The sequence below is a fragment of the Ovis aries genome, chromosome X (genome assembly GCF_016772045.2).
Source record: "Ovis aries strain OAR_USU_Benz2616 breed Rambouillet chromosome X, ARS-UI_Ramb_v3.0, whole genome shotgun sequence".
NCBI classification, from domain to species: domain Eukaryota; kingdom Metazoa; phylum Chordata; class Mammalia; order Artiodactyla; family Bovidae; genus Ovis; species Ovis aries.
In genome coordinates, this window is record NC_056080.1 from 127,579,033 (window position 1) to 127,867,390 (window position 288,358).

The 288,358-nt window shown below is 46.2% G+C and overlaps 2 protein-coding genes and 1 non-coding gene across 7 annotated transcripts; all 3 read right to left on the reverse strand.

Annotated features, from left to right (window-relative positions):
* Window positions 1–36,865: 36,865 nt before the first annotated feature.
* Window positions 36,866–36,938, reverse strand: TRNAG-CCC (transfer RNA glycine (anticodon CCC)). Its single transcript has one exon. It is a non-coding gene; the product is annotated as a tRNA-Gly (tRNA).
* Window positions 36,939–44,521: 7,583 nt separating this feature from the next.
* On the reverse strand, window positions 44,522–72,036 carry PRPS1 (phosphoribosyl pyrophosphate synthetase 1). The gene is made up of 7 exons (XM_012107590.5): window positions 71,772–72,036; window positions 58,963–59,146; window positions 53,771–53,869; window positions 52,533–52,657; window positions 49,245–49,418; window positions 46,207–46,366; window positions 44,522–45,623 (listed from the first exon to the last, which is right to left on the reverse strand). Exons 1-7 carry the CDS (start codon window positions 71,891–71,893, stop codon window positions 45,531–45,533), a joined length of 957 nt encoding a protein of 318 aa, XP_011962980.1. The 5' UTR covers window positions 71,894–72,036; the 3' UTR covers window positions 44,522–45,530.
* An 18,130-nt stretch (window positions 72,037–90,166) lies between these two features.
* Window positions 90,167–227,769, reverse strand: FRMPD3 (FERM and PDZ domain containing 3). Of its 5 annotated transcripts, XM_027963490.3 has the most exons (14): window positions 152,149–152,321; window positions 148,092–148,194; window positions 144,665–144,710; window positions 134,604–134,708; window positions 129,800–129,907; window positions 126,805–126,936; window positions 124,726–124,845; window positions 121,169–121,305; window positions 120,743–120,869; window positions 118,565–118,654; window positions 116,346–116,525; window positions 105,062–105,206; window positions 95,562–96,383; window positions 90,167–93,985 (listed from the first exon to the last, which is right to left on the reverse strand). In XM_027963490.3, exons 1-14 carry the CDS (start codon window positions 152,294–152,296, stop codon window positions 91,032–91,034), a joined length of 5,217 nt encoding a protein of 1,738 aa, XP_027819291.3. In that variant the 5' UTR covers window positions 152,297–152,321; the 3' UTR covers window positions 90,167–91,031. The 5 variants fall into 5 exon arrangements, with proteins under 5 accessions (XP_027819291.3, XP_042097711.2, XP_060263986.1 ...); XM_042241777.2 differs by lacking the exon at window positions 95,562–96,383 and having other exon boundaries at window positions 152,149–152,320; XM_060408003.1 differs by lacking the exons at window positions 144,665–144,710; window positions 148,092–148,194; window positions 152,149–152,321 and adding an exon at window positions 227,619–227,769.
* Window positions 227,770–288,358: the final 60,589 nt, after the last annotated feature.

Consider the following 288,358-nt stretch of genomic DNA (forward strand, 5'->3'; position numbering starts at 1 on the left):
TGAAACTATTCTATGATGGCAGATACATTTGTCAAAACCCCATAACATGTGCAACATGAATAAGGACTTTTGAGTGATAATGGCATGTCAATGTAGGTTTATTGATTGTAACAAATGTACCCCTCTGGTGGGGCGTGAGCGTAGTGGGGGAGGCTGTGCATTTGGGGGGACAAAGGGTATTCAGAAACTCTATACTTTGCACTTAGTTGTACTGTGAATCTAAAGCTGCTCTAAAAAATAGTCAATTAAAGAAAAAAAAAAACAGAATGTTGGTGCAGCAGTTCCCTTAGAGATCATCTGTCCACTCTACTGATTTGGCAGATGCAACGGCTGAGGCCCAGAGAGCAGAAGGTACTTGCCTAAAGTCACACAGCAAGCTGGCAGCAGAGCCTGGGCCAAAACCAAATGTTGTGTTTCTCTGTCTGATAAATATCACACCAGGCAGCAAGGGTCAGCACATTAGTGCTTTTGTTTTTGTTTTCTTTTTTAGTTAGAAATGATTTGCATGAACACATCTGAAATAGCTTACCAGCTCCACTGTCTGCAAAAGGACAGAATGTTTTAGCCCGCAGTCCTTCACCCTTGGAGAACAAACTCTCTGCTTCCCAGATCAGTGCCACACCCAGGCCTCACTTCTATCCAAGTTCTACTGAACCGTCAGGGTTAGGGGCAGCCCTTGAGGCCAAAGCCAAAAAAGGAGCCTGGGGCCCAGCTCTCTGTCCCGTTCTCAGCCCTCCAGCTCTTGCCCAAAGTCCAGAACAGGGAAGAACAGTTGGTAAACCCATTCATTAAGTCCCATTTATTCATCGTAAAGTCTCATAATTTGTTTTAGGGGAGAGTTTTTACTTTGATTAACATCCAAAGCTCCCAAGCATGTGTGAAGCTAAGTTTGAGTCTGTACAAACGTACCTGAAGTGTGCGTTGTCTGCAGTTCCCTGCGGGCAACTAGTGCCTCTGTCAACGCTGTCCTTTGTAGATGCTTCTGACCACGGCCCGGGTTCCTATTTGAACTGACACATGACTACACCCTCACTCTCTGACTTTGCACACAGCCCCAATTCACACGTGGATAATTTGATCTTCGCTCTTTCCTTCATGTTGAAATGATTCCACGGGCAGATAGATAGATATATGCTTTTTCCTGCTCAACCCTAGCCCCAGTCTCTGGGCTCTCCATGTCATTAGGCCCCCACCTTCCTCTGCTGGAGAAGGATACTGCAACCCACTCCAGTATTCTTGCCTGGAGAATCCCATGGACCGGGGAGCCTGGTGGGCTCCAGTCCATGGAGTTGCAGAATCGGACATGACTGAGTGACTAACACTTTCACTTTCCTCCACAGGTGAATTCCTTCCTTTTCTGGGTTTTCAGTCTTGTGTGTCTACTGACTCGGGAGTTAAAAATGAGCTTCCTTGTTTCTTCCTTATAATAATGGCTCTCTTCCAATCCTTCACCGTCCCCTCCTCCAGCTGCCATCCCACCTCACTCCTTCCCTTCACAGTCAAAGGTCCTTGGAGAAGAACCCCATCACTGAGCCCTTCTGCTCACTCTGCAGCCCTTGTAGTTTGCCTTTAGCTGCCCCCATCCCCATCTGTGCAGCTCTTGTCTTGGGGCCCCCCCATGCAGCCCTGGGCACTGCTGAGCATGCTCCTCTTGTAACCCCCTCCCCCTGGGCCTCCAGACCCTATTCTCTCCTGGGCCTCATGCTATTTCTACTACAATTTCATTCTAGCCACCTTCATGAGGTCTTCATCTTCTGCCTCTCCTGTTAGTGTTCCCCAGGACTCTGCCCTTGGATCTCTTCTCACAGTGATACCCACGCTCTCCCATTCTGGCCTCATCTTTCCAACCTCCATCTATATGGTTCCACATCTATGGTCCCTGCCCAGACTTCTCCCCTGAGCCCCAGACCCATACATCCAACAGATCCAATCTGCTGACACCTCACACTTGACACATCTGAGGTGACTTGACCTTTCCCCACAAATTCTACTTTCTACTGTCATCCCCATCTTGCTGAATGGCTCCATTAGACACCCAATCACTGAAGCCAGATAGCTGGGAGTTATCCAGACCCCTCTTCCTCTTTCGTCCTTCCCTACACCCAATCCATCAGTTTGTCCCACCAGCTGCACCTTCAAACATATCCAGCACATGACCACTCTTTTCCATTTCTACTATTGGGTTGGCCAAAAAAATTCATTTGTGTTTTTCCACTACATCTTACGGAAAAAATCTGAATGAACCTTTTGGCCAACCCAATACTACCTTCCTGCTCCAAGTCACCATCCTCTGCCGCTTCAAAGTGGCCTCCCTGCTTCTACTCTCTCCCACTTCAGTCCGCAGCCCACATTATAGCCACAGGGATCACTGTAGCATAAACTGACCATATCACTCCTCTGCTCAAAATATTCCCACAGCTTCTCATGTTCTTAAGAATAAAATTCAAACTCACTACCATTGCATAAAAGAAAGTCTACTTTCGGATTCCCGCCTGCCCCATCCAGCCGTTCTCACAATAGTCCCCCGTCCCAGCCCCTTTCCCTGCCACACTCTCTCCCCTTTCTGGACTTTGCTCACAATTCTTCCCTCTGCCTGGTACAATCTCTCAAAATGGCCAGCCGACAATTTGACCACAGACTCATGTTTCAAGACGACAATAGAAACCCTTCCTGTTATTCCCAGCTGAATCTACCATTCCTTCCACAGTGTCCTCTATAGCACCCAACGGTCATTATCAGGAAATGCCTGTAATGCACCTACTATGTGCTGCCCCCACCCTCTCTGTAGGTAACCAATTCTATGAGTTTCCAGCTTCAACTTCTTGTGTTTCTGTACAAATGAGCAGATGCATCTATATTTACTTACTTCCTCTTCTTTTTACACCAAAGGAAGCATACTACAGATACTTTTTTGTTTGCTTTTGGCCTTTTTCATGTACCAACCTATTCTAAAAATCACTCCCTATCAGTTCATAAAGAGCACCCTCCTCCTATTTTATAGCAGCTTGGGACTCCATCCTGTGGTTGTACCAAAGTCTGCACAACCACTCTCCTCTGTAACGATACTTCAGCTCAGTTCAGTTCAGTTCAGTCGCTTAGGTAATAATTTCAAATATTTTGCATATATGTAAACAAAGCTGTAATGAACAACCTTGTGCATATACATTTTCACATTGTTTGAGGTGTATTGTCAGGGTGTCTGTGTGTGTGTGTGTGTGTGCTCAGTCATGTACAACTGTTTGTGACCCCATGGACTGTAGCCTGCCAGGCTCCTCCATCCACGGAATTCTCCAGGCAAGAATACTGGACTGCGTTGCCATTTCCTCCTCCAGGGGATCTTTCTGACCCAGGGATTGAACTGACATCTCCCACATCTCCTGCATTGCAGGCAGTTTCTTTACCACTGAGCCACCTGGGTAGGTTCCTGGAAATGTGATTGGTAAGTTAAAAAGTAAATGCATATATGATTTTGTGAGATATTGTCAAATTCTCCCCTGAAGGGTTGTGTCCATTTTCTTTTCCACCAGTAATATATGAGAGTCACCTCAGGAATTTTTGGAAGAGGGTTTTCTCAGGGCATGAGCTCTGTTTCCTAGCTCACCTGTCTTTGTGACTGATCCACCCCAGCACATACGAAGGCTGCTCAGCCTCTCAGCACACAATCCTGCCCTTTGAGAATTCTCCTTCTGGGTGGAGCAAGGCAGAAACCCACGCCCTGCACTGCTGGCAATGTTCCTGCATCTTCTGCCTTTCACATTATTTGTGAAAGAAAAACAATCAGCAAATTTTACACTGGCACCACGTGCACAAGGCTCCAGACCTATCAGAAGGCTCTTGTCTCAATCAGCTTGAGGAACAAAGGAGGAAGTTCAAGGAAAGTTTGGTACTTTTCTAGGCTCAATGAGTACCAATTTGGTTTGTTCAAAGGTATCTCATGAGGACAGGCATCCATCTTGTAAATAAATAAACCATCCTATTCAGAAAAATAATAAAAGTAATTTACTGTGCTTCAAGGATCACAAAGGGCTTTCATACACAGACACAGACACAGACACAGACACAGACACAGACACAGACACACACACACACACACACACACACATTATCTCATTTGATCCATACAACAGAAGCATCCATGCTGGGACAATTGCTTCCTTGGCCAATCTTTGATGTACATTAAGTGGTTCGTGGACTTTAATTGTAATTTATCTACCCAGACTTCAAAGGGTTAATGAGAGTTGAACTCCCAGCAACCTGAACTTATTAGAGGAACAGGGTTGCAGGGAGCCTGGGAGCCGGAAGTGGTCAGGAAGCCCAGTCAGCCCCAGGCTCGAATTTCCCTGACTGAGAGCCTCCAATGAATTATGATGGAAAACCCCCAACTGCACTGTATCCTCTCCCTTTAATTTAGGCATTTAATAAACAGATTGCATCGTTCTCCAAAAATGAGGAAGGTTAATAATTTCCTTGGACAAATAGTTCCAAGCAGCCCTTGTGGCTTTGTGCAGACCTTCAAAAGAACTTCTGCAGACAGAGTCTGTGAAACTTTTTACACTTGTCAATTAAATTTTCACTAAGCTCCCCTGCCTCATTAATATCATTAGGGTATAGACTTGAGAACTTGTCCAGTATTTGTCAGATATCCCAGAACCCAGGGAAGGGATCTGAAGCTATAAATCGGATGATGCCCTCATGGGGCATTTCTCCTGCCAGTTTTCCCAGCTGGCAGTGCCCTCCTGCTTCTCCCTGGGCCCCCAGGACTCCCCACCATTGCACCCTTGCCAGGAACTAGTTGAAAGAGGCCTTCTCTTGACCCGTCAGCTCATGGCAGAAAAGTGCCCATCTACCAACATAACAGGCTGGCACACAAAATGTAAAATGAGGAGGCAAGGTCATTTGCCTCTTTGGCCTTCCCAGCTTGTCTCTTGGGCTCCAAGGGCAGTTTGGATGGTGTGGAGCCTGTAAAGTCACAGCTTAAGGAAGCAGTTATGAGTATGGGATGTGGGATCAGATAGACCTGAACTCAGATCCTGGCTCTGCCTTTTGCTGGCTGTGTATTCTTGGGTAAGTCACTTAGCCTCTCTGAGTTTCATTTTCTTTATCTGTAAAGTCGGAGGAGGTGAGACATAATAGTACCTATGTCACAGGAGTTGCTGTGGGAATTTAATGAGATGAGGAATGTAAAATGCTTGGCCTGGTATCTGGTGCACTGTAGCTATTAGACTCCTAATAAAAGAACCAGGGTTAAACAGAAGCAGACTCAACAGATAGAAAGAACAAATTAGTGGTTACAGTGGGGAGAGGAAAGGGGGGAAGGGCAAGATAAGGGTAGGGGTTAAGAGGTACAAACTACTATATATATATATATATATATATATATATATATATATATAACAACAGGGACTATAACCAATATTTTATAATAACTATAAACATTGATACTAATATTGAATCAATGGCTTAGTGAGTAAGGAACCTGCATGCAATGCAGGAGATGCAGGTTTGATCCATGGCTCAGGAAGATCCCCTGGAGAAGGGAATGGCAGCCACTCCAGTATTCTTGCCTGGAACATCCCATGGACACGGCTACAGTCCAAAGGGTCGCAAAGAGTCAGACACAACTAAGCGACTAAGCACACACACATGTTGTAAATCTGAAACTTACATATTGTAAATCAACTCCAATAAAAAATAAAGAAAAGGAAAGATTCCCTGGCTCTTTTCAATGCACCTTTTCAATGCCTCTCTTGCCCAAGGAAGGGCACTCGCAAAGCAGAGGTTAGGTAGTGAAGCCAGGCCTGACCTGCTGGGGCCCAGGGAGAGCAGATGGCAAATGCCTCTTTGGCCTGTGCAGTGTATGGAGGCACCAGAGCTGACTAGCAAGCGAGGCTTTGTAAGAATTTTCCCGTCTAGGGTTATTTTCATGATTAGCTACACCTAAAGGCTATAACCCTGGTTGACTATCCATTTGGAGTCATTTCTCCCTACTAGAACTAAAGAGCCTCTTGACGAAAGTGAAAGAGGAGAGTGAAAAAATTGGCTTAAACCTCAACATTCAGAAAACTAAGATCACGCATGTGGTCTTACCACTTCATGGCAAATAGGTGGGGAAACAATGGAAAGAGTGACAGACTTTATTTTGGGGGGCTCCAAAATCACTGCAGAGTATGGCTGCAGCCATGAAATTAAAAGATGCTTACTCTCTGGTGGCTCAGAGGTTAAAGCGTCTGCCTGCAATACAGGAGACCTGGGTTCGATCCCTGGGTTGGGAAGATCCCCTGGAGAAAGAAATGGCAACCCACTCCAGTATTCTTGCCTGGAGAATCCCATGGACGGAGGAGCCTGGTGGGCTACAGTCCACGGGGTCGCAAAGAGTTGGACACGACTGAAGGACTTCACTTCCACTTTACTCCTTGGAAGAAAAGCTATGACCAACCTAGACAGCATATTAAAAAGCAGACATTACTTTGCCAACAAAGGTCCACCTAGTCAAAGCTATGGTTTTTCCAGCAGTCATGTATGGACATGAGAGTTGGACTATAAAGAAAGCTGAACACTGAAGAATTGATGCTTTTGAACTGTGGTGTTGGAGAAGACTCTTGAGAGTCTCTTGGACTGCAAGGAGACACAACCAGTCCATTCTGAAGGAAATCAGGCCTGAATATTCATTGGAAGGACTGATGCTGAAGCTGAAACTCCAATACTTTGGCCACCTGATGCAAAGAACTGACTCAATGGAAAAGACCCTGATGCTGGGAAAGATTGAAGGTGGGAGGGAAAGGAAACGACAGAGGATGAGATGGTTGAATGGCATCACCGACTCGAAGGACATGAGTTTAAGTAAGCTCCAGAAGTTGGTGATGGACAGGAAAGCCTGGCGTCCTGCAGTCCATGGGGTTGCAAGACAGGACTGAGCGACTGAACTGAACTCCCTAATAGGTCTTCAATGGAGTTCTCCCCCCAAAGCAAACATTCCGCTTTGGGAAGCAAAGCACTGATACTCCTTGGACTGTGAGCAGGACGCCTCTTCCCAAGGCCTGGTGTGAGGTAGCAGAGGAAAGAGACTTCTCTCCCCAGCTCACTTTGTGGTGGGAAGTTCTGTGGTTTTCACAAGGACAAGTGAGGGGCGGGGTGGAGAAAGCAAGGATGTTGTGGCTCTTGTGATTGGCCATCCACGGAAGTGGTGTGTCAACAAGCAGCCAATTCCAATCAAGCTTGGGAGTGCAGGCCCCGCCCCCTGACCTCACGTGGCCCTGCATGAGGTTGCTGCTTGCTTGCTCCTGGACCCAGGAGCACTGGGAGTTCTGCCCAGCTCAGCACTTCATTATACTATGGAGGCAGGAAGGAACTGGCCAGTAAGTACTTAGCTCCTGGTTGGGCCACGGCCAGACTAAACAGAGCTGAGATATGTGACTGAAGGTTGGTGCTGGCTTCACTGCACCCCCAGGCAGTGAAACTACAGAGCACCCCCAAATAATGGATACCAGAGTCACTTCATTTCCTTCCCCCTCCAAGCATCTGCTTTGGCTGCCAGAACCCAGATGTGCCACGAGGCATCCATGAATTCATCCTACCAGAATGCACTCAGCTTTCTCTGCTTGGTCCTCTGTTAACCTCTCTCTTGTGGGAGAATAGGACTGGGGGCAGGGTGAGTGTGGGCAAATCATTCCCCTTCTCAGGGCCTCAGTTTCCTCATCTGTAAAACATGTGGGCTGAACGCTTTCACTGAGGTCTCCATAGCCACTATTCTCAGCCAGGTCACCATCATAACCTCCTGATTTGTCTCTCTGCTTCCACTCCAGTCCCCCTTTTCATCCATTACTAACACAGCAGCCAGGGGACCCTCTTTAAAAATGCAAATTAAATCGTAACTCTTCCCAGGTTAAAAGCCTCCCATCCCACTTTAAATAAAATCTGAAGTCTTTACCACGACCCACAAAAAGCCCCATGTGATCTGGTCTAGTCTCTTCACCTGCCCCCCACCCCCTGCCTCCTCACTCCCTCTGTTTCAGTCCCAGCATTCCAGCACGTTCCACAAGCATGTCAAGCTTGTAACTGCCTCAGGTCCTCACATGGCTGTACCCTCTGCCTGAGATGCCCTTCCCCAGCCTTTTGCCTATTTACCTTCTGGCTATGCTTATGGTCTTGATTCAAGGTCAGCTCCCTGGGAAAATCCTCCTTGTACAGACAGCATGCTACTGCTAAGTCGCTTCAGTCATGTCTGACTCTGTGCGACCCCATAGACAGCAGCCCACCAGGCTCCCCCGTCCCTGCTTGCCCCTCCCAAATATACGCTTTTACTGGACACTGTTTTTTGCCTTCATAGCTCTCTCACAACTATTAAGTCTTTCTACAATTATTTGACATCTGTCTTCCCCACAAAACTGTAAGCTCTGTGAGGGCAGGAGTCTTGTCTGTCCTGTTCCTCTTTTTATCTTTAGTACCTTCCCTGACTGGTAGCTCAGACAATAAAGAATCTGCCTACAATGCAGGAGACCCAGGTTCAATCCCTGGTTTGGAAAGAGCCCGTGGAGGAGGGCACGGCAACTGACTCCAGTATTCTTGCCTGGGAAATCCCATGGACAGAGGAGCCTGGTGGGCTACAGTCCATGGCATCACAAAGACTTGGGCATGACTGAGCGAGTAAGAATGCACCTTGTGCAGTGCCTGGCACATTTGCTTCAGTGGACGAATCAGTAAATGAATGAAGCTCCTTGCTGGCCTGGGCAGCCCACAATGTCAGCCCCATAGCTCCTTAATCTGGTCACTGTGTTCCCACCCTCTCTGGGGCTCGAAAACAGCAGTGTTGATCTATTGACCTCCTTGGCAGGCAAACATGGTCTCCGAAAGGCAAATGTGAAGGATTTTGGTTTATGTCATTCAGTCCTCTTGCTCCTTTCTTTAGTGATTCATTCCCCCCTAGTATCCATCCAGCACCTACAGCATGCCTGACCTTTCCTCAAGGCTGCTGGTCTAAATGTATTGGGCTCTGAAAGAGCTCGCGTGTAAACAACCAGCTTTCACACGCTGCAGCCTGTGCTGAGTGCCAGGAGGACAGAGGAAAGAGCAATTGAGAATTGATTGTCCTGTGGAAATTTAGTGGGGGAAGGTGGGGGGGCAGAAGATTGTGCAAGAGGGTGATCAAATTAGTGGTGGGGCAGGAGTGCTTTTCCTGATGGAAAGAAGGATGCCCATGTCAGAGGCAGCATTTTGGGGTGGACTCTGTCCATCGGGTGCCCACCAGGGACTGCCTGCTGGGGTAGCAGGGCCACCAGTGCCCCGAATACAGTCACACATTGCTGGCTCTCACAACCATCCAGGGAATTTCTGAAATATGTGGAACCCACTCCTTCCTCCTACTCAGCCCTGTAGATTCTGATCGAGTGGGGTCAAGTGTGGAGTCTGGCTATCTGCCTGTTTAATAAACACCCTCCCCCATCCCCCGCCACATCATCTTGAGGCAGGGGATCTAAAGAGAGCACTTAGAGGGACACTGGCCCATTGCTCTGGCAGGCGACTCATGCCTGAGTGGGAACTTAAGTGGAAGCTTAGGATGACGGTACTTCCTGAGCACTTGGGATGCATTGCTGATGGATGCGGGAGGGGTTAGGGTTAAGTAACAGAGTCTGGGTGAAGGTGGCGGTTAAGGATGTAAGAGTCCTGAGCCCATGACAAGAGTCCTCAGGGCCTATGGAGCCTTCTGTTCCCACGTGTCCCCCACCCCCAGACCAAGGATCCCTTGTGTGCTCGGGTGGTTGGGGGACCAGAAGGGAAAGAATAAGATGCGGGTTTCTTAGAGGTAAACCGGGAACAGTGGAATCTCCAGGCTGCTCCGTCTCCAAATGGGCAGTGAGTACACCAGGGTCCAAAGGTCTAGCCTATGGGTGAAATAGAGCAACAGAGCAGGAGATGACACGAATGCACTTCATTCATTCATCCAATCATTTCTTCATTCCACAGACCTGTGCTGAGGGCCAAGCACTGTACTAAGTGCTGTGAGGTTTGATGGTGCCACCACCTGGCCACCCATCAAAGTCAGGAACCAGAGTGTTGTCCTAGACCCTTCCATCTCTCTTCCTTATCCCCTCCAGGCAATCTGTTTACCAAGTCTCATTGATTCCACCTCCTAAATGTCTAGTGATTTCAGCCCTCCTCCCCCAACCCCTCCAGCACTGCCTGAGCACTGCAGCTTGCTCTTTCGCAGACCTTTGCAGAAGTTTCTTCACTGCTCTTGCCAAGCCCAGGCTTGCCTCACTCTGATCCATTTCCCACACTGTGACCAGACTGATGGTCTTATTCTGAAACAGCTTTATTGAGATATATGTTATATACCATACAATTCAGGGCTTCCCAGGTGGCACTAGTGGCAAAGGAATCACCTGCCAAAGCAGGAGACATGAGAGATGTGAGTTCGATCCCCGGATCGGGAAGATCCTCTGGAGGAGGACATGTCAACCCACTCCAGTATTCTTGTCTGGAGAATCCCATGGACAGAAGAACCTGGCTAGCTACAGTTCATGGGGTCAAAAAGAGTCAGACATGATTGAAGTGACTTACCACTCAACACACAACACCATACAATTCACCTGTTTTAAACATATAATTCAGTGATCTTTGTATATTCAGAGTTGTGTAATCATCACCACAAGCCAATTTTAGAACATTTCCGTCACCCTGAAAAGGTCCCTCGTGCCCATTAGCAGTCACTTCCTTTTCTCACCCCTAGCCTCAGATAAGCACTCATCTACTTTCTGTCTCCATGGATTTGCCTTTTCTGGGTATTTCAATATAAATGGAATCATGCAATATGTGGTCTTTTGTGTTGGGCTTTTTGATTGCTTCTCTTAATATACACAGGCTCAGTTAAAACTCTTGGATGAAATGATAATTAGCTGGTGGATGGGACGTGTTAACTAACCTTACTGTGATAATCATTTCACAATATAAATGTATATCAAATCATCAGATACACCTTAAGTTTACATAATGTTTTATGTCAATTACGTCTCAATAAAGTTGGGAAAAAAATCTTGAGCAGCTGTTCATCATTCACCCATCAGACACCTCATGTTACTGTTCCAGGTTATTTATACCTTACCCTATGGTTCCCTAACATATAGGAATGCACTTTTTGGCCAATCCAATACACTCTTTCCTGCCTCCACACCTTTGTGCCTGCAATTTCCCTGCCTGGAATGTACTTTGTTGTTCAGTCACTAACTTGTCTCTGACTCTTTGTGACCCTAAGGACTGCAGGATGCCAGGCTTCTCTGTCCTTCACTGTCTTCCAGAATTTGCTCAAATTCATGTCCACTGACTGAGTGCTGGATGAGTCCAACCATCTCATCCTCTGTCATCTTGTGCTCCTCCTGCCTTCAATCTTTCCCAGCATCACAGTCCTTTCTAATGAGTCAGCTCTTGGCATCAAGTGGCCAAAGTATTGAAGCTTCAGTTTCAGCATCAGTCCTTCCAATGAATATTCAGGATTGATTCTGTTAAGGACTGACTGGTTTGATCTCCTTGCTATCCAAGGGACTCTCAAGAGTCTTCAACACCACCATTCAAAAGCATCAACTCTTCTTCACTCAGCCATTTTTACAGTCCAACTCACATCCGTACATGACTCCTGGGAAAACCATAGCTTTGACTATATGGGCTTTTGTCTGCAAAGTGATGTCTCTGCTTTTTAATCCACTGGCTAGGTTTGTCATAGCTTTTCTTTCAAGGAGCAAGCATCTTTTAATTCATGGTGGCAGTCACCATCCACAGTGATTTTGGAGCCCCCCCAAAAAATAAAATCTGCCACCATTTCCACTTTTTCCCTATCTATTTGCCAAGAAGTGTTGGGACCAGATGCCATGATCTTAGTTTTCTGAATGTTGAGTTTTAAGCCAGTGTTTTCACTCTCCTCTTTTGCCCTCATCCAGAGGCCCTTTCCATTCCCCTAAAGAGGCATAATCTCTGGTAACATGTCTCCAACATTCCATATCCCAAATTCTGCTTATCACTTCCTCTGTAAGCACTTTACACTTTGTATATGCTTTATTCATTGCACAACTCATGTTGCTCTGTAAGTAACCATACTGATCATACCTCTCTAGACACACCATGAGTTCCTTGAGCAGTAGCACGATGCTCCCTGTATGCCATCTCTGTATCCTCAGCAATAGAGATGCAGACATAGAGAATGGATTTATGCACATAGCTGGGAAAGGAGATGGTGAAACTAATTGAGAGAGTAGTACTGACATATATACACTGCCATGTGTCAAACAGATAGCTAGTGGGAAGTTGCTCCATAGCACAGGGAGGACGGCCTGGTGCTCTGTGAAGACCTAGAGGGGTGGGATGGGGGGTTGGGGTGGGAAAGAGGCTCAAGAAGGAGGGGAGATAGATTAGATTAGATTAGATAATTATGGATGATTCACATTGTTGCATGGCAGAAACCAATACAACATTTTAAAGCAAGAATCCTCCAATTTAAAAGAAACAGTTGTCAAACCAAAGAGAACTGCATGAGATTGAGTCCACAGACCACCCTTGAGGAGCTCACCGTCTTGTGAGAGAGCAAATAAACCACTGATTCACCAGTGTACATTGATTGAGGCCCCATTCTGTGATGGTGGGGGAAGGAAAGAATAAAAAGCACTAATGGTGAAAAAAAAAAAAACCCACCTGCCAGTGTAGGAGACATAAGACGCTTGGGTTTGATCCCTGGATGGGGAAGATCCCCTGGAGGAGGGCATGGCACCTCACTCCAGTATTCTTGCCTGGAGAATCCCATGAACAGAGGAGACTGGCGGGCTGCAGTCCGTGGGGTTGCAAAGGGTCAGAGAGGACTGAAGCGACTGAGCACCCACACATGATGGCAGCCATGATGAGGATGCGGACAAGATGCACTCTCCACTGATCAGTGCATTGCAATGAAACCACGACATAACCAAGTGTTTAGCTGCAACAGTGCGATGTCCTAAGGGCATTCCAGAAGACAGGGCAGTGACCGATGTTAAGACTCTTGAACAGAGCATAATGGAGGAAGAACTCGAGTGTGGAGAGGGGTCTGGACAGGAGCAGGAAATGTAAAAAGCAGTCTTCCATGGCAGCAAGAGAATGACCCAAGCAACATCTTGGGATGGAGGGTAGGATGGTTTGGAAGAGGGAGAGCCCAGGGGTGAAGCAATCAGTTTGGATGCTGATTCCTTGGCAACTTCATCCAAGAGAGTGTGATGCCAAGGGCCTGAAATAGGGCTCTATCAGTAGGAATGGCAACACAGCTGAAGTAAGGTTTCCAGATTTAGCAAATGAAAATACAGGACACAATACAAGGGACACACTAACTAAAAAATAATATGTTGTATGTATTTGAAACTCACATTTAACTGAGCACCCCTGCATTCCACCTGACATGCCTACACTGGTGGAGAGCAAGATGGGGCCAAACTTGGAGAAAGTTGAATGCCACACCAAAATGTTCACCCTGTGCCCTGGTGGGTAATGAAGAGCCACTGGAGGGTTTTAACCACAGGTGAATAGATACCTTTTACGATGGTTCAGGTAGTGGCAAGGGTAATGGGCTCAGGCATGGTGGTGGTGGCTGGAGGCCTTAACAGTAATTCAGAAGACAGACGCTCAAGGGTCTGAGTCCTGGCAGAAATGGTGGGCACAGGAAGGGGTGGAGAACCCAGCTCAAATCAGATGATGGTCCATTAATGCTAAATTCACACGGCAGGAGTAAGGCATGGGGGCTGTGACTCAACACCTAGGGCCATCGTGGGAGCTGCCTCCAAGTTGGGGCACCCGTGAGTGATTCCACCTGCTACTTCCTGCCACCCAAGGTGGGGAATCCAGCGTCAGTGGTGACACTTAGGAGGAGGAGACTGAGCAGCTGCCAGAGCAGAAGCCCCTCCCAGTCTCCCCACTCTCTTCCATTCTGCACTCTTCCCTTTCCCCTCGGGCTCCAGTGCCAGTCCAGAGCACACAGTGTTCTCCCAAACAGATGCATGAATTCTGGGCTGGGTGATTCACTCTCCCTGGCCAGAAGGCCCTGCCTGCTGGGATAAGGACCAGGCCACCCCAAAGGGCCCCCTGGTGCAAACCCTTACAGAGGAGTACACGCCGAGGAAAACAACAGGTGTCTAAACAGTGCTGGCTTTCTCTGAGGGACAATTTTTAGCACGGCTGATGAAAGAGATGCCCCATCTTAGCCCTGCTGGCCAGGAACATCTAGAACACTCTCCCAGCTCAAACCTAGGGCTCCCTGGGGCTGCAAGAGCCAAGAAGGCCAAGCCTCCTGCATGTTGATTTGTTTCCCACCAGCCAAGACATCTGCACCACCCTCTGGTCCCGCCTGGTCCCATGATCCTTGGGGCTGCACGTGGATCTACACACGGTTGGGGTAGACACCTATTGCTGACAGAAGGAAAGGGCTCATCACAGGCTGCAAAGCTGGGCACAGAGAATGGGATGAGATTTTCTTCCCCACAAGCCCCACTGTCTTTCTTCAGGATCTCTGGGAGGCAGTGGTCCCTCAGGGCCTGGGCTGGAGTTGCCAGCACCTTTCTTGGTAATTCTGAGGCCATTATACCAGCGGTGAGGAGGCTATTGGTCCAAGGGTAATGGCTCTAAACTCAGATGGAGCTGAGGTCTAGGCTTCACTTTCCTTTTACTACCTATGGGCCTTGGACAAGTTATTTAACCTCTCTGAGCCAGAATTGCTACTAGCCATGGGTAAAACGGAGCCAATTAGGGTAGTTGGGGGACTTTCCAAGTGGCACTAGTGGTAAAGAACCCACGTGCCAATGCAAGAGACATAAACGCGAGTTCGATCCCTGGGTTGGGAAGATCCCCTGGAGGAGGGCATGGCAACCCACTCCAGTATTCTTACTTGGAGAATCCCATAGACAGAGGAGCTTGGCAGGCTACAGTCCATAGAGTTGCAAAGAGTTGGACATGACTGAAGTGACTTAGCATGCACATAGTTGGGAGGATTAAATGAGATTATATACGTAAAGCATTTAGCCCTGTACCTGGCACTTAGGAAGCATTCAATAAATGCTAAAGGGTATAATTGCCCACCTTTATGTCCATCTCCCCTTACCAGATTTTTCCCCAGAGTCACAGCTCAGAACCATCCCCTTCAGGCCACCACTGCATGGTCACAGAGCCCTGCTTAAGGACCCTTGTCTCAGGGACTCAGTCCTTGCTCCACAGACAGTGGTCCTTCCAGGGCCTCTCATCCTAATTCACAGCACCCTGCCTCAATGGCTCAGCCTTTTGCCTTTTATCTCGTGTGCCATTGTTGGAGAAGAAGCCAGAGACAGAGGGCAAAGGGCAAGGGCAGAGAGCCAGCAGGCTACGCCAGGTGGGGCCAAGGAGATGCTGACAGTCTGCCCAATCAGCACTTTTTCAGTGTGGGGAGGCAGACCGCCAAGGGAGTAAGTTTTGTAAGAATGTCCAACCTTGCTCTTGCCCTAAGCAGGCATGCTGGGAGGTAGCAGCAGGTGTATGTGGTGGCCCCTTCCCACCCACCCCCCGCAAGCTCTGATCTCTTGGGGGGAAGGAACAAGGAGCTCAAAGAACTCAAAGATCACCTCCTACCTAGCCATCCCTGAGGCCGCTCAACTACCCTCCTCCAGTGCAGGCACCCATGTGCCCAGATTCATACCACACACTGAAAAACGAAGGAGAAAAGCTAGTCTTGAAAACATAGGGAGTCTTGGAGGGCCAGGCAGTGACCCACCACTGGAGGCATCTGTTTGCTCTCCCAACTGTGCACCAGATCTCAAAGGCACCTCCTTGTTCCTGCACCTCCCAGGAGTTATCAAGAGCAAGTGTGAAAATGTCCCCGCTGCTAAATCAATTAGGATCGCCTTGGCAATCTAGCCTTTAACAACAGCTTTCACTGCACCTTCTAGATAGAAGCCAATTAGATCTTCTCCAATCTCTAGGAAAAAGAGACAAGCACTTGAGAAAAAGAAGACACAAATAGCTGCATTTAAGGCAACTACACAGAGAAAATAAGGAGTCAGTGGGGGAGAAAATATAGATGTTATCCTTAAAACATCTGGGAAACGGTGTCAGTCCTATAAAAGCAAGGCTGGTTGGGGGGGTGGGGGGCTTTCCATTGGCCTTGCCCAGATGTCTTCCTCCCACTCAGAAAGAAATGTTCTGTCTTTCTGTGGTTATAACCTCTTTTCACTTGGAATGACTTGCCCGTGTCTGGACCTTGCTCAGGGCTGCCGCTCTAAGACGCTCTCACGCAATCACAATCGTGAGTTACCCAAGTCAACCTCAGCGGACGCTCTCCTCCCCCGCCCTCTCTCCTGCCCCACTGCTGCCCTAGTCCCACAGGAAGAGCCGCTGTGGTTGATTCTTAAGCGGCATCCAAGGCATCCCTTGCCTCCCGCTCACCCTCCCCGGTGGGCACATGGCTTCCCATGGCGGCGGAAGCTAGAGGGCGTGTGCGTGGGCCGGGCGGGCGCCCGACGAGGGCTGGGTGGGGAGGGGAGGCCCGGCGGCCGCGGAGCCCTACCTGGGTTCCTGGCGAGCCCCGGCTTACTTACCAGAGGCACCTGGAAGGATCTGGGGCTCTTTCGATTTCCCAAAAGCCTCTGACAAACGTCCTCACCCAAAGCTGCCTGGGAAAACCAAACGACCTACGCGAACTCCCAGGCACTTGGGAGTTGAGTAGGAGATGTTTGGGTTTAGAATCCTAGAACCAGCGTGGGATGAGGGCGGTGGGTAGGGGCAGGGTGGCCAGTCACGGCCTTCTTTCGGGGGGCTTGGAGCGGAGCAGGGATTCAGATGTCTTGGGGAGCGCCAAGGAAGCAAAGGGGAAAGCAGCCACCGGCCAGGACAAGGGTTCTCAAAGTTGGCTGCCAAGAAGAATCAACTGAGGAGCTTAAAAAAAAATCCCGGTGCCCGGGCTTCACCCCAGACCAAAGTGATCTGAGTCCATGGGGGTGGGACCCGGATGTGAGTAGTTCTTAAAAACTCCCTAAGTGGTTCCAGTGCGCACCCGAGGTTGAGAGCCCGCGGTGTCTAGAGCCTCAGTGAGCTGGTCTCCAGCCTCACAGCCCTGGCCACGCCCGGGAGCTTGTTTGAACTTCGGGCTTCTCCAGCCCCACCTCTGGCCCTACTGAATCAGTTTCTGCATTTTTAAAGTAACTGCTTTATTAAGATATAATTCATGGCTGGTGCACTGAGACTACCCAGAGGGATGGTATGGGGAGGGAGGAGGGAGGGGGGTTCAGGATGGGGAGCACGTGTATACCTGTGGCAGGTACACGTTGATGTATGGCAAAACCAATACAATATTGTAAAGCAATTAACCTCCAATTAAAATAAATATATATATATATACAAAAGATATAATTCACACACCACAAAATTCACACTCTGAAAGGACATTTCAATCATTTTTACTGTAAGTTTCACAAATTTGTGCAACTACCACCTCTTGTCTGATTTACTTTTCATCACCCCCCAAAGTAATCTGGTACCCATTAGTAATCACCCCGCCTCCCCCAATTCCCTCCTCCATGCAGCCATTGGTCGGTCGGTTCAGTCGCTCAGTCCCATCCCACTCTTTGTGACCCCGTGAATTGCAGCCTCCCTGTCCATCACCAACTCCTGGAGTTCACTCAGACTCATGTCCATGGAGTCAGTGATGCCATCCAGCCATCTCATCCTCTGTCGTCCCCTTCTCCTCCTGCCCCCAATCCCACCCAGCATCAGAGTCTTTTCCAATGAGTCAACTCTTCACATGAGGTGGCCAAAGTACTGGAGTTTCAGCTTTAGCATCATTCCTTCCAAAGAAATCCCAGGGCTGATCTCTTTCAGAATGGACTGGTTGGATCTCCTTGCAGTCCAAGGGACTCTCAAGAGTCTTCTCCAACACCACAGTTCAAAAGCATCAATTCTTCAGCGCTCAGCCTTCTTCACAGTCCAACTCTCACATCCATACATGACCACAGGAAAAACCATAGCCTTGACTAGACGGACCTTAGTCGGCAAAGTAATGTGTCTGCTTTTGAATATACTATCTAGGTTGGTTATAAATTTTCTTCCAAGGAGCAAGCATCTTTTAATTTCATGGCTGCAGTCACCATCTGCAGTGATTTTGGAGCCCAAAAAAATAAAGTCTGACACTGTTTCCACTGTTTCCTCATCTATTTCCCATGAAGTGATGGGACCCGATGCCATGATCTTCGTGTTCTGAATGTTGAGCTTTAAGCCAACTTTTTCACTCTCCTCTTTCACTTTCATCAAGAGGCTTTTTAGTTCCTCTTCACTTTCTGCCATAAGGATGGTGTCATCTGCATATCTGAGGTTATTGATATTTCTCCCAGCAATCTTGATTCCAGCTTGTGTTTCTTCCAGTCCAGCGTTTCTCATGATGTACTCTGCATATAAGTTAAATAAGCATGGGCAGCCCCTATTATACTTTCTGTGGATTTGCCTCTTCTGGATATTAGCATGTGCATTTTAACAGAATACTCGTCTGCCAGTGCAGGAGATGTAAGAGACATGGGTTCGATCCCTGGGTGGGGAAGATCCCCTGGACGAGGGCATGACAACCCACCCCAATAATCTTGCCTAGAGAATCCCACGGACAGAGCAGCCTGGCAGGCTACAGTGCACAGGATCGCAGAGTCCGATGTGACTGAAGCAATTTAGCACCTACATCAGGTGATTACTCCGAGAATTACAGTTTGAGAAACACTGGTGTGAGGAGAGACCTTGCAGAAGCAGCGCTTGCTGGCTCCCTTCCCATAATCACTGTCATGCAAACATGTGGGTCCAGGATTGCTAGATTTTCTGCTTTCTCAAGAGAGGCCAGAAATATGTACTTTCATGTGAAATCTTTCACATTTTAAAAGGTTGGCAAGTAATTCAGATTTTTGGAAAACACTGTTTGAGCCAAAGAAAACATGCCTGAGGGCTGGATTCAGCCTGTCAGTTTGCAACTTCTGATGATCACCAGGTTCTGACCCACTCCTACCAAAGTGCTTCCTACTCCGGTTGTCGTCCATTTCTCCTTGTTCTATGGATATGGGAGAACAACTACTTCATAACCTCCTCATAAAATCCTCTGTATCTTATTCTTCCCTCTCCAAACTGACAGCTATGCATTTATTGAGGACCTACTATGTGTTTTGTGATTTATGTCTCTGGAATCACTTAAATCTTCACAAAAATTGTTATGGCAGATATGATGATTCCACTTTTAAAGACAAGGAAACTGGAGCTCAGGAGGTTAAGTACCTTTCCTGATGCTGCAAAGTAGCTCAGTGTCCAGCTCCTGAATGTTGGTGCCTGGGTTCTTTCCACCTTCTCGTGCTACCTTTCCTTTGCCAATTTTTGCTCAGAGGTCCCATTTCTCATCTTTTTTCTTCTTTTGAACCTTCTCCATTTCCCCCAGATTCTGGACATAGCTCTCATACAGAGCATGGTCACAGTGAGCCTAGGACTTAGGTTTGCTGGGGAGAGAGTCTCAATTCCAACCACTGAAACTTGTTTCCCCTAAGTATACTCATCCTTGCTTAATAGGCATTCTGATCCTTGGTTTGGAAAATGCAGCCGATGTAAGTGAGCCATGCTCTCTTCTGAGGCTGATTCACATCCAACTTGTGGTCAACTCCCTCCTTCACTTGGTGTTTTTGTGTTTATTTGTGTTGAGCCAAATTATGTTGTCAGGTTTTGTCACTAATGAGCCCCTTGCACTTGTCCCCACTGAATTTCATCTGGTTTCAAAGGACCTTCTTTCTCCAACTCATCTGACCAGAAGTCCTTCCGTCATTTTCTGTGGGTTTGGCCTCTTCCCAACCTGCTTTCATTTTCAAATTGCTTCAAGAAACTGTCTCCACCCTCCCCAAAGGTCTCATCTGGCTCTGTGCTTTCACTGCTCTGGGAACCCTGGTGAGGCCTCCTGGGCTTGGAGCAGACAGGTGGAGGGGAGGGCAGAATCTGTTCCCCGAAATGGGTTGGGGTGGAGGAGGGTCTGGTTGGGACTGGGAATGTTCCCTCTTGGTGGTCTTAGGCTGGAAGCTCTCCTAGGTCAGCTCTAGACCTAATTTGGCCCAGGAGGGTGCCAGGGGTCCACAGACCTCTCTCGGATGAGAGGGACCCAAGGTCCTGGGAGATCCTTTGGCAGGAGGTCCCTTAACTCAGTCCTGGCCCTCTTGGGACATCCCATTGTCCAAATGCTGTGGCATCCCAAGCTAGTTGCTAGGCACAGGGCTCTCAAACAATGTCGTGTGACAGTTTCCCAGCCCGCCCCAGGGGCCTCCCCAAGCCACAGGGTGTGGTTTGCAGTCTGGGTACATTCTGTACCCTCAACTCAGGGGACGGGTTTGTGGTTCTTGGTGCTGTGCAGCAGAGCCCCGCCCATGCCTTTCCTCTACAGCCACAAAAACAAGCTTAGACATCAGGAGGGGGGAATCGAAACAGTGGCTGTTACTGTACAGCTGGCCCTAGGAGACATGAGAAGGACACATCCCCTTCCCGTTCTCCTTCTCTGAAGGTGTCTGGGGCTTGGAAGATCAGTATTACCACCAGCTCTCTGCTGCTGACTCTTCGCTTCCCTCCTGAGACCCATCCAATAACAACCTAGGGGGATGCAAGGCAGGGCTCTCTGGGGACTAGCTCTCACTGTCTTCCCCAGAGACCATGAACCATAGCTTTCCTCTCTGTGCAGGCACTGTTGTGAGCACTTGACAGATCTCCTTTAATCTTTACAACACCTGAAGAGCAGTCCCTGTACTAGTATCAGTCACATCTTACAGACAAGGAAAGTGAGGCACACAGGAGTTAAACAGTGTGCCCAAGGTCATACACTACCAAGTGGCATAATCAGGATTTGAACCCTAGTCTGAATCCCTGATCTTGCCACTTGGATTAGACTGCCTCCTTTCCCCCCAGCATTCCTGAGGACTGGACACGTAGCATATGTGTATGCTAAGTTGCTTCAGCTGTGTCCAACTCTGTGGGATCTTATGGACTGTAGCCCACCAGGCTCCTCTGTCCATGGGATTCTCCAGGCAAGAATATTGGAGTGAGTTGCCATGCCCTCCTCTAGGGAACCTTCCCGACCAAGGGATCGAACCTGTGTCTCTTGTCTCCAGTATTGACAGGCAGGTTCTTTACCACTAGCACCACCTGGGAAGCCTGGACATGTAGCACCTCCCAGCAATCTTTTCACTGGAGAATAAACCGACTCAGGCCTTGGAGGGGAGGACTTACTCCCTGGAGAAGCTGGGAGAAACAGGCATGACCTCTGCCCAGTTATAGGGATTCCCCAGGACTCCCGGAGAGTCAGGCCACACCCAACACTGCTGGCTTGGCCCGCAGTGTCTTCTCTGCAGAGGGGTGTGTGTGTGTGTGTGTGTGTGTGTGTGTGTGTGTGTGTGTGTGTGTGTGTGTGTGTGTGTGTGTGTGTAGAGGGTGTATGTATCTGGGTGTGTGTGTCTGGGTGTGTATGTCTGTGTACAGGCACAGACTGTGCATGGGGTGGGGTGGAGTAAGGCGCTCCCAGAGCTCTCTGGCACCCTCTTGAGGCAATGCCACTCACTGCCGCTCTTCTCTGTGTGTGACCTGCTTCTGACGTCTCAGGCTCTGTCCTGGGACCTCAAAACCCATTTCTTGTGGGCTGCAAGCTCAGCGTACCAGGCCGCTGCTGGGTCTGTTTTGTTTTTATTTTATTTATTTTTTAACCATTTTAAGTGTACAATTCAGTGGCGTTAAGTATATTCACATATTGTACAACCATCACCTCTATTCATCTCTAGATTTTTTTCATCATCCCTAACTGAAACTCTGTACCCATTAAACAATAAATAACTCCTGAGTCCTCCCTCTCCACAGCCCCTAGCAACCACTATGCTACTTTCTATCTCTATGAATTTGACTATTCTAGGTACCTCATGTAAGTGGAATCATATAGTATTTGTCCTTTTGTGACTGGCTTAGCATAATGTCTCCTGTTTGACCACTTCCAATTTACCTTGATTAGTGGACCCAACATTCCAGGTTCCTATGCAATATTGTTCTTTACAGCACCTGACTTTACTTCCATCAGCATCTACAACTGGGCATTGTTTTCCCTTTGGCTCTGTCTCTTCATTCATTCTGGAGTTATTTCTCCACTCTTCTCCAGTAGCATATTGGGCACCTACCTACCTGGGGAGTTCCTCTTTCAGTGTCATATCATTTCCCTTTCCATACTGTTCATGGGGTTCTCAAGGCAAGAATGCTAAAGTGGTTTCCCATTCCCTTCAATGGCGAATTTAATTCAGATGATCTTTGTATCTACTACTTTGGGCAAGAATCCCTTAGAAGAAATGGAGTAGCCCTCATAGTCAACAAAAGAGTCCAACATGCAGTACTTGGATGTAATCTTAAAAACAATAGAATGATCTATGTTCTTTCCCAAGGCAAACCATTCAATATCACAGTAGTCCAAGTCTATGCCCAAACCAGTAATGCTGAAGAAGCTGAATGGTTCCATGAAGACCTACAAGACCTGCTAGAACTAACAACCCAAAGAGATGTTCATCATAGGGGACTGGAATGCAAAAGTAGGAAGTCAAGAGATACCTGGAGTAACAGGCAAAGTTGGCCTTAGAGTACAAAATGAAGTAGGGTAAAGGTTAACAGAGTTTTGCCAAGAGAACGCACTGGTCATAGCAAACACCCTCTTCCAACAACTCAAGAGAAGACTCTACGCATGGACATCACCAGATGGTCAATACTGAAATCAGATTTATTATATTCTTTGAAGTCAAAGATGGAGAAGCTCTATACAGTCAGCAAATACAAGACCGGGAGGCTGACTGTGGTTCAGATCATGAATTCCTTATTGCCATATTCAGACTTAAATTGAAGAAAGTAGGGAAAACCGCTAGACCATTCAGGTACAACATAAATCAAATCCCTTATGATTATACAATGGAAGTAACAAATAGATTCAAGGGATTAGATCTGATAGGCAAAGTGCCTGAAGAACTATGGACACAGGTTCATGATATTGTACAAGGGGCAGTGATCAAGACGATCCCCAAGAAAAAGAAATGAAAAAATGCAAAATGATTGTCTAAGGAGGCCTTACAAATAGCTGAGAAAAGAAGAGAAGCTAAAGGCAAAGGAGAAAAGGAAAGATACACTCATTTGAATGCAACGTATAACTGAATCACCTTGCTGTGTACATGAAACATTGTAAGTTAAAATATATATATTAAGAAAAGAAAAAGAATAGCAAGGAGAGATAAGAAAGCCTTCCTCAGTAATCAGTGCAAAGAAACAGAGGAAAACAACAGAATGGGAAAGATTTGAGGTCTCTTCAAGAAAATTAGAGATACCAAGGGAACATTTCACGCAAACATGGGCTCAATAAAGGACAGAAACGGTATGGTCCTAACAGAAGCAGAAGATATTAAGAGGTGGCAAGAATCACGGAAGAGCTATACAAAAAATTTCTTCATGACCCAGATAACCACAATGGTGTGATCACTCACCTAGAGCCAGACATCCTGGAATGTGAACTCAAGTGGGCCTTAGAAAGCCCAATACGAACAAAGCTAGTGAAGGTGATGGAATTCCAGTTGAGCTGTTTCAAATCCTAAAAGATGATGTTGTGAAAGTGCTGCACTCAATATGCCATCAAATTTGGAAAACAGCAGTGGCCACAGGACTAAAAAAGATCAGTTTCCAATCCCACAGAAAGGCAATGCCAAAAATATTCAAAGTACTGCACAATTGCACTCATCTCACATGCTAGCAAAGGAATGCTCAAAATTCTCCAAGCCAGACTTCAACAGTTCATGAATCATGAACTTCCAGGTGTTCAAACTGGATTTAGAAAAGGCAGAGGCACCAGAGATCAAATTTCAAACATCCGTCGGATCATCAAAAAAGCAAGAGAGCTCCAGAAAAACATCTACTTCTGCTTTATTGACAATGCCAAAGCCTTTGACTGTGTGGATCACCACAAACTGTGGAAAATTCTGAAAGAGATGAGAATACCAGACCACCTAACCTGCCTCTTGAAAAACCTACATGCAGGTCAGGAAGCAACAGTTAGAACTGGACATGGAACAACAAACTGGTTCCAAATAGGAAAAATGCTGTGAACATGGGTATTCAAAGATCTGTTGGAGTCTCTGCTTTCATTTTGGCAAATATGCCTAGAATGGATGCTGTGGTATTAGCCCCTTCCCCACAATAGGCTAGTGGCTTGGCCCTCCTCAGAGGAAACTTGACTCCGCTTTGTCTCAGCGCACCTATCAGCATCTCTAGGAAAAGCTCCTCACTTCACCCCGTTCTGCCGCAACATGCGCGCTTTGACCCCCTGGACCATAGACTGCTGTGCTTCTCTGTCCATGGGATTCTCCAGGCAAGAATACTGGAGTGGGTTTTCATGCCCTTCTTCAGTGGAACTTCCTGACTCAGGGATCGAACCTGGGTCTCCTGTGTCTCCTACATTGGCAGGTGGATTCTTTACTACCAAGCCACCTGGGAAGCCCCATCCTGCCTTTAGGCTATTGCCAAAGTTTCTCAGCACCAACTCTGACTGGTGAGCCTCTCTGGGCTTCAGTTCCTATTTCTGCCTTGTGCACTTATGGTCATATCCTCTCCACTTGAAGACCACGTTGGTTTTGATTGCCTTCTTTGTCAAATCCACGAGGACCACGGCCGCAACTGCCATGGCCTTTGTACAAGTGGGAGAGTGTGGTGCCATGGTAAACGGTGTGGGCTCTGTGGCCAGACTGCGGAGGAGTTTGAATCCTGGCTCAGTCCTAGTGTAAACTGGGGCAACCTACTTGGCCTTGTCACACCTCAGTGTCTCTATCTGTAAAACGGGGACAATAAGGATAGTAATCATCTCAAGAGCTTAAAAAGGGAAGTGTTAGTTGCTCAGTCATGTCTGACTCTTTGTGACCCCATGGACTGTAGCCCGCAGGCTCCTCTGTCCATGGGATTCTCCAGGCAAGAATACTGGAGTAGGTTGCCATTTCCTTCTCCTGGGGATCTTCCCGACCCAGGAATCAAACCCAGGTCGCCTGCATTGCAGACAGATTGAGCCACCAGGAAACCCATCTGGTACATGAAAGTGAAAGTTGCTCAGTTGTGTGACTCTTTATGACCCCAGGGACTATACACTCCATGGAATCCTCCAGGCCAGAATACTGGAGTGGGTAGCTGCTCCCTTCTCCAGGGGATCTTCCCAACCCAGGGATCGAACCCAGGTCTCCCACATCGCAGGCAGGCAGATTCTTTACCAGCTGAGCCACGAGGGAAGTCCAAGAATATGGGAGTGGTTGCCTATCTTCCCAACCCAGGGATCAAACCAGCGTTTCCTATATTGCAAGAGGTTTCTTTATCAACTGAGCTATCAGAGAAGCATATCTGGTGCATAGTGAACTCTTAATAATTGGTACCTGTTAAGCCACTTTTTTCCTCTTCAGTGCCTCCTTGGCTACCAAAACAAAACAACCACCACCCCATCAGGAGATAGCAGGTGCCACCTCAGTCTGATTTCCAGGGAGGGTTGTTGTTGCATTTTTAGACTCCCTCCTCCATCATCCTCCACACCTTCCCTGTGATGATCTGTCTTAGGCTGCCACCCCTCCACTTGTGTGCAGTGTTTTTGTTAAGTTGTTGTGAACAATAAAGACTAGAGAGATTGTTCTCTTCACCCAGAGCCCAGCACATTGTAGCCATTGTGTGCTCGTTAACCTGGAGGTGACTCCTTGGGCTCCCACACGGGTTAGATATGGTTGAGGAAAGCTGCCAAGAGCAGCTGGCTTGAGGAAATTTTTCTTCCCCTCTCAGGAACCTGAAACAGAGGGGAAACATTGTTTATGGCTTCCAGGATAGGAGAGAAGAAACTGGGCTCTGGGGAGTTCCTTCTTATCAGTAAAGATAGCTCTATCTACTTAGTCCTGTTGGTTAAAGCAATATATTAATAGGGTCTATTCATGGGGTCAAGACCATCACTTCTGTCTCCCCAGCCATTGATTGGGTACCTGTTACAAGCCAGGTGCCATGGTTCACACAGAGAAGTAGAGGAAGTTGCCTGCTCTCCAGGGCACCCAGGCCAAGAAAATGGGAACACAGAGATTAAAGAACCTCAGACCTCACCTATACAAGTCCTCCTAAGAGGAATAAGGCAAGGCTTCAAAAAGGCAGTGTGGACTTTTGTGAGTGGATGCTTGTGACTGGTGCACTCGGACGACCCAGAGGTGCCGGGGGCCAGCGTGAGGAATCCCGCCCGTGACAAGGTCATGCGGAAGGAAGCCTGACAAAACGCAAGGATGTGATCAGGCTTCAGGGGTTCCCCCTGGAATTTCTTGAGCATCCACCCCCCAAGACCAGAGTCTGCCTGCTTTTCCACTCTTCTAATATTCTCTGGAAAAAGTCAAATCAGGTCTTTAGTCTTCTGCATTTGAAAGGGATGTTTCAGTTAAACCCCTCTGATAGCTCTCTAGCTTGCCTAAAAGTTTCCCCCGGCACAGAGGGATGGTACGGAGAGGGAGGAGGGAGGGGGTTCAGGATGGAGAACACGTGTATGCCTGTGGCGGATTCATGTTGATGTGTGGCAAAACCAATACAATATTGTAAAGTAATTAACCTCCAATTAAAATAAATAAATTTATATTTAAAATTTTTTCATTTTTATTTTAGATCATTATTTTAACTCTTTCTTTCTACTAGTAAATGCATTTTATTTCTTTTTTATTTTTTAACCATGGGACTGCCAAGGAAATCCCTGCACTGACTCTTGAAAGAGAAGTTTGTTGCAGTGAGACAAGGCACGGGGCATGGGGCACTCCCCCTGGGGACATTACATGACACTTATGCACCAGGGGACTGAAGCTGCTGGGGTGCTGAGGGCCGTGCTGCGGCCTTGGCCAGTGCATAAGGAATGCGGTAGGGTGGCAAGATGGGCAGGGGAGCAGAACCCAGAGCATGGGTTGTTGCTGTTTGTTTTGTTAATTTAGACTTTATTCTGCACATTTCCCCATGGCCTCCATGGAGCTGCCCTGCTTTCCTCGGGACCTGAGAGGGGAGGAAGGGACATGGAGGGACACTGAGCAGATGGGGCTTTAGGATACTTGCCCCTCTCCAACTAGAACAGCTCCATTCTGACCTTTGTTTAAAAGTTTCATTTGTTTCCATAAAAACTTTTTAGAAAGTTCCTCTGTTAAAACCACCAACCACACAGAAGTTTCAAACCTGTTGCTGTGGACAGTGGGCAAATGTCAAGTGATTTGGAATAGGGGACTTGATTTATATGCTTCCATATACGTATACATATATATATGATAAATCAAAGATTGTGATAAATCAAATACATATATAAGTCAAATATATCAGCTTGCTTACTCTCCAATCCGTTAGTATCTGCCCATTGTCCATAGCACTGGAGGAGGGCCTGGCAACCCACTCCAGTATTCTTGCCTGGAGAATCCCCATGGACAGAGAAGCTTGGTGGGCTATAGTCCATAGGGTCACAAAGAATCAGACATGACTGAGCGCATAGCACAGCATTGTCCACAGCAGCAGTTTTTAAATATCAAAATTTATATATATAGATAAAGATATATCTGCTATATGTATAGAGAATGGATTCTAGGACAAGAATGTGTGTTCAGTTGCTCAGTCATGTCTGACTCTTTGCAGCCCCATGGGCTGTAGCCCACCAGGTTCCTCTGCCCATAGAATTTTCCAGGCAAGAATACTGGAGTGGGGTGCCATTTCCTGGTACCAAAGAGGTTAGGGACCACTGTACTAGAGCAAGATACAAATTAAGCACTCATTTCCAAAAGAAATGTACATAATGACACCAGTAGTGGAAAATAAGAAAAACAGAAATCGGGGCTTTTCTGGTGGCTCAGTGGTAAAGAATCCGCCTGCCAAAGACGGGACATGGGTTTGGTCCCTCGTCTGGGGAAGATCCCATGTGCCCTAGAGCAACTAAGCTCATGTGGCACAACTACTGAGCCTGTGCTCTAGATCCTGCAAACCACAACTACTGAGCCCACCTGCCCCAGAGGCCTTACTCTGCAACAAGAGAAGCCATGGCAATGAGAAGCCCACACACCGCACCCATTGAACTGCTGCTAGAGCCTGGGAACTACAGCTGCTGAGCCCACTTGCTCAACTATGTCCTAGAGCCTATGTCCTAAGCCCATCTCCTCTATGTTCCACAACAGAAGCCACCGCAATGAGAAGCCCTCACACTGCAACCAGAGAGTAGCCCCTGCCACACAATTAGAGAGAAGCCCACGCAGCAGTGAACACCCAGCACCACCAAAAAACAAAAATAGGAAAGTATTTTAAAAATTAAAAATTATATACATCAATACTACAGAATGTTTATGGATATGCAGCATGTAGTAAACCTATCAAAGCATAACTAGATGGGACTTCTCTGGTGGTCCAGCGGTTAAGATTCTGTGCCACCAATGCAGGGGGCATGGATTCAATCCCTGGTCAAAGAACTAAGATCCTGAATGGCACATGGCACAGTCAGAATACATAAAGTCTCCAACCACCGACATTAAGAAAAAAACCAACATAACTAGGAAAGATCCTTTCCCACCGACCAGCAACTCCACAATAATAGTTGACAGTGGGGACGGCAGAAGAGGAACAGGCTAGGGAGAATGTTAACTGTTTCTGCAGTGTCACATTTCTTTCTTGTTTGCTGTTGAAAGGATCCTAGGTAAATATGGGAAAAAGGGAACATTTGTTAAATCTGGCAGGTGGCTCTGCAAGTGTTTATTATAACAGCACTGCTTTCACTGGGTTGTTGTGAAGCATGGTTAATCCACCAAAAGTACTTTGAATAGAACTGGTACATTACTGCACTCAAGTATGAACGTTTCAAAGCAGCTATTATTGTTTCTTTATTTTTCTGTGTGTTTGAAGGATTTCAAATTTTATTAAATATGTTTTTCCACTCTGTGGAAAAAGTAACAATTAACTTCTGAGCACTTTGAGCTCCTAGGGGAATGATCACTGTGCTAATACCATTCATTATAATCCAGACCATTTACCTACTGTAGCACTGCAGTGTGAAATGGGCAATACTGCAGAGGCATCGAAAGAAAAACGCAACTAGCTAAGCGGTGGGCCCATCAGATCTTCCAGCTGCATTTCCCTTGAACTTACACTGTTCAATTTGAATTCAGACTATTATTGTCAAAAGGAGCTTCTCTGCCAGTTTGGAAGATTGGCAATTGCTGAAACTGCTCTTCTGTGGCCAAGGGGTAGAAGTGTCTCAGTAGAGAGGCCAGGATAGGCAGACCTGCAACAGATGAGAGGGGTGAGCACACTGTTCAGCGGGAATAGACCCAGTCGACCTGCTTAGATCTGTGGACTGGCTAACAGAGGCTGGGAAACACCTCAGGGCAGGAGGAGTACAGAGGCCCTAAAAAGAGTGATCCCAAGTATGAGACTATGAACTATGAAAGCTGGAAGGCCCCTTGCATGCATGCTAAGTTGCTTAAGTCTGGTTCTTTGTGACCCCATGGACTGTAGCCCACCAGGCTCCTCTGTCCATGGAATTCTCCAGGCAAGAATACTAGAGTGGGTTGCCATGCCCTCTGCCAGGGGATCTTCCTGACCCAGGGATCAAACCCACATCTCTTATATCTCCTGCATTGGCAAGTGGGATCCTTAACACTAGCACCTCCTGGGAAGCCCAGAAGGCCCATTAGAGATCATCTATGATCTAATTTTCTATCTATTTTTTCTATCATTATGAATTCAGGAAAGCAGGGTCCAGGAGGATACAAGACATGTCCAGTATTGCCCAGCCACTCAGTGGCAAGTCTGGGAACAGAACTCCAGACTCCAAATTTTTCTGGTGGGTCTGCAGGATCTCTTCCAGAGGCCACCCTGCCTTCCTGGCCCTGCAAATCCTTTACCTGGAAAACAAGGTTAAGCCTGAGAAAGCAGCTCCCTTCAAAATGAATTCATCTCTTCTTGGAATCCTCCCTTGAAGCTTTGACCATGTTGGTCCAAAGATGCAAACTGAGTCTGTGAAGGCTCTGTTCTTTTATCATGCACCAATGACAATATGAAATGCAGGCCAGGCTGTCAGGGGTGCAAGGTGGTACCTGGGGTAGATGGAGAAAGCCTCTGATGTGTGGCCAGGCACCAGAGTCTTCAGTCCTAGAATGATCAAACGAAGCATGGAAAAGCTGCCCACAAAGTATATTGAGGTTGGGATGATGGTGAGGGGTTGAGGGGACAATGACAAGCAAGAGAAGTCCCTCAAGGCCAAGACCAATGAAAACAAGTTGAGATAAAAGGTTGGAGGGGAGAGTAATTACCAAGCAGGCCAGAGGGGAGTGCCGGAAGCAGCTGAAAGGATATGATGGGGGTTGGGGGGTTAGTGGGGACTGGAGGGAGGGAGTAAATAAAGCCAGGAGGTTATTTAATTATTCCAACTTCGCCCTTTCTCAGAAGAGATTTGCAGTAGCTTACCAGGGCTCACAAGATAAGACAGCATAGATCAAAGATAGAAAAACAAGAGTGGGCAGTACGTAGAGCCAAGAATAAGGGTAGGAATGCATACCATCAAAACCTCTGCTCCCACCAAGGGTGGGCCTGAAAGTCGCCTCTAAGCTTTCTAGCAGCAAACAGGAAAGGGGAAAGAAATCTTGGATACAATTCACAATGTCCAGGAGATAAAAACAAACTAATTGCTCAGAATGGCAACTGTTTCCAGTACTCAGATCAGACAGGAATTCCTCCCGGGGGTCCTCAGAGAGGATGCTGTGGGATACAATGAACAACATCCTTGACGACATACTTACAACAGCGGTAGCAACAAGTTTCAAAGGACTGTTTTTCATAAGGACCCTCAGGATCGGTAGCCTGTATCCCACTGCAGTCGGGCAATTAAATGCTAAAAATAGCGTGTGAAGGTGCAGAACTGTGTGGCTAGTATGTTCACACTGGTGGGAAAAAAAGAAGGTTATATATAGGCATACATATGCATAGGGCTACTCTGGAAGAATAAATTGGTAACAGAGATTGCCTCAAGGGAGAGGAAGTGGAGGACTGTGGCTGGGATAGGAGAGACTTCCTTTTCATAGTATACCATTTTGTACTGCTTGGATTTTTGTTAACCATGTCTTATCTTTTCAATAAAAGCATTCGTTACTAAAATTATAATGACATGCACAGTTCCGAGGGTCAGCTGGGTTTTTATCTCTGAGGCACAGACAGGCCGAGGATATTGGGAAGTTCTCCTTGATGTTTATGGAAAGTTTATATTTATGGAGCAACTCCTGGGTGCTAAGCGCTTTCATTTCCATTTGCTTGTCTAATCCACATGATAATCCAGAGAGAGAAATCTACTTCATAGACAATCAACTCAGTTTCCTTGGAGAAGAGACCTGAGTTAAACTGCTTATTTTTCTTCAAACTATTGCTTTTTCTACGAGAGGTTTGAAAATTGGGAAGAAAAGAACCAGCTATGGGGAACGTAAAAAAGCAGTTGCACAGGACTTACTTATATCACAGAAATCAGTCATTTTTTCAAAAATTATTCATTTTAATCTGAAATGCAAACTTAGCTGGGCATCCAGTATTTTCTTTAGCTTTTTACAAATGCAGATCTAATTAAGAGAAGACATTATATTAGTTTCAGATGTGCAATATGATTCGCTATACATATATATTTTGAAATGATTACCACAATAAATCTACTTAACATCCATCCAGTATTTTTTTTCATGTTTTTTAATCGATTATGTAACTTGAACACTTTTTAGGTATATTTAAACCATATATAGTACATCAGATAGAATTATTTGCTATATATTCTGGAGATTGAGACCACTATTTTACTGTGGTGTTTTTTTTTTTTCTTTCTTATTCTGGTTTTTTTGTTGTTGTTGTTTGTTTTCCTTTTTCTAACTTCCTGTTGGTTGCTGCTAAGTCACTTCAGTCGTGTCCGACTCTGTGCAACCCCATAGACGGTAGCCCACCAGGCTCCCCTGTCCCTGGGATCCTCCAGGCAAGAACACTGAAGTGGGTTGCCATTTCCTTCTCCAATGCATGAAAGTGAAAAGTGAAAGTGAAGTCGCTCAGTCCTGTCCGACTCTTCGAGATCCCATGGACTGCAGCCTACCAGGCTCCTCCGCCCATGGGATTTCCCAGGCAGGAGTACTGGAGTGGGGTGCCATCGCCTTCTCCGTCCTATTGGTTACTTGCATCATTTTTAGATTTTTATTTTAATTATCTATAGTGCTTTTGGGGTTTAGCTGTTTGTATAATTTTTCTAGTGGCTTCTTGAGGTATTATATAATATATGTTATATATAATAATATAATAAACTTATGACAGCCTAATGGTGTCAATTCTTTTCCAGTCTGAGTGAAGTATAAAACTCTTATCTCTCTTTACATGCCATTATTTGTAATATAGTGGTCTTTTTTCTTATTTTCTTACATTTTTTCTAGCTTTAATAAAGTATAATTTATAAATATATAATTATCTTAAATATTACTTCTATATATGTTGAGAACCACATCAGACATAGCTATGTTTTGTTTCAACCATCAAACATAATTTAGAAAGCTCAAGAAGAGAAAGCAAGCCCATTGCATTTACCCATGTTTTTGCTTAACCATGTTCTTTCATTTTTCCTCATGTTCTAAGACTTGATTCCTTCTTTTATTGATTCCTTTCTGCTTGCATGCGCACTTGCTTCAATTGTTTCAGGCTCTGTGCAACCCTATGGACTGTAGCCCACCAGGCTACACCATGGGATTCCCCAGGCAAGAGTACCGTAGTGGATTGCCATGCCTTCTCCAGGGGTTCTTCCCAACCCAGGGATCGAATCCGCGTCTCTTATATCTCCTGCATCGGCAGGCAGGTTCTTTACCACTAGCACCACCTGGGAAGCCCTTCTTTCTGTTTAACCCCTATTAACTCAGAAAATCTTTTTCTTTTTTTAGGGAATTAACTTAAACAGCCAATTTTGTTGCACATTTCTGTTAATCAAAGTTTTACAGTGCTTCTAGAACCTTGGCATTGAAAAAGGAAGAGAGTTCCAGAAAAACATCTCTTTCTGCTTTATTGACTATGCCAAAGCCTTTAACTGTGTGGATCACCTCAAACTGTGGAAAATTCTGAAAGAGATGGGAATACCAGACCACCTGACCTGCCTCCTGAGAAATCTGTATGCAGGTCAAGAAGCAACAGTTAGAACTGGACATGGAACAACAGACTGGTTCCAAATAGGAAAAGGAGTTTGTCAAGGCTGTCCATTGTCACCCTGCTTATTTAACTTATATGAAAAGTACATCATGAGAAACGCTGGACTAGAAGAAACACAAGCTGGAATCAAGATTGCCGGGAGAAATATCAATAACCTCAGACATGCAGATGACACCACCCTTATGGCAGAAAGTGAAGAGGAACTAAAGAGCCTCTTGATGAAAGTGAAAGAGGAGAGTGGAAAAGTTGGCTTAAAGCTCAGCATTCAGAAAACTAAGATCATGGCATCTGATCCCATCACTTCATGGAAAATAGAAGGGGGAAGAGTGGAAACAGTGGCAGACTTTATTTTTTGGGGCTCCAAAATCACTGCAGATAGTGACTGCAGCCATGAAATTAAAAGACACTTACTCCTTGGAAGAAAAGTTATGACTAACCTAGACAGCATATTAAAAAGTGGAGACATTACTTTGCCAACAAACGTCTGTCTAGTCAAGGCTATGGTTTTTTCCAGTAGTCCTGTATGGATGTGAGTGTTGGACTATAAAGAAAGATGAGCACTGAAGAATTGATGCTTTTGAACTGTGGTGTTGGAGAAGACTCTTGAGTGTCTTGGACTGCAAGGAGATCCAACCAGTCCATCCTAAAGGAAATCAGTCCTAAATATTCATTGGAAAGACTGATGCTGAAGCTGAAACTCCAATACTTTGGCCACCTGATGTGAAGAGCTGACTCATTGGAAAAGACTCTGATGCTGGGAAAGATTGAAGGCAGGAGGAGAAGGGGATGACAGAGGATAAGATGCTTGGATGGCATCACTGACTCAATGGACATGAGTTTGAGTAAGCTCCAGGAGTTGGTGATGGACAGGGATGCCTGGCGTGCTGCGGTTCATGGGGTCGCAAAGAGTCAGGCAGAACTGAGCGACTGAACTGAACTGAACTGAGAGCCTTACAAACATCCCTTCCCATGTATGTCAGTGACATTGAGTTTGTGCTAATGAGGCCCTCTGCTGTCTGCAGAGAGAAGGGCAACACCATAAATCTAGAGGGTGTGGCAAATTTTTCTACACTGAAACAAGGCAGAGCAGTTTATAAATTACATTCAATTAGCACAGTAGCTGACCCCCAAACTTGGGGACTTGTAATGCCCTAGCTTTTTTCAACTTCAAGATACTCTTTCCTTCTCTTCTCACAGAAATGTGTAGTGAGATAGTTTGAAAATGAAACTTATGTCAAACTACATTTTGGATATTTAGTGACAAACTCTCTCCTTAACCCCCAAACTGGGAGACAACTTGTAGCTTCATGGAAGTAGGTCTGGGCATGGCAGTCAGTACCATTTGCCAGAGAAAGGAAAAGACTCACAGGGGCCATCCTGGAATATGGAGTGGTACTAGCCTGGAACCCTCCAGGGCCTTTATTCTGCCATATGAAGGAGGAAATACAATAGCGTCAGAGCTGAGGGGCCAGGTCCACCTTAACCTGTGGAGAGGAGGCTGGCTTTCCCATGAGCATTGCCTTCTGCTCCATCTAGACCTTTCCCCAGAAGAGTCTAGAGTCAGGGCATGAAGGGAGGCAGCGGGAGCTGAGTTTGCTTCCAAGAAGGAGAAGGAAATCTGTCAAAAGGGAACCTAATGCATACTCCCAGGAAGCATGGGAAGGACACCACAGCACAGCTACTATTCCCACTGAAACTTTTCCTTCTCTTCGCCCGACCCATGACAATAAAATTATCAGTACCAACTCCTTAGTGTTCCCCTGCAAGGCTTCCCTGGTGGCTCAGACAGTAAAGAATCAGCCTGCAACGCAGGAGACCCGGGTTCCATCCCTGGGTCGGAAAGATCCGCTGGAGAAGGGAATGGCAACCCACTCCAGTATTCTTGCCTGGAGAATTCCATGGACAGAGGGGCCTGGTGGCTACAGTCCATGGGGTCGCAAGGAGTTGGACATGACTGAGTGACTAGGCAGGCAGGCGAGAAGGAGGAGAGCTCACACTTACTGTTAGGAACTGTATCAGGCACTTGACATAACTGATATCCTTTAAGAGTCACAACAGCCCTCACACTAACCATGCTAATACCTAAGCTGATTGAGGGTCGGTTGGCCTCTGTGTCAAGCATTGTTCTAAGCACTTCGCATGAATTGTTTCATGTAATCCTCACAGCGCCTAGACATAAGGCCCTACTGTTATTACCCTTTTCTAGACCACACAGTCAACAGGTAGGAGAACTTGGATTTTAAGTCATGTTTGGGGGCTTCCCAGGTGGCACTAGTAGTAAAGAACCTGCCTGCCAACACAAGAGACATAAAAGATGCAGGTTCAATTCCTGGGTAGGGAATATTCCCTGGAGGAGAGCATGGAAACCCACTCTAATATTCTTGCCTAGGAAATCCCATGGACAGAGGAGTCTGGTGGGCTACAGTCTATAGTGTCACACAGAGTCAGACATGACTGAAGTGACTTAGCACAGCTTGACCCCAAAGCCCACGTTCTTAGTTACTACACTAAACTTTAGGTAAATAATGGAACTCAAATTTCAACCCAGGTCTGTGAAGAACTTGCAAACCTAAGGTGCCTAGGTGAGAAGGTCAGATGAATAGAAGTTGTGTGAAAAACTCTACCAGCCTGTGCATGAGGGGACAGGTGTGAGCACGCACATACACATGCACTCACGCTCACACGCTGAAGAGAGCTACAAACCAGTCAAGGTGGATCACCAGCTGTTGCTGCCCTTCTGCTGGGCCACCATGTAAGAGCCACAGAGGCAGTAGCTACTCCAGTGTGGAGAATGTGGTTGAAAAGGGCTGTGAGGAGACTTGTGGGGGTACTGGTAATGTTCTTCACCTTTTTTTTTAATCTGGATGCTAGGTGGGTTCAGTGTGTGAAAATTCATTAAGCTGTAAACTTGTGAATCGCACACTTTCCAATATGTTACTCATCAATACAAAGTTGTGGTTTTTTCCAAAGGCAAAAGGAGGTTTAGGAAGATGAAAATTAAAGTGTTAGTCACTCAGTTGTATCTGACTCTTTGCGACCCTATGGACTGTAACCCGCCATGGTCCTCTGTACATGGAATTCTCCAGGCAAGAATACTGGAATGGCCATTCCCTTCTCCAGGGGATTTTCCTGACCCAGGGATCAAACCTGTATGTCCTGCATTGCAGGCATATTCTTTACCATCTGAGCCACCAGGGAAGCCAGGGTAGACTTAATTTTGCTGATTCCTTCAGCCAAGTAAAACTGACAACTCTGGACAGTTTGTATGAAAAAACCACAAGAGACTTTGAAAGATGGAGAAGGCAGACAGGCTAGGGGTTTTTGGACTCAAGCAATGACACATGGTGGTGAGTCTCCTGAGTTTTCTTCTTGCCTCATTTTTTCACCCTTGGAGCTCAAGAAACTGACAACCTGGAAAGGCTAATGGTTGCAGATTAAAAAGCCCCAGGAAAGGTTGTCTCTCTCTAGGAGAGGGACAGCTTAGCAAGACAGAACACTTTATTTTTATCTTTTTACTTTCATTTATTTATTTATTTGGTTGCACCAGGTCTTAGTTGCAGCATGCAGGCATGTGGGATCTTTAGTTGGGGCATGTGAACCCTTAGTTGCAACATGCAGGATCTAGTTCCCTGACCAGGGATGGAACCTGGGCCCCCTGCATTGGGAGCACAGAGTCTTAGCCACTGGACCACCAGGGAAGGCCCAAGACAGACCATTTTAGATAAGAAGCTCTCTAGTGTCGCTGAACACATCCACCAGCAAAGGCTGAGTAGGGAGCAGAGATTTTAACGTCAGGCTCCCAAGCTCCCACCTGAGTCCCTTGCCAGACAGGATGCCAGAGAAGGCAGAGGAGGGAGCTAGGTGGTAATTTGCTCCCTGCTTGGGCATCAGTGGAGACCACGTGGGGAGCCAGGACTTCCACACCCACAAGGTGGTAATTCGACTACTACACTTCCCTTCCTGGCTAGGTGCTGTCAGACGCTCTAGTAGAGAGTTAAGACTTTCTCTGTCACCCAGCAGTAATAGAGCCATACCCTTTCCACCTGTGATGTCTATTGAGGAGCGGTAATGAGGAATTCCTATGCCTCCCAGCCAGGAGGTATCAGTGGAGACTGGAACACCCAAACCTGCCCACCAGTAACAGGGAGGTTCCCTACACAGTTGTCTGTGGAGGCTGAGTGGGGACCTGTGTTTTGACCCCCAGCTGGCAGTCCTGTGGTGGTGCCCCAATCCCCTCCCCTTTTTGCGCTAGAGCCCTGTCAGAGGGAGCTAGGCTGAAACAGAAAGCTTAGAAAAGATCCCCCTAAATTTGATCAGACACTATAGCAAAGAGGATCTAAGGATGGCAAGTAAGCACACAAAAAGATGCTCAACATCATTAGCCTAGAGAGCACAAATGACAACCAGGAGACATTACTACACACCACTCAGACTGGCTAAACACAAGCCGAAAATCCAAATGGCGACACAACCAAAGGCTGCGGAAAAATTGGGAATGGTAAAGTGGTGCAGCCGCTGTGAAAACCAGTTTGGCAATTTCTGAAAAAAAAAAAAAAATGAAACATGCAACCACTATAAGACTCAGCAACTGTGTTTCTGGGCATTTATCCCAGTGAAATAAAAAACTTCTGTTCACACAAAAACCTGTACATAAATGTTCACAGCAGTTTTATTCTTAATAGCACCAAACTGGAAACCAGATGTCCTGAGATGGATGAAAGGTTTGTATACCACGGAACAAACTATTGATAACATGCATTTTGTATTAACAGCCAGAGAATTAGGCTCCGTTTAAAAAGAAAAAAAGTCAGTCCCAAAAGGTTACATGCTGTGTGATTCTATTTACATGACACTCTTGAAATGACAAAATTATGGAAATGAAGAACAAATTAGTAGTTGCCAGGGACGAGGGAGGGTGCAGGGGTGGCAGGGAAGCGGCTGTGAGAGCTCCTGGTGGTGATGGCACTGTCTGTATCTTGCTTGTGTCAATATATTGATTCTGGTTGTATATTACACTCTAGCTCTGCAAGCTGTGACAAGCAGGAGAAAGTGGGTAAAGGGGGTATGGGATCTCTGAATTATTTTTCACAGCTGCATGTGAATCTGTAACTATCTAAAAATGAACATTTTAATTAAGAAGAAAACAAGGATCCCGTTCAGCATGGACACAAGGCTCTGAAGCCTTTGCCCTCCTTTGCAATGAGTCTCCGATTGCCATTCCTTAGCTGGGTTGCTGATGTAGCCTTCTAAATCTGGCCTTGGACCCTGTTAAACTGTTACCATAGATTTTCTCTAGTTCACCTGCTGTTTCCGCTCTTGCTTCATGCCTACCTGCCAAATACACCAAAATCATCATCCCTGTCATGGAGCAGCAGATTATGGGTGAAGGCTTTTTACACTCATCTCCCTTAATGGACACATGCTGTTGTAAACTGTAATTTTTAAAATATCCACCTTTCTTTCTTATAGAGCCTTCTATGTTGGCTTCCATTTATTGTTCTCTTTTACATAACCTATAATCCAGGTTTCTACCTTGTGCATTTAAATCTCTTTTTACCTTTCCTCACTGTTCCCTAGCTTTCCTCCTGTTCCATATCCTCCCCCCACTTTTCCTTATCCTTTGGATTCAAAGATCCAAGATACTTAAGGCTGGCCTGGTTTGCAGCCCCACTGCCTCATGACTATCGGGAAAAGACATTTGGGCAAAAATATATTGATGACCACAACCTCTCCACAGGCAGCCCCACCCTCCACAGTACCAGCAGCCACCAGCTTCTGTTGCGTTTTGCTGCCCAAGAGTGCAAATTGGTTTTCTCCCTACCAACACTTCTCTCGCCCCGGCCACCTTCATCTCTCCCTTGGACAACTGCATGGCTCCATAACTGACCTCTCTCCACACTTAGCTCCACCCAATCCATTCTTCACCTACTGCCAGTCTATTTCATCTGTCTGGATCTGATCCTGTCAGGTCCCTCTTCAAACTTTCGTGTGGTTCTTCTCTGCTCCTAGGATGAAGCTCATACTCCTTAGTATGTCTTACAAGTAGGAAAGCATGTGATAGCTTCCTCAGTTATCCAAACCAGGACAGCATGTAAGGGGGTGCTGTTACTATGTACCCTGGGAAGGCAGGCATCCACTCATTCTTATACCATCCTTTATGATCTGGCCTTACCACCCCCGTTACTCATCACAGCTCCCCATCTTACCTGTAAACACACACACACACACCCCAGCCCCATTCTTTTTTTGGCTACCCTGGGTCTTCATTGCCATGCAAAGAATTAGTTGCCCCAGGGCATGGGGGGATCTTAGTTCCCCAACCAGGGATCAAACCCACATCCCCTGCATTGGAAGACAGATTCTTAACCACTGGACCACCAAGGAAGTCCTCCTCAGCTACATTCTTTTTTGCTTTTTTTTTTTTTTTTTTGCCTGAAACTCTTCTCCCCAAACCCCTTTGGCCAACTTGTAAGCAACTGCTTTAAGTCAAAATGTTTTCCTTGAGGAACCTTTCCCTGACTTCCACCACTGGCTCAGGTGACCCTCTTGTGCTCCCATCGCACTTGGCTCTTCCCTCATCATAATCTCTATCACACCAAGTTGTGATGCCTTATTTCACCCTCTAGACAGGCGCTTTGGGTAAAGAACACTTTCCTTTCTGAGTTCTTAGCATCTAGCATGGCACTTGGAATGCGCTTACACTGTGTGCACTTTCCTCTGCTGAATGAGTGAGAATTAAGCACTGTGTTGTCACCCTGACTGCTGGCAACATAAAAGGGAAGAGGGGACCTGGAGAACGCTAAGCTCTTAGCAGGTGCTTAGAGCCCTGAGCAGGTTTGGCTCCCCCTGGTGGCAGCTGAATAGTAGTAACAGGCCCAGTTGGAAACGGCTGCAGGACAAGGATGGGAGGGGGAATCCTCCTCAAGCCAGGCTTCAGCAGCTCTCCCCATTGCTGCAGCCCCTCCTGCATAGTAAGTTCCCAACCCCAAGAACTTTGAGGATGAGAACTACAGTTCAGTGGAGTGGCTCCAGGCTGACTTACTGCTCTGGTATTGCCCGGGTGAAACGGACAAGGCTGACTGTTCTGTTTTTATATCCAAACCATGAATCAAAACCCCAATATGTGTGTGTGCTCATGGCAACTGTATGGGTGAAGTGACAAGACCTGGCTGCAACAGCAGGTGTGGAGGTAAACTTGGAGAATAGATACAGAATTGAGCCAGTTAAAAAACCAAAGGATAGGGAGGAATGGGACAAAGGCTTCTTGTCACTCCGCAGGGCTTCAGAGATTTTTGTCTCAAAAGGAGCCTTCCTCTCTATTGTTTTTTTTTTTTTTTCCAACGTATCACTCTACCTTTTAAAATTTTTACTTTTTGGCCATGCTGTGAGAAATGTGGGAATCAGTTCCCTGACCAGAGATCAAACACGTGCCCCCTGCATTGGCTGTGTGGTCTTAACACTGGATTGGAAGTTCCCCTTCCCATCCCTTCTGTTTTTCACAGGTGGCTGCCTGGCTACTGGAGAAATGTGCTGGGGAAAAGACTGGGAAAAGATGAACAGTCAGACTCTGATGGCTGGCTTTGGTCTCCCTCCAGGCATGGGGTGGGGACAGTGAGCTGTCACTGGGGGGCATACAATAGATCAGCAGCAAAGTGGAGCTAGCCACAGGGACTCAGCTGGAAGAGGAGCCAGCTTTCTGAAGCTCTGGGGCAGGTAAGGTTACCCAGGGTTGGGATGGAAAGTTTCCCTGCCCCTCTGGGTTTCCTTTCCTTTCATTCTGCAAGCTAAAAACCAAGGGAACATGCTCAAAACACAGGGCCTAAAGACCTTCATGGCATAATCAATGTCCTTAGGAACATCAGAGGCTAAGGGCATCCAGGCAGGAAAATGGGGGAGGGGGGAATGAAAGGTGGTGGACAGGGCCTCGGTGCTGAGACAGGAAAGCAGCCTCGGGAAGGGAGAAGCAGTAGGGCCTGTTCAGCTCCTGCAAGGCCTTTGCAATCTTAGAGGCCAATTCAACTTCCCGAAAGCTTTAAGGAAAGAACCCTTGCTTCTTTCACCCTCTGTAGGTTGATATCACCCTCTGTATCTCCCGCCCTTCATTTCAATCCTTCTCATTAACATACATTCAAGGGAGGGAGGGGAAGTATTTATACCCGTGCCTGATTCATGTTGATGTATGGCAGATACCAACACAACATAGTAGAGCAATTATCTTCCAATAAAAAGGAAAAAACATACACTCAAGGGGATTCCTGGTGGTCCTGTGGTTAGAACTCAGCTCTTTCACTGCCAGGCCTGGGTTCAATCCTTGTTTGGGGAGCTAAGATCTTGCAAGCCACAAATTGCAGCCAAAAGAAAAAAAGAATACAGTGGGCCCAACACCATCCAAATGAACCAAAAGAGTGAAAGTGAAGTTGCTCAGTGGTGTCCGACTCTTTGCGACCCCATGGACTGTAGCCTACCAGGCTTCTCCATCCATGGGATTCTCCAGGCAAGAATACTGGAGTGGGTTACCATTTCCTTCTCCAGGGGATCTTCCCGACCCAGGGATCGAACCTGGGTCTCCTGTATCGGAGGCAGACGCTTTAACCTCTGAGCCACCAGGAGAGCCTCAATGTGACCTCAAATCAGTCTCTTGGTTATCAGATTTATGGGAAACTGACTTTACACTGCTATTTCCTTGAGATTTGACAACTAACATCTGGCCTTACATTCAATTTTATCCCTGAAACAAGTTTTCCTAACACAGGTTTTTCTTAACAGCATAAAAGTCTGAGGCAGCTAACATCACTTGCCCCAGCAGAAATCAACCCAGAAGGGCAACCCAAGAACCAATGGCAAGGCCCGATGGATCTTAACTCTCATGTGTGCATAGTACAAGGGATCTGAACATACTTGTTAGCATCTTAACTCCCCTGTAGTTGTCCTACCAAGACCTAGACTTTGGAAAAGGTGATTTTTTAGAAGAAATATTTGAACCAAGCAAGATTTTACAGAACATCAAGTCATCAAAAATCTGTCATAATTTGGAGAATTTGCTTTTTTTTTTAAACAAGGCGTGTAAGACTTGCAAGAAAAGCCCAAGAGAAAACAAGCCTCAAGAATAAAACTGTAGCTCCACTTCAATCATGACTGTCAGAAGAACCTGTTTCAGGCTTCCCTTGTGGTCCAGTGGTGAGGACTCCACGCTCCCAATGCAGGGGGCCTAGGTTTGATCCCTGGTCATGGAACTAGATCCCACATACTGCAACTAAGAGTTCACATGCTACAACTAAAGATCCTGCACACTGCAACAAAGATGGAAGATTCTGCAAGCCACAACTAAAACCCAGCATGGCCAAATCAATGAATTTAAAAACCCTAGTTTCCTACAATGGCAGGTGGATTCTTTACCATGGAGCCACCAGGGGAAGCCCCTTTGGGATCTTTAGAAGACCCCAGACACAGGGCCCTCCTATAAGGACCTCTTTTGGTCCTTGATGCACAGGTTGCAAAAGGTCTGTGCCTTTTTTCACGGTAATGAAAATGAATCCCTGGCAAAGGCAGGGCAAGGGAAAACCAGACACAGAGGAGACTGGGGCTCAGGGCTGCAAGAGCCAATCATCAGGGCTGAAGAAGCATCCATCTCGAGACCGGAGGTAGAGACTCAAGCCAGGGTAGGGGGCTGGCTCCAATTCCTGACTGCGGACATAAGGGCTATTCTTGCAAATAGGGTACTTACACTTTTAGTGGTCTCCAGTCCAAGTGGTAGGCCCTCGGGGTGGCAATACAGAGCTTTCTATCCTGCCCCCACACCTCACAACGTGACTTCTTTCTGGAGGTCTCCTCCCCTTCCCCCACAACCAAGAGGGAGATGGTAGGAGGGCAAGTTAATAGGAGAGCTTTTTCTTTAATTTCAACTTTTACATGATTCTAATAACCCTCAGGTTAAGGGCTACATACTATTGATGGGCAAGTTAATAAAACTCTTGAGCAGAAAATGCTTTTATTCCAAATCTGGAAAAGCCCCAACTTGAGATGAAATAAACCTCTGATAAAGACATTAGGTTTGAGAGTTGCCTAGTTCAGCCTTGGTCCAAGTAATCTCCTTTTCTCCGGTTCTAAGGGTAAGGGGAGGTGAGGGCATGTGAAATCAAACCTGGTGATGTCTTTTGCTCAGAAGTAATTACACGGCTATTAAGGCTAGTCTCTTCTCAACTGTGCTTTCCTTGCAACTCCATTCAGCTTTTATGCCTCCTCCCTGGCCCCTACAGGCCTGTTCCTGCTACTGTTCCCCAGTTAAGAATTGCCATCCAGGACACTTGGGACTCTCACTGGAGGAAAAAAGAACAGTTCTGGCAGTACTTCAGGCACTATGCTGGGTGTCGCAGGGAATTGAATCCTGACCTGCCCTCAGGCACAGGAATCAAAGATGGGGGCTAAGGGCCTTTCCTGAGGGCCTCAAAAGCTCATCCTAGGAACTGGATTGCCCAAGAGGGCCCAGAGTAGGGGGTCCTGATGTCAAAAAAAATTCTGACATAGCAAACCCTGATTCAGTGACCCAATACTTCAGGAAATAGCAGAATAAGCAATTTATGGCATCAGTGTTCCACGTCAGCTGGCCCCAGATCAAAGACCTGAAATCAAAGAGGCCTAGAGGGTCAGAGGAACACATTTCACAGCTCAATTCGGTTCCCTTTTGAATCACTTTTTCCAAAAGATCATTGTAAATACCCTGATATTCAAGATACAACAAAAACAAAAGCCGAACCAGGCTTCAAAGACAAGGCAGCACCCTTCGCAAAGCTCTAGAAGCATTTAGTTTCTCAAAAAGTCAGTGTGCTTATTTGATAATGCACACACTCACACAAAAAACCCTCATGTAACATTTTGGAATGCATTATAATTAGAAGAGCTGAAATTAAATGCTAAATGTGTGTCAACTACAGATGGAGGGAAGTTTTAACCACATTTGGCAAAACTGGCTCAAAAAATGAATAAATTATAAAAACTACTCCCTTCCTCTAAGAAAAGACCTAATTCCTATCATCAGGATTAAGAACCAGAGATCCAACAGGCATATACAGCCTATAACTTAGGTATAATGCAAAGAATTACACTATACCTAGTTCTCAATTAACCCCAGGCATCTTCAATTCTTATAACTGAAGAAAAGTGCAGCTGTGTCTATTATTGGCTTAACAATACAGTTAACAGCTTGGAAACAAAGAAGTAAGAACCATGATTGGGCGGCCAAGACACCTAAACCAAAGCTTCAGCAGGGAAACCAGTACAGATATAGACCCACAATCAAAGAGATAACTTTATTAGTTTCTTCTACAAGAGACAGTAATATCAACTTTTTTAAAACAGAAATCTCAGGTCATTTGAGAGGCCAAATAGATCCAAAGAAAGATGATAAACAGTTAAATTAATCAAAAGGCACTACACCACCACCTAAAACCTACTACCGCAGTGGTAGTGGCCTATGGAAGATTAAGCTACAGCAGAATCATCTCATGTTAATGTTACAGATCATAGAGCAGGAATTGAGTTTGCTTTCCAGAAAACTATGGCACAACAATCACTTGGGACCAAGTGGATATTTGGCCAGGAAAAGAAGATCAGGCCAAATGGAAAGGAATAGGGACAAAAAAGAATCCAAGTGACAGAATCCAAGCAAAGGGTGATGGATCAGGCTTTTTCCTCCCAAGAATCATTTGCTCTATGGTGGGTTGCTTCCCCTCAGGCTCCTGCCCTAGGGCTTCTCTAGCCTTACAGGGGCTCAGCCACCAGATCTGGGTTCGGGTTTCCCTAGGCTCTTGCATAATTTAGTACAGACTTTAGAGAACTTATCACACATTGCGGGGTGGGGGCGGTTGCTGAAGCATTCACATGCAAAGTAGTCTGAGCTTCCCCAAACATATTTGGGACACTCTACACAAAGCTTTCCAAAGTCCGACATCTTGTAGAAGCTGAACAGTTAAAGCTGCAAGGCTCACAAGATCAAAGAAGCCAGGATGAGACAATACAGGTAGAAAATCCCAGCAGCTACTGTCACTCTACATTTCTCTAACGTATTGGGTTGACCGATAAGTTCATTCAGGTTTTCCCATAAGCTGTTAAGGAACAACCCAAATGAACTTTTTGGCCAACACAATAGTAGTATCGCTGATATAACTGATGTGGGATGTAGAGAACTACACTGCAACAAGCTGGGTCTTCTGCTGGATTTTTCATCAAACACCAAAGAAAAAAACAAGGGGTGGGGCTCACTTTATTTTTGAAAAGCCTCAGGAGTTATTCTATTATAAAGGGACATGGCTGAACAGATAGGAGACGGACTCTCCATTGTGAGTTCTCCTGATGGCTTCCGCGAGGATCATGGAGATGTCAATCACCTAGGAAGGCAAGGGGAGCATCAGGTTAGTACACAGACAGAGATGATTGACTGGCCATTGCAGACACTGATGAGCAGCCCAATGAGGGGCCTTCCTCTTAAGACTGTGCACTGTGCTGTTTCCCCAAGTGAGCCCACAACCAGCTGCTCTTCATACTCACATTTTAAACGTAACCAACCACTTAAGAAAGAGTCAAAATGACAGTGGAGGAAACACTCTTGACTCACCAAGATGGTGGTGGGCTGGCATTTAAAAACCAGTTTGAAGGTTTCACATTATGTTTGCAGGGGCTGACAGACAAGAGTGACACACACAAACGGTAAAGCATGGACCTGATGTGCATCACAAACACTGGGAGAGTCTGTTAAAACAAAATCCTGGGTTCCACCTTCCAGAGAGTCTGAGGTCAAGCTGTTTGAATTCTTAGACACACGATCCTTCCTTTTGGGTCACAGATCCTGATGGCTAACCCTTGAGAGCAATGGAGGAAATCTTCAGAATCCACCCAGAGACCTAATTCAACACATGTAATCACCTCCTAAATACTCAGAGGAGTCTTGTTTTGCAAGAATCTCAGTCTCACCTGTATTTTGGAGCAATGCTTCATCTTATCCTCCTGAGGTATGGTATTGGTGACTACTACTGCTTCAAAGCATGCATTATTAATACGAGAAATGGCTGGGCCAGAAAAGATTCCATGAGTCAGGATAGCATAAACCCTGGTGGCTCCAGCTGAGAGAAGTCTAGAGGAAAAAGGAGAGTTGATTAGGAGTAATCTAACTTGTTACTATAAAATCCAAGTTAGTGAAGAGGAATGTTTTAGTCAGCTTGCACTGCCATAACAGAATACCACCGACTGGATGACTTAAACTAAATTTTATTTCTCGCTTGTTTCTGGAAGTTGGGAAGTCTAAGATCAAGGGGCCAGCAAGGTAGGTTTTGTTCTGAGACCTCTTCTCTTGGTTTGTTGGTGGCCATCTCGCTATGTGCTTATGTGATCTCTTTGTGTGCACAGATCGAGAGGAGGAATGGGGTTGGGAAGAGCTCTCTGGTGTCTCTGCTTATAAGGACACCAATATCATCACGAGGGCCCCACCCTCATGCCCTCACCTAAACCTAATTACCTCCCAAAGGTCCCATCTCCAAATACCATCACACTGGGGGTTAGGGTTGAATTTTCAGGTGATACAGTTCAGTGACTTATCTGAATAGGTTTGGATTAGTGTAAAAGGACTGTGGCACAAACAGCTATGCTCAACAAAATCTGTCTCTTCTTCTTTCTAGTACACAGCTGGACACTTCCCAGCCTCCCTTGCATAGTTAGGTATGGCCAAGTGCCTTAATTCTGGCTATCTAAATGTGGACAGATTCTTATAAAAAACTTCCCATGGATGATCCTCCATGCTCTTTTCCCTTTCTGTCTGGCCACAATGGAAATGTTAAAGACGCAGTGCCATAAGACTGAAAGGGGCATACTTGCACTGGAGAATACCATGAACAAGTAACTTTACTGTGTTAAGGGAGTTGATCTGTTATGAGTAATTAGCATTATCTTACTAATATGACAGATAAAAGGAGTTTTATAAATTCACACTCCAGGATCCAAGCCAGGAAATCACTCTGCATACAAGTTTTTTTTTTTTTTTTTTTTAACACACACACACACACACACACACACACACACACACACGAGAAGAAAATTGCAGCCACTTCAGTATTCTTGCCTGGAAAATCCCATGGATAGAAGAGCCTGGCAGGCTACAGCCCATGGGTTGCAAAAGAGTCAGACACGGCTTAGCAACTAAACAACAACATATATATATATATATATATATATATATATATATATAATATATATATATATATGAGATTTTTAAAAATTATGAGAAACAATGCTGTCCATAGTGACTTGGATTATAAGCAATGGGGAGCCATTTACAGTTTTAAAGAAGGCATGAGGGGAATCTAGTTTTAGGAAGATAAGCCAGTGGGGCAGCAATGTGAAAGATGGACTGGGAGGTTAGAGACTGGTAAATGGCAGCAGAGAAGAGAGGCAAGGTTAATTCAGAACAGTGCAGGCAAATGATGAGAAAGAGTAAGAATGAAGGAAGTAGCAGCAAAAATGGACGATCTAGAGGTAAGGCCAGGGTTTCCAGCTTAGGTAAAATATAGTCTACAAGCAATAAATGCTGGAGAGGGTGTGGAGAAAAGGGAACCCTCTTACACTGTTGGTGGGAATGCAAACTAGTACAGCCACTATGGAGAACAGTGTGGAGAGTCCTTAAAAAACTGGAAATAGAACTGCCTTATGACCCAGCAATCCCACTGCTGGGCATACATACTGAGGAAACCAGAATTGAAAGAGACACATGTACCCTAATATTCATCGCAGCACTGTTTATACTAGCCAGGACATGGAAGCAACCTAGATGTCCATCAGCAGACGAATGGATAAGAAAGCTGTGGTACATATACACAATGGAGTATTACTCAGCCATTAAAAAGAATACATTTGAATCAGTTCTAATGAGGTGGATGAAACTGCAGCCGATTATACAGAGTGAGGTAAGCCAGAAAGAAAAACACCAATACAGTATACTAACACATATATATGGAAGTTAGAAAGATGGTAATGATAACTCTGTATGCCAGACAGCAAAAGAGACACAGATGTATAGAACAGTCTTTTGGACTCTGTGGGAGAGGGCGTGGGTGGGATGATTTGGGAGAATGGCATTGAAACATGTCTACTATCATGTAAGAAATGAATTGCTAGTCCAGGTTCGATGCATGAGACAGGGTGCTCAGGGCTGGTGCACTGGGATGACCCAAAGAGATGATATGGGGAGGGTGGTGGGAGGGGGGTTCAGGATTGGGAACTCATGTACACCTGTGGTGGATTCATGTCATTGTATGGCAAAACCAATGCAGTAAAGTAAAAAAATAAAATTAAAAAAAAATAAATATGGGAATATACTTCTGTCTTCTCAGGGCTATGGATTTCTTACCTTAACCTATTTTAAAGAACTATCAAAAGTAGATTACTCAGGGAATTCCATGGCAGTTTGGTGGTTAGGACCCTATAAGATTTCACTGCCAAGGGCACAGGCTCGATCCCTAGTCAGGAAACTGAGATCCCACAAGCCGCAAAGTATGGTCACTCAGAGAGATGAGATAATTTTTTGGAAATACAGTGGTGATAGTTGCACAACACTGTGACTATAACTAATGTCACTGAGCTGCACACTTAAAAATGATAAAAATGGGGAATTTCCTGGTGATCCAGTGATTAGGACTCTGTTTTCACTGCTGTGGGCATGGGTTCAATCCCTGGTCAGACAACTAAAATCCCAAAAGCTGCACGACCCCCTCAAAAACAGTTAAAATGGCAAATTTCATGTTGTATACAGTCTAGCACAATAGCAAGGAAAAATAAAACTAAGAAACTCTAGAGGAAAAAAAGAATACCCGTCAATCTACATGCATTGCAATTCAAGCCTAGGGTGACAAAACAGTCAGTTAGAATTCCCTAAACTGAGCTGCAAAGAGAATCAGCAGGCTTAGGGCAGTCAGACAGTAGTTTTTCACGTCCAGCGCCCAGCCCCACCAGCAGGCACTCACTTGTCAGCTGCATGGCAGATTGTGCCGCAAGTGTCAGCCATGTCATCCACGAGGATGGCCACACGGTCCTTCACGTCCCCTACGAGCACCATGCGGTCCACTTCATTGGCCTTCTTCCGTTCTTTGTGAATCAAGGCAAAGTCCACATTCAACCGGTCTGCGATGGAAGTCACTCTGCAACACAGGGTATTCACAGTTAAAACCTCACTTAAAACCAGTGTGTGTGTGTATCTTAAGACAAAGAAAGGAACTAAAGGATGGGCTTATTTTCTAGGTGAGAATACTCCATGAAACTCAACGGGTCCCAGGGTTGGAAGAAAGTAACTGCAATTAATTGGCATCACAAATTGGGTTTCATAGACGAATGCCTTCATACTCCAAGATGCCTCCCACATCTTAAGAGTAGTTTAGATTAAAATTCACTCTGGGTTACAGTAGGAGATAGACAACTAATTCTCAGCAATCCCAGGAAGCAGTATAATGAATGCTAGGGCATGTTCGTTTACTGGACTGGCAACAGAAGGGGAGAAATACACAACTTGGTTAACCGATGCCGGGAGTGTCGACGGTCCCATTATGACATGTGAATGTGGTGAGAAGTGAACCTGAATTTGGTGGGAGAGAAGCAGTGCCCAGCCTGTTCTGTTGTGCCCTCATCACACTCTGCTCAGTGATCTACCAACTGTTGATGTCAACCGTACCTGGACACCAAGCTTGGGAGTTCCTTTAATGACTGCTAGAAAGAAAGTTATACCAATTAAGCAGGCAAACTGGGCATCTTGCTGTACAGACCAAAGGATTTCCAAATCAAAACAATTCCTTTTGTTTAAATTACAAGGTAATACAAACCAGACTAGAAGGTGGGATAGAAGACAAATCTGTCTGGTGACAAAGTACCATGTAATCTCTCAAGCAGCAATCCATTCAGCGCATGGTTGTGCTGCCTGTGACATCTGCGGCCACATTCCACCCTGCCATCTTGTTATGTGTGAAGAGGCCTGTGCTTTGGGCTTTGTTTCTTAATGGAGTGCTGATCCAACCAAGTATCATGTCCTATTTCCCTTGTGACTATGCTCACATATTTTGAGTCTGTGCAGAATACGGGAGAAGCTGTGACCATATAATAGAGAACAGACAAGACTTGGACCACAACCTAGGCAGCATCTGCACCTGATCTAAACGCCCCATATCCTGTGTGCTCTCCATCCCTACTGTGTGGGCGCATAACATCAAGAGTCACCCATCTGCTTGGAATGATTACTTAGATGAGGCAAATGCATGATCACTTCGTTCAAGCATCCTAAGCCATCCATACTCAGTGGCCAACAAACTCAGTGCCTGACAAAGTATGAACGGCTCCAAAAAGTCACTCCCTGTGTCCTTGAGAGGAGAACTGCATGCAGGTCACAACTGCACAGGCATTTCTACCTAGCCCCCAAACCCTGCCAAGACAGATGTGATAGCCACTCACTTTGAAAAGATTCCATCACTAGAAGAAAATTACAGGACTTCCCTGGTTAAGAATCTGTCTGCCAATGCAGGGGACACGGATTGGATCCCTGGTCCAGGAAGATTCCACATGCCTCAGGGCAACTGAGCCCATGCACCACCACGACTGAACCTGCGCTCCACGAGAGAAGCCACCACAATGAGAAGTCCACACTGCACAACTAGCCCCCACTTGCCACAGCTAGAGAAAGTCCAAGAGCAGCAATGAAGACCCAGGACAGTAATAAACAAATAAATGATTTAAAAAAGAAAACAGCAAACACAATTATGGAGCAATAAACCATCTACTTGGAGAAGGAAATGGCACCCCAATCTAGTATTCTTGCCTGGAGAATCCCATGGACAGAGAAGCCTGGAGGGCTACAGTCCACGGGATCACAAAGAGCCAGAAACGACTGAGCAACTTCACTTTCACTTTAAACCATCTACTGAAGGCAGTTTTTCTGTATCCAACTTTGGAAAGAAAATTGTGCTTGATTACTTATTTCAAATGAGACTGTTTTCTCAGTCTCTGTGGAAGATGATCTTCACAAGTATGACAACCACTGTGAGGGGGATGTGTTTTAGGCTCTATCTCTAGTATTATAGATGGTAACTAGCAACAACAAGGGACTCGCAAAACCATGCATCTGGCTGGAGAACAGAACTCAAGCTCTCAGCTTATCAGTTCTGTTGAAGTTCCTGAAATGAAGAGGTCGTTGAGAAATAGTCATTGAAAATTTGAATGGCTTTTGCAAAGATGTGAATTGGCATTTCCTAATCATCTGTGTTTTGTAGCTCTTCATTCTATTTCCACAACAAGAAGAACATGCGTCACACTTCTGAATGCATTACTAACGAGTGAGCCACTAAGAAAATGAAAAGCTCTTAGTCTGTACCATGTGAGCTGAAGCACTGCAACTGGCAATCCCTGGCAATCAGTTTGTTTCGAATGTTCAGCGCTTGGCTTAAAGAAAATCACCACACTTTCTTTTCCGTCCTATTTAGTATTCTAATTCAAAAGGTCAAAATGGTTTAACCAACAACGTTAAGAGGTATGCACAAAAGGTTGTGCATGAGTACTAGGCGGCTTCAGTCTGTCCGACTGTTTGCGACCCTCTGGACTGTAGCCCGCCAGGCTCCTCTGTCCATGGGATTCTCCAGGCAAGAATACTAGAGTAGGTGGCCATGCCCTCCTCTGGGGGATCTTCCTGACCCAGGGATTGAACCCGTGTCTCCTGTATTGAAGGCGGATCCTTTACTGCTAAGCCACAGGGGAAGTCCATGTAAAAGCTTACTTGTTCACTATCATCATGGGTTTTGATAGCAAGTGGCATTCATTAGAAAATCAAACTGCCTCCTCCTCCTAATGGGTCATAGTGCTGTCACTGACCCTGCAGTGCTGAGTCACTGATGGGTTTTGGTCAAGCCCACGATGCCAGACTATTTTGTGCCCCTCTGCTGCTATCTTATCTTTCAGGCAGTGACTCATGCCAGTAAAACCATATCCAGCCCATGTCCTAAGCTATCAGAATATCCAAATACTTAAAAACTGTTGCTTCTCAGTATCTTGTAATTGCCTATACTGAAAAAGAATTGGAAAAAAACTTTATATATATATATATGTAGTCTTTATAGTCTTTTTCAGACCACTTTGCTGTATACGTGAAACTTAACATTGTAAATCAACTATACTTCAAGAAAAGAAAAACTCAGTTCAACAACAAAAGATCACTTCCTGACACAACTGTCTGAAAACTTTCCCTACTACATTGGGAATAATATGAATTTCAACCATACCTCTTTGCTCCTCCAGCATCAGGTGAGACAATTGTGCAGTTCCTCCATTCAGAGATGTTCTCCCTTATCCACTTGAGGACCGCTGGCTCTGCATACAAATTGTCGACTGGGATATCAAAAAAGCCCTGCAGAAAGAAAGAACCTGGGTCAGTTTGGCTTGTTTTCCCTCTCTTCCATTTACAAATAATGAACACAAAGAGAATAGTAACTTGCCCAAAGAACACTTTACTGGAACATTCAAACTGATCCAAAAACATGCCCAGTATGGCAGACTATAAAAGCAGACTCCTAGAGTGTGGGTTGTGCAAGAAAGCCCAGCCACAAAGTGAACCCCCAGATGACCCACAACTGACCACAGCCATATGAACAAGCTCCTGAGGAAAACAGCCAAGTCCAGCCAAGATCAGAACTACCCAGCCAGTGTGCAGACCCAAGGGGTAATATATACTTACTACCTTCTGCCACTCAATGTTGGGCTGGCTTGTTAAGAGAGCCAAAGCTAACGGTACACCAGTTAGAGATGCTATGGTATATAAACCTAGTGGAAGGCATTTATAATAAATGGTCACAGTAACTAGTAGTCAGGAGATTTGTGTTCTAATACTAGTTGCTACAGATTTGTTGTACTTCACAACTAATCTGTCCCTCTTCTATAAAATGGGTATATAATCATCTGGCCTGTATCTCACTGAATTCTCAGAAGCCTCCAAAGATAATGATTTCAAAGTCTCTTTAAAAAGTATCAACTATAAGGTAGTATTCTGCTCCCCAACTCTTTTAATGCTAGAAAGTAGGCTCCAATATCTATGGTTCTAAATTTAATGATAACAATAACAACTCCCATTTATTTCATATCTTTCATGAGCCAGGTGTTTCACTAGGAATTTTATATCTTGTTTGATACTCACGATAACAAAGCAGTGTGTATTCAGAGAAGTTAAATAACCTGCCCAAGGTTACAAAGTTTGTAAGTGTCAGAGCCAGTCTTCAAACTCAGACTGATGCCAAAGCCTACTACGTTCTTCCCAGAATCCCAAACTGCCTCCCTGTACAACCAGCCCACATGACTAAGACCATGAACTATGCTTCAGGTGAGGATGCTGAAAATGTCATCAATGTCTAGTTTGAGTTGTACTTGGGCAGTTTTTGCTACCCTGTGGTTTTCAGCATTCAGTCCTCTCTTATCCCATGTCTAATCCCTAATAATCCCTAAGCTAATATTTAGCTCCCAATGATACCTGAATTTGAGAAGCATGAAGGTCCATGGTGATGATATGATCCGCGCCAGCTACAGAGAGCATATTTGCAACCAGCTTGGCTGAGATTGGAGCCCGGCTCTAAAAGGAGGGAAGGAAAGAGGAAAAAAAGCCAATCTGAAAAAAAATTCATTTGCTCAAGAAGCATTTATTTATTGTATACCTATTGTGTTTAAGGCACTGTGCTACCAGAAAATTCATACAAAGTGACACAGCCACTGATTTTCAGTTCATCACAATCTGGCACAAATAGGAAGTGGAATATCATTTTTCCAAATCAGGATACATAACTCAGAAAAAACCTTCCCAACCTTTCACTTTCTTCACGTACATATTTTCAGCCTATTAAAGTCTTTCCAATGCTCAATTATTTAAATTAGGCATACTGTATACAAATCTTTTTTTTTTTTTTTAAATTTTAAAATCTTTAATTCTTACATGCATTCCCAAACATGAACCCCCCTCCCACCTCCCTCCCCATAACATCTTTCTGGGTCATCCCCATGCACCAGCCCCAAGCATGCTGCATCCTGCATCAGACATAGACTGGCGATTCAATTCACATGATAGTATACATGTTAGAATGTCATTCTCCCAAATCATCCCACCCTCTCCCTCTCCCTCTCCCTCTGAGTCCAAAAGTCCGTTATACACATCTGTGTCTCTTTCCCTGTCTTGCATACAGGGTCGTCATTGCCATCTTCCTAAATTCTGAAAGAATTGTATTAAAATCTCTTTTAAGACATACATACTCAAACCTGTGCAACATCTAACATGTCAACATTTAAAGGCACATCAAAGGATGAAAAGCATCAGTTCAGTTCAGTTCAGTCAGTCAGTCATGTCCGACTCTTTGCGACCCCATGAATCGCAGCACGCCAGGCCTCCCTGGCCATCACCACCTCCTGGAGTTCACTCAGACTCATGTCCATTGAGTCAGTGATGCCATCCAGCCATCTCATCCTCTGTCGTCCCCTTCTCCTCCTGCCCCCAATCCCACCCAGCATCAGAGTCTTTTCCAATGAATCAACTCTTCGCATGAGGTGGCCAAAGTACTGGAGTTTCAGCTTTAGCATCATTCCTTCCAAAGAAATCCCAGGGTTGATCTCCTTCAGAATCGACTGGTTGGATCTCCTTGCAGTCCAAGGGACTCTCAAGAGTCTTCTCCAACACCACAGTTCAAAAGCATCAATTCTTCAGCACTCAGCCTTCTTCACAGTCCAACTCTCACATCCATACATGACCACTGGAAAAACCATAGCCTTGACTAGACGGACCTTAGTCGGCAAAGTAATGTCTCTGCTTTTGAATATGCTATCTAGGTTGGTCATAACTTTTCTTCCAAAGAGTCTTTTAATTTCACGGCTGCAATCACCATCTGCAGTGATTTTGGAGCCCCAAAAAAAATAAAGTCTGACACTGTTTCCACTGCTTCCCAGTCTATTTCCCATGAAGTGATGGGACCGGATGCCATGATCTTTGTTTTCTGAATGTTGAGCTTTAAGCCAATTTTCACTCTCCTCTTTCACTTTCATCAAGAGGCTTTTTAGTTCCTCTTCATTTTCTGCCATAAGGGTGGTGTCATCTGCATATCTGAGGTTGTTGATATTTCTCCCGGCAATCTTGATTCCAGCTTGTGTTTCTTCCAGTCCAGCGTTTCTCATGATGTACTCTGCATAGAAGTTAAATAAGCAGGGTGACAATATACAGCCTTGAAGTACTCCTTTTCCTATTTGGAACCAGTCTGTTGTTCCATGTACAGTTCTAACTGCTGCTTCCTGACCTGCATACAGATTTCTCAAGAGGCAGGTTAGGTGATCTGGTATTCCCATCTCTTTCAGAATTTTCCACAGTTTATTGTGATCCACACAGTCAAAGGCTTTGGCATAGTCAATAAAGTAGATGTTTTTCTGAAACTCTTTTGCTTTTTCCATGATCCAGCAGATGTTGGCAATTTGATCTCTGGTTCGTCTGCCTTTTCTAAAACCAGCTTGAACATCAGGGAGTTTGCGGTTCACGTATTGCTGAAGCCTGGCCTGAAGAATTTTGAGCCTTACTTTACTAGCATGTGAGATGAGTGCAATTGTGTGGTAGTTTGAGCATTCTTTGGCATTGCCTTTCTTTGGAATTGGAATGAAAACTGACCTTTTCCAGTCTTGTGGCCACTGCTGAGTTTTCCAAATTTGCTGGCATATTGAGTGCAGCACTTTCACAGCATCATCTTTCAGGATTTGAAATAGCTCAGCTGGAATTCCATCACCTCCACTAGCTTTGTTTGCAGCGATGTTTTCCAAGGCCCACTTGACTTCACATTCCAGGATGTCTGGCTCTAGATTAGTGCTAACACCATCATGGTTATCTGGGTCGTGAAGATCTTTTTTGTACAGTTCTTCTGTGTATTCTTGCCACCTCTTCTTAATGTCTTCTGCTTCTGTTAGGTCCATACCATTTCTGTCCTTTATTGAGCCCAACTTTGCATGAAATGTTCCCTTGGTATCTCTAATTTTCTTGAAGAGATCTCTAGTCTTTCCCATTCTGATCTTTTCCTCTATTTCTTTGCATTGATCACTGAAGAAGGCTTTCTTATCTCTTCTTGCTATTCTCTGGAACTCTGCATTCAGATGCTTATATCTTTCCTTTTCTCCTTTGCTTTTCACTTCTCTTCTTTTCACAGCTATTTGTAAGGCCTCCCCAGACAGCCATTGTGCTTTTTTGCATTTCTTTTCCATGGTGATGGTCTTGATCCCTGTCTCCTATACAATGTCACGAACCTCATTCCATAGTTCATCAGGCACTCTATCTATCAGATCTAGGCCCTTAAATCTATTTCTCACTTCCACTGTATAATCATAAGGGATTTGATTTAGGTCATACCTGAATGGTCTAGTGGTTTTCCCTACTTTCTTCAATTTAAGTCTGAATTTGGTAATATGGAGTTCATGATCTGAGCTACAGTCAGCTCCTGGTCTTGTTTTTGTTGACTGTATAGAGCTTCTCCATCTTTGGCTGCAAAGAATATAATCAATCTGATTTCAGTGTTGACCATCTGGTGATGTCCATGTGTAGAGTCTTCTCTTGTGTTGTTGGAAGAGGGTGTTTGCTATGATCAGTGCATTTTCTTGGAAAAACTAATAGTCTTTGCCCTGCTTCATTCCACATTCCAAGGCCAAATTTGCCTGTTACTCCAGGTGTTTCTTGACTTCCTACTTTTGCATTCCAGTCCCCTAGAATGAAAAGGACATCTTTTTGGGGTGTTAGTTCTAAAAGGTCTCGTAGATCTTCATAAAAGTGTTCAACTTCAGCTTCTTCAGTGTTACTGGTTGGGGCATAGACTTGGATAACTGTGATCCTGAATGGTTTGCCTTGGAGACGAACAGAGATCACTCTGTCATTTTTGAGATTGCATCCAAGTACTGCATTTCAGACCCTTTTGTTGACCATGATGGCTACTCCATTTCTTCTGAGGGATTCCTGCCCGCAGTAGTAGATATAATGGTCATCTGAGTTAAGTTCACCCATTCCAGTCCATTTTAGTTCGCTGATTCCTAGAATGTTGACGTTCACCCTTCCCATCTCTTGTTTGACCACTTCCAATTTGCCTTGATTCATGGACCTGACATTCCAGGTTCCTATGCAATATTGCTCTTTACAGCATCAGACCTTGCTTCTATCACCAGTCACATCCACAACTGGGTATTGTTTTTGCTTTGGCTTCATCCCTTCATTCTTTCTGGAGTTATTTCTCCACTGATCTCCAGTATCATATTGGGCACCTACCGACCTGGGGTGGGGGGGGGGGTTCCTCTTTCAGTATCCTATCATTTTGCCTTTTCCTACTCTTCATGGGGTTCTCAAGGCAAGAATACTGAAGTGGTTTGCCATTCCCTTCTCCAGTGGACCACATTCTGTCAGACCTCTCCACCATGACCTGCCCGTCTTGGGTGGCCCCGCAGGCATGGCATGGTTTCATTGAGTTAGACAAAGCTGTGGTCCTTGTATGATTAGATTGACTAGTCTTCTGTGATTATGGTTTCAGTGTGTCTGCCCTCTGATGCCCTCTTGCAACACCTACCATCTTACGTGGGTTTCTCTTACTTTGGGCGTGGAGTATCTCTTCACGGCTGCTCCAACAAAGCACAGCCGCTGCTCCTCACCTTGGATGAAGGGTATCTCCTTACCGCCGCCCTTCCTGACCTTCAACATTGGATGGCTTTTATTTTATTAATTACACGACTCCCCTTACTCATCCGGAGGCTAAACTTCCAGTAACCTCAACCCCCTTAAATAACAGGTAAACACACCTGACTGCACTATAAAATAACAAGGCCCATGTCCTACACTCTACTCCTTAGCAGCACTGTATTCTATTGAAATAAAAGTATCTGGCCTTCTCCCAGGTATCGTACATATTAATAAAATTTGGGCATCAATTACCATGGACCGGCAAAGCTTCACCTATACGCTTTATCTTCTAATACTCCAAAGAAGGTGAGGTGTGCATGTGTGTATTCATGTAACAGACTTCAAGTTCTATGAAGAGGTCACAACTATAACCAAGAGGGTCCCAGAGGATCTACCAGTTTAAAAAAATTCTCTACTCCATGGGAGCTGGTGCTTAGTCTTACTGCTGCTGCTGCTAAGTCACGTCAGACGTGTCCGACTCTGTGTGACCCCATAGACGGCACCCAACAGGCTCCTCTGTCCCTAGGATTTTCCAGGCAAGAACACTAGAGTGGGTTGCCATTTCCTTCTCCAATGCATGAAAATGAAAAGTGAAAGTGAAGTCGCTCAGTCATATCTGACTCTTAGCGACCCCATGAACTGCAGCCTACCAGGCTCCTCCATCCATGGGATTCTCCAGGCAAGAGTATTGGAGTGGATTGCCATTGCCTTCTCCTAGTCTTACTGATACAATGAAAATAATAGCACCAAGTTAGCCAAAAGTCACATATGTATGACTGGGATAAAACAGACAGACTGCAAATGTGTTGCTTTATACAAACCAATCACATCAATTGTTTTGAAAATCAGATAATGCCTAAGATAAAAAATAATATCCTCTAAATATACATTTGATAATTAAGGAAGTTTTTTTGACTTTGGGCAAGTGCTCCTGCTTCTCCTGATTTGAGAAAATAAGAATTTAAAAAAAGAGAGAGAGATTCCACTCCTACCTTATCCTTCTTATCCTGCCGGGCATAAGGGAAGCACGGGATGACTGCAGTAACCCGGCTGGCTGAAGCAATCTTGCAGGCATTAATCATAATCAAAAGTTCCATGAGATTGTCATTGATTTCACCGCAGCCACTCTGAACAATGTAGACATCCTCTCCACGAACACTTTCTCCGATTTCCACACTATAGGAAAAAGAAGGAAAGACAACAAAAACAGATTTTAAAGCACTCTACTGTACATCTACAGTAAAGTCTAAAAAACACAGCTTCCCCACTAGTATGCTATGAATGGATTATAGGAGATTCCCCTGAAGGAGCCGCTGTACCAGAAACTGTGTACCGCCTATTTACCCCAGTGTACTATACCTATTTTTATAGGTGACATGACATGAAAAAAATTGGCTAAGGTACTTAGTAATTGGACCATAATTTCAGTAAGCAGGCTGTATCTCATTTTATATGTGTGAATGATAATTTGATACAGCATCTATGACTGTCATCAGTATATAATAAAGGAACCAGAAAGCTCATACAAGGAATGAATCACTACTGTTTTAGGATGATGCCTTCTACAGAAGACTGTACCATGTCTACCACACTGGCAGTTCACTGAACAAATGCTCATATCCCAGTCAATGTGCTAGGTGCCAGCAACACGATGGAGAACAGATGTGGTCCTTGCCTTCATTCTATGCTTACTGTGCTCTGGTCCAATTAGTAAATCTTATTTTAAAGAATTCCATAGGAAATCACTCTAATTATGGAATAAGGCTATATTTTACTATAAAATGCAAGTTTTAATATTTGTACTTGGATCCTTACCAAGAATAACTTATTAAAAATAATAACCTCAATGATACCTCAAAGCAAAACCATTTCCCCAATTAATATTGTAGGTGACGTGGGGGAGAGGGGAGTGTGTGGGTATATGTGCATGCATGCTTGTGTAGGCAAGCAGATCAGAACAGTTAATAACCTGTACTGATGAAGAGGAAAACTTCAACAGGACATAATTCCATTGTCAGAAGCTGATATCAGACATAATTATTATTTAAAAATCATTTGTTCCCAATCCAAGTAACAGTTGTAAGGATCCTACTTTTTAAAAGAATGGGGTTACTTTATATTGTAAAGCAAGAAAAATAAAAGCAAATGGTAAAACTCAAACCAAAAACCAGTTAGAACAGGGATGTTGAAATTCACAGCAGTCCAAACAAAGACAAAAACATATTAGTTTGGAATATCTGGAGAAAAACCTTCAGGCACTGAAAAATGGGCAAAATGAACCCAAAATAAGCAGAAGGAAGAAATCAGACATGAAGAGCAGGAACCAATAAAACAATAAAGAAAAACCACTGAAACAAAAAGCTCTTGGTGGGGGGGAAATCAATAAAATTGATAAACCTCTAGAAAGGCTGACCTAAAACAACTTTACCAGAGAAGCTTACCAAACATTTAAAGAATTAACACGAATTTTGGGGACTTCCCTGGTGGTCCAGTGGCTAAGACTCCAAGCTGCCAATGCAGGGGGCCCAAGTCAGATCCCTGGTCAGGGAACTAGAACCCATGTGCCCCAACTAAGGCCAGACACAGCCAAATAAATAAAAACAGATTTTTGCATAATCTTTTCAAGAAAATAGATGAGAATACTTTTCAACTCACTTTATGAGGCCAGTACTGCCCAGATACCAAAGCCAGACAAAGGCAATATAAAAAAAGAAAACTACAGAGGAAGGGAAAGATAAAAATGGGTGTGGTTGCAGCAGGGCAATAGGAAGGATCCTTGCGATGACAGAATGTTTTTTTTTTTTTCCTTGACTCTATCAATGTCAGTATCTTGGTGGCTGCATTATATAACAGCAACAGCCAAGAAAACTACACTTTGGAAAACTAGAGTTGGGAACCTTGGGAAAACTGCATAATGGGTACACAGGATCTCTCTGTTATTTCTTATGATTCCATGCTAACCTACGATGACTTCAAAATTCTATTTTAACAAAATATGTATTATTATACCTTGTGCATACTTGAGTAAATTACTGCAGCCCTCAGTGAAAGCTGAGGTCATAAAAGTACTGGGTTGGCCAAAAAGTTCGTTCTGGTTTTTGGTAACATTCTATGGAAAGAACTTTTTGGCCAATCCAATATATCTAAAAACAGGCACTTCTGTAATAAGTCAAAAGAAACTAGTCTGATTGTATTAATATTTTCTGAGAAATGAGTTCTAGTTTGAGGTTAACTTGAGAAGTAGCTCATCTGGAAAAATATTTTCTCCCTAGTTTACTAGGTGACTTCCCTGGTGGCTCAGAGGTTAAAGTGTCTGCCTGGAATGCAGGAGACCAGGGTTCGATCCCTGGGTCGGGAAGATCCCCTGGAGAAGGCAATGGCACCCCACTCCAGTACTCTTGCCTGGAGAATCCCATGGAGGGAGGAGCCTGGTAGGCTACAGTCCATGGGGTTGCAAAGAGTCAGACAGGACTGAGCGACTTCCCTTTCACTTTACTAGGCATCAGTCAAACCATCTTCCTTTACATTCCTTGATTCACCCTTTCCCGCCTTCGCACACATATTCCCACTATCTGGAATGCTCTTCCTACTACTAACTCATTAATTTCTTAGGTCTCCAATCAAAATATCATTTCTGACCATCTTAATACAAGTGACTTTCCTAAGAACCTATAAGATTAAAAATGACTTTAAAAATATCAACCAATTTTACTGTGTGAACCTTATTTGCATACTAATTCAAGCAACTGTTAAAAAAACACATTACTGTTAATTTGCTTTAGGTGAGAAAATGGTATTGCGGTCAATGAAATGTATGCGGGTGATATGACAGAATATCAAGGTTTGCTTCAAAATAATCCAATTATGGGAAGTGTGGGGAGGGGGAATATTAGATGAAACAAGATTGGCCATGAAGTGATAACTGCTGAACCAGGTGATCAATTCTTCTGTGCTCAGCTTTCTTTATAGTCCAACTCTCACAACCATACATGACTCCTGGAAAAGCCATAGCTTTGACTAGATGGACTTTTCTTGGCAAAGCAATGTCTCCACTTTTTAAGATGCTGTCTAGGTTGGTCATAGCTTTTCTTCCAAGGAGCAAGTGTCTTTTAATTTCATGGCTGCAGTCACTATTTGCAGTGATTTTTGAGTCCAAGAAAGTAAAGTCTCTCACTGTTTCCATTGTTTCCCCATCTATTTTCCATGAAGTGATGGGACCAGATGCCATGATCTTAGTTTTCTGAATGTTGAGTTTTAAGCCAGCTTTTTCATTCTCCTCTTTCACTTTCATCAAGAGGCTCTTTAGTTCTTCACTTTCTGCCATAAGGGTGGTGTCATCTGCATATCTGAGGTTATTGATTTTTCTCCCAGCAATCTTGATTCCAGCTTGTGCTTCTTCCAGGCCAGCGTTTCTCATGATGTACTCTGCATAGAAGTTAAATAAGCAGGGTGACAATATACAGCCTTGACATACTCCTTTTCCTATTTGGAACCAGTCTGTTGTTCCACGTCCAGTTCTACCTGTTGCTTCTTGACCTGCATATAGGTTTCTCAGGAGGCAGGTCAGGTGGTCTGGTATTCTCATCTCTTTAAGAATCTTCCCAGTTTGTTGTGGTGTTGGAGAAGACTCTTAAGAGTCCCTTGGACTGCAAGGAGATCCAACCAGTCCATCCTAAAGGAAATCAGTCCTGAATATTCATTGGAAGGACTGATGCTGAAGCTGAAACTCCAATACTTTGGCCACCTGATGCGAAGAACTGACTCACTGGAAAAGACTCTGATGCTGGGAAAGATTGAGGGCAGGAGGAGAAAGGGACGACAAGATGAGATGGTTTGATGGCATCACTGACTTGATGGACATGAGTTTGAGTAAGCTCTGGGAGTTGGTGATGGACAGGGAAGCCTGGCGTGCTGCAGTCCATGGGGTCACAGAGTCGGACATGACTGAGCAAATGAATTGAACTGGGTGATGGGTGGAAGGCAGGAAGATCATTTACTCTCTCTACTTCTGCATGTATGTTTGAAATGTTCTATAACTGAGTTAAATAAATAAAGTGACTCTCCCCAGGTATTCTCTCATTATCCCGGTCATTCTTTTCAGAACACATCACAATTTCTCATCACCTTATATTTTATGCACTTGTTTATCTGTTACCCTCTCTAGAATGTAAGCCAGCTCCATGAAGGCAGGAACCGGATCTGTCATGCCCAACCAGCCAGTGCCAATAACACAAAGAATGAATGAATGAGTGAATGAATGAATACCACTCAGGATTAGGATGCCCCTTGAATCTGCTCACTTTAAGGCAGAATATGAACCTTCTGCAGGCCTGCTGTTGTGAATTCAGAAGACTGTTGATTGTCCCTCACAAACTAACTCACCTCACACTAGAGGTAAGTGGGTCCAACATGTTTCTTCCAAAGGTTTTGACAGATCTGCTCATCCCATTAACAGGCACTCAGCTGACAGATATTTAATGGGGGTGGAACTACAACCTGATGAGTTCACCAGGATTTGATGGCTACAAAGAATTTTATGGTGGGATCCTGAAATAGTGATGCCAAGCAACATAATGAGCCAAACATCAATTTTGTAGACCCTAAGACATACTTGAACAGACATCTATTAACTACCAAGATCAGCCTTAAGAAACAACTAAAGTGGGCTTCCCTGGTGGTTCAGTGGTAAAGAATCTGCCTGCCAATGCAAGAGACTTGAGTTCGATCTGGGAAGACCCCACATGGGGTGGGTAAACTAAGCCCATGCACCACAACTATTGAGCCTGTGCTCTAGAGCCCGCAAGCCGCAACTACTGCGCCCACATGCTGAAACTACCGGAGCTGCAAACCCTAGAGCCCATGCTCCACCACCGCAATGGGAAGCCTGTGCACCACAACTCGAGCAAAGCCCACGCAGCAACGAAGAGCCAGCACAGCCAAAAAGAAGACATTTCTTAAAAGATTAAAAAAAAAAAAAAGAAAAGCAACTAAAGGGACTTCCCTAGTGGTCCACACTCCCAATGCAGGGAGCCCATGTTCGATCCCTGGTCAGAGAACTAGATCCTCCACAGCACAACTAAAGATCCCACCTGCCACAAGAAAATTGAGCATCCTGCGTGCCACAACTAAGACCTGGAGCAATCAAATAAATATTTTTAAAAAAGAAACGACTAAATCTGTCGGCAATGTCAACTACGCTAATGCCAAAATTGCTTTCGGGAGACGTTGTTCTAAATTCAAATAAGCAGGCAGGAGGGGACCAGGGAAAGCTTCCTGGAAGAACAACTTGCATGTTGTCCAAAAGTAGGCCCAAGAGCACTACTGTCCAATGTGGGAGTCACTGGCCTCGTGTGGTTATTGAGCACTTGGATGTGGCTACTGCAACTGAGGAAGGGAACTGAGATGCGAAGTAATATTAATACCATACCTTTCTGTGAAGACAGTAAAAATTTTTTAAATGAATTGATTTTTATTTTTTTTTTATTTTTGACATTCCAATCACTTTATTAAATCAAAATATAAAGATTTTAGAAACACATCATTACTGGAACTCATTGCATTATACATTGTAATGATGGCATCCTTTGAGGTCTAAACTTCAAATAATTGCATGTACATTGTAAAATACCCACATGTATCATTGTTTTAAGATTTAAAGCAGGCTATCTTAAAAAAAGGCTATCTGAAATATGCTGGCTTAAGACTCGATAATTCTTTTTTTTTTTTTTTTTTTAGTTTTTTATTTTTTAAATTTTAAAATCTTTAATTCTTACATGATTTTTATATTGACTACATGTTAACTTAAAATGGGGGGGAGGTGGGAGGGGAGTTCAGGATTGGGAACATGTGTACGCCCGTGGCGGATTCATGTTTATGTGTGGCAAAATCAATACAATATTGTAAAGTATAGAACGGACTTTTGGACTCTGAGGGAGAGGGTGGGATGATTTGGGAGAATGGCATTGAAACATGTATACTATCATGTAAGAAATGAAGTGCCAGTCTAGGTTCAATACAGGATACAGGATGCTTGGGGCTGGTGCATGGGGATGATCCAGAGAGATGATATGGGGTGGGAGGGGGGAGGGGGATTCAGGATTGGGAGCTTGTATACACCCGTGGTGGATTCATGTCAATGTATGGCAAAACCAATACAGTATTGTAAAGTAAAATAAAGTAAAAATTAAAAAATAAATAAATAAATAAGTAAATAAAAATTCCAAACAAAAAAATTAAATAAAATAATAATAATAAATAAATAAACAAAAATTAAAAAAAAATACCACTCAAATGGATAGAATTCAGTAACACCTGTGGAGCTAAGCCGGCTCTGCCAGTTCCTCACTGAGGTGGGCCCAAACAAGAGACTGAGGGAGTTTTAAGGTGCTTCCAAATCTCCTTTACTAACACTGCCTGCCCTTTGAGAGGTTCCAGGCTAAGAGTCCCTTCTATGTTTTATGGTGCACAACTCTATGGTCCTGACAAAGTAGTATTTCAAATATCTGAGCAACTTCAAAACTCAAGAAAATTTTAGTCCTGCCCACTGGCATCCCTACTACATCATCTCCTTGTCCAAGACCAAGCTCTGCACTTCTCTCAGGGAGAATGAAAGTCAGGCACATCGATTGCCCATAAAAGCCAATTGGATCTTCCATACTTGGTATAGGAAGCCTATGGCCCTTGTTTGAGTCAAGAACACTATGAGAATCATCTGTGCTCCATTCACTCACCAGTCAGACTGCAGGATTAGGAGCCAGGAAAGAGCAGTTTGACAATTGATCTAAGATAGTATAAGGGACAGGCTAATTATCCACTACTCTAAAGCTGTCTTCTTATCAAATAAGGCCAGAAAGCAACATACCTAACACCATGGTGGCTTATCTCTTTTTACAAATGCCTCTACTATCAAAGTCAATATAAAAAATTGCTTACATTGTTCATTATATTACTGGGTATCATTATTTAAGGATCTCACCCCCAAAATTTGCAGAATTGTGTGTCTGGAAGTAGTATCTAAAGATTTTTATGAAAATAAAAATTACATAATTTATTGCACAAGTCTTTATCCCTTTGGCTGCCAGGAAGCCAAGGGATACAGTTAAAGTAACACTAAATAAACTTCAGTAATCACTTTATGCCACATTCTTCACATAGTTACTATAGTCCTTTGTTCTAATAGGCTTCTGCTGTACCTATCTAACTTTTTGTATGTGTGACTATCATGAAACACTAAACCTTTCTTGAAAGCAGGCAAGGTATTAATTACAAAATTAAATTTTCACTGCCAACTTGTACCACTTTTGTATTATATCACCTAAGGATAATCAACGAATAGTGCGGCCATTTCCCAAAGCCAAACTTAGGACTAGCACTTACGTTTCAAGCATAGAAGGACGTTATGACCAGACATGCATTTAATAACTAGAAAAAGTTATTTAACTATATGAAAAATAAAAGTAGCACATGTAAATTAGGACACCGTCCTTGTTTTACTGTATGCAATTCCAATCTCACTAATCAAGACCAATCTTTTCCTCCAGTTAGTACTATGATGTATTTTCATAAAGTCTTTTTCAAAAGCCCAGGAACTACACTTAGATTATACAGTTTGGTCAATAAACAGTTCAATGAATCCTCAAAAAACCTTAATATTATTCTTATGGTTTCCTCTAAGTCTCAGAGATAATAAGTTAGGCAGTGATATATGGCAGAAGAATTGATGGTGTGCCTGAAACCTGTTTGCTTTTAAACCAGGCAGGAAGACCTGGTTTAGCTACTGAAAGGTAACACTTCTTGTTCTTTCCCTCTAGCTAATGGCTGCTGCTGCTGCTAAGTCACTTTAGTCATGTCCGACTCCATGCAACCCCACAGACCTAACCCTAACCCAACAGGCTCCTCCATCCCCGGGATTCTCCAGGCAAGAATACTGTAGTGGGTTGCCATTTCCTTCTCCTAGCTAATGGCATGTCCTCCAAACTGGCTTTGGGCAAGTGATTCTCTCAGCTGTTCTGGGGAGGCCAGGTGACTAGCTCCATCCACTTCGTTTAAACACAAAACAGAAAATAAAGTGAATTTTAAAATGCCTTTTAATTGGTGGTATTTTTAAGAAAATCTCAAGAATTTAGATGGGTGCTGGCACATGCAAAACACAGGGGATTAACTATAGGAAAATCCTAGGGAACCAAGGTTAGTCACCCTCCTTTCAGCCTATCTAGAGTAACCAAAGAAAACAAAGTTATTTAACAATATTGAAGAGAGTTGAGTCCAAACATTCAGTACATATCTTTTTGCCTTTTCATACTGTTCATGGGGTTCTCAAGGCAAGAATACTGAAGTGGTTTGCCATTCCCTTCTCCAGTGGACCATATTTTGTCATTGGAAAAGCCCCTGATACTGGGAAAGATTGAAGGCAGGTGGAGAAGGGGACGACAGAGGATGAGATGGTTGGATGGCATCACCGACTCAATGGACATGAGTCTCTGAGCAAGCTCTGGGAGTTGGTGATGGACAGGGAAGCCTGGCGTGCAGCAGTCCATGGGGTCGCAAAGAGCTGGACATGACTGAGTGACTGAACTGATTTAGTACATATAATAAAAAAAGAAAAAGACCCAGGGGACTTCCCTGGTGGTTCAATGGTTAAGAATCTGCCTTCCAATGCAGGGAGTGCGGGTTAGATCCCTGACTGGGGAACTAAGATCACATGTGCAACAAGGCAACTAAGCCCACGCACCACAACAAAGAGCCTGCATGCTGCAACCAAGACCCAACACAGCCGAAATATTTCTGAAAAAGAAAGAATCACACACAACCAACCAGTGGTTACCAATGAAGAAGGGAAAGGGGGGAAGATAAAGGTAGGAGATTAAGAGTACAAACTACTGTATATAAAATATAGCTAAAAGGATATATAGTACCACACAGGGAATATAGCCAACATTTTATAATAACTATAAATGGACTATAACATTAAAAATTATTTATCATTTTGTTGTACACCTGAAACCTTATATAAATACTGCATGTCAACTACACCTCAGGTAAAAAACTTAATACATTCAGAAGTTCCAAAAGCCAGATAAATATTGTATCAGCAAAAAAATTAAAGGACTTGCCCCAGAGGTGGGGAAGTTACCCTCTGAATCGTAGTTCCTTCATCCATAAAATGGGGATTGTAAGAGTAATCTCTTACAGCAGTGTTGAGGGGATTAAATGTGAAATGTGTATAAAGTATTCAGCATAGGAACTAGCACATTTTAAGCACTCACTATTTATTATTATTAATATCACCATTACTAATAGCAGAGACTTGTTCAACTTTTTTGGAGATCAATTTGGCAATAAGTATTAAAAGGCCTGAAAAGTAGTGTATACCCTTTAACCTAGTAATTCTTCTAGAGATCCAGGAGTTTTCATATAAAAGCATTAGATCAAAAATGATAAATATTGAATAGGGACTTGGTGATCTAAAATTATAGTAAAATCATGACAAGACTGTACAGCTATTTAAAACAGTGGAGACTAAATATTAAGAGGAGAAGTATTCAAAATATAGTGCTGAGTGAAGAAAGCTATAAACAATATGCCATACTTTTTTGAAAAAGTATATAAACACACAAACACCTGGAAGGTCATAAACTGAAATGTGAACAGTTTATCTTGGGTGGTAGAATTATTTGGGACATCTTTTATCCTATATTCCCCACATTTTTTGCAATACCATCACCATCCCTTACCAACACTGAGAATCTGTTAAGACAATGTTCTAAGAATTTTACTCCCATCTCATTTAATTGTCACAAAAGACTCCAAAAAACATGTATGCTCAATCATGTCCGACTCTTTGAGACCCCCATGGACTGCAGCCTACCAGGCTTCTTTGTCCATGGGATTTTCCACGCAAGAATACTGGAGTGGGTTGCTATCTCCCCCTCCAAGGGTTCTTCCCGACCCAGGGATGGAATCCGAGTCTCCTGCATTGGCAGCTGGATTCTTTACCACTGAGCCACTTGGGAAGCCCAAATTTATTATTTTATAGTTTTATAGAGCCATTCCCTTCTCCAGGGATCTTCCTGACCCTGGTCAAACCTAGGTCTTCCCCATGGCAGGCATGTTCTTTACTGTCTGAGCCACCACAATACTCTGGGTAGATAATATTTTACAGGTGAGATTACTGAGACAAAGAAAGGCTTAGGATTCAAATCCAGCTTCTCTGATTCCAGAGCCTGAACCCTCAACCTCTCTCATAACTATCCGTGTGCCATACACCCACATATATGTATGTATGTTTCTCCTTAAAAACTGGACAGCAGGAACCCCCTGGTGGCACAGTGGTTAAGAATCTGCCTGCCAATGCAGGAGACATGGGTTTGATCCCTCCTGGGAAGATTCCACACACCACGAGGCAACTAAGGCCATGTGCCACAACTACTGAGCCCATGTTCTAGAGCCCGGGAGCTGCAACTACTGAGCCCACGTGTCCCAACTACTGAAGCCCTTCTCTGACAACAAGACAAGCCACCGTAATGAGAAGTCTGTTCACAGCAATGAAGAGCAGTGCGCCCCGCCCCCCACTCCCCTGCCAACTACTACTCGCTGCAAATAGAAAAAGCCCACTCACAGCAAGGAAGACCCAGTGCAACCAAAAATTAACGAATTTTAAAAAACTGGACAGCAAAGGATGATCCTGACTTCAGGAGAAAACTACTCCAGAGAGCATCAACCCCTGAGATTGTGCCAAATTGCAGCAAAACAGTCTCATCTGAGGATGGGCTCTGCAGTTCCCCATCTAATGACCCCCAGCACCCACTGTGGGTAGGTGCTATCCTGTCCATGACCTTTAGATCCCAGAGTCAGGGCAGCAATGACCACTTCTGCAGTGCAGAAAAGCCAAAGGTTGGGGGAGGGAGATGAAGGGGAAGCTCCATAGGCAACATATTCGATTATGTTCAATGAAGATTTCAGAACATCTAAGGAGCCAAAAAGCTAATTAAGCCAGAAACAAAGCAACCGAACCAGTCAGCAATTTTCCATTGGGCTTAATCTTATTCAGTGCTTCCAAGCATGTTACTGTCTGGTTATTTAAAAATGAAATCAGCCTTTTAGCTCAGCGAAGTAGATTGGGGCTCCAGATAATTTTAGAGAAATCAATCAGTAGACCACTAAAATGTTCTCCTCTCCTCTCCCAATTTAGCCTCAGGTTCTGATGTGGTGCACTAGGCAGAGGGTGCACAGGGAAAATAAAGTCTTTGTATTTTTCCTGGAAGCATACAAAAAAGATTTAATAGTCACAGTTCTCTAGGGAACAACAACAACAACAAAAAAAAACCACCTCCAAATGAAAATCATTCTGGTCCCCTAGCTATACTGCCACTTGCAAAGTCTGGTCCTATTTTATTACAGCCCGTGAGTCATAATGGTGTGGTTAAGCTAAAGACAGCAGCTTGGCTAGCCTTCTGACTAAGGTTTTGTCTGGTTACAGACCGCATCAGGGCTTGCACCATCATCTGCATCACAACCAATGACACAATGATCAAGCATCCAGAAGGAAGCTGTCCACTACAGATGAATGCTTTTACCAGCAGGGTCTACAAAGGACAGGGGAAGTTACACTTTGGGAAGAGAAAAGGAAAACAAAAGCACTTAGGAAAAAATGTTCAAGGCAATCTTCACTAATTTAACTGACTCATTAGGTTTGGTGTAAATTTTCCCTTTAATAGAGGACTGACTGTGGGTACTGCTCTGATTTGATCAACAGGATAACAACAAAATACAGAAAAACACTTAGCAGAACCAGAAGATTCTAGATTTAGATGGAAGTGGTACTGAAAGGATTTGGTGACCAAGTTATCTCTAAGATGGCCCCAAGGTTCAGGAGCATGGAAGTGGGGGGGAGGGAGCAAATTTAATCAGCAAAGCAATGACAAAAAATTCACTGCAATGAACTATGCATTTCCAGCCTTCCACTCCATTATCTTTCTTCTATTATCTTAACATTCAGGGATTAAAATGTTTCTTAAATCCCCCACACAACATTAGAAATGCAAGTTCAGGACAGACTTTGGTTCTGAAAAATATGCTTTTGCACTGTTTTACAAACAGCTACGCTTGGGAAGATCAAGGATTCCAGAATTAAGGTTCCCTATTATTTTTTAGATGGCTCAAACCAAGATGCTGGCAATCGGGATGCAGTTAACGCATCATTTTATTCAAGCGACTAGATTTAACTTCGAGTTTAAAGATGTGAAAATTCAACACTCGCCAATCTAAGAAGTCCTCGGTATTAATTTTGGCGCCCTCTGCACATAATGTCAAGTTCCCTCAACAGGAAATCGGACCAACACGGTTTCAAATTGAAAAGCTGCTTCTCAGACACTAGGAGGAACACCACGAGGGCTCAGTACGCAGTAGGATCTCCCAGGCGAGCCGGTCTAACAGCGGAAGAGAACCCAGTCTGGATGGCTCAACAGCTAAGCGGCAAAGCCACGTGTCCCCACCGCGAAGCCCAGGCGTTCTTCCCCTCTAGCCACTCTAGGAAGCCACCATCCCCGCCCTTGGCTTCAAACCCAGTAGCTTCCCCTCCTGCTCCATCTTGACTCCACCCACCACACAGTGAGAATGAACGTGACCCTCCCGCGAGAGGTAAAATAACGGAAACAGCCCGTGAGGCACGCTCGTCACAGAGCTGCCCCTTCCCCCCAAACCCGGCCCTTTGGAACTCACGCTGTGACCTCATCCCCCTACCCTCGGCTGCCCTGGCCTCTCCGGCAGGTGAGGCCGGTCGGCGTCCCAACTTCATCCTCACCAGGTCTCCTGGTTGCTGAATTTCTTAGTCACCACCTTGCCCAGTTCCAGGCCCAGGCGGTCGGCAATCTTCTGGGATAGATCCTGGTGGGAGCTGCCGCTGAAGATTTTGATGTTCGGCATCTTGGCCAACTACCCTAGGCTCTCTTTGCTTAACGATCACTGCTGCCGCCGCCGAGACCCGAACCGAGTGGGCCCAGAGACTCAGTACTAAGCACTCGCGTTTCTACTCCGCCATCTTACATTCCCGCCCGGTGCGCGGCTCTAAATCGCCGGCGCAGGGTAGGTGTAGTCAGCCGGGAAGCCCTCTCTCCGATTGGCTGAGCGCTAGTGGGTCCTCGCCGTAGTTCCGCCTATCCCCGACTGTCTCGAGGATTGACTGGAGGCCCTGAAAGGGGCGAGGCTAACGAATCGCCCCGCCCACTGTAGCGAGGCAGTTGGGGAGGGCAGAACGCCTAGAAGCCCGGGTTCCAATGGGGGTGGAGGGATGCTGGTGACGCGTAGGGCCAGATCTTTCCCGCAAGCGGGAAATCAGCCACCTTTTTTTTTTTTTTTCCTTCAGCACCTGAAAGTAAGCCTGGCTCTGGTTTACAGTTCCTTTCTCTTTTCTTTTTTACAGTTTCTTTTAAAAATATCTATTTCTCAGGATGGCAGCCACAGTTCATACAAACATGAGTTTGCATGTTTCTGAACATGATTTTTATCTTTTTGTAAGGATGGGGCTGAACTTAAAGCATGATTGCATCACAGACAGACGCCATAGCACAGGCTCATACAAAGGGCAAACCGGTAATTTCACTATCCCCTTTGCCTGACAGACAAGTCCCAAGGGGAAAGTGACTGAGGGCAAGCTACCTGAGTCATCCAGAGACACTGCAAGAGAAGTCACATTTTGTTTTTAACACTAGGACCAAGTACGTTCAAACAGGTGCTGGAGTATGGATTTTCCACAATATCTGGGTGATAAAGGGTCTGATTTATCTGACCCTTGGAAAGGAAAGAAAGTACAGTATACTTATAGGACTTCAGATAAATAGCCCCAAAGGAGTCAGAAAACCTAGTCTTTGGTCCTATCTGCCTGATGTTATCCTCAGCATCATATTCTATCTGTTGCTAATGTGTTCTTTTACACCACTATTTTATTACTTTTATGATGATACCAGCTAATTAGACCAAAAAGAGCCTTTATTCTCACACCACATTTTCATTAAGCATATCCCAACCATGAGTTAGAACACAAAAATCATGTAATTTTAGAATCATACAATTTTAGTTAGAAGTGCCATAATGCTCATAACTACAAGCTGTAAAAATAGAAGGGACTTCAGAAATCATCTAGTCTACTAGCTTCATTTTACATATGGTTGAAACGGAGACCAGAGATGGAAAGAAATTTGTCCAAGTGGCAAAGGCAAAAAATATTTCAAGCAGCACCCTAGCTTTCTCTTCCTGCCATTTTCAGCAGTGCCCACAGAGACCGCTCCTTCTGACCTTTTGTTATGATTTTATGAGTTCAGAAATTCAGTATAAGCCCAGGTGTCTAGGAATACTTGAAGGAAGTAGACTACAGGCAGAATATTAGTAGTGTTCCATCGCAATTCATTCATCAAATATTTACTGAGTGCTTCATTGCATACAAGGCAGTATACTAGGCATTCAGGGGACTGTAAAATATTTGCCTCCCAGGAATTTGTTCATTCAGTATTTATTGAAATTTTTATTGAATTCTTCTAATGTACCAGGCCCTGTTCTGAGCACCAAGAATGCAGTAGTAAACAATCAGAAACCCCTGCTCTCATAGAGTTTACATTCTCAAACAATAAACATGTAAGTGAAGAAATTGTGTAATATATCAAGTGGTGATAAACCATATGGAGAAAAATCAGGGGAAATGTGCCATGGTGGTTGTGGAGGGAAGGGAGAGTCTAATTTTAAGTAGGGGAGTCAGAGAAGGCCTATCTGGGAAGGTGACATTGGAGCAAAGACCTCACGGAGATAAAGGAATGAGCCCTGTTGATATCTGGGACAAGCAGAGGGCACAGCAAAAACTCTAGGAAAGGAGTGCACCTAACTTGTTCACAGACTAGTAAGGTGATTGTTGTGTCTGGTACAGAGTGAATATTGGGACCACGGGGGTGGAGCACAGTTGTAAGAGAAAATAAGATCAGTGAGATAAGAGTGATTGGTGGGAAGATGTCAACCATGTAGGACCGTGAAGATCATTTAAAGGATGTTTGCTATTACTGAGTAAGGGTTTTTACCAAAAAATGACATGAGCTGACTTATCTGTTAAAAGGAATAGAGTGTAAGCAACAAGCCTTTGACTGTGTGGATCACAATCAACTGTGGAAAATTCTGAAAGAGATGGGAATACCAGACCACCTGACCTGCCTCTTGAGAAACCTGTATGCAGGTCAGGAAGCAACAGTTAGAACTGGACATGGAACAACAGACTGGTTCCAAATAGGAAAAGGAGTACGTCAAGGCTGTATATTGTCACCCTGCTTATTTAACTTATATGCAGAGTACATCATGAGAAACGCTGGACTGGAAGAAACACAAGCTGGAATCAAGATTGCTGGGAGAAATATCAATAACCTCAGATATGCAGATGACACCACCCTTATGGCAGAAAGTGAAGAGGAACTAAAAAGCCTCTTGATGAAAGTGCAAGAGGAGAGCGAAAAAGTTGGCTTAAAGCTCAACATTCAGAAAATGAAGATCATGGCATCTGGTCCCATCACTTCATGGGAAATAGATGGGGAAACAGTAGAAACAGTGTCAGACTTTATTTTTGGGGGGCTCCAAAATCACTGCAGATGGTGACTGCAGCCATGAAATTAAAAAACACTTACTCCTTGGAAGAAAAGTTATGACCAACCTAGATAGTATATTCAAAAGCAGAGACATTACTTTGTCAACAAGAGTCCATCTAGTCAAGGTGAAGTCGCTCAGTTGTGTCCGACTCTTTGCAACCCTGTGGACTGTAGCCTACCAGGCTCCTCTGTCCATGGGATTCTCCAGGCAAGAATACTGGAGTGAGTTGCCATGCCCTCCTCCACGGGATCTTCCCAACCCAGGGATCAAACTTGTGTCTCTTACGTCTACTGCTTTGGCACTCGAGTTCTCGAGTTCTCGAGTTGCTCATTTCATTTTCCATCACATCCCTTTGGAATGAGCTTAGTCACATGGCAAGAGCTTAGTTGCAAGTCACATCTACCTGCAAGAAAGACTAGGAAATGTCTTGTACTCAGGATGCAGAGAAAAAAGGGATTTTGGAGGTACAACTAGACATCCAACCCAAACAAAGTGATAATGCAGACTCAGTGGTAAAAAATGTCTCCTCTACCTGGGATATCCTGAGTTTTTCTGGCAGTGAAAGCACACGAGCTAGGCCTCCAAGGATGGGCAGGGTTTTGGCAGTGATGAAATAAAATTCATATTTTGTGTCAAGACAAAATTCTTCTCTGCCTATCTGGGCCTCCTCCTTCTCTTTTAGTGTGTATTATTATTATTAACCAGACCTCTCTAGAAGATAAACTTCCTTCTCATTCTTGTGATGGGTCATGATGACCCACCACTCACTTTGTATACACAGATCAGGATTATGTAAGCTGTCAATCAAACTGTGATTGGATGTATAACTCTATGTCTCAGGTCAGGGAGGCCTGGTGTGCTGCAGTCCATGGGATCACAAAAAGTCAGCTATGACTGGGCGACCAAAGTGAAGTTGCTCAGTGGTGTCCAACTCTTTGTGACCCCATAAACTGTAGCCTGTCAGCCTCCTCCATCCATGGGATTTTCCAGGCAAGAATACTGGAGTGGGTTGCCATTTCTTTCTCCAGGGGATCTTCCTGACCCAGGGATTAAACCTGGGTCTTCCACATTGCAGGCAGACTCTTTACCATCTGAGCCACCAGGGAATCCCTGACTAGACAACTGAACAACAACAAATGTCTCAAAAACTTATGTAACAGTGCTTTGACCTCTGATGGGCAGAACAGTCCTTAGTGCTGTCTGAAAGACTGTCTCGCAGATTACAATCCTCAGGTTGGCTTGAATACAATTTTTCATTCTTTCTTAGGTAGACTGTTGATTATTTTTTTTTGCTGACAGCAGACAATGATTGGAAGGAGGTGGTTCTCCCCTGACAGGAAGAAAAGGTGAGGAAGTAGAGGTGTTGAGGTAAGGTAAGTAGCCTGCCTTGACTGGCATATCACGTACCATATTGATTTTATTCTGCAGGTGATGGGAAGCCATTTACTATTCTGGAATAAGGGAATGACATGATCATAATTGTGCTTTTAGCAAATTTAACTGTGTGGGTTAATAATAGGGAAGAGAAGATTGGAGGCAGGCAAACCAGCTTGGGAGGGTAAGTTAGTAATGTCCTTAATTGGGCCAGTAGCTTTAAGGTTTAAGAAGAGGGATGAGAGATGTAAATCTCAACCTTTTCGATGTCATGGACCCCTTGGAGAACTTTATGAACACAAGGGATCTTCTCTCCATATAAATGATCAAAGAACCCTGGGCTCATTGGATTAAAACTAATAATGATCCCATTAGGGCAAAAACTAAGTCACCTAATCAGAGAATTCCAGAATATAAATGTGTGTGGGGAAAATGCTGTTATCTTTATTCAATTTTTCTCTCTCTAAGAAGGTAAACAACCTTAGGGCATGGGGGATGGAGTCTTAGTCCTTATCTTAGGTAAGGTGATCCTGAGGAGAAAGTTTAAAGGAGACTTGAATTAAAGTCATCTAGGAAAAAATGTCCACAGACCTTTAGGGATGGATGAACATGGCCAAATTTGTTGTTCAGTTGCTCAGTCATGTCTGCCTCTTTGTGACCCCATGGACACAGCATACCAGGCTTCCCTGTCCTTCACCCTCTCCCTGAATTTTCTCAGACTCATGTCCATTGAGTTGGTGATGCCATCCAACCATCTCATCCTCTGCCACCCTCTTCTCCTCCTGCTTTCAATCTTTCCCAGCATGAGTCTTCTCCAATGAGTTGACTCTTCACATCAGGTGGCCAAAGTATTGGAGCTTCAGCATTAGTCCTTCCAATGAATATTCAGAGTTGATTTCCTTTAGGATTGACTGGTTTGATCTCCTTGCTGTCCAAGGGACTCTCAAGAGTCTTCTCCAGCACCTAGTTCTAAAGCATCAATCAAAGGTGCTCAGCCTTCTTTATGGTCTAGCTCTCATATCCGGGCATGACTACTGGAAATTAGGTCATCAGAATAGGAACAATGTATGTGAGGCTGGCATAAGGATCCTAAAATATGAAATTTAGAAAAGAGTGTGCTGAGTTATATGTAAATGGTGATGAGTTCTGTAAGTTTGATATTATTCCAAAGAAATATGCTGAGTTCCTTCTATATGTCAGGGCTTCTATATGGAGGGCGGAAATGCAAACAGTACACAATCTTTTCTTCTTAGCATGCAAGACAGATACAGAAATAAGGTTAAATATGGGGGGCAGGGGTGTGAAAAATGCAGTCAAGTTGAGAAGATGTAGGAAGAGTCTTGAAGGAAATGGGTCTCTTAAGATTAGAGAGGTTTGTTGCATGGGAAAAAAGGATGGTCATGTCCCAGGTCTGAGGTGAGTCCCTGGGATGGGCCATGAACTGTGGGTTCTTGGCTTCATGCAGGAAAGAATTCAAGAGCAAGGCATAGTAAAATGAAAGCTGTTTTACTTAACAATATACATGCCACAGACAGAATGCAGTCTGTCTCAGAAAGTGAGAGAGGCCTTGGGAGAAACACATTCCACAGAGGGCCATCTCAGAAAGTGAGAGACCCTGAAATATGGGATGGTTAGTTTTTTTTAATATTTTATTTTATATTGGAATACAGCCGATTAACAGTGCTGTGATAATTTCAAGTGGATAGCAAAGGGACTCAGCCATACATATACATGTATCCTGCTGCTGCTGCTGCTGCTGCTGCTAAGTCGCTTCAGTCGTGTCCGACTCTGTGCGACCCCAGAGATGGCAGCCCACCAGGTTCTCCCGTCCCTGGGATTCTCCAGGCAAGAACACTGGAATGGGTTGCCATTTCCTTTTCCAATGCAGGAAAGTGAAAAGTGAAAGTGAAATCGCTCAGTTGTGTCCGAGTCTTAGCAACTCCATGGACTGCAGCCTACCAGGCTCCTCCATCCATGGGATTTTCCAGGCAAGAGTACTGGAGTGGGGTGCCATTGCCTTCTCTGATACATGTATCCATTCTCCCCAAACACCCCTCCCATCCAGGCTGCCACACAACATTGAAGAGAGTTCCCTGTGCTATACAGTAGGACCTTGTTGGTTATCCATTTTAAATATAGCAATGTGTACATGTCAATCCCAAACCCCCTAACTAACCCTTTCCCTCATCCTTGGGGTGGTTAGTTTTTATGGGCTGGGTAATTTCATAGCTAATGAGTGGGAGGATTAGGATTAGTCCAACTATTTGGGGAAAGGGGCAGAGATTTCCAGGGAACTGGGTCACCATCCACTTTTTAGTCTTTAATGGCTAGCCTCAGAACTGTCATGGCGCTGGTGGGTGTGTCTTTTTTTTTTTTTTTTTTGGCACACCACATGGTATGCGGGATTTTACTCCCCTGTCTAGGGATCTAACCCATGCCCCCTGCAGTGGAATTGTGTGTGTGTGCTAAGTCGCTTCAGTTGTGTTCGACTCTTTGCAATCCTATGGACTGTAGCCCTCTAGGCTCCTCTATCCACGGGATTCTCCAGGCAAGAATACTGGAGTGGATTGCCATGCCCTCCTCCAGGGGATCTTCCTGGAGGATCTCTCCTCCATGCAGAGTCCTAAACACTGAACTGCCAGAGAATTCCCAGGTGTGTCATTTAGGAAAGTTGATGTATACAATGAGCATTTAATGAGGTTCAAGCTCTTCTAGTGGAAGTTGACTCTTCTACCATCTTGGGCCTACTTACTTCTAACCAGTTTATATTGTGTTCTCAACATCTAAGTCATTCTTTTAAAGGTTGTGCCCTTCCCCTTTCCTGTCTCAGGTTTATCAAGGGCCTTGGGGCAGGTAAATGCACAGATGGGGAGGTGAAGTAAGGGAAGGTATGTTGGGAGCTCAGGCAAGAAACCAACTCAGAAGCTTATGATGGTCAGTTTTATGTATCAACTTTTCTAGGCAGTGGTCTTAGTTATTGTATCAAACACTAATCTGGGTTGCTGTGACAGTGTTTGGTAGATGTGATTTATATTTCTAATGACTGTCTTTAAGTAAAGGAGATTTTCCTAGACAATTTGGGTGGGTCTGATTCAATCAGTTGAAATATCTCAAGAGGACAATTTCAGTTTCCCTGAGGAAAATGGTATTCCCCTAGTAGAATTCTAATCTCCGCCTCCTGATGACCCGCCCACAAACTTCAGACTTGTCCAGCCAGCCCCTGAAATGGTATAAACCAATTCCTTATAAGAAATCCCTTAATATATACCTCCTACTGGGTCTGTTTCTCTGGTTGACACTGAGTTATACACAACCAGGTTGTGGAGGGCTTTGAATGCCAGTTTCAGGGTGCTAAGGATAAAGGCTTCCCTGGTGGCTCAGAGGTTAAAGTGTCTGCCCACAATGCGGGAGACCCAGGATCAATCCCTGGGTAGGGAAGATCCCCTGGAGAAGGAAATGGCAACCCACTCCAGTACTCTTGCCTGGAGAATCCCATGGACGGAGAAGCCCAGTAGGCTACAGTCCACGGGGTCGCAAAGAGTTGGACACCACTGAGCAACTTCACAAGGGTAAAGGACTGGAGTCCTGGTCCCCAAATAGGAGAGAAGGGGAGGGGAGAACTTAAACTATTTTGTTCTAGAAAGGGCTGAGAAATGTCCTCTTGCCTGTTTCATACTTCCAACTAACTCCAAAGCTCAGGGCTAGTGGGAGAATTTTGTAAGCACCTTCCTTGTTGAGAGTCCCCTCCCTCCTCTATAGGGCAGGTCTGGTTTTGCTTCCTTCTGAGATTCCAGGCTTTATGTTGTTGTTGCCAGGCTTCTCTGTCCTCCACTATCTCCCAGAGTTTACTCAGATTCATGTCCTTTCAGTCAGTGATGCTATCTAACAATCTCATCCTCTGCCACCCCTTTCTCCAGACCTTATAAAAGTGAAAGTGTTAGTGGCTCAGTTGTGTCCAATGCTTTGTGACCCTAAGGACTATAGCCTGCCAGGCCCCTCTGTCCATGGAGTTTTCCAGGCAAGAATACTGGAGTGGGTAGCCATGCCCTTCTCCAGGGGATCTTCCAGACCCAGGGATCAAACCCCTGTCTCACTGCCTTGGAGGCAGATTCTTTACTGTCCGAGCCACCAGGGAAGCAGGCATTATCCATCCTAAGTCACTTCAGTTGTGTCTGACTCTTGCAATACCATAGACTGTAACCCATCAGGCTCCTCTGTCCATGGGATCCTCCAGGCAAGAATACTGGAGTGAGTTGCCATTTCCTTCTTCAGGGGATCTTCGCGACCCCAGGGATCAAACCCTTGTTTCTTATGTCTCCTGCACTGGCAGGCATGTTCTTTACCACTAGCGCCACCTGGGAAGACTGTAGCATTATAGGAGGGTCTAAATTTATCCATTTATTCAGTCATTTCTTCTGCAGCAATTTCTTGGGCAGCAACTATGGGCAAGATAACAGTGCTCAGCCTGTGGATTACAGAAATGAATAAAACATGACCTTTTCTTTGAGAAGCTTTACAGATTCGTAAATGACTCCTTTAACAGCAGGCAGAGAGAGAGAGTTCTGGTTCTCTCCTCCCATCCCCTGCAGGAATATAAGGAAGGAGTTTCAGTAGAGGCCTTTCTGGTCCTGCCACTTCAAGCAGTGACTTTGACCAGCTGGACTTCCTTGTCATCTTCAAGCAAACTTTCCTGCTCCTTCTGGGTATTAGCATTTCTTTCAAGCTATTTTCTCTTTTCTGCCTATGTTCTGATTCTTCCCTCTCGAGGTCAGTGTGGCCTCTCATTGTTCATATCCTCACCTTCACGTTTTCAGCCAACTCCTAACTCAGTGCCAGGGTGATGGCAGGTGGCTATCTCTCTTTTGTCAGAACACCAGAGGGCTTTCAAAGGCCACCACAAAGCACATTACATCTATAGAGACAGCCTGATGTGCTGAGCCCATGCTGAGCACACCAGCTCTCAAGAGTTAGCCCTTCTGTGGGCCCTGAACTCCCAACTTATGTTCTCTGTGTCTTCAGTGAGCACACAAGCTCTTTGAGGCCAGAGACCATGCATCTCTCATAGCCCTTGGCACAGACCCTTAGAGTGGATGCATTTTAAAGATTTAAGAATTTGAACTGAAAATCTGAACTGATGCCGAAGATATATTAGGAGGTGAGTAGTAACAGCTTTTCAAAAGGATTCACTTTAGGAGTCCTTTGAAAGAGCAAAGGGCATAAATGTAAGTCATGGTTTTATTAACAGAAGTCTATCTTCTTTTTTTTTTTTTTTCCCCAGGTGCCTTATGGGATTTTTAGTTCCCTGTCCAGGGATTGAACTGGGGTTCTCAGCATTGAGAGTTCAGAGGGCTAACCACTAGACTGCCAAGGAATTCTCAACAGTTTATCTTTAGGTTTACTTTTTCTTTTCCTCTAGTGTTTGGCTGCACCCTGTAGCATGTGGGATCTTAGTTCCCTGACCAGGGATCAAACCTGTATCCCCTGCATTGTTGTTCAGTCGCTAAGTCATGTCTGACTCTTTGCAACCCCATGGACGGCAGCATGCCAGGTTTCCCTGTCCTTCACCATCTCCCAAAGTTTGCTCAAACTCATCCATTGAGTCAGTGATGCCATCCAACCATCTCATCCTCTGTCATCCCCTTCTCTTTTTGCATTCAATCTTTCCCAGCATCAGGATCTTTTCTAATGAGTGGGCACTTCACATCAGGTGGCCAAAGTATTGGAGCTTCAGCATCAGTCCTTCCAATGAATATTCAGGGTTGATTTCCTTTAGGATGAACTGGTTTGATCTCCTTGCAGTCCAAGGGACCCTCAAGAATCTTCGCCAGCACCACAGTTCAAAAGCATCAGTTTTTTTGGCTCTCAGCCTCCTTCATCATCCAAATCACATCCATACATGACTACTGGAAAAAGGTGGAATCTTACCCACTGGATCACTGGGAAAGTCCAACAGAAGTCTATCTTAAATCCAGTTCTGGGACTTCCCTGGCACTTCAATGGTTAGGACTTTGTGCTTTCATTGCTAAGTTTATTCCAGTTTATTCCTGCTCGGGGAAGTAAGACCCCACAAGTCATACAGCAAGGCCAAACCAACAAAAACAAACAGACAAACAAAACGCAGTCCTGTTCCAGAAGATTTATCTCATAAAGCCAAGTTTGCTGCTTTACCTTAGGGTTTGCCTCAACCCTTTAGATGGATTTCACTCTCTAGGGTTCTTGTGAGTTGGTTTCATGTGAATGTAGGCTTTACTGTACAAGGTCAGTATTCCAGGAGTGAGAATCATCTGGGGATTTAAGAAACGGGAGATTTTATCCCCCTTGACAGAAGGGGATTAAATGAAAGCAGCAGGGCCAAGCTGGCTCTGTGGTCTGTTCTGGTGCTTAAATTTTATGAGTTGGGGAGTTCTCCCAGTTTAATTATTGACCTGGGGAATGTTTGGGTGATGCTAGAAGAACTTGTCTTTGTCTAAAAAAATGCTTATATGAAAGAATGTAGGGAAAATGTGCTCTTTTAAAGCTAATAGACCCTCTAGTTCAACCCATTCCTTTTATTAATGTATAGCAAGACACTGATACTCAGAGGAAGGAAGTGAATGCCCAAGGTCACACAGCTAGTTCTTGAAAGAGCTGCAAGTAGAACCCAAATCTCCTGGCTCCTAGTGCCGCTCTGTTACAGAGCCAAGCTAGCATGGGCTCAGGGCTGCAGAAACGCAAGTCAGATCAAAGCCTCTTCCATTGTTCAGCAGGGGGAACATCTGCCTGTTTTCGACTCAGTTCTTTGAATTTTTCCAGGTCCCTGGAGGCATTGTACATTCCTGCTGTGCCAGGCTAGGAAAGGGGCAGGAATGCTTGTCCTTGTCTCGGTTTCCTACCAATTCTCCTGTCCTTGGGGGCCAAGAATCATGCCATTGCCATATGGCATTCTCCCCCTTTTTCCTCTAAATTGTACTAGGAAGCAGGAATTTATAGGAAATGTACCATTTCCTATTGTACTAGGAAACAAGAATCTGCAAACAGCTTGCCCATACTGCAGATTTACCTTCAAATTTATATGAGGGAAATTCCCTGGTTGTCCAGTGGTTAGAACTCTGATTTCCACTGATGGGGGCATGAGTTCAGTCCCTGGATGGGGAACTCAGATCTCACAAGCTGTGTGGCTTTCCCCCTCACCCCAATATTTTTTATATGAGGTAGGGAGAGATGGGTGGGTGTCTGAGTTTACAAGTAGACAGGCTGAGGGACTGAATGATTAGGATTCTAGAGAAGGCAAAGAGAACTCTGTTTACCTCAGTGCTTAGACCATCCCCACTGGCGTAATGCCATAACTGAGAGAAGGGATTTCCAATGGCCATGTTACCTAGGTCACAGGCATGCATACAAATTCAAATATCACATTCATTGCATCCTGCACTGGATATGACTAAAGCTAGCTTTGTAGGAAGCCGTGAGGCATGGTATAAATTGATTTGAGTGTTAATCAGATGGCTCCGAAACCAAACATAGGCCTGTAATACTAGTTTTTATGTGGGGAGAGGAAAAGGAGGAAGAGGTCATTTTGTAGGGGGGGGGGGGGAAGGCCTAGAGGGTTATTACCATGTCGGGCATTGACCGGAGAAGGCGATGGCACCCCACTCCAGGACTCTTGCCTGGAAAATCCCATGGATGGAGGAGCCTGGTGGGCTGCAGTCCATGGGGTCGCTAAGAGTCAGACACGACTGAGTGACTTCACTTTCACTTTTCGCTTTCATGCATTGGAGAAGGAAATGGCAACCCACTCCAGTGTTCTTGCCTAGAGAATCCCAGGGACAGGGGAGGCTGGTGGGCTGCCGTCTATGGGGTCACACAGAGTCGGACACAACTGAAGCGACTTAGCAGCAGCAGGGCATTGACAAGCCAGAGGAATGCTTGAGGGCCCAGAGTGTCCTGGCAAGGGAGAACCAGGGGTAGGGAAAGAACCAGGGGGTGGGAACCAAAGCCAGCTTTGCCTTCTAAGCCGTCTTGCTGTGATCTGGGAGCTGAACTGCCTCCCCACCCCCTGCCCCCATGGGTCTTCAAAAATCATTTCCCCTGCTCCCTTGGCCCACTGCCATAGGTTGGCAAACTTCAAAGGTGGGAGTGGGATGCACAGGAGCTAAACACAGGCGCTGCAGCAAGAACTGAAGCTGTCCCTGAGAAGCTGGCTAAGAAGTTGAAATGGAAAGTTGTTTCCTGTGAACTAAGCCTGAATGTTGAAAAACATAAAAAATGAGAAGCTCAAGTTTCCTTGAATTATAGCTGCTTTCAACAAAGAGGATAAGAATGGAGAGGAGAGGAAGGTGTCAGAGAAACCAGCTGGGGTACTGGCCAATGGCTGAAAAGAGCTTTGGGTCTGTCTGACAGGGAGCCTTGGGTCCCAGGATGGGGTTGTCTACTGAGGGAGCAGGTGGGCTTTCCAATTTCAAAAGAAAGGCCTGAGAGGGCAGGGACCTCACGCATGCCTTTTTGAGGGGAAGGTGATTTTTGTCGGAAAATAATGGATATTTGAAGGAAACAGACACCCAATTTCCTAGTGCCAGGCTCTTGGTACAAGCTTAATTAGTTTCTGTGGACTGGCTGCAAACGGAGCAGTTCGATTTGCACTTGTTAAGCTCTATAGCTAGGACTTTTTACAGCTGTTTTTTCAGCACCACCTCATTAATCCTCCCAGCTGCCGAGGGAGGCTGAAGACTCAGTCATCTTCATTTTAGAGAAGAGATCCAAAGAGAAGAAATGATTTGTACCCCATCAGATGACAAGTCAGCAGCCGCGCTGAAAATAGAACCGAGCCCTGATTCCAGGGGGAACTGCTCACCTTACGCACATGGCCACCCTGCTTTGCCTGCTCATTGCAGAGGAAGAAATTTTGGTTGGCACAGAATCTGACTTCCCTCAGTCTGTGCCCAGGGCTGTGGTTGGTGGTTTATTTGCAAAGTCGTGTCTGGCTCTTAGCGATCCCATGAACTGTAGCTTGCCAGGCTCCTGTGTCCATGGGATTTCCCCAGGCAAGAATACTGGAGTGGGTTGCCATTTCCTCCCCCAGGGATCTTCCCGACCCAGGGATCGAACCCATGTCTCCTGTATATTGCAGGCAGATTCTTTACCACTGAATCATGGGACTGACCCTGTGCTAAAGTGTGTCAGAGGCAACACTGGGGCTGAGAAGGAGACTTTGATAATGTGTTCCATCTCCTCCTGGCGCCCCTTCCTGGGACTCTGTCATGCCAGGTCTCTCATACCCAAAGAGGTGCCTGACCCCCAGGGCCCAGATACACAGAAATAGGTGAGCCTTAGCTGTCCTCCCCTTGGGGCTTGCACCACTATATAGTTCAGCTGATGGACTCAGAGCATGTCCAGCATTTCCACCAACGCACATCTAGGCGTAAAGAAGGGTGAACCTGGACGCTGGTGCAGTAGACATGGAAATGAAGCCACAAGTATCAACCATGCATCTTGAGTGTCTTTTGAAATGATATGATATGTTTTCTTTACAGGAAGTTCAACTTCTTCATTCCTCTCCAAATTTTTACATAAAAACATTGAAGATAGGGACTTCCCTTGTGGCCCAGTTGCTGAGACTCTGCACTCCCAATGCAGGGAGTGGTTCAATCCCTGGTCAGGGAACTAGATCCTGCATGCTGTGACTACGACCCTCTCCAGCCAAATAAATAAATAATAAGTAAAATAAATAGTTTGGAAAATTTGAATATATCATTCATGTGGTACTTGCCTACAAAATCTTTGAGAAAAATGCCAGTGCATAAGGAGTATGGGTCAGAGCCATAGGAAACTCAGATTTCCATTTGAGGAACATGCGGGAGGGGTGTTCCCCTCATTTTGATGATGGTGACTTTTTGGACACAGCTGCTTTACATGACTCCACTGGTTCTGAGAGTCACATGGCACTGGGGGCGCCGGGTGAAGAGTCAGCTGGGCTTGCAGTATCCTGCACCTTCCACCCCAACCTTACCAATGACCCACATGCTGCCTGTACCTTGAGCAACAGTTATAGGCCATCCTCTGATGAATGTGGCTGCGCCTGTGCCTCTGTTTTCAGGGGGAGGGGCTTTAAAGTTGGTGCTAGGCTGAGTACTGCAGGGTAGCAGGTGAAAGCTTGGTCTGAGTTTGGAAACCAGCTAGCTTACTGCTTACCAGCTGTATGACCAAGGTAGTGACTTAACCTCTCTAGGCTTCAGTTTCCTCCAAGAAAAGTGGATATGCTTGTGGTATCTCTAAGGATCTTAGAAAGTTTAAATAAGAACATGCACGTGTGCACGTGTGCTAAGTCACTCAGTTGTGTCCGACTCTTTGTGACTCCGTGGCTGTAACCCATGACCAAGCTCCTCTGTCCATGGGATTCTCCAGGCAAGAATACTGGAGTGGGTTGCCATGCCCTCCTCCAGGGGATTTTCCTGACCCAGGGATTGAACCCTTGTCTCTTGTGTCTGCTGCATTGGCAGGTGAGTTCTTTACCACTAGTGCCACCTGGGAAACCCAATAAGATCATGCATGTAAAGTACTTAACATAGCACCCAGCATATGGTAGATGCTCATACACGTGTGTGTGTATGTGTGTGTGTTCACGCACATACATTTAAAGGTAGGGATCAAATTTTTCTGTGTTGTGGAAGGCTCCCAACTTATTCATAGTCCTTTCAGCCAAAGCAGTGAATATTAGAATGAGGCATCAATATGCAGAGGGGACAGTCATTGCAGATGGGAGGGCAAGAAGCTCACAGTGAGCACACTGCTAAGTGGTAGGTCCAGAACCTGCAGCTGGAAAGGTCAGTGAGGGCACCAGGCAGTGTCCCTGAGATACTGGGAGCATGGGCAGCACCTGCAGACTTGGTGGTGTGTGGGCCTTGATCATGAGTGGGAAGCAGAAACCCAAAGTGAAACAAGAAGTTCTGTACCTGTGAGAAGTCAGGCCTCCATGGTTTCCATGTAATGGTTGCTCCCAGCAAGTCAAGGCGTTGAAACCAAGAAACCCACCTGGAATCCAGGACATTTTGCCCAGACCCGAGACTGAACCCTCAGGGGTCATTTCCTCTGAAGACACACACCCAGAGTCTGGCTCCCAGCGTGACAGGATGGAGCATGGGATGGAGTTAGTGCTCCCATCCTAGTGGCTCTTTGGAGAAATTTGATCCTAAGACAGAAAACCATACCCCTTCCTAGTGCTGGTAGCTGATCCTCCCCTGCCCCTTTGGCAGTAGAAGTTCTGGCTCAGGCGGGCCCTTTCAATTCATTGTTGATGAAATTGCCTATGATCCACAGTGTCTTGATAGCAGTTTGGAAAAAGAAAATGTGACTGTGCCAACACCACAGGCATCCTGGGCCCACGCCAGTAGCGTGAACTTATTTTCCTCGAATGGCCTGAAGTTGGAAAGGCAGGCACCAGGCTCTGGGGACTTGTGTCAGGTACAGGATGGCTGGAGAGGATCAGCTTCTGGCTCCAGCTCAGGCCAAAGATGGTGAGGAAGGTGCTGGTGGGGAGAAGCCTGTGGCACCCCCCACCCAGGTCTCCCAGCTACTGCAGAGAACCACCCCAGGTCAGGAGAAAAGGAGTCCATTGAGCGCCTCAGGGGAGTTTGTGAAGCTTTTGGAAAATAACTGGTGAAACTCAGCTCTGAGTCTGTGGTACACTTTGTCTAGTTGGCACAAAGGTATCATAGACTTGTGGGGACCTGTGATTACCACAAGGACCCAGAACAGGAGAAATAGAATCAGCACCCACCATTAGATATATCTGAAAACCCAGAGAAGTCAGCTCTGTGTAGGGTCCTGCTGCTTCTATTGTACGGAAATACCCCTCTCCCTAGAAATCACCAGAGGCCATTGCAAAGTCTGTAATGGACGTGACTCCTCATCTTTGATAGGAGGATGCCAGGCTGCTGGGCCTCATCCAACTGCACTGACTAGGGTTAGCCATTCCCAGAGAGAGGGCCTTTTTCACGAGGGACAGAGGTCTGGCAGGACTCTCTCACGGCAGTCATGTCATTCAACACATTCATTCAACAAATATTTATTGAACACCTACTATGTGCCAGGCAGGTACTGTGTGGGTGTGCGCCCAGACTATAGAACTGAATGAGATATGCTTTCTGACGATAAGGAGCTACCGGTGTGGTACAGGACTGCAAGTTTCTGGACTGTCCAATCAGGTCATTGTGAGTGGTGGCAGGCCTCCGTTCACACTGGGACTGACTTCAAGAGTCCCAACCTTGATGTCATGGGATGTATCCCTGGCGGCTATTTCCCCAAAGAGTTCTGCCACCAGGTTACCCTGTGTGGCTTCCCAAATGCAGAGCCACCCAGCCTGACTATGCTGTCTCTGGTTCCTCCTCCATGCTTGGCTTCCAAACCACCTTAGCCGTGACCTTTGCAAACATGAGAAAAAGCATCTGTGCCCAAGCTTTGGGAGGAAGTGACTCTTTAGGGCTACTGTACACAGTTGTATAGGATGTACACTCGGCCAGCGAAGCAAGTGGGGCTGAAATTACCAAGCTATGTGTCCAAAGGCCTAGCATCACCCAGAGGACTAGGTCTGCCCCCACTAATTCATCATGGCAGGTGGGTGCAGCAGGGAGAAACTTTTCCTGGTTGGCACAAAGGTATCTCATAGACTTGTGGAACCTGTGATTACCACAAGGACCCAGAATAGGAGAAATAGAATCACTACCCCGGTTAGGTAACTCTCTGAAAAACCATCTCTGCTTAGGGTCCTGCTGCTTCTATTGTATGGAAATACCCCTGTCCCTAGAAGTTGCCAGAGGCCATTGCAAAGGATTGGCTAGTTTTAACTACAGGCTAGTTCTGAGGTAACTGGGAGCAGTTTCAGAGGGAGAGGCCCCATTTCCCAAAGCAACTTGAAAGCTGACCTGAACCTCTGTCTCTCAACTCCCGGGCTGCCCAGGGCTCCCGGCACGGAGCACATGGTGTTTCTGTGCTGCCCTTGCTGGCAGCCACAGTGGCCAGTGGAGCCAAAGGCCGCAGGGCCAAGTGAAAGGAGCACCGTATCCAACTCCTGTGACCAACAGGAGACTTCTAAGAGGGGCAAAGGGGAGGCTGGAAGAGCAGGGTTCTCAGCTCTCCTTGTCCACCGGGGCCCAGATAGATGAGTGAGGGGCCCAGTGGCAGCATTCAGAGGGTTGCCAGCAATCAACAATTCAGGGACACAAGGACTCCCACACAGAGGCACTGCAAAGACTTATTGGGATAGTAAGATGAATAGATTTAATCATTCTTGTTTGAAAAACAAGACATAAATTAGTATATATATAGAATTTATATATTTTATGTAGTATATATACTATATACAGACATTAGAAAATGTGTCCTCTCCATGAGGTTGAGGGAGAGGTGAAGGATGGCGGTGGAATGAATGACACAGGTGGGGCCTAAGTGGTGAAGAGGCAGGATCAAAAGGTTGGGAGAAGAGGGAGACCATGTCAGCACGTGGGCTCACAGTGGTCGTGGGGGCAAGGGTTCCCCACCTGGCTGCATCTCTGGCCCATTAAACAACTTGGTCCTGTGGGAGGAGAGGCAAGGAAGGGGGGGGGGTGCGCTGGCTTTTGCAGAATGAGCTCCTCTAATCCTTGCCGGGAGGAATTGCCACTCAGGGGGTCTTTTATCACACTCGGGGGTACCAAGGATAGGTGGGGCTTGAGCACAGTGTACATCTTTATAAAACTCATATAAGAACGGGAGGTTTCACATGAGCCTCTCACGGAACGATGAATGAGGCAGACACAGGGCACGAGCATGTGGGAAATGGGGAGTATGGAGAGGTGCATGAGAAGCAATCTATACAGAAGAAACATTGGCTTTCTTTGTTCCCTACAATGGGCAATTAGTAGGGACTCCGTGTCTTCACTCCCAGGAACACTGTTGGGGGACGGTGACGGCAGCAGATGTGTGTCAAGAAGAATGCAAAACAGTGTGAATTCCCTTCCAGATGACTCCAGGGGAGGGGAGAGAGAGAGAAAGGGAGAGAGAGAGGTGCAGGACTGCACCGGGTAAGGCGCTCAGCTTCTTTTCTTAGAGAGACAAATCCACAGGGTCAATACACAGCCAAAAGCATATACTCAGGATTAACATATCACGCTAGCTTCCAGAAGTTTAAGATATAGTCATCGATACCCCCCACCCCCAACCCCCTGCCCCCCACCCCCCACCCCCCACCCCCAATCTGTAGCTAAGTCGGACTCCTAAGGACAGTCTGTCTGGTAGAGAGATGTTGAGAGGAGTCGCATGCTGGCAGCGACAGCCCCTGTGCTGGGCCGGGCTGGGCAGGGCGGGCTCCGAGGCCTGCACTGGGTCTCCCCAGGGCAGACGTGGTCACCAGGTACCTTACCCAGGACAAGCAGGGTAATCCCAGATGCCTGCTCCCTAGTGGACTGAGCTGCCCTGCCCGTCAGCGAGGGACAGGGCACTTTGGGGATGGCTGGTGTGGAGCTACTGGGCCCAGGGGCGAGTGCTCCCAAGGCTGCCAGCCTATAGAGCTGGCCACCAACAGCCCGGAGTGGCTGTTTTCTGCAGACCCACCACCTGGGCACCAGCCCTCAGGGTGGCTCCTGCCGAGTGAGAGCTTGGGCACATCTGGGCTGTGTGCCCTCTCCCCTCTGCTTGCTCGGCACCGCCGTGGCCCTGGAGGGGAACAGGTGCCAAGAGGAGCTCGAGACCCACGGGTCTCCGGCTTCAGGCCTGCCTCCCTCTGACTCCCACAATGGAGCAGGAAGTGGACCTGACGTCACGTCTCAGCCCTAGAGAAGAGAGAAAATACAGCTCTGTGACGGGCGTAGTGACGGGGGGGCCGTGGCCCTCACAGTGACGCCCAGAGGCCAGGGAAGGGGCGAGGATACCCAGGGTGGCAGCTGCCTGGAGCCCTCAGGGACAGCCTCCAATCCAGGGACTTCTCAGTCCCTGGAGACTGAGGGCTCAGGGGGCCCCTGACTGGCCCAGCAGACACATATACTCACCACAAGATGCAAAGACCACAAAGCTCAAACCTGGGGCCACGGTTGGAGAAGGGGGGCAGGCCTGGGCAGATGGCCTACTTAATAAGGGTCTTTAAGGAGCGGGTGAATGTGCTCATAACAGTCGCTGAAGTTGGGGAGCCTGGTGGGTGGCCCCCAGCTGCCCCCATAGCTGTTGCTGCCTGCTGTTGCTGCTGCTGCTGCTGGTTAAGGTTCCGGGCAGTGGACTCCTCAGCTGCGCGCAGCAGGAAGGTGTAGTTCCTCACCACTTCCTCCACCTTGGCCAGCAGCTCCTGGCGCTGGGCCTCAGAGCGCACGATGAATACCAGCCGCACGAAGGTCTCAATGAGGCTGCTCAGCACCTGGAAGCTGCCCGTGATGGCTGCCAGCATGTGCGTGGGGCTCTTGTCCACGTTGGCCACGCGGCGGCAGGAGGCCCGGAGCTCCTTGAACTTGAGAGCCAGCTCCAGTTTGTATTCAGAGATCTGGGAGACATAGGGCTTGGGGGCACGGGCCTCAGGACTGGCCACACACTGCCGCAGGACCGTCAGCAGCTCGTTGGTGTCCAGCCGGGCGGCCAGGAAGCCGTCGGGCAGGCCATAGGCATGGGCCCGCAGGGCATTGATCTTGGCCAGGCTTCCCTCGAAGGTGGACACCCGCAGGTCGATCTCCTGGGTGCGGGATGCCTCGGGGCTGCTGCTGCTGCAGGTGGCGGCATCTAGCACCTGCAGGGTCCTGCTCACCACGGGCACTACCTGCTCATCCAGCTTCATGCCGGGCAGGATCTTCATGGGGATGGAGTACGAGAGCTCGTCCTTGCCATCGCTGGCGTCATCTGCCATGTCGCACTTGCGGTAGTAGAAGCAATAGCGGATGGAGCAGCACTTGCCGCTCTCACTGTCCTCGTCCAGCTCTGCGGGCTTCCGGTACACCTCTTCTGGCAGTGAGAACACGGCCATCTGTCGGGGCCCTTTGGTCTCAGGGGCGACATGGACATAGGAGGGGTCTCCCAAGGTCGGGGACTCTAGCGACTTGCTTTTGGGACCCACGCCTAGGGGGAGGCCCGCCTCTACCTCCTTGGCCTCCCTGGGCAGCATGCCCAGGGGTGGGTGCGGGTAGATGTCTGAGGTCAGGGAGGCCCTGTCACCCTGGTCCAGCTCACTGATGCTGTAGCGGCGCATCAGTTTCCTGTAATTGGGAGCTCCGAGACACTCACCCCCGGAGGCACACGTGGTCAGGCAAGAAACACCACTCTCAGGGTCTGATCGGCACTCTCGGGACTCCAGGCTGGTGGAGCGGATGCGCCTGACACTGGTGGGGGTGTCGAGGCTCAAGCCTGGGCCGGCCTCTGGCTGCCTCTGGGTAGGGGGGACCCTGTCCCGATCCTTCCCCCGGAGGCTGGGCACTGGTGTCTGGGGAGCCTGAGGGCGGGCCCCCCTGCACATGCGCTTGCAATCGCAGCTGCGCCTCTGCTCACGGGACATGCCGGGTCCCTGCTGCACAGGGCTGCTGCGGAGCTGGCAGCTGCAGCGGCCTGGCGCTGGGGGTTGCAGGTACTCGGTGCTTGGCAGCTCCCCCTGGCTTGGCGGCTTGAGGAGTTCCTCGAGGAACTCCAGCTCATACTGCTTCACCTTCTGCAGCTGGGCCTGCCGCTCATCGGTCTCCTTCTTCTGGCGTGTTGGGAAGGTGGCAGAGAATAAATTACGGAGCCGGAAAGGACCCCGGGAAGATTTGGGCTTGGCAGGGCCTTCGGAGGCTGAGTGGGCTCCATCCAGGGTGGTTTCGATCTTTCTGGAGGGCATAGTGCTCACCTGCCGACTGGCGGCTTGAGGCCTCAGTGGGCTCTGGCCTCGTGGTGGGCCACTGGGGCTCTGCAGAATCATGGGGTAGCCGACTCGGGGGACCAGGCTGGTCTCCTCAAGTTTGCTGCTTTGGGGGGTGCTCTCCAGCTGCCCCTTCTCCCCATGGCCAGAGACAGTGCCCTGTTTGTGCACAGAAGGCTTGGCACCCTCGGGCCCACCCTTGCCTGCCACCTCCCCAGTACCTTGCTTGCCTGCTGACTCTCGACTCGCTCGAGACAGATAGGTTTTGGGAGGGAAATTTTGAACAGGCAGCCTGTCCTCTTGTGGGGAGAGGTGCAGGCTCTCAGCTCGGCTGCCTGTGGGTGCTCTGGAGCTGGAAGAGACCTCTGGGCTCAGCTGCTGCTGGGAACTGCGTGAGGTCTCCGGAGCACCGGGGCTCATTTTGAACTTCAGATTCTTAGTGGCACTGCCACTCATTGTGCTGATTTCTGGCCTTACTAGGCTGACCTCTGACCTCCCCATGCTGGCCTCTAGCCTTCTCTCCCCACTGCTGGGGGTGTTTCCCAAGGCTCCGGCAGGGGCAGGTAGGCTCTTAGTGTGAACCACCTGCTGTAGGGCAGCTGAGATGATGGCTGGGGTCACGCTGCCCTTTGGGTCCAGGATAAGCTTGGGGCTCAACCTGACCTCCTTGGGCAGATTCTCCCTTAGCTCAGAGACCTGCTCTTCACTAAGGGATGGTGTGGCCGCCCTCAGTGACATCTCTAGGCCTGCCCTAGTGTGGCCAGGCCCTTTGTCCTCAGGAACTGGGGACAGCAGGCTCAGATTCTTCGGCTCACTCAGCTGTGGGGACAGTGCTGGGTGCACCGCCAGGGTGTATGTTCGCTCACGCTGTGGCTGGGCCTCCGATGAGGGCAGCTTCCTCCGAGCACCAGGGGGACCGGGACTCTGGCCTGCAACTACTGGCTGGAGGGATGAATTGGGATCTGGGCGCCCGAGAGAATAAGGGGCCGTGAGAACAGCCTGGGCCGCGCAACTCTGGATCCGGAAGGGCAGGTCTTTGCGGGCCAGGAGGCTGTCCTTGTTGAGGTGCTGGGCCAGGAAATAGGTGGTGTTCTGGTGCTGCTTCATGGCCGACATCATCTCCGACATGTCTGTGAGCTCTGAAGAGTTGGTCTCATGGCCCGAGTCCAGTGATGATTCAGGGGTGATTGTGGCCAGCACAATCAGACCTGGAGGGACAGGAAGAGGGGTCTGCAGCACTTACTCAGATCAAGTCCTTTCCGATCATATGTAGACAGTCTGTGAGGGTCAAGGTTAGTCAATAGGATTTCAAGCTGGGAAAATCCAGTCAGCCCTGGGGGCCCTGCAGGGCTGAGAGTGTGAAGCGGGGAGGGGAGGGGACAAAGAGGCAGGCTGGGAGAGGGGTGATGAAGGGCTGGAATCCAAAAGAGAAACAATAGAGGCCAGAGAGAAGATCGGGCAGTTTGATGGCAAATTAACATGCAAATCACAGGCAACATAACATGCTAATAATCATCACTATTTTTAGACTCAACAGCCTAGGAAATTTTTGTTAATTGTCCTGAAGAGAGCTGACAAAGAGAGCTCCCTCTCTCTGGCACTCCTCATTTGGCCAGGCCAGCCTACTGTCCCCGCAGCTGAGACCATTTAGCAGACCTTGGCCTCTCTCTGGCTACCACATGGGCCTCTAGCCTGGGAGCAGCTAGTGCTTGGAGCTCCAGACTCTGAGTAGAGAGTCATGCTAGGCCTAGGGGTTAAACACATAGGGGCTGCCCAACACCAAGGATGCTCTTACAGACAGAAAAGGCACATGCTCACCCTGGTCAGCTAGGCTCCCTCTGACCTCAATAGCTTCACTTTCTGTCCACACTTGTCCGTGCCTCATATGCTTTCCCATATGCCTTCTTCCTCCCTATTTCTTTCCTTTCACTACAGCACTGACCTCTTTTAGGCATATGTATATGGAAGGATGACACGTGGCTATGGGTGCATGTCAGACATGTGGGCTTGTTTATAAGATGGATGTATGTGGGTCTATAACAGGGAATAGCATGCATGTTGTATGGCTTGCCTACCAAATAATAATAGCAATGGCTACGACTTACTGAATCCCTACTATGTACTAGGAAGTGTTTATGTACTTTGCAGGAATGATCTCAATTTAATCCTCACAACACCCCTATGAGATAGGACTGTTGTTCTCAAATCCATTTAAGATGATGAAAGTGAGGCTCAGAGAAGGTTAAGTGGCTTGGAAAAGCAAAGGTGATACTGAAAAGTGGTGAAGGAGCCAGGACTTGGGTGCATCTGACTGAGAGCCAAAACTCTGAGGCGGGATAAAGCCCTTAGCCCTGAGCAGTGATGGCTCCTGGCTCCTCTGATCCCAGGTCCCTACATGGTTAGTTGGTCATTTTGTTTTTCTTCCAGACACATGCATGCTGAATGCTCTTTGCCTGTCTTCTATCTCTCTCACAGTTTTGCTCTGATCCTCCATCCTGGCCTGGCTCCGTAGCTGTCATGGCCCCAATCCCTGGGGTCCATCCGCAAGACATTTCCAAAGCGATGGGATGGTGAGAGCCAGACCTGTAGTGGGGGCTGAGCAGTAGCTCCCTGTCACAGCATCATTGCTTCCCCGACCCTATCTGAACTGCCTCTGGGCCATCCACTGCCCTGACACACCACGCTGACTTTGAACTCTGCTTGGGAAGAAGAAATGTCACCTGCTGGCCCTGCCTGGCCAGGACAAGGAAGGGGGGGCAAGAGAGAGGAGGAACGGGCTGTTACCTGCAGTCTGTGGGGGTGGGGGATGTGGTCCATCCTCTGAGGCTGCCAGGGCTTCCAGAGCCTGCAGAGTGGACACCAGGGCATCATCTAGCTCCTGGGCATGATCTCGGACTGTCCGGGTCTGCACGCTGTCAATCAGTGTCACTGGAATCTCATCATACAGGAGCCCCCGCAGGTGGCGTCCTTGCTCCTGGCTCTGGGCAGCCCGGCGCTTGGGGTCATCCTCATCAGAACTGTTGTCTCGGAAACCAGGAGGTGGGGCAGCGATGGCAGGCAACAGCGAAGTGCTCTCATCTTCTTCCTCTTCCTCCTCCTCACTCCCAGGGGGTGGGAGGGACATCAAGTCCACCATATTGTCACGAGAGGAGCCAGACCTCCCACCTTTGCGAGGGCCCAGCTGCTCCTGGAGTTTGGCTTTGCAAGAGTCACAGTAGAAGTTCAGGGCTTCAGCCCCAAGGGAATTGTCCAAGGTGTAGGAGCGGGCCCTGCTGGCACAGGGCTCGTGGTCTAGGCTACCTGCATCAAAATCATCAGGGATCGCCTCATAACCTTGGCCAGAGCTCTTGGACGTGGGGTCAGACTTGGTCCGGGGCCTGGTCTCCTCAAAAAAGATTAAGTTTTCATTGACATCCATCCGGCTTTCCTGTTCCTTCCTTTGTTCCCGCATGTGGAGGTAGCAAAAGCTGACAAGCTCAGAGTCGGCAGGTGGGGGTGTGCAGCGGCTCGACTTCCTGGGGCTGGTGCCCACGCTGCCCACATAACTACTCTCCTTTTTCCCCAGGTGGCCCCCAGTGACAGGGCGGTGGGCGCTGTGCATGTAATCTAAACCCAGAAAGAGAATCAAGAGATGAGTCCTGGTGCTGAGGACTGTGGCTGAGTTCACTTGGCGTCTTGGGCCTGGGTCTCTGGTGCCCAGCTGGGTGGTGGGTACTGAGAGAGAGCATGATTTGGCTGCTAGAGATGAGGGGAGGGGCAGCCAGGCTGCTGCTGACCCTGAAAGTACAGTGAGTAGAACTGAATGGCCTGGGTGGCTAAGAGCCCCCAGGGATGGGGGCAATGGGGGCCCCCATGGGGGGCCTTTTCTGCAATGGGAAAAGGCATGTGGTGAGGTGGGGTAGGGATGAACACCTTGGTGTCTGGGCACAGCTGGACTGTTACATGGGTATATGTCTGGTCCAAGAGTCAGCTGTACGGGTAAGGTTTGTTTCATGTTCCCTCAGAACTGTCACTGTCTCCAACCCCACTCTATTCAGAGCCTGTGTTATACGTGTGTGATGTTGTATTCTTCTAGCAGAAGGAAATGAAACTGACAAGTTAGTAGTGCTTTAGTGAGAAAGTGTACAACAGGTAGTACAATTCCAAGAGTGTGTATTTCAAAGAGGATGGTCAATGGAGGGCACCTAAAAGAATAGAGCTCTACTAGTAGAATTTGGGGCATCTGAATGTGTCAAGCATATGAGAGAGATGCTGGCATGTACATTATGTGGGAGGAGAGTAGGGGGAGCATTTTTTTTTTCAATTCCTCAAATCACATCACTTCTCTGTATTCATACAGGGCTAGCCTCCCTGCTCTACGTATATGTGGCCAAATATTCTAGTCAAGTATTTTTTTTTTCCTGACCATGCCTCACTTAAGAGGGATCTTAGTTCCCTGACCAGGGATGGAATGCCCCATGCATTGGAAGCACAGAGTCTTAACCACTGGACTACCATGGAAGTCCGCTACCAAATGGATTTTAGAGAAAGTAAGTGCAGGAGGAGTTCAGAGAAGAGAGAGAGGCTTTCAGTCTAGAATGATCAGAGAAGACTTTCACAGAGGTGATTTAACAATGGTAAGTGTGCAGATCTGAGGATTATTCATAGCAAATGCTTTCTTTCTGGATGGCTTCTCTGTTTTAGTCTGTTTTTTGCGGCCCCTTCCCATGTTACTTGTGAGAATATACTCAGACAATGCCAGTTTCCTTTGCTATCAGCAGACAGACTGATGGCAAACACTAACTTAGGCTAAGGCTATATATACATGATCCCATTTAATCCTCACAACAACCCAATGAGGTAGGTGCTATCATTATCCCCATTTTACAGAGAAAGAAACTGATCCATTCATTTTGTGACTTATCCAAGGTCACATGACTTGTAAATGGAAGTCTGGATTTTTTTTTTTTTTTTTGGCTATGCTACACAGCTTTTGGGGTCTTAGTTTCCCAACCAGAGATTGAACCCAGGACCTTGGAATTGAAAGCTCAGAGTCTTAACCATTGGAACAGCTGGGAATTCCTTGGCAGTCTGTATTTGAGCCCAGGTTTGAGAGACTACAAAGCCCATGTATTTTTTTTTTCTTAAACTTTTTATTTTATGTTGGAGTATAGACAGTTAACAATGTTATGATAGTTTCACTTGGGCAGCAAAGGGACTCAGGCATATTTATGCATGTATCAAAGCTAGTGGAGGTGATGGAATTCCACTTGAGCTATTTTAAATCCTAAAAAATGATGCTGTGAAAGTGCTACACTCAATATGTCAGCAAATTTGGAAAACTCAGCAGTGGCCATAGGACTGGAAAAGGTGAGTTTTCATTCCAATCCCAAAGAAAGGCAATGCCAAAGAATGCTCAAACTACCGCACAGTTGCACTCATCTCACATGCTAGTAAAGTAATGCTTAAAATCTCCAAGCCAGGCTTCAGCTACATGAACCTTGAACTTCCAGATGTTCCAGCTGGTTTTAGAAAAGGCAGAGGAACCAGAGATCAGATTGCCAACATCCGCTGGATCATGGAAAAAACAAGAGAGTTCCAGAAAAACATTTATTTCTGCTTTGTTGACTATGCCAAAGAAACAGTATAGAGGACAGGAAAACAGAGAAACAGCAGTGAAACTAAGAGCTGGTTTTTTGAAAAGATCGATAATACCAACAAATTGTTAGCTGTACAGACCAAGCTAAAAGAGAGATAATTCAAATTATTAAAATCAGGAGTGAAAGAAAGGACATTACTACTGACTCTCCAGAAATAGAATCATTTATAAGGTGAATATTTTGAATAAGCTTATGCCAACAAATTAGATAACCTAAGATAAAATGGACAAATTCCTAGAAATACACCAATTACCAAAACTGAATTAAGAAGATAGAAAATCTAAATAGGCCAACAGCAGGAAGATAAACTGAATCAGTAATTAACTCTCCCCAAATTAATCAAGTCAATCAGTCAGTCCGTCCAAGCCCAAAATGGCTGCACTGGTGAATTTCATAAAGTGCTCAAAGAAGTAATTTATAGTAATTCTTTGCAAACCCTTCCAAGAAATGATAAGGAACAGACACTTCTCAGCTCATTTTATGATTGTCAATATTACCTTGATACTAAAACCAGACAAAAACATCACACAGGAGAACTACAGACCAATATTCTTTATGAATATAGATACAAAATATAATATAGTCCTCAACAAAATACTAGCAATCAGAATCCAGCAACATATATCAAGAATTACACATTATGCCCAAGAGGGATTTATTGCAGGAATGCAGCATTTGTTTAACATCTGAAAATCAATTAATGTAATATACCACATTAATAGAATAGAGGACAAAAACCACATGACCATCTTAATAGACACAGAAAAATCATTTGACAAAGTCCAACATCTTTCACGATAAAACTCAACAAGATAGCAATAAAAGGAAACATCCTCAACATGATAAAGGTTAACTGTGACAAACCTAAGTTAATTTCATACTTGATGGTGAAAGACTGAAAGCTTCTCCCTAAAATAAGGAAAAAGTCCAGGATTTCTACTTTCACCACTTCTATTCAACACCATACTTGGATTTCTAGCCAGGACAATTAGTGAAATGAAATACAGTCATCCAGATTGGAAAGAAAGGAGTAAAACTATCTCTATTTGTAGATCTTATATATAGAAAATCCCAAGGAATCCACTAATAAACTACTAGAACTAGTAAACAATCTCAGTAAGACATCCCTGGCAGTCCGGTGGTTAAGACTGTGCTTCCACTGCAGGGGGTACAGGTTCCATCCCTGGCTGGGGAACTAAGATCCTGCATGCCACACCGTGCAGTGAGAAAAACAAAACCAAAAAAGCCCAATATCAGCAAGCTTACAGTATAAAAGCTTCATATACAAAGATCAATTGTATGTTTATGCAGTAGCAAGAAATAATCTGATAACAAAATTAGGAAACAATTCTATTTACAATAGCATAAAAATAATATACTTAGGTATAAATTTAATAAAAGAAGCACAAGGATTATATACTGGAAACTATAAAACATTTGTGAAAGAAATTGAAGAAGATTTAAATAAATGGAAAGATACTGTGTGTTCATGGACTGGAAGACTTAATATTGCTAAGATAGCAATACTTCCCAAGTTGATCTATAGATTCAACACAGTCCCTATCAGAATTCCAGCTGACTTTATGGAAGTGAAGTGAAAGTCATTCAGCCACATCCAACTCTTTGCAACCCCATGGACTATACGCCATGGAATTCTCCAGGCAAGAACACTGGAGTGGGTTGCTGTTCCCATCTTCAGGGGATCTTCTCAACCTAGGGATCGAACTCAGGTCTCCTGCATTGGAGGTGGATTCTTTACCAGCTGAGCCACAAGTAGAAACTGACAAGCTAATTCAAAAATTCACATGGAATCAGGAGATCCAGAATAACCAAAAGAATCTTAAAAAGATCAAAGTAGGAGGACTCATACGTCCTGATTTTAAAACTCACTATGAAGCAATGGTAATTAAAACTGTGGTACTGGCATAAGCTTAGACATTATAGGTCATACGGAATAGAACTGAGAGTCCAGAAAAAAAATCCCTTTTCTATGGTCAAATAGGCCAATTTAAGAGCTTCCCTGGTGGCTCAGAGGTTTAAAAAAATCTGCCTGCCAATGCAAGAGACATGAGTTCAATCCCTGTGTCAGGAAGATCCCCTGAAGAAGGGCATAGTAACGCACTCCAGTATTCTTGCCTGGAGAATTCCCTGGACAGAGGAGCCTGGTGGGCTACAGTCCATGGTGTTGAAAAGAGGTGGACACAACTGAGCACACACACACATGCTGCCTCTCTAAATATATAGTCATGACACCACATTGAGTGGGTTCAATTTAGATCATAGTGGCTGACCCTAGGGAACTCTGGGTCAGCAGGGGAATGGTATGTAATGACCTCTGTGCTTTAGGTAAAAAGTGCTCTAGGGGAGCAGCGAGCCAGGAGCACGAACTAGCAGTTCAGGAGGTCTCTACCCACAGGCACTGTCCATAGGACCCAGCCATGTACCAGGTGCTAACTCTCTGTGAGGCAGATGAATAATCAGCATAGCCAGCCTGGCAACAAGCTGCCATCAGAGGTGGGTCCCAGGGGCATGTGCACTAAGCAGATGGTGACTTCTCTCCGCCAAGGTCCTGATGTCCAAAGGTGGCTTCCCTCCCTGCAAGATGGAAACATCTCCCAGCACCAGGTTGTCAAGGCCAGGTGACACACAGCCTGCCACTTGGTGCTGTGGTGTGCAGATCCAAGGAGCAGCATGGGGCTGTGTGGCAGAGATAGTATGCCTGGAAAAGCCCACATCTCCGGACAGAAGGTTACAGATGCCAGTAAAGTCAGCTATGATATGCTGACGGCTGGGACAGCGTGCCTCTCAGACTGAATCTGCTATAAATTGCTCATCAGCTTTCCCCAAGAGGGATGCCCTAGTCTAGCCCCCTGTACTCAGCTACTCTTAAATGCTTGCAAAGAAATAGGATGGTGATTCAACTGTGCTGTGCTTAGTTGCTCAGCTGTGTCCGACTCTTCACGACCCCATGGGCTGTAACCTGCCAGGATTCTCTGTCCATGGGGATTCTCCAGGCAAGAATACTGGAGTGGATCGCCATGCCCTCCTCTAGGGGATCTTCCCAACCCAGTGATTGAACCCAGGTCTCCTGCATTGGTGGCAGTTTGTTTGCCATCTGAGCCACCAGGGAACCCTGGTGATCCAACTAGATCACTATATAAGTATATGTGTGTGTGCTCAGTTGTGTCCAACCCTTTGCAACCCCACAGACTGTAGCCTTCCAGGCTCATCTGTCCACGGACTTCTTCAGGAAAGCATGCTGGAACAGATTGCTATTTCCTCCTCCAGGGGATCTTCCTGACCCAGGGATCAAACTCGCATCTCTTGCGTCTCCTGCATTGGCAGGCGGGCTCTTTACCTACATATGCTCAAGTATATCTCACACACATATACACACACACAGCAGGATGTTGACTTAGCTAGCCTCCTATTACTTGGCCTTGCTATATTCTACAGTTCAATAATCACTACTGGTTATAATAATGACCTAGAGGCTTTGGAATAAGTTCATGTTCTTTCTGACTCATCATTAAAAAAGCCTGTTACGTTCAATCTAGCTTTAGCACTCTGTGCATGTCATGGAGTTTTAACTTCATGAGAATCAGTAAGCCATGCATGGGCTATGTAGTAGCCATTAAGCATAATACTTAATTCACTAGACCAAACTGCTTTACAACCATGGGAGAAAACGTAGAGTGAGTTCCTCCAACTGTCGTCCCAGTTGGGGCCCCCAAACCTTATTTTCATGGATTTCCCCAGGATAGAAGGGAATACAAGGCTGGAGAGAGAAGGTGTCTGCCTCTGGATTTCCCACAGCTGCAGAACTGGGATTTGTCTGAGTCTTTCTCAAGCCCAGGTATTGTTCTGTTGTGTCAGCTGAATCTCCCCTAAATAAATGCAAAGGCACTAACTGCACTGCGAAGACAAGCACCATGTCTGTTACTCCTGGCTCTATCCGCACTGCCTGGCACATAGTGAATACTAGAGAAATAATTGTTGAGTGAATAAATGAAATACCTCCTGTGGGGAAACTACTGACAAAACCCAAGAGGTAAACCCTTCCTTCCCACATCCCCATTTTCCTTTTTCATTCAGTCTCAGAGGAGAGGAGGTGCTTTCTCTTTTCAACTCTTTTCTCTTTTCTCCTTTTCTACTTCTCTTTTCTACTGCTGTGGGTTTAACAGCATCCTTTTGGCCCAGCCAGCTGAGAACTGAATCGAGCTAGTTGACAGTCAGTAACTGCCAAGGGACAAGAATAGAGAGCAGGCCAGGGAGACCAGGCCCTGAGTGGTCTGGAGCTTTGGTTCCTGAAGGTAAAGCCCAGCTGAAGTTGGCAGGATTCCTTTTCCCTATAGGCCTTGGCTAAGTAACACAGCACTGGGCCTTCTGTTCTGAAATGAAAGTGCGGGCCAACAGGGGAAAGCCATCTCAGCTTTGTTCCAAGGACTGATGGCCCCTCACTGTAACCTGGGCAGAGGGCTCCTCAGTGGTACCCATTGCTGTCTTTCTAGCCTGTCCTTGGGGCCAAGGGAGAAATGCACACCAGCCCCTGACAGGCAGAGCCAGGAGGCTCGCCCTGTGCCACTGGCTGAGAACACTGGGTGGCTGCTATTGAACCCAGCATCTGACAGTCCCAAAGGCCATACAACTAGGCCCTGCTGTGGACTCAAGGCCTTGGGGAGGTGAAGCACTACAAAAATCAGGGATACCACTGTGGTCTGTGTGGCTCCCACATGGATAAGTGAGGCCCTATGGTAGAGACAGCCTGAGCCCCCATCACTCCGCAGGCCCAAGGGGGCTCTCAGGAATCGGGGAAGGACCGAAAAGCCACGCCCAGTGTTTTTGGAAACCTCCTTCCAGGCTGCAACACCTCCATGAGAAATGGATTTGCCTTTGGAATAGCAGCAGGGTTGCAACATACAATGTGCTCAGTGGAACTGCCAGGACACAGAAGCCTGTGCCGCTTACTTGGTGCCATTGTTCCCACAGCAAGGAGAGTACTTAAGGACAGCACTGGCTAGGGTGAGATGACAGAAACACTTTGGCAGGCCGGGTGGGACTGGCAGAGTCACTCCCAGGGTCTTGTGAAAATGGATCCCTTTAAACAACCGTCATTTCCACACCTGGTCCTCAGCTGGGTTCCAGGCTTTTCTTTCTGGCTTTCCTTTTCCATTTCTCCCTCTTGGTGCTGTTCAGTAAGAGGTATCACTGGATGTGATGACAGAGAAGAAGACCACAGGTGACACTGACAAGGTTAACGCTGGCCTTGGCATCCTTTGGCCATCAGAGGTTTGATAGTGCAGATGGCAGCTCAGCGCCTCGGCTCCTTCTATTCTAAGTCAGGTCCTATGCTTCTCTACGTAGAACCTCCTTCATGTGCCTTGAGGCCACTGATCCTTTCCTACATCTGTGTTTGGTGGATTGCCTTCTAATTCCTTTGGACAGGGGCTTCCCCGGTGGTCCAATGGCTAAGACTCCGAGCTCCCAATGAAAGGGTTTGATCCTTGGTCAGGGGACTAGATCCCACATGCCATAACTCAGAGTTCACATGCCACAACTTAAAAAAAAAAAAAAAAAAAGATCCTGCATGCTACACAGAGATGGAATATCCCGCATGCTGCAACTAAAACCTGGCACAGCCAAATAAAATAATAATAATTCCTGTGAACAATGTGATGAGATGTAAATACAGGCTTGTCACCACGTTCCTGATGAAGCGATTATGAAGTGAGAGGGTGGATGTGAGTGTACACAGCCCACAGGCTGCTGGTTCATCCCCCGGAAGTGTGTTTCTACTCCTCACTCTGCATCACAGGTAACCAGACTGCAAACCAAGACAGCCTTAAAGAGAAAAGAGGCAAGCAGCAAGGCAAGCGGATGGAGCCGTCAGCATGTGAGGAAGGCAACTCCTGGACAGTCAGTCTCAACTTCGGCCCACGATGTTTGGGTGCTGGGACAAGGCAGGCCTCGGGGGTAATACATGGAATGTCTGTTGTTTTGGTCTCCTCCCTCTCCTCCTACTGTGGTTCAGGACAGTAGTATCTGGACTGGGTTGATCTGTCCTAAGGCCCCTATGTGTTGCATCACCAGCACAGCTCTGGGTGATACACTGAGTTGCCTCACTGAGAAGCCTTCTGTTGGGGGCCAGCCCTTGACTCTGTCTGATTCTAGTGATCATTCCCTCCTATCTCTGAGCCTCTTGCTGGGCTTGCATAGCCCCTGCCGTCCATGGCCTTTTACTCCAGGCGGCTCTGGCAGTGCCCACTCTGATGAACAAAAGACAGGTTTTAGCTTCATTTTCAACTGAGCCAGGACATCTGTGCATCTCTCCTAGATCACTGTACCTCTAAAGCTTTGCCTTAGATCCCATGTGATTCTCCAATTGGTTCTATGAATTGCTCGTTTGCTGTTTTTATGTTATGCTTGTTGACCAACTCAGACACAGTGTATTGTCACTGGCATCCTTTGTGGGACAGGCCTATATGAAGGCCAGCTGTCTTTTCCACTGGCTTGGGCCAGGTGAGACACAGTGGTGTATCATGGACTCCTGGTAAACCAGGAGCTGGAAGAAAGGGGTGAGCCTTCCTCCATGTCTGCAGGGTCCAAAGGGCCTCTGAGACACTGAAAACTCAGGCTGAGCCCTACCTGCCTTGATCATTGGAGGTGGAAGAGGCTGGCTGGCGGGCCTGGAGAAGACCATCTTCTTGGAATCCAGCAGGAGGCGGCAGTAGCCCGCAATCAGGCAGGCAAAGTTGGTGGCTTCGGGCCACTCCATCAACAGCACCAGAGGCTGGGGGAGAGACAGGAGAAAATGTGAGGAGGCAGGAGGGAGGGGAACAGGTGCATGTCCAGGAGAACAACAACAAAGACGAGATGACTTGCATAGTTATGAGAACATCCTTTCTGAACCCCACATTAAGGCACCTAGGCTGACAGATAATTTCTTCTGATTTGAGAATTTATTTATAGTCAACTCTTCCCCAGGTATCAAAACTAAATCAACCTTTAATTACACATTTAATGAACCACTTTTACTGAAACAGACTAAAATTATATAACATCACATGACTGCCGTGTGGCTGTTTGGGTTTATTGAGGCTCGGCAGATGGGCAAGCCTGCTGAGAGAACAAGGCTGAACCTGGGAGTCTAGGCTAGTTTGGGGAAGATCCTTGACAGGAAGTTCCTCAGATGCATGAACTATCTCTTACTCAACTGTATAACCTGCTATGATACCCAGAACAGCTCCCCGGACAGGGACACTCTGAGCAATCCAGTCCTCACTGTGTCTTCTGGGCCACAAAATCTTTCTGGTCTGTAGTCCTGCTCAGACCTGCATGCTGTTCCCCCCATTTCCCTCTATTTCCCAAAGTGCCCTCACAGTGTTAACTTGTGCCACTTAAAAGAGTTTCTTAGTCAAATATGTATGTGAAACACTGAGTTAAACAAAGCTATGCACACAATTTTACTTACAGGAATTCTCAGATCCTTTAATATATTAATGTGCGCTGTGAAACTTCAAGAGGAGGGCTTTAATACTGTAACTTTTCCCAAGTATTTGATCAAAAACTCTATTTTTATAGAACATCTCATAGTAGCAGGGCTGCTTTTTTTTGGGGGGGGTTGTTTCATTTAACCCACACTGGAAAATACTAGCATACTCTGTTGACTTCTGTTCCTGACCCTAAATCAGTCAAATTAATCTTGGGGTTAGCCAGCTAACTACTTCAAAGACCTGGCAATGATATACCAAAAAACAAACAAACAAACAAAAAACACACAAAAAAAAAACCCAAAAAAACATCAACAACTTTTCCAGAAACCTTCCCAATATCTGTATTCTTCAAGCGTGGCTTGAAAATAAATTTGAGTCAGACTGAAGCCAGCCATGAGAGTATTTTCCCTGCCATAGTGAAGTGGCCTCCAGGTAAAGACCACTGAACACTAGCTGAAGAGGAAGCCATGGGGTCATGAGTCATCTTGTCTTTTGAGGGTTTCTGGACCAAACATTAAGAGCAAAAAGAATTAAGAGGAGAGAATGAGCCTCCTGTGGCTAGTGAAGAAACTACTGCAACAGTCCAGGTGAGGGGCGATTAGGACCCTACTAGGCGGTGTTGGAGAAGACTCTTGAGAGTCCCTTGGACTGCAAGGAGATCAACCAGTCCATTCTGAAGGAGGTCAACCCTGGGATTTCTTTGGAAGGAATGATGCTAAAGCTGAAACTCCAGTACTTTGGCCACCTCATGTGAAGAGTTGACTCATTGGAAAAGACTCTGATGCTGGGAGGGATTGGGGGCAGGAGGAGAAGGGGACGACAGAGGATGAGATGGCTGGATGGCATCACTGACTCGATGGACGCAAGTGTGAGTGAACTCCGGGAGTTGGTGATGGACAGGGAGGCCTGGCGTGCTGCGATTTATGGGGTCGCAAAGACTCGGACACGACTGAGCGACTGAACTGAACTGAACTGAGGGGCTTTCTTGATAGCTCAGACAGTAAAGAATCTGCCTGCAATGCAGGAGACCTGGGTCCGACCTCTGGGTCAGGAAGATTCCCTGGAGAAAGGAGTGGCTACCCATTCTCATATTGTTGCCTGGAGAAACCCCACGGACAGAGGAGCCTGGTCGGCTACAGTCCATGGGGTCACAGAGTTGGACACGAATGAGCAACTAACACTTCTACTTTCATAGCAGTAGCAGTAAAAAGGCACATCACAAACACTTGATGGAACTTGGTCACCAACTTGACTAGCCCTATTTGGCTGGACCATCACCTTGGGAACAATTCTGAATCCAAACCAGCTCAGCTTTTAGCTAAAGTTGTACCAGACGGTTTTTTGCTATCTCTCAGGATCCTGAAACATAGCTTGCATTGAATATTTTCAGTTCATATAGACCAGGGATTGGCAAACTTTTTCTGCAAAAGGCTGCTGCTGCTGCTGCTAAGTCACTTCAGTTGTGTCCAACTACGGGCCAACCCATAGCCGGCAGCCCACCAGGCTCCACAGTCCCTGGGATTCTCCAGGCAAGAACACTGGAGTGGGTTGCCATTTCCTTCTCCAATGCATGAAAGTGAAAAGTGAAAGTGAAGTCGCTCAGTTGTGTCTGACTCTAGACAGTAAATATTTTAGGCCTGGGAGGCCACACAGGCTGTGTTGCAGCTCTGCTTTTGCAATGTGAAAAAAGCCATAGATAATCTGGAGGCTAAACAAATGGTTGTGGCAGTCTTCTCCAAAAACTATTTCTAGAAACAAGTGCTGGTGGGTCAGGTTTGCTTCATAGTTTGCCACCTAATCTATGAGTAAAGCTACTTTCCAACTAAATACAATAGTCTGTATTCACATTCACACCTCTCAGCTTGTTTCATTTGTCAACAGTGATCTCGTAGTCCTTTGAAATTCTTCTCTGGACTTGTTTCCGAGAGATGACACTGTGCTTTAGTTCTATAAGCTCTGACCACATTTGTCTCTTTCTCTCTCTCTCTGGGTCTCTTCTTGTGTAACCTCCCTGAGACCTGATGTCTCAGGCTCAGTCCTCAGGCATCAACTTTCATTTTTGAGCTAGGGATCCCAAAGTCACTATTTCCAGTCCATTCCCCTCTTGAACTCTTTTCCTATCTCAGAGCTTGTACTGTGCTGGGTCTATATCACACAGTCTTGTGCTGGATCGAATCCTACCTTAAGTTGTTTAATAGTTATTGTTCATCCAATTATACTGCACGCCACAGTAAGGCATTTTGCATTCTGCCCCACAGGCAGTGAGTCAGTGATGCTCCTATGGAACTCATTCAACACCATCAGGAAAAAAAACAAAAAGGAACCATCTTTACCCAGAAGAGCAATGACTATTCTCCAGTGATAAAGGGACAAGGGATGAGACACTACCTTTGAATCATTGTTTGGAAGGGGTAGAGGAGATGTTTGTACCTCCAGTTAACACATGCTTCTCAATCACCACAGAATGGTCAACTTTGTGTACAACAAAGTAGAGACAGAGGGGAATGGGATGGGTGGTGAGGCGGGGGGAGCACAAGATCCCCTTCCTTTCTGCCTCACCCCCTGCCACCAACAGCAGAAGGATACATAGAGTGGGTGTGGATAACTGTTACTGCCATTACTAAGGCCTCTTGCCATTACTACAAGCTAGGCTGGCCTCTGGAGCATTCACAGACATCATGGCCATTGCTTCATTCTGGACCCTCATAATCTTCCTCTAAGACCAAATCTTCTCAAGGTACATGTAAATGGGTCACAAGTGTGCTGAGATCCTGAGCCCCTCAGCCTCTGGCCAAAACTGCCTCATCTGTTTATTCCAGTGGGCCATACAAATTGTGATATTTTCATGATTAGGAAAAGGTGAGGATACACTAACCTGAGGACCTTTGATAGCCTCCTGATTGGCCTGCCTTTTTTTGTTTGTTCGTTTTCCGGCTATGCTGCACAGCATATGGGATCTCAGTTCCTGAGCAGGGAGCAAACCTGTGCCCCTGTAGTGGAAGCACAGAGTCCTAACTACTGGACCACCAGGGAAGTCCCAGCCTCTCTGCTTCTAGTCTCTACTCACTTCACCTCCATCTCGCTGCCTGAGCATCTGTCTAAAACACAACTCTCACTTAAAATCTTTACTATCTCATCACCTAAAATCTGCTGCCTTCCAACGTCACACAAAGCCTCTCGTGACCCAACCTGCAGCTCCAAGCACATCTCCCACTAACTCTGACTCATCTCATCACTGTCCTTCACCATATGCTTCAGCAACACCACATCATTTACAGGGTGCTAGACAGGCCCTGTGTCTTTACCCTCTCATACCTTAACCTATGCCGTTCCCTCTGGCTGAAATGCTCCCATGCCCTGTCCACCTAGCAAGCCACTACACACTGGCTAAATGGCTCAAGGACCACACGACCCCCTGAGAGATGCAGCCGTTCATCCTAGAGCAGGGCCAGCGTAGGTCCTGCCCTCATGGAGCTTATAATCCATCGGAAAATAAGACATAAATGAAGGGAACTTCCTCAGTGACTAGGACTCAGCACTTTCACTGTGGTGGTCTCGGTTCAATACCTGGTTGGGGAACTAAGATACCACAAGCCTCTCAGTGCAGCCAAAAAAATAAATGAAGTAATCATACAAAGGAATATGATTGCAAGGTGTGATAAGCACTATGAAGGGAAAGTGTGTGTGCACGCTAAGTCATTTCAGTCATATCTGACTCTTTCCAACCTCATGGACTGTAGCCTGCCAGGCTCCTCTATGTGTGGGATTCCCCAGGCAAGAATACTGGAGTGGGTTGCCATTCCCTTCCCCAGGGGATCTTCCTGAGCCAGGGATTGAACCCTTGTCTCTATGTATCCTGCCTTGGCAGGCGGGTTCTTTACAACTAGGGCCACCCAATATGAAGGGAAAGTTGAGAGACCTATCAGAACATAGAATGTAGTGGACTGGTGGGTAGGCGGGTGTGAATGTGTGCATGGGTGACTACTTTGGGTTCAGAAGCTGGAGAGAGCTTCTTTGCGGAAATGGCATTGACTGACAAATAGAATGAGAGGCCACTGGACCAAAGCACAGGCTGACTGACTGATGGACAGACTAGCTGGCTGCAAGCAGTCTGACTCACTGATGCCCTGACTGATGAGCTGGCTGCAGGACAGGCAGAATGCCTAACAGCCTGACATCTTGACTGGTTAGCTGGCTGCCTGGCCAATGGATAGATCAGAGGCTGAGTGCCTAACTGGCTGATTGACTGAACTGTCTGCCTTCAATGTCCCCTCTTCTCTCCTACCCCCACTATGGCCCAATGTCAGTAATAAAACAGTATGAAGCAAAATCTTATGCCCAGAGAGGGCCAAGCGTAGCCTGAGTTGGCTCAGCAAAGCACATCAGCAGCCTCTCATCTGCATCCCCATACAACCCAATCAGCTCCAGCATGGGCCAAATGTAGCTCGTGAAAGGAACACAGAGGCAGTTTTGGCCAGCAGGGGTAAAAAAAAAAAAATCAAATCAGAGGCAGGCAAGCAGAGAGATTGGATAGGTTTTCTTAGAAACCTTCAAAAACAACATTTTATTTTAAATAGGATTTTAATGATCATGACGTCTAATGTAATGCTTGTCCCGACAGAAACCACTAGAGCAATAAGGCTCAAACATGAGAACAGGAGACACACTGGGCCACAAGAGATCCTTTGGGACTTTCGTGTGATGATTTCTTTCTCCCCCTTATAGGTTTCCATGGTAATGGGGTATGGTAATGGCCCAGAGCCATCTCAGTCCCAGACTGCTGTCTCCTGGAGAAAGATATTTGCAGACTACCTCATGTTCACCTCACTCAGAGCAAGTAAACTGAGTGAAAACTGTAACTAAATAGGCCTAGTGAAAAAGTGAAAGTGACAGTCACGTCCAACTCTTTGCAACCCCATGGATGTAGCCTGCCAGGCTTCTCTGTCCATGGGATTCTCCAGGCAAGAATACTGGAGTGGGCGACCATTCTCTTCTCCAGGGAATCTTCCTGACCCAGGGGTTGAACCCAGGTCTCCAACATTGCAGGTGGATTCTTCACTGTGTGAGCCACTGGGGAAGCACTTAAATAGGCCCAAGCCATCTTCAAATGGAAAAGAAGAGGAGAATGGAGTTGGAGGCATGGCCAGCCCTGAGAAGGTACAGCAGGGATTCATCGGACATGCTCTAGCACCAACTTCCTGGGGTGCCCTGGGAGTGTGAAGGCATCCAGCACTTGGGGATGCCAGCTAGGGAGGGGACTGGCCTTGGGGGAGCCTCAGCTCACACTAGCATCCCTGAAAACAGGAAAAATGGGAATTTAGAGGCCTGGAGGAGTAATGAACAAGATAGTTGTCCTTGAGTCCCAGGGGGCTGTCCCTTTGCATTCTTGCCTCCACAGCACCAGGAAAGGCTAATTGTAATAGTCAGCCAATTCGGGGGCAAGGCAAAATCTCACTTTAAGGCAGTGGTTCTCAGGCCAGATGCACATTAAAATCACCTGGGAAGCTTTAAAAACTTACCTACTCCTGACCTCATCCTCAGAAATTCTGGTTTTTAAATGGTTTGAAAAGAAGGGTCTGGGCAGCCAGTGGTTTTTAAATCTCCATATGTGAATCAAATGTGCAGTCAGAGCTGACTGCCGTAAGTGGACAGTCTCAGTTATTAAGGCCTTTCCAGAATATTCCCAAACCAGAATAGCACATCTAGGGGGAAATGGCCAATTCAGGTTTCTAACTTCATGTTCCTTCTTCAGTAAGTTCAAAGAGTCTTTCCTCAGTGTACCTCATGCAGTGGTGTGCTGGTAAACATTGAACAACCAGGTCTCCAAAGTCCTGATTTGTAGCATTTGCTAACTTCCCCGGCATACATACTCTCACCATGGCTGTGCTCCAGTTATCAACATGACCTCACTGAATGCAGAGCTGGGAGGGATATATATGCCCAATCAGCTCTTATGTGCCTGTGTGAGTTGGGTCCAGCACAACACTGGCCCTACAGAGAGACTCCTACTGAGCCCAGGAAGTCACCCTCCAGTGCAGAGCTTCCCAGACTATCTTCCCAAATCCTCCTCCTTGTGCACATATATGGGAGAGGCATTGCTCAGTAACCACAGATACTGCTAATATAAAGTGCCTCCTGGAAGCGTCCTTAATCCCCCAGCCAAAATTAATTTTACCCTCCTCTGTATTCTAACATGGTCTTCCTATGTTAAGAACCTGGCAGCCAATACAGCAGACTCAAGAGACACAGTTTCAGTCTCTGCATCGAGGAGGAAATGGTAACCCATCCCAGTATTCTTGCCTGGGAAATCCCATGGACAGAGGAGCCTGGTGGGCTACACTCCATGGGGTCACAAAGAGTTGGATGTGACTGGGCATGCATGCAAGCACTCTGACATGATCTTGCTACCTCTTCTAAGGTATCTCCTTTGGTGTGCATATAAAGGTGTACTTCTTTCTTTCCTACAAGACATAAGCTTCTTGAGGGCTAGGAGCCATGTTTTCTTTTTTTTTTTTTTTCATCTTTGTATCCCCCATTGGGTTTAGTGTCCTTCCAAGCAACAGTAAATTCATAGTAAATGACTGTCTAATGAAACCTGGATCATTTTGTCCCTCAGCCTTCCTCTTTTCCTCCTACCAGTATATTACCAATTCTGCCAGTTTACCTGAAAAAGGAACACTTCCCTGTCCATTTCACAGTGCACTGACTTGTAAATAGAGATGCTCATGTCAGACATCTGTGAACACAGATGTGCCAGATTTTATGTTAACAGAAGTTGGGTTGTAGATGGAACATTTATCAGAGAAATGACACTTGAACGGAGTGAATGAGAGCTTCCTATTTGAAGGAATCTTAGTTTCCTGTTGCTTCTGTAACAAATTAAACTTAGTGATTTAAACAGTACATGCGTATTCTCTTATAGTTCTGGATATCAGAAGTTTGACACAAGTCTCATGGGCTAAAATCAAGGGTAGGCAGGCCTGTGTCCCTTCTGGAGGCTTTAGGGGAGAACAGGTTTCCTTGCCTTCTCTGGCTTCTAGAGGCTGTCCACATTCCTTGGTTCATGGTCCCTTCTTCCATCCTCAAGGCCAGCCAGGTCGGGCTGATTCCTTCTCACATCACATCACTCTGACCTTCTCTTCTGTCTCCCTCTTCTACTTACAAGGACCTTTATGTTGACACTGGGCCCACCTGGTTAATCCAGGCTAATCTATTTATTTTAAAGTCAGCTGACTGGCAATCTTAATTCCATCTATCACCACAATTCCCCTTGCCATATAACATAGTGTATCCACAGGATCTTGGGCTTAGGGCATGGGAATTTTAGGGGAGGTGTATGATTCCACTTACCACACATGATAAACCTTTTGACAAAATGGAAACATTTTAATAGAAATTAGAATTCTCCCGTGGTTTCTCATATGCATTTTATCAGTTCCTTTAAGTAGAGCCAATCTGATCTATCTACCACTTGACGGTCGTATCATCTACGTAACGATTTGCTGCTTCTCACTCAGCAAAGCATAACCTTCTCATACCCTCCTCCATGCACCAACAAGATGTCCTCTTTACCCTGTGATGTAGTGTCTCACCACTTCAGCCAGCCATAGTGTGGACCGTCTGTGAGCCGTCTGCCCAGCACCGTGCTTCAGTGCATTCGGTATACAGGCAGCAGGCAGCAAGGGGTAGGTATAAGACCTCTGCACTGTGTGTGTAAGAGAGAAATGTGTATGGGGATACGCAAGCAAACTCTTAGTGATTCTATGTTTCACCCTCGCTCTTGTCCATTATCACAGCTATTCCTCCAGTTCAGGCCCTGCCCTGGCCACGTTACCCTTGTACTTGCGCTACTTTCCCTCTCTGCCTCCCTGACTTCGCATTAGCCTTGCAAACATCCATCTGGTACGCCGCTCTCAGTCAGCTTTTGGCTTGTCATTCCTCTCTTCAAGGGCCTACAGTTGATTCCTAGTATTCAAACACATTGAATCTCAGTTCCTCAGACTGGCCTTTGAAACTTTTCACCAGCTTATTCTGCCCACCCCCAATCTCTCTCCAATCTCTTTTCTCATTATTCTCCTCTCCAGCCAAGCAACTATGCTTATCGACCCGCACATATGGCTTACTTATTTCCGTGCTTGCTCTCTGTCTGTGAACACATCCCACTTCTCCTTGCTAATCCATGCCTATCACTTCAAGATCCAGCTTCAAACACTCTCCTGCGGGAAGCAAGTTCTGATTAACCCTTTCCTCTTCTTTTGTTCCAGATTCCACACCACACTTAACTACAAAATTGACTTCATATGAACTTTTCCTCAATGCTGTTTTGCATTGGCAAAAATAACAGGTTGCATTTGTTGAGTACTTACTCTGTGTCAGACAGTGTCCTAAGACATTTTACCTCATTTTCTCATTTAATCCTGAATGACGACCTTTGGAGACAGGCACTCCATTTTGCAGTTGAGGAAATCAGTGTTCAGAAAGGTTAAGACACTTTCTCAAGGCCACACAGCTAGGAAGTGGCAGAGCTGAGATTTGAACCTGGTCCGTCTGATTCCAGAGGTCCATACATGTTCTGATGTGGTATGATTAAGGCAGGTCATGTGCCTTTGTGAGTCTCCCCAAAAAGAGCATGACCCCTCCTGGGCGGCATTCATGCCCACAACTGTGGCCAGATCACTCCTAGAAATGAGAGGAGGGTTCCTCACTCAGGCAACACCCAGCAACTCTGCTGGGGCTGGTTCCTCCCAGAACCACAGATGCAGAGGTCAGTGGTTCTCAAACTTGACTGTACTACAGAATCACCAGGGAACTGAAAAAGAAAGAAATCCTGATGCTCAGGCTGCAGCCTGACCAATTAAATCACAAACTCTGGAAACAGGGTTCAGTCATCTGTATTTAAAAAAAAAAAAACTCTAAAGGAAATTCTGTTGTGTAGCCAATGTTGAGAATCACTCGCCAAACAGAGGAGACTCAGTTGGAAACCTGTTTCTCAGTTTTAAACCCTTTTAATTTCTCAGGAAGCCATATCTTCCCTGTATGTCTTGTCTTTCCTCCCCCACTTCCCTGTCTGTTTGGCTTTTCACCCAACAACATCTGAGGAGGGCAGCAATCATTGGTCGAGGCCACAAGCCAATTAAATACCGGCTCCAGGAAGGTTCCTAAACCAATGGAAAGCCTGTGAATCACAGGTGGAAAAAAATTAACATATTAAAGCTTCCTGGGTTTCACAAAGACAAAAATAAATAATTTGCTCTTTTAGAAACAGCAAACATTCCACCTCTTAATCTGCTAACAATATCCCCCCCCCCCCGGGAAATCCTTTAAGATTAAGAAAGGAAACTTGCACCTCCTCTAACAGCTTCCGCCAGCTGGCAGGCAGGCCTGCCCCCCATCCACACTGGTCACTGGGTGTTCAAACAGGAGAGCCATAGAGAGGGGCAGCTGATCACGGCTGCCAGATTCTGTACAGGCGACAGCTGCTTGCCAGTCAGAAGGAGCTGATCTACGGGAAAGGTTGTAAGATCCTAGAAGAACTTGACTCTGGAAGGTGAAATGGGGATGAAGCTCTGCCTGCTCCCTGTCCCCCCAGGACCCCTTGGTTCTTTCCATACACTCAGACACTCCTCTCCTCCATGAACCCAAGTGTGTCCACATATGGCACCCAACTGGTGTGCACACATCCCTTCAGCCTCAGGGGAAGCCAGGGGGGCCTGGGGAGGCCAGAGTCCCAGGGGCTGGTCCATTTACCCCAATTCCCCACATGAATATCAAGTCCTATGTGTGCTGTGACATGAGAAGGATTGGGAAGAGATGGCCTGGGGGTAATTCCAAGTTCCCCAATCTCTGTGCCCATTGCTAAAAACCTCTCACGGGCAGATTAGACACTTTCTAGCCTTCCCTAGCATGGGCTGACCTTAATAGGGGGTCAAGGGCCTCCCTGGCGGCTCAGTGGTAAAGAACCTGCCTGCCAATGCAGGAGACTCCAGTTGAATCTCTGATCTGGGAAGATCCCACAACTGCTGAGCCTGTACTCTTGAGTCCAGAAGCTGCAACTACTGTGCCCTAGAGCCCATGTTCCACAATGAGAGGCAATGAGGAACCCGTGCACCAAAACGAAGAGTAGCCCCCACTCATCGCAACTAGAGGAAAGCCCATGCAGGAAAGCCCGTGCAGCAGTGAAGACCCAGTACAGCCCGTAAATAAATAAATACACCAAAATTTTAATTGCAAAGGTGATTAAAAAAAAAATGAGGTCAAGATAGCATGTCCCAGAGGGTTCAAAAGAAGAAGAAAGATAAGCCCCCAAAGGCCCAGGATCTGAACCACTTCAGAATCACTGAACCTCACCTCATGGGCTAAAACTGTTTGTCAAGTTTACTTCTTCTTCTCTTCCCCAGGCCTGTTCCTGGGAAGGAACCCCTCGAAGCTGGACTTACCTTGGCATCCATGATGCTGGTCTCCACCCGGGCCACGCCCTGGTTCTCCCGGAACAGCTGGATCTTGCTGATCTTGCTGAACTCGGACAGCACAGTGGTGAGGTTGGTTTTGAGGTCAATAACATGGCTGATGCCGTGACGGGGTCCCACCAGGAGGGTGGTGGCTGACTGCTTCTCATCCTGGGGCCCCAGCGTGGTGCACAGTATTCGCAGAAAGAAGGGCAGAGGAAGTGGGGCAGAAGAGGTGGAAGACAGAAAGAGAAAACAGGCATTGGACTGGTTCTGCTGGGAGATCTGGAAATATCTGGAGCTCAGGGTCAGGGCAAGAAGACAAACTCGAGGGGAAAATAGTCTGGGATGCCCCTGTTCCCAGGACAGGGCCCTGGATCGTTGGTCTAAATGGACACATTAGCTTCAGTAGCAGGGAGAGTGAAGTGGGCAGCAACAGGGCTAGTTCTAGCAAAATCATCAAATAGGTGAGGTCTGTTTTGGTGCCTTTGAAGTGCCCTTGTCCTACTAAACCCCAGAGATTTTCCCATTGGTTGCCTTGGGCCACTCAAGGCTCCCGTGGTGCTCTGTCTGAACAGGTGGCATCCTGTGTTTGGTCTTTACCCTCCCCCCCAACAGCCTGCACTTCTCACCTGGCGCTAAAAGCTAAACTGACAAAGTAGCCTGGAGGGGGATCTCCCTCCCTAAGAAGCTATTTGCCCTCTATAATAGGCACTATGGGCTTCCCCAGTTGACTCAACAGTAAAGAATCCACCTGCAATGCAGGAGATATGGGTTCGACCCGTGGGTCAGGAAGATCCCCCTGGGGAAGGGAATGGCAACCCACTCCAGTACTTTTGTCTGGGAAATCCCATGGACAGAGGAGCCTGGTGGGCTACAGTCTATTGGGTCGAAAGAGTCGGACACAACTAAGTGCACACACACGTAATAGGGACCACAGTAGTCTCACCCCAGAGGAATGATCTATAAGGATTTCAGCAGTGGACTTCCTAGGACCCTCAAATCCCAGTACCTAAATGGTCACCTCTGTGCCTGAGGGACTGGAATCCCTTACGTGGTCCTGACAGGCCCCTTGGTGCTATCAAGCCTGAGCCCTCTGCCGGCCCATTCCTTGGCATTGGCATCACCCCAAGGAACCTCTTCCATCTGTTCTAGACACTTTGATAAGTGGCTTTCCATCAGTGTGCCCCATGAGCATGACAGCGTGTTCCCCAGAGCATGACAAACACCTGGATCCAGTAAGCAAATGATTTGAATTTCCTTTCACGGAAACACACGAGGGTAAACTAGCCTGGGGCACAGTCTTAGGGGGACCACTTATGCCCTACCTCAGAGGAGCATTCCTATGCTGAAGGCCCTGGGTGGGGCTGGTGCAAGGGGCATCCAGGCTGGGGGATTGAGGGAATATGGGTAAGAACAATGAAATAGGGCAGGGGTTGGCAAATTCTGGCCCACAGGCCAAATCCAGTCCTCTGCTAATTTTTGTCCAACCCACGAACTGAGAATGGTTTTGTACATTCTTAAATGGTTGGAAACAATTCCAAAGAACCATATTTTGTGACACATAAAAATCATATGAAATTCACGTTTCAGTGTCCGTAAACAAAGAGCTATTGGAACAGAGCCAGGCCCGTTTGTTTAGGCTTTGTTGACGGCCACTCTTGTGCCACAATGGCAGGGCTGAGTGCTTGCGACAGGGACCCCTGTGGCCTGCCTGCCAAGCCTAGGCAATTCACTTATCTGGCCTTTACAAAAAAAGTTTGCTGACCCCTGAAACTGAGAAAAGGAGGCACAAAAGAGCCTGGAGGGATACTGAAAATAAATATTGTCTCCTCCTTTACATTTTATTTTTTGGCTGCACCACATGGCCTGTGGGATCTTAGTTCCCCAACCAGGGATTGAACCCAGGGCCTTGGCAGCAACAGCACCATGTTCTAACCACTGGACTTCCAGGGAATTCCCAAAAGTTTGTACATTTTACTTCATTTATTTATTTATTTATTTTGCCTCCTACTTTAACCATTTTACCAGAGGTGGGACCAGAACACCAGAGGGCCCAATAGGGAAAAGGAAGAATGGGAGGGAAGTCTTTTAGAAATATTCACTGACAGGGAATGCCACCCAAAAGATCTAATGGAGTCCCTTCTGTCCCCCCAACCCAAGGACAAGTGCCCCTAAAGAGCTCCCACCCCCTCACTGGCCTCACTTACCAGGCCCACAGTGTTGAACAAAACACCCGTGAACGTTGGAAGTTCATTCAGAATTCGAAGATACTGGAGTTTGGCCTGAATTGCAGAGCCCTGTGGAAACAACCCACCCAGAAGTGTGAGAAACTTGAAGTGCAGAGGAAAGGCAAACCCATGTTTTCAGGAAGGAGGCTCAACAGTTTTGGATAGGCACTAGTCAGACCAGTCAGCAAGCCCCAATGCAGGACCTTTGGGAGAAAAATCACAGGAAGGTTCCAGTTTGGACAGCTCTTGCCAGACTTTAGCATCCCACCTCCCTTCCAAAACCCTCCTGCTACCTCCAGGTCCTCATTCCTGAAGAATTCAGCTTACTCATTTTGTTCCCGGGTTAATCTCAATGCATTTCCCCAACTTCAACACCCCATGACATCCATACTTCTCTCCTGAGATCCTTGATGACCACTAGGTGCTGGCCATCCCCAACTCGATACCTTTATCCTGAGCACTCCTAACTCCCCACCCTGCTCTTCCTCTGGCAGAAAAATTTCCAGCAGTGGTCCAGGCATTCCCTGGGCATTCAGGCCAGAAACCTGTGAGTCACCAAGTCATCTTGATTCTACCTCTTAACTCCCTCTCCACCCTACATCCCTCTTCTCTTGCTCCATGGTCATTGCTTCAAGGTCTGCCATTTGCACCTGGCAGCCAGGTTACCTTCAGTACCAACACTCATTTCCCTTCACATCTTCAGTGAGAGGGAGCAGCCTAAAACTTAAATCACATCAGCTGCCCAATTAAACCCTTTGATGGCTCTCTGCTGCCTACAGGATGAAGGATAATCCCTTTTCACAGCACATGAGGCCCTCCACGAACAGGTTCCTGCCAACCTCTCTGGCCTCTTCTCTTGCTTGCACCCTACCCAGGAAGGTTTCTTGAACCTTCTCTACTGGTTTATGTCAGATTTCTCTGCCTGGGGATGTTCCTCCCTGCAACTCGTCTAGACAAACTCCTATCTGTCCTTTAAGACCTATCTCTGGCATTGGATGGCATCACCAACTCAAGGACAGGGAGGGCTGGCATGCTGCAGTCCATGGGATCTCAGAGTCGGACACAACTGAGAGACTGAACAACTGGCATCAAATGCACCAATTCCTGGCTTTTTCTATCTCCTTCAGGCTGGGCTGGCTGTTTCTCCTCTAAGCTTCCAGGGAACCTGCATGGGTTGGATTTGTGACTGCCTCTGGTTTTCCCATCAGCCTATGCTTGACTCAGGGCAGAGACTCGGCTTTCTTCATCTTTATGTCTCCAGCCCAAGTGCTGGGGGGGGGGGGGGGGGGGGGGGGCGGCGGCGCTCAAAAATAATGTTTGCTGAGGAGATGGTTAGGAGCCCTGAAACTCTCCACTGGGAAGAAAACAATCTGATTAAATATGCGCAGCAAGGTAGGAATGGCTTAACTCTCTGGGGAAATTTGCATCTTAAAAGAGAAGCTAGTTGGGCATGCAGGGAATGGGTGCGATATAAGAGGGCAACTGTGTCTGTGTCTCCATCTGCGTGTGGATTCTGGGGCCTCTCACCACTGCCTCTTAGGAGGCAAGTGGACTGAGCCTTACAAGTCAGAGAAGGGCCTTCGGGGCTGGGGAGGCAGGGAGTGGGAGTCCCTCAGAGGGCACCCCAGAAAGGGAAGGAAAGTACAGCAGTGACCTGAGCCCTCAAAGTGACCTGGAGTGCCCAGCAGTGATCTGGAGTCCTGTTATCCAGCTCAGACCTTGTCCCGTGGGGCTGGGCTTTTATCTCCCTGTACCAGGACTAATGAACTAGAAAGCTAATGGAGGACAGAGTAGTCGTTTCCACGGGAAATGTGTCTCCTCAGGGTTCGGGGCTTGTCCACACGACAGGTGCTTCAGCAACAATGACTAAATCAGTGAAACAACCCAAGAATTTTTTCTGCCTGCATCTTGGTCCCTTTGCTTTGAGGATCCTGGGCTTTCCCAGTGACTTGCCACTGAGCTGTCTCTGGGGGAGGCTCAGGCTTAGGGAAAAATCCTCTCCACAATCATCGTCCATATCTGGTCAAGCTGGATGTGTATCCAGGTCAAAAACAGTGGGGAGAGTCCCCAGAAGACCAGACTTGCTGGGAAACCACGCAGGAGTCCCCCAGTGCCACTAGTGCCCCAGCAGGGGGCCCCGGGGCCGACTCTGGATACCTTGGTGCCACTGGAAGGATGTGTTTGGTGTGCCTTCAGCTGCTGAGAGAGAGATTTCCGGAGGGTCTTTTCTTTGATGCCCTGTAGGAGGGAGGGGGGAAGAAAGGGTTCCAGGCCCCACTCCTTCCTAAAAGCAGAAGAAAAGTAGGAAATTAGAGAGACAAAGTGAGACAGGAAAGGAATATGGCAAGATAGAAACGGACTGAAATCGGAGACAGAGGTGGAGGAATGGAGACTAGGGAAGACAGGAGGCAGACAAGTAGAAGCTGGAGCTCAAGGGCATCTTGGTCTAGGGGTTTTGAGGAAGTCCGGTTCTCACTCTCATCCCAGGCCCATGGTCCTGAAAAGCATAGCACAGCTCAACCACTGTACCTTCTCCCTGTGTAGCTATGTGCCCCCCTCCTGAAGGGCCCTGGCACAACTCACTCCACATTCTTGAGTGAGATCTTCTGACTAGGTCGAGTAGCTGAGACAGTGATATAGATGTGGAGGGCAGCAAGGCCCAAAAGCATCTCCGGCTTGGGGTCCATTCCAAAGCGTTCTCGGATGACATCGTTCCGACTCTGCAAGAGAGGGCAGTCCAACCCATCAGTTAGAGATCTTTCAGCCACTGCACCACGGACTCCCTTACATCCCAGAAGAGAATCCTGGTGTCAGTAAGCATACCAGATCAAAGGGAAGAGGAAGGTTCTGCCCTTGGGGAAGAGACACTATTTGCTTCATTCAGCAGGTAGTTGACTGCCCCCTTCTCAGTGCCAGGTACACACAATGGCAAAGCACAAACAGGTAGAATGTCTAGGGCATTACAGAAGTGAGACGGGGCACTACTCCCCTTCTTTCCTCCTGTTCCAAAAGACCTTTCTGCCTTTCTGCCTATACTCACCACTGTTCACCCCCAGCCATCTGAGGCTCCTCTACCAGTTCAGATAAGAACAAAATAAGAGAGGCACTGGAAGGGATTCTCTATAGGGCTCTGGCCCAGAAGCCCACAGTGAGAGATGGATGGCAGGCATGGGGCGGATATTCTTTTCCTTGGTGTCTGAAGATCAAAAGCAATAATGAGTCAGTCTTCCCTATGCTATCCTAAAAAGGATCTCCTGGAATTAATGGCCAAAGGTAAGACAACCCTCAGACCCTGAAGGTCAGAATCCCAGCTATCAAGGATCAGCCTAGGTTAGACCAGTTGCCCATTGTGTTGAGGTGGAACCAGAATAAGCTAAGAGACTAGAGAGCCACAGTGGTATCACTACAGCAGAGGAGAGAGTGTAAAAGGAATGCTTCATCAATGATCATCTATGTAGAAAATCCAACAGAATCAACACAAAAATCTACTAGAACTAATGAGTTAACAAGGTTGCAGGATATAATCAATATTTCAGTATCAACATAATCAATATACAAAGCCAACCATATTTCTACATGTTTGCAACCATCAGAAAGTAAAATTGAAAATCAAAACCATTTATAATAGCATCAAAAACATGAAATTATTAAGGACAATCTGTCAAAACATGTGAAAGACCTATACACTGAAAAGTACAAAACCCTGTTGAGAAAAATTAGAGAAGACCTTAAGAAATATAGAAATGTACTGTCTTCATGGGTTGGAAGATTCAAACCAATGTATAGATTCAACACAATCTCGATCAGAAGCACAGCAGGTTTGAGATAGAAACTAACAAGCTAATTCTAAAATTCACACACAAATGCAAAGGTCCTAGAATGGCCAAAACAGTTTTGAAAAAGAACAAATTTGGAGGACAAACGCTACCTGATTTTAAGACTTGTTAAAAAGCTTCAGTAATCAATAAAAATGATAATAATCAATAAAAAGCCTCAGCAATCAAAAAAGTGTGATGGTAGCATAAAGATCAACAAGCAGATCAACAGAATAGAATAGAGACTTCAGAAATGCCCCACACATATACAGACAACTGCTTTTTCACATAGGCACAAAGGCAACTAATGGGAAGAAAGGCTGCTCTTTTTTAATAAATGGTCTGGAACAATTGGATATCCATATGGAAAAAAAAAAGAAATTTGATCAATGCTTTGTACCACATACTAAAGTTAACTCAAAATGGATCATAGACCTAAATGCAGAGCCTAAAATGATAATGCTTTTAGAAAAAAACAATAGCAAAATCTTTGTGAACTTGGGCTCAGCAAAGATTTCTTAAATATGACACCATAAGCACAATCCATAAAATAAACCAAATTGACAAATTGGACTTCATCAAAATTCAAACTTCGGCTCTGTGAAAGACACTGTTTAGAGACTGGGATGAAATAATTGCAAATAACACATCCAATAAACAACTTGTATCTAGAATACAGAAATAACTTTGAAAACTCCATAATAAGTAAACAAACAACCCCAACTTAAAAAGTGGGCAAAAGATTTGAATAGATACTTCACCAAAAGAGATGCATGATGACAAACAGGCACATGAAAAGGTGTTCAACATCATTAGTCATTAGGGAAATGCAAATGAAAACCAGAATGAGATACTTCTATACGCTATTAGAATGATGGGAATTTAAAAATACTGCCAAGTGCTGATGAGGGTGTAGAGAAACTGGGACTCTAGCACATGCCTGGTGTGAATGTAAAATGGCACGGCCACCTTGGAAAACAGTATTGGAATTCCTTCCAGAAATTAAGGAAAGATAGATCTACCATATGATCAAGTCATTCCATTCTCTGGTATTCACCCAAGAGAAAAGAAAGCATATATCATACAAAGACTTGTATATGAATGCTCATAGAACCTTTATTTGTAGTAGCCAAAACCAGACAACCCAAATATCCATCAGCAGGTGGACTGGTTAACAAATTTTTGTATATCCATACCATAGAACAGTAGTCAACAATAAAAGGGAATGAATTACTGATACACACAGCAACATGAGTGGGCCTCAAAATCATGCTGAGTGAAAGAAGCAAGATCAAAATAAGTGTTTATACTGTATGATTTCGTTCCTATCAAACTCTAGAAAATGCAAACGAATCTACAGTGACAGAGAGCAGATCAGTGGCTGCCTGGGGATGGGGGTATGGATTACAGAGGAGACTGAGGAGACTTTTGGGGGTGTTGGATGTGTTTAATATCTTGATTGTGGTGATGGCTTCATGGATATAAACATATGTCAAAACTTATCAAATTGTCATTTTAAATATGTGCAGTTTGCTATGTGTCAATTAGACCTCACTAAACCTATCTTCAGTATAAAAAGGGAATACAGCTGAACACATCATCATAAAGGGGAAAGGCAAGGTGGACAAGATCTTGTCACGAAATGCCAAAATATCTGAACCAAACATCCATCTCTGCACCCAGCAAACATTCATTCATCCTTCAAGGCTAAGAGCATGCATCTATCCCTTCCACTGTGAAGCCTTCACTATGCCTCACCCAGGAAGAGTTGGCAAATTGCTTCCTGAGTACCCCTATTGACATTGTACCCTGCCATCCTCATACTGCCTGTCACACTGTCTTGTATTTATTTGTGCACATGTCTGTCTGAGCTCTAGCAATCTGCGACAGTTCTTTGATCATTTTGATTGCCAGCACCTAGCACAGGGCCTGGCCCAGAGTAAGTGCTTCACAAATGTTTCTGGATGAACTGATTTGAGAACTGTCTCCTTATTGGAGCTTAGAACTGAGGAGTGGGACCTCCTAGTACCCAAATGCACTTGTTAAACCAGGGTATCCTGTGAAGATGCCAGAGTTACCAGGGTTGCTTCCTCCTGAAAGTTGATGGGATCTGTCTAGACAAATAGACAAACAGACTGGTGCCCCAGACAGCCCAAGTTGCCAGGCCAACCAACTTGACCATGCCCTACCATGGTAGCCAAAAAGGAAAGAGCTACCTGAAGGTTGGTAAAATTTACAGAGCGACTTCATTGTGACAGCAGAGCAGCCTGCCTGCTTGTTTGTCCATTGATCTGTTTGTCTGTGTATCCCAAAACCCGATTCTACCTGGATGTACAGGTACTCGAAAGCAGCAGGATCCCGACGCAGCAGCTCCACGGGGTCTTTGGGAAAGAAGCTTATCCGGAAGAGGCATTTCATTCCATGATAGTGTGTCCGCTGCACTACCTGAATCCCGGAAGTGAGAGGTGGGAGGAAAAGAGATTGGGAATCAGTGGCTGGGGTGGCAGGAGCGTGCTCAGGGCCCCCTGGGCAGAGCTAGGTGCTATTTCCTACTCTGTCTTCTGCCTGGCTGATTCCAATTACCCTTGGGGAAAGTGATGAGGAGCCGAGTCTTTTTTTGCCCTTCTGACCCAAAGCGATTAGAATTTTTCAAACCACTGATCCATGACTTGGTTTTTATCAACAACCCAAGGCCCAAGACACAAGGTAGGAAGAAAGGGCTCCCGGCAACTTCTCTGACTCTTCTGGCTGTGGGGCCTTTGCCTTGCAGAGGGGCTCAGCCTCTGGCAGAGGAAGTTGCTGATGAGCAACCAAATCAAGGACTTAAAATCCTATTTGGAGGTATAGCTGAAACAAGCTGGCAATATACCAGTAACTGCTGAAGCTGAGATGGGTAATGTGGATTCGTTATCCAATTCCTTCTACTTCGGTGTATGTTTGAGATTTTTTTTTTATAATAAAAATGCTTAAAAATCCCCATTTGGAACAAGAGACCAATTGGAACTATAAGCTCCCCTGATGAGCAGGGAGGTGATTAGGCCTCCATCCAGGCAGGACATCCACCTTTTTTCCTTCATAGGTGGGAACCTAAGTCTCTGGACTACATTTGGCTGAGAACTACCCTTGAAGAATTCCTCTCTTAAATCCTTTCATTTTGGTGTGTCTAATTTAAGCTTTTGCTTTGCTTCCTTTAGACATTTCTTTCTGGCCGTCCCTCTCCAACTCCTTCTCTCCCTCTCTGAGAATATTCTTTTTTTAAAGCAAATGAGAAATTCTTTCTTTCTTTGGCCATGCCATGTGGCATGTGGGATCTTAGTTCCCTGACCAAGGATCGAACCCATGTCCCCTGCATTGAGAGAACAGACTCTTAACCACTGGACCGCCAGGGAAGTCTGCACTTCCTGGGAATACTGATTGGCCCTGGTTGCCTGTCTTCCTCTTTGTGGTGAATCACCATTAGTGAAACGTTATCCAGCAATCCTGGATTTCACTGGCTTTTTTCCATAGGCTGGGAAGATAAGACACTTTCTCCTACTCCACTTTGGAACTTGGCATGGGTGTCACATGGGTGACATGGGTGACACACTGTCCATTCTTGGCTTCACTCAGCCCCTCCCCAGTCCACGTGTCGGCCTCGGGGGTTTCACTAGACTCTACTCGCGGACGCTTCCATATTACAGCCCTAATCTGAAGGCTGAGTGTCCTCTTGGAGGCGGAAAAGTCTAGCAGGCAGGGACTCCATGAGATGGTGGAGTTGACACTGCTCTTCAGCTCAGCCTTCCACACAATGAATTGTCACTCCACGCCTTCCCTACTAGTGACCACCAAGACTAACAACCGTCATGCCTTTTTTAGGTTACAAGAGACATTTTACAGAATTTATTCATTTATTTATTTTGGCTGAGCTGAGTGGCTTGTGGGATCTTAGTTCCCCAAGCAGGGATTGAACCTGGGCCCTCAGCAGTGAAAACACAGGGAGTACTAACCACTGGACCACCAGGGAATTCCCAAGAGACATTTTCTTTAAAATTTTTTTTGGCTATGGACCATTTTTAAAGTCTCTATTGAATTTGTTACAATATGCTTCTATTATGTTCTGTTTTTATTTTATTTTTTTTTTGGCCATGAGGCATGTGGGATCTTAGCTCCTTGACCAGGGATCAAACCCACACCCCCTATATTGGAAGGTGAAGTCTTAACCTCCAGACTTCCAGGAAAGTCCCCCAAGGGACATTTTTAAAGGCCTCTGTGGGTGGTTGGGACAGACCTTGATTGAGAACTGGGACTTCTAGGAGCTGGCTGAGCAAATCATGATGAATTTTCCAGTAAGAGATTGCCTGGTGGCCTCTTGTCTACTAGAGGCCACTTGCAAAGCTATGAAGCTGTGACAGAGGAATTACTTACATAAGCCAGGGGCTGCTTGTCCTGGAGAAGCAGGAACTTGTGGTTCTGTTCTGGTCCGGCATACTCAAGGACAAGAGCAAAGTGCTCAATGTACCTCAGGGAAAGCCGGTCCTGTAATGTCACCATCACATCCTGTAAAGACAAAAGAGCCTTGAGAGAGAGATCCAAAGACAAAAGAGCCTTGAGAGAGAGATCCCTTCCAGCTCTAAGATACCTTCTGCACCCAACATGGCAGAAGGGGACTGAACATCAAGAGAGTCCTGGGGAGAAGGCTGAGGGTGGGAAAGTGGGCCAGACAGAGCCACTGGCCTTCAGGGTGGCCCAGGTGCAGGGCTCCAGGATGAGGAGAGTGACCTAGGAGTGTTGCTCAGAGGCCTGGGCCCTGGAGAACACAGAAGGGGTTAAGGGAGGTCTTCCTAAACTTGGCTGGTCCACGTAGACGGCAAAAGAAGGTCCTGGCCCTTCCTCCCCCTCCCCCCTCCATTCAACCAATGATCTCCTGAGCCTGTCCTTAGTGCCATGTGTGGTGTGGGTTCTTCCCTCAGCTTCTCATGTAAATGAGGATGTTCCCTCTGGTTTGTCCAGCAACTCTTTACTTAGGAATCAACAAAAGCCAAGGCCACAATTACATGATTTCAAAGGTACATGGCTTCTGGATTCATAATCTAAATTGAATGACTTGCAGTTACTGGCAAAATATTCATCTCTGTCACCGGCTTTTAGAGATGATCAATTTAGCAACTTGAAAAATGTGTCCGTGCAGAGGAACAACATCACATGTTCTATGTACAGTCAGGAATCTGACGACTTCCAAGCTCCATCTGCTCTGCTGCCCTCCTTTTAATATTAGGGTGTCTGGAACAGATCTGTGGGGGCTGCCCACATGTCAGTTCTGACACTTCCCATCTATCTGCTGTGACTTCGGCATACACCGGCCTCTAACATGTGTGTTCCTAGAGTCAGTGTGGCTCAAGCCTCCAAGGGCCAGAGAGAAGCAGACTTGGGAATGCAAAGCTCCCTTCTAGCCAGGGTTGCCAAACAAGCTCCTCCTCAGTGAACACTGAAAGCCGGTTTGCTATTCAAATGCTAGGCTGGAAACTGGCGGGTACTTGAGAGTATCTCTTTGTATTATGCAAGTAGTCACAGAGGCCCCAGTGTTGCTGGAGTGCTGGCACGGACAAATGAGGTCGTCTTTGCTGTTCAGCTGCAGTGGGACTGTGGATGGCCAAGCTGGTGATTGCCAAATTGTGTTACAAGTGTAATGGCCCCTGTGCCAGGCTGTCTATTCACTCAGGTACCTCTCCGGGACAAGTGGCTTGGCAGCCTGTCCAAGTTCCAATGAACAGCCAGTGCACCCTGAAGTCAGGGTATGGTCACCAGCCAGGGGCCGCCATTGTTTTGGAAAGCTGGGGCTACCTGGAAGCACCGATGGTGGTGCCATTGTGAGGGGAGAAGCTACTCAGGCAAAAGAGAGTGGTAAATGCTCCAGTGTGGGAACAGATCAACAATGGCCATACCAGTCCATGATGTAACACACAGGAAGATTCTGACACACATAGACCCACTTTTTGGACTTGGACTTGGGAGGGCCCTTGGACATCACTGGGAGGCTTAGTTTTAATGTCTGTCCCATAGATGGAAGCCTTCAACAGTCAAGAGACCACCTCAGGACAGCTTTGGGAATGTGTTTCAGTCCTAGGTTCCCTGGGGAATCCACCCAGGCCTAAGCCTTCCAAAGAAACTCTCGGTTCAATCAACACAGGTTAAATAAAGCCCAGAGTTTTGCAACTCGGCTGCTACTAGCACTTTGGACAGGACAATTCTTCATCATTTGGGGACTATTCCATTTATTGTAGGACACTTGGCATCTCTGACCCTGAGACACTAAGTGCCAGTAGCACGCCAAACCATGGGGATGACCCCCCATACCCTCAGACATTCCCAAAAACTACCTGGGAGGGGGCAATGCTGACCCAGGCTGAGAATCGCTGGCAAAGGCAATTCTGAACACCTGGTAACTCCTCTTAGGGAAAGTTTCCTGGCCCACAGCTTGCTTTAGTATAGGGTTGTATTGGTCCCAGCAGGGGTACCTCAGGAGAGCCCTGGGCCAAGTGGGTTTTCTGGGCAGGTGCTGTAGCTGCCTGGCAGTCTTGTTCAGTCACTAAGTCATATCTGACTCTTGTGACTCCATGGACTGCAGCCTGCCAGGCTCTGGGAAGCATTAACTGCATGGAAACATTCACTCTGAGGATGGCATTCTCTTTCTGGAGAGAATCCAGAAGCAGCAGGAACAGATATTTCTGTCCCAGAGCAGAGTAGATCCTGGTGGTTAATGGTATATGCCTCTCCTCCTCAGGACTAAGGGAATCACTACAACTTCCAGATGCCTGGCTGAGCTGTTAAGAATCAAAGCTCTTTAGTTGCTCTTCCTGTGAAAGGAATAGCCAAAGGGACTGTTGGTGGACTTTTTTCAATCTTGGTTCAGTGCTTAAGAGCTGGTTGTTATTTAAAAAGCAAGGCATGGCTGAGCTAATCTCCTGAGAGGTGGTTTGTTGATTTCTGTGTGTAAATTTGCATAGGTGTTATTGTATCAATACAAATCACTTTTGCTTTATAAATGGTTTAATGATCATCACACTCCTTAGCTCCTAAAAGTCATGAAGGACACAGAGTAACATGACACAAAGCAGTTTGTTAACAGATGTGTGCACACACGCATGCCTACACACATCCACGCACATGTACATGTATGCACACACACACACATTTACGATCACTAGCACACAGTTGGGCAGGCAACTTTCCCCCACCACAGTCATTCAAGGACTGTACGTTTTTACAACCGGGTACTTCCGGGAGCAGGAGGTCAAAGACCAAGAGCACCTTGCTCTGGCAGTGAGCAGCTCTGTGCAGACTCAGAGGAACTCTGAGACCAGCAGCTGTATGTGCTCCAGAGAGTACAGTACCAACCCGCGAGAGGAGACTTTGGGGATACCTTAACAGTAGTCCGGCCATCAAATGTGAACGATTTGATCTGCCCATTTTCTAAGAAAACCTTCAGGACATTGGGGATGAGGAGGAGAGCTTCTTTCTTCATCATTTTCTGTGAAAGGACAAGGAGGGGGCTCATTTAGGAGGAGGGAAGTGGAAAGGAAGAGAAAGGAGTGAGTGAAGGAGAGGGAGCCAAAGGCATGGAAGGACAGAGAGACAGACGAAAGAACTGATCAAAGATAACATTACACAGAGACCAAAAGCAAATTCTCCAAGAAGACAATGGGCCATATCCAAAGCTCACCCTTCATTTGATGTCACAGCACACCCACGGTCTACTGTGGCTCAAAGCTCCACAGCTCAGAGGGGGCTTGGCCAATAGAGACCACCACACACTGAAGGGCTGATGGGAGGTCTTAGGAGCCCACCTCACTCACCGGCTCCTATCTCCTGCCTCCTTCCTTTCCACCGGGCCCTTCATACATTGAGATCACTTCCATGCCTTTGCCCTGCCAGTCTCCCTCCATCCAAGCACCTTAGGTCTTCTCTGACCTAGTCCATGCCTACTTCTCCAGTCATGTCTTATCATTCCTGGTACCCACACTGTTTTTTCATACCTGTACACCTCTAGTAACTCATCATTTGAGGACTGTCTCACTCCCCGAAGGACTTTAGCATCTCTGACTCTGAGACACTAAATGCAATAACAAGCCAAATCATTGGGATGACCCCAAACACCCTCCAGATATTCCCAAAAGCTCTCTGAGAATGGGCAGTACTGACCCTGATTGAGAACCACTTGCAAAGCCCAGTTTTGAACACCTGACAACTCCTTAAAGCTTTCTTGGCTTAGGCATTTCTGTATTTATAGAGTGGTTCATGTTAGGTTCTTGATAAACCTTTATTAAATAAAGACTGTTCCCTCTGCCTCCCTCTTTTGATACCTGGAAAACTCCTACTCATCCTTCAAAACCCAGCTTAAATATGAATTCTGTAAAGCCTGTCTAATATCATCAGGTACTTGAACCTGGTGTTCCCACGTTGTTCCTTTAGCAACTTATACACACCTATCAGTTGTTGTTCAGTCGCTAAGTCATGTCCAACTCTTTGCCACCCCATGGACTACAGCAAGCCAGACCTCCTTGTCCTTCACACACCTCTCTAAGTGCTCTTAAGTATTTCCTTATGCATTCATTTTTTTATTATTTTTTTTTTATCTTTTGGCCACAATGTGTGGCATGTGGGATCTTAGTTCCTTGACTAGGGATTGAAACCACATCCCCTGCATTGGCCGCATGGAGTCTTAACCACTAGACTGCCGGGGAAGTCCCAGTGCTCTTTTTGAAGAATGTGTGTCTTTTGTAACCAAACAGTTAACGCAGCACTGTGACTATGTCCTATTCAATCTTTGTGGCCCTGACATTGAGCAGAGTTCCCAGCACACAGATGGTGCTCAATAAATGGCTGCTGAACATATGAGCAGGAGGTGCTTAATATGTGCTTATTGATTAGACTCATTATGGAAATCCAACCATTTCCTTGGGCCAACATCATCAGTTCTAGAGGACCTGAAAAGCTGCCTCAGATGTGCAGTGTCCTGAATTCTCTGAGCCTCTGCTAAACACTCAACACTATATTAAGCCTCATGGGGGTAAAGCAAAAGCAGAGGACCAGGGTCTAGCCTTATACTGTTTTAAAAAATTATTTATTTATGGCTGTGTTGGGGTTTTGTTGCTGTAAGCAGCCTTTCTCTAGTTGCTGGTGAGCAGGGGCTACTCTCTAGTTGTGGTGGCTTCTCTTGTTGCAGAGCATGGGCTCAGTAGTGGGATGTAGGATCTTCCCTGACCAAGGATTCTTAACCACTAGACCACCAGGGAACTCCAAGCCTTGCACTCTTACAGTGACGTGGCACACACATGATCGACTAGAGAACAATAAAACCAAAACAAACCAAAAGGTATAAGTTAAGGTCTCCTAGATGAGGTGAATTGCATTTTGATTGTAAAGGAGATGGCAGGCGTGGACTATCAGAGAAGCCAGACAAGAACAGTCCAGATCTAGGGACTGTCATGGACAAGTACAAAAACATAAAGCAAGTCCTCTTGGGTCAGGGTGTGGTAGAAGGGGAGGTGGCACTGTTGTGACATCAGGTCATTTCCTGATGGAATCAAGCCACAATGGGGAGTGATGGGATCTAAAGTTGGAAAAGTGACTCCCTGGTTTTCTCCCTGATCCCAAGATGCTTCGCTCCCACCAAGCCCAGAGGCCCCAGATTCCCAGGCTGATGACGCTCTGTGGTGGCAGGTTTTATTTAGCACACTGGTTTGGACTCAGATAATTACTTAATTGATTTTGCTTAAAAATAGAGTTGGCAAGGAATGCCCACAGGATTTATTTTTGTTCTTGTTGCTTAATAAAGTCTGGAACACCAAGAGAAAGGGATTCTGGAGTCATCTGGGCCTGGACACCCTGCCCCTGCCCCCCAGACCTAAACAATGGGGAGGCTGCTATGGTCCATACTGGTGGCAGCGGTGGTGGAGGGGAGTGTTGTGAATTCGGGTCATTTCCTGAGCACAGCTAGGGTGGGAAGGTTGATGTCTCGGTCTCTCCCAAACAAGAGCCTCCCACCACCCGTGGTTAACCTGACCAGGAGCAATAGAACCTGGGGTGGGTTCTAGCCACTCTGGGGCATTTCTGTCTAGATTGGTCTGGAGTGGGGGCTTTCTTCTGCCTGTGGCTAGATGTGACATATGGAGAGGCGAGTCATGGTGGAGGGGAGAACACAAGGGAGACGAAGAAAGGGGAGGAAAAAAGGGGGGAAAGAATGGAAGGGGGAGGAGGGATGCGATTCTTCACTGGGTGACCAGGCCTTGGTGGGTTTTTCTGTGATGTTGATAGTTCAGTTGGTAAAGAATCTGCCTGCAATGCAGGAGATCCCAGTTTGATTCCTGGGTTGGGAAGATCCGCTGGAGAAGGGATAGGCTACCCACTCCAGTATTCTTGGGCTTCCCTTGTGGCTCAGCTGGTAAAGAATCCACCTGCAATGTGGGAGACCTGGGTTCAATCCCTGGGTTGGGAAGATCCCCTGGAGAAGGGAAAGGCTACCCACTCTAGTATTCTGGCCTGGAGAATGCCATGGACTGTATAGTTCATAGGGTCGCAAAGCATTAGACATGACTGAGCAACTTTCACTTCACTGAGATGGGAGAAGCTGAACCTGTCTATCATGTGTGCTAAGTCTCCTCAGCCCTGTCTGACTCTTTGCGACCCTATGGACTGTAGCCCGCCAGGCTCCTCTGTCCATGGGATTCTCCAGGCAAGAAAACTGGAGTGTGTAGATCTTCCTGACCCAGGGATCAAACCATCTCTCTTATGTCTCCGGCACTGGCAGGCGGGCTCTTTACCACTAGCGCCACCTAGACTCTCCAAATTCAGGTCTCATTTCCTTTGGGTGTTCAGGGCTCAGGACACAAATGTACCCTTAGTGACTTGTACCTCAGCTGATACACAAGGACTCCACACAGCTCCCTTTCCTCTCTGTGGCCCCTGCTTCTCCTCAACCTCTTCTGCTGAGACTGACATGGAGCCCAGCCACCAATTATTCAGATGGCTTAGCCAGTGGGGCCCAGTTGTCCCTTGGGCTTCACAGTCTTCCTCAAATGGAGAGGGAGGAGGGCCTTGGCAGAGTTTGGGGATAAAGGTCAGGGAAATTGAGTCATAAGACATCTCTGACCTCTATCCATCCCGTCCTCTGGGTGGCTCTGCCTCAAAGAACTAGAAGGGTGCTGGTGCCCCACTGATTCTCCACTCAGGCTTGTCCTCCTGCCTTGTCTCAGCTGCAGCTGTGCTTCACTACAGAAATGCCATGGGCCTCCCGAGAGCCCAGTCCACGACAGCCTCGAAAGCACACAGCACCTGTTAGCGCTGCTGGCCTCCTCCCACCCGCCCCCGTGGGATATCACCAACTTCTGCCGACTCCTGGAGGACTTGGAGTTATCATCCATGGCCGCCTAATACGCATCTTTATGTGCTCTACCCGCCTCTTCTCATTTGCTTATCTGCAGCAGACAGCTCAGTTCATGTTAACCCCATAAGGCAGTGAGAAAGACACTGGGCTGGCCACGACCCCTCCAGACTGGCTGCTGCATGACATGGGTGGTCAAACACCACGTGCTCCTCAAAATCCCATCACTCAGCGGTGGATTCTATACTGTCTCAATCTGAGTCGCCTGTCCTCCCAATATCACTGAGAGGAATCCAGAGGCAGGGAACAGATATCTATTTTGCATCCCTTGTAGTGCTGGGAACACAGCAGGCATCTAATATTAATAAAAGTTCTGTGACTTAATGAAAGTCTATATCATTTCCCCTAGGCTGCTTCGCCCTTCACTGCCCAGTCTTCTCTAGTTGAGACCTGGAGTTGCAGGATCACTTCAACATGCTGAGGGCTCAATTTCGCCGCATCTTCAGAAAACCACTACTTCCTTCCTGTTTCTATCAAGTAGCCAAATGATGTTTATGGAGCACTTGTTCTGAGTACTGTGCTAGAGATGGAAATTTCTTGAAGTACCATGAGGCTTCTGAGTGAATTGATATGTATTCCTTCTCTCCACGATGCCCAGGGCTTCTCTGGATGCCACACACCCCTCACTCGCTCCCCACCCAGAGCCCCAAGGTCCCCCCTCTGACCCCTTCATAATGCTGTCCACTTTGAGGAGCAGCAGATGAGCAACTGGCCCAAAGGGATACTTCGACAGCCTGGCTGACTCTGGCCAAGGGCTGAGGGGAGGAGGCAAAAGCTCACTTACTGCATCTGTTTCTCCAACTGCCACCTGCTCGGAAAACCGGACCTTCACAGGATTGGATCTCAGCTTGGCCTTCTTTGCCGCACTGATGAAGGCAGATTTGGGGGACTGGAAAAAACAGAGAGGGCTCATGAGTTCACCATACTTGGAGAAAACCTGACATTTGCTGCATGGAGTTAAGATGTCTCAGTATGGGTACCCCCCTTTGCCTTGTGGATCAATAAGCCAATAAATAAGTATTGATTCCCTACTAGGTGCAAGACAATGTGCTAAGTGCTTCCTTAGATGATTGGTATGTTCTGAGTAAGCTGGGCATGAATCGAATTTGAGTAAATTGAATCCCATTATTAATGCTCTAGGCCTAGGGGAGTTTGCAAAAATTCTTTGTAATAACGTACACTGAAATTTTATATATTTGGTTTCCTTAATGTGAGATATACCTAAATGGTGGTTTTTATTACATCTGAATATGAACATTGCAAAGGATTTACGGAAATAATCTTATTCATTTCAAAGATATGTCCTGCCCCTAGGAAGGAGGTTCATAGAAAATATTATTTTAGATGCAGAAGAAAGGAGGCTTAGCACGCCAAAATGATTTATCCACAGTTTCTACACTATTTGACAGAAGAGATATTAGCAATTTTACCCAGGTGTCCTGGCTTCCTAGTTCTAGGCTTTCTACTACTTTGTTCATCCAACTCTGTAGAGACACTCAAACAATCAGCTAGGGTCTCTCGTTTTTGAAAACTCCCACAAATTCAGCAGGATGCATGGTTAGCAAATGCTGGAAACTGAGTCTTTCCTGGGTGCACTGTGGATTTGAGAAAACGCAGGAGTCCTAGTGAGGGGCACCCTCATGTCTCTGGGGCATTTATTCATTTGTGTAACAAATTTTGGGAGGGCCCACTCGGTGCCAAGCACTGTTCTACGTGACGAGGATCTAGCAGTGAATAAGATGGACAAAACTTTCTGGCCTCAAGGAGTGCCTATCCTAGCAGGGACAGACAGACAGACAAGAAATAGAGAAACACCTCTTAGGAGGCAAATAAGGGCTATGAGAACAAAATGAGCAGACTGAGGGACCACAGCACAAATTGAAGTCATGAGGGTGAGAGTGGTGGGGGTGTTATTTTAGACAAGACAGGCGGGGAAGACCTCTTTCAGGAGGTGACATTTAAGCAGAAGTCTGAAGGAAGTGAGGGAGAGACAACCATCAGGATATCTGGAGAAAGAGCCTTCCAAACAGAAAGAACAACACAGTGTCTGAGGTGGGAGGAGGACTGGGGTGCATGAGGAACAGTCAGGAAGCCAAGTGTGGCCACAGGTGAGTGAGTGGGGAGCTGGGGGCTGCGTCAGGCAGGGCCTTGTGCGTCCATGCGTGCATGCTAAGTCATTCTGGTCATGTTCGACTCTGTGCGACCTTATGGACTGTAGCCTGCCAGGCTCTTCTCAGGCAAGAATATTGGCATGGATTATCATGCCGTCTTCCAGGGGATCTTCCCAACCCAGGGATCGAACCTGCGTCTCTTATGTCTCCTGCATTGGCAGGCAGATTCTTTACCTCTAGTGCCACCTGGGAAGCCCAGGGCCTTTGTAAGCCATGGAAAAACTTTGGCTCTTGCTCCAGTGGAAGGCTTTGAACAGTTTCGCTCAGTCATGTCTGACTCTGTGTGACCCCATGGACTGTAGCCTGCCAGGCTCTCTGTCCATGGAATTCTCCAGGCAGGAGTATTTGAGTGGGTTGCCATGCCCTTCTCGAGGGGATTTCCCTGACCCAGGGATTGAACCCAGGTCTCCCACATTTCAGGCAGATTCTTTACCATCTGAGCCACCAGGGAAGTCCTTTTCCTCATCTCAGTAGATGGCATCTCCAGTCTTCCAGTTGACTCCTTTCTTTTTCTCACCTCCCACAACTGATCCATCAACATAACTTCTTGGTGCTATCTTCAGAATCTAGCCAGAATCCACTCACTTGTCATCATAGCACCATTATTACCATCCTGGCGCAAGCCTCCATCATGTTTTAACTGTATTCTTGCAGGAGACTCCAAACTAGTCTCCCTCCTCCGGCCGCCAGTCTCTGGTACTATTTTCCACACAGCAGACAGAGGCGTCCTTTTTAAATGCAAGTCAGACCCTGTCTGTTCAAAACCTTCCAGTGGAACAAAATCCAAAGTTTTTGCCTTGGCTTACAAGGCCTGGACTTCCCAGGCAGCACTAGTGGTAAAGAATCTGCCTATCAATGCAGGAGACGTAAGAGACGCAGGTTCGATCCCTGGGTTGGGAAGATCCCCTGGAGTCGGACACAACTGAAATGACTTAGCATGCACACACGCACAAGGCCCTACCTGACGCAGCCCCCAGCTGCCTCTCTGAACAGGACCTCTCCAGTAAGGAAGGAGGAAATCAGGTTTGGGGCTCTTTCAAACCACCACCACTACCAGCCTTGCCACGCAGCCTGTGAGCCCTATAATCAAGCATTTCTTTGTGTTCCCAGCCCTGAAGGGTCCCTGCCAGCTGGGAAGGCAATACATTAAGCAATTTTCTGCCATTAATGCTGTAGTTGAGATTCATTTACCAGATCAGCCACAGGAGGGCAGGGCCCTAAGATAAAGACACACCAGAAACAAACGTCCTCATCAGCTCTTGGGCCCTGGTCCCAGCTGTGTTCTCTTCCGGAGCCAACAATCTCATTCCCCACGGAGGGCAGATTGCAGAAAGCCACCTGTTCAACCCGAGTCCAGCCGAACCTCAGGCAGTGGGTCTCCGTCCTGGCTAGAGGGCAGAAACACCGGAGGGAGGAGCTTTACAAAGCACCAGTACCCAGTCCCCGCCCCCGATCAATGACATCAAATTCCTGAGGATAGGACCCAGGTATTAAGCTTCGAATGATTTCAAAATACAGCTAAGGTTGGGAACCACTGCACTAAAGCAATCTTAGACTTCTCATCCCGAGCCACAGGGACAATTTGTTGGCAGCAGACAATACAGCACAAGGAAATCCAGGGCTGGAGATGGTTGCAGAAAGTGATTATAGTATCGATTGTTCACAGGAGTCCAGGAATGCCTTTGTGTTACATAGCTTGGTGCTCAGATCCTGGGGGCGGGGGGGTGCGGGGGCATGGGCTATGGCAGGAACAAGGGAAGGGGCGCGGCAGAAAGATCTGTAGTTCTGTTCAGGCAGCTCTGTTTGACTTGTCTCCACAGTAGTCCCATTTCCACTGGAGGTGCCAGACACAAGGTAGAGGAACTCTTTGTTCCACCCGACAGTCACCCTGTCTTTTCCCTGTGATCATCTGTCGTCCTCGACTATCCTCATGTACAGTGTGGAATGAGACATCTCTAGAGACCTGAATGGGCCATGTAGTCCGCCCTTCATTTTTACAGAGGAAATGGAGCCCAGGGAAGAGGCTATGGTTTATTCAAAGTGTCAAAATAATTGAGTAGTGGAGCGAAACCCAGAACCTAGATTTTCTGAGTCTTGGATTAGCTATATAATCCCCTGCAGTGGACTGAAGCTGGAAGTCCATTCCTGGTCTTTTGTTCAATGGTCTGGTTCTATCTTGGTCCCAGTGAATGGATTTGTGCAAATAAAGAACCCTAACTGGTACCCTATAGGCAGAGGGGACAGCCTCTTTGCTATCTCTACCAAAAGTCCATGATTAGATCCTGTCCTAGAGATACAACAACAAAAAAACTCAGATATTTGTAGGAGCAAAAGCAGCAAGTGGGATTGGCAGTATTTTCAAGGGTTTTAGTCATTTCCAGTGTCTGTTGTACGGCCATTTTCAGCTTGCTTGTGCCTCATTACTCACTGACCCCTGCCTGTTGGTTTCTAAGACTCCATCCTATTCTCAGTCTTCAGCCTCGATCACTGACAGTGACTCACTCATCGCCAGCTGGTCTCTGCTATATGTCACGGAGTCATGTCTAGCCTTGTGCTTTGACACAGATGACGCCTGCCTTGCAGTGTGACATGAGTGACTCTCAAAGCTTGCCCTGTCCCAAAGCATCTTCAGAGTACAACTCTGGGGCCTGAAGTTTTTGATACTAGAGTGGCCCATCTGAACCAAAGTATTAAGAATTGGGAAGGCCCTGGCCCAAATTCAAATGTAGTACCTGGAAGGAGTAACGAACACACTTCAGAGGCCAGCAGATTATGGGCCTGTGTGGGCCAACTCCTGTCTACCACGTGTTTTTTGTAAATAAAGCTTTATTAGAACACAGCCATTCTCTTCATTTCTGCATTGCCTATGGCTACTTCTGTACTACCACATATGGTCTGCACGCATGTGTGCTAAGTCACTTAATTTGTGTCTGACTCATTTGTGATCCCATGGACTGCAGTCTGCCAGGCTCCTCTATCCATAGGATTTCCCAGGTAAGAATACTGCGGTGGCTTGGCATTTCCTTTTCCAGGGGATCTTCCTGACCCAGGAATTGAACCCACAGCTCCTGACATGTCTCCTGCATTGCAGGCAAATTTTTTTTACTGCTGAACCCCTGGGGAAGCACAAAGCCTAGAGTATTTACTTTATGGTCCTTTACAGAAGTTCACAGACTCCTGCACTAACTTATTAGCATACTCTCACTCACTGTTTCTAAACCTTACCTGATGCTAAAAATCACCAGGAAATGCTCATTAAAACACAGATTCCTTTGGGCATTCCCTGAAGTCCAGTAGTTAGGGCTCTGCACTGTCATTGCCAGGGCACAGGTTCAGTCTCTGGCCAGGGACTAAGAACCCACAAGCCGAGCGGCATGGCCCAAAACAAAACAAACAGACTTCTCAGCCCATTGCAGACTTCAAAGGTCAGACTCTGAGAGGGCAGGGCCCAGGAATTGCTGAAAATGTCCTAATCCACGAAGCACAGATTAATTGAGTACCTTAAAGCTGGGACATCTAAGCTTTTGACTGACCCCATTTTTCCTCTAAGCAGCTGGAAGTCTCATTTTGCAACAGGCACCCTTTCTGGCAAAAATGAATTTTGGCTTGAAACACGGGACTAGAATTTCTAAGCACCTCCAGGGCCATTGCAAGCCCCTTGAAGTAAATATGAAGCCAGCAGCTTGGTGGAATAAGCAATAGAGGAGAGAGTCTGCCTTCTCCTTCGGGGCTGAATTCAGCAGCTGGTGATTCTTTGACCATTTTTTAATTTGGTGGCTCTATTCGTACAGATTTCAGGGTTGTGTTCACATATCTTGGCCGAAGACAGGTATACGGCCGAATGTTTTAAGTGTACGACAGGGCCCCACTTTGATAATTGTGAAAGGATTTGAAGAACACGGAGCTCAGGTTCCAGAAGCTTTAACAGCCTCCTGGTTTCCCCTTCTGCTGCCTCATTTTCTCTGACACCGGAACCTACTTATAAGCAATTCCCATAGCAATCATTGTGGGAGCCTGGGACTATGGAGGGCCATCCTGATCCCAGGGGCCCACTGATAAGGGACCTGGGGGTCCTTCCTTCCTGCATTCAGGACTGCCTGCAGGGGAACATGTCCTCTCCCTGGATTTCAAGGTCCCCCACAAATCACACATAACCCTCACTCCCCATCGATCACCTAGTCAGTTATTCTGCCCACAGCTTCTTCCCGTTTCTGTGCCTACGTCATGCTGTCTCTTCACCATCCCCACCCTTCAGGGCCCCCTGGTGTCCCTCTTGCTCAATAAATGCCATCTCCAAAACCCAGCTCAAATTCTACCTTAGTCCTGAATCCTTTCCCAACCTTGCCATTCCCCTCCCTGGATTTCCTGTAGTCCTCTTTTGTGAATCCACATAGCCATCACTCATCCCTCCAACTAGGCTGTAAAAGAAGAGGTGACATTTTGCATTACTGTGTCTCCCCCAGCACCAAGCACAGAGGAGGCACAGAAGAGAAGACAGTCGTTGATTGCGGGGGCTAGTATTAAATTAATTCATCAATCCAGCAAATAGGACTTGAGTACCTACTGCCTGTCAGGCCCTCTACTCAAGAAGCTCTGTGGAAAACCAGTTCTTCTGCAGTGGTTCCCATGATTTTGGCTTTTTTCTGGACGGGTGGCTTCAAGCAGAGGGGACTGAGACTCTCTGGGTACAGGCTGTTTTCAGAACCAGAAAACTAGTTTCATTTGAAGGGACTGTCTGCTTGCTTTGCCAGCACTGTTCTAGGTCACCAGTCAGTACTTTATTTTAAAATATTTATTGAGGACAAATGACGTGGCAAGGTCTAAGGGTACTGAAATTAATGCAAATTCAGTCAATCATGGGGAATAGTTGATCATTCAAAGATTAAAGAACATTCTTAAATATATATAGACTTAATAAGTGGCTACCTATGCAATACTGTTTGAGGATCCCTGGGAAAGGATCCCTATGGCTGCTCAAAATACTCCCCAATGGTCTGCTACAGTAAGAGTCACTCTCTTAAAAAGAAAATGCCATCTGAAAAAGACTACACATTAGACCGTGCACCTTGGCTACATATCAGAATCACTCAAAAGATCAATACCTGGGCTCCATCCCCACAGCTTGTAATTCAATTGGTCAGGGCTAGAGCCCAAGGATCAATATGTTTAAGAGTTCTCAGAAAGTTCTAATGTATAGCCAGGGTAGAGAACCACTGTATTAGACTATTGCCAACTATACAATGTACAAGTGGCAGGACCCTTAAAGACAGTCTGGTTCAATGTTTCCCAGATTCTACTGAGCATCAGAATTATTTACTTGTGGCTCTTATTAAAAGTACAGATTCTTGAGCCACAACATGAACCTATCAGGAGGAGACTGTCTTCTGAGAGACGGTCAAGCCTGCACATGAGAGTTTGATAAGAAGAAGCAGTCTTCATGCACCCATGAGATATCAAGTGCCACCTTGTTATGTGATGTAGGAGCTACAACAGTAACGTCTGCTGGGGGTAGGGTGCGGTCTTCAAGGAGCTTTCACTTCAGTGTAAGAGAGAAGATTCTCTCCCTTGATTTTTGTTATTCACACTTGTGTTAACACTGAACTAATGAATACTGAACAACTGTTCCTAGGGGGATTGTGTGTGTGTCTCACATAGATTATAATCTTAAATTCTAAAAACAATTCATCCTGGTAGATTCGATTTTATTTCACCAGGGGAAAATGAGGTTCTGAAGTGTTAAGTGACTTGCCTGATGCCGCCCCGCTAACAGGTATCAGAGCTGGCATTCAAACCCCATCCCACTGTCCCCGAGCTGGAGTTTCCTGGACTACACTGCACTGCCCCCTACCGTCTCCATCCTCAGGGCGACTCTGCATGACAACTAAAACAAGACAGAGCATCATTTTGCCTGACCTCAGCTGGGAACAGGTACATTGGGAGACTCAAATGTTTCATGCTCCGCATATGGCAGCAAACAACCAGGAAAACGCTGTAAGTCTGGATTTTGGAGTTACAAATAAATTTGAGGAAGTGGGCAGATTTGCAAATATGGAATCTGTTAATAATGAGGACTGACTATACATGTTTGCAAGGCTAACATTTGGTTGGGACGTGCTGGGCTGGCCATACCTGTTGTAAACCACTGAGGGATTTTTGCTCACTGACTGATAAGTAGTCTGTGCCCTAAGCTTTTTGGGTGCCACCTGATCTCTCCCCTGGAATCTCTTTATAAAAGATCAACCAACAAAGGGTTAACACTTGGCACAGTTAGGTGGCCTGCAAGACTCTGCTCCACCGCCTGTGGCTGGCTTACATTCTCATTGGAAGGCCCTTCCTGTATAGGCTGCTAACTGTTTTGACTACCACTTCTGTGTATATGTGCTCTCATACATTTCTATGTTTCTAGGGTTTAGAGGAGCTTCTCTGGTGGCTCAGTGGTAAAGGATCTGCCTGGAATGCAGGAGACCCCGGTTCAATCCCTGGGTCAGGAAGATCCCCTGCAGAAGGCAATGGCAACTCCAGTATTCTTGCCTAGAGAATCCTCATGGACAGAAGAGCCTGGTGGGCTATAATCCACAGGGTCGCAAAGAGTCAGACATGACTGAAGCAACTTAGCAGGAGCAGCAGGGTTGAGAGGGCACAAGGCCAAGAACTAGAATGTAAGCTCCAAGGGTAGGAACCCTGTCTGTCCTGTGTGCTGCTATATTCCCAGCCTGGAAGACTGCCTAGAATAGTGGGCATTTAGTAAATGTTTGATAAACAAATTAATGAACTAGAAACTTTCATTGAGGTTAGTCAGGCAAAGATGTTTGGAAGACATGAGTCTTAAGGCAGGTATTCAAGGAAGGAGCCATGTGTTACAAGAGATGTGGATTACAATAAGGATAGAAGTCTACAGGGTGGTGAGAACTAAGAAATGGACAAGGAAGAGGAGGAGAGCACCCTGGCCGTGACAAAGAGGTGTTGGGGGCACTGGGATGAGAGTTGGGACAGAGATGGGGGAATGTTAGGCTCTTTATTCTGCACCTAAGTTTGGACGCTTGAGTTTGATTTAGGTTTCCTTTATTCCAACAAATACTGAGCATCTATTCTATGTCAGATACCGTTCCAGGTGCTAGTGATACAGCAGTGAACCACAGTCTACTCTCACGGAAAGCAGTCTGGCAACTAAACATACACTTAGTATATGGCTGGACAATCACACTTTTGGGCATTTGTCCTAGAGAAATGAAAACTTATGCTCACAAAAAACCCTGTACATGAATGTTTATAGCAGCTTTAATATCATGCTAGCCAAAGCCTGGAAGGAACCAAGATGTTCTTCAGTGGGTGGATGACTAAACAGTAGTACATCCATACCATGGAATACTACTCAGCAATAAAAAAGGAGCAAACTATTAATACAAGCAATGGCTTGGATGAATTTCGAGGGCATTGTGCAGAGTGAAAAAATCCAATCCCCAAAGGTTACATACTTTATGATTCCATTTATATAATATTCTTGAAATGATGAAATTACAGGAATGGAGAACAGATTAGTGGTTGACATGGATTGAGGGTGGGGAGTAGGTGCCCCATAAAAGGGCAACATGAGGCATCCTTTCAGTAATAGAACTCTCCAGTATCTTGACCGTGTTGATACATGAACCCACACATGTGACCAAGTAACACTGAAGCATTCACATCATTGTACCAACATCAATGTCCCAGTTCTGATATAGTACTGTTAGGTATGTAACATGTAATCACTGGGAGAAACAGGGTAAAGGATACCCAGGGATGTCACTGTACTAGCTTTGCAACTTCCTGTGAATCTACAATGATATCAAACTAAAAAGTATAAAAAAAGTCAGGGATTCCCTGGTGGTCCAGTGGTTAGGACTCCATGCTTTCACTGCAGAGGGTACAGGTTTGATCTCTGGTCAGAGAACTAAGATCCCACAAAGATTACTACGAGGATGTGACCTAGTAACAAACACAGTGCCTCTTGATTCCAACTTTTGAGAAGGGCCTAGGGACTTCTATTTTTAATAAATAGTCCTGGTGACTATTATGATCAGGCAAGCAAGGGGAACACTGATCTAGTCTAAATCCCTCAATTCACAGATGAGGAAACAGGTTCAGAAAAGGGAACTGACTCCCCCAAGGTCACGTAGGCAGTTAGTAACTGAACCTAGACAAAGATGAACCTATTTGTCCAACTGTATCTCCCCAGCAACTTTATAGTAAATCCTCCACATACAGGGTTGTGTCTAATACACCATAGGCCATTTAGTATATACCTGTATAAATGAATGAATAAGATTAGCACCCACAGTCTGCAAGGATTAATGGAATTGGACACTGGACAGGTAAATTTTGATGGGACACAGCAAAAAAGAGGTAGAAAATATGTGTGGAACTGGGGCAGTGGTGGAGTAGCTTAAGTGGGGAAAGCAGAGCACACAGGGCAGCACACAGGACTATGGAGCCCTTCAAAATCCTCAAGCCTGGGCTGTGAGCATAGACAAGATGTGCAGAAGGCACGATTTTTGGTTCACTCCTAAATCCTTGGCTCACAACAATGCTGGTCCTAGTCTCTCCCATCTCCCTCTCCCGTCACTGTCACTTTCCAATGTGGGGATGCTCTTGTCTCAATCAGGAGGAAGGGTGGATGGCAAAGAGGCTCACTCACCTGATGAGTGTGCAGAACTGTAAGAACGATGAATTCCTTAGCGCTCCTACAGAGAGAAGAGGGAACAGGAGAGTCGTGTGTCATGCACTGGGTATTCATCTAGCACAAGAAGGAACACCAGAATTCTCCCCCGGGCTGCATTCAGGTATATGGATTAGGACAGAGGGCAATCTAAATATCTGCATGGCTGCCTCGCCTCCCATCATTTGTGGCAGCTGACATCCACCATCCATAGAGGTTCACACAGGCTTCTGAAAATGGTATTATCATTACCTCTGGGGTTGTCATTTTTCAGGTCCTCTTTTTATATTCCTTCTCACATTCTCTCTATAGAAATCCTCCAACCCTAGGAGCAATTTTATCTATAGGCAAAAAAGTTTGCAAGGAAAACCAAAGACCTGAATTAAGGAACTCAAAGGGAGCACAATCAGAGTCCTGGGAACCATGTACTGTGATTATTGGCAATTTGGTATTTAAGTAAGAGGAGAAACTCAAAGGAAAAACCCAAAGGAGGTCATTTGGTCATCATGACTCATACTCAGCAGATTTGTTTTAATTGAAGGACCAAAAAAAAAAAAAAAAAAGAGAGAGCCAGAGAGCAACAGATGGAAGACAAGACTCTCCAGATAGCAAACATTCAAAAGGATGAAGAATTTGAAACTCTTCAGACAAGAATTATGCCAATGATCCAACAAGCTGTGAGGTATGAAAATTCTCTCCCGATAGTACATCATCCTTTACAAGAACTAAAAGAAATGGAAAGAGTTCGCCTTGAAGGAGTTTCCCCTCTCTTTGCTGGTCTTTTTTCAAATGTTTCTGGGAACAAAGGTGTTCAGGAAGCAGAGTCAAGACACCCTTGATTCTGGGTATTCAAGAAAAGCCCAGGGCCCCTGCTCGAGGACTTGGACTGGTACCATATTCAATGAGGCAGAGTCCAGGGATGTTGTCAGCTCCTGGGTCTGGGAAGCTCCTGGAGTAAGGAAGGAGCTGTGTTCCAAGGAAAACACCTGGAAAGTCCTGTCTCTTGGCCAGGGCAGGGAACTAGTATAGATTGAATTATGTGACTCCTCTGTTCCAGCCCCTGCTACATCTCCCCATATCATGTAGAACAAAGCTAAAGTCCTTGCAGTAGCTACAACTCCCCCCTTCCTTACCCCACTCCACACGTGGGCTTCTCTCATATTCCCCAAACACATCACACACGCTCCTGCCTTAGGGCCTCTACACTGGGTTCTTCTTGCCTTCTCTGATATCCTCATTTCCTTCACGTCTTTCTTCAAATGTCACCTCGTCATTGAGGCCGACACTGGCCATGCTATTTAAAGTTGCACTCTGTACCCGTGTTCCCAGCATTCCTGATCTTTATCCTGACCCCCTTTCTATTTATCAAAAACATTCATCAACTTCTAATATACTGTGCAATACTTATTTATCATGTTTACTGCTTATGATGTGTCTTCTTCCACTAGAATGTAAACTCCAATGGGCAAGGATTTTTGTCTGTCTTATTCACTGCTGTATATTCAGTGCCTAGAACAACAACTGATGCACAGGAGACACTCAATATAATAAATATTCACTGAATGAATGAATGATCTGCCAGTCCCAGAGATTATCAAATGTGTGAGCTCTGACTTGACCCAGAAGGTGCTCTGAGCAGTCTCACAAAATTGGGCTACTTTGGTTCGGGGTACAAAGATATCCACAAGAAGCAAAGCAAAGACTTCTGAGGGGTCAGCCTGAAAGAACCCCCGAACATGCCCTGATGGGGTTGAAAGAATTCACCCCATAGTGACATGGTGGTGGACCATGAAGGGTGGAGAGTGGGGCAATGCAATGGACAAACTGAACTTGGAGAAGAGCCAAACTAAGGGTCATTAGGGACCAGACACATACCAGGATATTGGGCTGGAAGGGGAGCCTGTGGAGGAAGACCTGCTCTGGACTTTAGGAAGGGGCAGTGCCAGGAGTAGCAAGGGGGCATCACTCCTCTGCCTTTGAAGGGGAGGGAGGGGCCCTGGAGACAGGTGGGCTTTGGAAGAACAAGAAAGATGAGCGGAATGAAAACACTCCAAATGGAGAAGGGTTGAAGGAGATGGAGGCAGAAATGGAGCAGACTACGCCAGGCAGAGAGAGAGAGTAAGAGAGCAAGCATGTGAGGATAGATAGCTGAGGTCCCCCAAACTGAGGTTTTCCCCTAGAATTTAGAGCTGAAAGAATCTAATTCCTTTCTCTCACTTCTACTGTCTCCCTCCTTATCAAAGTGTCTATGCAAGGGGGCGTGGGGTGGTGCGTGTGTGTGTGCAGGTGATAGTTGTGTGGGGTGGGGGAGTATCTATGGCACAGGTGTGTGTGTGTGTGAGCATGTGGTACCTGTGGGTATGGGCGTGCTTTTAGTGCATGGTGTGTGTGTGTGTGGTGTCGTATTTTGTGTTTATGTGTGTATGGTATGCACGGGGCTGTGTGTGTGTATGTGGTGTGTGGTGGCATGGTGTGCAGGGGGAAGAGGTATGTAGTGTGTGTGTGATATGTGGTGGCATGGTATATACAGAGGTTGTTATTGTTTAGATGCTCAGTCGTGTCCAACTCTGAGACCCTGTGGACTGTAGCCCGCCAGGCTCCTCTGTCCATGGGATTCTCCAGCAAGAATCCTGGAGTGGGTTGCCATGCCCTCCTTCAGGGGATCGTCACCACCCACGGATCGAACCTGCATCTTCTGCTTTGGCAGGTGGGTTCTTTACTACTGAGCCACAAGGGAAGCCCCATATACAGAAGTAAAGGAGGGGAAAAGTCAGTGTGATGACTCCATGGACAGCGGTGGTCCTCCTCACGTTCCTTTCTCTCTCTGACCTGCCCCCATCTGGGGAGGGCACTAAGGGGTCACACACACTGTGAGCAAAATCCAACATGGCAGGTTCCATGCCTCAACCTGCTGGCCAGGCATTTGGATTTTATTCTCCTTGTGGTTTTTTTTTTGGGAGGGGGGCGGATAGGGAGTGGCGGGTGGGAAACAATGTCTTGCTCACATTGTGCTTATCTCAGAATGTTGTTTGAATGGCTTGTTTGTTTCTCGTTCTTTACTCACTTGGTCTATGTCGCTGGTCACTCACTTGTTCTCAGTGGTCACTGCACAGTTAAGTTGAAAACCAAAGGGCTTGGGTGAGGGGAGTTGTTGGGTGAAGGAAGGTGAGGTGAGCTCTGCCAGGAGGCTGTTCTTTGTGTCTCCTCACATCACTGAATGAGGCTAAGCCAGAGTGTGTGAGGGCCCTCAGGCCCCGGAAGTTCTGGGTACCCAGGAGCCCTGGCTCGGGTTGCTCTCCCTGGGAAGACCCCCTCTCAGCCAGGGCTGCGGCAGCCATAGTTACACTGCTGGCGGGATGGGGATAGCCTTGCTCAGCTCTCACAAGGCCCAAGAGGCTCCTATTACCTGATGAGTTCTATGAACCTCTCCCTGGGGGCTTCACTCACGTCCTCCTCATTAATAGCCACAATCTGGTCACCAGCCAGGAGCTTGTCCTCAGAGGGGCCTCCTGTGGAGGAGAGGAGAGAGGCGTGAGGCCTGGGCGGGAGGGAGTCGCCAGTGCCCGAGGGAGCGGCTGCAGGCACTGAGGCCTGCAGGAGATGCGGGCCAAGTGGTGCCACTGACAGGGCTACTCTTCGAGCCCTGGGCCACTGTTGCCTGTAGCAAGTGGAGGGCAGAGGGCTGGAGAAAGAGAATGGAATGGCCCTGCTTAGGCTGGGAGTGGTGTGGTAGCAAAGGCCTGGTGCTCAAGCGAGGTTCACCAGTGATTCCCGGCTGGGACCTAGTGAGGAGCACAAACTTCAGTTTCATCAGGAGGGATCTGCTTGGGCACAAGGCATGGCTTCCAGACTACTGGTGGGGTTACAAGTGACGGGAGGGGGTGAGGAATCTTCTTACTTGAACATAATTCATACTCACTGGTCTGGAAGGATGTAGGCATTCACTTCCCTGGAGACAGGGGGATGAACTACAGGACCTAAAGTGAAAGTGTTAGTGTCCGACTCTGCAACTCCAGTAGCCTGTCCACCAGGCTCCTCAGTCCATGGAATTCTCCAGGCAAGAATACTGGAGTGGGTAGCCATTCCCTTCTCCAAAGGCTCTTCTCAAACCAGGGATCAAACCCAGGTCTCCTGGATTGCAGGCAAACTCTTTACCATCTGAGCCACCAGAGGAGCCTAAAAGGCATTTATTTTCTTTCACCTAAGAGATGTGCTGCTGTCTGAGAAATGAGAGGAACGAGGCACAGACCCTAAATCACTGGCAGTTGGAAATTTGCTTTCTCTCCTTCTCACGTCTACTGTTGAGGTTTAGAAAGCAGACCTGCCTGAGGGCCCTACCTTCCTGATGGTGGTAAAGGGTGGGTTGGAGGGGCGCCCTGGGCTGTGATGCCTCTGGTGCTTAGCAAAGATCTCCTTGGAGAAAAGGATTTTAGATATTTAAGGAGAATGACAAGTAGAACTCAGCTTAACTCAAACCCCAAATAGGACATGTGTAAGGACATGTCTCACTCTCAACCCAGGCTGGATGCTTGTTGGGGTCCACTTGAAAGAGTCAGATCCCAACTATTCCTCTTTCTGCAAAAAAGCGTGCTGTGTAAATACGACAAACATGAACAACATCCAGGTCACCATGTCAGTTGAGCATCACGCTATGGCTCTGGAGAGTGGGGCCTGTGTGCTGAGGGTGAGGCCTGTATGCTCAGTGAGCAGGATTCCCCACTCCAACTGCAAAGACCCTCAACCCACTCTTCTGACAGCACAGGGATGTCAGAAGCAGGAAGCCTGGTGGTGAAGAGACCATTCTTTGCATCAAGTCAGGCTGGGACGCTCAACTCAAATCTACAACTTAATGGCTGTGGGACCTCAGAGGAGACATTTCATCTCTCTGAATCTCTCTTTCCTCATCTAAGAAATGGAAAAATAACGGCGGAAGAATGTTGGGAGGATAAATGGGATGATGGATGTAGAGCATTTAAAACAGTTGATGGATGTTGGTAAGAATTCAATCAGTGGTACTTATTACGTCTTCCAAGGGACAGTTCCTTCCACTCATTTCATTCCTCCTATTCATTGTTGTTTAGTCGCTTCAGTCATGTCCCACTCTGTGTAACGCCATGGACTGTAGCCCGCCAGGCTCCTCTGTGCATGAGATTCTCTAGGCAAGAGTACTGGAGTGGGTTGCCATTTCCTTCTCCAGGGGATCTTCCCCACCCAGGATCAAACCCACATCTCCTGCATTGGCTGTACTGTGCTTATTGACTCAGTTGTGCCCAACTCCCTGTGACCTTTGGATTGCAGCCTGCCAGGCTCCTCTGTCCATGGGATTGTTCAGGCAGGAATACTGGAGTGGGTTGCCATTTCCTCCTCCAGGGGATCTTCCCCAATCAGCGATTGAACCCATGCCTCCCGTGTTTCCTGCACTGCAGGCGGGTTCTTTACCCGCTGAGCCAGGTAGATTCTTTACCACTGAGCCACCAGGAAAGGCATTCCTCCTATCTACTTCTACCAAATATGCCAATCTTTTAGGTACAGGCCACTCTACCTAGTCCGTCCCTCCCTTCTTTCCTTTCTCCTGTACATCCATTCATCCCTCCATCCTTCTTTTCTTTTTTTTTTTTTCCATCCTTCCTTTCAATGGAGGAAGGTCCTCATAGAACTTGGCTCTCTGATGGCAGTGGTAAGCTCAGTCTACTTACTATTTTCATGGAATGGTTTGTTGGCTTGTTCAGCCTTAACTGTTCCTTTATGCTGCTGCTGCTGCTAAGTTGCTTCAGTCGTGTCTGACTCTGTGTGACCCCATAGACGGCAGCCCACCAGACTCCCCCGTCCCTGGGATTCTCCAGGCAAGAACACTGGAGGGGGTTGCCATTTCCTTCTCCAATGCATGAAAGTGAAAAGTGAAAGTGAAGTCGCTCAGTCGTGTCCGACTCTTCGCGACCCCATGGACTGCAGCCCACCAGGCTCCTCCGTCCATGGGGTTTTCCAGGCAAGAGTACTGGAGTGGGGTGCCATTGCCTTCTCCTGTTCCTCTATAGGACGCATCTTATCTTTTCTTGTGGCCTCACACTGGATGGAGGGGCACCTGGGTTGGAGGCAGGCCTGCAAGCAGCCTGCTGGCCCCATGGCCTCCTGTGGTCTCCCTTGTAGCTTTTCTTCTCTCCACTCCTCCAACCCCTTCTTCATTTTCAGACCACCTGCAGCAACCCTGTGAATTCTATCTCCTCTAAAGTTAAACCAGGGTCTCCTGGTGATCTGTTACTAAGTTTGATAGGGTCCCTCTTTCCCAGGATAAATTTGATTTTGGATCACAGACTCAAAAACCTTTTGCCAAACTGCATGACTACCTCAGGAGCCTTAGGTCAGCCACAAACTCCTGTACTGAACTGTTTTTTTACTTTATGCCCTCCAGTTGAAGAGCAAGCTTACAAAAATCTTTTTCTTTTCCTTGGAGGATTGCAAAATTCATCAAATTTCTGCTAGACCAGTTTGTACTCCGGCTGCTCCTCTTGACTGAGCAAGAAACTGTTGTAAACATCTAAAGCCTCAGGCCCAGCAATTCAGGAATAGAGCTCCTTTCCGTCTGTCTTTTCTTGTCAATGCCTAGCAAGATTTGGAACAAAACAGTGCTCAGGCCCTTTCCCATTTCATTCATAATGACAGGCTTTCACAGTTCTGGTGGGCTCACGCTTGGTCCACCCTGCATGGTCCCATTCAAGCCCTGCTCCCCACCCCACCCCCCTCAGTGGCATCACACAGGCACAGGTGCAAATCCTAGCTCTTCTACTTCTTAGTGGAGTGACCCTGGACATGCCATTTCTCTTCTTCTCTGCCTCAGTTTTCTCATCTGTAAAATGGGAATGGTATTACTTACCTTGTGGACACAGCCACAAGCACTGAACAAGATGATGTAAATTTGTACAGTCTAGGGGGCTTCATCAGTGGTAGGTGTTGTATTGCCACTGTGGCTTCAGAGATTTCACTTCCTCTCCCCTTCTCTGCCACCTATGGTCTAAATCCTGACTCCAGCCTTCACTGGATGACCTATTTGGTGAACGTATACTAGTCTCCACAGCCTGATGATTAGATTCCTGGGGTCAGGAACTCTGTCTTGTATATCCCTATAACCTTGCTTAGAGTAGGCAGTCAATACATACTTGTTGAACTGAATCAGATCAGTACGTCTCACTCAAGGCAGTATGGCTCTTCTGTGAAGGTGCTATGCAAAGGGAAGTTTTGTTAAGACCCAGACCCTACTAAATTATCAACCGCAGCCTCAGTGTTGCGTGTGGATAAATCTTTAAAAACCAGCTCCCTCACATAGTTATCGGCGGGCAAGTCTTCACCCACTCTTCATGAATTCCTTGGCAACACAGTATACTTGGGTGCTCTTTTCTCTGGGACGATGTGTGGGTGTTTGGGGGGGTGGGAGCCAGGGCCAGAGGGACACTGTGGGTGACACCTACCTGGCCTCACAGATCGCACCACCACAGGCCTCTCACTGCCAGCCACGAAGCCAAAGCCATAGATAGGGTCCCGGTGAATGGCCACTTGTCGCAGCGTCTCTGCCGGCAGCTGCTCACATTCCATATCATTTGTGTTCTCTTTCTGCATCACATGGCTGCGGGGGAGGGGAAGATGGGAGCAAAAGAAGACGCAAAGGCAGCTAAGCCTTAGAGCAGCTGCGAGGGATGCTGACAAGGGTGCTGGCCATGGCGCCTGGGAGTTCATACACATTGCTTCCTACATCCTCTGGCACCAGCAGAAGGGATGACCGATGCGTATTTCACACTGGAGAAAGAACAGTCTACAGAGGAGAAGCCACTTGTCTATAGGGCCAGGGCCAACAGAGGACATGGGTGCCATGGAGCCTGACATTAGCGTCTGTCCTTTCCTTAAGATACTGGGACTCAGAAGGAGCCTAAAAGCAAATGTGTTGTTGGAAGGTTAACCAGTATCACCCATGGAATTGGCTATTAACTCCCTGAGAGAAACCAAAACCTTGAGGGAAGGGACTGCAAAACAGGCAAGGCCGTGGGGAAGGAATGTGAAGTCATTTCAGAGTATGGAGCACCTTCATGAAGTCCTTGTGTAATTTTAAACTTTAATATCCCTTAGGTCATATTTAAAAAGAAAATATTGAGATGCCATATGAAAACAAACAGGCTCACATGGGGGACCAGTCCCTTATAACAACTGTGCATAACGCTAACTTCTGTTTGTTGCTTTTTGGCCACACCAAACAGCATGTGGGATCTTAGTTCCCCAATCAGGGATCAAACCCGTGTCCACTGCAGCAGAAGTGCAGATTCTTAACCACTGGACCACCAGGGCAGTCCCAATGCCAACTTATTTCAGTTAATGGGACAGCTGGAGAATAGCTGCCAAGGGCAAGTAGGAAGAGCCACCGCTGGAGGCTCTCAGCAGACCTGAACCCAGGTGAGCTGGGAGAAGAGAAATCGCTGCCCTGATACTTGGGAGAGTTATAGATGGCGCTCCAATGCCCGTAACAGATCTTACTGAGGCTTCAGAATTACGCCAGGACTTTACAAAGGGTTAACATCAAGGGCAGGGGTGAAACATATTGCAGGCAAGGATGGGTCTGAGCTCAGTATTTGAATGAAGAGCCCTAATGAGTGAAGGCGTGGGGACCCTGGGCTGTGTGAAGGCACTGGGTTCAGGGGCAGAAAAGAGGAGAAAAGGGAAATGAATGACCAGGAGGCAGGATAGGGCAGGTGAAGGTGGAAGAGAGGGGACCAGAGCCAAGAGGCTTTCTGGCCTAATAAATGAGGTTGAGTTTCCTAGTCTCGGTGTGTGTTTCTGAAAAACTAAGGTTCCAGGCAGGGCCCTTCTGAACAAGATACAGAGGGCCAGGAGCTTATTAATCAAACTAGTGTAAGATTTGGAAAAGAAGTGGGAGGTTCTGACACTAGGAGAGTGATTGTTGACTAACTAAGAACACCAAATTCCTCAGGAGCAAATGGTTGTAAGCAATTAGGTTGTTTATCAGGACACAGATTTGCTAATTAGAGAGGAGCTTTAGGACTATCAGGGTGGGAAGATTTAGCGTAATTGTGTAAAAGAGAAATTCATAGTCCCAGACTTATCTCTCTCATAGAAGAACTCAGGAAGAAAGATGGACCGTGGCTGATTGGAATCTGACCACATCAACTGTGGCTGCTCCCGAGCTGACTTGGGCTCTGTCTGCTGTCCCTTAGGGAGGTGGAAGGGGCTGCCAGGGCTAGGTCAAGGCTCCTGAAGATGAATTCAGGAACTGGCTCCTTCCATTTCACACTGGGTAAGACAAATGGTCACTCTTTGACAGAAAGTTAGTTGGGAGCTGGAATATGGCTAGTTGGTGTTCTAGAGAGGTACCCTTCCAGGACAAGGGCTCAGCGAGGGTGGCCTCAGGCTGGCCCCTCTCTCATTTCTGCTCCTGGGGGCAGGCAGGCACTTGAAGGCTTGAAGGGAGCTGAGATCAGGAAACAGCAGGCCAAGGGCTCATTTGGGAAGCAGCCACCACGGGCTACACAGGCTGTGGCGTGGGAATCGGGGACACCACAAGGAAGACCCACGCATGCATGAGAGCGCTCGATACTGTGGCCTGTGCTCAGGGCCCCCTGGTCACTGCAGCCTCCCTTTTGCTGCATTTTTCTTTTTCTAAAGCTAGCGACACTCTAGTCTCCACTGGGCCTTGAAGTACCACCAATACTCATGAAAAGAGACACTCCTGGTGCCAGGGGAGCCAAAAAGCTAAGAGCCTTTTGTGACCCAAGTGTTCTGCTTTACCGTTTGGACTATGTTAATCCATCAACAAGTATTTATTGAGTGCCTACTCATACAGTTGGAGATTTGGGCAGGGGGCACAAGAAGTTACAGATCTCTGCCTTCAAAGATCTTCCAGTCTGGGGTTGGGGGAGGGGGAACAGACAAGTGTACACTGAACAGGAGAACAGAATAGTATGAAAAGTCAAAGTGTTAGTTGCTCAGTCGTGTCCCGGTTGTTTGCAATGACTGTGGCCTGCCAGGCTCCTCTGTCCATGGCATTCTCCAGGCAAGAATACTGAAGTGGGTTGCCATCTCCTTTTCCAGGGGATCATCCCAACCCAGGGATCAAACCCAGGTCTCCTGCATTGTAGACAGATTCTTAACCATTGAGCCATCAGGAAGCCCATGAGAATAGTATATGAAGTTCATAATTAAGGTCCCAATAGTATGTTCATAGAAGGGAGTGGAGGACTGAAGGGCTCCCTGGAGGAGGTAGAACCTATGCTGGGTAGTCAGAAAATGGCACTGATGGGAAGAGAGACAAGAGGGTAAGCTCTGTCCATGGGTGGCCCCCAACTTTTCACAGGGGACCCAGCTATTTCTCCCACAGCCACAGGCCCATCTCCAGGTGTGACTGGAGCACTTGGTCCCTGGGTTGTCTCTGGCAGAGCTGGACTATCTGTCCCTAATTAGTTCTTCCTTGTGCTCAGTCGTGCCCCCATGGGTATCCATGGGTGACCCCATGGACTGTAGCCTGCCAGGCTTCTCTGTCCATGGACTTCTCCAGGCAAGAATACTGAAGTGGGTTGCCATTTCCTTCTCCAGGGGATCTTCCCAAACCAGGGATCAAACCTGTGTCTCCTGCACTGACAGGCAAATTTTTACCATTACCACAGTGCCAACCACTAGATCCTGCCCCAATTCTGCAAGGAGTCCTTTTTTTGCACTGCTTGGGCCTTCCCAGCATCTGTGGTCAGAGAAGAAACCCCTCTTTTAACACACTGGGAGGCCATTTTGCAGTGCAAATGGCAGCTGTCCCCACCCTCCTGGGGTTGGCATCTTTCAGTGTCTGAGGCTCAGTCAGTCCCTCCGAAATTTGCTCAGTGCATAGAGACTTGGGAGTGACATTGAAGGCCAGTGGTGACGGATGACAGCAGCTCAGCTGTCCACGGGCCACGTGACTGCCCTCCTGGGGGAAATACGCACTTTGACTTTGAAAGATGTTTGGCTTCTGGTCTCATCAAACCGGGCAACTCTGAACAAAATTATGAAGCAGCCACAGCTTATGGTCCTCTCTCCCCGCCCTCTGCCCAGCTTTGTTTCTGGGATTGGCCATTTTGTTCTTCAAACCACACAGTGCCTTCAATCTGTCCTGTTCCTACCCAAGGTCCCCAAAGGTATATCCCTTCAGCCTGCACCAGGCTTGCCCTCTCTGGTCAGTGACCTGGGTAAACGTCTAGCCTTTTCTTTTCTGCCTAATGAATACAACACTTTATAGCCAAGCGGTTATTTCTTTTTTCTTCTTAAACCCATTACCTCATCCAACGAAAAGGTCCTTTCACATCCATTATCACCTCCCAGTTGCCAAACAGACTAGGTCTCTGCTTCTCCTCCAGCCCAGACTCCAAGGTGGAGGCCAATGAGGGACTCAGCTGGAACCAGATTTCTTGGACAGGGCTCACAATCCCAGCACCCCCATCTATACCCACCCAGGGTCCCGGACCTTCTGGCTATGTAGTCTCCATTGCAGGATTGGCCTAACCCTGCAGCCAGCAGCTCTCCACATCCTGGCCAAGTCTGACGGGCCAGCCCTCATCTTAATTCATCTGTCTTGGATCCCATTCACTCAGCGTCATTGGGAGAAGGAAATGAGATCATAGTTACAGCAACACATTAGAAGGTTAAACATATCATGTAGATGTAGAGGTGGTGATCTTACCAGTGGCATCATTTGGGGTGGCAGGCAGAGCACAGAATAAGGGCTGAAGATAAACTTCGCTTTCTACAGTCCGGGCCCTCCCCCCTTCAACTCCTGGCCTCTAAGTGGCAGCCCCAAGAGGCGCTCTGCCCCCTTTTTTTCCAAGCAACTGTCCCCACTATCAGATGACCTGGCTCCCTATGGACACCCTGGCTCCAGTTCCTTTGTGGGCTAAACTGATCCCCTACACCACCACCACCACCAACTCCCACCCTCCCCCCCAACATCTCTGTCTGAAAAAGAGCTGGTGGCTGGAGCTCATGCTGACAACTGTTGCTAGGCAGGATGTGGTTGAAGGACAGACAGGTGAACTGAGAAGATGGACTGATTGTGAGCTGCTGCTCTTTCCCCTGAACTTCTGGGCAGGAAGACAGAAATGTTAACAGCTTAACTCCCAGACATCAGCTTTGAGTTCCCCACCCCTCCTTGCCTTTGGCTCCTTCTTCTTTACATTTATGGGCTTCTTGGGGAGTCTTGTTGCTCCCTTCGAAACTGGCAGGCTGTGGAGCCACGTGGGGCCAATTAGCCCTCTGCTTCCAATCACAGAAGGCTGATTCTCCTGAAAGCTCCAGAGATCCCACGTGGCAGCTGGGACACCAGGAGATGCCATCTTCTCCTTGTGGCAGGAATGGGAGATCCTGGGTGAAGGAGCTGCTCTGGGTGCCCTCTTTTCAGGAGCCTGAACACAAAACCCTTGTTTTGCTAAAGGAGCCTTCACTTGGGCTCACTTATTCTAAGCAAGGTGGCTCACCCTTGAGTGTGTAGTTGCACCACCTGGGGGTAGTACTAGAATGATTCTGATGCAGTAGGTCTGGAGTTAAGTCTAAGATTCTAGCAAATTCCAGGGTGCTGCCCAGGTGGCTTGTTCAAGGACCACACTTTGAGGAGCAAGATATAAAAGAACACCTTTGTCAGACAAAGGTTGGGCCACAATCAGGTGGGAGGGACAAGGTGCTTTCATTCTGTTGGTTTATGGCATTGAAGGCACAGTTAAAACACAAATGCTATCTTGGGGAAACGATACAGAAAGCCGTGAAAACAAATGACTGACTGGCTGAATCAGATTTACCCCAGGAGAGAATAGGGAGTGATCTATAAGGATAAGAAATGACAGGTAAGGCTGAATTAGGGGAAAGGAGAGAAAGATCTGGAGAGATGGGGCACCATTTACCCTGAAGAGTCTGGTCAGCCAAAGAACAGCCTGAGGTCTCACACAACATCTGGGAGTAAGGCGAGGACAGTACTGAGAGAGGACAGTGCTGAAAACAACAGCTACCATTTATTGAGGACTTGTGGTGTGCCAGGTACTATGCACATATTGCCTCACTCCAGCCTCACGACAACCCCATGAGTAGGAGATGTTATCACCATTTTACAGATGAGGAAACTGAGATTGGGGAAGAGAGATTAATTTACTCCACGACATCCACCTATTTACACCGTGGTGTAGCTATAATGTCAACCCAGGTCCGTCCAACTCCAGAGCCAATTTTCTCACACGATTTGGGCCAAGAACCTGTGGGTAAGTAATGGGCATGAAGAGATGTTGGGGGAGAGTCAGCAGACTGCTCCTCTGCCAGGGCACAGAAGGCCACGCCAGTGCAGTGTGTCAGAGCAGCCTCCCCTGAAGCCACCACAGCAGAGGGGACAGGTGGGAGACTCCAGCCCCAGAACTGACTTCCTATCTGCCTCTAAGTCCACCCTCCTACATGGGAGACCGAGCCCAGGGGGCCTCCCATGCCTGTTAACCTCAGTCACCACCAGAGAGAAGTCCATTCAACTCTGGTCATCCCTCAGAACCCAGGGGTTCTCATCCCTGTGGGCATCTGTTCACCCTCTAATGCCACCCTTCTCTTCCCTTCAAACTCTTCTGTGGTGCCCTTGGGAATTCTCGGTCAACAGCAAACTCCTCTGTATCTTTCACTGACTCTCTGGAAGTGCCCTTTTGCCTCTTTCTCAATGGAAGCTGGCTTTATTCCTTGAGGACATCACTTGCCCACCAAGCCCTCTCAACAGGAAGCTGGATTTTTTTCCCTCTCAAATCTCAAGACCCTCAGGGCCTGTGTGTGTGTGTGTGTGGGAGAGGGCAGGTAGGTGTCTCATTGCTTTCCAGGAGACACCTTCTGCCCCAAATCCTGCTCCCTTGTGGAATACGCCTGCCACCCACCTCTACCTCTCCCTCTCCGTTGCTGTCTATGATATCCTGGGTAGTTCCCACAGTGACATTGATTTATGTTACTAGTCATATGTGATCTTCCCCTCTGCTCTAACTTTTTATTTTATTATGAGAAAATGTATCTAACATAAAATTTACCATCTTAATAATTTTTAAAGCATATAGTTCAGTGGCATCAAATACACTTACATTGTTGTACCACCATCATCACCACCTGTGTCCAGAACTTTTTCATCATCCCAAAGTGAAATTGTGTACCCATTAAATACTGACAGCCCATTTCCCCACTCCCCACTGTCACTGACAAACATTATTCAATTGAGCTGGTTAAAAGTTTGTTTGAGTTTTGCCATTACAGTACATGGAAAACTCCGAATAAACTTTTTGGCCAGCCCAATACCGTCTCCATTGTCTGGCCACCACTTTCTCACTCTCTCAGATGACTATTTTATAGCTCCTCCTCTCCTCCATCTGCCCCACCTCCCCATTTATCCCAATGAATCTCATCTGATGACCTTGTCCTGTATGTTATTGAGAAAACATAAGCCATCAAATGGGAGCTCCTTTATCTTACCACCACTAAATCTATACACCACCCTGTCTGCATCTGTACCCATGACTCTGTTTTCCCTCCTACTAAAATGGAGGATCTTTAGTTTCCTCTGTCAATGGCAGATCTGCTCGGTTATGCCCTAGAACCATAAAGAAGACTCTCGTCATCTCAAAGACTTCCCTCCTTTGAGCATTCACTCTCTTCCCTAAGTCATCAGTCTCTTCATCTCTCCAGAATCATGCTAGCATACTGATGGAAATCATCTGTCCTTAAGAAAACTAACAGAAACGACCTGGTTCCACTCCATAATCCCCTTACACTGCTCCACTTCCTGTTCCCTTTCATGGAAAAATTGCTCAAGAGTTTTCCACAAATATTTTCTCCATGTCTTCATCTTCTACTTGCTCCTCAATCCACTCTAATCTGGTTCCTACATCTCTCAACTCCACAGAGTCACTCTTGTTAAGGCCACCAATGGCCTTCATGGTTCTCTCTCAGTCCTTATCTTACTTAGCCTCTAAACACCCTTGGACACAGTTGACCACTCCTTCCTTTTTGGGAGGCTCTCCTCCTCTGATTTCTGCTGCTGTTTCCTGACCCTCCAACTACCTTTCTGCCCAATATTTCTTAGTCTCCTTTGTGGGCTTCTCCTGCACCAAATCACTGGATACCACAATTCTTCCCAACTCAGACCTTCTTACCAACTTCCCAGGCCTTCTCTTCTCTCTAGACTCTTTCCCAGGTGATCTCATCGGTCCCCTGGCTTGAAATACAATCTATGTGCAGACAACGCCCAAATTTCCATTCTATCCACACCTCTTCTGTGAGCCCCCAAACGCCTACATTCCAACGATCTACTCTGACATCTCTGCTCCCATGTCTCAAGGGAACTGTAAATTTAACATGTCCAAAACTGAACTCAAATTTTTCCCCCTCAATCCTAGGCCTCCCTCAGCCCTCCTCATCTCAGTACATGGCACCATCATCTCTTCAGTGACTCAAGCCAGAAACCTCAGAGTCATTCTTGTGTCCTGTCTCTCTGTTTCCCTCACCCCCACCTCTAACCTCTCAGTAAATGCTTGCAGCTATTCCTTCAGAATCTGACCAACTCTCTCAATCTCCATGACTGTCACCCAGTTCAAGCCACCATCATCTCTCTCCTTGATTGCTGCAGCAGCCTTCTTTCTGGTCTCCCTATAGACATTGCTGCCCCCCTTTAAGCCTGTTCCCTATAGATATTGCAAAAGCCCAAATCAGATCCTGTCACTCTTCTGCTTAATATCCTGAAGACATTTCCCACTGCAAGTGAAAAACATCCAAAGTTCTTTTCCATGGCCTATGAGGCCCTGTTGTGATCTCTTCCTTGCCAAACCTCTCTTGTGCGTGTGTGCTAAGTCAGTTCAGTCATGTCCGACTCTGTGTGACCCTATGGACTGTAGCCTGCCAGGCTCCTCTGTCCATGGGATTCTCCAGGCAAGAATACAGGAGTGGGTTGCTGTGCCCTGCTCCAAGGGATCTTTCTTACTCTTGCCTAGAACAATCTGGTCCCACTAGCCTCCTTTCAGTTTCTGATCAAGCTCTATGCTACCTTGAAGCCTTCCCAGTTGGTATTACTTTCTTCCTGGAAACCTCTTTCCCTATTCTTCACGTGGCCAATCATCCTTCCTTCAAGTCTCATGTAAATATCACCTCCTCGTGGAGGTCTTCCTTGAAAACTCTGCCCCGTGATAGTCCTAACACTGTAAACTGATCTGTTTCCTTCATGATACTCATCAGGATCAGTAATTATAGCCTCATTTCTGTGATTATTTGCCTGTAAACCTCATAAGAGTATTGATTATGTCTTTTTTGTTCAACAGTGTATCTCCACCATCTAGTGTGTACGTGGCACATAGTGGGTGCTATAATAAATATTTTATAAATGGCTTGATGGATGGGTTTTGAGGCATAAGGATTAGAATCCTCTGGCTAGTCCATGTAATTCATTATCAAATGCCTACTGGCTCTGCCTCAGGTTTCTAAATGGGGAGTCTGGTCCATGGAAGAAAGCTCTCAACATCCCTGACCAAAGACAAAAAGAGGGAGAGAATGGAGTAAAAGCAAGCACACAAGGAGGGCTACAGTTTAAGAAGAAACGGCTACAGTTCTTTGAAGAGTATCAGGGTGGGAAATTAGATGACTGTTCCTTCCTGGGACAGAAAAGTCTCTTTAAAGGGCAACAACTCTTGTTTCAGAATGGCCAGAGGCCCAGGGGTGGGCAGCATGACTTTCCTTCCATGAGCCTCTAGGCAGACAATTCAATCGATTACTGTCCCAGGGCTGCCTCCAGGGCTTTCCGCCCTCTTTCCCTCCAGGTCTTCACGGCCCTGACACTTCTCAGCTGAGACTGGAGAGGCATCTTCTGGAAAACTTGCTGGTGTCTGGATTCATTTTCTCATTGTCCAAACAGTTGTTCTTCCCCAGAGGGCTGGAATGGAGACACCTGTCACCCATTCTAGCAGGTCACAAGGGAGAAGGTAGAAAGACCAAAGCTGTTGGTCCTTCCACAAATACCCGGGAACCTGGAGTCACCTCACAAAAGACCATCCCCATGATCCGTCTGAGAGGAGGCTGCAGTGGACCCTCTGGGCAGCTGCCTCCTCCCCTCCCTACTTCTCCCCCTCAAGGGCTACACACCCAAGAAACTCAGACATGATGTCTAATAGGCCCAGACATGCTCCTCAGCCCTCCCTGCCAGCCCAGTGACAGATGTGAAGGCTGTGCCAGCTGTGAGGCTGGTACCATATGGCACCATGGGTCACAAGGTCTGAAGCTGCTGCCACTGAGCTGTGGCAGAGTTTGTGGGGAGATCCTTGCATTTTAGCCCCCACTCACCTGTCATTGGCAGAGGCAGTGAGGGGGAACTGGAGCTATGAAATACTCACGGGAGCTTGCAGGAATTGTCATGTCACTCCAAAGAGCACCCTGGCCCCCACCCTCCACTTACACATGAAGTATTTCTGAGGAAGGCTGAGAGAGAGAGACTGACCGAGCCAGTGCGGGAGAAGTGAGGAGTGGAGGGGAAGACAGGCGTGGGGGCCAGACAGAGCCAGGAGGGAGAAGAGAGGTGAGGTGAAGCCAAGAAACCCAGACAGAAGCGGAGATATGAGACAAGAGGAGGGCTTTGGAGACAGTGAAGGAGAAAAGACAGGGCTGAAGAAGGCAAGCCTGGCAGAGAAACTGTGCCCGCCAACTCATTTGCCTTAGCTTTTTGGAGACCCACTTCTGTGCCTTGCCTGTTCTCTAAATACCCTCAAGCTGCTCCCAGCTCTGTCCTCAGGCTCTGGCAGTAGGCCACATGGTAACAAAAGCCCTCTGTTATAGGACTTCCAGCGCTCCATCTCTTTGGGGAAGGGTACTGCTATTCTGCCACACTGACTGCATCCATTTCATGGGTGGGGATGCGGGTTAGCGAGGGGCAAACCTGAAGTAGGCTGAAGAAGAAAACCCAGGACACTGTCCCAACTGGGGCCAATTCCCCAGCCACAAAAAGCTGTATATTTTTGAGGAAAGAGATCAAAAGGAGAAAATAGGATGGAGAGAACATTCCAGAAGGTGGGAGGGAATGGTCATGATGGGAAAAGTGGAGCTGGCAGGGAAGGGAGCAGCAGGCCTTAATTCTTCCCCTCAGTGAGCATACATCTCTGAGGCCAGGCTGGGCTGCAGAGCCCTGGCACAGAACACTAAGCTGGGAGAGGGTCCCTGGCCACCCAGATCTTTCTCTTTTCTTAGATCGTAGCCTCTAGTCTTCCCATGGCTGAACTGTAAACAAGGCTTGGAGGCCAGAGAGGGGGAGCAGGTGTGAACAGGGGCTGCTGGGAATATCCCCATAAGTAGCTACCTCCAGCAGCCAAAGACCTGGGACTCCAACAGCGGCCCTGTGGGGTCTGCTTGGCAGGCACCAGCTGCACAGGGCTCCAGGCAAAACCTCCTGAAGCCAAACGAGGGCCTGCTCCTCGGCAGGCTGGCTGTGCCATCTCCCTCCCCTCTGTGAGCCTGCCAGGCATCCATGGCCTGGGCCGCCAGCCTGAGAGGTCCCAGCCTAACTCCGATTAAACAGCTGGAGAATCTTGGAGTTGCCAGGGCCCTGGGAAGAAGTTATTTATTTCACCTTTATTCACTCTCTGAAGATTTGCAGAATGACAGGGGGGAGGCTTTCTGGAGAAATTGCAGCTGGGGGTTATAGAAGGGGCCAGATTTGGACCCTGAGATAGAAGCGGGTGGCGAGGTGCTGTGGCAGGAGGCAGAGGAGACAGCCCAAGTACAGGGGCGCTGGGGAGAAGTGAGCCGGGGGAGCAGGCAGCTGGAGCTGACCCAGGGAGACAGTGGGTAAACTTTGTCCTCCCTCCCTTGCTCACGTCTGGCTCTGCTGGGGCATTACATCCTCTCCGCAGTGCCCTCTTAGGGAGCCAGTCTAGTCGTGGCTGGACAGAGAAAGGCACATCCTTCCCGCTGTTTTGCCTAGATGGCCCATCTGCCCCCTCCTTGCCTGAGATGATGCAGGTGGTAGCTGAAGCCCAGGCACCAAGCCCAGCAGGCACCAGGCTCACCTCTTGTGAGAGAACAAACTGGAGCAAGCCCCGGCTTCTCCCACTGTGCACTGGCTCCAAGCTCTGTCCATCGGGTCCATGGCGGGAGGGGTGGCAGGGCAGAAATCAGGCCAAGAAGCAACTCAACAAAAGAGGTTATGTGAGCAGAGGCCTGGTAAATTCATGTTACCCCATCTGGAGGCGTCCAGAGATGCCAACTGCAGCTTCAGGGCAAAGAGATACCTTTTATTCTGCCTAATTGCATCTTCCTGCAGAGAGTGAGTAAGAAATTAGAAGGTTTTTCCTAAAGCAAAGAGAAGATTCCATGGGGATCAGAGAAAGGGGAACAAGGTTGGTGAACCCTCCACCTAAGAATAAAAGTAAAGGGCAGGTGCTTCCCTGGTGGCTCAGTGGTAAAGAATCTACCTGCCAATGCAGGAGGCACAGGTTCGATCCCTGGTACAGGAAGATCCCACATGCCTTGGAGCAACTAAACCTGTGTGCAACACTGCTGAGCCTGTGCTCTAGAGACTGGAAGTTGCAATTACTGAGCCCATGTGCCGCAACTACTGAAGCTGTGCACTCTAGAGCCTGTGGTCTGCAACAACAGAAGCCATCACAATGAGAAGCCTGTGCACTGCAATGAAGAGTAGCTCTGGCTTGCCACAACTAGAGAAAAGCCCGCGGAGCAGTGAAGACCCAGCATAGCCAAAAACTAAAAATAAACACATGAAATTATTTTTAACAAAGTTAAGGGCAAGGGCAGGTGCCGATCTCATAAAGCGTGAGTTAGCCAGCACCTCCTCCACGTTGTTAGCTGGTTTCCAGGATGTGAATGGCAGGAAAACTGCAAAACTCAAAGGGCCTGTAGACTTGTGTTTGAATGGCTGTGGGAGTGATAAGGAGATTACACCCAACTGTGCAACCAGGCTTGAGGGAGACAGGATCCTAAGGAATCCCAAGAACCCACAAGCTGCCTACTTGGCAACACTGCTTCAGTGATGGACCCCCCAGACTCAACTTGTTATTTCTGGCTTTAAAACTAGACCCAAACATTGTAGAAAGAACCAAAAAGGGTAAGAAAAATAACTTTTCTTTAACCTAATCCTCAGTTACCCAGAACATTCTATTAACCAGAAAAGTCCTTCCCCAAGCGTTCCGGTTTTGGCATTACAGGGTATTTGTATTTTTTCAGTGATTCACATATGCAGAGCTGGGACTCTTTGTTACATCATAATGCCAGCTCTGCTCCCACCTGCCCTCTTGTAAGAGGAATAATAGCAGAGCTATTATTATTAGCTATTATGTGCTCAATCACTCAGTAGTGTCTGACTCTTTTTGACCCTATGGACTGTAGCCCATCAGGCTCCTCTGTCCATGGGATTTCCCAGGCAAGAATACTGGAGTGGGTTGCCATTTCCTCTTCCAGGGGATCTTCCCGACCCAGGAATCGAACCTGCATCTCCTGAATTGCAGGTGGATTCTTTACCACTAGTGCCACCTGGGAAGCCTTATTAGCTATTCTCCTCGTTGTAAGTCAGGGGCTCCCTCCACATGCTCTTACATAGCATTCATTCTTACATACAATGAAAATTTACTGAGCACCTCCTACGTGCCAGGCACAGTGCTGGGTACTGAAGAAAAACTAGGGCCAGTCTCTCCCCTCAGGTAGGTTGCAGTCTGAGGTGGGGGCAGGTATGTCAACACACAAATATAAAACCATGTGTCACCTGGCACCACAGGGGGCAGCAGGGGATGCCATGGGAAAGAGAGGAGGGCTCTTCCTCCAACCCTATGACTCCCACTAGAGCCCCCTCACCCCAAGCTGAGTGGTGAAGGTGAGGAGCCCAGCAGATGGACAAAGCAGAGAAGGGCATTCCAGGAAGGGAAAAGATTCAGTAAAGAGGGAAACCTCTAGCTACTGAAGCTGCTATAATGAAAAAAAGAACTCATAGAAAAAAATCAGGCATAACTCAAGTCAGTCTTTAATTTCTAGGTATGGGAATGAGGGCGGAGGGCTAGTGCTACCCAGTGGCCCCTTTCATGTAGCCTTCTGAGATGATGCACTGAACTCAGAAGAGGTCACAGACACAACCAGGAACACAGCCCAACACTGGGTTACCAGCCACATATCTATACACCAGCCAAAAGGTATACACGGAAGACCCCTCTCTCATGGGAAGAGGCAGAAAGGGTGGCCCACTAGCAGATGCACTGAAATCCAGCCATAGTAATGGAGACAGACCAAAGCTGCAAAGCTCAAACGCCATTATGCCCACATGGCAGCAGGTCTGGGTAAGCCAGTTCTGTGAACAAGACAGGGCTAATAGTATGAAATGACAAACATCCCGACTGCAGGGCCACCTGTGCCCCAGGAAGAGGCCCTCCAAACCTGGCCACATTTCATTCAGTTCACAGGGGCCATCCTGGGGGAAGGAGGGACAAAAATCAATAGAAACAACAATATTTCTACATAAGCTACAGTCTCAGTTATTGAAGTCCTGCCAGAAAAAGAGGCCCCCTCTCCCTCCCTGGGAGGTAGAGAGATGACTGCTCAGCGCTGCAAATCAGGCTCTAAAAACTTTTTAGAAAACAATTCTGAACAGAGGTACTCAGATAGAGCCATAATGTCAGATTAACAGCTCCAAACCAGCAGACCAGACACTTGTCTAATTAATAAAACTTATAAAGCATAACAACTTATTGATGTTACAGGCCCAGCACTTAGTACAGCAACAAAACCCAAATCCATGCAGAACGCTCCATGTTCTTTAGGAAACCCTTTCTCCACCAACATGTACAATCCTTTCATCAATGCAAACAGAGGGCTGGGGAATGGAGGGCACAGTGCAGTTGTTCAGCCGCTCAGTCGTGTCCAACTCTTTGAGACCCCACGGACTGCAGCGCAGCAGGCTTCCCTGTCCTTCACCATCTCCCAGAGTCTGCTCAAAGTCATGTCCATTGAGTCAGTGATGCCATCCAACTGCCTCACCCTCTGTCGCCCCCTTCTCCTCCTGCCCTCAATCTTTCCCAGCATCAGGGGCTTTTCCAGTGCTGAGCAGAGCCCTGGGCAACTGGCTGGGGAGGAGATGGCTCAAAGAGTTGGTGCACATCTGCCAAAGGTCTGGTCCAACCTGGACTTTGGAGCCAGGGGATCTGGGCTGGAATCCCAACTCTGTGGCAAGTTACTTAACGTCTTGAGCCTCAGTTCCCTCATCTATAAAATGGGGCTCATGAGAGTACCTACTTCAAAGTACCTACATGAAGATGAAAGGTACAAAGTAAGTGTCAATTACTAACGGCTATTAGCAATGACTGTTATCCTTGTTATGTTTAGATATTAATAGGATCTGCTGTCCTGTTACAGCCCGCTAGGTCTGCCTCTCACCACAGAATGTAATGAGGATGATTTGGAAATTGTTTCCAATCTCTTTGGACCTTGGGCCCTGACTTCAGATCTACAGAATAAACAAGCTTTGCTATGGGGAAAACAAAGCCTGTATTATCACTTCATTAAAGTCAAGTTCTCATCCTATTTCTAGCCATTAACAGTGGGGAGTGAAGATCATGGTGGGAGCAGGGTGGGAAGCCCAGCTCTGCTTCTCACTAGCTGTGGGACCTTGGGCTTTTCCATCCCTCAGTTTCTACCACCTCAATTTCCTCATGTGTAAAATGGGGGAAATATCAGGTTTTATCTCACAGAGTTGTTCTGAAGATTAAATACAGGTAAAGCACTTACAACAACTGTGTCCCCATACACAGAAAGCACTGAGTGAACACCAGCTACACTTCTTATTGTACACAACTTCTCATTACTACCTAAAGAGCTTAGCACAATTCTTGGCATATAGTAATAGTAACTACTATGATCGTTGGTTCTCTTGAACTCACCTTTGTGATTTCACACACTATCCTCCCCACCCCTCAACTGTACATAGCTCAAGAAAAAAAAAGTGACAGGTACGGGCCTACATATTCCCGCCTGCCAAGCTTTCTACAAGTAACCATCATCTCGGGTGGTCTCGTTTCTCAGCCTCGCAATGCTTCCTGAACGCGAGAGAGCAGGCCAGCCTGGGTGCATCCGCCCTTGGGAAGACTAGGTGCTGTGAGGAGGGCGGCTTGAAGTCCCCATCCTCGTCCTCCCCCGACCCTCCCCGGCAGTTCAGACAACCGGCTCCCTCCTAGGGGCTGAGCTTTGGGGGCGGGGCGGCAGCAGGGAGGGCGGGGCCGAGTCCCCCGGAGGGGTCGCCCCTGCCCCCGCCGGCGTGTGCGTCGCGGTTTCCAGCTCTCCTTCCCAACCCCCCCCCCCCCCCCCCGCGCCGGCCACCCCCACTTCCAGCGGAAAACTTCCCGCTTGCGCTGCCACTTTTCCAGCGGCATCCAAACCCTCAGCCCCGCGCATATTGTCTTCCAGTTTCATAGCGAGTGGCTCCGCGAAGAGGCACGCGGGTGGCCTGTCGATCCGAAGGGTTCCCTGGGGACCCAGTATGGGAGGAGGAGGGATGTCGGTTCTCGACGCGCCAACTCTGTCTCCTCGTCCATCGACTGCTGGCGCCCGGCGGACGCACACCCTGGACCAGGGACCCATGCCAGTGCCGCCCGGAGTCGCTGCGTGGCCGGCGAGGACCCCCAGCACCCGACTCCCCCAACCGCACAGACACCGGCCTCATCAGCTGGGCGCCCCACTTTCTGGTCCTTTCCTAGGCGATCTCAAACCCGGCTGCTCGGAGGGCGGTACTTACTGTCGGGGCCCTCTTTGGGCCGGGGCTGGGCAGCTGCCCGGCCCGGGGAACCCTCTGGCCACCCTCTGGCTGTCTCCCCTCGCGCTGCCCCCGGCTGTGCCCAGCACCGACGGTAGCACGGTAACGGCAGCGGCGTCTGTAAGAAGAGAAAGATCACGCCTGCCTTAGAAACCCAGCCCCTGCTGTGACCAGAATCTTAAAGACGGAGGCGACTGGCTCGGCCCCAGAGCCGCGGCTGAGCTGAGGTGGCGAACTAGCGAGGCAGCTGGTAAACACGGCGTCTGCTGCCTCTCACCCGCAGGCAATTCGCTGCGGAGGAGCTCCCCCCTCATCCTCCCCCTTGGACGGGCCCCCGCGGGGGAGCAGAGGAGGGGGGCTCCAAGTACTGTGACAGGCAGACGATCCAGCTGCCGCTGGGTGAGCACTTACTAAGTGCCGGGCACTGTGCTTTCCAATCATCTTCTCATCTCAGCATCCTCCCCATTGTACAGAAAATAAAACGGAGGCTCAGGGGAGCAAAGCAAGTAGACCCAAATGCAGCAGCTGGGAATAAGTGGTGGGAAGCCAAGTTCAGAAACACGAAGGATGGCAAATTCACTGCTACCTGCCTCAAAAGCCACTGTGCTGCTGCAAAGCACTTATTTGAAGGTGTAATACCCGTGTCCCCACCTCCTCTTGCCCCATTTTCCAGACAGGACTAGGGACAGGTGGCGACTCCAGGCCAGTCTGCTGGTGGAGGTGGGGGGTAGAGGCCCTGGGAGGTAGGATCCGGACCACGGTGCTAGTGCCCGGGAGTGGTCATCCCTCCTTACCTCAGACAATTCACCTGCTAGTGCCAGGCCTTGTGGAAGACAAAAAGGTCGAGGAGGTAGTCTCCAGGTGTGATTCAGGAGACAGCCAGTGAGTCTGCGAGGTGTGGGTTATTCTAGAAAGATCAAAGGTGGCAGGGGCAGAGGCCCTTAAAGGAGCAAGTAGCCAGTGTTCTCAGACACCCATGGGAGGATCTTAGGGAACTGCTGGCAGGGACCACACCACCCACTCCTCTTTAAAGAATGCGTGGAAGGCAGCCTTCTGGGGTGACTGAGCCCCGTAGGTTCTTAATAGCAACTACCCTAGTCTCCCTGCCATGGCAGTGATATCTGTGAAATGAGAAAGGTCTCTTATTCCTTCCTTCCTGGTTAAAATGATGAAATAACACAGTATTCTTGCCCTTCTATTCTGATCATAAAAAAAGAGCAGTTCGAGAACTTGTATTCTTCCCTCCCTTACCCTGCTTATTCACTCAGTCATTCATTTGGCAAATGTTTATTTGCCTCCACTATGCACCTCCACAGTTCTGTGGGGGAGTCTACATGGGAAGTGGAAGGCACACAGGGCTGGTAGTTAGGAAACACATTTAAAGTCCTAGTTCTTTTGACTAAATAGCTGTGTGACCCTGGATGAGTCATGTATCCTTTTGGGACCTGTTTTCTTGTTGGTCAAACAGGGATAATAACACCTTCCCTTCCTACTTCATGGGGGTGTCTTGAGGCTCAATGGAGATAATGGATGTGAAGGAGCTTTGAAAAGTATAAAGCCACTAGACAAATGTCAAGGATTAGTCTGTCTCCAAGGTGGGAGGGGGCTGCTGGGAAGAAAAGCTTAAGAGAAATCCTGGCTGACTCTCCCAAATTGATTGCACTGAATTCCGTCTTCCCCGAATCACTGATTCTGCACTCACAGGAGTCTCTGCTCTGTGAAACAACGTCTTCCATCAGCAGTGCCCATGACACCAAGGTTAGTGATGACCTGGTCTTAAGCCAGGGAGATTGTTTGGGGGACTTGAGTGGAACCGGGGTGGGTGGCAGTTTTGCCTCTGGGTCTCTCATTCCTGGCAATGGCAGTATCCTCCCCCTCCCCTACCTCCACTGAGCCCACCAGACATATCTGGGTAGAAACCATTTGAGGCCCCCAGAGACACCCTTTCAGGAAGCAAAGGGCTCATGTCACACAGCAGCAGTGGCCCTCAGGGTGAATGCTCTACACTTTTGGAAGCTAGGCCTTCTGGGTTCAGTCCAGCTGACTGAAATCTACAACAGAACTAGTGGAGCCTCTGGGAGGGTCTTAAATTTGGGTCTTAAATTTGCAGGAGGTCAGTTCTCTCCTGCAAGTGCCGTAAAATAGACAATAGTACACTTGCTATGCAATACAGTTACAAGACATATCCCCAAATTTCCAAAAGTACTCTCCCCTACCCTCTGCTACCCCAAGTAAACACACAGACTAAGGAAACACAGGGTCTTTCCAGGCAAACCATTTCCAGAAAAATCTGCTAGCCTCTTTCCTTCTTCCCATCAGACCGTCACCCCAAAGCTTCTTCCATATAACAATACAGAACCAATGCAGAACGGGGAGGCCTCTGGGGACCATGGCTGGCTGAGTCCAGAGCTGCACCCCACAGCTCTGGGGCCAAACCGGGATGGAAGTCAGAGGCAGTGATACAAAGGAGCCTGGCCTTGGGCCAGGGCACCTTCAGTCAGCAGGTCCCTAGGGGAGGCGCAAACTCTACACCCAGCCTTCTTTGGCAGCCTCGAGGCTCCACTCAGTGTCTTCACAGATTTCTTGGTCACATCCATTTCACCCAGGCTGCTCCTCTTAATAAAGTGTTCCTGCGACCACTCCAGACAGCCTGATGCTGTCCTTCACTCCCCCACCCTTCTCCCCAGCATGGGCCACACAGCAGTGATTCAGGCCTCCTAGGTTACAATACAGTTTCCTGGGGAAACGCTTCCTGAGCACCCAAGCCAGGCTGTGACAAAAGCTTTGGATGTGGGTGTATCAAATACTCCTTCCTTGCCCCCTCAGGGTGGCCTGGGCCCTGGACTGAATCTCAGCCCGAGTTCCCACACCTATGCCAGTCTGCATCCTCCTCCCTGAGCTGGCTGCCGCTGGTCTACCCCCAGCTACATAACCTGAGTCCAATTTGCAAAGCCTTTCCTTGCTCATTGTCAATAAATCCCCCATCTATATCCTCCTGAAAGACCAGAAAGCTTCAAGATCTGAAGGAATGAATCACCGATGGTGAAATTTCAGGCACAGTGACAGGCAATTGAGGAGACATATTTGATCACATCATGTTTACCTATGTGTGAGGCTGGCCCTGAGAATATTCTGGCATTTTCCCTTGACTATAATGAAGACTTGGAATAAAAGCAAAGGAAAACATAGAAAATACACCAGGCTGGGAGCACGGACATCTTCCTGCTCATCCCAGCTCCATTAGTAATTAGATGTATGGTCCTATACTTTTCCTTCCTAGAGCTCCATTTCCCCATATGTCAAAAGAGAGCACAGGATTAGCTGATTTGCCCTTTGTGTTTAACAGGCTCAGGTTCTAGGTGATATGGCATGGAGATAGACTGATGTTCCCTCCAGAGGGGCCCCTACGAGGAGGACACTGGGCAGGGTACTGTGTATGCACGGGCATCAGAGGGGCAAAAGGGTTGGTACTGTGTGCATAAGCTTGGTGCTGCTATTCAACAATGTAGCCAGTGTCTGACCCACATTTGCTAGGAAGCAAAGAGAGGATTTCTTCATTGCCCCCCACCGCATCTTGCAGCCAGGATCCCTCAGGTTCCTAGCTGCATCTTTCTGCCTGTGAACCCCCACTATACCTCCCAGGACTTATTCCAGCTGCCCTGGGATCAGGATTGACATTCTCCAGTGAACACCTGTGCCCCATCACACGCTCCTGATTGAGTGATGGGTAAACACTGCCCCAAGTTTCCTGAGTGCCCTCCAACTGTCTCCACTACCTTTGGATCCAGTGTCTGTTAGTTGCTCAGTCATGTCCAACTGTTTGCAACCCTATCGACTGCAGCCTTCCAGGCTCCTCCATCCATGGGATTCTTGCCATTTCCTTCTCCAGGGATCCAGTAACTAAAGGGTTAATGCTTGGCCCAGTAGGGGGTGCTGACCATTTTGCCTGTTCAGCCATACAGGTGATATAAAAAAAATAAGTTTTTCCAGCCTCATTGGTATGTGGAATCTTAGCTCCCTGATCAGGGATGGAACCCGTGCCCCCTGCAGTGGAAGCACAAGGTCTTAACCACTGGATGGACCACTAGAGAAGTCTGGCAGTAGAATATTGTTAATATCACTCTACTCTAGGATTCCACTCTAGTCTAACACACCAGCCCCTTCCCAGGCCATGTCTCCATGAAGATGTGTCAAGGGCTTTCTGGATTGAGGAATGCCCTTTGCTGCCTCAGTCAGGTGGGTCCTGATTGCTTTGCCAGGAAGGAAGAAAAAGTAGGAAATAGGGGGTGGGGGGACTGGCTCTGTACTTAGCAGCAGCTGACCTGGTGACTCTGCCCTGAGGTTTGGATCCACTCGCCAGAGGATGAAACCAAATGTGTTGAAACTGGAGGGACACTCCTTTTGGCTCTAGCCTGAACAGGGTGTTGATTCTGTACCCCTCACTGGTCTCCCCCCATCCTCGCTGCCTCCCACTCCCCAGCCCCTCCCTGGCCACCTCCCACCAAGGGCTGTGGGCACTCCTACCTGCTCCTCAGGCCCACCTGGGGTGCCTGCCACCATTTTCTTTGCCTCCTTCATAGCTGACCCCATCGCTTCTGCTCTTAGCCACGGTGAGCCTCCCCAGCTTTGAAGACCACCGCCCCCCCCTCCACTTGGCCTGTTTCCCCTCCCTCTGCTCTTCTACTTCCTCTCCCTGCTCAGGTCTGGCTGCTCCAATGGGTGCTCTGCCCCTGCGGTGCGAATGTTCTGTTCTCTCAGGGCCCAGTATTAATTTGCTCCCATTTGTGCACTGCTTTGTTACTGTGCACGGCCTTTTCTCGATGTGCCATGCTGCTCCTGCTGCCTCCATTACCTCCCCACCCACACCCTCCTTAATCTTGTGGTATGTGGCCCTTCCCTGTGGAGAGGGGGTTGGGCTTCCTCACAGCTCTTTCTGGTACAGTCTTTAGTCGTTCAGGACCTCTTCACAACTACCTGAGGAAGAACAGCCGGTGCGAGTACTGATCGCTGGGGGAAACCATGAGGAAACCAAAGCTCGGAACGCTTGCTTGTCTACATGGAGATACAGAGTGATCACCGTGCAGGCCTAGAACATGACTCTTTCCCACAGGACCCCGCATGCTTATGGTTTTCATCTTCAACACTGTTCTTTGAGGCCCTAATCAAGTCCCCAGAAAAGTCCATATCCACACACACACCCACATGCACTTTTGCTTATGAATTTGTGAGGGGTCATGGAACCTCAGAGGGTCAAGCCCCAGCACCAGTATTTTTTGAAGCTGCCCAGGTAATTCGAATGTGCTGCCAGGGTTGAGACTCACGGCTTGAAAGGAAGGTGTAAAAATGAGAGATGAGAGTGTAAAAGCCTCAAGAAGCCAAGAGCTTTCTTATAAACATTGGGTGTCCCCAGTAAGAACTCAGTGTAGACTGGGATGGGAACTTACGATCTAGCTTCCCGGCCTCAGTTTCCTCCTTTCTGCCTGAAGGAAACCATTCTGCAGGCCTTTGTCACCCCTCCCCAGCCCTGGACAGGCTCTGTAAACCAGTCAGCACTGATTTTGTTATGTGAAGGGATATTAAGAAAGAAATGTACCTCTGTCTCCAAATACACAGGCTGGCTAATTGCTAGGTAAGCATACCTTTAGCTTCCTCTGCCTACAAGGGTGGGGCTGAATTCCCCTGAGTAAGGCATTGGGTCTCCCTCGAGGTGAAGGATAGAGACTCCCATGTCAATTATCTAGAATGAGGTACTCCTTAGGTAACAGGCTGGAACTCCTAATAATAATCATATGGATAGCTATTGTGGATCACTTCCTACATTATAGGCAAGAATATTGGAGTGGACGGTCATTTTCTTCTCCAGACCTTGCCCTAGTGAATACATTTACTCTTTTGGGTCTGGCCCTATAGACATCTATGCCTATGAACCCTTCACCCCACTCCGCTGCACTCCTCTTTACTGTGGGGAGAGGGAAGGCTGAGTATCCCAGTTTGGGAGAGTACTTGCTAGTGGTTGGGACTATAGGTGTTCTCTGGCCCATGGAGGTGTGCTGCGAGTTAGGAAGGAGGACCCCAGGGACACCAACAGTGAAAGATGACTGAGAGATATTATCTAGGACCGACTGTCTAGTCCAGCACCCTGGCCCTTATCTGTGAAATGGGCATAAAGGTGGTAACAGTACCATGTCTACCTCATGGGGTTATTATGAGGATTAAAATGAGAATAAGTGTACATACACATTTAGAATCATGCCTGGTTCAGAGGAATTGCTCAAAAAACGTTAGCTATTTCATTCTTCCTCTTCTCCATGTTGGTTTCCCAGAATTTTGTCATCTCCTAAGCTTTTTAAAAAATATTTATTTCTTTACTTTTGGTTGGGCTGGGTCTTTATTGCTGTGTGCAGGTTTCTCTAGTTGCGGTGAGAAGGGGCTGCTACTCCTCATTGCAGGGCACCAGCTTCTCATTGTGATGGCTTCTCTTGTTGTGGAGCATGGGTTCCAGGTGCACAGACTTCAGTAGTTGCAGCACGCAGGCTCAGTAGTTGTGGTGCACAGGCTTAGTTGCCCAGTAGCATGTGGAATCTTCCCAGACCAGGGATCAAACCTGTGTCCCCTGCATTGGCAGGTGAACTCACATCCACTGCACCACCAGGGAAGTCCTCCTAAGCCTTTGACATATGAAACTATCAGCCTGGTCTAAACAATACTGTAAAGTGTTACTGATAAAAGACTCCTGCAATGGGTCAGTGTTACAGGGGAAGATGAATCTCACAGATGCTTCTTCTCATGGAAACCATTTCATTCTAGTGCCAACAGTGGAGATTCTGGCTGACATTTTATTAAGGGAGATGACATTTCCTTGCCTTGTTCATGGGACCACATCAGAAGGCCCTCCACCCTCTTGTCTACCTGGCAGTCTCCTCCACATCCTTCTGAACTCAGCTCAAATCACTTTATCTGGGAAACCCTCTGTGAGCCTCATCTGCATCCCCAGGTGGAGTTAATTTCAAAGTCTACCCTACACTAGAATATAAGCTCACTGAAGGCAAAAGAGGGCACGACTCGTCCCCTGGATCCCCAGTGCCCGGCACAAGTATCAGTATGCAGTAAATGCTGGTGGGGTGAACTGGGAGCATGGGGATGTGGGGAAAAGAAAGGTTCAAGCCACATTTTGGGGGGATTCTCTGGCTCCCAGCACACCTTCTAAGTCTGATTCTGTGTGGCTCCTTAACTTCTTCAAACCATTACCAAACCATCACTTCATGGCAAATAGATGGGGAGACAATGGAAACAGTGACAGACTTTATTTTGGGGGCCTGAAAATCACTGCAGATGGTGACTGTAGCCATGAAGTTAAAAGATGCTTGCTCCTTGGAAGAAAAGTTATGACCAACCTAGACAGCATATTAAAAAGCAGAGACATTACTTTGCCAACAAAGGACCATCTAGTCAAGGCTATGGTTTTTCCAGTAGTCTTGTATGGATGTGAGAGTTGGACTATAAAGAAAGCTGAGCACCGAAGAATTGATGCTTTTGAACTGTGGTGTGGGAGAAGACTCTTGAGAGTCCCTTGGACTGCAAGGAGATCCAACCAGTCCATCCTAAAGGAAATCAGTCCTAAATATTCATCAGAAGGACTGATGCTGAAGCTGAAACTCCAATACTTTGGCCACCTCATGCAAAGAACTGACTCATTTGAAAAGACCCTGATGCTGGGAAAGATTGAAAGCAGGAGGAGAAGGGGATGACAGAGGATGAGATGGTTGGATGGCATCACTGACTCAGTGGATATGAATTTGAGCAAGCTCTGGGAGTTGGTGATGGACAGGGAGGCCTGGCGTGCTGCAGCCCATGGGGTCATAAAGAGTTGGACATGACTGAGCGACTGAATTGAATCATCCCAAACTCTCTGTGCCCTTCCCAGACCTATTTTAAGGCTTACCTGTAAGGTAGATGGATGGGACTGTTTTGTGGAGCCTTCCCAAACTTTCACTATGCCCTTGCTCCTTTGAACAGCCCCTCACTATGAGGGATCCATGGGATTCCATCCCCTAGGCTCTTTAGGGTGTCCCCAAAGCACTGAGCATTTCCTGGCACATCCCTCTTGAGCATCAAAGCTGAGATGCTTTATGTCCGCATAAAACATGTGAGGCCTTGCTGTCCCACTAGGTCTTCCTTCCCAGACAACATATTTGAGTCTCCAGTGCATCCATCCAATGGGGATTTTGAGCCCTGAGAGGCTAGCTGGGGAGCTACTTCCATGTGAATAGGGTTCCAACACTACTACAGCTGGGGTGAGATTTGTACCCTCAACCCTGCCACCCTCCATTAACAAAAACACAAGGCCACTCTGGACTATGCTTGCAGCTCTGCTCCACAGTTTTCACTCCTCCACCCAGGTCACTGTGGCCTGGGTCACCATCTCCCACCCCACTGAAACTTCCCCACCCATTTCCTCTGGATGATTGAGTTCCTTTGCCAGGAGCAACCTGTCTTCGTGCAAAAACAACTTGAAAGCCATTAACAGAAAAGAGCATATTTCAGAAAAGCCAGATGATTTTAAAGCATTAATGGACATCTTTGCGATTCCATCTCAGGAGGAGTTAATGTCTTGTAAGGTGGCACTGGGTGGAGGACTGCTTGACACAGCAGCCCTCCAACACTGAAAAAACATGCTCTAGAACCCAAGATTTTGCCAGAAGAGCCAGGTGAGATCTGAGGAACAGTGAGAAAACCCAAGATGAGAGCTCCCACAGAGTGTGGAGCCCAATGCCACACGCGTGCATGTGGGTACACACACACACACACACACACACACACACACACATCCAGAGACACAGGTGGGGCCACCGTTGGCACAAAAACACCACCCACACTCTTGCTGTAAGACCCACATGTGATTTGCCAACAAATTGCAAATTAACCTCCTAGTGAACAGATTAATGGTATTCATGGTAATTTACACTCCAAGTTTCATAGCAACAGACTTTGAGCATTCTGGTTGCATAAGAATTCAAGGATTTTCAAGTTCCTGGAGACATTGTAGTAATTAACCTGATAAGCCTATGCAAATTAGCCCCAATTTGACACTGTCATTTTTGAATCCAATATCCAAGGTATTTGCCCAGAAGGTTGCCCGTCGCCTCGCGTCACTGATCCAGCTCCTTGGCTTGAGGTGCTAAGCTGACAGATGCCAGTCTGCATTTGTCTATGCAAATGAGGCCCCAGAGCAGAACTCCCCATCAGGCTGGTGAAGGGACTGGACAGTTACAAATGGGCTCCTTGCACAGTGATGAGAATTGAGTTAAGGCTTCCAGAAGCAATGGAGAGGGGGCTGCAGTCAATCTACGCATGACTGACTGAGCTATCGTTTTAAGATCCTTGTTTGAGGACAAAAAATCCTGATTTGCACAAGAGTTTGAGCTTTCCACCTGAAGGTTGGGAAGAAGCCTCTTTGTGGTCTGTGGCTAAGTGCCACTGGAGTTTTTTTTTTTTTTTTAATCCTTCCAGAAAGATCAGCTTCTTAAAATAGAATCAAAAGCTGGGGTTCCCTGCTTCTTTCCTAAGAAGATGAAGTTTAATTGGTTCTATTTCCCATTTTGAGCAAAAAAAAATCACAGAACGTACTCAACTCCCTCATCAAATCAATCAGCCTATGGGCACAGCGTGAATGCTCTTTCCACAGGTTGACTGGTTTCTGTCTAATAATGTTTAGCTTCAGTGGGTGGCCACTCTACCATCCCCCAACCCAGAGCTCCATCCTTGACTTCCTTCTTGTTTGAGCCCTTGAACCACCAGAAGTCAGTGAACCCCCTGGGTATCTGCCCTGTGCTTCCTGCTCTGCAAGGCACAGTAATGAAGTGCCATGAAGGACATATTCCTGACCCACTGGCTACCCACTGCCGCTTCCAGCTCAGCTCTCCCCAGGACCTCAGCTGGTTGCTTGTGGGCCCGCCACCCCTAGAGATTATTTTGGAAATGGCTTTCTGGAGCCCTGGTTTGGGGGCAGGGGTTGAGGACGGAAATACTGCAGAGAAACTGTCCAGGTCGCCCAGATCCAACCTACCACTCAAGGGCCGCCATCTGGTACTCAGCATTCTATGCAATACAAGGCCAGGCAGGGTAAGGATCAGAGCAGCCTCACCACTCTAGAAGAGCTAACACTTGGAGGTGATAAAAACTTGAATCTTCTACCAGGGACATTCAATAATAACTATCTTTATCTGTATTCCTGAGCAACCTTTGGCTAAGTCAGGATTTCAGAAGTATTGGAAGGCCTCCATTGGCTTCTTCTCTGAAGGCATACCTTGAGCCACCATTCCAAGATGATGCCTGGGGCCACTCTCCCTCTTGTCTACCTTCCCCTTCTCACCACGACCATGTCTCTATTCATCCTGCTACTGGCCCCTCTTCTTTGACTGCCAACAAGACTTAGAGCCTACCACACTGGCCCCCAGAACTGTGAGCTCAGGACCTCTGGGCTGCAGCATACTGCCAGAGGAATGCACATCCATACACTATGAAGCATAACCTGTGGATACGTCAGTCAAAAACCTACAATGATAATGATGATGATGATAAGAATTTCCATTTGGGGAACATTTACTACATTCCAGACACTTTACATGAGTTTGACATGCAATATCTCATTGCATCTTCATCACTACCTTGCGAGCCTGGTACTATCATTAGCCCCATTTTGCAGGCAAGGACACTGAAGCAAAGATTTGAGCAACTTGCTCAAGATTACACAGGTAATACTTAGAAGTGCTGGAAATTAAACCCTGGCTGACAGATGCCAGAGACTAGGCCTTTAAGCACCATCCTAAAATACCTCATACGTGTGTGTACCACCATTTGATGTGAGGCAGATGTCGTAATGAAATTCCTTTTAAAGTATCGTATATTCAGATTTTCTGGTCATTATATATTTCTCAATCAGTGGAGGCATGCATGTATGCATGCTAAGTCGATTCAGTCATGTCCAACTCTTTGCGACCCTAGGGACTATAGCCCGCCAGGCTCCTCTGTCTATGGGGTTTTCCAGGCAAGAATACTGGAGTGGGTTGTTATTTCCTTCTCTTGGGGGTCATCTCAACCCAGGGATTCAACCCACATCTCTTACATCTCCTGTATTAGCAGGTGGGTTCTCTACCACTAGCACCACCTGGGAAGCCTGATGTCTTTGTGTTACCAAGCAAAGTCAAAAGAGCCCAGGTCTAAATAACTGTAAGAAGGGTCCAGAATATGGGTCCTTGGTTTTAGCCAGATTGAGAACTGTGCAGACAGACTGCACAGACTGTGAGAACTGTGGGTATTTTGTGCATGGAGTATTCCATTTCATGTCCTCTCAGCCATGAAGGGACACATTCTTTTATCTGCTCACCTTTTGTTTTATTTCAAAAGACCTGTGTGTTTCTGTAGCTGTGACAGGGTAGGGAGCCATGTTGAAAGCTATCTGCATAGTCCCATTCAGCAAACATTTATTGAGCTCCTACTGCCTGCCAGACATTGTTCTAGACCTGGGGGGACACTGCAGTGAGCAAAATAGCAAAAAAAAAAAAATCCCTATCCTCATGGAGCTTACCTCCTAGTGACAATATACAAATAAATAAGTAAAATTACATCATATTTTAGAAAGTGAGAAAGTGCTCTGGAAGGAAAATTGAAGCAAGGAATTGGGAGCGAGTGGCTGCCATTTTCAATAGGGTGGTCAAGAAAGGCCTGTATGAGAGGGTGAGAGTCTGTCTGCACAAGGAACAGCACAGGTGCCGGCCGGGGGATGGAGCTTGCTTGAGGTAACCAAGGCCTGACAGGGAGTCAAGCTGGTGGAAGAGTTTGTCTGAGAGAATGTTCTATGTATAGAAGTGGATTCAGAAATGGGCTCTGCCATTACCTCTCCAAGTGGCCTATAAGGGTCACCCTAACCTGGTTTGCAGAACTAGCTCTAGGCAAAATTATGAGGCAAACGCTTCTGTCTCTCCTCAACCCCCTAGTCCTTTCTTGTTGCCTCCTCGGGAGCCCATTTGCTCCTCTCTCCCCAGTCTTTGGGGCCTCTTCAGTGCTTTCTGCCAGCAAAGCCAGTCCCATAGCCTCAGAAATAAAGAACACAGCTTGGGGGTCCAACAGGTCTGGGCTCGACTCCAGGTTCTGCCTCTTACCAGCTGTAGGACTTCCTCTGGATAAGTCATGTACTTCTATGAGCCACAATTTTCTTACTTTTAAAATGGAGGTAATAAAGTATTTGGCAGTTTCCTTAAGTGGCTCAGATGGTAAAGAATCTGCCTGCAACACAGGAGCCCCAGGTTTAATCCCTGGGTTGGGAAGATCCTCTAGAGAAGGGAATGGCTACCCACTCCAGTATTCATGCCTGGGAAATCCCATGGACAGAGGAGCCTGGCAGGCTACAGTCCATGGGGTTGTAAAGATTTGGACACGACTTAGTGACTAAACAACACAATAAGGTATTGGGAGGATTAAATGAAATAAATGCATGTGACATGTTGGGCCCAGTGCTGGGCACATAGTCAGTGCTCAAGAAACAGTAGCTGCTACTATTCATTCACACCCACGTATAAACTCTAGAGACAACTGTGTGCCTGGGGACCCCGTGAAAAGCCTGTGGATTTCTTACAAGGAAAATTCTCAAATATACCAACTGTGGGTTGTCAGTAGAGAGAGGGGGAAAAATGCAAGTAGAATCACCATCGTGAGGAGTGTCTTACATTGTTAACATTACAAATGGGTAGTGATATTGGTTTGGCCAAAAAGTTCATTCAGGTAATCATCATACCGAAAGACTCGAATGAACTTTTTGGCCAACCCAATACTTAGAAAGCCAAGCAGTGCCATCAATTGGCACTGCCAGCATCGCTGAGAAGGTAGGAAATTCAAATGAAGCCTTGGATCTTCTGAAGAGATGTGAGGAGGTGTTTCCATAGTTTCTTCCCTTTACTCTGTTGCTTTTGTTCATATGGGTGCATGGGAGAGATCAGAATCATGGTTCCAAACCCAGAACAAGCAACCTCTATGGTTGGCAGGCCCTCCAACCCAAGAAGCCTAATAGTGGGAGTGTCTTCTGCTTTCACACATATCATCCTGCTGGTCCTACTACATCCTTTTCCTGTACTCTGAACAAAACTTCCTGGCCAGCCAGAGAAAGTAGCCTCTGAGGAGGTGCTTGGTAATGACATCTAGGAAACTTCAATGACAGCTTCACCATGACCTAACCAGAGCTTGGGCATGTCAGCCCCTTATTGTACGGAATGACTGCAACCTGGACAAGTTTCTCAGAAATCAAATCTTCACATATCAAAGCCTATTTTCCATTTAACTTTTAACATAAAATTGAAGATGTGTTTCTCTGAGAAAAAAAAATGAGGCCCTGAGACTTAATAAAAAGCATGTTTATGAATGCGATGTAGCAACACACTTGAAAAATCACAAATGTGAATGGCAAAAAATGAGAATTTTCTTATAAAATATTAACTGTGCCCCCAAATGAGTGGCAAGATCTGAATACAAAATAGCTAGTGTTATTTTGATGTCTGGCACAGTAGCTTAGAGGCCCCAAAGAAAAACAATGACAGCTTAACTGAACAGAACACATCGGACTGAAAAGTTGCCCAGCTCCTATAAAATTGCCTTTTTAATGTTCTACAGCGGGGTCCAGGCACATTATTTGGAGGCTCAGAGCCTGAGTTCTAGCACTCTGGAGAAGTTGCTGGATTTCAGAAATGAACAGGTTGATCTGGCCCAGAGAATAGACAAAGTGGCACAGCTGAGGCAAGGTTTAAAAATTCCCCAGGAAATGAGTTAATTGGGGCCATGGAGGTAATTGGAAGGCTATCTGATAACACAAGACTTGAAACTCTGTAAAAGTTAGACTTTGGGTAATGTATAATGAATCAGTCCCCCAGTCTCTGTCGCTCTGGCGAATGTCTTTCCATGGAGTCTCTGGACAATGAGAAATTCCTCTGGCTTTCCACTCTTGGCACTTCCCCCAAAGTATGCTGCAAGGAACACCAATCCCAGAAGAGGCTCCATAAAGGAGTTCCATGTACAAAAAGTTTAAGAAATGCCTAGGACTCCAAATCAGTACTTCTCCAAATTTAATGTGCCTACAGATGGACTGAGGATCTTGTTACAATGTTGATTGTGACCCAGATAGTCTGGGGCAGAGGCCTGAGATGTTCCATTCCCAGCAAGCTGCCAGTCCTCACACAACACTTTGGTGGCAAGGCTCTAAATGTCCTCTTGGAGATTCATGATTCTCATTAGTATGTTAAGGGCTCTGTGAGACCCTGTAGTAAAGTTTAGCTTATCTAACCCAGCATTTATCAAACTCATTTGAACCTGGAAACCTTTCTCTTCCCATGGTACCTATTAATCCCACACACTGTGGAAGCCAATTGGGGAGTGCTGTTCAGGCTAATACTACTCTACCTGGAGTGACTTCACATCATCTGAGAGGTCGACATTTTGGGTTGTGGCCACAAACTTCATCTAGGGCTGGTTAATGGCCCTGCAGAGACAAAGGTATGCCAGAGCTGTGAATTGCCATTGGTTTTCAAAGATTCCAAGCTCAATGACAGCGAAATATCATAAAACTCTATTTACCATCCTGCCATACTCACCACTTTCCAAAGTGCTTTTACAACATTAATGTGGCTCAAGCTGAAATGAAAGCAGGGAAAAGTGAAGAGATTTGGAACAGAGAGGAGCAGGCATTTTCGAAAGAGCAATGAAATGAGATGATGAGCAAATGGCACTGAAAGCAGACAGGAGGTAAGGGACTCAGGGGTTAGTTGGGGTGAGGAGGAAGGAATAGGCATCAGTAAGTGATGCTAGTGGGCAGGGTGTCCTGGAAGTGCAATGAAAAGAAAATATACAGTCTATAAAATCCAACCTTGGGACTTCCCTGGTGGTCTAGTGGCTAAGACTCTGTGTTCCCACTGCAAGGCACCTGAGTTTGATCCCTGGTCAGGGAACTAGATCCCACATGCCACAACTAAGATGTGGCACAACCAAATAAATAAATAAATTAGTTATTAAAAAGAATTAAGTGGAAACAGTGGCAGACTTTATTTTTTGGGGCTCCAAAAATCACTGCAGATTGTGACTGCAGCCATGAAATTACAAGATGCTTACTCCTTGGGAGGAAAGTTATGACCAACCTAGACAGCATATTAAAAAGCAGAGACATTACTTTGCCAACAAAGGTCTGTCTAGTCAAGGCTACGGTTTTGCCAGTGGTCATGTATGGATGTGAGAGTTGGACTATAAAGAAAGCTGAGTGCCAAAGAATTAATGCTTTTGAAATGTGGTATTGGAGAAGACTCTTGAGAGTCCCTTGGACTGCAAGGAGATCCACCAGTCCATTCTAAAGTAGATCAGTCCTGGGTATTCATTGGAAGGACTGATGCTAAAGCTGAAACTCCAATACTTTGGCCACCTGATGCAAAGAGTTGACTCATTTGAAAAGACCCTGATGCTGGGAAAGACTGAAGGCAGGAGGTGAAGGGGACGACAGAGGATGAGATGGTTGGATGGCATCACTGACTCAATAGACATGAGTTAGAGTAAACTCTGGGAGTTGGTGATGGACAGGGAGGCCTGGCGTGCTGCAGTCCATGGGGTCACAAAGAGTCGACCCACAACTGAGCGACTGAACTGACTGAAGCCTCAATAAAGCAGGGAGGAAAAAATAAATAAAATACAGTGTAAATAAGAAAAAAGAATTGAAGGTAATAAAAAGAAAAAAAAAACAACCTCAGAATGAGGAGGAAGACAATACAAAGAGTCATCTTGATTAACTGGCTTCCACCTGTACAGGTCTCAGCTATGTATTTTCTCAAAGTTCTGTGGCACAAAATGTTTGGCCACGAGGCCCTCTCTGGGCAGATCTCTCTTTCTCATGGCATTGGCTGCCAGATGGAAAGGGTCTGGATTGTCAGTTCATGCAGGAGGTCATCTGCTCACACCCACGGTGGCCTGTCACTCCAGCCCCTCTCCCAATTAGCACATGGATCCGAGAGGGCTCTCCAATGATCAGAAGCCAGATGGTGCTTCCAAACTGGAAAACACAAGAGATGGGAACTCCTGCCCTGGGGGTCAGATGGAGGCCACACCACAGCTCTGTTACTCTGTGAGGCCATGGGATAAACAAGCTCATCGAAGCCTCAGTTTTCTCCTCTTTAAAACAGGGTTAAGTACACTCATGGCCAATTCAAGTCAATGTATGACAAAAGCAATACAATATTGTAAAGTAAAATAAACAAACAACAAAAAAAAAACAAAAAAAACCAGGGTTAAGAATAGGATCTTCTGTCTCCCAGCAACTTGGTGAGGAAATGATTAGAGTGATCCTGGTAAGCTGGTCAGGACAGTGCCTGCCACAGAACAGGAATCCAGTAACTGTTAACTGCTATCAGTTCAACAGTATTCTTTTATTATTATTATTAAAAGCTTTTTAGTGCAATTACTTGGCACAAAGAAAGCAGTTGACAAATGATAGCTGATGTGATGACAGGATGACAATGACCAAGACAATGAGGACAGTGATAACGATGCTCTTGAGGGAGCTTGCTTTGCCTCAGCCCTGCTTTGGCAGTAGCATCGGAAGGGGGTGTGGTTTGAAAGGCTCTGGGGTCACACAGTCCTGGGTTTGAATCCTGGCTCTGCTATTGACTAGTAGGTGAGCCATTTTGTCATTTGCAAAATGGGGATGAGAGTTCTACTCACCTTTCCCTTGTGAGGAGGGAAAGAGACGATGCATGTGAAGTAGCAAGCCTAGTACCTGGTGCCCTGCGAGCACCAATACCTGAGAACCTGCTAGCTAGCCAGTCAATGTCTGAGAATTTTCGAGAGTTCTGGAAAGTAAAGTCATAGGAGTCAAGGTGCCCTTACAGTCCAACATGAAAATCACAGACAGGCCTGTAAAAGGCATGATGTGCCTTTTCACTCATCACCATTTCACACACACAAAAGGGAAATAACTTGTTCAGGCCCGTGTGCAGAAACCCACCCCTGAGCTGAAGAGAATATCCAGTGTATGGAAATTCCTAACTCAGATTAACCTGTTTGTTTTTCTTTTTAAAAATAGTGCTTTTTTGTTCAGGAATAGTAGTTAAAAAAAAAAAAAAAAAACAAGATGACTAAAAGCCTCTAGACTGCCAGCAACAGGCATGCAGGTTTGGGTCAATATCAAATCCAAAAAAACACCTAGTCCAGTGGCTGGCAGACGATGGTGCCCAATACATATCCACTGAAGAAAATATTGCATTTTTTTCATCTCAAGTAGTTTTGTAGCAACAGTATCTATCTATTTTTTTAGGTCATGAATCAAGGATGCTTTTCTCAGCACTTGGGAAAGTCCCGTCAACTCTGCAAACGGGCCAAATTTGAATATTAGCCATAAGGGCTAGACACCCACAAGTACACAAAGACTCCCTCAAGTGCATACACAGACAGTCACTCTACACATGCTGTGCCAACTTTGGGCCTCCCCTGCAAGACGTGGGCCCTGCTTCTCTGGATGGAAATAGCAGAGTGCATGTCTGCAGTGGTTCTTGGAGCCAGAATGAAGGGGCCGTCCAGGGTCCTTGTCAAAACCAAATGGATCTGGGGTGAAATTTCAATCATCTCATCAGCTGGCACCAGATCCCTCTTAAGGAGAGAATTGGGACTGCCTTTAGGAAGAGATGTTGATAAGCTACTTGCCTTGACAGCATGGGTAGGCAGCAGTCAAGGCAACAGAAAAGGGAGCGTAATGCCGGGTGCGGAAAGTGAGCAGAACTTGGGGGGGTTGCTGGGGAAGCAGAGAGTAGAGGAGTAGACAGAGGAAAGAGAGGGGGACTGGGGAACAGGCTGGAAGGCTGGAGCCTGACTGGGAAAATGACCAAGGCCTAAGGCCCAGGATTCCCAAGTTTACGTTTCCGGTTGTTTGTGCAAGCTACCAGACAGAATCCCCTGAGGGAGCTTTCTAAAACCTGGGATGGCCCTGGGGCCTCCCTTCAGAGATTCTAATGTAATTAGTCTGGGGTGGGGCCTGGCATCAAGGCTTCTAATAGCTCCCCAAGTGATTCTGCACAAGTCAAAGCTTAGAACCACTGCTCCAGATGGAACTCTTTCAGGAGAACCAGGTGCTTGGGGTGGGTGGGGGGTGAGGAGAAAGGAGGCCTTTCCTGGAAATGCAGGGGTCTGGGAGCACGGCAATTTGGAAGGATCTTTTGGGCAGGGAGCACCTGGATTAGACGGATAACTGATGCCAGTTGTTTGATTTGCGCCTCAGCTGCCCAGTCCTTCCTCCCTGCCCAAGTAATTATGACTCCCAGCTCAGCTAGCCCATTATGCTTCTCCTAATTGCAAACATAACTTCTCTCCCCTTCCCATCAAGCATTATTTGCCCTGGATCCTATTTTGTTCATGAGCCTGCTTTTGACAAGTAAAGGCCAGTGAATCTGATATATAAAAACTTTTCTTGGACCCCCCCAAAAATAATTGTATAAGGTCTTCAGAGGACAATGCCCAGACTCACAACAATAATGACAAAGCATGGAGAACATATTGTGGGGTGAAAGGGACCTGTGTGTGTGTTATCTGCTTGGTAGTGTATGACTCTGCAATGCCAGGCTCCTCTGTCCAAGGGATTCTCCAGGCAAGAATACTGGAGCGGGTAGCTGCTGATCTTTCCCACCCAGGGATCAAACCTGGGTCTCCCACATGGCAGGTGGATTCTTTACCGTCTGCACCACCAGGGAAGCCCAACTTCAAAGCACACTTTGTGAGTAGATGGCTAGCCATGAAGCTAATGACTGGAGATGCACGTAGAAGAAATGTCAGGAACAGCTGGGCCCATTCTTCAGGCGGTGACTGGAGACGGCACCCAGGAAAGGTCCAGCCATCCTCCAGCCTCACGGGGCTCTTCTGGCCCCCAGCCACCAGCATCTTCCTCCCTACTTCTCCACCAGCCCTTCTAGCTCTTTACCCCTTCATTGTTTGCTACAGCTCTGAAGAAAATAAGCTCGACAGGCCAAGCTACCCTGTTAAAAGCTCACTCCATCACGGACATGGCAGGACTCAGCATTTTATTGGCGCTTTAGCCTTCGCCGGGGAAGACAGGCAGGGAAAGGCAGATTGCAGGTGCCAATTCTCCGGTTTTTATAGGTCCAAGCCCGAGGGATGGATCATTCTGTCACACCTCCCGAAGCTAAATGTGACAAATGAGCACTTTCCAGTGGGAAAACCATTAAGCAGGATGGCGCCACGGAGGAATGGTCCTCCTTCCCCTAGGCCCCTCCCTCCATGCGCTCCTGCCCTTCAGGAGAGAGTCTGAGAGAAGGTGATGCTTCCGGAGACCCTTGGGCCTCAGAGGCTACCAGAAACCTGTCTTCACAGCTGCTTTTCCCAGGCTGACTGATTCAGAGGCAGAAGCTCGAATGGAACAGGTTGCAAACTCTACGTCAGAATGAAACCTGTTAATTTGCTGACCCTTTCCTTCACCGAACTGGGCTTCCTGTCTTATCAAACACAGAACTTGAATGCTTTTTCAAACCTAGTCAGTTCAGTTCAGTAGCTCAGTTGTGTCCGACTCTGTGACCCCATGGACTGCTTCCCTGTGGAAGCAGGGACTGGCTTCCCTGTCCATCACCAACTCCCAGAGCTTGCTCAAACTCATGTCCATTGAGTCGGTGATGCCATCCAACCATCTCATCCAGAGGTCAAATTGCCAACATCTGCTGGATCGTAGAAAAAGCAAAAGAGTTCCAGAAAAAACATCTACTTCAAACCTAGTAAGCCCAATAAACCTGGGAAGGAACCCGCATATTTTCTAACATTTGTTGTTGCAGTTCAGTCGCTCAGTCGTGTCCGACTCTTTGCAACTCCATGGACTGCAGCACACCAGGCTTCCGGCCCATCACCAACTCCCAGAGCTTGCTCAAACTCATGTCCATTGAGCTGGTGATGCCGTGCAACCATCTCTTCTGCTGTTACCCCCTTCTCTTGCTTTCAATCTTTCCCAGTATCAGAGTCTCTTCCAATGAGTTGGCTGTTCACATTGGTGGCCAAAGTATTGGAGCTTCAGCTTCAGCATCAGTCATTCTGATGGATATTCATTTCTAACACTGAACAAAATTTAAACAGCTAGTACATCTGAGCAGGAGTAAGCATCTAAGTTGGCCCAGGATTGTTCTCCGAAGACTGGAGATGCTTGTTTGCGAACTCTCTACTCTGCCTCTATCTTGCGAACTCTCTACTCTGCCTCTATCTTTCTGTCTGCTCCCCTGCCCCGCATCTGTCTGGTGTCGCTGTCCCTGTGATTCCCGCCCCTGCAAAGAAAATCTCAACTGACCAGTTCCTGTAGTTGAGACCTCCTCAAGGACTCAGCCAGCCCTAAACCAGATCCCTCAAGACCTGCCTTAGCAGCAGAGGAACCCAAGTTCCATGGCACAAGGAGTCCTTCCATCCCAGGGTGCTTGCCTCTTTCCCTTCTCCTCACCAAATTACTTGGTTGGCTAAGCCCATTGGCATAACTAAATTAGAACATTCTTCTAGGAAGAAACAGGAAGCAGACATTTCTGACTAAGGGCAAACTGATCTGGGGTTCCCTCCACTCTATAACTCTTACACCTTGGGATGACCAGATCTTTGGCCTTCCCAATTAGTGAAACATCTCCTTGGGGATTTGCTCCCACACCTGGGGAGCAGATAGAACTCTGAGAAGTCTGGAAGGTTGAGGATGGTGCTGAAGCAGGCACTGGGAAAACCAGCAGCTTTGATTTCCCTGAGAGGCAGCAGCAGGACTACTGTTGAACTCTTCAAAGCCTGGGGCCCTGTCCAGCTGGTATCCACCTAGAGTTGTACTTGCCCTGGTTTGTGCATTTCCTAAAGGTCCCGGGCTTGCTGGGTCTCTATGCACCCTGGGCCAAGACCCCCTCCTTCTGCCCTGGCCCTTGGTTCTAAGCCCCAGCACCTGCCTGTGCCCCATCTCAATCCCCCTGCTCCTCTTGGCAGGGACCCGCACCCAGCTCCCCTCCCTCTTGCCCCAGGGGAGCCAGCTGGAGCCAGCGATGACGCAGCTTGTCAGGGCAGGAGATTGATGGCAGGCCCTCTGCTTTCCTTCCCCGCCCCTTCTTCCACTGTCTGGTTCCTTCCAGCTCTGGGTTTTGGAGAAGGAGGGAGGAGGCAGAGAGGGAAAAGGCTTAGCTGTTCCATTCACATTCTTGATTCAAGGGCTTTTGTTGGTCCTCACTTGAAGGGGCTCAGCTGAGAGGACACTCGTCTCTTGTCAGAGTGGAGAGGTTTAGGGAACTGGGCTCCTTCCCTGTCGCCTCCTCCACCCCCAAGCTGGTCCTAATCCAAGGCCCCTTTCTGAGGCCCCTTTCTTTGTCCCAGAAGCACTTTGGGCAGTGGACTTCAGGCCCATCTGTTCCCATAATCCCCTGGTCTCTGAGAGGTCCCAGGGAGCTCATTTGGGAGCCTTGGGCCTGGGCCTCCAGGAAGTGGGGGAGGGGACACTTTAAGCATCATGAGAAGGAGCTGCTGGATCCTAAGGACTAAGCTGTCTTCCCCACCCAACCCCACCCCCAACCACGCAGGTTTCTACCTGTTCCTGGACCTGCCACAGGGAGGACAGGGAGATTATCTGCTGGGATCTGGACAGGCACTATGTGGTGACGATAAAGCTCTGCAGCTGAGAGCCCCTGGCCACCGTCATCCTCCCTGCCCACCTCGTACACTTGTTCTTCCACAGAGAAAAGCACCAACAGGAGGCCTCTGTCCAGATCAGCAGGCAGGCAGGGAGCAAGAGTGAGCTGGTGTGCTGGAGGTGAGCCTCACCTGCCCCAGCATCAGTGCCCTACAGGCTGAGGGGCTGTGTTCTGGCTGCAATAACTGATTCCAGAGGGGGCAGCTGGGAGGGCAGGGCACAGAAAAGAGGGGACACAGCAGTCAGAGTCACGATTCAGACAAACAGTTGGCACCAGACTGGCAGGAAGGGAACGGGCATCCAAGATGTGGTAGCTGAGCCAAACAGGTGGGCAGAGCACAGGAGCAGAAAATGCAGGGCTGAGAGAGCTGCGAAATCTGGGAGTGTTCCTGAGGCGGGCCCCGGCCCCAAGAGGCCTGCCTCACTAGATCTCCCACCCTCAGGCTCCGAAGGTGGCTGGCAAGAACAAAAAGCCTGGGACCAGGGTGTACACAGGGAGGAGAAGGGCCTCAGGGGGGAGCTTGGGAACCCAAGGGCAGGTCACCATGGAGCACAGGAGCCCATGGCTGATGGCAGCCAGAACCACAAGTAGTCTATTCAGTGCTTTTGTGTATAAAGCTTAGGAAAAGCTACTTTCTCTGGGTAAACACAGCCCCATGAACATATGGCTTTGTCAGATGAAAAATGCACCCCTTTATCCAGGTAGACTCAGCCCTCCAGGAGGACACATGATGTGGGGAGCAGAGCATGAGCGGGATTTCCTCTCCTACTTATTTTGTCCAGTCATCACCTTTATGCAGTTCACAACCTGCACAACTGTACATGGCAACCCAGACTATAACAAATAACTCCCCTCCTCCTCCATATTGAGGTGCATGGAGACTGAGCTGCTGAAAGCCTTGCCTGCATCCCATTCTCACTGGGTTAGAAGGAAAGGGATGGGCCTATGGACAGGGAAAATGGTGAACCTGGTGGGGTTACCAGACCAGTGGGAGGCTACATTGTGACGTGGAGATAGATCTTTTCCTTTTTGGGGGAGTTATTCTCTAGGTCCTTCTGCCCATAAACAACTTTGCAACTTTTTGTTTTTACTGTGTTTTTTTTTTTTTCTGTCATAGAAGCAATACAGGTATCGTGTGTGTGTGTGTGTGTGTGTGTGTGTGTGTGTGTGGTTTTTTAGAGGTCAAGATTTTTGGTTTGGGAATTTTATTATACTTTTTAAACTTTTAATTTTGTATTGGGGTATAGGTGATTAACAAATAATGTTGTGATAGTTTCAGGTGAACAGCAAAGGGATTCCTCCACACATATACATGTATCCATTCTCCCCCAATTTCCCCTCCCATCCAGGCTGCCACATAACATTGAGCAGAGTTCCCTGTGCTGTTCAGTAGGTCCTTGCTGGTTATCCATTTTAAATATAGCAGTGTGTACATGTCCATTTCAAACTCCCTAACTATCCCTACCCCCCTGGCAACCATAAGTTTATTTTCTAAGTGTGTGAGTCTCTTTTTGTTTTGTGTAAGTTCGTCTGTATCATTTCTTTTTAGATTCCACATATAAGGGATGCCATATGATATTTCTCCTTCTCTGTCTGACTTACTTCACTCAGTATGACACTCTCTAGGTCAATCCATGTTGCTGCAAATGGTGTTTTTTCATTCTATTCTTTTTAACGGCTGAGTAATATGCCATTGCATATAGGTACCACATCTTCTTTAGGGTCAAGATTTTTAACGCAATACAAACCCACAAAAACCTATATTTATTCTAACACCAACACTTATTTAGGAATTACTATATATATTTTTTTTATTTTTTAAATTGTGGTAAAGTATACATAACATCAGGCTTTCCTGTTGGCTCAGTGGTAAAGAAGCTGCCTGCCAATGCAGGAGATGCAGGTTCAATCCCTGGGTGAGGAAGATCCCCTGGAGAAGGAAATGGCAACCCACTCCAATATTTTTCGCTGGGGAAATCCTACAGATAGAGGAGCCTGGTGGGCTACAGTCCATGGGGATAGCAAACAGTCAGACATGACTTAGCAACTTAGCAACAACAACAACAAATACCTAACATCAAAATTATCATCTTAATCATTTTAAGTGTCCAGCTCAGTGGCACTGAGTACATTCATATTGTTGTGCAATGTACATATCTTTTTCACTTACCAACCTCTCCCTTGCATTCCCCACCCCCAGAGCCCTCCACATAACCTCCCTGCCCAAAGGTGCTGGCATACAAGCCAACTCTCTGGGGACCCCATTCCCTCTTGCTCTGTTCTCAAGTGGAACCTAAATTGCAACAGCGCCCCTCAGTTCCATTATCTATACAATGGAGGCAGATCAAGGTCCCTTCCTGTTTGGAAGGTCTGTAACTCTGAAAAGCCTGTCCCACCTCCTGTCACAAGGTTTGCTTCCTGGCCCCTCCTCTCCAGCAACTCAACAGAGGGTCCTGAGGCGGGAAGCTGGTGAAAGTGAAAGTGTTAGTTGCTCAGTCATGTCCAACTCTTTATGACCCCATGGACTGTAGCTCATCAGGCTCCTCTATCCATGGAATTCTCCAGTCAAGAATACTGGAGTGGGTAGCCATTCCCTTCTTTAGGAGATCTTCCTGAAAGCTGAGGTGGGGAAAAAATATGAGCCCCAGGGCAGAATCTGGTCAACCCTGTGCTCAGAGTTGAAGGTAAAAGTTGGGCCAGGTACAGCAGAGATCAAGGGCCTCAACCTGGGACCAAGGGAGATAGCCGAGCCTGTAGTCAGCCAGCGGCTACCTGCTAACGAGCACTTCACTGACATTACCTTCATTCCAGAGTGGCCTTTCCAGTAAGTCTCTGCTGACAAAGGCATGGGAGGGGGAGCGGGCTGGAGACAGAGTGAGGACCTACTGGAGCTTGGCCTGACTCCAGAGTACGGCTGCCTCGCTGGGTAAGACAGGAAGGGAGGAGGGGCGGGCCTCTTCCAATTCCTCGCAGAGATGTTTGAGAGAATAAAGAACTCTCAGTTCATGCGGGCTTTGCCTGCCAGAACGTGTGTTATGATTTATACACAGCAGACTGGAATAGGATTCAGGGGCTGGACTAATTAATTAGCGGGGTGGTCTTGGGTAAGTCCCTTCCCCTCGCTGAGTCTCAGGTTCCTTCTGTGTACCGTTCGGAAGGAAACTGAGCTAACCTATCATCTCCAGCATTCTAGCCAATCCTGCTCTGTCCAATCTCCCACCCGCGTTCATTTGTTATGACGACACTGCGTCAGGCCCTGCTTACAGCCTGATTTCTTGCAGCTTCAGTCTCCATGACTTTGGAGCATGGCCATCAAACATGACGTGGAAGGGAATCCAATTTTCCAGAGGCTGAAGTGAGAGCTCACTGAGGATTCATTCTGGCCAGCTCTTTTCCAGACCACCTTGCTCCCCTGCCACTAGGCCCTATTGCTTGCTCAAGCGCTTTCTCTCTCTCTCTATCGTTCTTTCTCTCCCTGGCTTGCTCCATTCTCTTGGTAGCATTTATCCATTATGGTGATTAATGTAGACACCAGGCAAATGCTGGCCAAGGGAAAATGCAAATTAAGTCCCTGTCCCTTTCCTTTGTGACTTGAGAGGGGCAGTCAGAAGACCTTCTATCCTTGTATGCTGGGGAGGGGTGAGGCCCCTGATCCAGGGGGCATGGGTTCCATCCCTGGTCAAAGAACTAGATCCCACATGCCTCAACTAAAGGTCTCTTGTACTGCAACTAAGACCCAGTGCAGCCAAATAAATATTAAAACAACAACAACAAATTCCAGTTTGTCCTGTTTGGGAGGACCAGATCCCACCCTAATGGCTCTCTTTGTTGAGTTCTGAACTGACCCTTAACCCCTGCCAGCAGTGAGATGGATGGCACCTTCATACTCCAGGCAAGAACATCTGGAAGGTTCCCCAGCACTAGATCCTTCTAGATCCTTCTCTCTCATCAGTAAAGGTTCAAGTAGCTGACAGAATACTTGTGACTGAATCACAAGTCTTTCCTTTTGACTTCTCCTCTCACCTAACCTTGGACCACCAAGCCATTATGTATTAACTTTCAGCAAGCCATTCTGACGCCCACCTAGAGGATGTATATTTTGATAAGATTTCAAGAGTGGTGAAGAATTGCACAAAACCAACCAAAATGAACTGATGACAGTTTCAACAGCTTCTATTTCTCTGTGTCAATCAGTCAGGGAAGACTCACAAGCATGCCCATGGTCCAGAGGGAGGGGTGAGGCAGAAACTGGACAGCTGGCTTCTGAGTAATTCAGAGCCCCTGAGATACCTGTAACTCTGAGCTGTGCTTTGTTGCAATCTAGGGACTCTCTACATAACAACTTTCCTATCACATACGCCACATGACATCCAGAGTAGAAAACTGCCATCTTACCTGCCAACTAACAATGGCCAACCACACAGCAACTCATTCATTGTCTCCACTCCATCATGGGTTCCAAATTGTACTGTGCCCATGAGGCCCATGACTCCTCTCTGGTACAATCTTTGGCTGCTTCTGACAATCATGTGTCCATTTCTCGATAAGCCTACTCACATTGAGTTCTATTATGAATATTTATAGAGAGCTGCTAAAGCAGCCCTAAGCACAGTATGATAACCACCTTTATAGTCATCACCTAGATTCAACATTTATTAATGTTTTTGCCATTTTGCTTTATCTCTGTATGTATATTTATACATATTATTGTTGCGGTAAAATATCACACATAAAGCTTACCATTTTAATCATTTTTAAGTGTACAATTCAATGGTTTTAAGTACATTCATACTGCTGTGCAACCATCACCATCATCCATTTTTATACCCATTAAACAACTCCCCATATTCCCAACCCCTATTTATATCTTTTGAAATGCTGTATCAGTTTAAAGTTTCAAACATCATGATGCATTGCCCCTAAATACTTCATCATTCATCTCCTAAGAATGAGAATATTCCCACATAATCACAATGTCATTCTCACACTGAAGACAATTACCGATCTGCTACCCAGTTGTCAGGGTCTTCTTAAATAAGCAAAGGGTTCTCTACATGTAAAATGAGGGGAATGAGTCACATCCAGTCATTTCATAAACCATGGAGTGGTGGATAAATGTGAGGCATTAATAATGTTATTAGACGATCTTACAAATTTGTTTCAGCTCTAAAATTCAATTCTTGTTTATGATTTTCCAAAAGGTTCCACCTCCAGATCAGCTGATGTGCCAGAGGCTGCCCCCCACCCCCTTCCCAGTGCCCCAAGGCAGCGAGACACTCCTGGGGGGTGAGAGCCTTCATTCCAGCCCTGCCTCTTCTACCCTTATACCTGATCAACAATCAACAAATATATCAAATCTGACTTTGCTGGTGGCTCAGTGGTAAAGAACCTACCTGCCAATGCTGGGGACACAGGTTCAATCACTTGTCTGGGAAGATCTCACATGCCTCAGAGCAACTAAGCCCGTGTGCCACAACTACTGAGCCCACATTCTAGAATCCGTGCTCTGCAACAAAAGAAGCCCCACAATGAGAAGCCCACACACCACAACTAGACAGTAGATTCTAGTCGCCACAACTAGAGAAAGCCCATGTGTAGCAACAAAGACCCAGGGCAGCCAAAAAAAAAAAAAAAAAACAAACACAAACCTCCCCCACAAATATATCAAATAAATCTGTACAAATCCAACGACTGACTCCACAAAGGAGTAAAAAGGCCATATAAAGTAGGTTCTCGAGACTTGAAGCATGAGAGAAGCCATGCCAAGGAGGCCTTTATCAGACCACCAATGTGGCCACTGGCCCAGGGAGCAATAGGTCCCAAAGAAAGCGGGGTGTCTAGGGCCCTCCCTCCCCACCTCTAGCATGCTCCCACCTCTCCTCAAACCAGATTCTCAGCTCACTCAAATATTTGAGCTCCTTGGTGTCTGTATTTGTCTCTGCCTTCAGATATCTGTGCACAGTCACCAATCATTTGAGTTTTTGGCTGCTTTTTTCCCAGCCATCTTAACAATCAACTTTGGTATGATTGCACAGCTTGGCTTTGCAGTCTAGCACAACCAGGCACTGAGTCAAACATTTTCTTTTTTCTTTATTTATACTGTGTCTTGTTTCAGAAAGGATTTAAAACGAGGAGACAAACATTTAGTAAACACCCTGGACCAGATGCTTGAAACTCTGCTAGGTGTTGTGGGAAATGCAACAGAGTTTTTTGGGGTTTTCTTGTTTTGTTTGTTTTTACCCTCAGTCGAGTTTACAATTCATTTGGGGAGAAAAAGACTCTCTAAGGAGGCAACTAACTCACAATAGCTCTGGCCCTGGGAACTGGGAACTTGAACACCTGGGTTCTTAACTTCAAGCCTGGCCACTAGTTAGCTGTGTGATCTTGGGCAAGTTGCCTCATGTCTCTGGGCCTCAGTTTCCTTACAGATAAAATGAAGAAGCTGTGTATGAGTGTAGAGACAGAATGAAGAGATTGGTAATATTGGTTTTCTGAGGGGATGGGATTAGAGGGGCAGAAGTGGGGGATAATTTTTTTTTCTAGAAGCTACTCTGGATTTTTTTTACTTGTAATGAGCATGCATGACTTTTGTGGTTAAATACATCTATGATTTACAAGTGTGTATGGATGGAACTTGCTACATTCTGGTTTAGCTCTAACCACGGTCTGTGAGTATTTGTGGTTTGGACAATTCTTAACCTTTGGAGTTAGGAGACAGGAAAGCTCACTGAGGGCCCTGATAATCAGGGAGAGCTTCCTGGAGGAGGGGAGACTCCAGGCGGATCTGAAGGACTTGCATGCTTTGGATTAGTAGAGACATGGAGAGAGCATCCTTGGCATGGGGTGGAGATGGGCAACAAACGAGCTGAGGCCATAATAGAAGATGGAGGACCAAGAAGAGAATAACTTTCCTGAGGCCCAGAACCATCTTAGGTTGGGGATTAGGGTTAGCATCCCAGGCTGGGGAGGGAGCCTGAGAGCAGGAACAGTCCAGCTCAGTCCCTTTCTGGGGGCAGCCCCCCAGGCCCACCTGCCATCACAGCAGCTGCGAAATCTGAGTGGCAGAATGTCTGGAGGCCCCAGCCTGGTGCTCTTGGATCACGGAGTAAGCATAACACTTGGGTATTAGCTAATCAATCTCGTAAATTCATCTCTCTTTTACTGGGATCTGTCAGGAAGCTGATTAAATGCTGTGCGAGTGGGATTTGGCTCAGATGCTAGCCGGGAGCTTGGGGCTGAAGTTTTTCAATGTTCAGCTCATGCATAAAATTCATAGTTTATCATTATCCAGACTTGCTTCTCTAGAACTATCCAGATGGGACTATTTCTATGTGACAGTCCTATCCTGGGTGAGCTGGTTGCCTGGCCTCTCTCCCCACAGTTCCCTCTGCAATAGGTGCTGCCCCTACCCCCACTGAGCTCTGTCTGTAGAATCACAAGGCCAGGATGCCAAGAGCCCTGGGCACTCAGCTGGCTCTTTCTCTTTCCTGGGTCCCCAAAGGGATTCCCTGGGACAAAGCCAGCACCCTATACCTCCGGTATCCTTGGACAAAACTGGGGAGGAAGCTGGATGTCTTTAAGGAGTGACATGTGTATGCCACCCCTACCACCTCCTGCCCCCATCCCTGGCTAGATGCCCTCTGATTGTCTTTCTAGCCTGGGTGCCCCTGTTCGTCCCTGCTCTCCCCTCTCAAGACCCCAAATTCTCCCAAGTCATCTAGGCCTGGGTTCCTTCCCCAGAGGCCAGTCCCTCCTTTATCCTCAACCCTCGGTCTAAGCAGGTGAAGTAGTCCCAGCTAACAGGCAGATGGGAAAGGACCAGGGAGGAGATGGAACCCAGACCACAACCTTCTTCAGCTTTTGCCTCTCCGTCTTCCTTTCCCCCATCTGCTCTGAAGGGATGGTGCTTAGATTTTCCACCGGTGTACTGCCTCTGACCTTGTTTCCTCATCTGTAAAGTCTCTTCCAGCTCTGCTATTCTTGCTATGACAATACAATTCTAGCAGTCCCAGTGGAACTGGTGATTCCATGTTTATTCCTAGTATCTTCTCCAGTTTTTAGGTAGCCCCCAAAGAAGAATGATACTACGACAAGCAACTACCATGTGTTAAGCACTCACTGAATGTCAAGCCCTATATTTGTCCAGATCTCAAAGCAGGGATTCTGTCTGAACCTGCAGCTTGGCCAGTGGTGGAGGGATGAAGGCATCAACAAGGCACCACTGTGAAAGATGACTAAGCATTGGATAGGTGCTTGTGACTGAACTGGAAGGAAGCTAAGGGGTTCAAATGGTGTGCAGTGGATATAGTGTGTATCCTCAGGGGTTAAAAAATGGGACAAATGGTGATATTTCAGTCAACAAAAGACCAATCTTCTAATGCATCAGTGATCATATACATTATTTTCTTCACTTGGCTGTTTGGGAAAAAAGGCAAAGGATAATGAAATAAAGCCAGCATGAAGGAAAGATTCAAGTAAGTAATTTTCAGGAAATAGTCTGGATTCAGGATTTTCAACTATATTTTCTCCATCCTATAAAAATAACAAAACTCCATTTGACAGATGAGGAAATGAAGGCTCTAATAGGATAAGCTATAGACAAAAGTCACACTGCTAGTGGGTGTCTATATCGGAAGTAGAACCCACATCCTCTGACTTCTAGAAATCAGTGTTCTGACTGATATACTATACTATCTTCCTGTGACCCCAAACATCAGGGCTGATATTTAGAAAACAAAGTCCTTAGTCATCAAACAGAATCCAGTTCACTGAGCCTTACATCTAAGGCAAGAAAAGGGCCTCAGACTTTGGAGAGAATGTCAACAATGAATCAAAATAAAAATCCCCAATCCACCAGAAAACTGCATTATTATCTGCCCATTCTCAAATATTCTGGTCAACAGAGGTTTCGCTCCTTCTACGGATAATTCTCTTTTAGGCATCTGGAAACAATGGCTGAGCTGACATCTCATTGGCTCAGAGATTCTTCTCAAACCAATGACTGCTTCCCCCTTTGGATGTTGTTGAGGAAATAGCAGCTCAGGCTAAGGTTGGGGCAGAGGAAAAAGGAACTGCAAAATACAAAAACATATTCCCAGCTGGGGCCCCTCTTCCACAGAGCAGAGCAGACACTTGACAGAGCTCAGGGGGGAAAGGGAGCTGAGATGAAATGGCCTTCACAGGCCAAGGAAAGATCCTCTGTCCCCTGGATAGCAGACAGGGTGCATAATCCCTTTCACATACACTCTGTGTGTTATCCATGGGTGTGCAATGCGTCTATGTACAGGGAGAGGAAATGTTCCTCTCTAGGAGCACACACAGATATGTGTGTGTGTGTGTATATAGAGAGATTCGGTAACAGAGCTAGCCCTACTTTTGGTGGAGGTGGGCCTGATAATTCTCTAAAATAAAATTCTGGAATATACACCCATTCTCTTTGGGGCATCTCCTGTATCAGGTTTTGATTTAGTCAACTTGTCCTCCTCGGACTGCTGAGCAGAAAGTCTCTATCAGCTCCCCTGCCCTCTATCCCCTTCAGGACAGTTTAACCTGTTGCAGCCTTCGTAGGGGTTTCCCAGGTGGCGCTAGTGGTAAATAACCTGCCTGCCAATGCAGGAAAACAGAAAAGACAGGGGTTCCATCTCTGGGTTGGGAAGATCCCTTGGAGGAGAAAATGGCAACCCAGTCCAGTATCCTTGCCTGCAAAATCTCATGAACAGAGGAGCCTGGCAGGATATAGTCCATAGGATTACAAACAGTTGGACACAACTGAAGTGATTTAGCATGCACACACAGCTTTTGGATACTGACCCTTCTGCTTTTTTCCCTTTTCTTTACTTCCTGCTATTTGATTTTCTTCAATCTCATGTGCACATAGGAGGCACTTTACAAATGCTGCTCATTAGTGCCAGCAGGGCCAATGGGTGGATGGGGGAGAAACCACTTTCTCATCAACCTCTAATAACATCTGCCCTCTGCAAGCTACCCCCCCAACAATATGTACCCTAAGTGAAAACCATGTGTAAAGGCAGCTTCCAGACAAGGCCCCTCAACTCTCTACCCATGAGACTGTTGCCCCTCCGTGTTCATCCTGTATGACCATTGCAGAGGCCACTCTTTGAGGATTTCTCTGCATTTTGCAACTCTATTCCTTAATTTTCCACCATTCCTCACATCTCTCACACTCCACTCTTTCTTCATTTTCTCTTCCCTTTCCCTTAGCCATTCTCTCAATCCTTGTGCTTTCTATTCTCTGTCCTCTTTTGACCTCTCTGATCTGCATATGCCTCACCTTGCCTCCCTCTCTCTCCACACCAAGCCTCAATTCTAGAATCTTCTCCATTCTGTATTCCTTGCCTCAAGTACCAAAGCTTTCCAGCACTTCCCTCTTTGCAGGAGTGCAGATAAAGGAGAAGAGGAGTCTATCCTGAGCTTACTCAGGGCCCCACCGCAGGGACCGCGGTTTCCCTTGGTAACGAGGGGAGGGATGAGGGGAGTGCATCTCTCTGTGACAATGACTGTGCTCTTAGAGCTTAGCATTTCGAACAGGTCCTCAAAACACATCCGCATTCACTTCCCCATTTCTTCATCTCAGAATGTGTTTGAAAGAAAATTAGCTATTTGGTAGAAAAGTGTGTGTGTATTTTGGGGGTGGGGGTGGGAGAGTGTTGCTACACAAAGGAGAACCTCTACTCCTGGCTTAGGCATGTGGAGATGGAGTAGAAACTGCACTGCAAAGTCAAGTTTGTGGGGCTCCAAAAGGTTGTATGATCTGTACCCCAAGCCTTCCTTCGTCTGGCTGTCTAACCCCATCATGTCCTGAAATTGGTCTAAGGGCCAACAAACTGTGGGTAGGATAGAAAAAAGGGCAGATTTGGGAATATGACCTGGATTATGGTCCCAACTCTGCTACCTGTTATTAGCTGTGCACCCCTGAGCAAATCACTTCAGCTCTCTGAACCTCAGTTTCCTCCTATGTGAAATGGTCAGTGTGCCTAATCCACAGAAATCCATGTAAAGCCCTGACCGAGAAGAAGACACTTACACTCAGAGAGGTTTTCTGATTGGGTTGGGAAGTGGGGTCTTGTGTTGTGAGAGATCTGCCTCATTTGGGTTGGGTGCCGTGGGTCAGAGCCAGGTATATAAGTAACAGCAGCTACCATTTACTGTTACTTTCCCTACAGGAGCTCACAATATCTCACAGCAACCCTGCAAGCTAGGGACAATTCATCTCCATTTTGCAGAGGAGGAAATGGAGGCACTGAGAAATGAAAAGACTTGCCCTAGGTCAGGAAATCAGCAAGTGGTAGAGCCAGGATGAGAACACAGAAGCCAAAACGGAGGAGGAGGCACTGGCAGATAGTTGCTACACGCACCACTACTGACTGAGCCCCTACCCAAGGCCCAGACCCATCACACCCAACGGAGCCCACAGTCCGTGCAGCCCTTCTTCACTGTTAGCCAAGCTCACCACCCTGCAAACAGCGTCTTGGAGCTGACATGGCTGCAGTGGCCTGTGGGAGGCATCCAAGGGCTAGCTCAGCAGAAATGACAAACCCTCCTGCTTCAGCCCCTTATGTGAGGCTAAAATTAACAACTTTCCCCACTGCAAACAAATGCAGTTGCTGAACCTGCATTCCCCTCTCTTGCTTCGGCTGCCACTGGGCTTCCTGGACCTTGTCCCAGCTCCCTCTTCTCTCCCTGGCCACGCCCATAGAGAGGGCCTGGTGGGCAAGGGCAGGGGCGCTGATACCACTGGAAACATTTGGGCTTGGAGCAGAGGGTCCCGGGACATTTGGCAACCCCAGTTGTGGATCAAACACCTCCCAGCTACCACCCAGGCTACTTTTTTGCTCCTCCCTTTGCCTCTTTGGTATGCAATATTTCTGGCCACCACTAAGTCCAGTAACCATTTTATGCTGACCCTGAATTGGCCAGGATGTTCCAAGTTTCCACTTCACTGAGGCCTTTTTATCACCTACCATCAATCCTCATCCATTTATGGTAGGCAACCTCTACAATGGCCCAAATAATCTCCACTTTCTGATACTTACATTCTGTATATCCACTCACCCTGAGCTTGGGCTAGATCTCAGGGCTCACATGTAATGAACAGAATATGGCAGAAGTGATGGGATGTAACTTCTGAGATAAAGTTATCAAAAGACTGTGGCATCTGCCTTGGACTGGCCTACCCTTGGTCACGTACCTGCTCTCTCTGATCGACTGTACTGGAAGAAGCAAGCTGCCATGCTGTGAGACACCTAATGGAGAGGCCAAGAGGCATGACGAGGAACTAAAACTCTAAGTCTGCCAACAGCCACATGAGTGCGTTCGGAGGCAGATTCTTCAGCCTCAGTGGAGTCTTTGGCTACTACAGCCCTGACCCATAGCTTGACCAAAACCTCAGGAGAGGCCTTGAGCTAGAACTGCCCAGCCAAGATGCTCCCAGATTCTTGAACCACAGAAACTATAAGTTGATCACTTTGTTGTTTTAAATGGCTCAGTTTGGGCCATTTATCTAGCAGCAAAGGATAACTAATATACCATCTTGTGTCCCATTCCTTCAAAGCTCTGCTTTATTCCAGGTAACAATGGCCAATGAGCTAATGTTTTGATTTTTTTTAACAGCCAGACAAGAAGAAACCCTAATTTAGTTAAAAATGCTTGAGGGACTTCCTTGGTAATACAGTGGATAAGAATCTGCCTGGCAGCATAGGGGACATGGGTTTGATCCCTTGTCCAAGCTGATTCCACATGCTGAAGAGCCACTAAGCCTGTGCACCACAACCGACCCACGCTCTAGACCCCATGCTCTGCAACGAGAAGCCACTGAAATGAGGAGCCTGCACACTGCAACTAGAGTAGCCCCCACTTGCCTCAATTAGAGGAAGCTCATTGCAGCAAAAAAAGACCCAGTACAGCCAAAAGTAAATTAATTAATTAATTTTTAAAAGTATTTTAAAAAATGCTTGAGCCTCTAACTCACCACTAAAGAACAGTGATGGTTTTAGCTACTGGTACGAGGCTAACAGAAAAGATTATTGGGGAAGAAGTCCCACGTTTACTTTGTATACATTGGGCCCTGAGCCCAGGCAGTGCAGGGCTGATCAAATTGTGACCAGAATAACTCAAGGTTCATGGCAACATCCACACTGTACCTCTTCATACCAGTCTCGTCCTTGGATAACAGTAGCTAAGGTCGAAGCACTTCATATATTGTACAACACAGGAATATAGCCAATGTTTTATAATAACCATAAATGAACTATGATCTTTAAAAATTATGATTAACTACATTATATACCTGTAACTTAAATCATACATCAACTATAATTCAATCTTTTAAAAAGTCTAAGCACTTCATAATGATTAATTCATTTAATCCTCACAATAACCCCATTCTACAGAGGAGGAAACTGAGGCATAGAGGAGGTAAGTAACTTACCCAAGTTCAAAGTCAGTAAGTGGCAAAGCAGAGATATGAGCCCAGGGTCATAACCATGTGCACTAGGGGAGCCCACGTGTACTGGGCAAAAGGATGGATTCTGGTTACTCCAAGTTGTCAGAATCTTTCCTTTTTTTCCTCTATCTTCCTTTCATTCAGTTCAGTTCAGTTCAGTCACTCAGTCATGTTCAACTCTTTTAACCCAATAAACCGCAGCACGCCAGGCCTCCCTGTCCATCACCAAATCCTGGAGTTCACTCAGACTCTTGTCCATCGAGTCAGTGATGCCATCCAGCCATCTCATCCTCTGTCGTCCCTTCTCCTCCTGCCTCCAATCCCTCCCAGCATCAGAGTCTTTTCCAATGAGTCAACTCTTCACATGAGGTGGCCAAAGTACTGGAGTTTCAGCTTTAGCATCATTCCTTCCAAAGAAATCCCAGGACTCCTCTCCTTTAGAATGGACTGGTTGGATCTCCTTGCAGTCTAGGGGACTCTCAAGAATCTTCTCCAACACCACAGTTCAAAAGCATCAATTCTTCGGCGCTCAGCCTTCTTCACAGTCCAACTCTCACATCCATACATGACCACAGGAAAAACCATAGCCTTGACTAGATGGACCTTAGTCGGCAAAGTAATGTCTCTGCTTTTGAATATGCTATCTAGGTTGGTCATAACTTTCCTTCCAAGCAGTAAGCATCTTTTAATTTCATGGCTGCAATCATCATCTGCAGTGATCTTGGAGCCCCAAAAAATAAAGTCTGACACTGTTTCCACTGTTTCCCCATCTATTTCCCATGAAGTGATGGGACTGGATGCCATGATTTTCGTTTTCTGAATGTTGAGCTTTAAGCCAACTTTTTCACTCTCCTCTTTCACGTTCATCAAGAGGCTTTGTAGCTCCTCTTCACTTTCTGCCATAAGGGTGGTGTCATCTGCATATCTGAGGTTATTGATTTCTCCCAGCAATCTTGATTCCAGCTTGTGCTTCTTCCAGTCCAGCATTTCTCATGATGTACTCTGCATAGACGTTAAATAAGCAGGGTGACAATATACAGCCTCGACGTACTCCTTTTCCTATTTGGAACCAGTCTGTTGTTCCATGTCCAGTTCTAACTGTTGCTTCCTGGCCTGCATACAGGTTTCTCAAGAGGCAGGTCAGGTGGTCTGGTATTCCCATCTCTTTCAGAAGTTTCCACAGTTTATTGTGATCCACACAGGCAAAGGCTTTGGCATAGTCAATAAAGCAGAAATAGATGTTTTTCTGGAACTCTCTTGCTTTTTCAATGATCCAGCGGATGTTGGCAATTTGATCTCTGGTTCCTCTACCTTTTCTAAAACCAGCTTGAACATCAGGGAGTTCACGGTTCACGTATTGCTGAAGCCTGGCTTGGAGAATTTTAAGCATTACTTTACTAGCGTGTGAGATGAGTGCAATTGTGCAGTAGTTTGAGCATTCTTTGGGATTGGAATGAAAACTGACCTTTTCCAGTCCTGTGGCCACTGCTGAGTTTTCCAAATTTGCTGGCATACTGAGTGCAGCACTTTCACAGCATCATCTTTTAGGATTTGAAATAGCTCAACTGGAATTCCATCCCCTCCACTAGCTTTGTTCATAGTGATGCTTCCTGAGGCCCATTTGACTTCACATTCCAGGATGTCTGGCTCTAGGTGAGTGACCACACCACCATGATTATCTGGGTCATGAAGATCTTTTTTTGTACAGTTCTTCTGTGTATTCTTGCCACCTCTTCTTAATAGCTTCTGCTTCTGTTTGGTCCCTACCATTTATGTCCTTTATTGAGCCCATCTTTGCATGAAATGTTCCCTTGGTGTCTCTAATTTTCTTGAAGAGATCTCTAGTCTTTCCCATTCTTCTGTTTTCCTCTCTTTGCATTGATCACTGAGGAAGGCTTTCTTATCTCTTCTTGCTATTCTTTGGAACTCTGCATTCAAATGGGTATATCTTTCCTTTTCTCCTTTGCTTTTCGCTTCCTTTCTTTTCACAACTATTTACCTTGCTCAAAAACTGACAGCAACTACCCACTGCTTACTGGATCAAGTCCAAAGTCCTCTTCACAGCCTTTACCATAATTTGGCCCTGGTCCACATATCTTTTTCTATTCTCCACGATGTAACTTCTACTTTTAGCTCCAATAAATCCTGATTTTCTCCCACTGATAAGCTATCTTCCTGTTTTGTCTTACCTGGAAAGCCTCAATATTTATAGCTGGAAACTACTAGGTGTGACATAGAAAGGTTTTTATACTCAGATCATCTGGAAAAATCCTGAAGACCCTTCCTCTCTCAGATTCCAAGATTAGGAATACTCTACCTGGATGTAAGTGCAGCTCTCAGTGGTCAATGCTCTGTGCCAAGCATGCCACCCAGCCAAACCCCATCTCCTCCTGAAAGCCCTCCCCACTTTGTTCTGTTGGTAGGCAGTCTCTGTCTGAAACACACAGCATGGACTCTGCTCAAGCTATTCCATTTTGAGCTTGAACATCACCTCTGCAAAAATGCCTTTCCTGTTACTCCCCATCCCTGCCACTGTTAATTTCCTTCCTGGCACTCACTGATACAAGTAGTTCTTGCTTATTTGTTTGCTTTCAAAATGTTCCCATATAGCACATGAACTCTGCTCAATGTTATGTGGCAGCCTGGACTGGAGGGGAGTTTGGGGGAGAATGGATACATGCATATGTATAACTGAGTCCCTTTGCTGTCCACCTGAAACATAGTTAATCAGCTATACACCAATACAAAGTGGGCTTCCCTGGTGGCTCAGATGGTAAAGAAGAATATGCCTGCAATGCAGGAGACAGAGGTTTGATCCCTGGGTTGGTAAGATCCCTTGAAGAAGAGAATGGCTACCCACTCCAGTATTCTTGCCTTGAGAATTCCATGAATAGAGGATACAGTCCATGGGGTCACAGAGTTAGACATGATTGAAGCAACTTGGAAGGAATGATGCTAAAGCTGAAACTCTAGTACTTTGGCCACCTCATGCGAAGAGTTGACTCATTGGAAAAGACTTTGATGCTGGGAGGGATTGGGGGCAGGAGGAGAAGGGGACAACAGAGGATGAGATGGCTGGATGGCATCACTGATTTGATGGATGTGAGTCTGCGTGAACTCTGGGAGTTGGTGATGGACAGGGAGGACTGGCGTGCTGCGATTCATGGGGTCGCAAAGAGTTGGACACGACTGAGCGACTGAACTGAACTGAAGCAACTTAGCATACAATACAAAATAAAAAGTTTAAAAAACCAAACGTGTTCCCACTGAAATGTATATACCACGAGGAATGAGATTTCATCTATCCTGTTCACCATTGTGTCCCCTGTGCCTAAAACATAGTGAGACACATTGCTGATACTCACTGAATATTTGTTGGTTGAGCAAAAATGATGTTTCACCTGGAATTTCTTTGTTTTTTCCCAGAAGTAGTTGAGAACAAGTGTCCTAAGGGCAAAGCCCATGTCACAGTCTTCAGTTTTCCATGGCATGTAGTATAACACAGGATGTAAGTAAATCCTGAGACCATACGTGTGGAGTAAGACTGCTGGGATGTCTTGCCCATGACAGTGGTTTTCACCCATTTAACTCCGACTTCCTGGGCTGTTGGGGATGGGAGCTGCAGAGTGGCATGGGTTTTATTTAGTGCATGATGTTCTAGTCTCAGTGCTTCCAAGGGGGTGATCGGGATGGGGTGGGGAGTTTGGCAGGTTTTCTGCAGGGCCTGGGTAGTGGAGATGGTCTTTGCAGGGGAGATGGTACAGCAAAGTCAAAAGGAAAGATGGAAGGGGCTACCCTGATAGGCAACAGCTGAAGCCCACGTAAGTCAGAGAACAGGAAATCTTGGTGGTGGAGCAGAGGGTGAGGGGAGAGCCATTTACGGTATTCAAACTGCAGCATGGTCATGGCATTTTGAGGCTTCAAAGCAAATGCTGGAGGTCTCTATGTGAGTAGGAATGTGGACTGTTATTACTGCAGGCCTCGGTGACCTGGTGTGAGAGAGGGAGACAGAGAGAGAGAGAAGAGAAGGAAAGCCTGGGGTCTTCGTGTCTAAAAATAGAAAGAATCTAGTGAGAGGAAAAAGCCCATTTCCGAACCTTAATGCAGTTAGGCAGCGGAATAAACTGCCTAGCAAGGAGGTTGAGTCACTGGCATTAGAGGCATTCAGACTAGGTAAGATCAGATCCTAAGGGGGTTTTATCAATACCAGCAAGCCATCCAGGCTGTGGGCAGTGGGGGAGGTGGTGGGGCTTCAGATGGATCCACTGAGAGGCCTTTTGCACGGTCAGTCCCCAGGGGCAGCTGCGTGTGTGTGTGCTCAGCCAACTCACACTCCTGCACCCTCCGTGGAGTGGAATGACCTTGCTTCCTCTTGTCTGTTTCACTGAGGATGAAAGGGGCTATTGCACTCCAGAGATTTCACCCCTTCTCCCTACTGCCAAGTCACTTATGTGATCCTGATGCCCCTGCAAGGGCCCAGGTGTCCCCTAGGCCTCCTCACTCAGGAAAGTTTTGACAAGCCTATGGATTTACTCTCTCTCTCTCTCTCTCTCTCTCTCTCACACACACACACACACAGAGGCATGTGGGCTTCCCTGGTGGCTCAACGGTAAAGAATCTGCCTGCATTGCAGGAGACACAGGTTTGATCCCTGGATCAGGAAGATCGGCTGGAGGAGGACACGGCAACCTGCCCCAATTTTCTTGCCTGGAGAATCTCATGGACAGAAGAGCCTGGTGGGCTACAGTCCATAGGGTCACAAAGAGTCGGGCATGACTGAAGCGACTGAGTACGCACTCACACAGGCATGTACATGAATATGTGTGTAGTCTGTATACTTCAAATACATTCTCTCCCTCTCTGGCTCCGTCTCTCCAACCTGAGCTACTTTCAATAGCTAGCAGTTGGACTCCTTCACACTTGTGTCCCGCTGGTTCCCAGAGGGCACCCCTTGCCTTTCTGACCCTCAGCGCTTCCTAGAGTCTCTTGATAAGAGACAGGAATTGTCTCTGCCTCTGGGGGTATCCTTGCTCTCTCCTCAAGGCCCAGCAATGGCTATAGAGGTGCCTGCCCATTCTGCTCTGAGAACACAGACAAAATGCAGACTATACTCGCCCAGGTGTCCGGCAGAAGAGGTCACGTTCTTTTCCTTCCCACCCCGCTCCATCCTCTTGTTTCTCCCCTCTCTGGGGAGCAGAGAACTGAAAACCCTCTTCAGTCCCACCGAAGGGAAGAGGAAAAAACAAGACCCAAATGAAATGGAGCAACTAGTAGTCTGAGAAATTGAAACTGTGCCAGAGGCCCAGGGAGGAAACGGAGAGCAGCGGGCGGGGAATGAAAGTGGAAAGACCCCAGCTGAGAAGCCAATGACCACAAATGGCCCTGCAAGGTCTTGGCCTGGCCAAAGCTACTCTGCTCTGCTCACTGGTTGGCTCAAAGCTGAGCATCTAGCTGGGCGGGCCGGGGGTGAAACTGGGAAGTAGGTGGAGCTAGTCTCTGGTAGCCCCTGGCTTGTTTTTCTCCCCATTTTGAGACCTTCTCCCAGGCACCCAGTGCTTTCTCACTGTCCCTCACCACCACCAGATTTCCCCAGCCTGGTGTCATTTCTGCAGAACCCTGGGTGCAGCAAGTCATTTGTGCACCCAGGTGTGAAATGGCAGGTCAGGGCTGAAAGCTGAATCCTCCATAGCTACTGCATGGATGTTCATAGATTGTATTCAAAGAGGAAAAGAGAAAGATGGTGGCCTGTGATCAAATATGTACTGAAAACCTTAAACAAGGATAGTAGTTTCTCTACTGCGGGACTTCTCAGAGCCTTTAATATGCTAAGATGCACTGTGAAGATCTAAGAGGGGGATCTAGCCACAGAATCTTTTTCTTTTTTGTAGAGCAGCTTACAAGAGTACTGGAGAAGGAAATGGCAACCCACTCCAGGACTCTTGCCTGGAAAATTCCATGGACGGAGGAGCCTGGTAGGCTACAGTCCATGGGGTCACTAAGAGTCAGGCACGACTGAGCGACTTCACTTTCACTTTACAAGAGTGGGTTTTTTGTTTGTTTTGTTTTTGGCCAAGCTGCACAGCCTGTGGGATCTTAGTTCTCCAAATAGGGATCGAACCCTCCCCCTGCTGCAGTGGAAGCACAGAGTCTTAATTACTGGACTGTTACTACCAGGAAAGTCCCAAGAGTAGTGTTTTACTGGATGTATTTCCCCTCTCAGATAATATACTTGCATTTTAACAACAGTCTCTAACACCTACACCTGAAAGAATGACTGTGATAGTGGGAAAGCAAGTGCCCAGACAGTTAGCCCAAGTGGTGATGGCTGCACTCAACCAACCACCAGGCTGTAAGAAACATATTTCTGGCCAGATGACCTGGGTGGTACGGCTGTCTCATGTTGCACATTATAGGTGATTGGTACTTAGCAGCTGGCCTGCTCCTGCCCCATACAGTCCCGAATACCTACTATTTATCTTTTTTGTGCTGTGTCTGAGTGACTGGCATGAAGGGAATAGATAGGAGCCTGGCTCCCCAAGACGTGCCTATTTCTCATGCTGACACACTCCTTCCTTCCTGAAGCATTTGACATTTGTGACCTTGTTCTTCACTGACACCACCAGTCCCCCACACTCCATCCTACAGAGCCCCCCTGGGCCTGCTACCTCAAGAAGGGCCAGGTGTGAGACGCATGTGCAAACCAAGCATTCCTTTACAGTGCACAGACTTGAGAAAATGGGGACAGTGCAGAGAACTTGAGGGCTCTGCCTGGTCACACTGCTCCTCTGCTGGCCTACCAAGTGTCCTGACCAGACCAGTCCCCACAGGGAAACTCCTCTAGCTCCTGATGAAAGAAATGAGAGGTTTTCAGCATGGTGAGCTGAGGAGTGGGTAGCAAGAAGCTCTTTGGAAAGAGGTGACTTAGTCCTGAAACTGTGCAACTCAGATTGGGACTTAAACCCAGGATCTTTTAACTGAGATTACACCTGGTCTCAAGACTTAATGAAGCTCAGGTTCTTGATGTCTCATCACAGTAAGAATTCAGTGACAGACAAAGTGATAGGTAAGAAGTGGATTTATATTTAGAGAGAGACACATTCCACCAGGTGTGGAACATCTCAGAAGGTGAGAGGCCCTGAAATGTGGGACAATTAATTTTTTAAATGTTTAATTAACTTTTAGAGTAGTTGTGGATTTACAGAAAATCTGCAAAGAGAATGGACTTCTCATATACTCATACCTAACTTTCCTGTTACTCACAACTGGTTTTAGTATGGTGAATTTGTCACAACTAATGCACCAATATTTTTACATTATTATTAACTTAATTCTGTATTTTATGTAGTTTCTTAGTTTTTTAAACTCTATTTTTATTTATTTTTTTGCTTTAAATTTATTTTTAATTGGGTAATTGCTTTACAATGTTGTGTTGGTTTTGTCCATACATCAACATGATTGAGCTTCCCTCCCACCTGTCTCGTCATCCCACCTCTAGCTAGTCACAGAGCACCAGATTTGAGCTCCCTGTGTCCCACAGCAAATTCTCACTGGCTGTCTAATTTTACGTATGGTCCTGTGTATGCTTCCATGCTACTCTCTCCTTTCTCCAACCCTCTCCTCTCAGTGTGTCCACAAGTCTATTCTATATGTTTGCATCCCTACTGCTGCCCTGCAAACAGGTACATCAGAACCATCTTTCTAGATTCCATATATATATGTTAATATATGATATTTGTTTTTCTCTTTCTGACATTTCACTCAGTTTTTTTTAAACTTGTTTTTGTATTGGGATATAGCCAATTGACAAGGTTGTGATAGCTTCAGATGCACAGCAAAGTGACCCAGCCGTACACATACATGGATGCCTTCTCCCCTACTCTCCTCCCATCCAGGCTGCCACATAACACTGAGCAGAGTCCCCTGTGCTATACAGTAGGTCCTTGTTGGTTATCCATGTTAAATATAGCAGTGTGTACATGTCCATCCCAAACTCCCGCACTATCCCTTCACTTTGGGGTGGTTAGTTTCTATGGGCTGAGTAATTTCATAGGCTACTGAGGGGGAGGGATATTCCAACTGTTGAGGGGAAGGGGTGGAGATTTTCAGGAACTGGTCCACTGCCCATTTTTTGATCTTTGATGGTTGGCCTCAGGACTGTCATGGTGCTAGTGGGTGTGTCACTTAGCTTATGCTAATGTGTTACAGTGAGCATGTAATGAGGCTCAAGAACCACTGGAAGTCATATCATCTGCCATCTTGGATCTAGTTAGTTCTAACCAGTTTTTGTTCTGTCCTATGGCTTTGTCACTCTAAAGGTTGTGCCCTGCTCCCTTCCTTCCTGTTTCAGTCCTGGTAAGGGTAGGTTACCTGAGAACAAGATGTTTTCTCTGAGAGTTCTCCAAAGGTGAGAACTGTATAATATCAAGCTGTTCATAAAAGCACAGTGGCTACTGTGTGCTGGTTAGAGGACCCTGAGAGGACTGTTTTCAGCTCTGCACAGGACCCCTCAGAGGCACCCTGACAAACTGGAGTGTTACCGAAGACTGATCACTGAGATGCTGCAAGACCAATGGGTTAAGGCCTCTTCTAGATCCTGGACTGGTATTGAATGTTATGAACCCAGGGTGAAGACATGTAGGCACACTTAGCCAAGTGAAAACGTGAAAGGGAGACTGAACTAGATGATCTTTCAGAACTGTCTTCCCAACTTCATCTTTCCTTCTGTCCCCTGTTTCTGTCTGTCACTGAGAACCTTCCTAGTTTATTGCAGATCAGAGTCACACTCTTGCCAAAAAAACTAACCCTAAAAGGCAAAAGCAGGTGGGAGGTGGCCCAAGCTCTGAACTGGCTGTCCACCTCAATTCTCCACTCCCACCTAGAGCCTTGTACTTTGCTATCCCCCTTACTAGGACTCTCAGGGGTTGCTTGGTGCTATCTAGTTGATCTGATAAACTAATCTGCGCTAATGGGATCATGAATGCTAATGAATTAATGTGTTACTTTCCCAAGTGACATATTTGCATTTTAACAGAGGTCTTCAAGAGATAATGCCTTAACTCAAAGGAGTGATTAATGTTGAAATTTCACCTGTTTGGCAGTTTAGTAAAGGAGATATATTTGGAAAGGGAACTTTTTCTATCCTTTACATCACACCATCTGCTAGAAGAGGAAAAAGTATGTCCCTGCCCTTGAGGGGTTTACAGTTTATAAAGTTGGGGAATTACAATGGCTGATATTTATTGAGCTTCCACCAAAGCGTCAGGCCCTGTGCTAAGTGCTATATAAATATTATCTTTCAGCCTTCTGATGTAAGTACATATTCTGCAGAGAAAAGGGTTGGGGCTCGGAGAGGTTAAATAACTTACTACCAGATTTCATTGACTCTGGATATTAGAGACAACATTTTCTTAGGTTTCCCTGATGAAGAAAAGATGCCGCTGACTTTGCACCATGGCATACAAGAAGCATTTCAGTTTCAGAAAGGTTCAAACTGTGTCTTCGAAACCATGGAATACAGTAAGTGGTGAGGCTGGCTCCAGAGTAGATACTGTGCCTAACACTATTCCCAGAACTCAGATGGGAACTAACTGGGCAACACACTTTGATATAATAATACAATGGCAAGCACATATTTTAATAGAAAATCATTACACAAGGACTGAGGAGGTTGCACGCTGAGTCTGAGGTTAGTGGCAGCATGGATCGATGGGGTTATGAAGTTCAGTAGTGAAGAGAAACAGGGATAGGGTTCCACGTACAGGGGTCAGGTTGTGCAGGGCTTGGGGCCCAGGTGGGGGGATAGTAGGTAGCAAATAACCTACTGTCAGATACCCTTTCACTGGGGAATTAGGATTTTGAGGGTATGGCACTCTGGCTGGCTCAGCTCAAGTGAAGGGGTTTGTAAGGGAAACCATGAGAGATACTTTAGCAAGATGTGATGGGGAAGGAAAGTGAACTGGCAGATGGTCTTCCAAGGCCGTACATGCGTGCTCAGTCTCTCAGTCGTGCCCAACTCTTTGTGACCCCATGGACTGTAGCCCGCCGGACTCCTCTGTGCACGAGTTTCTCCAGGCAAGAATACTAGAGTGGGTTGCCATTTCCAACTCCAGGGGATCTGCCAAAGCCAGGGATTGAACTCGTGTCTCCTGCATTAGTAGGCGGATTCTTTACCACTGAGCCACCAGGGAAAGCCCCCTTCCAAGGCCAGGATAAGACATTTCAATTTGATAGTGTGGACAAAGTAAACAATTATTGATTCTCACAATTTAATGCCAACATATTAGGAAAGACTCATTCTGACCACTAGGATGAACTAAAGCTCTCACGTTAAAGCCAGGGGCTTCCTGAAGGGGAGAAAACCCATCAATGTGCAAGGGGGTAGTGTCATTAGAGGCAGCAGAGTTCCAGGGTACCAGGAACCCCGGCCTCTTTGCTGTCTCTCTGGATGTGCAGTCCCCTCTTTCAGGTTGCATTCCTTTCCTGGAAGAGGAAATAGCAGCACCACCTACCTAGGGACCTGCTCTCCCCATGGTGATGAGGGAGGGGTACAGACTAGATGATGTACGGCTTATCTCCCCCCATCCACAAACGAGGGTCTGTTGAGCCCCTAATGGTGTGTCCAGCACCATCCTGCAAGGTATACATCAAAGAGGCCCCTGAAGAACTCATCCCCTAGCTGAAGAGAAAGGGGAAGACAAAAGAAGTCGAAGTAATAAGAGATGATGGAATCAAGTGTTAAATGGTGGAAGAAAAATGGTCCAAATTCCAAAATGGAAGAGGGGGAACTGTGGGTGACAATGTCTTTTCCCATATTTTTCTGTATTCTCAGAGGTTTCCCCTCTGTATCGGTATTATTTTGTATCATCAGGGAAAATTTATAATTAAAAAGAGGAGGGCAACCAATGAGGGGTAGACTGACCAAGAAAGGCTTTACAACAGGGGCTGGACTTGAGCTTCTTAGTTAGAGGACGCAATGGAAGGATGTGCAGCGATGGAGAAAAGTGTGTGGGGGGGAGCTGCAGGTGGGGCAACAGCAGGGAGATGAGTACACAGAGAGGAGTAAGCTGTAAGTGGGGTACAGTAGGGCATGGAGAGTAAGAAGACTAGTGGAGCTTCGGGGTCAGGAAGAAATAGGTCAAAGGGAATATAGATTTATATGGTGACACTCAGCTGTTGTGGAAGGCTGGCCTTGGATACCAGGGAGAGGAGTTTCTATTTGACATCGTAAGCAAAAGGGAGCTATTATAGGCTCTTGAGCAGGGAAGTGACATGATGAAAGATGTTTTAAGGAGATTCCTTTGGCAGCAGTGTTGAAGGATCACTTGGCAGGAAGGGGAGGGTGCAGCAAGCAGAGGGATCAGTCAGGAGGCTGCTGCAGGAATCCAGGTGTGAGGTGATGAGAGCCTGGGCTATGATAGTGGCAGGGGGGATAGTGAAGAAGGCATGAATTCACGAGGCATTTGTGAGAGGCAAACTGCCAAGGCATGCTGGTTGACTGATGGGAAAGGGAAGGGTTAAGTGATTCCAAGGCTCAGAATATGGGCTTTTCAAAGGGTGACGGTGTCACTAATAGAGGCAGAGATCCAGGGAGGGGCTTGGGATCAGCGTGGAGGGAAAGGTTGGAGAAGAGATCCTGAGTTTGGTTTTAGCTGTGATGAATCTAAAGCGATGGTAAACTCCTAAGAGAAGATGTCCTTTAAAGGTAGTCATGAAATGGAACTGGAGTTTAGGTTAAAGACCAGGCTTTATCATTTCCTGCAGTCACCCAGAATTCCAAAGCAGGACAAGCTGTATTTACACTGACTGTGGAAACCACTCGAGAGAGGGGAGTGAAAAAAAGGAAAAAGACCTAACAGCCAATTCTGATTTGGACTTTGCAGGTGACAGACACTAAACTGTGTGGCAGCAGCAGGCTGGTGGCTCTGTTTAAACACCCCCCCCCCTTCCTTTTTCTGTCAGTGAGTGATTTCCCTATATATTAGAAAGATTACAGCTTGACTCCAGGTGATGAGATGAATATGGAACAACACTCACTTTATTAATCATATCTGCATTCTCTGTGATTTCACTGATGGTGGCAACAGAGCCAGTGAGACACACAGCCCCCTTGCCAGCCCTGTGAGTGGGCTGGTTTTCAAAGTCCCAGCCTACAAACACAAGATGCAGACTTCTGGATACAGAAGTGAAGGCAAGTCCTATTCAAAAGTAATCTGTGGGACTTCCCTGGCAGTCTAGTCATTAAGATTCCATGCTTCCACTGCATGGATGCAGGTTTGATCTCTGGTCGGGGAACTAGGATCCCCCATGTGGGCAGTGTGGCCAAAAAGGAGAAAAAAATAATAATCTGGGCACGTCAGTCTCCCCTTGTGTTAACTGGAAATTGATCTGTAACTGACTTGCTTGGGCCTGGGTTAGAAGGGGGAAGATAAAGAGAAGGACTACTGAAGGGGAAATGGAGTGATAAAAGACAAAACTTGGGAAATAGTGAGTGCAGATTGCAGCAGGATTTCCAAAATGAGAGGATTTGACACTTTCCTGGTTGCCTCCTAGGCCAGTTGTCACCACCATGCCCTCTTCTTTTCTGCATTTAATGGGCTTTTCCACATGAAGAGTCATAGATGGGACAGCTGCCCTTGTCAGAGACTCGTGCTCCCTCCTCCCATCCCACACTTCAATGAGCATCTTCCACTTGCAACGCTTGCACACTTCTCAGCCACCCTCTATCCAGCCATCACCCCTACCTCAAACAGGAAGACTGATCAGAAATCAGAACACAATTCTCCAGCAGGAAAATGCTGGAGACCACTAGCACACAGACTACACTGTGTGTGTGTGCGTGCGCATGTGTGCGTGCATGTTCATCCACCAATCTAGCCATCTGTTCCTGTTTTCCCAGTGGGTTTGGATCAGAGCAAAGAGAGGCCTGTTTGGGTGGCCCTGCCCCCAGAGCTGAGTTCTCTTGGTGGTTTGGAGCCTGCAGCCTGCACAGACTTACTCTCCATTCATTCTTTAGAAGGCATCACTGTCTCCAACAAGAAGAACCAGTAAGAGGAAGAGGGCTCAGGTCTTACAGCTATCCCTTTATCTGCAGTTCCCTATGCCCCGCCTACCCAGGGATGGGGGACTTGGGTACCTACCCAGGGATGAAATTCAGTGGTCTGGGCAGTGAGGGGAGAGCTGATGGGGGAAGAAAATGAGCAGGCAGAGGCCTCTACCATCAGCCAACCTCCCACCCACCTGTGGGATCCTCATTTATTTCCCTTATACCAGCTGTAACAACAGGGCTCCAGCTGGCATTAAAGTGCTGTGGTAGCTCTCACCATGCTCTGACACAGGTGTGACCTCCACTGGGATGATCCCAAGTGCTGAGAGGAGTTTTCAATCCGATTCTACCAGGGCCATTGGTTGAAAGGAGTCTCTGCTCTCACAGGTCTTAGGAGCTTAAAACAGCCTTCCTGTCAATGTAGGACTCAGCACTCCAGCTCAGCTGTCTTCCCCACTGGATTCTGTGGCCAGACTCCCCATTGCTCACTCCTTCAGGCCATAGCAAGGAGGCCCCAGGTGCAAATCTACTTTATTCTTAACTGATTAACTCATTGTTGTCTTAGCTCCAGTAAAATTCTACCACAGGAGGGCCCTGAGGCCTGGGGGCAAAAAGACTCTAAATACTGAGGCTAAGAGGAGGGTGTTGACACGACAAAGACCAGGACCAGTGAAAGTGTTAGTTGCTCAGTCCTGTCTAACTCTTTGTGACCCCATGGACTGTAGCCCACTGGACTCCCCTGTCTCTGGAATTCTCCAGGCAAGAATACTGGAGTGGGTTACCATTCTCTTCTCCAGGGGATCTTCCCAACTCAGGGATTGATCCTGGGTCTCCCGCATTGCGGGCAGATTTTTTTATTTTGTTTTGTTTTGTTTTACCATCTGAGCTACCAGGGAAGCCCAAGACAAAAACAAGTCAAGAGAATCTACTTGGTGATTTACCAGCTATACCAATGCCTTTGATGCCTTTTGGATCTGACCTCTCTCTCTCTCTCTCTGGGACTTCCCAGATGGCTCAGTGGTAAAGAATCCACCTACCAATCCATGACATATGGGTTCGATCCCTGGGTCGGGAAGATTCCCTGGAGAAGGAAATGGCAGCCCACTCCAGTATTCTTGCCTAGAAAATCCCATGAACAGAGGAGCCTGGTAGGCTACAGTCCATGGGGTTGCAGAAGAGTTGGACATGACTTACCAACTAAACAACAACTCCTATCCCAGCGCCACCACCCTAATTACCTCTCACTAGGATTGGTGTCAGAGAAGGCAATGGCACCCCACTCCAGTACTCTTGCCTGGAAAACCCCATGGATGGAGGAGCCCGGTGGGCTGCAGTCCATGGGGTCGCTGAGGGTCAGACACGACTGGGCGACTTCACTTTCACTTTTCACTTTCATGCATCGGAGAAGGAAATGGCAACCCACTCCAGTTCTTGCCTTGAGAATCCCAGGGACAGGGGAGCCTGGTGGGCTGCCGTCTATGGGGTCACACAGAGTCGGACACAACTGAAGGGACTTAGCAGCAGCAGCAGGCTTGCTGTAGTAATTGATAAGTTGGTTGCAATCCTTATTCCAGTCAAGTTTGGTTCCTGGGGCAGAGCTAACCATCCTAAAATAATTTGTGTTCATTGGCCAATAGCCCTCCAGAGCCTCCTTAAGTCCAAACTCCTCACGCTGATATCAAAGATGCCCTAAATCCAGGTACCCCTTCCCCAGTAAGTCATTTCTCCCCCACTGCACCTCCACACCCATCCTCTCCTCTAGTCCAACCTCTTCATTCTTCCATAATCACACCATGACCCTCTCTACTTCCATCCTTTCCCCTAATCATACCTCCCCCTTGGAAACTTGCTCCTTTTCTAGCCAACAGTCTCCATCTCACATATTATTAACAACCTAACTCAAGTTCAGCCTCCTCTGTGAAGCCTCCTCCCTCCAATCCAGCCCACACTGCTCCTCTCTCTGTGCTCTGAACCCCTATGGTGCTTACTGTTTAGAGCACCTAATGTGGTAGGTAATTGTTCCCCAACTTGTATTATTCTTAGTTGCTTTATATGAATAAGTATGATTTTTCTGCTAAATTATGAATTTCTAAAGAGCAGGCTCTTGGCTCCCTCCTTGCCAGAACACTGGCATTGGGCTAGACCCAGGAGTGCTCGAGAGACCCCTATTCCCTTGCCTTAACTCCATAATGAAGGAAGGATGAGATGAATGAAGGTCCTCTGAGGATCTTCGCCAGCCATTCCCTCCACATGTTCCAGGCATTGGAGGAGCTGAGGCTGCCCAGAGAGGTCTAGCCAGCCAATTGCCTGTTGGCTCTCTAGTTTTCAGTCCACTCCCACCTCCTAAGGCTTTCAGAGCGATCAATAATGCTGCTTAAGTGATCAATCTGAGACACAATGGACTGCAGGGGCCAGTGTTTGATTAACTCGGAGAATAAATGTATGTTGGAAGAGATGGAGCAGGGAGGGAGGAGCAGAAGAGAAGGCAGGAAGAAAGATGAGCTAGGGGAAGATGGAGGGAGAGATTTTATGAATGAGGAGCTGACAGGATGGAGCTGAGAGTAGTCCTCAACTGATTCAACAGCTGAGGCACGTTCTTAGGCAACTACACGATCTGGGGAGCTTTCTCAGAGCCCAGTGAACATGCTGGGGCTGCTGGGCAATCTTTGACCTTGGCAGGATTACTGCTGTCATAGCCCACTGGGAGCCTAAGAGGCTGCAGGCTCCATACTGGATAGAGAAGTGGGTTGTGGGATGAAGACTTGGGGCTTGAGCTATGCTCGCTGGCTGAGTCCACAGAAATCCCAAGCCCTGGCATCCTTCGGTCTTCCACCCAAGACTGATGACTAGGCTATCCCTGATGATATTGGAGAATTGGCTTATCTGCCAGGGTGATGTCAGCATTACCTTTTCTCTGTCCATTGCTGTCCATACTACCCATAATCCCTCTACTCCAAGGCTCAGGGCCTGGAAATTTAATTATTTGGCAGCTAACAAAAAATAAGGAGTTTCTTTCCGATTTTTATTTTTCTGGAGGGCCCAAATCTCTAGCTGTACCACTTCATAGTTTTTTTTTCTTTTTTCTAGGAAAGATAGTGTTATCAGGAAAAAACAGAGCAGATGGCTTATTACTTTGAGAAAGTTCCTCCTTTCATCTAACCATGATTCCTGCTGCTCTCATTAAAAACCTATCCTTCAGATATGATATGATGGTGTTATGCTCACCATCATTCAGGCTCAAAGCCTTTGACTCTGCTTCTTTCCTCACCCTATTCATCCAACTGGTAGGTACATCAGATTTCTTCTGCCTCCAACATCCATCCACCCACCTCCTTCTTCCTATCCCTAGCCAGCTACTGTAACAGCCTGCTAACTGGTCTTCATGTCAGGATGGCCCCCTTTAAATCAATCTGCCAAAAGGGAAAAAAGAAAAGTGAGCTTGAAGCTAATCCAGCCTAGAGATAACTTCCACTTCCAAGAGATGCAAGAGATAGTGGAACAAGCTAAATGACAACAGGGTGGAGGAAGCAGACCAGAATGCGGGCTAGTGGACGGGACAACTGATGAGGCTTCTCCAAGTCAGAGAGAGGGGACTGCCGAAAGGCCCTTAAAAGACACAATGACAAAATGTAATGTGCTGAACTCTTTTGGATCTTGATTCTAACAAGCCAACTGTACAACATGCTTTGAGACAGTTGACATTCATGCATGCACTGGGTCATGGATAATAAAAAGGACTGTTGTTACTGTTAGACATGCTAATGGGACTGTGGTTATATGAGAAAAATCTCCATTTTCCAATGTGCATAGAGAGGTATAAGAGTGAAATGACACAAATGATGTTTAAAATTTATTTTTAAATACTTCAGCAAAGGAAAAAAAAAAAAAGGATAAATAAGGCAATATGGCCAAGTCCGTCTAGCCAAAGCTTTGGTTTTTCCTGGAGACATGTATGGATGTGAGAGTTGGACTATAAAGAAAGCTGAGTGCTGAAGAATTGATGCTTTTGAACTGTGGTGTTGGAGAAGACTCTTGAGAGTCCCTTGGACTGCAAGGAGATTCAACCAGTCCATCCTAGAGGAAATCAGTCCTGAATATTCATTGGAAGGACTGATACTGAAGCTGAAACTCCAATACTTTTGTCACCGGATGTGAAGAACTGACTCATTTGAAAAGACCCTGATGCTGGGAAAGACTGAAGGCTGGAGGAGAAGGGGATGACAGAGGATGAGACGGTTGGATGGTATCACTGACCCAACGGATATGCATTTGAGTAAACTCCGGGAATTGGTGATGGACAGAGAAGCCTCGTGTGCTGCAGTCATGGGGTCACAAAGAGTCAGACGTGACTGAGTGACTGAACTGAACTCATGGCCAAATCCTAATCACTACTTATGGTGGATAATGGGTATATGGAGTTACTATACTATTTTCTCAATTTTTTTGGTGTGTGTGGAGGAAGATGTTCATAATAAAGAACAAAAACAAAAGTCATCCACTGTACCCCAGACTCCTTTCCTAGCTTTATCTTCTACTCCTACCTCATTTCTCTGTGACATCTGCCCTGTGTCCTTCCCCAACTGATTCTTGTCTCAACTTTATCCCTTCCCTCACTCATTAATTCATTTGTTTCTTCAATAAATATCTTGTAAGGACCTCTTATACACACTAGGCCTGTAAATGCAAAGATGACTGAGGCTGAGGAAGATGAGGGGACTTCATCTTTATATTCTTCCCAGCAACTAGCACAGAACCTTGCACATATTAGGTGCTCAACAAATATTACTGGAACTGATATGCAGGGGAAGATGGGAGAGAATCCCTGTCTCCTATGAACTCGTATTCAGTCCAAAGCAAGAAATGCTTATTGAACACATACTATGTGTTAGGTGTTGGGTGCTATGGAGATAAGAGATGAGAAACACCAGGCTCTTTCCTCCACTGAACTTAGTGTGGACAAGACAGATAAGAAGTTACATTTGCATGTGAAGACTTTATGAATTAATGATTCTAGCAATAATAATGGGGTATATCAATGATGTACTAACCAAATGTATTTTATTTTTTGGTGGCATGCAGGATCTTAGTTCTCTGACAGAGGCTGCACCTGTGCCTTCTGCAATGGGAGCTTGGAGTCTTAACCACTGGACTGCCAGGGAAATCCCCTACCAAATGTATTTTAGAGACAATAAGTGTAGGAGTAGTTCAGAGGAGGGAGAGAGGGACCTTCGGTCTAGACTGGTCAGAGAAGACTTTCACAGAGGAGTTGAATTTGAATGTGTATCAAAGGATGGGCACAGGCAGAGAGGAGAGGGGAGGGGCACTCCTGGTGAGTAGGATGGCGTGAACAAGAGCACAGATGCAATAGAAGATGTACAAAAGACCTGCTTAGGAACCCTGATGAAAGAGATTTGCCTGGAGTAGAGAGTCCACATAGGGCTGAGTTTCTCAAGTAGACCAAAACCATCAGCATCACCTTAAAACTGAGCAGGACCCTGCGGAGGCCCTCCTGGGGACAAAACTCTTTTGGAGTCTCCAGGTTTCTTCTTTGCAGGATGAAGTCTTTAGCCCCATAGAACTCCCAGGGTTCCAATGGGCAGATTCCAACAGCTGCTAATCGGGGAAGGGAGGGGATGCAGAACCTAGCGAGGAGCAGTCAAGAAACAATAGTGCAGTCCTGGGGCAGGGCCCTAGTCGCTCCTCAAGGAATATGTTGTTGTTATTGAGTTGCTCAGTCATGTCTGATTCTTTGCGACCTCATGGACTGCAGCACGCCAGGCTTCCCTGTCCTTCACTATCTCCAAAAGTTTGCTCAAACTCATGTCAAGGAATATACATAACAAGATCTTTGAGTTCTTCTGCAGGAACTAAGGCCCCCACCCAGGTGAAGGATGGCAACTTCAGGCTGAGCCTGAAGGGTGGCTGGAGTAGCCACCCTGTAGCCCTCGCCCCAAATTCTGCCTATTTAAAAACTTCTCCCCGCAAACCATCAAGGAATTCAGGATTTTTGAGCAGGAGCCAAGCATTTTCATTTCAGAGCACTGCAATAAAACTTTCTCTGCTCCAAACTCTTGACATTTTGGTTTATTTGCATAGGGTACACAACAAACGACTTGGGGGAGTCTGTTCAAATGCATATTCTTGGACTCAAGCTCTGGACTTATTGAAGCAGAAGTTCAGATGGGGGACCCAGGAATCTGCATTTTAGCAGTTCCCCCAAGTGATTTTGAGACACATTAAAATTTGAGAATCCATGATATAGGCAGAGTAGAAAATAACCTTGGAAGAATACACAGTGTTAGGCCCACTCAAGGAGAACCTTGAATGCCAGGCTCAGGAAGCTGAAATTTACCCCAAGGGTAATCACTCTCTCAAAGATGATCATACATGTCATGAATAAAGGATATTAGTAATATTAATTCAGCCTGTGTGTCTACTATGGACCAGAAAGGAGAGAGACTAGTACAGTGTACTTGAGGTGGTGGCAGGGTCAGGGTGAGCCAGGGTAGTCAGAGATGGTTCTAAAGTTTCTAGTCTGGGAGACTAGAAAGCATGTGTAATAGAGAGGTCAGAAAAGCAAGGCATTTTTAATGAGATGAATTTGTGAACGTTGAGTCGGACACGAAGGCAGACTATCCAAGGGGAAGCCCTCAGCAAGAAGGTGGAAATCGAAGACTGACATAGTGGGCAGGAGTTAAGTGGGTTAGAGAAGTGGGAATGGTCAGGAGCGGGGTGAGAGGGCAAGCCATGACCCCTGGCTGTGCACCCTTGCAGACAGAGGAAGTGGAAACGGGAAGAGGACACATGGATCTGAGGGGTAGGAAGAGTAATAGCGAAACAGAGGGAAAAAGAGGAGCCACTGAGGCGGAAGGGGACCCAAACAGTGCAGCCAGGCAGAGAGCATCTTCAAAAAGCTAGGGACGGCTAGCAGGGTGGTTAATGGCAAGGCGAAGCTGGGCTCAGAAAAAGGTCACTAGCTGGGGCATACCTCCAGAGAAACTGGCTCATCACCTGTTTATCACCAAACGCAAACCAGCACACTGGCTCCTCCGTCTAGCAGGCAGCAGCCGCTCCTCGCCGCCCCTGCCCTCCCGCCCCACCCACCATGTTATGCTGTCAAAGGCGCACTCCGGTTTCTAACTGCCCAGGGGAGCAGGCGCCAGTGTGCCACTGGGCTGTTAACATCCTATCAGAAGGACGGTGCCCACAGGAAAAGGGGCGCTGCCTGTCATGGGTGGGAAACAATACAGGACCCCAAGATCCCTGCCCTCAGCTCAGCTGGAGGGTGGGCTAGAAAGGAGGGAAGGTGGTGCCCTTTCCTCCCCTTGCTCCCTCCCTCCGCCCCAGCCCGCAGATTTCTCAGCAGGACCGCAAGGTCTAGCCCATTTTGAGAGTCCTTCGTTTAGGCTGCTGATAATGCAAGAGAATGTTTTCCTTTTTGAATTTATGGTAAGAAGAAAAACAGAAGTCCTTGAAAGAAGAGCCAGAACAGAGTTTTCTGCTGCGAATGCTAATAGTCTTAAGGCTGGCCCACAGCTAAAGCTATCTTGGGTGTGGCCTCCTCCCAGGGGCCTCTCTGAGCTAAGGGTCTTCACCGAGTATGGATGAGGACCCTCCCAGCCCCACTAAAAGTGATCGTCAGGGCCTCTGGGAAGCATGAACCCCCAGAAGCTGAGCTTGTCAGTGTGGGCCTCATTTCCCATCATTTGCTCCAGCTGTGTATGTCTTCGGGTCTGTAAGTGCATGTGTGCACAAGTGTGCTTGTGTGTCTGCCTGTCTGTCTGAAGGTACTGTGTGCAATGTGCATGTGTGTGTGTTTTGTCGCTTCAGCTAGCCTCGAAGGCTTCAAAGGAACAGGGATCCTGCTTCCATGGCGTTGGTACTGCCCTGTCAGGGTGCCTCCTCTGGTGCTGGGCTGCGGAACCCAGTCATTTCTGCAGAGTGGGGGTGGGTGGGCACAGTGCTTCCGCTGTCCTGCTCCCTCCAGGGACTCAGGGGGTGCTACTGCAGTGAGGCAGTGCAGGACCAATGCCTCTTCTCTGCCCCTGCCCCCCTGAACCACCCCCAAATCCCACCCCTCGTCCCCTCCTGCCTTGCCCAGCCTGCTGCTGTTCTCGGCAATCCCAAGGCTTTCCTGTTGCACTTTTTCAATCTACTATTGCTCCCCAAAGGCCAGGTTGGTGGCAAAATCCCCTGATCAGGCCACACAGCTCACTTCCCCAAGACCCAGGAACTGTGCCATTCACCAGAGAGAGGTCCCCAGACTCCTGCAGCCTCCTAGGAGTCCCCAGCCCCCTCACCCAGGGAGGCAGAAGCGGGACTCTTGGAAGCCACAGCACCAACAGCATCACTAGCTGGTGTTTATAGGGGTACTTGCTGGCTTTGGGCAGCTAGCCCAGCCAGTCTGCAGGGCACCTCAGATCTGGGAGATGCTAAGAGCCAAGAACCTGGGGTGCCTAACCCCCTACTCTGGCTGGCCTCCTCTCTCTGGCGGTCACATCAGCTCACACTTGTCATCCAATTGTGGTAGTGGGTGTTGGTGGCAGAGAGGGGAGGATCTCTAAACACACAGCAAGGAGTGTCTCTCTCCTGCTTGGATCATATCCCCTCCCTTCTCAGAATCCTGCAGTGGCTCCCAACTACCTCTCACATCCATTTAAACCTTCTCTCTGTGGGCCTCCAAGTCCTCCATAATTACATCCCACCTTCCCACATCCCCATTCCCACACACGCGTCACGCACAACTCAGGGCCAGACAGACAGTCGACGCCATCCACAGCGGCTCCAGCCTGGGTCCTGCCACAGGTGCCCAAAGCCCCACCAACAGAGCCACTCCTCCGCCTCCTTTGAAAATGCAAATGTTAACTGAATGGGAAAGGCAATACACCGCCATCAGCTATTAACACCTAGGCCAGACCAGGATTCTGCCATTAGATTTGACTGAGCTGGGAGCTAAGCCCCATCTAAGCATCTAAGGGAGTGGGGGAGGGGACCCAGAGGTGCCGAGCAGCCGACCGGAGGGGTGCAGGGAAGGGGTTCTGACGTCGAAGCATCTCAGTCACGATTTTACCAAGGGCTACAGTCTGACTCGGCGTCTCCAGTTAAACCAGTCAAACCCCATTAGTTCTCCCCCACCCACACACACACACCAAATTGCTTCCTTTCCACACATACCATACATCACGTCTTATTTCACCTCAAGGGTACCCTCACACCAAGCTGGTGAGATTGAATTGCTTCTCTCACATGAAAAAATAAAATAAAATAAGCTACGAAACTGGGTAGAAGCTAGCATGTCTTGCCTGGGCATGGCCAAGTCTTGTTGAGGTTTCCCAGGGGAGAGCCGAGAGTCTTTGGCTCAGAGGAAATAGCAAAGGCTTCCTGGGAAGCCTCTCTCAGCTCCCAGGAAACTGGGTTCCCCAGTTTCTCCTGCAGTGAGCTTGACAGGCCCGGAAAGGGAGGGAGGGGCAAGGTCCCCTCAGCTGATGGCCCTGGTGGCTGAATCACTACAAGAGCCTGGGGCCCTCAAGGCCAAAGTGTGTGCTTTTTACCCCAAGACTTCCAGGGGAGAAAACTCACTTGGGGCTTCTTTCTGCGTCAGCATAGAGTCCCCTACCCTCCACGCCAAGAAGGGCGCCCCCAAGCCAGCCTTGCTCTTAGAGCAGTATGTGATACAGGGCAGGAGTCCAGGGACTGCCCCGCCCTCCGCAAGAGCTGCAGGAGGTAGAGACCACCCAGTGGACTCTAGGGCTCTGCAGCTGGACTAAGATGCAGAGGGGAGGGGACAGGTCTGGCAGAATCGGGGGTATACTGTGATCAAGGGCTCTTTGGTGGCAAATGGTGGGCATACTACCTGCTTCTAACGGGATGGTGTCAAGCATTTTTGCCCCTGCAGTGGTTTCAGTGTGTGTGTGTGTGTATGTGTGTGTAAGGGTGTGTGTGTGTGCAAGAGAGGCCCAAGAGCTTGGGTATGAACGGGCACGACTACAAGAGTTGGGAACGTTTTTTGGCCAGAATGGAGTTCTTAAGGGCCCTGGTGGAGGGGTCTACAGCAGCACCTCGGGATGGGGGGCGCTGTGTGTGTCTTGGGGGCGCAGGTACTGCATCTGCAGTGACGTGCAGTTGTCATGTACTTTCTCTGAGACAACACACTCATTCACAGACATACTCTCCAAGCTCCAAAACACCCAGCTGGGGAGTCGAGTGTGTGTGTGTGTGTGTGTGTGCGTGTGTGTGTGTGTACATGTATTAGCGGTGCTGGGGAGGGGGTGCATGTAGGGGTCTGTGTTTGGGTGACTGCTTTATTAGCATCCTGGTGGGAGGGGGCCACTGTAGCTGTGTTTATGTGTGTGTGTGTTTCCTCTTTGGCTGGGGGTGACTCTGTAAGCTGAGCGCCGGGTATATGGTGCGGCTGTGTGTGCGTCCGTGTCCTCGTGTGAACATGGCCCCGGGAACCACGCACATGCTTCAGACAGCTGTTTCTGGCAGCCCCGAGGCTTGGGCTTCTCGGGGTACCCCGGCTAAGTGGCCACCTCCCAGCAGCCAGGCCCCGTGTCTCGCCGGCTCTCCCAACTGTGCCCACGGCCCCGGCGCGCACACAAAGGCTCCATAATGAACGCGCTGAGCTCCCCTGAGCTCGGCTCCTGAACCCGCACCCCCGGCGGCCGAGGCGAGCCCGCCAAGCCGGCGACTCACCGGGGCAGCGGGCACACCACCGGCTGCTCCCCACCCCGGCCATAGACCGCCCAAACTCCGGGCGGCCCGACGCTGGGCGCCCCCCGCCCCGGCTCCCGGCTCCCGGGGGCGCCAAAGCGCCCGGCATCCCCGAGCCGGCCCCGGGGCGGCACGCTCCCGCCGCGACTCACCCCAGCCGGGCTGAGACTGCGGGCGCGCCCCCCTGGAAGCAGCGCGCCTCTTACCTTCCTCCTCCGCCTCCTCTTCCTCCTCCTGCTCTTCCGCGGCGCGGCGGCGGTGGCGGCGGCGACGGCGGCGGGACTAGGGCGCCCGTGTTCCCGAGCCCGGCACGGGCGTGGGGCTCAGTGGCGCCGGGCGGCGGGGCGGGTGAAGGTTGGCGGGGCGGCAGCAGCTGGCCCGGGACGCGGGGAGCTGGCGCGCAGGCGGCGGGCTGCGGGCAGGCTGGCAGCGGCGCGCGCGGGCTCCTCGGGCGGGCTCCATGGCTGCGCCGCGGGCGGCACCATCGCCGTGGCTCGCTCGTCTCGCTCGCTCCGGGAGTGCGGCAGGCGGCGGCGAGGTGACGGATGGCGGCGAGGCGGCCGGACGGCCGAGGAGGGGAGGGAAGAGGGGGCGGGGGGGGGGGGGGGAGGGGGAGGAAAGGGGAGTACGGAACGAGGGGCCTCTCCAGCGCCTCCCGACCCTCGAGTGCTGGCGTCGGTTTCCCCGAATGGGAACGCGGCTTAAAGGCACAGCTGCCGGCTCGGGTCACAACTAAAAATAAGCACAACATTGACAATTGGGGAAAGAATCTCCCAAGATACAACCCCACCAACCCAGCTCCCCAGCCCGGCGCTGCCTCACTTCTTGAACCTGACCGTTCCGGCTGGGCTCTACCGGGGAAACTGCTGGCGGCCAAGAAGACAAGCCCATTTCCAAAGTGAACCTGGGGAAAGTGGGGGAAATGGGGGCGGGGGATGAACTGCGGAGAAGGGACCACGGGGCTGCTCGCCTCGGGACTTCATTCCCTGGCCCCTGACCTTGCCTCCAGCGCCCCCTCGCCCCTGGGGTTTACTCGCCTTCTGCTGGGGTTGCCCGCCCTGCAGCCCCCCTTCTGGTCACCACCGCCGGCATCCACACGCACCTTGAGTTTCGGCTCCGGCTCCAGCTCGCAGCGCCTCTCCCCAGCACTGGAGTGCGAGCTGTTTCGAGCCCAGGCCCAGCCTGGAGAGCCCACCACAGCAAGGGCGCGATCCGCCGGCTGGCAGAGGTCCACTCTGAGCATGCAGTCGGTTTGGTGAGAAGAGGAGGTTAAGGTGTGTGTGCGTGTTTGTGTTCACCAGCAGATGGAGGGAGGGTCCTGCATCACACACACACACACACACACACACACACACACACACACACACACACACACACACACACACACACACACACACACACACACACACACACACACACACACACACACACACACACACACACACACACACACACACACACACACACACACACACACACACACACACACACACACACACACACACACACACACACACACACCCCCTAAAGGAGAGTAGCCAGGCACACAGCATGGTGCCTGATGAATGATCTCAGGACATTTTTAAGAGACACGCTGTGAATACTAAACATGTAGCAACTGAGATTCAAGAAAGGCTCTTGGGAGACTTCCCTGGCGGCCCAGTGGTTAAGACTCTGCTTCCACTGCAGGGAACACGGGTTAGATCCCTGGTTGGGGGGAACTAAGATCCCACATGCCCCATGGGGCGCCAAAAAGAAACACAACAAAAAGAAAGGCTCTTGGTCTCCCTGGTGGCTCCAGACCCCTTTGGAAGAGTTTTGGCGATCTAGAAGGCAGATCTCCTCCCTTAAAAGGTGGCCTCAGTGGGGATCCAGAGGGCCTGGGAAACTGGTCAGTGGGTCTGGAAGGGCAAAGTTGAGTCCAGGGAAAAGGAAAACAGGAGGAAGGAGAGGAACAGAAGAGCCTCTGGTGATTCGGAATGCCTGCTCATTTTTTCCCCTGTCAGAGGCCCCTCCCAGACACAGCCAACATTGGCATATTTGAGCCTCAGCAGTTCTAGGGTGAAAAGGGAGCCCATCTCAATTTCCTCTGTGTGCTTGGACTCTGGAAGGGAGGCTGTTGGGAAAAGGGGACCCATTTCAGTTGGAATCTTTTCCCCACCCCCAGTTCTATGTAAGCATTTGGGTGAAGCCTCAGAAGATACTGGAGGGCCATCATGGGGCAAGGGGATGGTCTTGTGAGCTGTGTGGACTTTCCAGGATACAGAGAAGAGCTCCGGGTGCAGGGCTCTGTGGCTGTTCGCACCTGGGATCATCAGTGGAGTAGCTGACTAGCAGATCTGGCCATCCATCCACTGAGCACACTTTTTGCTTCCTTCCTGGCACTTCCTACCATGAAAGAAAAGAAAGGATGGAAATTCCCTGCATCTGGATGGGGGTAGCCTAGGCTGGGGAAACAAGCTGGTGGAATTATTAAATATGGATGGTAAGCAAAAGTAAAGACTTAGAGGGACTGAAACACGGCCTTCCTGGGCAAATGCACAGGCAGACCCCCACACAAGAAGATGCTGTGGGGAGCACAACATACACACGGGCACACACACAGAGATCACACGTGGGGCCACAGGCAGGCTGAGCTAGTACAAGGAAAAAGAAGTCTAGTCTAGCCAGGGGAGTGACTCAGAATTGATTTCTAATGCTTCCAAAAGGGAGAGGTGAAGAGAAGAGGGGAAGAGCTGGCCTCCTGTCTCCAGGGACTGGAGAGGGGGCCTAGGAACCAGCTTGTCCAGTATGAATAATGCTGTTTGCAGTCAGACAGTCCCTGGCTGGTTTCCTTTGGGATGGTGTCTTGGGGGTGTTCGCATCCCCTCCAGAGTTCCCTGATCCTTACGCAGTTCTTTCCTTAATTTTAATATTAATAACACATGCCAACAAGTTGGGGCTTCCCCGGTGGCACTAGTGGTAAAGAATCTGCCTGCCAATGTAGGAGACATAAGAGACTCAGGTTCGATCCCTGGGCCAGGAAGATCCCCTGGAGGAGAGCATGGCAACCCACTCCAGTATTCTTGCCTGGGAAACCCCATGGAAAGAGGAGCCTGGTGGGCTATAGTCCATGGGGTCGCAAAGAATTAGACATCACTGAAGCGACTTAGCACGCACACATGCTAACAAGTTGGTTTGTACCAGTTCTTACCATAAGACTCAGTGGGTTAATGACAAAAATAAATGCGTTTTGTGACTCTGATTAGCCATCTTCTGCTGCTTGCTGGGCTCACTGGGAGCAGATACCAGGCTCCAGTCAATCTGCTGTGTGATTAACACAAGTAAATAAGGGGTATTGAAGGGGAGAGAGTGTTGGGAAGGACTGTAACACTAGACACATGCATGTGTGAGGGTTCCTGGGTGAGCAGTGAGGCATGGTCCAGTCTAGAATAGTGATTAAGGAGACTGCCCTGCTGGTCCCGTGGTTAAGACTCTCAACAGCCAATGCAGGGGTTGTGGGTTCAATCATTGGGGAACTAAGATCCCACATGCCCTGTGCTGCAGCCAAAATATTAACAAACAAAACAAAACAAAACAAAAAGAATAGTGATTCAGTGCACAGCTTTTGGAATCTGGTTTTTATTAGAGGTGTGACCTTAGGTAGGTCACTTAACCTCTCTGAGCCTTAGCTACAAGATGGAGATGCTGGCAGAATCTACCTCACAGGGTTATTGGAGGTATTTAAATGAGATAATGGAAGTAAAGATCATAGTACGTGGTAGCTGTCATTCTTTCTCCAGAGGAATCTGCCTCCTAGTCGGCTACTAAAAGCCTCCCCAGTTTGTTCTCACTCTGCTTTTTTCCAGTCTGAAGTGATGTATTGTGTCTTACTCTTGGCCAAAATGAGTTCTCGAGCCTGTGTGCACATTGACAGATTTCATTTTGGAAAGGAAAACTCCCTCTCCCACCCTCCATACCCCTCCAAGAATCACATAGTAGGATTTATTTTTGTTGTTTGACAAACTATGTGTACCCCCTATGCTCACCAGGCAGGAGGGAGAGCCAGAAGCAGGGTACAGAGAAGGTTCTTCAACGTTCTTAATGTGGCACCCAAATGCAGCAAAATAAACACTCGCTTGTCAAATTGGGACCCTCAATCCAATCACACTGCAATTTGGGGAGGAAGATCCCCTTGGGATAAACTTTTAGTCTCTTCAAATTTCATGACAACTGGATGACTAATGATGATCTTCCATCCAAAAGTTTATTTCCTATTGAAATCAATACATTGAGAGGAAGCTAATAAGTGGCACTATTTTGCTCCCTGGCACACTGAGAGTGGATGGAGGCAGCCCAGCCTCGCTGGAACCTTAGACTGTAATCAACACTTAATGACCAAGTGACCCAACTCACCTTTAACTGAGAATCCAGGAATAAATGGACAGAGACTCTCTCAGCCTTCAATAATAATGGTAATACTAACCACCATTCATCCACCCATCACTCACTGCGAGCTGTGCACTCTGGTAATGCTCCTAGGAAATGGCAGACGGTTCTTCATCCCAGGGGATACAATTAGTTCCACTTCTCTGGTAGGACCTCCAGCCAGCCCCGAGAGCATTACATGCATTAACTCATTTCACGATTATCACAACCCTCTTCTTAGGGAGCATGATCATCCTTATTTTACGGAGGAGGAAGTAGCCAAGACTCACATAGCAATAAGTAACGGAACCTGAATTTCAACCACAGAATGACAATGAATAGTGATAATAATGACACTTGCTAGCTTTTATTGGGCACTTATTATGGACCAGGCCCCTTGCTAGCATTTTGTGTGCATTTGCAGATGTAATCCTCACAATAAACCTGAGAAAGTAGGTAGTATGACTATGACTACTTTAAAGGGAAATGAAGGCTCAGAGAGGTTAAATAATCTCCACAAAGTCACACAGCTGCTACGGCCTAATCCAAGACTTGGACCCATGCCAATTTGACTGCAGCGGTGATAATGTCTCCAACTGGAGTTATACAGTGGAGACAGCCTTTTCCAGAGACAAACTCAGCTCCCTGCCTCTGCTGGGACAACCCAGTCATCCACTAGCATCCAGGGAAAGATGAACAACTGAAGAGCAGAATATCCCCAATGGCCAATGGCAAGTTCACTCAGACTCACGTCCATTGAGTCCGTGATGCCATCCAGCCATCTCATCCTCGGTCGTCCCCTTCTCCTCCTGCCCCCAATCCCTCCCAGCATCAGAGTCTTTTCCAATGAGTCAACTCTGCACATGATGTGGCCAAAGTACTGGAGTTTCAGCTTTAGCATCATTCCTTCCAAAGAACACCCAGGGCTGATCTCCTTCAGAATGGACTGGTTGGATCTCCTTGCAGTCCAAGGGACTCTCAAGAGTCTTCTCCAACACCACAGTTCAAAAGCATCAGTTCTTCGGCGCTCAGCCTTCTTCACAGTCCAACTCTCACATCCATACATGACCACAGGAAAAACCATAGCCTTGACTAGACGGACCTTAGTCGGCAAAGTAATGTCTCTGCTTTTGAATATGCTCTCTAGGTTGGTCATAACTTTTCTTCCAAGGAGTAAGCATCTTTTAATTTCATGGCTGCAGTCACCATCTGCAGTGATTTTGGAGCCGAAAAAAATAAAGTCTGACACAAGAGCTATAGAGACCCCTATTCGAGAAGCTCTGAGTGAACGTATCATCCCAGAACCTGCTCACTTCTGACCCATTATCTCTATCGAAGACTGTGGTGAACAGAAAAGAATGACTGAAATGGTTTGGAGTGTTGAGGTGAAGCGAAGTCTAGGGGGAGCCTGACTTCTCGTGAAGCTCAATTTCTCCTGCAGAACCAGCCACACCCCTAGAAAGCAGTGGCAGCCTCCCACCTGATGTGACCCAAGCCTTCCCCTTCCTCACAGCCTCCAGTTGCATGTGCCAGAAATTCTCCTTTGGGTTAAGGCCTAGTCTCCAGAAGGTCCTGGTAAAGTGCACATGTTATCTAGAATGGACAGCGCATTAAGTCATTAGTGCCTATTAATGCACACACCTGAATAAATCTATCAGATTGCCTGTTACCTCTTGGAGGGCAGAGCTGGAAGGGGAATGAGACAATGACCAGGGATCTTTTATTGGTGTGTCATGGGGTGGGGGGGGTGCTTTCCCCAGCTGTGGGCCTCAACCCCATTGCAGTGAAAAGGCTGGTTCCTGGGCCAGCCAGGACCTCCCCCCAGACTCTATATTTAACAAGTGCCCTGGGACAGACCTGAAGCCAAGCACAGACAAAGCAGGGTGAGAACGAATTTTGCTCCGGGGGAGTTGGGAGCCAGGGTCTAACGAGAGGCCATTGAGGGCGAGGAGTAAGAAAATCTTGCCACCAGCACACTGTCATTGCCCTGGCCCCACTCTGGAGCTTCCTCCCCTCCCCCACCCCCATCTTTCTTTCTCTCTCCTTTAAAGCTTCTGCACTACTGGCCCTCCTTGTCCACCTCCCTCCTGCACAGGGAGCCCCATGGAGAGAGGACCAGTGGCTCAGGAAGGCCTCGGAGTAGGAGCTGAATTGACAGACTCTGGGGAATTGCCCATCGCTTCCTTGTGTGCCTTCCTTCTTTCCCTCCTGCTGGCATCTTAGGCATGTTTGCCCTCCTGGAGTTAGGAAGCAAAACACCAATTTAAATTGATGCTGACGGAGCCTGTCAGACGCCAAGTGCTTGCTGCTGCTGCTGCTGCCATCAGTATAGCTCTTCCCCGCAAGGGAGTCCAGGCTTGTGCTTGGGACACTGCTGCCAGGAAACACTCTCCCAGCCATTACTTCTATCTCTGTGGGTTGGGCTGGGAGTGGGGTGAAATTTGGAAAGGAGAAACTGGATGAATGACAGGCCATGTTCCCAGGCTAGTGAGCAGAGGCCTGGGTGCTTCTGAACTGATAGGCTCTCCATCCTGGCTGGGCCACTGTGTGGTCATGGATACTTGACTTAACTTCTCTGTGCCTAAGGTTCCCCTGGAAAAAACCCAAAGGAGGATCGAACATATGTCCACTGCTTCTCATGGGGCTGCACACTCACAGAAGGATGCATCTGGAGCTTTTTGGAAGGAAAACATCATCCAGAGACAAATGTCTCTTGAAAGACTCCAGGGAAGAATGGGTGTTTAAATCCATCTCTCCTCAAAGCCCTGGGGGTCCGCACTAACCTGATGAATGGATTCTTGCTAATGTGCTGCATGCATATGTGCTAAATCACTTCAGTCGTGTCCAGCTCTTTGCAACCTTATGGACTGAAGCCTGCCAGGCTCCTCTGTCCATGGGATTCTCCAGGCAAGAATACTAGAGTGGGTTGCCATGACCCCTCCAGGGGATCTTCCCCACCCAGGGATGGAACCTCCTGGTTTCTTATGTCTCATGCATTGGCAGGCAGATTCTTTATCACTAGCACCACCTGGGAAAGTGGAAGTGAAAGTCGCTCAGTTGTGTCTGACTCTTGGCGATCCTGTGGACTATATAGTCCATGGAATTCTCCAGGCCAGAATACTGGAGTGGGTAGCCTTTCCCACCTCCAGGGGATCTTCCCAACCCAGGGATCAAACCCAGGTCTCCTGCATTACAGGCAGATTCTTTACCAGCTGAGCCACAAGGGAAGCCCAAGAATACTGGAGTGGGTAGCCTATCCCTTCTCCAGCAGATCTTCCCAACCCAGGAATCCTACTGGGGTCTCCTGCATTGCAGGTGGAGTCTTTACCAACTGAGCTATCAGGGAAGCGCCTGGAAAGCCCCTGTTAATGTGCTGCTGTGTGCTAGTGGGACTTCCCTGGTGGCTCAGATAGTAAACAATCTGCCTGCAATGCAGGAGACCTGGGTTTGATACCTGGGTCAGGAAGATCCCCTGGAGAAGGAAATGGCAGCCCACTCCAGTATTGCTAGTGGGCCAATGAGTTCCCCTCCCAACAGTTTGCTGCCTTCTTTTTTTTTTTTTTTTCTTTCTTTTTTTTTGGCCACATGATGCTGCAGTGTGGGAATTTACTTCCACGACCAGGGATGGAAACTGTGCCCCCTGCAGTGAAAGGTCCTAACCATTGGACCCCTAGGGAATTCCCAACAGTTTGCATTCTTGTCAAGAGCTAAACTATCCATGTCCTTCTCCAAACGTGTGATTAATAGTGGGAATGCTTGCCGTGGACGCAGGCGGCTGAGGACTTTGAGGGTACGGAGCCCTTTCCTGGTTTGCCTTCAGAGAATCCTTGTCTACATGTGTGCTAAGTCGCTTCAGCCATGTCTGACTCTGCGATCCTGTGGACTGTAGCCCACCAGGCTGCTCCGTCCATGGGCTTCTCCATGCAAGAATACTGGAGTGGGTTACCATGCCCTCCTCCAGGGGATCCTCCTGACCCAGGGATCGAACCTGCATCTCTTGCATCTCCTGCATTGGCAGGCAGGCTCTTTACCACTAGCGCCATGGTTGGCTTTTATTTGATTTTCACAATAACACTGTGAGGCATGTAAGGCTGCTATAATCCCCATTTACAGATGAGGAAATTGAGGCTCAGATTGGCTAACTGTCCAGGACCACACCAGCAGGAAGCGATTGTTTCCTGCTGACACCATCCCCACCTCTTTTCCATGCTGACTCCACCAGAGCAAAGCACAGGGCTCAGTAACACCAGGCCTGGAGGGTTCAACTGGCTACTCCCATTCTCTTTTCCTGTCACTAAATTTCTCTCTTCCTCACCTCTATCTTTTTTGGATCTCGTTTCCTGTTCCTCTGGCTGCCATTCACCAGTTGGAAAGGAAAAAAAAAATTAGTTTTGCAAGGAAAAGCAAGTGTTGGTTTGTTTGTCTCAGTGGGCTAAAGCAATAACCCCCAGCATGGCCTGACTAGAACGTTCTCACTGCTGGACTGTCAGTAACTTGCTGTGTTTGACCTGGAGTCAATTGATTAACTTTTCTGTCGCGAGATCTCATTTTTTTCAACCTGCGGAAGCCTCTCCTGGCTTCTGGTGGGGTAGGCCTGGGGAAAGGAGGAGGAGAAGAGAGCGGTTGGAGATGAGGATGCCTAATGAATAACAAGAGCCGAAAAGCACTTTGCCACCATCCCTAAGTGATGCATCGATACTGAATGGCATCCTCTGCGTCCAAAGTCATGGCTCTGAAATGAGAGGCATTTGTTAAGGCACTGCAGGCAGTTCCCTGGTAATCCAAGAAGCCTCCTATTTAAGGAAAAAGTCTAATTATAGCTTCTTTTCTTTATCTCCTCCTCTTGTTCATTAAGACCAAAGGACATTTGCTCACGAAATCAGATCTTGGTTTCAGAAGATTTCATCTGCTCCCACAAATTGAATTTCCCACCTGGAGTCAAATTCTCCATTTATAACAGAGATATCATCTGCCCAGAAATCTGTCCTTGGTCCTGGCCTGAGCTTGCCAAGCTGTGCTTGGAATGGTGACCAGTTCCGTGGGCTTCGTGGGTCTCAGAGAGCGGAGGCCGTGGTCCCAGGGTGTGGAGGCCACACTGCATCTTTGGAGATATGCTTGAACTCTAGCTGTTTTATCAGGTGAAGCCTGGCCCCTCTCTGCACTAGAGCATATTTTCAGGGGCTGGAGCTCAGGAGGTTTCTTAAGGGGTGTAGTCTTAGACTTGGTCTCCCTGTCTCCACCTCCGATCCACCATGATCACTAGTCATCGTGTTAAAGCATGGCTGGTGCCAAGACACCCCCCTGCTCAGCAGCCTGTAGCAGAGAATCCAAACCCTTTTGCTAACGCCCATCTCAGGGCAGTCCACCCCAACAGCTGCCTGCTCCACCAGGCAAGGCTCCTTACTCTTCCTTGCTTCTACCCTGCCTCCTGCATTTTGATCTTGCATTTTCTATAGCCTCTGTTTCTCTCCCTCTTTTCTGCCTGGCCACATCGTGTCCCTCCCCTAGGCTCCAGCCCCATCACTTTCAGAGGTCCCAGCCTCCTTTGAGTGCTGAGTACTGAGACATTCTCACTGTACCATTTGGCACATATCAGAGTGAGTGCCTTGTTGTAGCCCTTGTATTTTGGGCTTGGACTGTAATTTGTCCTTTTGTGGTCATAAACTGGTCTCCCTACCTTTGTGGGAGAGGGCCAAGCCTTGAGCTCCTTCTGATCTCCCAGAGTGCCTGGCCTGATGCTGGGTTCTGGCCGCTTGCAGCTTTGCAGTCCCAATGACTGCCTAGTTTTCAGCCTTCAGGGCCTCCCCCTCCCTTTTTCTTGCCCTTCACTGGAAGCTCCTCATACCATTCAGTAGCTTCTTCCTTTTATAAATTATTTTGATGGTTCTTCCTTGGATCTTCTTCAGTTTCTCTGAAATTAATCAATCCAGAGGCAGCCAAGAAAAAAAACTGGGAAGTCGGGGAAGTTTGTTTTTCATACAACACTCTCTCTGCTGGTGGCTCAGTGTCGGCAGATGAGCCAAACAACCATTGTTTTCACTTTCTGTTTCCTGAGATTAAGCTTTACTTTTAAAGAAGCATGTAAATACATTTTTTTTATGATTAAAAACAATTGTGATTGCCTAGCAGGACGCTCTGTGTTCCTGAACTCTGAGTAGCTGGAAGCTGGGACAAAGTGGTTGTTCTAAGAAACTGAGAAATGAACTGTTGTTGTTCAGTTGCTCCGTCGTGCCTGACTCCTTGTGATCCCATGGACTGCAGCACGCCAGGCTTCCCTGTCCTTCACTGTCTCCCAGAGCTTGCTCAAACTCATGTCCATTGAGTCGGTGATGCCATCCAGCCATCTCATCCTCTGTTGTTTGTCCCTTTCTCCTCCTGCCTTCAATCTTTCCCAGCATCAGGATCTTTTCCAATGAGGCAGCTCTTCACATCAGGTAGCCAAAGCTAAAGAGCTTCATCTTCAGCATCAGTCCTTCCAATGAATTCTCAGGGTTGATTTCCTTTAGGATTGATGGGTTTGAATTCTTGCTGTTCAAGGGAAACCTGTGTAATGCAGTGCCCCATCCCTCCTCTCCCCCTTTTTCCTCCTTTCTCTTTTCATCCATTCAAATATACCGAGGTCCACCTCAGTACCAAAATCTATGTAAGGTGGCCAAAGGCTTCAGACCTAGAATCTCACTGCACCATATTTAGCATTTTCTTTGGAAGATGTTTCAGAGTCAGTCTCAGGTTACAAGAGAGAATTCAGTCATACCTGACCAGAAGGAGGTAGGACAAGGCAGCCTAGGGGGGTGACTTATGGAAGGTAAGGAAATTGGCACCAAACTCAGCAGCTTGGGTCTCCTCCCTGCCTTCCTGGGAACATGGCTTCCAGACCATGACACCTGATTAGACTCTGCTGGACACTGCTTTACAGTAAACTGTAAACAACTACCACTGTGCCTTTCTCAACACACAAAGACTCTCCAGGGGACAAACACTCTGTGAATCATTTTTATGTGAATACCCAGAGTCCAGTTTGGTTTCACTCTGGGGTCCCCTGATTCAGGACTTATTACTTCATTCTATTCATGGTCACTCTCCAGCTCTCAGCAAAGCCTGTTCTTTTTCTAGGAGCCTCTCCTACCTGTGGTCCCTGCTGAGCCTTCCTTGAGTAATCAGTAGGTCTCCTTCACTTTCCAGGTCACACAGAGACTTACACTGCTTTCTTTTTGTCTTCCTTGAATTGTCATTTCCTTAGCTCCCACCACAAATAGTGGCACCTGTTTTTCATCTGCTTTTACAGTGAGGACCTGCTGGGTACATTCAGGACCAGAGGGACCTGTGCCCATGACCAGTTCTACCTTAGTTCCATGTATGAGTGTATACAAACCCCATCATTTAGCATAGATATGCTCACTGTACTCGGGCAGAAAGATGATATTTAAAAAGATGGAGGGGGAACTTCCTTGGTGGCCAGTGGCTAAGACGTCACACTCCCAATGCAGGGCACCTGGGTTTGGTCCCTGGTCAGGAAACTAGATCCTGCATGTAGCCAACTAAGAGCTGGAGCAGCCAAATAAATTTTTTAAAAAATGGTGGGAGAATTCACTGAATTTTTCACGTGAATCTAAATTCAGTTATGTATACTTATACGTATATTTGTATTTTCACACATATAAAATAATATATACATAAAACTAGACCTAGATCCATGCCTATACATAAAACAAAAGAAGGGAAACCCCTGTTTCCTTGACACACAGTGCCTCGCAACCTCCCAAGATTCAATTTTCCCAGCAAGATAAGTGACTTGAGGCTATTTTTTAACCCTCCCACTGTCTGGACTATTATTACCACATGCATTTGCCCACATGCACACACACACACACACACACACACACACACACACACACACACACACACACACACATGATCCTTAACAGGTATATGTTGAATCTTCTAGAATTAAATGTGGGTTAGGCCTTGGTGTCTGATGTTAGCTGGGGTTCTAGTTCAGCATGATCTTTATTAAGTCACTTTATCTTGCTGGCTCTGACTTTTGACATGTGCAAAAAGAACAAATTAAACCAGATGATTTATAAAATTTCTTTCCAATTCTGGTTGCCAATGATTATCTGGTGCTAGGGTCTACAGGAGATGGAAAGGATCCAAAGGAAATTCTCTTCTTTAAGAAAATGTAGCATTGAAACACTTGCAACGTCTGGATGGAAATGGAGTTGGGGAAAGAAAGAGCAGGTATCTGAAGTTAGAGGAGCAGCGGAATGCAACAGAAAATAAAGAACTTTTCATTCCATATAATAATAGCTTACATAGTGAACTCAATAGGCACCAGGCCTGTTACCTATTGCATTGAATCCTCACAACTGTGTGAGTTAAACACAGTTGTTGCTCTCATTTTAAAGATGAAAAACTGGCACCAAAAAAGGTAAGTAGGGCTTCCCTTGTGGCTCAGTGCTAAAGAATCTGCCTGCCAATGCAGGAGACAGGGTTTGCTCCCTATCCGGGAAGATTCCACATGCCTCGGAGCAACTAAACTCGTGCGCTAACAGCTGTTGAGCCTGCACTCTAGAGCCTGGGCGCCACGCCTACTGACACCAGGTGCTGTAACTACTGAAGCTGCCTGCCCTAGAGCCCGTGCTCCACAATGAGAGAAGCCGCCACAATGAGAAGCCCCCACTCACTGCGACTAGAGTAAGCCTGTGCAGCAACGAAGACCCAGTACAGATAAAAAGAAATTATTAATTAATTCTAAAGAATATATAAAAAGGTGAGTAACTGTGTGAGGCCACACAGCTGGCCATTGGAAGAGATGGGCTGCAAACCCTGGTGATCTGACTCCAGAGTGTGTGTCCTTAACGACTCTCCTGCCTTCAGGGACAGGATAAGAAGATGATATTGAATGTGAAGTGCCATTAGGAGGAAAGCAGTTCTCTCTCAATCCCTTACTTACACTAAGGCTGTCTCGACAGAGAGGCTCCGCAGCCCCCGGAGTATAGTAGCTGCTTCTGTTCTCTGGGTGTGGATGTTGAGGGCTGAGGCATCCGAGGAGCTGCATTCTAAGGCCTGAGACTCCCTGGGTTACTGGGGGGCAGTGCAAGCTGCCAGCCCGGCTGCAAAGCAGTGTGCCATCACCAGCTTTTTCAATCACTGAGAGCAGGGACACCATGTCCTGCCTTTGCTCTAGGCCCCGAGAACTGTACCCAACAGGGGAGGGGCATTTTTCCTGATTTCCACGCCAAGCCCTCTCCACTGATGAGAAATGGCCTCCGTGTTTATCTCTCTCCTCACAACTCCCCATCCTCCCTCATCTGAATGAACCTGTCAGTTGTCTCCTGAGGAGCAGCTACAAACCAAGATACATTCAGCAGTAGCTCAAAATGAGTCAAATAAACGCCTGTCTTTGACTTACTTACTCTGGAAAGAGAGTGACCACAGTGTTTACTGAATATACTCTGACTCACCCAGCCCTGGGGAATCTGACCAGAGGGAGGTTCCAGGCACCTGGTAGACAAAACTGAAACCAGGAAACCCTTTGTTGCCTCTCTGGAAAGGGAGAGAGGCAGTTCCGGGTGCAGGGTCTCTAGATCTGCTGACCAGGAACCTTCTCCCTAGGAGCCATCTCGCTTCCTGCACACCCCTCCAGCAGGGCCACCTGAGATTTTTCAGTGGCTTTTTTTTCATGTCTCTTTTTTTCAACCCTGCTTTGGGTTCCACTCATGATTTTTCTTTTTTATTGTTTTTGGCTGCACCATGTGGCATGTGGGATTTTAGTTCCCTGACCAGGGATTGAACCCAAGCCCTCCAGCAGTGAGAGTGCAAATCGTAACCATTGGGCCTCAAGAGAATTCCCTGGGGTCCCCTCATTATAAGAAGTTTTTCTGCAGGAAAGTTCAGCCAGCCTACAGAGGGTGGTTCTGAGGGGTTGTCTGAACCTCAGAAATCTCTCTACCCATGACTTTGCAGTGGCCAGGGGTGGGGCTGAGGTCAGGAGGGAGAGGCCCCACAGGTCACCTTTCCTTGCCCAAACCATTGCCCAGGTGTCCCCCAGGTTCTTAGGGAATTGGCTCTATGAGATGACAATAGCCTGCTTCCCTTGCTCCCCACTCCAGGCTCTCTTGTTCTGACCCTTGATAATCTACAGTTCAGCCACCAAACAGTTCCCAGATTCCTATAGACCAGCCTCTGCTTACCTGGCAGGTATAAGCCCAGGGCCAACAGAAAGGAGGCCATCTCCCAGCTGGTGTCAAAATGCTGGAGGCTCATCTCACCTAGGCTAAGAGGTGCCTCTGCTCTTCCCCCTTCTTTACTCTCCCTGTAGGCGGTCCGTTTAGAATTTCTTTTCCCCTTCAAGGCACTCTTTGATGTTCTTTTTAAGAGGATTTCAGCGCTGGAGGGATAATCACATACCTGATTCTCCTCAGCTCACACCCCCACTATGAAAGGTTTCCTTCCCTTTCTGGAGTATTATTTGACTAGATCCTTTCTCACGTACTGCCCATCCTTGCTCTTGCTCCTTGGGGAGACATTGCCTTTCCATGACAAGGCATTTTCTTTCTTTTCTGTTTTTCAGCTGCAAATTGCGGCATCTTAGTTCCCTGACCAGGGATTGAATGTGTTCCTATTGCGGTAGAAGTTTGGACCCCTAACCACTGGACCACCAAGGAATTTCCTTAGGGCATTTTGTATCTCAACAGCCAGTTGCTCCTAGAGGGGAAGTTTGGACAGACCTTTGAATGAGAATTTCCCAGCATTGTATGTGTGGCACAACCCTGATTCCTGGGCCGTATTCTATGCTAGGCACTGTGGTGAAAAAAGATGTTTCTTGTCCTCATGGAGCTTACAGTCTGATGGGAATAAAGACATTAACTGAGTCATCACATGTATAACTAGAATAGTTATAAGTTGGGGATCCATGCTCAAGTAGAGGATAACAGAGGCAAGAGAGCTGACTTCATTTTTTTGTTTGTTTAAAGTCTGTACATAAGTTAGTTTTTGAAATGTAGTTAGATGTTTTGTTTTCCTTTTTAAAATTATTTGTGTATTTGTGGCTGTGCTGGGACTTCACTGCTGTGCATGGGGCTTTCTCTAGTTGTGGTTCGTGGGTTTCTCATTGTGGTGGCTTCTGTTTCTGTAGAGCAGGGGCTCAGGGTGCAAGGGCATATGGGCTGAGTTGTTCAGCAGCATGTGGAATCTTCCCAGACCAGGAATCCAACCTGTGTTCCCTGCATTGGCAGGCAGATTCTGAACCACTGGACCACTAGGCAAGTCCAAGTTGACTTCATTTTTATTAAAATGACACATGGACCTGGTTGAAAAAAAATCAAACACTACAGAACCACTTGGAATTTACCAAGCAGAATCCTTTGCTTCTCTCCCCTCAACCTTCAGTTAGTTCCATGAGGGTGCTACTTTTAACCTTTCTCTTTTAATTCTTTGGCTGACTGACCTCTATTTCTCTAAATAATATGCTTCTGTCCTCTTTCCTTGATTTATCAACTTGAGACGTTCACCTATTGGATTTCTCCTATGATAGATGTATGTACAGTGGTCAACAGTACACCCACTTTCATTTCTCCACGCCTCCCAGTATAGCTATATAATATTATAGTTCTATTACTAAATATTATAACATTAATCTATGTAAACCCTTATATATTGTTCCATCAGCTGTAGAGAGCCTCTCTTTGCTCTTTACTTTTATCCGATTAAGTATGATATGGTTCAAGTATGATACAGGTCTGTACCCTGCCTTCCCGCTTTTTTCCCATTCTACCTATAGTTTCTGTTCAAATGTGTAATTAAGTACTTTTACATTGCCAAGGTTGATAACATTTACATTCTCTTCTATAGCTATGATTATATGTACTATGCTTTATTTATAGGCTGATTCTGAAATTTGACAACCAATAAATACTGTTTATATTAGTGTGACTTTGAAAATATAATTCACTGCAGACAAGGAGGTCTTATGATTTTCATGGGCCACTTTTGCATTGGTGGGCCTTTTCTTCGTAAAAGGATCAAAGACGATATTTTGTGGCTGTATTAGTATAAAGACAAATGCATTCATCTTATATGTTAAAGGCTTTTCTTTGACCTAGAAGTTCATTTTTCCCTCTGGTTTTAAAATAAAATATTTTTGCGGTCTTCATATGATAGAATCATACATATGTATACTTCATTTGTGATCTTTGGTCAATTACGTTAGTGTAATTTTTACAATCTTTAAAAACAGTTTTGGGACTTCCCTAGTGGTCTAGTGGCTAAGACTCCACACTCCCAATGTGGGGGGCCTGGGTTGGATCCCTGGTCAGGGAACTAGATCCCACATGCTGCAACTAAGACCCAGTGCAGTCAAATAAATAAAATAAATTAAAAAAACAGTTTTACTGAGGCATAAGTAACCACAATAAATTGGACATGTTGAAAGTGTAAAATTGGTAAGATTTTTTTTTTAGGTCCCACTGTGGGGCATGTGGAATCTTAGTTCCCCAGCCAGGGATTGAACCTGTGCCCCTTGCATTGGGAGCACAGAATCCTAACCACTGGATATCCAGGGAATTCCCACAATTTGTAAGTTTTGACATATGTATATATCCATGAAACCATCACCACAATTAAGGTATTAAACATATGCAACATTCCCCAGCATTTCCATGGGCCCCTTTGTAATTCATTCTCCCCATCCCAAGGCAACCACTGCCCTGCTCCCTGCAGTGCCCTGTCACTACAGATTAGAACTTTTTATAACTGGAATCATGCAGCATTTGTAGTTTTGTGTCTGACTTCTTTCACATGTCATATTTGTGAAATTCATTCATGTTACTGTGTGAATCAAAAGTCAATTCTTTTTTATTGCTAAGTAGGATTCCATGGTATGACTATATCAAAATTTATCTGTTTGCTTTTACTGGGCATTTGAGTTCTTTCCAATCTTTGACAATTGTAAATATAGCCTCAAAGAACATTTGGGTACAAGTTTTGGTGTGGATATGTGTTTTCTTTTCTCTCTAGGCATGGAATGACTAGATCATACGGTAGGTACATGCTCAACTTTAAAAGATACTACCCAAATGTTTTCCAAAGTGGTTGTACCATTTTAAAATGTCACCAACAATCAATCAGATTTCCAGTTGTTTGACATCCTTTTCAAAACTTGGTATGAAAATTCCCTGGAGGCATAGTGGATAAAATCAGCCTGCCAATGCAGGGGACACAGGATTCAGCCCTGGTCTGGGAAGATCCCATATGTTGAGGAGCAGCTAAGCCCCTGCCCCACAACTACTGAAGCCCAAGTGCTCTAGGTGGGCCCATGAGCTGCAACTACTGAGTCTATGAGCTGCAACTACTGAAGGCCACATGCCTAGAGTCTGTGCTCTGCAACAAGAGAAACCACTGCAATGAGAAGCCTGAGCACTTCAATGAAGAGTAGCCCCTGCTCAACGAGACTAGAGAAAGCCCCTGCAAAGCAAGGAAGACCCAGGGCAGCCAAAAAAATAAATAAATGATTAAAAAAAAATTTTTTTAACTTGGTGTGATATTTCTTTTAATTTTAATTTCTAGTGGTTGTGTAGAGGTATATCATTGTGTGCAGTTTTGTTGGGCTGCACCCCACAGGCCTGTACTTGCCCAGTTTCAACTCTGAAGAAAGAGCTCAGAGTCAGTGACAGAGAGATCAATGGTTTAATGGATGCGGGAATCTTATATGCCTAACTGGTAGGCAGGACACGGCAGCAGTCTGTGCTGGGGGCGGGATGGGAGGGAGGTAACCATTATAGAAGGAATATTTTGTTTGTTTGTTTTTTTATTTTAGGGTTATAGGGGTCTTTATTAAGTGATGCTTTAGTCTCAGTCTCTGCCAGGGACTGGAAGTGGGGGTGATCCCACTCCCCCCTGGTTGTCCCAGACTTGCCATCTGAGAGGAAGAACACAGGAAGCCTGCTCTCTTCTGAGAACAGCCTGGGAAGCTGGGCTAGTGCTGGGGATGGTGAGGGGAGAGGAATAGCAGAGCTGAAACCCCCTCCCACCCTCAACCCCCAGCCCCAGCTAGATGTGCAGCTTGAGGGGGAGGGGCCAAGGCAGTCCTGGCCGAAGCCTCCCACATACAACCCCGCTTTTGCTGCTCCACACACCGCCCTGAGCTATTCATGATCTCTGCTCCCCCATTCACCTCCATGTTCCAAAAGCTAGCCCCATGCTCAGCTTCTCCAGGCCTTTAGTCCTGGGGAAGGGCAAAACTGGGGAAGGTCATCAGGGCAGAGGGGGCCTGGCCAGGCAGCTTCAAGGGGCCTCTCCTTTCTGCTGCCTATCTGAATATAGGCCCTAGAAGGAATATTTTTGATATTTATTTACTGGGTCTTAGTTGTGGCACTCAGGATATTTTTTGCATCATACAGGATCTTTTCCTTGTGGCGTTCACACTCTCTAGTTGTGGAACACAGGCTTCAATAGTTGCAGTGTGAGGGCTTAGCTACTCTAAAGCAAGAAGTATCTTAGTTTCCAGACCAGAGATTGAAACTTCATCCCCTGCATTGCAAGGCAGATTCCTAACCACTGGGACCACCAGGGAAGCCCATACTCCAGTTTGATTTCTTTCATAAGTGTTTTCTAGCATTCAGCATATATACCTTGAATATGACTGGAAACTGGGGCTTTAAAAAAATATTATAGTTGACCTTTGACCAACTTGGGAGTTAGGGGCACCAACCCTCCTCACTTTGAAAATTTGTGTATAATCATATCCATGGTTCCTGTATTATTGTAGTAGAACTTTACTGGAAAAGAAAATCCCACGTAGAAGTGGAGCTGGGCAGCTCAAACCCATGTTGTTCAAGGGTCAACTATAATTCTGCATGACATTCAGTTGGCTTTTTATTTATATTTGTTGTTGTTCAGTTGATAAGTTATGTCTGACTCTTTGCAGTCCCATGGACTGAAGCACACCAGGCTTTCCTGTCCTCTGCTATCTCTCAGAGCTTGCTCAGACTCATGTCCATTGAGTCAGTGATGCCATCCAACCATCTCATACTATGTCGTCCACCTTCTCCTCCTGCCCTCAATCTTTCCCAGCATCAGGGTCTTTTCCAATGAGGCACTATTTGCATCAAGTGGCCAAAGTATTGGAGCTTCAGCTTCAGTATCAGTCTTTCCAATGAGTATTCAGGGTTGATTTCCTTTAGGATTGACAGGTTTCATCTCCTTGCTCTCCAAGGGACTCTCAAGAGTCTCCTCCAGCACCACAATTCAAAAACATCAATTCTTCGGCACCTCTGGACCAACTCTCACATTCTGAAAGTGAAAGTGAAAGTGAAGTCACCCAGTCGTGTCCGACTTTTTGCGACCCCATGGACTAGTAGCCTACCAGGCTCCTCCCTCCATGGGATTCTCCAGGCAAGAGTACTGGAGTGGGTTGCCATTTCCTTCTCCAGGGGATCTTCCCAACCTCCTATTTATATTTATTTTTCTTAAGAAATATCTTTTGGGCATGCCATGAGGCTTGTGGGATCCCTGTTCCTTGGCCAGGGATTGAATCTGGCCCTCATCAGTGAAAGAGTCCCAACCAGTAAAATTTGATCATAGCACTCCTTTAAAAAATTTTTTTGACTGTGCTGGATCTTTGTTGTGGCACTCAGACTCTCTAGCTGCCCTGTGGCATGTGAGATCTTAGTTCCCTGACCAGGGATCAAACTCATGTTTCCTGCATTGGAAGGCAGATTCTTAACCACTGGATCAACAGGGAAGTCCCTGATCATAGCATTCCTTTGATAACTTTCTTTTTCATTCCTTTTGGAATTTCTAATATTTGGATGATACACATTGAACCTCTTGAATTTTTTTTTGTTTATTGGCTTTCTTTCCTCTTTTATTTGTCATCATTTTTTTCTTCATTGTGGGATATTTCCAATCCTCTCGGCTTCCTTGGTAGTTCAGCTGGTGAAAAATCTGCCTGCAATGCAGGAGACCCCAGTTTGATTCCTGGGAGAGGAAAATCCCCTGGAGAAGGGATAGGCTATCCACTCCAGTATTTTGGGGCTTCCCTGCTGGCTCAGATGGTAAAGAATCCACCCTGTAATGTGGGAGCTCTGGGTTCAATCCCTGGGTTGGAAGGGTCCCCTGGAGGAGGGCATGGCAACCCACTCCGGTATTCTTGCCTGGAGAATCCCCATGGACAGAGGAGCCTGGCGGGCTACAGTCCATGGGGCCTAAAAGAGTCAGACATGACTGAGTGACAAAGCACAGCACAGGCTGAATTCTAAGATGGCTGTCAAGAGTCCTGCCCCCTGTGTACATTCCCTGTATAATCTCCTCCCTTTGACTGTGGGTGGGACCTAGGATTATGATGGGACATTACTCCAATGATTAGGTTACATGGCAAAGGTGAAGGGAATCTGTGGATATAATTCAAGTCCCCAATAAAATTTCTTTTTAGTTAATCAAAAGTGAGATCATCCTGGGTGGGCCTGACTTAATCAGGTGAGTTCTTTAAAGGAGTTCTGGGAATCAGAGTCAGAAGAAGTCGGAGAGGTTCTCCTGCTGTCTTTGAAGAAGAAGACAACCATGTTGTGAACTAAAGAGAGTGGTGGCTTCTAGAAGTTGTGGATTTGCTTACAACCTTAAGGAACTTAATTTTACCCACAACCTGAATGAGCTTGGCGTCTAGATAAGAATACATCTTGGGGACACCTTGATTGATTGCATCCTTGTGTGGCCCTGAACTGGAAACCCTGCTGTGCTGTGCCTGGCCTTCTGCCATACAGAAACTGTGAGATAATCAACGTGTGTTGTTTTCAGCCACTAAGCCTGTGGTAGTTTGTTACACAGCAGTAGAAAACTAATGTACCTTTCATGACTTTTTGCTTTGTCAATCAAAATGTTCATTTTCCAAGAGCTCATCACTTAAAAAAAATTAAACTCAGTTATTTCTAATAAGTAATACTTCCATGAGGTTCAAAATATAAAGACAATATACAAAGGTTTACATTAAAAATTTTGCAAAGAACTCAGTTGTATCCTTTGTTATTTTGTCTACCTTCCTATTCTTGTTTTACAGATGCAATGTATTCTCAGATTTCTCTGCGAATGCTACTTGGAGTTTTATTTAAAGCTATTTCCCTGCATTAGCTCTGCTTGTTCCATTTATCTTGTGATTTCTCTCTAATGTTCCAGCCTTTCTTCCCGTGTTTAACGTTCCTATGTTTCCTGTTCATCTTTTGAAATGAGGCGATAGAGAGTCTCACTGGGAGCTGGGTGTACGAGCAGACCTTGTCAATGGGCAGGTTTTGCTTAAGGATGATGGGAAAGGAGCTGGTTATGAATCTTTAGTGAGGGGATGTGGGGCGCCGGGGAGAAGGGTCCAAATAGCAAACTGTGGAAGGCCTAACTCTGAGGTAATGGCACCCAATTAGCTGTCTTCATTCTGTCTAGACACTTTGTTCAATTTCTGTAAAGAAGAAACCCTTTGTTTTCAGGTGGGCAAGTAAATATTTGGCTGCCAGATCATCTCCATGTAGGAGTCTAGGGGTGAGCTCTTCACTGTACAAAGATTCAGTTGTGAGGCCCTGTTGCTGGCCTCCCGTCTCACTCTGCTCTTTGTCATCCTCGTAGTCGCAGCAAGGCCAGACCTTGCGAAGGTCTGCAAGGTAGGCGGGCTGCCTCTAGTTGTAGCACTTCCACACATAGTCTAAGCTGATTGTTTGCTCTACTATGCTTCATCAGTTAGGACTCCTCCAGATGCTTTCTGACTTCAGAAATTTATTTAAATTTCTCATCTGCTGATGGCTCCCCTCCTGTTCTTTTTATTGTGGTGGGTTTATGCATTTTAAAATTTCTGTACTATTATTTTAATGAGGTCTCTGGAGGGAGAGGACTTAAATGTTTGTGCTCAGCCTACCATCTTGAACTGAAAAAAAAATGTACAATGGGGATAATAGTGGTGCCTATTACATAGGCTTTTTTTGAGGATTAAATGATTTTATGCACGTAAATTGCTTAGCACAGTGCCTGGCACATATTTGGTTATTTGTAAATATTGGTTGTTATTATTATTATTGCCTTGACAAACAATTGAATTGTGTCTCTGCATAGGAAATCTTTTCGCTGATGCCGTGGGAAGCCACACCAGGCAGCTGACTGCTATAGCCACCATTGAATTAAGTACAATTTCAGTGTCTTTGGTTCTAAAAACGATGCTTCTGGAAAAAGCTTTAGGTCTCGGGAGAAGTCATGGGGGTAGAGGGGTGGGTAGAGGGAAAAGCGTGTCTCAGGGGACAAGCCCTGAAATGGAGGCAATGAAGCAGAACCAGAGTGACAAAAATCTCAGCTTTCCCTTGCAGCAAACTAAGAGCCAGCTGTGCTGACGGATAGAGAGTGGTCTGCAGCAGCAGCCCTAGCAAGCTCAAGTAGAGACCAGTACCAAGGCAAAGAAGATGACAACAAAGAGATTTGCCATTGACTCAAGGAAGCCAGGGGGGATGGAAGCAGGATCTAGGAGGTGAATGAATAGGAAACGGATTTGTTTTTTTCTCAGAAGGATTGGAAATCTTCCCACTAGCCGCTCTTTCCCTTCCCTGTGCTTCAGGTTCCCTTGCTTCCTACTGACTAATTGAGGGCAATGTGCCTGGCTACATCTGCTAACCCCTGACAGAGGCCAGGAGGGTGAGTCGCCGTGGGCCTGGATCCCCAGTCCTCCCTTCCAGCAGAGCCAGCTCCCTGAGAACAGGGCTGATCTTATATGCAGTGGGAAAGGGTAGCTTGCCTTGGTTTTCTGAAACCTTTAGCAGATCTATCAAAACACCATCTTGACCAGAGATAACTCCCTTGCTAGCCTGCTACATGGTTTGAAGTCCCACAGTTAACTTGGGTTTGGTGTCTTTGCAGTTCCTAGTTACAGTGCTTAACGTCATGAGAAGTTTGTATTCAGGCGTGAGTCCCTCACCAGCCAGAAGACATTAGGTCTGTTACCAACCAGAGTTCCTGGCCTTCCCCAAACAATAAAAATTGACTAGAGACCAGTCGAGAAACCCAGGCAAGGTTTCACTGGGGCCTCCTTACATGGGGCGAGCGTAGGGGCAGTCCAGGGTTCCAGCAGAGGGGTGGCTCGGGTGTTTTGTCCACCCTTAGGTGGTGGTGTGTGCAAGGGGCATGAGCAGTATCTTGCTTTTGCTCACAACACCCTGTTTTTGCTCCAGGTTCCTCAAATCTGCTAGTTGACTTTGAACAAATAAGTAAGACCTGGGGCCCTTTGCTAAAGGCGACAGTTGGGTATTTCGGTCTTGTTTGTACCTTTTGGGTGCTGAATTTGCCCCAGCTGAGCATGCACACAGTTATTTTTAGTCCCATATAGTTATTTTATATTTTGGTGCTCGAGGAGAGGTGTGCCCAGGTGCAAGCATGGCAGCACTGCAGCAAAGGGTCCCAGGCCCCAGGCCTGTCTCAAGTCTAATTTATTTGTTCAGTCAGTCAACTAGCAGATTTTCCAAAAGAGGTGGGAAAGAAGGGGTACCTATACCTGGCAGGGAGAGATGGGCAAGCCAGATCAGGAACACGGGTGCCCTCTAAACAATCTTCTCAACTTGGATGGGAGGTTGGGATGCTTTCCAAGGTTCTTTCTCCTCCATGATTTTAAATTTTTGAGAGACTAGGGGTAAAATAATTTGCAATTTCTCTTGTTTACCTGGGAATTCCATGGTATCCAGTCACTTCAAAAATAGAGGGAAAGACAATGTGGCTTAGCCAGTGGGTGAAATGTCTGGAAAAGAATTTAGAGCAAAGCCCTGGGAGGCTTCTGTCCTTCCCAAAATCTTTAGGGAAACGAGTAGAGATTTTAAAAAGCCCTGAAACCTGATGCTATGACTATGATTCTAGCCCAATTGCACTCTATTTTCTGAGATAATCACTTGTTTTCTCTGCCTCAGTCTCTTCATCCATACAGTGGGCATGGTAATCCCTGCCCTATCTTTTTCCACAAAATTGTGAGGCTTTAAAGAGCTGATGGCCATGGAAGTGGTCCAAATGTCAAGAGCTCTTTAGATATATTTTTGTGCATCAGGCTTCATAAGGACATAGTAGTTTCTATCAATTGGAAGGAAGATTTTTTGGAAGGAAAGTTATGACCAACCTAGATAGCATATTGAAAAGCAGAGACACTACTTTGCCAACAAAGGTCCATCTAGTCAAGGCTATGGTTTTTCCTGTGGTCATGTATGGATGTGAGAGTTGGACTATGAAGAAAGCTGAGCACCGAAGAATTGATGTTTTTGAACTGTTGTGTTGGAGAAGACTCTTGAGAGTCCCTTGGACTGCAAGGAAGTCCAACCAGTCCATCCTAAATGAGTCAGTCCTGAGTGTTCATTGGAAGGACTGATGCTAAAGCTGAAAACTCCAATACTTTGACCACCTCATGCGAAGAGTTGACTCATTGGAAAAGACCCTGATGCTGGAAGGGATTGGGGGCAGGAGGAGAAGGGACGACAGAGGATGAGATGGCTGGATGGCATCACAAACTCGATGAATGTGAATTTGAGTAGACTCCAGGAGTTGGTGATGGACAGGGAGGCCTGGCGTGCTGTGATTCATGGGGTCACAAAGAGTCAGACACGACTGAGCGACTGAACTGAACTGAACTGAAGCATTACATAATTATAGAAAATCTAGAGAAGGCTCAAGAGAAACATGAAGATTACACTTAATCCCAGCCAGATGTACGCACCTTTAAGGATTTGGATTTTTATGTATTTCCTTCTGGTCACTTTTCCTCCATGGCTATGTCTGTGTGGCCCACCACTATAACTCCCGAATCTGCCACAGTACCCAGCATCTATTAGATCTTCAATAAATATTTGTTTGAGTATATATACTATTTTATATGTACTCATTTAATTTATATTTTAAATATATGTACATATAAATATATTTATCAGGAAGCTTTCACAAACCCTTATCCATCAGAAGGTAGACAGAATGAAAACCACAGTCACTGAAGGCTCACCAGTGATCACATGGATCTCAGCTTTGTCTCACTCAATGAAACTATGAGCCATGCCATGTAGGGCCACCCAAGACAGACAGGTCATGGTGGAGAGTTCTGACAAAATGTGGTCCACTGGAGAAGGGAATGGCAAACCACTCCAGTATTCTTGCCTTGAGAACCCCATGAACAGCATGAAAAGGCAGAAAGATAGAACACCGAAAGATGAACTCCCCAGGTCGATAGGTACCCATTATGCTCCTGAAGAAGAGTGAAGAAATAACTCCAGGAAAAATGAAGAGGCAGAGCCAAAGCAAAGCCAACACCTAGTTGTGCGTGTGACTGGTGATGGAAGCAAAGTCCGATGCTGTAAAGAGCAATATTGTTCTTTACAATAGGCACCTGGAACGTTAGGTCTGTGAATCAGGGTAAACTGGAAGTGGTCAAAGAGGAGATGGCAAGAGTGAATGTTGACATTTTAGGAATCAGTGAACTAAAATGGACTGGAATGGGGGAATTTAATTCAGATGACCATATATCTACTACTGTGGGCAAGAATCCCTTAGAAGAAATGGAGTAGCCATGATAGTCAACCAAAGAATCCGAAATGCAGTACTTGGGTGCCATCTCAAAAATGACAGAATGATCTCTGTTCATTTCCAAGGCAAACCATTCAATATCACAGTAATCCAAGTCTATGCTCCAACCACTAATGTCAAAGAAGCTGAAGTTGAACAGCTCTTTGATGACCTACAAGACCTTCTAGAGCTAACACCCCCAAAAGATGTCCTTTTCATCACAGGGGACTGGAATGCAAAAGTAGGAAGTCAAGAGATACCTGGAGTAACAGGCAAGTTTGGCCTGGGAGTACAAAAATGAAGCAAAGCTGAGGGTAACAGAGTTTTGCCAAGAGAACACACCAGTCATAGAAAACACCCTCTTCCAACAACACAAGAGATGACTCTACACATGGACATCACCAGATGGTCAATACTGAAGTGAGATTGATTATATTCTTTGCAACCAAAGATAGAGAAGCTCTATATAGTTAGCAAAAAAAAAAAAAAAAAAAAGACCAGGAGCTGACTGTGGTCAGATCATGAACTCCTTATTGCCAAGTTCAGACTGAAATTGAAGAAAGTAGGGAAAATTACTAGATCATTCAGGTATGATCTAAATCAAATCCCTTACAGTTATACAGTGGAAGTGACAAATAGATTCAATGGATTAAATCTGATAGACAGAGTGCCTGAAGAACTATGGAAAGAGGTTCGTGACATTGTACAGGAGGCAGTGATCAAGACCATCTCAAGAAAAATAAATGCGAAAAGACAAAAGGGTTGTCTGAGGAGGCCTTACAAATAGCTGAGAAAGGAAGAGAAGCTAAAGGTAAAGAAGAAAAGGAAAGATATACCCATTTGAATGCAGAGTTCCAAAGAATAGCAAGGAGAGATAAGAAAACAGTGATCAGTGTGAAGAAAGGAAAACAACACAATGGGAAAGACTAGAGATCTCTTCAAGAAAATTAGAGATACCAAGGGAACATTTCATGCAAAGATGGGCTCAGTAAAGGACAGAAATGGTATGGACCTAACAGAAGCAGAAGATATTAAGAAGAGGTGGCAAGAATACACAGAAGAACTGTACAAGAAAGATCTTCACAACCCAGATAATCATGATGGTATGATCACTCACCCAGAACCAGACATCCTGGAGTGCGAAGTTGAGTGGGCCTTAGGAAGCATCACTACGAACAAAGCTAGTGGAGATGATGGAATTCCAGTTGAGCTATTTCAAATCCTAAAAGATGATGCTGTGAAAGCGCTGCACTCAATATGCCAGCACATTTGGAAAACTCAGCAGTGGCCACAGGACTGGAAAAGGTCAGTTTTCATTCCAATCCCAAAGAAAGGCAATGCTAAAGAGTGTTCAAACTACCACACAATTGCATTCATCTCACAGTTGCACTCAGCTCACATGCTAGTAGATTAATGTACACAATTCTCCAAGCCAGTCTTCAACAGTACATGAACCGTGAACTTCCAAATGTTCAAGCTGGATTTAGAAAAGGCAGAGGAACCAGAGATCAAATTGCCAACATCCCTTGGATCATTGAAAAAGCAAGAGAGTCCCAGAAAAACATCTGCTTCTGCTTTATTGAGTATGACAAAGCCTTTGACTGTGTGGGTCACAACAATGTGTGGAAAATTCTTCAACAGATAGGATACCAGACTACCTGACTTGCCTCTTGAGAAATCTGTATGCAGGTCAGCAAGCAACAGTCAGAACTGAACATGGAACAACAGACTGGTTCCAAATAGGGAAAGGAGTACATCAAGGCTGTATACTGTCACCCTGCTTATTTAACTTATATACAGAGTACATCATAAGAAATTCTGGGCTGGATGAAGCACAAGCTGAAATCAAGATTGCCAGGAGAAATATCAATAACCTCAGATATGCAGATGACACCACCCTTATGGCAGAAAGCAAAAAATAACTAAAGAGCCTCTTGATGAAAGTGAAAGAGGAGAGTGAAAAAGTTGGTTTAAAACTCAACATTCAGAAAACGAAGATCATGGTATCTGGTCCCTTCACTTCATGGGAAATAGATGGGGAAACAGTGGAAACAGTGAGAGACTTCATTTTCTTGGGCTCCAAAATCACTGCAGATGGTGACTGTAGCCATGAAATTAAAAGATGCTTGCTCTTTGAAAGAAAAGTTATGACCAACCTAGACAGCATATTAAAAAGCAGAGACATTACTTTGCCAACAAAGGTCCATTTCGTGAAAGTTATAGTTTTTCCAGTAGTATGTATGGACGTGAGAGTTGGACTATAAAGAAAGCTGAGTGCTGAAGAATTGATGCTTTTGAACTGTGGTGTTGGAGAAGAGTCTTGAGAGTCCCTTGGACTGCAAGGAGATCTAACCAGTCCATCCTAAAGGAAATCAGTCCTGAATGTTCATTGGAAGGACTGATGCTGAAGCTGAAACTCCAATACTTTGGCCACCTGTGAAGAACCAACGCGTTGGAAAAGACCCTGCTTCAGGGAAAGATCGAAGGTGGGAGAAGGGGAAGACAGAGGATGAGATAATTGGATGGCATCACCGACTCGATGGACATGAGTCTGAGCAAGCTCCTGGAGTTGGTGATGGACAGGGAAGCCTGGTGTGCTGCAGTCATGGGGTCACAAAGAGATGGACATGACTGAGTAACTGAACTGAACTGAACATAGTGAAAGGCTTTAACGTAGTCAGTGAAGCAGAAGTGTTTTTTTCTGGAATTCCCTTGCTTTTTCTATGATCCAATGGATGTTGGCAATTTGCTCTCTGGTTCCTCTGCTTTTTCTAAATCCAGCTCATACATTTGGAAGTGCTCAGTTCAATTACTGCTGAAGCCTAGCTTGAAGGATTTTGAGCATTACCTTGCTAGCATGTGAAATAAGTGCATCTGTGCAGTAGTTAGAATACTCTTTTGGCATCACCCTTCTTTGGGTTTGGAATGAAAACAGGTTATGATTCTAGCCCAGATGCATTCTATTTTCCAGGATAATCACTTGCTTTCTCTACCTCAGTCTCTTTATCCATACAATGGGAATGGTAATCCCTGCTCTATTTCCACAAAATTGTTGTGAGGCTTTAAAGAGCGAATGGCCATGGAAGTGGTCCAAATTGTCAAGAGCTCTTTAGATATATTTTTATATATTAGGCTTCACAAGAGCATACTGGCTGGCCTCAGTTGGAAGGAAGATTTTTTTTAATAATTTTTTTCTGATTATGTAGGCATTATATAATTATAGAACATATAGGGAAAGCTTAAGAGAAATATTAAAATCACACTTAATCCTAGCCAGATGTAGGTACCTTTAAGGATTTGGATTTTGGTGTATTTCCTTCTAGTCTCTTCTCCTCTCTGAAGGCAAAACTGTCTGTGTGGTCCACCACTGTAACCCCTGAATCTGCCACTGTACCTTGCATATGTTAGATTTTCAATAAATATTTGTTTAATGAATGCATATACTTATTTTAATTAAAAATTCTATATGTACAGTTTTATATCCTTTCTTTAATTATAATCCGAGTACTTCCTATAACATTAAACATTCCATAAGATATGATTTCACGTGCCTGCATGCTCAGTTGCATCTGACTCTTTATGACCCCATGGGTTGTAGTCCACTGTCCATCCGGTTGTCCTGGCAAGAAATCTGGAGTGGGTTGCCATTTCCTTCTCCTGGGGATCTTCCTGACCTAGGGATGGAACCTGCATCTCCTGCAGCTCCTGCATTGGCAGGCAGGTTCTTCACCACTGAGTCACCTGGGAAGCCCATAATTTTTCATGTCTGTACTCTATTATATCATATCAATGTATCAGCTCTCTATTCTTGGATATTTGTGTTGCTTCCAACTGTTTACTATTATAATTAAAACAGATAAATATCCTCATTGCAAAATCTTTGTGTTCATACCTGCTTATTTCCTTTAGATAAATTCTTAGCAGTGGGATTCCTGGGTGATATAGTAAGCACATTTAAAAGACTTTAAATATATATACCAGATTGCCCGCCATGAAAGTTATGCCAATTTACTTACCCACCAGCAGTCTGTGGGTTTTTTTTTTTTTTTAGGGCACATAAGTTTTTTATTTCGACTTTGTCATATCTATCTATATTTTTCCTTTGTGACTTCTTCCATTGCATTTATACTTAGAAAGTCCTCAGGGAAGATCTTTTAAAACGATAAAAGGCCAATTTGTATGCAGTTCCTGGTTTTGCAATGCAGTGTATTCATGGAAGCTTTATCATAAGACAGTCCACATACTGGGAAATGGACCAAGCTCATGCATACACATAGCTGTATTCATCTATTCCAATTTTATTGGGTTTCATCAGCAGAAACTAATGAATATATGGGTGAAGGCAGCAAGGGGTGAAGTATAGGTGTTCAGAAAGCAGTGTTGCAGGGCAAGCAGTGAAGAACAGCACTTGCCTCTTAATGGTTCATCTTTGTTTCTTGAATAATAGAGAGTTTTCATGCAAATTCTGTTCAGAAAACCTCCTTTCAAAGCTGGAAGAGCCCTATAGTGCAAGGCATCTGTGGCCAGTAGGTGAGAGAGAGGCTCAAGGAAGACCTAGGGTTATCACCATATTAAGGAGAGGCTAGAGAGTGTTAAGTACTTCACAGAAGTTTACCCTGATTTGACCTTTCTTGACTGGGAGTTTTGAGTGATTTGAGAGTTGGATGGCTGGGTTTCGGAATGAGTAAAGCTCAAGCTGGCCCTCACAGAGAAGTGGGGACTATGTCTCTGACCAGTGAAAGTTACTTGTGGTTCACTCTGGGGCAGAGGAGTTAAGAGACATTTCAGAAAGGAGAAGTTCAGCCATTGATCATCTCTATTCCCATAGACTCTATCAGAGTGCCAAGCACATGATAGGCACTCAGTAAATATTTGTAGAATGCATGCATGAATAAACCAATAGTTGCTTTGTTAGTCTGTTCACCCTGAGAGTTTTTTGGTCCACTCCCCACTCCCTGGTAGCTTCTGTTTGTTTGTTTGTTTTTTTGCCTCACCTTGGGGCATGTGAGATCTTAATTCCCAAACGAAGGATCAAACCCATGACCCTTGAAGTGGGAGTGCCAAGTCTTAACCAGTGGACAGCCGGGGATGTCCCCCTTGTAGCTTTTATTCCCTGGCTTCCTCCTTCACCATCCAAACTTCCCCATCCTGTTTCCCCTTCTCTCAAGAAGTGTTTCTCAAGATCCTGAAACTGAATATTTTAATTATAATAGTGGGTAGTGGTTAAGAGGGCTTCCCTGATGGCTCAGATGGAAAAGAATTTGCCTGCAATACAGAAGACCCAGGTTTGATCCCTGGGTTGGGAAGATCCCCTGGAGAATGGAATGGTTACTCACTAGTTCTTGCCTGGAGAATCTCACAGAAAGAGGAGTCTGGCAGATCCAGGTTGTTCACTTTGTTTTACAGATAGAGGAACTGAGGTTTATAAATGATAAATGACTTGCCCCATGCCACACACCACTCAGCGGCAGATTGAGGGTGCTGCTCATGATATACATGGCCCTAGAGCCCGTGCTCTTACCCACTGTGTGTGTGTTAGTCGCTCAGTTTCTCTACCTGTAAAGCAAAGTGAACAATAGCATCTATTTGTTTGGGCTATTGTGAGGATTAAATGAGATAATGCATGTAAAGACTTTATGATGGTTGGTAGCTATATCAATTCCCTGCAGTTGCTATAACAGCACATACAGGGTAGCTTACAAACAACAAAAATTTATTTCTTCTGGAGTCTAAATGTCCAAGATCAGAGGGCTGGCCATGGTTGGGTTCTGATGAAATCTCACTCTCTGGTTCATCAGTGGCATCTTCTGGTTGTGTCCTAACATGGTTCAAGTGGTAACAGAGCTCTGTGGGGTCTTTTTTAAATTAAGGGCACAAATTCCTTTCATGAGGGCTCCACCTTCATGACAAAAGTACTTCCCATAGGCTCCACCTCCTGATACCATCACATTTACTTTAGGATTGCATATATGAATTCAAAGGGGACACAAACTTTCAGATCATAACACTGCTTTAATAAATTACCACAAATTGGATGACTTAAAACCACAGAAATTTATTCTCTGAGAGTTCTGGAGGCCAGATTCTAAAATCAGTTTCACTGGGCTGAAAACAACATGTCATCAGGGTCTCACTAGGAGGGAGCCCTTCTGGGGCTCTAGAGGAGAACCTATTATACTTCCTGCCACTTCCAGGTTCTAGTGGAATCCCATGGTTATAACTGTATCACCCCAACCTCTGCCTCTTGGGTCTCTGCCTTCTCTTCTTCTGTGTACTTATTCTCCTTCTATATCCCTCTTAAAAGCTGGCTTAAAACTCAACACTCAAAAACTAAGATCATGGAATCCAGTCCCATCACTTTATGGCAAATAAAAGGGAGAAAATTAGAAGTAGTGATAGATTTTATTTTCTTGGGCTCCAAAATCACTGTGGATGGTGACTGCAGCCACGAAATTAATAGACACTTGTTCCTTGGAAGAAAAGCTATGATGAACCTAGACAGCATATTAAAAGGCAGAGACATCACTTTGCTGACCAAAGTCCATCTAGTCAAAACTATGGTTGTTCCAGAAGTCATACACAGATATGAGAGTGGGACCTTAAAGAAGGCTGAACACTGAAGAACTGATGCTTTCAAACTGTGGTGCTGGAGAAGACTCTTGAGAGTCCCTTGAACAGCAAGGAGATCAAACCAGTCAATCCTAAAGGAAATCAACCCCGAATATTCATTGGAAAGACTGATGCTGAAGTTGAAGTTCCAATACTTTTGCCACCTGATGAGAAGAGCCGACTCATTGGAAAAGACCCTGATTCTGGGAAAGACTGAAGGCAGAAGGAGAAGAGGGCGGCAGAGGATGAGATGATTGGACGGCATCACTGACTCAATGGACATAAATCTGAGCAAACTCTGAGAGATAGTGAAGGGCAGGGAAGCCTGGTGTGTTGCAGTCCATGGGGTTGCAAAGAGTCAGACATGACTTAGAGACTGAACAACAGTCCCTCTTGTAAGGATATATGGGATTGCATTTTGCATTGACCTGGATAAACCACAATAATCTCTATAGTGTCAGGGTTACAATTTCATGTGCTGCCTCAATCTCTTTGAGTTTCACAGAGCCTCAAAGTTCTAATTGCCTTCTCTCATCCAGTGAGAAAGCTCCCCCCGTCGGCTAGATCAGCTGTTCCTCACCCAGCCCTGTCTTAAACCTACCTGGTTTCACCTCCCTGACAGCCTGTGAAATTATTCACCTTCTCCTTTGGGAACTGAGGGGTATCCCACCCTTCTGTAACTACGAAGCCTGCCTCCTTCCCGCAGTGCCTTCAGCTTTACTCTGTTCCTGAGTGCAACCTCCATGTGGCCCTGCATGGCGCATGGTGTCTCATCCTCTGGGTTGTAACTATATGTGATTAATAAATTGCTGTCCATCTCATCGGTCCAGCATCAGGTGCCATGTATTTGACCATCCCAAGAACCTTAGAGTGGGACTCTCTCCCTCACCAGTGGGGTGACGAGGAGAGGAGCAAAACATCTCCCCCCATTTCAGGATGTTTCACTTATTCACATCTGCCAAGAACCAACCCCCTCCCTGCCTTCCACTTTTTTGCCAGGTAAGGTGTTATTCATGGGTTCCAGGGATTATAAGGAAGGTATCTTGGGGGGGGCAATTTTTCTTATTTTTAAAATATTCATTTATTTGATTGCATCATGTCTTAGTTGTGGCATGTGGGATCTAGTTCCCTAACCAGGAATTGAACCCAGGGCCCCCTACACTGGGTACATGGAGTCTTAGCCACTGGACCACCAGGAAAGTCCCTTGCGGGTCATTTCTAGCTGTTCACAGTAGCTTTTATTATTATTTAAGAGAGCACAAGTTCACAAATCCCTTGGTAACTCTAAAGGGATGATTATTTAATTTGGCATATTTGAGTTCCTGCTGACTTTTCTGTTAACAAATGTTGTTGCTGTTCTTCAGTCACTCAGTCATGTCCGACTCTTTGTGATCTCATGGGCTTCAGCACGCCAGGCTTGCCTATCCTTCACTATCTCCTGGAGTTTGCTCAAACTCATGAGAGCCAGTGATGCTATCCAATTATCTCATCCTCTGTTGTCCCCTTCTCTTCCTTCTTGTTAACGAATACCAAGGACTTAGTTTTTTAAGGAAAGAGAATCAACATTGAAGTGTAAATAAAGATTGATTTTGAACATCATTTAATGGTGAGAATATTCCTCTGTACGTCATCTTTGTTTTTCAGTTCTCTCCTTATATCTGATTTCTACGGCTGTGGCAGAGCTTGCAGCTTGGCCCTTCATATCCATTTTCTTTTTCTTCCATAGTAATAAGTATTTAGGTGAGTACATGGCTTCCCAGAAATGAATATTCTATTTTCTGATTTTCCTTTGAGCTAGAAGTAGCCATGGGGTGTGAGCCAGTAGCATGTAACTTTCAGGCCAGTGGGGTATAAGCTTAAGTGAAATATGTCAGCTTCTAGGAAACTTCTTTAAGAAAGCTGTCCATGTCCTTAATTTCCAAAAAATATAAACAGCTCACATAATTCAATAACATAGGCAATGCAATTGAAAAATGGGCAGAAGATCTACATATACATTTCTCCAAAGAAGACATACATATGATTGATAGGCACATGAAAAGATGCTCATCATCACTAATTATTAGAGAAATGCAAGTCAAAACTACAATGAGGTGTCACTTCACACCAGTCAGAATGATCATCATTAAAAAGTCTACAAATTATAAATGTTGGAGAAAAGGGAACCCTCTTAGACTATTACTGGGAATGTAAATTGGTCTAGCCACTATGGAGAACAGTATGGAGTTTCCTCAAAAAACTAAAAGCAGAGTTGCCATGTGATCCAGCAATCCCACTCATGGGCATATACTCAGACAAAACCATAATTCAAAAAGATACATGCACCCGTATTGTCATGGAAGCACTATTTACATTAGCCAAGACATGAAATCAACCTAAATGTCCATTGATAGATGAGTGGATAAAGAAGACGTGGCACATATATACAGTGAAATACTACTCAGCCATAAAAGAACGAAATAATGCCATTTGCAGCAACATGGATGGACCTAATGAAAGTAAGTCAGAAAGAGAAAGACAAATGCCATATTCTATCACTTAGATGTGGAATCTAAAAGACAACAAATGAACATATCTATGAAACAAACTCATAGACATGGAGGACAGATACGTGGTTGCCAAAGGTGATGGGGATGGAGGAAGGAAGGACTAAGAATGCAGATTTAGCGGATGCAAACTAGTATATATAGAATACATAAACAACAAGGTCCTACTGTTTAGCACAGGGAACTGCATTCAGTGTCGTGTGATAAACCATGATGGAAAGAATATGAAAATGAATATATATATATATATATATATAACTGAGTCAATTTGCTGTACAGCAGAATTAACACACTGTTATAAATCAACTATATTTTAATAAAATTTAAAATAAAGAAAGTTGCTCATGTCTTTTGCCTCTTCTTTGTACCTTCCTTTGTCTACTTATCTAGATGGCAGATGTGGTGGTTGGAGGTCTAGTATGGAGGTCTGCTTTGGACCATGAAAACAAGGGCCATGCTGTAGGAATGATGGCTAGAAGTAGCCTGGATCCGTGAGGACATCATGGGGCAGAACCACCATAAGTCTGACACTCACATGAGAGAGAAACTATACTGTTGAAACTGGCTGTTTTGAGTTTTCTGTCAATAGCTGCTGCTGCTGCTAAGTTGCTTCAGTCGTGTCTAACTCTGTGTGACCCCATAGACGGCAGCCTACCAGGCTCCCCCGTCCCTGGGATTCTCCAGGCAAGAACACTGGAGTGGGTTGCCATTTCCTTCTCCAATGCATGAAAGTGAAAAGTGAAAGGGAAGTCGCTTAGTCATGTCTGACTCTTAGTGACCGCATGGACTGCAGCCTACCAGGCTCCTCTGTCCATGGGATTTTCCAGGCAAGAGTACTGGAGTGGGGTGCTATTGAACCTAATCCTGAACAAAAATGATTTTCTCTTCCTCCTCCTCTTCCTATTTTTGGTTGTTGTTACTCTCCAAAAGACCTACATGCTAAGAGACTTCAAGTATGATGAACTTTGTGCAACATCCATGTGGCCGACTCAATTATCTGGTCTTTCTGTTCTTTGGTATCTTATTCCAATAACCTTGTCCTCTATACCACGTCAGCCGCACATGACTGTTATTTCTAAAATCAGTAAGCCAAACATATCACTGTATGACCACAGCTTCCTCTTTGTCTTAACTACTTATTCTAATACTCCCACCATGACCCTTTTGATCTAACCAGCACTTTCAGTATATTGACCCCTTAATTTTATCAGGCCATCAGCTTTCTCTTTTCTTTTGTTCTTATTCTGCTTATATGATTCATCATTTCAACATTTTGTCGCTGCCTCAGGCTCTCTTGTCCCTCTAATTTTTGATGCACCTGCCTGGTAAAACCCTAATTATGGATGAACCTTATAATCTAGCTTCTTGATTCTTTAACCTAAGCACCTAAGCATTGCTAAAGAAGTTAACACAGTAAGGCAGACTAGGATCACTATGAATTTATGATAGTAGATTATTCCAGTTAAATATAACATATGGAACATCTACCTATTCTCTGATTAAATTCCGTTAAAATGGGAGTAAAACAAAACATTTCAAAGTATAAACCTATGAAAACAAATTGCAAAAAAATTATACCATAGAGGATAAGAGAGTGTAAACACATTTTTAAAGATTGAAAGCAGATGGAGGAGTTAGTGGAACTGAAAGTTTGAACACGAAGTTCATGATGCTGATGAGAAGTGTATTCACCTTCAGAATCCCAGAGAGGGTTAGGAATTGGAGGTGTTAGTTAATGAGTAAATGATGGGAAATGAATAGAGCTGAAAAAGAGTTTGCCTAAAAACATGTGTCATAAAGAATGACCCACCTTCCCACTCCCTGTCCACTGTGAATCTCTTCCCTCATCCTGGTAGGAGATAGAAGATTTATTCCACAGAGAAACTGAACCAGAGAGACTTTGGTTTGGGGGCTATCAGGCACAGAGCATGGTACCATTTGAAAATAATGTGATTAGGCAAAAGACTATATACTCAATGGTGGAATCCCACCAATGCCTCTTGTGCCACATGGCTCCAAGCATGTTAGCAGCTAAATATTTGCTTGGCCAAAAAATTCATTTGGGTTTTTTGAATGATGTCATGGGAAAATCTGAACAAACTTTACAGCAAACTCAATGTATAGTAGTCATTGGCAAAGGATAGAAAGATTGCTCTTCAGAGAAACTGAGTGGTCCAGAGAAGAGATTTACTGATACAGACAATCCTTGCTTTCACAGTAATGAAATGACTGTTGCAAGCTGGACCATGCAAAGTGACTTCATTATTTTAATTCTATTTTACCCTCTGAATGAAATGGCTGATATTTTTAATTAACTAATTTGACTGTGCCAGGTCTTAGGTGTGGCATGTGGAATCTTCGAAGCTTGTTGCTCTTTGTTGCAGTGTGCAGGTTCTTTAGTTGAAGCATGTGGAATTTCTCTGTCTTTTTTAGTTGCAGCATGCAAACTCTTAGTTGAGGCATGTGGGATCTAGTTCCCTGACTAGGGATCAAACCCAGGCCCCCTATGTTGGGAGCGCAGAGTCTTAGCCAGTGGACCACCAGTGAAGTCTCCAAGGTGACTTTAATAATCAATGGAAAAACAATTATGCTGTGACCTCCAACATTTTTTTTTGTTAAAACATTAAAATCTCTCTTACTGTTAGGTTTAGATGTATAGGGAAATGATGAAAATGTAAAACTGATATTTACTTAGTATACTGTAATTTAAAACATTAGGAACATTGAACCTGAAACTATCACAACATTGCTAATCAGCTATATTCCAATATAAAATTAAAAAAATTTTTTTAAACATCAGGAACATTAAGAATGAAAGTGTTTTATTAATTTATTGTTTTGGAAGAAAATTACTAGGAAGTAGTCTAAACAGTTCTTGTCTTCCCATAGTATAATTTACAATTTAGAGCAAGCATTCTACACCTTGGCTTGAAAATAGTCATACACTTCTCTAAACTTGGATCAATTGCCATGATTTTGTCCCTTGTACTCTCAATCTTGTGAAACATCTCTGAGAGGTCCTTTAATGTGAAGTTTTTTTCCAGTATCACTTCCTTTGCAACATCTTCATTGTCTTTGTCACAACCACTCTCCTCCTTTATGTTGATAAGTTCGTCTTCAGTAAGATGAAGCTTTTCCAGCTGCAGAAGTTTCTCCCTTATGGCCACTTCATGATCCTTCATCTTTTGTCAAGTAAGTTATTAATGGAATTGTCTTTTAAAAAAGACCTCTCTCCTCAACATCAAACGATTGATGATCATCATAACTCAGTTCACTTCAGTTCAGTCACTCAGTCATGTCCGACTTTTTGCAACACCATGGACTGCAGCACACCAGGCCTCCTTGTCCACCACCAACTCCCGGAGTTTACCCAGACTCATGTCCATTGAATCACTGATACCATCCAACCATCTCATCCTCTATCATTCCCTTCTCCTCCTGCCTTCAATCTTTTCCAGCATCAGGGTCTTTTCCAATGACTCAGCTCTTCACATCAGGTGGACAAAGTATTGGAGTTTCAGCTTCAACATCAGTCCTTCCAATGAACACCCAGGACTGATCTCATTTAGGATGGACTGGTTGGATCTCCTTGCAGTCCAAGGGACTCTCAAGACTCTTCTCCAACACCACAGTTCAAAAGCATCAATTCTTCAGCACTCAGCTTTCTTTACAGCCCAGCTCTCACATCCATACATTACTACTGGAAAAACCATAACTTTCACTAGATGGACCTTTGTTGGCAAAGTAATATCTCTGCTTTTTAATATGCTTTCTAGGTTGGTCATAACTTTCCTTCCAAGGAGTAAGCGTCTTTTAATTTCATGGCTGCAATCACCATCTGCAGAGATTTGGGAGCCCAAGAAAATAAAGTCTCTCACTGTTTCCACTGTTTCCCCATCTATTTGCCATGAAGTGATGGGACCAGATGCCATGGTCTTAGTTTTCTGAATGTTGAGTTTTAAGCCAACTTTTTCACTCTCCTCTTTCACTTTCATCAAGAGGCTCTTTAGTTCTTCTTTGCTTTCTGCCATAAGGGTGGTGTCATTTGCACATCTGAAGTTATTTATATTTCTCCTGGCAATCTTGATTCCAGCTTGTGCTTCTTCCAGCCCAGCATTTCTCATAATGTACTCTGCATATAAGTTAAAAAAGCAGGGTGACAATATACAGCCTTGACGTGCTCCTTTTCCTGATTTGGAACCAGTCTGTTGTTCCATGTTCAGTTCTAACTGTTCCTTCTTGACCTGCATACAGATTTCTCAAGAGGCAGGTCAGGTGGTCTGGTATTCCCATCTCCTGAAGAATTTTCCACAGTTTGTTGTGATCCGCACAAAGGCTTTGGCACAGTCAATAAAGCAGAAATAGATTTTTTTCTGGAACTCTCTTGCTTTTTCAATGATCCAACGAATGTTGGAAATTTGATCTCTGATTCCTCTGACTTTTCTAAAACCAGCTGGAACATCTGGAAGTTCACGATTCACATATTGCTGAAGCCTGTCTTGAAGAAGTTTGAGCATTACTTTACTGGCATGTGAGATGAGTGCAATTGTGCGGTAGTTTGAGCATTCTTTAGCATTGCCTTTCTTTGGGACTGGAATGAAAACTCACCTTTTCCAGTCCTGTGGCCGCTGCTGAGTTTTCCAAATGTGCTGGCATATTGAGTGCAGCACTTTCACAGCATCATCTTTCAGGATTTGAAATAGCTCAACTGGAATTCCATCACCTCCACTAGCTTTGTTCATAGTGATGCTTCCTAAGGCCCACTTGACTTCACATTCCAGGATGTCTGGCTCTAGGTGAATGATCACACCATTGTGATTATCTGGGTTGTGAAGATCTTTTTTGCATAGTTCTTCTGTATATTCTTGCCACCTCTTCTTAATATCTTCTGCTTCTGTTAGGTCCATACCATTTCTTTCCTTTATTGTGCCCATCTTTGCATGAAATGTTCCCTTGATATCTCTAATTTTCTTGAATAGATCTCTAGTCTTTCCCATTCTATTGTTTTCCTCTATTTCTTTGCACTGATTACTGAGGAAGGCTTTCTTAACTACTTGCCTTAACTAAGCCTTGGAATCTTGGTGCAAATTTTACAGCAGTATCCTCATCTCTGCTAGTAGCTTCACCAGATAAATGAATATTAATCAGTTTATGTCAACTTCTGAAATTATTAAAGCAACCTTTACTGGCAATAACTTCAGTGCTTTGGCCTGAATGCTAGCCAGACTGATTAGGATTGTTTTTTATTACAATCTTTAATCCAAAGTAGAAGTAAACACTCCATTTCAATCATAAACAGCTTTCTCTCCCTAGTGTAACTTAAACTAAAAGTTGCTGATGGAACTTTATCTTTTTAAAAGATATATTAATCAAATTTCTCCAATGTTGTTTGTACCACAGCTTAATGCAGGCCTAGGTTTTGTCCTGTCTTTGCTGCAGTCCTTTTCAAATCACACTCAATTTCATTTCCAGCATTTTCATTTTTTGGCTGTACTTTCATCTTTGTTAGCCAATTCCCTCTTTTGATTATCCATTTTTGTAAAATGCCATGTGCGTTTATCTGGGAGACAAGGCATCAACACAACTACAGTGCATGCTTTGTCATCTGTGCCTGAACTGAATAACAGATTTACAGGGACCAATCACCAATGGGCTTTGAAAGAAGTGACATGATCTTGATGCACATCTATTATTTACATAGTGATTTGTAGGCTGAAGAGCTAGCAGCAGTCTGTACTTTATTGCAATTACTTACAGTTAATATACTGTGGTAACTGAAATTTAAACTGTGCTATTAGGGACTGGTAGAAGCTGAAATTTGTTCATATAGGAATCAGACAAAATGAGGATTGCTGATATTGACTATTTTTGTTCCTCCAGTGAAATGTCTGGGCTTGTTCAATCATCTACAGTGAAACCTACCTGTTAATAAGCCTTAGAAGAGTTTGCATTTAAAATATAAAGGGACAACAGAGGATCATCAGGCATTTGAGGAAAGTCTTGGGCTTCCCTGGTGCCTCAGCTGGTAAAGAATCTACCTGCAATGTGGGAGACCTGGGTTTGATCCCTGGGTTGGGAAGATCCCCTGGAGAAGGGAACAGCTACCCATTCGAGTATTCTGGCCTGGAGAATTCCATGGACTGTATAGTCCAGGGGGTCACAAAGAGTTGGACACCACTGAGCAACTTTCATTTTCAGGGTAGGATAAATAAATTTTCAGACATGTAAGGTCTTAGAGCATTCCTATGCACTCTTTCTCAGCAATTGATTAGAAGTGCTCCAGGAAACAGGAACATCTGGGACTCAGGAAATAGGAGATTCATCATAGAAGGGGAATGAAAGGAAGCACTAAGATGAGAAGAGTGTAGCAGGCCTAGAAGGCAATGAGTTTAAATTGGAGCCAGAAGATGGAGGTACAGGTGTCTCTGTTTAACAAATGGAATAGACAGAATCCCAGATATATTTGATCATAGTAAAAAACAATATTCTAGGGACAGTATAATTAAAAGACTATTGATAATAACATAAATAGTAAGCCCATAATTTTTTAAAGGAAAAATTCACTCTAGGGATAAAAAGGAAATATAATCATAGTATACTACTTTGCCCAGCAATGAAAGATATTAACAGTCATAATAATGTAAATGATAAGTATCAGGAAATTCCCTGGTGGTCCAGTGGTTAGGACTCTGTGCTTTCATTGCCAAGGGGGTGGGTTTGATCCCTGGCTGGTATGGAAAAAAAAAATGATGAGTATCAATTTAAACAATAATTGTGGTGTAACTCTACTGAAACAATGGAAGGTAGAGAAATCTGTGTGTGGTTTGGGTATGCTGTTTGAAACAGCAAAACTCTATCTCCTCCTTAAATTATGGATGATTTAATGATTTTTTTCTCTAAATTAAAGTGTTCCCTATCTATTGGGTCCTTCAGCTTTTTAACATATTTTAAACCTCCAATTAATAAAAGAAAACAAAACAGAAAACCATCTAGCCAAACAAATAAACAAAAAAATGCCCCACACTCACACAGTCCTTCAGCTAACAGCCCTCTCTCTCTCTCCTACTCCTTATCAAAGCTAAATGTCTTCACAGAGTGGTTTATAGTCACTCATTCCATTTCCTCTGCAAAAAGCTACTTCCTCTGCACAATAAGTGAGCTTGGGAAGGTTGCAGGGCATAAGATCAATATATAAAAATCAATTGCATTCTTATAAGATGTCCATTCTCTGCCAATTGATCTATAGGTTCAATGCAATCCCAATCAATAGTCTAGTAGATTTTTTGGTAGAAACTGACAAGACGATTCTAAGATTTTTTGTGAAAATTCCAAGGACCTAGAATATAAAAAAATTGTTTTGGAAAAAAAAACAAAGTTGAAGTATTTATATTACCTGATCTTACTATGTTACTGTGAAACTGTACTAATCTAGACAGTGTGGTATTGGTATAAGGGTAGATCAGTGGAATAGAATAGCATATATATATACATTCAACATATTAAATTATATATATATATATTTATACACATATATATTTACTAATGTACCAAAGTAATTCAGCAGGGAAAATACACTCTTTAATAAAGAGTCCTGGAAAAACTGGATATCGTATTGCAAATTAAGTGGAAATAGATCATACGTGCTCAGTCGCTCAGTTGTGTCTGACTCTTTGCCACCCCATGGACTGTAGCCTGCCAGGCCCCTTTGTCCATAGGATTTTCCAGGCAAGAACACTGGAGTGGGTTACCATATCCTACTCCAAATGGATCATATATCTAAACATAAAATATAAAATATAAAACTTTAAAAGAAGAAAAATAACAGGAAAAAGTCTTTATGATTTTGGGGGTAAGCAAAATCTTAGAACACCAAGACACAAACTACACAAAGAAATTTAATAAATTGGACTTAACTAAAATTTTAGGGACATCCTTGGCTGTCCAGTGGTTAAGAGCCTGTACTCCCAATGCAAGGAGCCTGGGTTTGATCCCTGGTCAGGGAACTAGATCTCACATGCTGCAACAAAAGATTGAAGATCTTGGGTGCCACAACTAAGACTTGGTGCAGCCAAATAAAATAAATAAATAAATAATAAAAATTTGAATTTTGCTCTTCAAAAGACAGCATGAAAAAAGTGAGAATGCAAGTCATAGATTGGGAGAAAATATTCACAATACATACATCAGAAAAAGGAATTGCACCCAAATTTTATAATAAAAAAAACCCACACTTACAAATAAACACTAAGAAGACAACCTAATTTTTAAAAATGAGCAGAGGAGTTGGACAGACACTTCACAGAAAAGATATGTAAATGGAAAATAAACACATTAAAAGATATTTAGTATCTTTAGTCATCAAGGAATTGCACATTAAAGCCACTACTCATCGAGCAGAATGGCTAAAACTTAAAATATTGACCATAGCAAGTGTTCATGAGGATGTGGAGAAGCTGCAACTCTAACACAGTGCTAGTAGAAATGTAAAATAGTGCAACCAATTTGGAAAACAGATTGGAAATTTCTTTAGAAGGTAAACGTACACCTAGTACATGACCAAGCTGTTCTACTTCTAGGTAAGTAGTTTTTACCCAAGAGAAATGTAAGGCTATGTCCATACTATATCCAAAGACTTGTATACAAATATTACTTGAAGATTTATTTATAATAACTCCAAACTACTGGAAATAGTTCCAAATAACTGGAAACTACTCCAATGTTCCTCATTTGATGAACATAAAAACAAATTGTGGTAAATATATATAATATAATATTATTCATCAATTAAAAAGAACACAGTTCAGTCTCTCAGTGGTGTCTGACTCTTTGCGACCCCATGCAAAAAAACAGCAACAAAAAAGAACAAATTATTGGTATATTCATCAATGTGGATGAACCTCAAACTCATTATGCTGACTGAAAGAAGTTAGGTCAAAAAAAGTGCATATTGCATAAGTCCATTAAGATAAAATTATAGAAAATGCAAACTAATATGCAGTGACAGAAATCATACCACTAGAAGTTTGGGTATGAAGGTGGAGGGTAGAATGATTACAAAGGGATGCACAGAAACTTTAGGGGGATGATGGAAACGTTTGTTATCTTAACTGTGGTGAAGTTTTCACAGATGTGTATATATGTCAAAACTGAGTGAATTGTATGCTTTAAATGTATGCCATTTAATGTACTTCGGTTACACCTCAAGAAAGTTTTTAAGATGTTTTTAAAAAAGAAACCAACTACTGATACACTACAACATGGAAGAATATAAAAATTATTACGCCAAATGAAAAAAGCCAGGCACAAAATACACAGTACATATTGTATGATTCCATGTATAAGGAACTCCAGGAAACACAAATCTAATCCGTAGTGGTTGCTAAGAACAAGAATGGGCTGTGGGGATTAACTGAGAAGATCACAAGGTGTATACAGTTGACGAAACTCATTAATTAGTCACTCAAAATGGGTATATTTTATTATATGTAAATTATAGTTCAATAAAGTTGATTAAAATTTAAAATCATTACTATTTTCAGATGACATACCTGGTTACCCAGAAAATTCAAAATGACCTACAGTCAAACTATGAGAATTAATAAGTAAATTTCATAAGGTCATTGTTAATGAGGTCAATAAACAAAAATCAATTGTATTTCTATATAACCAGCACAAACAACTTGAAAATAAAAAATTTTCAAGCTATACCATTACTCTGGATTGGATCTTGGAAGAGAAACAGGAGACATGAATGGAAAAGCTGGTAAAATCCAGATAAAGTCTGGTGTTCAGTTAACAGTAAAGTACCAATGACAGTTTCTTGATTTTGACAAAAACACCATGGAAATGTAAGATGCAAACAATAGAAAAAAATTGTATGAGTGGTACACAAGAACTCTCTGTACTATCTGTGCAACCTTTTAGGGAATCGAAATTTAGCCAAAATAAAAAGTTTATTTTAAAAAAAGCAATCTTTAAAAATAAAAAATAACATAAAACAAATTGATATACATTTCTATCTAGTGATAGAATTATTCAAAAAATTTAAAAACAGTAATTTGACTGTATATCTCCAGTGAGATATACTTTGCAGGGAAAAATAATTGTAAAGAAACAAAAAACTTTATAAAAACATTTAGGAAGGATTTTAATAAATAGTTTTGTATCATGGAAATTTTGGCACAAAACCATCGTAAACAGTATAGAATGTCATCATGTGTCCTCTTAGCAAAAAGAGATGGTTCAGGTCCGTGTCACAAAACATTGCATAATAAAATATTTCCTGTCAAATGACAGTCATTCCTTTTTTTTTCGCATGTCTTTTGTTTTGTTTTTGGACTTTTTACCACTCTTTTTTGTCTTCAGAAATATAGACTCATCAGTTCTTGAGTTTGAGAAAATTCATCTAGGATATATATCTTCATCTGAAGACTCATAATCTGAGATTTCACTTATCCAATCAAGTTCACTGTCATCATCGGAGTCTGGAGTTCTGTTATCTTTCTCATTACATTCATTCACATTCTGATTCATCTAATAATTGTGAAATTCTCTCCGTTGTCAATTTTCTTCTATTTGCCATTATGGAAAGACATTCGTTTTAAAAATTTGGATTTTCAAGTGGGTTTATTAAAAGTTAAAAGTAAGCTACAAAACAAAAACCAAAATCTTACACCGTTTACAATAGCATTGAAAAATATTTACTACCTAAGAGTGAAACTAGGAAAATTGTGCACAACCTCCAGGCAGAAAGCTCTGAAACACATTTGAGAGGAAGTAAAAACGACTCAAATAAACAAGTAGACTGTAAATGAATTGTAAATCTCAATACTGTAAAGTTTTCAATTTTTGCTGATTTGATCTGTTGATACAAGACATGTGCATGCTAAGTCGTTCAGTTGTGTCTGACTCTTCGCGGCCTCAAGGATTGTAGCCTGCCAAGCTCCTTTGTGGGATTCTCCAGGCAAGAATACTAGAGTGGGTTGCCATGCCTTCCTCCAGGGGATCTTCCTGACCCAAGGACAGAACCTGCATCTCTTATGTCTCCTGCACTGTCAGGTGGGTTCTTTACCAGTAGTGCCACCTGGGAACCCCAATCAAATCCCAGTCTTAACCAGTGGTAGAAAATGACAAACCAATTATAAAATTTATATGGAAATACAAAGGGCCAAGAATAAACAAGGCAATCTTGAAGAAGAATGAAACAGAACATAATACCAGAAACCAAGCTATATCTAGCTATAATGAAGACAATGTGGTATAGATACAAGGACAGACAAATAGACCAATGGAACAGAACAGAGAACATAAAAACAAATCCATATCTTTAGTCACCAGATTTATGTCAAAGATGACACTGCAGTTCAGTGGGGGCAAAGAACAGTCTCTTCAATAGATGGTACTGGATCACTTGATTATCCATACAGGAGAAATTGTATATCAACTTCATGTTATACGCAGAGATGAATTCTGCATAAATTGCAGATATAAATGTGGAAGGTAAAACAATAAAGCTTTCAGAAGAAAATTTAGGAGAATATCTTTATAGAGCAGGCAACTCTCAGAAGCTAAGTCTCGGGAAATGTGAACAACAAAGTAAATAACGCTAGCAATGAATTATCACTCAAAGAATAGAACAAGTATACTTAGATCCATACACATGTAAGTAAATAGGTGAATAAACAAAGTAGGGGAGGGATAGATCTTTCTTACAGAAGAATTTTGATTAATAAATGTAGAAAGAATAATGGAAATAGATAACCATCAAGAGGCAAACACCACAGTAATATTTATTTCAAGCAGGAAACATTGATGGCCAAAAGCTTGAGGAGAAACACGGTAATATCAGTCTCAAAGTTCAGTTCTTCAGTTCAGTCACTCAGTCGTGTCTGACTCTTTGCGACCCCATGGACTGCAGCACGCCAGGCCTCCCTGTCCATCACCAACTCCCGGAGTTTACTCAAACTCATGTCCATTGAGTCAGTGGTGCCATTCAACCATTTCATGCTCTGTCATCCCCTTCTCCTCCTGCTTTCAATCTTTCCCAGCATCAGGGTCTTTTCAAATGAGTCAGCTCTTCACACCAGGTGGCCAAAGTATTAGAGTTTCAGCTTCAGCATCAGTCCTTCTAATGAATATTCAGGACCGATTTCCTTTAGGATGGACTGGTTGGATCTCCTTGCAGTCCAAGGGATTCTCAAGAGTCTTCTCCAACACCACAGTTCAAAAGCATCAATTCTTCGGTGCTCAGCTTTCTTTATAGTCCAACTCTCACATCCATACATGACGACTGGAAAAACCATAGCCTTGACTATATGGACCTTTGTTGGCAAAGTAATGTCTCTGCTTTTTAATATGCTGTCTAGGTTGGTCATAACTTTCCTTCCAAGGAGTAAGTGTCTTTTAATTTCACGGCTGCAATCACCATCTGCGGTGATTTTGGAACCCAACAAAATAAAGTCTCACTGTTTCCATTGTTTCCCCATCTATTCGCCATGAAGTGATGGAACCAGATGCCATGATCTTAGTTTTCTGAATGTTGAGCTTTAAGCCAACTTTTTCACTCTCCTCTTTCACTTTCATGAAGAGGCTCTAGTTCTACTACACTTTCTGCCGTAAGGGTGGTATCATCTGTGTATCTGAGGTTATTGATGTTCTCCTGGAAATCTTGATTCCAGCTTGTTCTTCTTCCAACCCAGTGTTTCTCATGATGTATTCTGCATAGAAGTTAAATAAACAGGGTAACAGTATACAGCCTTGATGTGCTCCTTTCCCTATTTGGAACCAGTCTGTTGTTCCATGTCCAGTTCTAACTGTTGCTTCCTGACCTTTATACAGATTTCTCAAGAGGCAGGTCAGGTGGTCTGTTATTCCCATCTCTTGAAGAATTTTCCACAGTTTGTTGTGATCCACACAGTCAAAGGCCTTGCATAGTCGATGAAGCAGAAATAGATGTTTTTCTGGAATTCTCTTGCTTTTTTGATGATCCAGCAGATGTTGGCAATTTGATCTCTGATTCCTCTGCCTTTTCTAAATCCAGCTAGAACATCTAGAAGTTCACAGTTCACGTTCTGTTGAAGCGTGGCTTGGAGAATTTTGAGCATGACTTTTACTAGCATATGAGATGAGTGCAATTGTGCGGTAGTTTGAGCATTCATCTCGAAGTAGCTCCTTTCAAATATTTTTCAATTGCAAAAGGGAAAGTAACTTTATAGTAGAGAAATCTAACAGACACCAAGTTAACCAAGTAATCAAGTTTATCAAGACCAATAATAGAGCATGTTGAGATCATGTACCCCCTGACATGATGGGACATGATGCACTGAGAAGGACACAACATCACCTCTGTGACGTTAGTGCAAAAGATGAGCATAGCCACGATCTCATCATGAGAAAACATCACACAAGCTCAAATTGGGAACATTCTAGAAAACTAGTACTCTTCAAAAGTGTCAAGTTAATTGTAATATGTTCCTGTTGCTGCTATAATAAATTATCTTAGAGGAAGAAGGCAAATTGATTCTCTTACAATTCTGGAGGTCCGAAGTTTAAAGTCAAGGTGTCAGTAGCTGTGTTCCTCCTGGAGGCTCTGAGGGAAGAATTTGTTTCCTTGTCTTTTCAGTCTCTAGAGACCGCCTTCATTCCTTGGTTTGTAACTCCCTTTTTCCATTGCTCCATCATTTTGCTTCCGTTGTCGCATCTTCCACTGCTGACTCTGATCTCCTGCCTGCCTCCTCCCTTATAAAGACTCTTACATTGGTCACACCTGGATAATGCAAGGTGATCACCTCATCTCAAGACCTTAACTTAGTCACACCTGAAAAGTACCTTTTGACACGTAGGCTAACACCTACAGGTTGCAGAGATTGGAACATGGACATCTTTGGGGTCCATGATTCAACCTAGGGATTCCCTGGTTGATTCAACCTACCATAATGATGAAATGTGAAGACTGAGGAATTGTCATGGATTGGACATGAGACTAAGGAGACATGATAATTAGATACTGTTAGATCCCAGAGCAGAAAACTAAGTAATCGGGTTAGCTAGTGGGACAACTAGCAAAATTTGAATAAGCTATACATTAGTTAATAATAATGTATCAATGTTAATTTCCTGGTTTCTCTAGTTGCACTATGGGTATATAATATATTAATATCTGAGGAAGCTAGGTGAAAGGTATACAGAATTTCCTGTAATATTTTTGTAACTTTTTCATTAGTCTAAAATTATTTCAAACTAATTAAAAGAAAGACACAAACAATAATAATAACAGCCCATGATAAGATACCACTATACATCCACCAGAATGGCTAAAATAAAGGACAATACCAACTGTTAGTGAGGATGAGGAGAAACCTGAATTTTTATTCATCACTGGTGGGAGTACAAATTGGTACAAATATTTAGTAACCTCTTCAGCAGTATCTTCTAAAGCTAAAACATATCCTGCTCTATGACCCAGGGGTTCCATTTCTAAGCATATACCCAACGTAAGTGCAAACATGAATACAGTTACCGCAAGATATGTACATGGCTGTCGCTGCTGCCATAGTCCCTGAGAGCCTAAGCAGGGGGGAAATGAGAGGGAGCTGTCGACTGTCTTCGGACGGTGGCAACAGTGGTGGCGGCCACTGCCACTGGGGAGGCCCAGCGGCCAGTATGGAGGCACTGTGGCTAGAAAGCAGGATGAGCAAGAGGAGGCAGTGCTTTGCATCAGCCACTGGCAGTAAACACCAGAAGGCTAAAGAACCACCAAAGCCAGGAAAACTTCCAAAAAATAAAATACAAAAGAACCAGGGTGTTGCTGTCAAAGAGCTGGAATAACAGAGCTTGAAATTACCACTGAAAAATTTCAAAATGTTGGGCTCTTCAGCACCACTTCACAAGGATACTGGCAGCAGCAGGTCATATCAAGCCTGATACATGGCAGGTCATTGTGCAAATTATTTTGCAGAAATCCAAATTGATTCACTCATAGTTCATCTGAACTTTGAATTGCCTCTCACTTATTGATAGTTTTTCTCCCTAGTTTTCACCATCCTATTTCCACCCACTTCTGGCTCCACCCAGTTATCAAGTATGATTGACTCATGCTTATGAATTAGACCATTACTGTTCACATTTTTACTCTCCTGTCTCTCAACATTCTTCTTAATTTGAACATTTCAACCTGAACATTTCAAATAGGTTTGTTATTTTCACATCACTTTTCAAGCTTTAAAATATCACATCCACCATCACAATCAACGGTTGCTTTATCCTGTGAATTCCCCTCAGTTAGGACAGTGCTGTGCTAAGTCCTCTCTGACTCTTTGTAACACTATGGACTATAGCCCGCCAGGTTCCTTTGTCTACGGGATTCTCCAGGAGAGAATACGGGAGTGGGTTCATTGCCAGGACGGTAGATACTTCGGATTTCATAGCCTTGAGAGATGTAGAGAACTGGTACCAGTCCAGAGCACAGTAGCCCAAAAGGCTGGGAAAAAAATACTAGCAAAGAAAATATATATATTTTTTTAATGTTAAAGAATGTGGTCACATGGTTCGTTGTTTTTTAAATATGTGAAAGGTAACACTGACTGGTTGTTTTCCAGTCTTACCAAAGAGAACATGGGGGAGAAGTTGGCTTCAATTGCAGAATACATATATATTTTTAGTTAGAAGCAAGGAAAAATTTGGCAGTATGGGTTTTTAGGTAAGGAAACAAGTCTTGGAGATTGGTAGTAGGATAGAGTGCTTTAGGTGAATCATTACAAAATAAAAGTGATGATTCCTGCTCCCCACAAACGTCAGCACATGGAAATTACTACCATCTGATCCAGCAGTTCTGCTCCTGGAAATCATTTAACTGCTGTGGCAGTGTTTCTTCTTCTCTAAGATGATGTGATGAGCTTAAGATTTGGTTGTTTTTAATTATATTAGAGAGATTAAGCAGGATCCTTCTTGAGGGAAATTTCCCTACAAGATGTATGAACAATTATATTTTTCAATGTAATGAAGTACTGTTTAAGGCTATAACTGCTGCAGTGTGATTTTTACCTTTTCCCTATTTTGTTTCCTGAGTAAAGTGTATTAGTACATTTTTTTTCTTTTTAAAATAGAACATTTGTTATAGACCAATACCACTTATGAATATAGAAGCAAAAAATCCTCAAAAAACTACTAACAAACTGAATCGAATAGTATATCAAAAGGATTATACACCATGACAAAGTGGGATTTATCCTAGGAATTCAAGGGTGGTTCAACATAGGAAAATCAATCAATGTAAAACAGTACACTAATAGAATAAAAGGAAAAAATATGCTCATCTTCATTGGATCAAAGGACATTACTAAGAAAGTGAAAAGACAACCTGTAAAATGGGAGAAAATATTTGTAGATCATAAATCTAATAAGGGTCTAAATGTCCAGAATATATAAAGAACTCTTAACACAAAAAGGCAAACAAGTCAATTTTTTTTTCAGTTTTTTATTTTTTAAATTTTAAAATCTTTAATTCTTACATGCGTTCCCAAACATGAACCCCCCTCCCACCTCCCTCCCCATAACATCTCTCTGGGTCATCCCCATGCACCAGCCCCAAGCATGCTGCATCCTGCATCAGACATAGACTGGCGATTCAATTCTTACATGATAGTATACATGTTAGAATGTCATTCTCCCAAGTCATCCCACCCTCTCCCTCTCCCTCTGAGTCCAAAAGTCCGTTATACACAATTTTTAAAATGGGCAAAGGACATTTATCCAGAGAAGATATACAAATGGCCAAGAAGCATATGAAAGGATGCTCAACATCATTAGTCATCAGGGAAATGCAAATCAAAACCACAATGAGATACCACTTATTACTCACTTGGATGGCTATTACAAAGAAAAAAAAGAAACAAAATAATGAATATTGGAGAGGATGTGAAGAATTTTGGATACACTGCTACTGGAAATGAAAAATGATTCAGCCACTGAACAAAATCGTTTGGAGGGTTCTCAAAAAATTAAACATAGAATTTGGGAAGATCCCCTGGAGGAAGAAATGACAACCCACTCTAGTATTCTTGCCTGGGAAATCCTATGAACATCAGAGTCTGGTGGCTACATACAGTCCACGGGGCTGCAAAAAGTTGAACATGACCCAGCGACTAAACAACAGCAACAAAAACATAATGATGTATATCTATCATTATAGTATCATACAGACTAGTTTCATTGCTTTTAAAAAGTCCTCTTTGCTTCACCTATTCATCCCTTCCTCGTCACTACCTTTGGCAACCACTGATCTTTTCGTGGCACTAGTGGTAAAGAACCCGTCTGCCAGTGCAGGAGACAAAAGAAGCAAGGATTCAGTCCCTGGGTCAGGAAGATCCCCTGGAGAAGGAAATGGCAACCCACTCCAGTATTCTTGCCTGGAGAACTCCATGGACAGAGGAGCCTGGTGGGCTACAGTCCGCGGCGCCGCAAAGAGTCAGACACGACTGAAGCGACTTAGCACATAGTTTTGCCTTTCCAGAACGCTGAATAGTTGGAATCATACGCTATGTAGTCTTTAGGTATACTTTTTTAAAATCTGGATGCTGGTTACATGGGTGTGTTCAGTTTGTGGAGATTCATCAAGCATATTTGATTTGTGCTTTTCTGTGTGTATGTTATACTTCCATTAAATATTCAAAAACGGGCAAGCAAGCAAACACAATTTCTCAGACTCACATACACTTTCTTTCAGCTCACTGTCCTGGTATCTCTTCCCTCCTCCTTATCACAGCCAATTTCTTGAGTTTTATATATTCACTGCCTCTATTTCCTCACATTCCACTCATTCCTCAACCCACTCCAATCTGGCCTTCTGTCCCCATAACTCTCCTAAAACAGCTCTCACAAAGATCACCACTGGCTTCGCATGTTGTTAAATGGAATGGAAATTTTTCTATCCTCAGTTTGCCTCCCTTCTCAGCAATATTTAACACAACTGACCACTTCCTTGTTTTTTTTTTTTTTCTTCTGTCTCTCTAATCATCCTTCATGGAGGAGTTAGCTTTCAAACTTTATTTCTTTTCTTTAATTCTTTTTTAAGTTGAATTATAACTGAGTCACAAAGTTGTATTGGTTTCAGGTGTACAGCAAGGTGACGCAGTTGTATGTGTGTCTGTGTGTGAGTAGCTTAGTCGTGTCTGACTCTTTGTGACCCCATGGGCTGTAGCTGGCCCAGGCTCCTGTGTCCATGGGATTTTCTAGGCAAGAATACTGGAGTGGGTTGCCATTTCCTTCTCCAGGGGATCTTCCTGACCCAGGAATCGAACCCGGGTTTCCTGGATTGCAGGCAGATTCTTTACCATCTGAACCGCCAGGGAAGCCCTTATATCTATTCTTATATATCATTTTTGCTTTTGAAGCATTCTTTTCCCGAGTAGTTTGTGACCTAATGCTCTCACAGTATTCTTCCTACCTCTCAGGTGACTCCATCTCTGTCTCCTCATTCTTCCAGGCATTAAACATTGAAGGTTTCCTGAAGGCTCAGCTCTAGATTTTCTCTTCTCTTTCCACACTCTCTCCTGAAGTGATCTCCTTCATGCTCGTAGCTTTTAACACAATATACATCCTAACTCCCAAGTTAGAACAATATCCCAGACTTCTCTAAGTTCATACTCATAAATTCAATTACCTAATTTACATCTCCTTTTGAATATTTCACAAACATCTTGAACTTTACTTGTCTAAAATTAAAATTTTGATTTCTCCCTGCCCCGAGGCTTTTCCTCATCCATCTCAATAAACTGCACCAGCATCCATCCATTTGCTCAAGCTGGGGAATTTTTTTGTATTCTCCAGTTGCTCACACCCCAAATCCAAGCATCCTGCATCTCTCTTCTCAAATGTCAATTCTAGCCATGAAAGAATGTGCTAGAAGATAGGTTAAAGTGGAAGGATTTATAGCAACCGGTTCTGAGGCTTTCTCTGAGGTCAATAACTAGTAGATATTGTGGTATAGGAGCTTCCCTAGGGGCTCAGATGGTAAAGAATCTGCCTGCAATGCAGGAGACACCAGTTACACCAGTTTGATCCCATGGAGTAGGAAATGGCAATCCACTCCAGTATTCTTGCCTGGAAAATCCCATGGACAGAGGAGCCTGGGCCAGCTACAGTCCATGGGGTGTGAAAGAGTTGGATACATTCTCTCCCCACCCCTCAACCTCTGCAGCTGTTGGAAGCATTGGTTGTTGATGGCTCACAGCTGTAACCTATTGTTGTTGTTGTTGTTTAGTGGCTAAGTCATGTCCAACACTTTGTGACCCCCAGGACTGCAGCCCGCCAGGCCCCTCCATCCATGGAATTTTCTAGGCAAGAATACTGGAGCAGGCTGCCATGCCCTTCTCCAGGGGATCTTCCCAACCCAGGGATCAAACCCAGGTCTCCTGCACTGAAGATGGATTCTTTACCACTGAGCAACCAGGGAAGCCCATTCTCTTGGCCTTGCTATTAGCCAAAGGTGGTCTTGCCCCAGCTTATGCTCTTTTAGGCAGGGGCATGGTAAGCAGCACATATCTAATGAGAGTATAAAGGCTAACCAAAGGCTCACATTCCTTGCCTCAATTTTTGGACAGCCCTGAAAGGCCATCCCAGCTCCAGATTTCCCCATAGGAACAACCAGTGGCTTTCCAGTTCTCCCTCCGCCCAGGTGCTGCTTTCCACAGTACCTGTAAGGTAGAGGTCCCAGTGTACTCGCTAACAACCTTCTGTATGCAAACTTCACATCAGAGTCTGTTTCCAGGAAACCTAACCTAAGATAACAAACCCAAAATGTGCCTACCTGGAAAAGCAAAGGAAGAAGAGACAACATTCCAATTTAATACAAAGAGCTAAGTATTAATATCAGGGTGGGGTGGAGCAACTCTACCCACAAGGAAGCCAAGATGGCTACAGTCCAGGCAATGAACCGTGAAGCCTGTGCTTCCAAAGGCACAGCTGAGAAAGATTTCGCCTGTGCTCAGCAGCAAATTTCAGCTGGGCCCCCTCTTATGCAGCTAGTCTAGGTTACCCTTCTCTTCTATTGCCTCAGGAAAATAAATTCCTGTTCACCAAGCCCGGAAAACGGTGATATGCTCATGATCACAGTATTCAAAGACTGATGGTGGAGGCTCCTTCACTCTTTGTACATATCTGTCCCCAACGTACACAAACACAGGGAAACAGACATACACACAAGCAGACACAGACACACAGATAGACACACACACATATAGTATTGCTTATTATAGACCAGAGCTTAAAAACTTATTTAAATAACTCCCTGAGGATATCTATTTTTTAATTAAATTAATTAATTTATTTTAATTGGAGGCTAATTACAATATTGTAGTGGGTTTTGCCATACATTGACTTGAATCAGCCATGGGTGTACATGTGTTGCCCATCCTGAACCCTGCTCCCACCTCCCTCCCCATCCCATCCCTTAAAAATCACCAAATGTGAAGACAATACTCCAACTCAAAGAAAGGATTTGCACCTGTGTTTTCTATAGAATTTTACAGTTTTATAGTTAGGTCTCAGATTCATTTTGATTTTTGTATATGGTATGAGGTAAGGGTCCAAATTCGTTCTTTTGCATGTGAATAGCCACTTGTTCCATTGGAGAAGGAAATGGCAACCCACTCCAGTGTTCTTGCCTGGAGAATCCCAGGGACAGGGGAGCCTGGTGGGCTGCCATCCATGGGGTCACACAGAGTTGGACACGACTGAAGTGACTTAGCAGCAGCAGCAGCAGCCACTTGTTCCATTACCTTTTATTGAAAAGAGTATTTCTGAGCCATTTACATGTATTTTCCTCCTTGTTGAAAATCAATTGACCATAAATGGCAGGGTTGGCGTTCAGTTCTTTCTTTCAAAATCATTTGTTATATATTTTAAAGACAAAGGTATTATATGCTCATTGCAGAAAAATACATGTGAGCAAAAATGAAGATCACATATCATTCTACCTTTCAATCTCAAGGTCATACATTCTTCTATGGGTACCACTTTAAAAATATCCTTCCAGACTGTTTTTTGAAGTGTAGTATATATTACAAACATGATATTATACTATAATGCTGATTTGTGTCTTGCCTTTTAAAAAGCTTCACAATATCATTGGTATATTTCTACGTCAATAGATATAGATCAATATCATCATTGGTTTTATTGACCTCATGACAGTACATGGTATGGATATGCTTTTACTTTTTTTTTTCATTTTTTTCACCTCTCCCTCTATTAGACATTATGTAGTTTCCTATGTTTTTCAATTGTAATGTAGATGTCACAAACACCATTATGTATACATATTTACACATCTGCCCAGTTATTTCATAGATGGCAAACTGACAACCCACTGGCTGATTTCTGATCACAGATTTGTTTTTACTTGGCCAGCACATGTTTTTTAGTAAAAAAGTTGTTTTGAATTTGGATGACTTGTTAGCATATACTCCTAGAAATAGAATCACTGGGTCTCATGCATCCAGTTCTGATTTAGCCAGTTTCTGCTATTTGCTTGCCCCCAGATGGTCATTGGTCTTTTTCCCTGAGCTAGTGCCATACTGGGTGGGTGGAAGACAGAGAGAATGGTGGGAGGTAAGCCTTAGACTTGTTCTCTGAGTCTACTGGGGGCTCGACCATAAAATGTCTCTTTGGGGATGTAAGATACCAAACTAGGAGAACTGCTGGACTAAGAATTAGAAGACCTGGAGCTAGTTCAAACTCTACTGTTACATAGCTCTGAGACTTCGGGGGTAGCTATTATAGCTCTCTAAGTCTCATTTCCTTATGAGGTTGTTAGGAGAATCAAATGAGGTTTTGTGTGAAAAGTGTTTTGAAAAGCACAGAGTCCTACACAATTACAAGGCAGTGCTATTTTTGTAAATTGCCAGAAGTGTGTTTACATGAGGGTCAAACAGATCTAAGCTTAGAGTGTAAAGCATTGTCTGCTCTCAGAACCCTGCTTTTAGAGGAGCTCCTTTTCAAGGATAGACATGATTCTAGGTTGCCAGGATCTGATCTGGTACACTTCAGTTCCACAATCATTTATGGATGGTTTCACATGCCAGACACTGTGGGTACAAAAATGATTATGATTAGTCCCTGTCTTTGCAGAGCTTTACAGTCCACTAGAAAGAGGCAAATATGTATTCAAATCATCAGAAAACAGAGGGATAAAGAATGTAATGGAGGAGAAAGTCAAGACTGCAATGCATAGGAAGAACACTCAAGGCTTAAAAGGGGGTCTTTTGAAGCAGGGTTCCACAAATAGCACTGAGGAGAAAGGACCAGGGGTGTGTGTGTGTGTGTGTGTGTGTGTGTGTGTGTGTGTGTGTGTGTTAGTCTATGCCAGTTGAGCCAATCTAGGGCTAGACTTTATCTTAGATTCTGTGCTCATTTCTATGCATTTACATTTTCTTTTTTTAGTTTTGTGTTTCCCTTCATTTCCTAGTCAAGCTCTTTTTGAAAAATGCTAATCTGGTCTTCGCTGTACTAACAGGAAAAGAGATTTGTCTACACTCGTGCCAAGAGACTTGGAGAACCCAGAGTGTTCTGGAAGCCAATCTTGCTGGTGAAATAAAGAGCCCATTTGGAAACAAGGCAAGAGCTTGGAGGTGTTCTGTCCTGCCTGGGTGCCCGCTTCATCTTGCATTCTTCCCAGATCATTTCCAGACCCATCACCCTCCAACCATTTGTCTGCTGCCACTGCAGCAGCAACAAGCACAGATTTTAGAAAAAAGCCAGCTAAACATCTTCTGCCCTTCTCTTTAGCCCACCTCCTTCCCCCAGTTTGGGTCATCTGAACTTTTCCACTACAAATTAAAAAAACCAAATGCAACGATTATTGAAGCCAGAGGAAATAAAGGATGTTGTTCTACTCTTAATGCTTATTAAATTTGGACTTAATCTTCTTCATCGCTATTAAGCCTCCAAACTAGCCAATATACTTACACAAGGTGAAATGAAAAGACTTACTGTAAGAGATGACAGGAGGCTCTTCGGGAAATTAAAATTTCCAGAGATTTCCAAGTGTGAGTTACTGAGTCAGGAAGGCAAAATAAAGAAAGGGTTTTTAAAGTTTGATAAACAGGATGCCAATTAGTCCTTAGGGTTAAAAAGCTAGGTGATGTCAGTATTATCGATGGAAGGAGGGGTTAACTGGAGCCAGGGAATTAATAAGCACTGTGTCATTTCTAGATTCTTCTTTGATTCACTTTTTTGGGAACCTGCTGTGGGTGCATTTCCTATCTCAGTTTATCCCTCTGTGGCACAGGAAAAAACACAAGGCGATGAGGAAATTCCTAACTGCTTGTGTAAAGGTTCAAACTCATTTACCAAGTCCCTGATATTGTTCTGACACCTTTAAGGCTGTAATTCGGGTGAGCTCCCTGCCTAGTGACTACAGGAGAGAAAATGTCAGAGTTATCCAATAATCCAATATAGGCTTGGACTGGGAAAACGACCTCTGTTGGGTTTCATAGTGCCTGGTTTTCTATCACATTTTGGGAGAAAGAGTCCTTTCCCAGAAGCCCTCCTTTACCCCCTCCCCCAGCTCCCACCTCTGCACAGCAGAAGCAGCCCTAAGGCATGGGAAAGACACCTCCCATCTTGGGAGGATTTCCAGGGCCCCAGTTTCCACCAGCCAGAAGTTTGATTTACTGGCACCATCTGCGGGAAGACAAATGGCCCCTTCTGGCTGTGCTGGTCAGATGCAGAGAAGGAAGAAAAGGAGAAAAAAAATGGAGGAAGGCAGATTAGTAAATCAATAAATACCCAAGTGACGTATAACAAATGAACAAATAAAAATTCCTTATAGGAAGGTGGTAGGTGTCCTGAGATGGTAATGTTGAAGTGGAAGGGGTGACACTTCCTTTTTTTTTTTTTTTTTAGCCCAAGGATAATCTCTTAAATTCTGGGTACAAACGATACAGTATAACTCTTATGGTTGCTATGACAACAAGAATCCCTCTCCTCTGATGTCAGGCTGCCCTCCTCCCCTCCTTCAGAATCCAGAATGCCAGTGTTTTCTGCTGTAATGCTGCGTTTGGTTTCAAGGGCTCAATCCTGGGCTTATCTAATAATTCCCTGTCTCCCAGGACTGTTTGTTCCAGACCCCTAAGGACACATTCCTTTGGGGGAGGAGGGAGTCTGACATGTGAGACTAGACCAAGGCAGACAGGTGGTTCCGGTGAGGCATGTGACCTATTTCTGCTGATGTCTGGGTTGGCCTCTGACCAAGCGAAGGTCCACACCTCTCCTTGTCTCCACCTTGGACTGGCCTATGCTGTAGGAGAAAGGCAGACCTGACTTTAGGTAACAGAAGACCGGGATCTGCTTTGGGGAACAGACTGTGGGGACTATGGTATAATGTGAAGCCCTCCTGCCAAAAATCTCTTCCACAGTTGGCCTGCCTGAAACTCTCATTATTAGAATAATTTTTATAGATGAAAGCCTTAAAAGTAGCTGCCAAATGAAAATACTCCCCATGAATGGTAAGAATAATGAACTTGCAACACCCTAGCATAAATTAGAAAGGGAGGACAGAGTTCTTGAGGGACTGGAACATGGTATAGATCAATTTTGAAGCAGAGATGAGAGGGACTAGGTTCATAACACTGGGCGTGCCTCAAGATCTGCTATCTTCACATTCTCCCCAAGCCGACTCCCCTATCTAAGTGCTAGCTCAGTAAACCTGGAAGGCATACTTTTTCTTGACAAAGTAACTCTATACGTTTTTCATGATGTAGCTTTTATTTTATTTTAAAATTGAGGTATAGTTCATTTATGGCCTTCCCTGGTGGCTCAGCAGTAAAGAATTCATCCGCAGTGCAGGAGACACAGGAGATATGGGTCCGAACCCTGGGACAGAAAGATTCTCTGGAGGGGGGCGTGGCAACCCACTCCACTCTTCTTGCCTGGAGAGTCCCATGGACAGAGAAACCTGGCGGGCTACAGTCCATGGCGTCACGAAGAGCTGGACATGACTGAAGTGACTGAGCATGCATACGTAGTTGATTTATAAGATGTTAGTTTCAGATGTACAGCAAAGTGATTCAGATATATATAATTATATCATATCTCCTTTTTCAGATTGTTTCCTTTTTTAGATTATTACAACAACAAAAGCCCTGGAACTTTCCTGGCAGTCCAGTGGTTAAGACTCCCAGCTTCCATATTTAAGACAGACAAGCAACCAGGCCCTACTGTCTAGCACAGGAAACTCTGCTCAATGTCATGTGGTAGCCTAGATGGGAGGGGAATTCAGGGAAGAATGAATACACGTATATGTATGGCTGTCCACCTGAAACTATCACAACATTGTTAATCAGCTATACTCCAATATAAAATAAAGAGTTAAGAAAAAATAAAAAAGACTCCAAGCTTCCAGTGCAGGGTGCTCAGGCTCTGTCCCTGGTCAGGAAACTAAGATCTCTCATGCCATGGGGCACAACCAAAAAGTGAAACAAACAAAAAAAACAAAAACAAAAAAAAAACTCTGGAAGGCATTCTTGATGCCACCTTTTCACTACTTGAGTCCAACTACTCATGAATTCATGTCTCATCTGGGTTACTTTCCTGCATAAGCCTCCTAAATGCTTCGCCCTGCTCTCATTGTTGCCCTTTTCCCACCCATTCTTCACCCTGCAGCCAGAGTGAGAACGTGATCATATCACTCCTCCTATTAGATCATTTCAACGGAGTTCTTTTGCCCACAGGGTAGAGTCCAGCCAACTGAGCACAGCATTCAAGACTCTCTACATGGGACCCAACTCCTGCATCTCCAGCTATATATATGCCATATCTCCCACCCCGACCCAACATTTCCC

What these genes read in the sequence shown, in the direction of transcription:
- FRMPD3 (XM_027963490.3), bottom strand. Translation starts at nt 152,296, where the DNA reads ATGCAGAAAGAGAACACAAATGATATGGAATGTGAGCAGCTGCCGGCA. An exon ending in GGTGCGATCTGTGAGGCCAG is followed by an intron (nt 148,195 to 152,148) that starts GTAGGTGTCACC and finishes TCTCCTCCACAG; the next exon opens with GAGGCCCCTCTGAGGACAAG. An exon ending in TCGAGTACCTGTACATCCAG is followed by an intron (nt 121,306 to 124,725) that starts GTAGAATCGGGT and finishes CCTCTCTTGCAG; the next exon opens with AGTCGGAACGATGTCATCCG.
- PRPS1 (XM_012107590.5), bottom strand. Translation starts at nt 71,893, where the DNA reads ATGCCGAACATCAAAATCTTCAGCGGCAGCTCCCACCAGGATCTATCC. An exon ending in GGCAGGATAAGAAGGATAAG is followed by an intron (nt 53,870 to 58,962) that starts GTAGGAGTGGAA and finishes CCCTCCTTTTAG; the next exon opens with AGCCGGGCTCCAATCTCAGC. An exon ending in TTCATGCTTCTCAAATTCAG is followed by an intron (nt 52,658 to 53,770) that starts GTATCATTGGGA and finishes TTCTTTCTGCAG; the next exon opens with GGCTTTTTTGATATCCCAGT.